This window comes from Ambystoma mexicanum, chromosome 2p, assembly GCF_040938575.1.
Source record: "Ambystoma mexicanum isolate Mex_15411 chromosome 2p, UKY_AmexF1_1, whole genome shotgun sequence".
NCBI lineage: Eukaryota > Metazoa > Chordata > Amphibia > Caudata > Ambystomatidae > Ambystoma > Ambystoma mexicanum.
The window spans coordinates 601,127,785-601,416,142 of record NC_090923.1 but is presented as its reverse complement, the minus strand read 5'-3'; the positions used below and the strand labels follow the sequence as shown (position 1 = coordinate 601,416,142).

At 48.7% G+C, this 288,358-nt stretch overlaps 1 protein-coding gene across 1 annotated transcript; it reads left to right on the top strand.

The window, feature by feature from the left end:
- The first annotated feature begins 112,159 nt into the window (after positions 1-112,159).
- On the top strand, positions 112,160-223,252 carry LOC138567762 (uncharacterized). Its single transcript, XM_069646248.1, has 3 exons — positions 112,160-112,948; positions 216,654-217,035; positions 221,875-223,252. Exons 1-3 carry the CDS (start codon positions 112,160-112,162, stop codon positions 222,513-222,515), a joined length of 1,812 nt encoding a protein of 603 aa, XP_069502349.1. The 3' UTR covers positions 222,516-223,252.
- The last annotated feature ends 65,106 nt before the right edge of the window (positions 223,253-288,358 follow it).

The window sequence follows — 288,358 nt, the reverse complement described above, 5'->3', positions numbered from 1 at the left end:
CGGATGGCCCAGGTCCACCTCCCATAGGGCCATATACCGGGTCTTGGAGGTTAGGAAGTCCGTATGGAGGCACTTGTATAGAGTGGAGATTCTTCCTCGGGGCGGGAGCTCCTTAAGGGTCAATTCGATGGCTGTGGGGGGACGAGTAGCCGCCTGGCGAGTCTGTGGATGGGTGCACCAGTGGCGTAGCTGGGTATATGTGAACCTATCTCGTTCCTGGACCCTAAAGAGTTCTTTGCATCGCTCAAAGGTGCAGGGTTGGCCCCCTTCAAAAAGTTGACCCAGGGTCTCTAGGCCTCCTGAAATCCAGGCCTTAAAATTCCATGGAGACAGACCAGGAGAGAAGGCCGGGTTCATGAACACTGGGGAGAGGGGGCTGAGCCCCCATCGGGATCCTCTTCTGTTTCAACGCCTTGTCCCACACTGAAATGGTGTGTTTGGTGGATGCCAGGAGATTCCGCCACTGTCGCTGTTCCAGAGGGGGGACATGTGGGAGAAAGCGTAGCGGGAGGGGCAACTGCGCTTGTTCGAGGTCCACCCATCTAGGGCGGTTGGTGAGGACTTGCCATGATTGGATACAAGACAGGTGAGCCACCATTTGGTATTTCTGCAAGTCAGGGACCCCGAGCCCACCCAATTTCGCGTTACCCAGCATCGTGGATTTAGGGATCCTGGGCTTTTTCCCCCTCCACATAAACTGCAGCATTTTCTTCTGTAAGCGTTGAAGGGCTGGCGCCGGAACCGGCACCGGGAGTGTGGAGCATGCATACAGAAATCTCGGTAGTAAGTTCATCTTACAGTCTGTAATACGGCCCATCAGTGATATCTCCTGTGTCGCCCAGCGTCTGAAGTCTGCCTCCAAGTTTGTAAATAATGGGGGAAAATTAGCCCGATAAGTCTCGCTTGGACTGGCTGAGATCTGAACTCCCACGTAGCTAATTCCTTTGGTCGACCATTGTATTGGGCACAGCGGGACCAGAGCTTCTCGGGCTTCTCGGGTCAAGCCCACTCCCATGGTGACTGATTTCCGGTAGTTGACTGTGAAGCCTGTGACCCTGCCATAGCTCGATATCTCAGCCAGGGCTTGAGGGAGGGAGGAGCGGGGTTTCGTGATAGTCAGGAGGACATCATCCGCATAGAGGGCCAGCTTGTGGTGCGCCGGGCCTGATTGAAAGCCTTCGACTGCAGGGTTCAACCTGATCCGCTTGGCAAATGGTTCCATAATTAAAGCGAAGAGAGGTGGCGACAGCGGGCATCCCTGTCGGGTTCCGCAAGTTAGGTTGATGGGGGAGGAGAGGGTGCCATTAACTCTGAGAAGGGTTTTGGGGGCTTTGTTATTTGCCAGCGTCATAGTGCAGAACTCCGGGCCAAATCCAAACGCCTCAAGGGTGAGCCTCATGAAAGTCCAATCCACTTTGTCAAACGCCTTGGTCGCATCCAGGGCCAAGAGCACCAACTCCCGGGAATCTCGGGAGGCGAGTTCCACCAGATCCAAGGCTCTTCGAATGTTGTCGGCCGTGGAGCGGTGTCTGAGGAAGCCACTCTGATCCGCATTGATTATCTCCGGCAAGAATCGAGACAGACGAGATGCCAGGATTTTAGAGTAAATATTAGCATCTATGTTGAGCAGGGCAATGGGTCTATATGATGCAGGTTTCTTCGATTCGCTCCCAGGTTTAGGTAGTAAGACCGTAATTGGCTCCTGCATGGACGGGGTTACAGTGCCCGTGGTCCTGAAAGAGTTAAACAACTGTACCAAAGGTGCTAATAGTTGGGGTTTGAAAATCTTGTAGAACCTGGTTGTATAGCCATCAGGGCCAGGGGCTCGGGATTTAAGAGCTTTTATTGCCTCGTACACTTCTTCGTCAGTAATCGGCGCCTCCAGAGAGTCATGGGCTGTCCTTTTTAGCCGGGGAAGCGCTGCACCCCGTAAGTATTCCTTCTGTTCCTCCATGTCACGCGCTGGAGTGGTCATCACGTGAGTCAGGTGGGCCGCAGCGAGCTACAGTTTGTCCTGGTCAGCGTAATGGACCTTGCCTCGTTGGTCCCGCAGGCCCACAATTGTATTGTTCCTCTTCGCCTTGGCAAGTTTGGCCACTAGTAGCTTATTTGCTTTGTTGTTTTTAGCATAATAAAACTGTTTTGCTTTTGCCATTTGGGGGGCAGTGTGTTCAGCATAGTGGGCCTCAATCTTTTTCTGTGCTATCCGGATGGCCCGCTGAGTTTTAGGAGTCCAGCCCTTCTGCTTATGGGTCCTTTCTGCATTTTTAAGATCTTCCTCAAGGCCCTGGCGAGTTTGACACTTGTGTCTATGATAGGCCGCTCCTTGCGCAATCAGTTCACCCCGCACTACTGCCTTCATTGTGTCCCAAGTGTTGGCGGTAGAGGTGTCCTCACTGGGGTTCTCCTTAAAGAAGTTGGTGATCGTGGTTGCGATCGCGTCTCTGAGTGGCATCATATAGAGTCCATCTGCGCTGTTGGGGGTTAGCTGGTTCCTGCACTCGGATTTCCAGGGTCACCGGAGCATGATCAGACAAGATTCTGGAGCCAATTGTCACATTGTTGGTAAACGTGCAGATTTGTGGAGACACTAGAAGAAGATCTATCCTGGAGAAGGTTCTGTGGACATAAGAATAAAAGGAAAAGTCTCTTTCGGATGGGTGGAGTACTCTCCATGAATCCACCACCTCCAAGGTTCTAAATAGTTGTAGGAGAGCCAGGGCTATGGTGAGGTCTCCAGCACTGGGTGGGTGTGACTTGTCTTTCGAGGGGTCCGGGATCCGATTGAAGTCCCCTCCAATCACTATCTGGCCTTCCAAAAACGGGGAGAGGGTTGTACTCAGGGATTCATAGAACAGCGCCTGGCCTGAGTTGGGAGTGTATACAGAGATTATAGAGTAGAGTTGTCCTAGTACTAGGCATTTCACCGCCATGTACCGCCCCTCTGGGCAACTTATAGAGTCCAGAATCTGAGGGTTCAGGCCCCTCCCGAATAGGATAGCTGTGCCACCCCTCTTGGAGTTCCCAGATGCGAAGAGTTGCTTTGGAAAGTCTCGGGAGCGCAGGCGGCTGTGGTCTGCCGGCAGCAGATGGGTTTCTTGTAGCATAGCCACAGCTGCACCGTCGTTCTGAAGCTTCTGTAGGATAGACTTGCATTTGGCGGGTGAATTTAGTCCCTTGACATTCAGGGAGACGAACCTCAGAGTTCGATGTTCCGGGGCCAGGTCCAAGGATGTTGACGAGTCCTGGGGGAGAGGGAGAGAAGTAGAGGAATCAGCCATCATGTCGCAGAGTCATTCCCCAACCTGCCTGTGGGTTTTTTTCTCGGGCCGCCAACGGGAGGACTGAGTTTTAACTGAGGGTGGCTGACCTTTTGCGGGTCTAATGCCTCCCTTGGCCAACAGGGCCATCGAACAGTGTGTAGCCAACATGGCTAATCTTATGAGTAATCTTAGTGGTTTGCTCCAAGGACTCATAGATGGATTGTGCCTTGGAACCGGGCATGAGCCGTGGAATAATGCCCGCTGCTTAAAGAATAAAGCTTATCTGTGTTCCTGAGGGTGCAGATCGGATCATGGTGCCGGGCTGCGAGCCGGGATCGAGGTGGAAGTTTCAACATGGGATCGCATCTGGCTATTTCCTCTTCCGGAATCTGGGAACCCTCGACCAAGAGTCTTGTGTGGGATTAGGGGAAGCCACCAGGTTTCAAGCATCTGGGCGCAGGATGTCGGTAGCATCTTCCAGGTGGCTAATTGTCCTGAGCAAGCCCTTGTAGGAAAATTGCAAAGCTGTGGGAAAGAGCCATCTGTAGTGGATTTTTTTAGCCTGAAGAAGGGCGGTTAAAGGGCGAAGGGCTCGCCTCTTTTGAAGAGTAAGCGGAGAAAGGTCCTGGAAGATCTGGAGAGAAGTCCCTTGGAATGTAATTTCGTCTTTGGAGCGGCTTATTGCCAAGATGGCTTCCTTCGTAGTAAAGAAGTGCACCCTAGTAATGACGTCGGGGGGGGCCTTCCGATTCCACTCCGCGTCAGGGGTTCAGCCTGTGGGTGCGATCTAGGAGAAGCAGTGAGTCTTCGAGGTCAGGGAGAAGAGATTGGAAAAAGAGGCCCACATATTCAGCTAACCCCTTGTCTGGGATCGATGTGGGAACCCCCCCGAATGCAGAGGTTGTTGCACCGGGCCCTATTTTCGAGGTCTTCTTGCTTGTATTCCAGGATGTCTTACTTGTCCTGCAATAGTCCGATTGAGCGTTGGACCTCCGTTAGCGCGGAGGCATGGTCTTGGATATGATCCTCAACAACTCCTACTCTTTGTTCAACCTCCGAGACGTTTTTGTCTGTGCTTTCCAATTTAGTTGTGAGTTCCGCCATACAAGAGCGGAATTCTGATTTGATATCTGCCATGAATTCACAAATATCTTCTTTGGTCGCCAAAGGTCCCTTGTTATCTAGGGATTCCCGTGAGATAGAGGAGCAGGAATCTTGTTTTTTAGCTTTGTCGGAAGCGGTCAGCAGAGTTGCTATGTCCGAAGACTTGGTGGTCTTTTGTTGCTTGGACATCGTGCTAGTTGTTAGAGGCAGGACAATGGCCGCCGGGAGCGATGTAGCAGTGAAGAGGAGCAGGACGGTGGGCCAGGGCGCCCCAGGAAGAGCTCGGGGAGAAGCGCATGCGAGCTAGGCCCACCTTAAATCTCTCAAGGGGCTCCCGCCAAAGGCTCCCGCCGCCAAACGTTGGGGGGAGGGTCTCCCATCTTTGCTCCAGGAATTGAATCGCCTCTAGGGCCGTTACATATGTCCATGAGCCGGAAGGTAGGCCCCACGGAGCATCCAGGTGGGCCACTAACGCAGCCGCATAGATCTCCGTCCGCTGGATGTGTAGCTGTAGGGCGGCGTGGGCCGGGGCGCCCCAGGAGGAAAAGGGAGAGGGTGCACAGAACGAGGCCGATGTATGCGGGGCTACTTGCCGGTTCCAGCGGGGGGCCCTCGCCGGCTGATGGAAATAGTCCCCTTTTGTCTGGATATCCAGATGTCCGTCCGTCCCCTCCGGCTCGAGTACTACGGGGAGGATCGCCTCCGACTCCTGACTGTGGCCGCCATCATACCTGTGCCCGCCATCTTGGATTCTCCGAGCCGCAGAGGGGGGGACCGGGATTCAGGCGACGAGTACGGACATAGTGCTCCCTCTCCCAGCTTTCATCTCTGAGCCGCTAGTGCCCCATCGGTTCCGATCCACATAGCTGGCGTCGATGGATCGTATAGGCCACAGGAACCGCGCAATTTTAGCTGAAGCAGCGGGCCGTCCACGGGCGACTTTAGAGGAGCGACTGCATCGCGTCGGCTCCAAGCCATGCCCCCCCCTTCTCATATGTTTTAAAAGTACTTTCCTTAGAGTTTAATCTGAGTGCATGGTGCACATACATGGGACAATAAGCAGGCCTCAAACACACAATTTATATTTGTATATGATGATCAACTGTAACGTTATTTTCATTTTTTGGTGATATTGTTTCTTTCTTCCTTATTTTATTTTCCCTATATGTGCCTCTAATTTGTATAACACAAGTGTGTGGTAAGTTTTGAATTATTAGCTATTTACTCCATGTTTAACATTACTCAAAACTCTGATAAGGTAGCATTTATTATTTTACTATCAGAAATCATTAGATTAAAAATATTGTACTTCTATGCTGCATGCTGCAGCCATTGCCTATGTGTATGAATGATTAGGTTCCTGTATTAACAACAACACTCCAATATAATGTTTTGTGTAGATGGGTACATTCTTTAACACATTAAGTAGTTCATGATAGGTATTCCAATCACCCCTGACATCGTGTTACCAACATTATAAACACAACCCCTTGGAGGGACTGTTCATCAAAATTAATTTAATATGTGATGTCATCACCCCACCCCGGACATGAAAGATGACATCACAAATGTCATTGGTGTTAGTCTTAGCAGTGCACTGTGGTGGCGCGAGTTATGGTTGCTTAGCTTACTATAACTGGCGACTTTCAAGGGTTTTTCAGTTTTACTTGTAACCATAACGTCCTTTTAACAAAGTTTCTTCACTGAATTTCAGAGGTTTTTATTAGTGCGACTTGCAAATAATGACATGTATAAAATTATCTATTTGATTGATAGATAGTAGTGGAGGTTGAAACTCATCCTCCATTACTCAATGTTGCACAACATTTCCAACAGTATCTCAGCATTAATTAAAGTGCAAATTCTTATAGAAGGTTCTTGAATGGTGCATATTAAAGTGCTTGTACCACAGTCCATAAATGCCCATATTTATAGACCTCTGTATCTGTCAGAGAGGACCAACACTTTCTCAACAGTAATACAACATTCCCAATCTATAAATCTGAAAAAAGTGCTAAATAGTGCATAATCAAGAACCAAGATGAGGACTATCCTCGAGCCAAACATTTCTTTGAAAAACATGATGGAGATCCGGAGAAGATGACATTGTTAGGTCTGGCTCACATACCAGAGCATATCCGAAAAGGAAATCATGTGTTAAAACTACGTCAGCTTGAATCTAAATTGATTATTCTTTTTGAAACTTTGCAGCCCCTTGTTCATAATGTGGACAGTGAATTAAACATGTTCCTCCATGATATGGATACTTGTTTCTTGGTTTTATGACAGATATTTGTCTAACCTTTCTATAACAGAAAGTGTGATTTTAATGTGTGCATTGGATATTGTGCTTGAGACCCTGCACTGAATTGTAATTGCTGCTAAATAAAATCATCAAATGCCTCATGTTGACTGGTTACAGGCACTTGCACTTTATGAACTATGTGGTAGGCCAGTAACAGTGGTTTTACTTGTTTATATATATATACCTTGATTTATGACAAGTATCAGATTTATCTTTTTTGCATAGATGCACTTTACTAAATTTCAGATTATGAGCTGCTGTTTTTGCTATTTTGCACACTTGTGCAAATATGCATGCATGCACTAGAGGATGTTTAAGCCCTAGCCGCTGGAGTGATTATTTGCACACTTGTGTGGATCATGGAATTTGCACTCATGCATCAGCACCTTACACTTGAGTCGGAGCAGCTAATTCTACGTGAGCTGTAATGCTCCTAAAGAAGGACAATATATGGGTTTGGGAGTTGGCTGCTATCATTGCACGTTGCACTTTAGCCGACTATGCTGCTGCCAACCAAATTTTAGAAAAAAATATTTCTTTGCAAAATATTGCACAATACAGCATAATGTGGTAATAAATATTAATGATAAACAATGTGCATGTTGGAAACTAACTGTGATATACTTTGGGATCATAAGCTGGTTTATATCATGTAAATAGGAAATAAATACTTGGAACACAATGCGAAAATGGCACTCCTGTTTGTTCGAAATGTATTGTATTGTAATTGGTCAAGGAGTTGTATGAACTGCCAGTTGTGACGAACTGTATTCTGTGCATGTTCATCCGAATTTGTTTTTTTAAGTAAATTGCTTTCAGTGTATTGCTTTGATGAGTTTGTTGTTTTTGTTTTTATTATTTAAGTGCATTGTCGCTGGTCATATTGTGCTTATGCTACGAGCAGGTACGCAGTTTCTGTGGTGTATGACTATTGCACTCAATGGTAGTCTCTTCCAAGTGTATATTTTCCGTGTATTTTTGTTAGCGTGTTGTTTTAAGGATTACCATGAAATCACCTAAAAAATGCCTAATGAGAAATGCCCGCATTTTTTGGGTCTATTCTTTTTTTGTGGATAATGCGGGGGGAGACCCCCTGTACCTCTCACATCCCCCTACCTTCACCAATACCCTTACACCACCCAACATCTTTATATTTAAAAAAATGTACAACAATACCTAAATACTTCGACCAAATAAATTCAATCATTTCTCATTAGGTATATTTGGATTCGATCATTTCTACTGATACCTTGTTTTAAGCACATATTTTTGATGTATGTCTCAACCTTTGCAATCACCACTAGTCATTGCCAATTGATAAATGACTTCTGGAAAGTAGCCAGTGGTTTGCTGTGTACGTGTGCATGTGCAGAAGTGACAGGGCAAGTTACTTTATATGCCTGGATAGTACCATGCTTGATGGTCAAGGTGTACCAATGGTGTGGAGTTGCATGCTGTGCAGTGATTTTACGGAAAATTGAACCATGGTCATTTACCTGTGTTCATATTTTCTCTTGATGAACCCGATACTGATTTGTCTTTTGCCCCTAAAGGAGGAGGACTGATAGGACTGAAGCATGTAGTTCTAGGTAAACGTCTAATGAACATGTGGAATATTTTTGGTTCCATGTGATAATGTTGCAGTTTGCCATGAAATAATCGCCAGGAAGGCAACTTTTTTTTCCTGACCCCTAAAGTTCTTTCCTCAAATTTCCCAGGAGGGATATTATTACATATTATTATCTCCAATCCTAGAATATTTGGGGAAAGTGTTTGATTGTCTGGAGGGTGCATTCTTAGGGAAATGTCGCCACCTCGCGGCCATTTTCACAGTGACATTATCACTAGATACAGTATTTTTCTGGGGATTCTTCAATCTTTGTAGATATTTTTCATTGTATGCTCATGATCTGTACAAGTATTGTTTGTTGATTGATATAAATAATGGGTACAGTAAAGTGTGCTCACAGAGACATATGGAGATGTACGCAGTATGTTACATTTTTGCAATAAAAGCAATGGCGTATTTATAACAACATATGCTAAATTTTTGGGGTGCCAGTTACTCACTAGAAGAGGTTATCTTGATTATGATATACGATTGACCCAGTTCTCTCCAGGGGTTTTGCTAGGTTTGTAAGAGATCCGGGGCTGCAGCCCCTGAGCTTCTATCCATGGCTACATCCAAGATACCTGGGGCTACAGCCCCAGAGACCCCCTCTAGCAACGCCTCTGTGTTTAGCTATCAATATGGCCCCACCCAGGGCATGTCAAGGCAGCACCATAGTAAAAACGAGGCTTCCTAGTAAAAGATCTTTTGTCTTCTTTAGGTACTATTTACTATTCAATTAATTTTAAGCATATTCTGTTTGTTACATCTTTAATGCCACTTCTTTCTGGTGACATCAAGGTGGAAGGTCATGTGACATCGCTGGATGTGATTTGATCATGGGCGTGATTTCACTTCTGCACCCCCTGGCATTTCGGTGAGTTGATGTCCCTGAGGCACATCAAGCAATGCATTCCCTTCATGTTCTGCAGATCAGAACGGTGCATGCATTTCCATTACCTTTTTGGGATAGGAAGATTCCATTGCTGGATTTTCCATTGTGGGAGAATTTGTCAAATTTCTTCCATTGTATTGTGCTGCAAATGTATGTGGGGTTTATAGGGTAATAACAAAGGTAGATGAGATTTGGAGGGATGCAGGGGGCCTCCCTCACATACATTTGCAGTAAAATTTCCTATAGAAAAAATGATGACTTCTACCATGATCAGAAATTCTCGATGAAATCACATATAGCTCCTTTTTCATAGTACAGTCTAATCCCTTAGCTCCACGTAATACGCTCTCTTTCTTATTCTGCACTCATTGCCACCTTCCTTCTGCTTACACACTTTCCCAGCATCGAGGAATGAATGGCTTGGCTTGCTGATGCCGCTTTACACAGGCACTGATTGCCTGTTTGACCATTGCTCTTAGACATGTGACCAATGTCATACATTCTGACTATGTGATGGACCACAGTAAGCGTGGCCCCATTATTTTGAAGCACATTTTCTAAACTGGAATAAAGAAAGGAATCCTGCTTCATTGGACCCACAATTCTTCTTTTTTTCGGTGAATAAAACTATTTCTGCTCTGATTTAAGTGTCTGAGCAGGCCCTTCGTCAAGTTGGGGATGCATTGGTTTCCTGTTACTTTCTGTTGGGGAATGTCATATTATAGCACATGGTTGATGAGACTTTTTTCGGACGAAGAGAGTGGTTGGTAATCTGTCATAGAGACTTTAGTAACTGATGAGAGCTCTTGGTCCAGGCTCTATTCTGCTGCCTAGGTGGTTTTGTGATTGAACGAGTTGGGTGAAAATAAAAAGAAATATCTACAACTGGCTCTCACTAAATACTCTCCCTCCAGATCTTTATGCTCCTCTGGCACCAACTCTCTGTGTGTGAAGCGCTTTGCTAAATAGAGAGCTGGTGGCTGATCTCTTTCCTCTGCTGGCTCCCTCCTATGGAACAGCCTCCCCCTTCCTCTTCGTCTTGAGCTGGACCTCCTCAGATTCTGGAAGCTGCAGAAGACCTTCCTTTTCACCTCCTGCTTCCCTCCCTCCTCTGCTAAACCCCACAGTTTCTAAGATTGGTGGTCAGGGCCTTATGTGTCCATCCGGCTCCTGGCCTCCCACACCCAATCGCCTCAGCCTCCGCCTGTTCCCAGAACTTGCCTAGGCACCCACTTGCCTGTGCTATCACAGGCTTGCACTTATGTATTGGCAGTAGACCACTCTCACCAAGTCACTTAACAGCTGCTTACTTCCTGGCACTTCCCTCCCTAGCACTTATCCCCCCTTCCTCATCCCTTCTCTCTCTCTCTGCACTTGCAGGTTCTGAATGCTCACAAGGCCTAGTAGGGCCGCCTCTATCTTTCATTGTTATATTTGCATTTCATTCCTATGTTCCCAACCTTTGGGCACTTTGAAACACAATTTACTTTATGTACAAGCACCTTACAAACGCACAATAAATAAACTAAATAAATAAGGCAGACCATGTTGGTGATCACCCTTTCAATGGCCTGTAAAGGAAGCTTTATTATTATTATTATTGTATTTATTGAGCACGGAAGTAGCTTCGAGAAGCAACGGAGCACTTTACAGAGGTATACAACAATACAGATGCATAACAGAGTGCTTTTCACAGGTAAAATCTGAACAGATATACCACGGGGGGTAGGATACATAGGGACACAGAGGAGGGGTAATGGGATAGGGCTTTATTAGTCCTGCCAGCGATGTTTACTTTAAAATGAAAATAGCGCTTTTATTACAAACCTGAATAGTGCAAATAAGTGTCTTAGGAGAAAGTCAGCATTTCTTGACCTAATTATTCAAATGTTCTGAGCAAACAGAATTGGAAATAATGCTATCCATGTTGGTTTTATGAGGGGGAAAAAAAGAGACCAATGTGATTGCGATAATGTTTTCTCTTGGTGGTTCAGCGCTATGAACAGTGGGATCTTTGGTCATGAAGTCTTCAAAAAGTCAGCACAATAAGAGTGAGGGGACCAGGCTGCAGCATGGACAGGGCAGCATTGAGCCACACCTTCCACCTTGCGACAAGATGTGTATTGTGATATGGTGTGCTGCGTATCAGCCCTACGTGGTAAAAGGTTGAAACATCACCAGTGCCGGCCTCATGTCTGCCCGCGCCCTGTGCGAGATTTGAGTGCCCCCCGTCGCACCCTCCCTGACATTCTGACAGTACTGGACCCCAGGGGCGGCCTGAGTCCAGGGGCTGCCGGATGTGTTCTGGGTCTGTCACTAATCAAGCCAGCATACACAGAACAGCAGGGGGCTCTGATCTGTTGTTCAGCTGAATTGAGCCCCCCCCTGTTCTTGTAAAGTGTGTCTAAGGACCTGGCCAGACCAATACTTAAGTACCCTCCAGCTCAGTGACATGTAAACTTAAGTTAAGTTTACATGACACTGAGCTGGAGGCAAGGCGCCCTTTATGAGCTGTGGCCTTGTGCAGCCGCGCCCCCTGAGCGCACCTTGAGCCGGCGCTGAACATCACCAGGCACCAGTGCTGAACCTCAAAGGTGGCTGTAGAGACAGATCATGTGATGGCACACATTAAGGTATGTGGGCACAGCAAAGAGGTCTTGATTGGATACTGCACTTAGCGTTGTTACAACCTCAAAATCAGTGGTGACAAGCTAAGCCCACTCGGTAGTCTTCCAGGTAGTTTTTCAGGGGGAAACCTGAAGGCCACCAGTTTATCAGGGGGAGTCTCCACCTAAGCGTGCAAATGTTACTCTGAATCTGCAGAGCAAGTGGATGATCATTCCACGGGGTAGGATTGAGAGGTGTTCAGTCCTGCTCGCTTATACTTGAACTGGTTGCTGCTGGGACACATCCTGGTTCTTCTGGCATCTGTCCCTTGCGGGGGCTAGCTCCTTAAGAGCCTCAGTTAATAGGCAGAGGTATGGCAGTGGTATGGCAAGTGAGGGTCCTTCGTTCTAGAAGAAGGCTCTCCTTTCAATGGCTAGTCATGTCAATGTGGCAGGCAGATGCTCCCTCCAGGCTCAAGGAGGGTGGCAGTCTCTCACTGATTTCAAGGGAGAAAGGTGGAGCAGGGAAGTTAGTCACAATTTCAGCCATAGACGTATTCCTTCAAAGTTTTGGCCATTTTGGTCAGTGTCTCTCATTCAAACTTTGCGGACTCATACACAGGGGCTCCCATGAAGGAACAGATGGGCGTATTCAACCAAAGATACCAAAACTTGCAGAGAAAGAAACCTTTCCATATCCTGTCATGTCCATCTTCCTTGAGCGGTGTCAGGCTCCTTAAGCTTTCAACACGCATCCTTTGTGGGGTACGTTGATCAGCTGTTGGGGGCAGCTGCATTTTAATTGGGTGGCCAGTCGGTATTACAGCCAGGTAGAGCCACGAGGGCATTCACATTCTTCCCAAAAGTGTGACTTTTTAGTCTTGGCTATAAATTGGTGCTTTAGCCACCACCTATTTTTTTTCAACACATTTTATTGGCATTTGGGTGAGTTTGCATTTCAGATTTGCCTTTAGTAAAGGTACTTGTTAGCCATATAAAGTGACAAAATAACAGGTAATATCAAAATTAACAACAAACTGCACAGTCTCTTCGTGAGGATGTCCTTGTTCAGCTTGTATTCCGGAGGAAAAGAGTGTGAAGACAGAGTTCCAGGGCTTGCGAGAGATCAAAGTCCAGGTTCTGGGTAGTTCCATACTTATTTAATATTGGAGAGGGCAGATATCTCAGGGGGGCTTGTGGTCTGCGGAGAAGGGTATGTCACGGAGGAGGGCCTTCCATGCTTCAAAGGTGTTGTTTGTGTCGACAGCTCCAGTGTTGGCTCCATCTTGCCAGGCTCTGGTCTCGGCTGTGGTCCAGCGATCTAGTTCTCTAAACCAGTGTTCGTATCTCGGGCCCGGTTTTGACTTCCAGGCCATGGCTATGGTTCTTTTGGCCAGGATGCAGGAGATGTCCATCAGCTTGACCACGTGTTTGATCTTGCTCAGTCTGGGGTATGCTCCAAGCAGGCATTCCTTGGGCTCCCAGTTGTATCTGGTAATGCCGGCTTCCATGCAAGTTTGCTTTATTTTGGACCAGAGTTGCATCACCTTGTTACAGGACCAGAACATGTGCAGCAGGTCCGCTGCGTTGGTGCCGCACCAAGGGCAGTTTGATGATGTCTTTTTGTTGAAGCCGGCCACCCTCTTCGGAGTCATATATGTTCTATAGAGAACATTGAGTTGGATTTGTCGGAATCTAGTGTTCCTGGAGAGCTCCTTGGGTAAAGTAATATTCTCTCCCATTCAGTGTCCGTGAGCGTGACCTGGAGGTCAAGTTCCCATCTTTCCTTTAGTGCTGCACTTTTAGGGTTGGGTCTGTCTATCAGTCGACCGTAGAGTCGGGTTACTGGTTTCCAGCCGTCTGAAAGTTCATGCATCTCGCTGAGCAGGGGGTCGGGGTTGGGTTCTTCTGGCCATTCTGGCCATTTCGTCTTTGCGACCTGTCTGAGACGATGATACCACAGGAATTGGCCTCTGCTTAGTTCCTCTGACTCCAGGATCGATTCGAATTCTCTGAATTTGGCGTCTTCGAACATGTCGCCCCAAGTGTAAATCCCAGCGCGCTCCCAGTTTCTTGCCACCCTGAGATCTGTTATGGTTTGGCATGTGTCCACGAGGATGGGGGTGCCAGGAGAATACGGGTGAATCAGTTGAAGGATGGAGCAGGTTCTAGTCCAAATCTGTCTACCCAGCTGCACAATCATGGGGACTTCACGTTTCCTTGGAGAACAGGTTGGAAAGTATTGGCCTTAGTAATCCTGATTCTGCATTTGGGTCGTCGTGGAGCCATTTTGTCACATGGCTGAGTTGGGCTGCTAAGTAATACATGTGTAAATCTGGGAGTTGCACCCCCCCTTCTTTGTGTCGCAGCGTGAGGATCTTTAGGGGTAGCTTGTGTCTAGCTGGGCCCCATAGGAAATCTCTGATTAGTGATTCCAGCTTTCTGAAGAAGGGTAGGGGGATGTAATAGCAGACATTTGTAAAGTAGTAGAGGAATCTCGGAAGGATAATCATTTTCACGATTGCTGCTCTGCCCATCATGGCAAGTGGCAGTTTTGACCAGAACTTCATGGAGTTGCGGAGTGCGTTTGTTGCTTTTTCAGTGTTGTGGTCTTGGGTAAGCTCTGGGGTATGCGTTATGTTGATTCCCAGGTAGCGAAACATTCCTGATTGCCATTTTATTCCCACCTCCGGCAAATCTTCCTTTCTCACCTTGTTGAGTTTGGCTAGCGGGAATGCACAAGATTTTGATCTGCTGAATTTGATTCCGGAATACCGGGCATAGTTGTCCAGGACATCGAGCAAGACCTGCGCGTTCTCTTGTGGGTTCTTTAGGTATAAGAGTACGTCGTCTGCGTATAAGGAAATTATGAAGTGCCTGTTGCCTAGTTTTATGCCTGCATCGAAGAACTGCTTCCTGCAATAGATGGCAATCGGCTCCAGTCCCAAGATGTACAACATGGGTGATAGCGGACAGCCCTGCCTGGTGCCTCGTTGTATCGCCCAGGCTTCAGATATTATTCGTCCGGTTTTCACTCTGGCCCTGGGTGAGCTATATAGGACCCTGACCCATCTCACAAAGCCCTCTCCAAATCCAAACTCACTCAATACCTCGATTAACCACTCCCAGAAGATGGAGTCGAAGGCCTTGACGGCATCTAATGATAGCACCGCCAGATCCTCGTCACTTTCATGGGTTTCAGCTATGACGTGTTGTAGTCTCCTTAAGTTGGCCGTAGTATTGCGTCCCGGAATGAACCCATTTTGGTCTTCATGTACAATGGTCCCAATCACCCTCGCGAGCCTCTTAGCCAGAATGGTGGTCAGAATCTTGGCGTCATAGTTTATCATCGCTAGCGGGCGATAGGAATCGCAGCGTTCGGGTGGCTTGTTTGGTTTGAGCATGGGGATTATGATGGTTTCCTTCATGGTACATGGGAGAATTCCCTCTTCATATGCCTCCGTGTAGACCCCCAGTAGTATCGGGGTAATGGTGGCTTCATAGGCTTTGTAGAACTCGGGCGGGAGACCATCACTCCCCGGGGCCTTGCTGGTGGCTAGAGATCTGGTCGCGTCCTTGATGTCATCGGCGGTGATCTCAGTGTCTAGTGCTTCTCGCTGTTTTTCGGTCAGTCTTGGGAGCCCGATCTCGTCAAGGGTGGCTTTGATGTCTTCTCTGGGTACTTGGTTATCGTGGGAGTAGAGCTCAGAGTAGAATTTTGCGAATGCAGTGTTAATATCCAGTTGTGACTTATGTGTTACTCCACGTTCATCCTGGATCTCGGTGATGGAGTGCCTTGGATGTTCTCGTTTGCACAGCCATGCTAGTAGTCTACCTGGTTTATCGGCCTCTTTGTGTGCCTTGGTGGTGTTGGCTGCAAAGTCGAATTTCGCCAGTCTGTCCCAGGCCACTCGGCATTCGTCTCGGAGCCCCCTCAGGGTCTCCTCTGTATCAGCTGTGGTGTCTAAGTGGGACTCGAGGCATGTTATCTCTGCTTCATGTTCTTCAAGTGTCTCCTCCAAGCGTCTCCGAATACCTCCCGCTCCAGAAATGGCTTCGCCCCGTGTTACCACTTTCATTGCCTGCCACAGCGTGCTCCAGCTCGATACGGACCCTTTGTTGTCGTCAATGTAGTCTTCGAGCTTAGTGCCAAGATCCTCCTTGAACTCCTGGTCAGTGAGTGCCATGGGGGACAGTCTCCATGTCGGAATCGGGGGCATGGGGCCGTTCAGCCTCCACTGCATAACTAGTGGTGAATGGTCAGATATCGATCTGCCTAGGTATGTGGTGTCTTCCACCAATGCAGCTTGTTCCCTGTCGATGAAAAGGTAGTCAATCCTTGTGTGAATCTTGTGCGGGGCAGAGTAATACGAATAGCTTCTTTCTTCTGGATGCTGCGCTCTCCATATGTCCACCAGGTCTAAGTGTTCCAGGGCGTTGTTGAGAGCCATGGCAGCAGCATTATGCGGTTGCTGTAGGTTCGCCGACCTGTCCATCTCGTTGTTGCTGGCGCAGTTGAAGTCACCTCCCCAAATGAAGGTGCCCTCTCTGCGGTGGGCTATTTTAGAGCACAACATTGTGATACGTGATGGTATTCCGTGTTGTGGGAAGTAGGAGTTGACCAGGCAAATTGCGGTGTGTTCAATGGTTCCCCATAGTATCAGGTATCTGCCTTCATTGTCAGCTTCCGATCCCAGTAGGCGAAACGGAACGCTTGGGTTCACCCATGTGAAGACTCCGCGTGCGTATTTGGAGTATGATGCTCCCTTTCCAATGCCTCCCCATCTCTCTGCCAGTTTGGACGAGGATTCCGCCGTCAGGTGGGTTTCCTGGAGCATTGCTATATAAATCTTCTTTCTACGAAGGTAGGATTGAATCCGATTTCTTCTCAGGTAGGAGTTCATCCCGCGCACGTTCCATGTCATTATCTTTAGTTGTGATGTCATTTGGATGTGTGGGAGCTCTTTTTTGTCCCCTCCCCAGCGGGTCTGCCCAGTAAGTTTGGTTTCCTGATGAGGAGATTCGGCGTTTGACCCTCGTTCCTGCCTATGCTTAGGTACTGTGTCGGTTTCTTCTGCTGTCCGTTCGAGTGTGATGATGTGGAGACTGTGCATCTAACATAACAAATAACGTAACTGTAACTGGTGCGCCTAGCGACTGCATTCACGTTGCTGTGCTCAGGCGCTCTCGCACCGTCGGAACCCATCCGGGCGTCGGGTTCGAGTGGGGTCGGTCAGGCAACTGGCCTGTCCTGGTCTGTTCGCAGGGGCGAAGTCCTGTGTCCAGTGTGGGGCCAAGCGAGAGCCGCATTTAGCTAGCGAGCTGTAGTGTAAATTGCTTCCGCGCTCCAGAGTGCATGTGTTTGTGGTGGGATCTTGTGTCGGCAAACATGCACGATACGTGTGACCTGCTCTTTAGCTTCGATCATTTGTCTCTGGGATGGGTGTCTGCGCCTTGGGCTAAGTTGTTGTCCTCCATCCACATGTTAGCAGCCGCTGGGGACTCCAGAAAAATCGAGCGGCCTTTGAAGATGACTTTTAACCTGGATGGATAAAGCAGCATATATTTTAAATTCAGTTGCCGCAACCTGGCCTTGATTGGAACAAATGAGTTTCTCTCTCTTTGCACTTTTGGGGTGTAGTCGGGGTAGACAGATATCTTTGAGTTGCCGCGTTCAATTGGGCCAGTCTCCCTGGAGTGCCTCAGAATGACTTCCCTGTCCTGGAAGTTAAGTATTTTGGCTATTATTGGGCGAGGGTGCGAGCCCGGAGGAGGCTTCTATTGAAGGGACCTGTGTGCCCTTTCGACAGCGAAACCTTGTGTGAGTTTACCTGCGCCTACCTCTTGTTGCAGTAAGGTTTCTATATATGCAGTGGGGTTCGGGCCTTCATCGCCTTCAGGAATTCCCAGTATCCTGATGTTGCCCCTTCTGGCGTGCCCTTCGGCCTCCTCGGCTCTCGCCTCGAGAAAGGCCACCTTTCTTTCAAGGTCCACCACCTTAGCCTTCAGCTCCACAGTGTTTTCTGTTGTCTCCTTAATGGTTGCCTCAGAGGTGGCGACCCTGTCCGTTAAATTCCTGGCATCTTGTCGCACAAGCTGAATGTCTGACCTAAATTCGTCAATCTTGGTGTCGATAAAAGTGCGCAGAGATGCTATGGCTTCCAGCACTTGTGCTTGGCTCTCGGGGGGGGTCTGCGTTTTTTGATTTAGTAGGATCGGGGCTGGGGGGGTGCTGGTCAGCTGTAGTTTTGAGTTTTGTAGAGACATAGCTGTCCATTGTAGCGGGTTTTGGTTTGCCTCTGGAGGACATGGCAGGTCTGCGGGAATGTGGCGCGGGGGCGTGTAACCGTGGTGCGCCCCACGTTGGTAGGATTAGGTGGGGATTGGGTGGTGTTGTCTTGGTGATGCGTTGGGAGGTAGTGGCCCTCAAGTTTTGCGAGAGTGTTTCGCTCTTCCCAGGCAGCGTGAGATGGGTTTATAATGTTTGTTGGGGCGGATTATCTTCCTATAGCAGGATCGAGGGAGGCTGAGCAGTGCTGGGCTCGGTGTGGTGGTTGTTGATGCCACTATGGAGTTTCACGGGGCCCCCCTATCTCCTCACCTCGTGGGCATTGATCTCCGCCGCAGGTATGCCGGTGCTGTCCTCGGGTGGGGGGTCGGGTATCGGCTTGCGCCGTGTCCGTTGATCTTCCCCAGCGGTGATCGGGGTTTCCCTGGCAGTACGATGCGGGTGCGTAGGAAGCTGCGCCGTGTCTTGGCTGTCGCCCGTTCAGCGGGAGCAGTTCCGGATCTCGTTGGCTGTGACTCGCGACGCCTTGCGTGTCGGTGGGGCCTCGGGCGGCCAGTGCGCGGTTTCGCAGCTGGGTGGGGATATGTTCCCCGGAATCGAATCCGCTATTGTCCTGCTTCTCCGTGTGCTGAACTTCACAACGATGGCCTGTCGCGGTAACACTGGCAGCTTTAGTGCAACGCGGAGGCCGCCATGTTGAGCACAGATGAGGGTGGAGAGGGGGAGGGATCGTGCAGGGCTGAATTTTACTTTCCCGGCTCCGTTTCTTCTCGTGATTGTTGTCGCTGTTCGGCGGCGTGTTCCGCCGTCCTGTGTCTGAGTTTGTCGCCCAGAGGTGAACTGCATGTGATCAAACAAGGATCGTAATGCGGCGTCTCGGCCAGAGCTCGGCGCCTTAGCCTCCTTCCACCATGAGCTCCAGGCCACGCCCCCACCACCACCTATAAGCCGAAACTAATGCATTTCAGTTCAGATAGGGAGGGATGGCATATGAGGAGGGACACACTGCTTGTAGGTGGTGTTTGGTTATTTACAGATCGAGTGCAGCATTGCGTTTGAGCCCACAGACGGCTACCGGATACCGCTGAAACAGGAACCCCAGAAAACAAGCATATAGCTGCAGAGACTGTAAAGCAACACACATGTGAACATTACAAACACCCAGGTATGTCTGGGACAGCAACAGGAAAAGTAAAAACACTGAAACCTAACTTTACAGAAAAATGTGCACCTTAGTAACTGCGAATTGGTGATCTAACTGGACCATGCAATACACAAAAAGGTGCCACATTAAAAGGGAAGCCGAATCAGACTCCATACAGGGGAGGGAACACCCGGAGGAATACGGCTAAAGAGAAAAATCCTTTCATATCTAATGAATAAAGAAAAGAAGAACAATTCATACAAACTACCAACTGTGTGACATTAACTAGCTCCTGAAGATTGTAGGGCATTTATGTAAGCCCGGAATATGAAACATGCGGTGTAGAGCAAACAAGCAAATGATTGTGCATTGCCTTAAACACGAAATGTTTAAATAAATCCCACTGAGGGGAAAGCCGCATGTGTTTGGTGTGTGTCTGTCCAATTGCATTGAAATAGAGAAGTTTGAGTCACAAGGTGGTTGGCTCACGAACTTTTACTCCCAGTGAACTTGAATTTTTATTGGGTTCATTTTTGGTATTTTTGGTATTTTTGTACTTGTGTATTTTTTATATCGAAGGTAGTCAGTACAATTGATTTTAATATCTTGAAGAAGAGTGGACACCACTCTATTCTTCAGAACTAATAATGATACTGAAACCAGATTTTGTTGATACCAAGGTTATTTACCCACCCATTGATTGCCCATGGTCATACTAATCCCTATGGCCAGACCCACCCACTTCCTGCCTCTCCCCACCCAAATCACAGCCTCCTGGGATCTCTTTGAGCTAACTTTATCAAACCTTACAATCAAACCTTGTACTCAAAGTGCCCGCCAGGGTTTGTTTAAATAGTCATCTTGAGAGCTAATGGTTTAATTGGCGCTGTACCGACAACAGCAAAAAAGAGACTATGGGCTAGTTTTAAGACACACAGGTTCTGCCCATTTAGCAAACAGAAAAGTCAAAAACCTGAGAACCAATGTGTCACTTCTCCTTAGAACCTTCTCTCACAAATAAACCCTCCTTTCTCTTTCAAAAAGAGATCACCCAGACCATGGACCAAATAGGTACTGGGTAGCACACATATGTAATCATAAAAATATTTTTTATTTTATATATATATCTCATTAAACAATTCATTCCACATATATATATGTATATCTCTAAAACACCATTTTTTACAACCTGGTGTGGTTAAAAACGTTCATAATATCATGTAGACAAACATACAAAAAAAGCATATTTTTGACTGTACCTTAAGTCAATATTTTAAAGTGGTTGATACACCTGCAGTGGTCAATTGACCACTAGGGGTAGAACAACCTTACAGTACAAAATGCAAAAGTGCAAAGTGCAAAAAGGTGCAAAATGCCAACAATAATATCACAAAAACAATTTGATCAATACAATTGTAGTGCAAACACTGCGTTGGTTATTTTTTTACAGTTTTTTTCTATATGTAAAGGGACCCTTTTACTTAAACTAGGGACCTTTAAACCCTTATATTAGGATATAATATCTTACTCCTTTCTTTTGAAAGGTATCTCATAATAAATAGCTTTATTCTTATGACACTGTTATTGAATGAGAATGCTCCATACCCAACATGTTTCGTCCTTTGGGAGCAGTTTTTTACTCTAACTATGAGAACTTCTTCAGGGGAACATAAGTGATCCCCCTACAAACTTTAAAATCACTGGACTTACACCATTTCAATCCTAATTGATATTTGTATTCTACAGACCAAGTCTTTAGCAAACAATTGTGACTCCTTCAACCCTGTTTGCTAATGAGGTTCTTGGGTCAGTTTCCATTGGATTTCTGAAAGAGAGTAGCACAAATTATGCTAGGAGGGAGAAAAAATGGAAAGAAGAAAGAAAAAAGGAAAAAGGAGAGAAACGTAGCAATTAACACTTTCTGTAAAATATTAGGCTACTTAAGAGTATCAAAAGCATGTTATTACGCTTTCTACACACTTACCATGCACTGGTTAATTCATTTATTCTGCGCATGGGAATATCCAGGTGTCCTTTCGCTGGACTGTACCATATGAAAAACACTATAGTGACCTTATTATGATTCCACGACATGTGACTTCCGGCAGTTGGTCTTAAACTTCCTCAATTTTTTCTGCAGAGCTAAAACTGTTACCTGCCCTACACTGGGGTGTATAAAAGTTAGTTAACAAATATATGTACGTTAATTTGTACCACTAAAAAATAACCGACCAATGGTTACGAATTAGACTCTTTGTTAATGGACTGCGGTATTATCTTATGTCCTCAAGATGTAAACATCCACGGTAGGTATGACCTACTCCCTCCGTATGTTCATTAATTAGATAAAGATACCGATTTCACTCGTAAATTCGTTTCACCTGGTTTTATGGCCGTGTTATACTTGAACGTTTAGTCATCGCTGTAATAAACCAATGTGCGGTTTTAGTTTAAATGCTACAATTAGACTTCTTAAACCAAAGTCCAACTATTACAATCTGTTCCTCTGTAACGCTCTGCCTGTGCTTACCTTTGTCAGCTGTGTTCATTCCGCGTCTCCGGGGTCGTCTATCCGCCTCTCTGCCTCAGATCCCAAGGCTTGTTTTTACTTGCGTTGCTCCGTGACTAAATAGTATCTGTATGTTGTGATTCAGTATCACATGACCCTACATTTTAGGGTCATGTGATTCTGCTATCCGGCTTGTGATGCCGGAACGTACATCCAATCACTGGTGGCTGGCGTCCGGTGAGCATCCACGTCAAGTCCATGCCATCTCCGCATCAATCGCAACGGCCAAAATCCCGCTGGACATAATGTGGACAAAACGGCACCTCCCTGCGTCGGCGTCCCCGCCTCCGCAAGCTCCAAGCTCCACAATTCCAGGTGAAAATAAAACCGTGATTTTATATATTAAGAGAGGGCACAACAGGTTAATAGTTTACTTTTGGATTTTTCCTATTGGAAGTTATATTAACAGGCACACATTACAAAACGTGCCAAGTGTCTTTCAAGTGGACTACTATGGATGTCGTATTTGTCACTCGAGATTATCCATATAAACCCGGGTGCGAGCCTTGCATAGAGTAACGCTTTTGTCCATCAATAAAATGTCTCTTGAGTTCCAGCTTACAGCTGAGCAACGCTCACTCTGATAACACCTCTAGCAATTTTTTAGGGGGGCTGGGTAGATTTACTCTGATTCTATTGATCACCATGTGCAATAACAGGATTTTTTTAGCAGCACGTTGACCAGTCTACCTGTTCATTGAGGCATACTTCAGATGAATTGGTTAGAAAAATCAGCCATTGTTCCCTACTGAATAGTCTTTTATTTACACTTGAAACAGAAGAGGTGTTTTTCACTTGGATTAGAACAGTCCAATGCAATGTATCATGTCCATGGTCCATTGAGAGGAAATGTCCTACCATTGGTGCTGTAATTACTTTATTTTTAATATTGCTACGGTGTTCGCTTATCCTTATCTTTACTTTGCGTTCTGTCATTCCTATATAGATTTTTGGACAAGGACACCAAATAGCATATACAACATGCGATGAGTTACAGTTAGTAAAATGTTTTTGTGACCAAGGTTTAGCCAAGCCAATATCCACCTCTGATGATCTAGAAGTGAACCGACAGTTCACACAACCGCCGCAAGGCGAGTGTCCTTTGGTCGCAGGAAGGCCCCAACTTTCCGTAATCTTTTGTTGTCTAGGAGGTCGTATGGAGATATCATTTTTTGTCAGTAATTCTCTCAAATTAGATGTACGTTTAAAGGCACAAAGTGTTTTTTCCAGGGGACATTCACCTCTTTGTAAAATGTGCCAGTTCATTTTAATGATTCCAGTTATTTTATTGGACGTTGGAGAAAAAGTACTCACAAACACCATCGTTGAGTTACTTGGTTCTTTGTTTTTATATTGCAAAAGTGCTTCCCGATTGTTGGGTTTGGATCTTTTAAGAGCTCTCTTCACAATCTTTTTGGGATATTTTCTGGCAAGCAGTTTAGTGCGGAGTGTTTCAGCTTCCATCAGGAAGGTACTGGTCTGTGTACTATTTCGTTTAAGGCGTAAAAAATGCCCGAAGGGCAGGTTCTCCCTCGTATGGCGGGGGTGGAAACTTTCAAAACACAACAGTGCATTTCTGTCTGTTGGTTTGTGGAATGGCTGGACTTGGAGTATATTCTTTTCAGTTTTCACACTGATAGTAATATCTAAATAGTTTACTTCAGTATTGTCACAAGTAGAGGTACATTTCAGGTATGGGTTCTGTGTGTTAATCCATTCCATAAACAAAGAAAATGAAGATTTTGTTCCGTCCCAAATCATTAAAATATCATCTATAAACCTTCTCCATAAGGAGATATGGTCAAAGAAAGGCTTGGTTTCTTGGTAAATGATCTGGGTTTCGAGGTACTCTACATACAGGTTAGCTGCAGTTGGAGCCACCGACGAGCCCATCCCTGTTCCATGGATTTGGTGATACAGATCTTGATTAAACATAAAGTAATTTTCGGTCAACGCCATCTCTGCACACCACAAAATGAAGCTATTGGGGGTGATTCCTGTGGTCCTCTTTGTTAGTAATATATCTTCGAGTACAGATAAGGTGTCTTTTTGGGGGGATGCACGTATCTAAGGAGACGATGTCCAGACTGATCAATAGCTGTTTATCTTTATCAAATTTTAACCCTTCTATTAAATTGATAACTTCTGATGTGTCTTGGATATAAGAAAACATTGTTGCCACGAAGGGTTTCAAAAATGTGTCTGGGTATTTGGACAGTGGTTCTAATAAAGAGCCTTTCCCTGAAACTATTGGGCGGCCTGGAGGATTCCTTAAAGATTTATGTATTTTAGGGAGTGTGTAAAATGTCGGTGTTACTGGTTTTTCAACTCTCAAACATTCATATTCTTTTTGACAAATCCATTTTCTTTCTAGTGCTTTGCACAATTTTTCATTGATTACATTCTGTAACCGATTGGCCGGGTCGTCTGTGATCAGCTGGTAAAAGGTTTTGTCTGCAAGCTGTCTAGTGCATTCATCCAAATAAGATACCCTATTTTGGATTAGAAGATTAATGTGTAAACAATAATGATTATCATTTTGAATTGAATACAATATATATTTTTGATAGAATTGAGTGTTCAGTCACAAGATATTGAATTTTTCTAGCTCCGTCACCAGAGTCCATTTTCTGTATTCCTTCATGTATACCTTACCTGGAGGACTCTGGTAGTACAGGTAACCCTTTCTTTATAAGCAGCATGTGTGTCCTTAGCTGAAGTTCTGTTAAAAACAAGCATTAGCATAGCAAAGCCAACAGTTTCGACATGTGTAAAAGTATTAGAAAGGCATTTGCCAGGCACTGCTATATCATATACCCAGGCATGCACACCGTTTTCAAGCTGCTACTATTAATGGCCAGTTAGTACCATTATGGCAAAGCCTGGCAAAATACCTACCATAGATTCACAAAAGCCAAAGCTGTTGCCATTGCCAATGCTTGTTTAAGCAGGACTTGGACCCACCGGCCTTTTATTGTTCGTGCGAGCTTCATTGGCCATGTTCCGCACCGGCTGTAAGGGCGAGCAGGAGGTAGAAGCCAGCCACTGCACAATGATGGACTGCTGCTTGCAGTGTTCATTCGGGTCACGGGGTTGCACAAGTCTTCCTAAAACTCCTCACACCTAGGGTGCAGACTCAAAAGCTATATAGACAATTATGGATCCTGGGGCAAAAACACGCTGTGTGTTGGGAGCTCCACTGACTCTGCACGCTGATCACAATCATCATCACATGGACCTGTTTATCTATGCTGCTTAAGAGAAGAGTGAATGGTGTCGCCCTCTACCACATTGCACGGTGCCTTGTCCCGGGTCACCCTTAGCCACGTCTAAACATTCCAGCACTCATTCACAGGGGCCAGGCAGCATAATACCCAGAGGACACCATCTTCCATCGCTGCACTGTCTATATGGACCATCATTAACTTTCTTCATCTTCACTGCTCAGTGGCAATGCTTTGCCTTTTGCACACTCGTAACAATAAAGGGTGCTGCTGACACCGAGTGTTGATTAAACCAGTCTGTGCGCTCCTGGTAAATTCAGCCTGTTTGAATCCCAGATTGTCACTATTAAAGACTCAAGTGATGTTTCCGAAATGCGAACTCACAACTTGCCTTTCCAATGATAAAAGACTGTAGAATGACTTGCTCAGTAGATTTGGGCCGTGGCGTGACGCACACTCCTGCCGTAGTGGTCCTGCTCGCACGGTCTTGCTGCCAAAGCCTGATGCCTCCTCCGCGCTGGTTTTCTGCATACATTGCTCGAATGCGACAATTTAACCTGGTATAAATATAAAAATCGAAATGAAGAATGTGTATTTAGAGAGCTGTTGTGCTCACAAAGAAGTTTCTATGACTTACTCCTGACTTACAGGAGAGGGCTGGTCAATTCACCTAGACGTTTGCAAGCCAGGAGTAAATCAGCTTTACTCACAGTTACTTCTTTCTCAAGCAACCCCATCATCATATCTCACTTTCAGAACTGCACATCTGATCGTGTCTGCTCGCTTACTTGCCTGCAACTCACATCAACTGTCCCTGAGTCAGTATTTTTGTATTTTATTGATTTATATATTTATATATTCACTGAAAAAACTTTGTTAAAGGGACATTATGGTTAAATTGCACTAAAAAAAAACCTATGAAATTCAATGGAAAGAACTTAGTTAAAGGGACGTTACAGTTACAAGTAAAACCAAAAAATGTCAGAAATTTGCCATTTATGGTAAGCTTAGCAACCACAACTCGCGCCACCAGTGTGCACTGCTGAGACTAACACCCAGGACATGAAAGATGACATCACAAATGTCATTGATGAAATTATTGTTGACATCACATATTAAATTAATTTGAATAAGCAGTCCCTACAAGGGGTTTAGTTTATAATGTTGGAAACATGATGTTAGGGGTGATTGGGAGAATCACCCGTTTTTGGGGCTTTTTAAGGCCATATCCCATCCCATCCTCATCATCCCTCACCTCTCCAGAGATTGTTTCATTAGTTTGATAAGGGCAATGTTGTGTTTTTTTATATGATTTTACTGCGACGTTCACAGACATCGGCCGCTGTCCATGAATCCAATATTGTGGGCGTTTCCAAGTCCGCGGACGGAACAGGGAAGTAAGTGCGTGGACCGAACACAGATATAACACTTTTTTTTAGCCTACCTTTTTTCAAACTACTGGACGGATTTACAGCAAATTTACAAAAGTGCGCTTTCGGGATGATTTGGTGAAAATCCTTCCAGCGGTTTGGGCTGTAGGTGTGAGCAACATATTTATCCCATTGATTCTATGGCAAAAAACCACAACTTTTGGGAACCCCCCTATAACATTGACCCCCCCTTCATGAAACAGCACCAAACATCGCAGAATCAATCTGACGGGCCACATACATATTTTGCAATTGTTATGGCTTGTTAACCAGCCTGAGGAAGCTCGCGAGTCGAGCGGAACGCGTGGCGTTTTCCACCCGCTGTGGGTGAGTGTTGCATGTCACCTGGTCTTTCTAGGTATTGCAATGTATGCTTTTTATGAAATTTTCACTCTTTTTGATAAACAAATGACATTTTAGAACACAGTTTGAAGTCTTGAGTGCTTGGGCATTTTTTGGTAGGTATTTATAGTTGACATCTTCTCTATTGCACCATTGCCTATTGTTTAGTGTATATATATATATATCAATTGAGAACAGCATATAGGATCTCTGTTCCGTCGAGCAGCACTCCTCGCCTAATAGTTCCCAACACGAGGTTCCAAATACCTCGTCACAGACCAAGAGTCAACAAAGAAACTGTGCCGGTTGTATGCAGTTTAACAGCCTTTATTTCATAGTTGCAGTTCTTTATAAAAGGTGAAAATATTCCCAGTCAGATAGTTTGCCAGACGGCAGCCTGACGCGTTTCGCCCTAACCTAGTGGCTTACTCACAGTTGCTCCTCCCCATGTGGAAGTTTGTTTTTAAAAACCAAACACCAAACACCACAGTGATAAACATGGACGAGGTGACTTGCAAAAAAATTGCACCATAGCTAGCATCCATGTTTGTTTGGGCTACCAAATGTAAAGCACCCTCATGGTTAGAAACGAAGGAAATGAGCTTAAAAAATGAAAGCACAATTTCCTATGTTGATAATGAAGCGTGCATGTTCATACCAATAACATATTACAAAAACCATAGTCTTTGGCTGAAATCTGCGTGTGCAATTAAGTGGCACATTCATTATGGAATGTATATAGTTGGGCTTCTATATTTCTACAATTACGTAGTAAGGAATGTTGTAGGGTTTTAGAATGCATAGTGCATTCCCAAAGGTCATTTTAAAAGTGCATGGTGCATTTAAAAAGGTTTGTTTTCCCTCTTAAAATGTTCCCAACCCATAGGCGGCTATTATAGGTGCAAAGTGCCTCAATAGTCTAAAAATGTATTTATCAACACTTTGGTATTGTATCAGGGAAGTTATATAAATGTATACATGTATAGAATAGTACCGTATATTATATTGAAGTCATTGACTGGCTCATTACACAGCCACATTAGTGGCTGTGTAGTTATGGTTAAGTTGCTGTTTCCATAGGAAGAGCACTTTTTGGGCGGCTTATAACTCCGCTCCCCCTGGACGAATCCTCACCAAACTTTGCAGAAAAATTATGTTTAAAAAAAATAATGATATCTATGTCCGCTCCGTGGTCACACTTCCCTGTTTGCTCCGCGGACAAGATACTGATTGGCTAATCGGCAGCGCCATGTTCGCGGACATGTGACGCTTTTGCAGATTGGATGTTGAAGAGCGTGAAGTGCGTCAGATTGTTTCGATGCACCTGCCATCTTTCATTCGTATTTTGGTGTACTCGGACATCGCTGCTAAAACATATAAAACAACACAACATTGCACTTGTTAAACTTATCAAATACTGTCTCGGAAGGTGAGGGTTGATGAGGCTGGGATGGGATGTGGCAGCAGCAGGAAATAAAAAAGTTTTTTTGTCACGAACGTCATACAGTAGATTTGAAGTTGTTGCCCAATATAATGTCCGTAAAGTACAGGCGAAGAATTACTGTGTCTGTGTTACAATGTATTTAAAATAATATTGCAGCCAGACTGGCGCCCTAGAGTTTGAAATCTGAGGCAGCCACTTGCAGTGTTTGATGGAAACAGCGGGTCTGCAAGAGTATGGGAGTACCAGTTCTCATGAATGCATTGAGAAATGTTGTTGCAAAGTGAGAATGTATTTAGATTCTGAATGAAGGTCACTAGCTTTGCTTTTTTGGTTGTGAGCTCAGGAGGCCCACGCATCCACGAGGAGCCAATTTTACAAAATGGCCGCCCGGCGCTTTGTTTATTCATTGCCTAGCAACGTTAGTAATTAACCTTCAAAACCCCGCCGGCAGGCGGAAGCCGGGCCTCTCGCAAGAAAGGCCTGCGAGAGTAAGGCCCTGTTTACCTCTGTTAACGCCTGGAAGCGCTACCATACTCTTGGAGGAGCATCTCTATTAAGGCATGACTGTCATGCCCTGCCACGCTACTTCTGCCGTCTGCCTTGCATCATTCATTGTTAGCCTCTCCCACTACACCAAACTACATCCCCTGATCGGAATCTGACGAACTATACAACGCAGGTGCCTCACTGATACCCCCACCGAACCTTGTCTCATGACTTTTGGTCCTGCTCACAGCTTTATGCCCTTTTCTGATACCTGCAACAGGAATTTAAGCTGCACCTGGCCCCATATCTGTCACACTATACACCACTATATGCTAAATTGTGTGCCCTAAACTAGCCCACCACTAGTAATTGTGTGACTTGAACTAGCCTACCACTTGCAATTGTGTGCCCTGAACTAGCCTACCACTAGTAATTGTGTGCCTTGAACTAGCCTACCACTAGTAATTGTGTGCCTTGAACTAGCCTACCACCTGGATTTGTGTGCCTTGAACTAGCCTACCACTAGTAATTGTGTGCCTTGAACTAGCCTACCACTTGCAATTGTGTGCACTGATCTAGCCTACCACTAGTACCTGTGTGCCTTGAACTAGCCTTCCACTTACAATTGTGTGCCTTGAACTAGCCTACCACTAGTCATTGTGTGCCTTGAACTAGCCTAGCACCTGCATTTGTGTGCCTTGAAGTAGACTACCACTAGTAATTGTGTGCCTTGAACTAGCCTACCACTTGCAATTGTGTGCCCTGAACTAGCCTACCACTAGTAATTGTGTGCCTTGAACTAGCCCACCACTTACAATTGTGTGCCTTGAACTAGCCTACCACTAGCAATTGTGTGCCGTGAACAAGTCTACCACTAGTAATTGTGTGCCCTGAACTAGCCTACCACTAGCAATTGTGTGCCTTGAACTAGCCTACCACTAGCAATTGTGTGCCGTGAGCTAGTCTACCACTAGTAATTATGTGCCTAGTCTAGCATTAGCAATTGTTTGCCTTGAACTAGCCTTGAACTAGCCTACCACTAGCAATTGTATTCCTTTGAAGTTGCCTAGTTTTGATTGAGTTTAAAATGTTCATCACGGTTGCCTTGCTGTGTTCTAGCCAAAACCTATGACTGCATTTGACTGCTAGCCTGGTGAATCTCTGCCACCATGCACCTGCCTCCTCCAGCCGCTCAGTTCTGCAAGCTTCCTCTCCTCTAGAGTTACTTGCTCTAGCCTTGTTGAGCACACTCTGCTGTAACCATCCACCAAGTACCCGCATTAATACTCCCCTCGTCTCTGCTATCACACCCACAATACCACAACACTACCACCATGCCCTTGTCTACCTACAACACCAATCCCTATCTCAATAATCCAGCCCTTTGGCTCCAACATTTCGCTTCCAAACCCACTCCCATCCAACCCTGCTCACTTGCCTTGAGAAGCACCAGACTGGGCACTAGACTCACTCACGCTTCCTATCACCTTCTGACCTCCCACCATCAAAGAAAACATCCACAACCTGTCACCAGAACCGCGTACACTCCACTCACAAAATCCTCACATTTTATTAACCCCATTGTGAACACGACCAAAGGGGCACTAATTAATGCCAGATCTCTCACAGCCCATGCTCCAGAGGTGGCGGACCTTATCCTAACTCATGACCTGGACTTCCTGGCCATCATGGAAACCTGACTCTCACTAGCCATTCCAACAGACTATAATATCATCAGACATGACCACAATACCAGCCAATCTAAAGGTGGCTGTATCGCCATCATTCACAAAGATTCCCTCAACCTCTGCCATCCACTGTTCATCAAATCTCTACTATGAAAGCCCTTAAAGCCAAAATCGCACTCACCCCTAACCACACCATCTCGCTTCACCTACTCTACAGGCCTCCTGGGCCACTAACCGCCTTCGCTGAAGACCTCTCCAATATCCTGGCCAACAACACTAAAGTCAACTCCAAAATTATTGTTCTAGGCGACTTTAACCTGGGACTAGCTGACCCCAATGACACGGCTGCCTTGACAAACGACAACTTACTTACTAACTCAGGCTTTACCCAGCATATCAACACCTCCACACACTCTAAAGGCAGAATCCTCGACTGGATTGCTGACCTTAATTGTGGAATTAACGTGGCAGCCAACCAACCTTGTGCCTGAACTGACCACCACTTGATTACCTTTAACATTCCTGCCACAACCATCCGCCCCACTCCAGATGTCGCACCTGCTATTCCCATACAAAATAAGCGCGACATTACCTGTGACAAATTACTTCCGCTCATCCTCCCAATCCTGAATGAATAAGCGTTACTAAGCACGGACCCTACCGTCCTAGTCGACACCTTCAACCACACTATGCTCAAAGCCCTCGATCTCATTGCTCCATCCAAACTGAGAAAATCTAAACCACGAGCTCATCTCAACTCATGGTTCACCCCCCAACTAAGAACTCTCCGTAAAGAAAAACGAATCGCTGAATCACACTGGAGAAGTAACCCGTAAGAATCTAATAAATTTAGTATCGCCCTAGCCACGCTAAACTACAAGGAAGCCATACTCCAGGCAAAAAAGACACCTACAACAAACGTATCGAACAAGCTAATTCTAATCCTAAAGAGCTCTTCATAATCTTGAAAGAACTAGAAACCCCTGTCTCTGCACCTGACACCTCTATTAAAGATAGCACCTGGTGCACTAACATCCAAAACGCACTCCTTAGTAAGATAGCCACGCTCCAAGTTAAAATTAACAACAAACAGACCTATCTACAATCTAACCTGCAACCGATCGCTCTCCCAATACTAAACAATACTATCCCAGACTCTTTGACCCCCTTCAGCTTCTCTCTATTATCTATCACTGAAGTGGAAAATATTATTATTAGCCTTAAAACTTCTAACTGCCAAGGGGACCTGTGCCCAGCGCCAATCATCAAGGAAGCGGCCCATGAGCTAGCCCCTTTCATCACCACTCTTATCAATTCTTCTTTCAGCACTGGGATTGTACCGGACAATTTGAAGGATGCCTGGGTTATCCCACTCCTAAAAAAAACAACTGTAGATGCCAATATGCCTACGAACTACAGGCCCATCACCACGGTGCCGTTCTTATTAAAAACCCTCGACCAAGCTGCATTCCTTCAGATTCAAGACTATCTTGAATCCAATAAACTCTTGGATCTAAGGCAATCTGGGTTCTGGCCCCGCCATGGAACTGAAACGGCCCTTATCGACCTTAAAACACAGATCAAAGATTTACGAGACAAGGGCAAACTTGCTCTATTACTTCTTCTGGATCTATCTGTGGCTTTTGATCTTGTCAATCATCAAATTCTATGTCGACACCTCAAACTAGCTGCCCATTTTTCAGATAAAGCCACAGCCTGGATCGGTTCATTTCTGGACAACAGATTGATGCGTGTCTTCTCCCCCCTAGCAGCAGCATCGCCAGCACCCGTCACCTGAGGGGTTCCACAAGGTTCTTGTGTCTCCCCCACATTGTACAATGTGTTCACAAAACCTCTATTTGATATTTTGGATTATCTGGGTGTTACTTACACAAATGATGCCAGCGACACCCAGATACTCATCCCAATCTCAGGAGACTACGCTGCCGACTCCCTCTCAGTGAATGCTATCTACCAAGTCATCCAAGCCTGGATGGTGCAACACGGGCTCTGTCTAAATGATTCTCGGCTCTCCACAAAAACTATCCAAACTGGCCCCTGAGTTCAATTCTTTCATCATTGATGGTAACACCATCAAGGCCTCTAAGGACACAAAATGCTAGAGATTTATCTTGACTCTACTTTATCCCTGGCTAGACAAACCAATGCAGTCTCCTCCGCAGCAGCTTACACCTGCAAACTCATTACAGCTAGCCGACCTTTCCTTTCACCGGCCAACTGTGTCACGCTTGCCAGAGCCCTTGTGCTGTCAAAAATTGACTATTGTAACGCCCTCTATCTGGGCACCAACAGTTTCAACCTTAATAAGTTACAAACAATCCAAAATAATGCTATCAGGGCTGCTCTAACAGCCCCAAGAACCAACACATCTCAGACACTAGACGCAACCATCGCTGACTTTCCGTCCCTCAACGAATCTCACTAAAAACACTTGCTCTCACTCACAAATGCTTATCTAACTATGCACCCTTCTACCTAGCCAATATATTCACCCTCCACAACACTAACAGACCTCATAGAACTGGACAGACCAATGTCCTCTCTATACCACGCTTTAACCTACAAAGATCTGGTGGAGCCAGCTTCCCAGTAATGACGGCCAAACTTTGGAATTCGCTCCCTAATTCATTAAGATCAGAAACCTCCTTCCACAGCTTCAAGAATATGGCCAAAGCCTGCTTAACCGCCCAAGACCCTTCTCCCACTCACCAACCTCCCACATGCGCTAACCACCTACTTCACTTCCCGCACATAGGCCATGACCCCTTTTACCCCGTAACTGCTTTTGTATATATGTAAATATCTGCTACCATTTGTAATTTAAATTGTAATTTAACTGTAATCCTATTATTCTGTCTGCCTTATCATGTTGTAACCAAAATAAGCACCCGGTTGCCCTCGGGCCTGGTGCGCTCTATAAATAAATAAAATACAAATACAAATCCGACTGAACCCGTAAGGGTCAATTGTTTTTTGACCTTGAGCGAAAGGCAAAATTCAGTAAGAATGCAGGGAGTGAAAGTTTGCAAAAAGGAACATTTGATAAGGTTATGCATTCTAAACGTTTGTAAAGCACAAGTAATATCAGTTTATGAAGATTCGTTGGTGCAAGCACATTGCTCTCTGAGTTTTACAAAGAGAATGGAGATGGTCAATATTGTGTAAGTTTGCTTTTGACGACTCTACACCGGAACGAGATTTAATTTTTTATTACCTGAACATTAATATTGGCAATGTAACTGAAGTACTATCTTTCTGTGTAGTTGTCATTTTTTTGTAGTTATGAAGAGTGCAGATTCTCAGCTTTTCTAGGCTATGACTAGATTCACCCATGTTCAACGCTAATATTTCTTTAAAATGTCATGTATGACCACATCGATTTGTGTATCAGTTTCCACGTTCTTTTTGTCTTTTTTGAAATTGTTTGCTGTGTGTAGTAATCGTTAGTTTAAACTGTATGCCGAATTAAGAAATCAATAGATGTATTGTAATAAAGGTTGTGTATTGATACGTATTTTCTGTTATGTTTTCCAAATAGTTACATGCTGCCTTACTGTGATTGCCATGGATTCCAGATGCCCAGTGATAGATTTTTTCAACGGCAGATGCACATAAACGCCTGGATCACTGTGACTATTTTTTGGGACGATCGTGCAAGACCCACGTGTCCCTACGCTGCACTGGCGCTTAGGAGTAACATAACATATTTTATGGTGGTCTAGGCGCAACTTCATGCCGACGCCCTGGAATTCACTGTGCGACCGAAGCGGTTCCTTTATCGAAAACGAATACTTTGTGTATGGGAAAAAAACAACGTGTTCCTCACGATTAACATTTTCCATCACGAGCGCAGAAACATTTTTGCAATTTGCTTGCATATGGGAATAGTCCGATGTTCTCAGACACTTTATTGTGAAATAAAAGTACTTTACAAATTGTAAAGTGTTGCTGTTTTCTTTTAAAAAACGGTTTATTATTTCAAATTGTGATGTGCTATGTTGTAAGTGAATGTGTGTTTATTTTCAGGTTCTGCGTCACGGCACGTAGGTGTGAAGATACTGGTGGGGGGTGCCTGTACTTCCGCTCTCTATATGGTAGAGGAGAGGCACAGAGGACCCCAGCCAAGATTCTCAATTGGTAGCAATGGATGAGCAATCAAGGCCTAGCTTTTTGGGAGGTGATGCAGACTGGTTCTTAAGTACAGTGTAGTCCCCGAACCCCCACAAAGGAATGTCCACACACTGTATTACTGAAAACACAGTCTCTATATAATTAATATTTAAAGGTATGTACACGATCACAATAACGCACTTTGTACTCGGAAATCAACAATGATAAATATATACAATTCTAAAGTGGTACCACCAATGTTATCAGATCTCATTAAAGTGCATCAACTGTATGGTTAAAATGTCACACAGATCAATAACGAGGAAACCAGCAATAGAGATAGGAAGGAACGCAAGATGGTTGAAACAATAGGCAGATTTCTGACCCCTACCCTTAGGCACAGTTCTGTGTGGAGATCCCCCCACCTGGGCAACCTATAAATAAAGATATATAGCACAAGCCCAGTCCATATATTGTTCAATAGTCTTATTTCCTCCTATTAAGGTTTTACCCCCAATGTACCTGGTGGAGTAGAGTTCTTCGAAGACGTGTTGAAGGATCCTTCTTGAGTGACTCCCTTTAAAGCAGGAGCCACGGATCGTCGAGAGGCGTCGAGGAACTCGACGGCCCTTCTTGAGTGCCCTCCCTTCAAGGCAGGAGTCTCGGGTCGTCGAACGTCCGACCGAGAACAGGTTGAACTACGGCGGTGAAGTGGCAGCTTCGTTCCTAGCGGTGCTCGTCGACGGCGGAGCGTTGGTGTCCTGCAAGGAAGAGGCGTGCGGGGCACCTCGGTGACGATAGTTCTGGACCGCAAAGAGAGGATGAAGAACTGTGGCCCATCAAGGGCGTCGAGTTGTCGGCATCTCTGTGGTCTTTTAGGTGGCGGGAAACCCACCAGCAGATACTCCTCGGCGCGTCGACGGTCGGGCCTTCTCCAGCGGGATGAAGCGGGTGACGATGCAGACGAGAGCGTCCGATGATCAAAGGAAGTTCTTAGGCAAACGGGACCACGGCGGCTCCGGTCGGCGACAGCGGTCGTCGACAGTGGCGGACAACAGTCCGGGTGCTTCTCTTAGGGATTCGCGGCAGTCCCTGTCTCCGGTCGGCAGCCTGTCGTAGGCCTGTCTACCAGGGAGCATTGGCAAAGAGCAGCTGTGCACGATAGTCCCTCGTAGCTCGGGAAGAGGGCGCCTTACCAGGTCCTCCCTGGGTCAGTCCTTGGAGACACAGCAGCTTTCAGATTGTGAAGGAGAGCAACAGCAATTCTTCTCTTCCAGCAGGGCTTCAAGGTCAAGCTTCAGTTACTCCAGTTACTCGTCGTAGTGAACTTCAGCTTCTGAACAATTTCCAGTGGTGAGAGGTCCCCAGATATACTATTCTGTCTCCAATCCACACTGCTAGGTCACACTCAGCAGCCAATCATCCAGAAGGGAATTCATGCAGTCAGTCAGCCAATCAGGCACGCAGTGCATTCTGGCCAGCCTCCTCCCGCTCAGACACTCACAACAAGGAATGTGGATTGGGACAAGTACCCAGCCATTCAACACTACACACTGCATTCAGGCCAGTTTCGGGCAGGGCTGTCTCAGTCTTTGTCTATCATACCAGAAACCAGACAACCACAACAAGACGTGCATATTGGTCACACGCTCCATTCACCCAGGTCCCACCCACAGGAGGTACCCACAACATACAGTCACTGGGAAGGCTCCAGCTAGTCTGGCCGGGCCCTCACAACAACACCATATATGGCACTTACACCCAACAGACAGTCAGGGGGAAGGGACAGATTCAGGGCTTCCCAGGACTTTGGGAAAACAAGGTAATAGGTAATAGAAAGCAAGAGGCCACAGGGGCCATTTTGTTTTCCATCCAGAATCAACTGATCCCAATGACAGGGCCGGGGTATCCCAAAATGGAGGATACTCCGTGCACCTGTCAAATTCAGCATGGAGCTGCTCCAGCCCATACCCTGCTCTGCGGGCCACCCACAGGTGCCCAAAAACATACACTAGGGGCACAGGGTTGTACCCCCACCCATGGGTGCCATAAGGGTATCTCATGGGTCCGTTAACCAAACCAAAAGAGAGAGAGCTGCACCGCCAGGAGTCCCACATGAACTCCTGCATGGAAAACACGACAGAACACACGATAAAAAACAGTAAAGGACAAGGATACGGAGGCACTGTCCCTCCGATGCATTTCCAGAATCACAGTAGGTTCTTATGGGCGCATTTGGCTACGCTGGAGAGGAACGTTACCGAGATAGGTGTTGAATATCACTAGGATTTTGTGTACACCTAATATGACGAATCATTTGTGTATTCTTTTGACAGTTTTGAAAAAAAAATGGGTGGATTTACAGTAAAGTAAGTTTGCGTAAGGCTGATTGGCAACGACCGAAAAGCATGGTGTTGGAGATGTGGCAGTGTTTTCGTATTTGACAAGTGTCATAATGTAGTTAAAAAAAATAGCGGTACAGCTTCAGTCACTGAGGGGTAGGCTGTAGCCATGGGCAGTGGGCAGAATGTCGGGTCATGGTATAAGGTCATGATCCGGACAATGTGGCTACTGTCCATTACCAGAAGGGACAAAACATAGGATTAAAGTGGCCATGTCCACCTGGGACTGGCTTTGTGGTAAAGTTGTTCCACATTAGGATACATTTGAAAGGGAAGAAAAATGTGCTCATGGTAATATGGTCACAGGGTTTCCTTTCTGCTTTTTGCAGGCTGCAATGGAAAGCGAAGAAGGGCCCTGTAGGGAACACCCGCCTTCCCTTTCTATGGTGGCCATCTTGGAAAAGGATTTCGTTTCCTAAACCGGGACGCCAGGAACGGAGGATGAACTCTACAATATTCCCATTAGCATAACACAAACTGCAAATGGAAATGTTGGAAAATCTTATTGTGTCTATGTACCTTACAACGAAATATAAAGTAGATGGAGTCTATGCATTTTTTCTTTTTTTACTTCCATTTTTTAACTATGAAAGGTGGATCATAAAGGAACATTTATTTTGTTTATGGATGGATTTTTTTTTGGGAGGACAGCTAAGAACAAAAGTTGTGGACAGAACTGAGGAAAGAGGTACCCAACAGTAATATGGAGGGGTAGGTGGACGGGGGAAAATGTTGTGCGTGTGTTATTTGTAAACTAGGGGCAGTGTTTCTCATGCTCCTTCATTACAGCAGTGGTGCTGTTTCTTGGCGAGGAGGGATGGCCTTAGCTGATGTCGTTTTAAGATGAATAGCAGTTTTGCTAAAAGATTGTTAATGGCTGAGTACGAATAGGTGTTGGAGTTGTGCAAGGGAAATGTTGAAGTTGCAAGTTCCTAGAGCAGTACAAAATGTACTTCCACACTGTCCACGAGGCACAGATCTTATTGTGATGTGTGTATGGGTTTTCGAACACGTCACCATGCTCTGTGTCAGCATATGGTCATGTGGCATTCTTCGGAAGGTGTGCAATGAAGTCAGATGTTCGTTTACATTATGGTTACGTGCCACTACTAAAAACCTATGAAATTCAGTAAAAAAAAGCTTTGTTAAAGGGACGTTATGGTTAAGTTGCACTACTAAAAACCTATGAAATTCACAAAAAAAACTTTGTTAACATATGTTATGGTTCCAAGTAAAACCGAAAACCCCCTGAAATTCGCCAGTTATGGTAAGCTAAGCAACCACAACTCGCCCCACCATTGTGCACTGCTAAGACTAACACCCAGGACATGAAAGATGACATCACAAATGTCATTGATGACATCACTGATGACATCACATGTCTGGCTCCCCCTTTTTTCCTTTACTGACATATCTATGCCACATGGTTTTCTTCAGTAACAGTCAGGAACTGAAAATTGAAAACGTACTATATTTGTATACTTACCCTTCAAGTATGTTCTTACAGTAATTCCCTTAGGGTCCAGTCACATCATATGAAACATGTACATAGGGGAAGACACAAGCTTGAAAGACAGCAATCCTTTCTGTGCATGAAGATAATCAGTAGGGTTATCAGCACTTTCTGATAGTTCTTTTGTGTTTTTATTACTGTACTTTCCCTGTATATGCTCATATTTGTATACATTGTACTCACAGTACTTTCCTTAGGGTCCAGTCAAATCATGTAATACATATGCATAGGGTAAGTAGCAGCTTTGAAACAGAGAAATTATTTCTCTGCATAAAGGTAATCAGTTAGGTTATGAACACTTTCTTCTGCTACTGCTGCTTTTTTTCTTACTTCAATTTTCCTGTATATACTCATATTTATATGTGTTGCTGTCTCTTTGTGTTTTGTCTTTAATAATGCAATTATCTATTAAGTGGGTTTTATTAGCTACTTGTTACATGTTTCACAGTACGCAAAACTCTAATAACAAAGCAATTATCATTTCTCTATTGAACATGGAAATATTATGAATATTGCACCTTCATCATGTATGCTGCACACACTGCCTATGTTTCTGCATGAGTAGCTTAGTATACTGGATAGAACTTCATAATAGATTGCTATTTATATCAATGCATTATTTAATGCACTAATTAGTTTATGATATTTATTGCAATGATCCTTGACACTTTTTTCTCAACATTATATTAAGAATCCCTTGTTCAGAAATTTCATGAAAAGTAAATACTCATGTGATGTCATCAGTGATGTCATCAATGACATTTGTGATGTCATCTTTGATGTCCTGGGTGTTAGTCTTAGCAGTGCACGGTGGTAGCGCGAGTTATGGTTGCTTAGCTTACCATAACTGGGGAATTTCAGGGGTTTTCCGGTTTTACTTGGAACCATAACATCCCTTTAACAAAGTTTTTTCACTGAATTTCATAGGTTTTAGTAGCGCAACTCAACCATAACGTCCCTTTAACAACGTTTTTTTACTGAATTTCATAGGTTTTTAGTTGCGCAACTTAACCATAACCTCACTTTAACAAACTTTTTTCATTTGCACGCAGACAATATACAAAGAGGGAGTGTAAAAAGCAACTTCTCAGCGATGGCGTTACACAGAATGTTGCAAAGTAAGAATTTATGCTCGTTCACAGTGAAGGTCAGCTGCTTCCATTTTTGCTCGCGGGCCGGAGTGTCCCACGACTCACACTATAAGGTTCTATTGTTTTTTGACCTTGACAGACGGGGATCGTGCCAAAAGACTTCTTTTGAAGTAGGAGTGCAGTAACGTAAGAGACGATAAGGATGAAATTTCTGAAACGAAACCGCTTTTATATATTATATCACTAGGAGAAAGATTGTTGGCACAGACAGAGTCGTATTTAGGGACTGCATTATGCGTAGACAATGGAAAATGCCAATATAATGTAAGTAACCCTTTAGATTATTTCATACCGGAATATAATAACAATAGCATGGCATTAAAGCCCGGTGAAGTTGAACTTGTTTGTTGAATGTGGCATATTGTTTTGTACCGCGCACTATCACCGCTGAAGTGGTCTCCTGGCGCTCAGACGGCTCTGAAAAAGGAGAGAGGGGGGGTTAGTGGGAATAAGTTAACATACTCCGTCACACTATCCTCGCTAGCAAATAGTTTCACGCCCTAATAAATAAAATGAATATTTTTAATGAAGATCGGCTGGTGAGACTAATTTATGTTTTTAAAACAGGTACATCCTTCCCTACTGTCAATGCTACGATTTTCAGACCCCGGCCGACGGATTTCTTAACTGCCAGGTACAGCTCCTAGTAAACAACTTCATGACCCTCACCATTTTATGGGACAATCACCAAGGACCATTATGCCCTTGCGCGGTACTAGCGGCTAGAAGCAACATACCAACCGTTATGATGGTCTAATGCCTCGTTGTTGGAACAGCCTTCCGATTATCAGTGCGACCACAGTCCTTCTTTTATCATAAACCAACACCCTGTGTAGCGCAAAGGGACAGCGCGTGACTCAAGATGAACTTTTGCGGATCGACAGCAAAGACAAATGCAAATCGCTGAATATTCTCTAAACATTTGCAGGGTAATTCATAGAAATTTGCACAAAAGTGGCGCACGCGGCTGGCGCACAGTGTCCCCGTGCGATACACTGCGCAGGCCGCGTGTGAAAAAATCCTTTTCATTGCACAGCAAATTCATGGATTTTAGCCTCCGAAACCAGCCGTGGCGCACAGTGGCGCAGCGACCCTGCAGCAGTACCAGTTACGCCCCCAAGAACGCCCTCGCGCAAGGAAAAGCCTTCAAAATTCCCAAATCATCGCAAAGCGCTGCGCTAACCCTGGACCAGTTCACAGGGCTGCCAAACAGAAAACGCCAAGCGGGGAACGTGTATTTCAGTGGTTCTCGGGAAGTTTCACACGCAATTGTCCTGGGTACGTGTATTCCAGGGGTGCGCGGGAAGTATCACACGCAAAAACAGCAGGGTACGTGCATTTCAGGGGTGCGCGGGAAGTATCGCACGCGATTCCATCAGGGTACGTGTATTCCAGGGGTGCGTGGGAAGTATCACACGCAAAAGCAGCAGGGTACGTGTATTCCAGGGGTGCGCGGGAAGAATCACACGCAAAAGCAGCAGGGTGCATGTATTTCAGGGGTGCGCAGGAAGTATCACATGCGATTCCATCATGGTACGTGTATTCCAGGGGTGCGCGGAGAGCACCACACGTGAATTGCACGTGTGGGTCCTCCCAGGTGTACCCTCTACACCCTTCACGGCCCCTGCAGGCGGCCCACACCACAGGGGCCTACCCTGCACATGTCCCGCAGGCAGCCCATCCACCATGCCCATGCCCCTCAGCCAACCCACATGTCACCTTGAACTACTGCCCACCAACACATATCCCCCTGAACCCTCAGCCCCCAGCATCCAGGGGCACCCTCCACCAGGCCCCCACTCATGTCCAACTCATGTCTCCCAGCACCCCCACCCCCAGCATCCAGGGGCACCCTCCACCAGGCCCCCACACATGTCTCCCAGCACCCCCACCCCCCAGCATCCAGGGGCACCCTCCACCAGGCCCCCACTCATGTCTCCCACCGCCCCCACCCCCCAGCATCCAGGGGCACCCTCCACCAGGCCCCCACTCATGTCTCCCACCGCCCCCACCCCCCAGCATCCAGGGGCAACCTCCACCAGGCCCCCACTCATGTCTCCCACCACCCCCACCCCCAGCAGTGCAGGGCACCCTCCACCAGGCCCCCACTCATGTCTCCCACTACCCCCACCCCCCAGCAGTGCAGGGGCAACCTCCACCAGGCCCTCACTCATGTCTCCCATCACCCCCACCCCCCAGCATCCAGGGGCACCCTCCACCAGGCCCCCACTCATGTCAATCGCCACCCCCACCCCCCAGCAGTGCAGGGCACCCTCCACCAGGCCCCCACTCATGTCCAACACATGTCTCCCATCACCCCCACCCCCCAGCATCTAGGGGCACCCTCCACCAGGCCGCCACTAATGTCTCCCATCACACCTACCCCCAGCATCCAGGGGCACCCTCCACCAGGCCCCCACTCATGTCTCCCACCACCCCACCCCCCCAGCAGTGCAGGGGCACCCTCCACCAGGCCCCCACTCATGTCTCCCACCACCCCACCCCCAGCAGTGCAGGGCACCCTCCACCAGGCCCCCACTCATGTCTCCCATCACCCCCAGCCCCCAGCATCTAGGGGCACCCTCCACCAGGCCCCCACTCATGTCTCCCACCACCCCCACCCCCAGCAGTGCAGGGGCACCCTCCACCATGCCCCGACTCATGTCTCCCATCACCCCCACCCCCCAGCAGTGCAGGGCATCCTCCACCAGGTCCCAACTCATGTCCAACTCATGTCTCCCACCACCCCCACCCCCCAGCAGTGCAGGGCACCCTCCACCAGGCCCCCACTCATGTCTCCCACCACCCCCACCCCCCAGCAGTGCAGGGCACCCTCCACCAGGCCCCCACTCATGTCTCCCACCACCCCCACTCCCCAGCAGTGCAGGGGCACCCTCCACCAGGCCCCCACTCATGTCTCCCATCACCCCCACCCCCCAGCAGTGCAGGGCACCCTCCAGCAGGCCCCCACTCATGTCCAACTCATGTCTCCCATCACCCCCACCCCCAGCATCCAGGGGCACCCTCCACCAGGCCCCCACTCATGTCTCCCACCACCCCCACCCCCCAGCAGTGCAGGGGCACCCTCCACCAGGACCCCACTCATGTCTCCCATCACCCCCACCCCCCAGCAGTGCAGGGTGCCCTCCACCAGGCCCCCACTCATGTCTCCCACCACCCCCACCCCCCAGCAGTGCAGGGCACCCTCCACCAGGCCCCCACTCATGTCCAAAACATGTCTCCCACCACCCCCACCCCCCAGAAGTGCTGGGCACCCTCCACCAGGCCCCCACTCATGTCTCCCATCACCCCCATCCCCCAGCAGTGCAGGGCACCCTCCACCAGGCCCCCACTCATGTCCAACTCATGTCTCCCATCACCCCCACCCCCCAGCATATAGGGGTACCTTCCACCAGGCCCCCACTCATGTCTCCCATCAGCCCCACCCCCCAGCAGTGCAGGGCACCCTCCACCAGGCCCCCACTCATGTCTCCCACCACCCCCAGCCCCCAGCAGGGCAGGGCACCCTCCACCAGGCCCCCACTCATGTCCAAATCATGTCTCCCATCGCCCCCACCCCCCAGCATCTAGGGCACCCTCCACCAGGCCCCCACTCATGTCTCCCATCACCCCCACCCCCCAGCAGTCAGGGTCACCCTCCACCAGGCCCCCACTCATGTCTCCCACCACCCCCACCCCCAGCAGTGCAGGGGCACCCTCCACCAGGCCCCCACTCATGTCTCCCATCACCCCCACCCCCAGCATCCAGGGGCACCCTCCACCAGGCCCCCACTCATGTCTCCCACCACCCCCACCCCCCAGCAGTGCAGGGCACCCTCCACCAGGCCCCCACTCATGTCTCGCACCACCTCCACCCGCCAGCAGTGCAGGGGCAGCCTCCACCAGGCCCCCACTCATGTCTCCCATCACCCCCACCCCCCAGCAGTGCAGGGCACCCTCCACCAGGGGTGCGCGGGAAGAATCACACGCAAAAGCAGCAGGGTACATGTATTTCAGGGGTGCGCAGGAAGTATCACATGCGATTCCATCATGGTACGTGTATTCCAGGGGTGCGCGGAGAGCACCACACGTGAATTGCACGTGTGGGTCCTCCCAGGTGTACCCTCTACACCCTTCACGGCCCCTGCAGGCGGCCCACACCACAGGGGCCTACCCTGCACATGTCCCGCAGGCAGCCCATCCACCATGCCCATGCCCCTCAGCCAACCCACATGTCACCTTGAACTACTGCCCACCAACACATATCCCCCTGCACCCCCAGCCCCCAGCATCCAGGGGCACCCTCCACCAGGCCCCCACTCATGTCCAACTCATGTCTCCCAGCACCCCCACCCCCAGCAGTGCAGGGCACCCTCCACCAGGCCCCCACACATGTCTCCCAGCACCCCCAACCCCCCAGCATCCAGGGGCACCCTCCACCAGGCCCCCACTCATGTCTCCCAGCACCCCCACCCCCCAGCATCCAGGGGCACCCTCCACCAGGCCCCCACTCATGTCTCCCACCACCACCACCCCCACCCCCCAGCATCCAGGGGCACCCTCCACCAGGCCCCCACTCATGTCTCCCACCACCCCCACCCCCAGCAGTGCAGGGCACCCTCCACCAGGCCCCCACTCATGTCTCCCACCGCCCCCACCCCCCAGCAGTGCAGGGGCAACCTCCACCAGGCCCTCACTCATGTCTCCCATCACCCCCACCCCCCAGCATCCAGCATCCAGGGGCACCCTCCACCAGGCCCCCACTCATGTCAATCGCCACCCCCACCCCCAGCAGTGTAGGGCACCCTCCACCAGGCCCCCACTCATGTCCAACTCATGTCTCCCATCACCCCCACCCCCCAGCATCTAGGGGCACCCTCCACCAGGCCCCCACTCATGTCTCCCATCACACCTACCCCCATCATCCAGGGGCACCCTCCACCAGGCCCCCACTCATGTCTCCCACCACCCCACCCCCCAGCAGTGCAGGGGCACCCTCCACCAGGCCCCCACTCATGTCTCCCATCACCCCCACCCCCCAGCAGTGCAGGGCACCCTCCACCAGGCCCCCACTCATGTCTCCCACCACCCCACCCCCAGCAGTGCAGGGCACCCTCCACCAGGCCCCCACTCATGTCCAACTCATGTCTCCCATCACCCCCAGCCCCCAGCATCTAGGGGCACCCTCCACCAGGCCCCCACTCATGTCTCCCACCACCCCCACCCCCAGCAGTGCAGGGGCACCCTCCACCAGGCCCTGACTCATGTCTCCCATCACTCCCACCCCCAGCAGTGCATGGCACCCTCCACCAGGCCCCCACTCATGTCTCCCACCACCCCCACCCCCCAGCAGTGCAGGGCATCCTCCACCAGGTCCGAACTCATGTCCAACTCATGTCTCCCACCACCCCCACCCCCCAGCAGTGCAGGGCACCCTCCACCAGGCCCCCACTCATGTCTCCCACCACCCCCACCCCCCAGCAGTGCAGGGCACCCTCCACCAGGCCCCCACTCATGTCTCCCACCACCCCCACTCCCCAGCAGTGCAGGGGCACCCTCCACCAGGCCCCCACTCATGTCTCCCATCACCCCCACCCCCCAGCAGTGCAGGGCACCCTCCACCAGGCCCCCACTCATGTCCAACTCATGTCTCCCATCACCCCCACCCCCCAGAATCCAGGGGCACCCTCCACCAGGCCCCCACTCATGTCTCCCACCACCCCCACCCCCCAGCAGTGCAGGGGCACCCTCCACCAGGCCCCCACTCATGTCTCCCATCACCCCACCCCCCAGCAGTGCAGGGTGCCCTCCACCAGGCCCCCACTCATGTCTCCCACCACCCCCACCCCCCAGCAGTGCAGGGCACCCTCCACCAGGCCCCCACTCATGTCCAACACATGTCTCCCACCACCCCCACCCCCCAGAAGTGCTGGGCACCCTCCACCAGGCCCCCACTCATGTCTCCCATCACCCCCATCCCCCAGCAGTGCAGGGCACCCTCCACCAGGCCCCCACTCATGTCCAACTCATGTCTCCCATCACCCCCACCCCCCAGCATATAGGGGCACCTTCCACCAGGCCCCCACTCATGTCTCCCATCACCCCCACCCCCAGCATCCAGGGGCACCCTCCACCAGGCCCCCACTCATGTCTCCCACCACCCCCACCCCCCGGCAGTGCAGGGCACCCTCCACCAGGCCCCCACTCATGTCTCCCACCACCCCACCCCCCAGCAGTGCAGGGGCAGCCTCCACCAGGCCCCCACTCATGTCTCCCATCACCCCCACCCCCCAGCAGTGCAGGGTACCCTCCACCAGGCCCCCACTCATGTCTCCCACCACCCCCACACCTCAGCAGTGCAGGGCACCCTCCACCAGGCCCCCACTCATGTCTCCCATCACCCCCACCCCCCAGCATCCAGGGGCACCCTCCACCAGGCCCCCACTCATGTCTCCCACCACCCCACCCCCCAGCAGTGCAGGGGCACCCTCCACCAGGCCCCCACTCATGTCTCCCATCACCCCCACCCCCAGCAGTGCAGGGTGCCCTCCACCAGGCCCCCACTCATGTCTCCCACCACCCCCACCCCCCAGCAGTGCAGGGCACCCTCCACCAGGCCCCCACTCATGTCCAACACATGTCTCCCACCACCCCCACCCCCCAGAAGTGCTGGGCACCCTCCACCAGGCCCCCACTCATGTCTCCCATCACCCCCATCCCCCAGCAGTGCAGGGCACCCTCCACCAGGCCCCCACTCATGTCCAACTCATGTCTCCCATCACCCCGACCACCCAGCATATAGGGGCACCTTCCACCAGGCCCCCACTCATGTCTCCCATCACCCCCACCCCCAGCATCCAGGGGCACCCTCCACCAGGCCCCCACTCATGTCTCCCACCACCCCCACCCCCCAGCAGTGCAGGGCACCCTCCACCAGGCCCCCACTCATGTCTCCCACCACCCCCACCCCCCAGCAGTGCAGGGGCAGCCTCCACCAGGCCCCCACTCATGTCTCCCATCACCCCCACCCCCCAGCAGTGCAGGGTACCCTCCACCAGGCCCCCACTCATGTCTCCCACCACCCCCACACCTCAGCAGTGCAGGGCACCCTCCACCAGGCCCCCACTCATGTCTCCCATCACCCCCACCCCCCAGCATCCAGGGGCACCCTCCACCAGGCCCCCACTCATGTCTCCCACCACCCCACCCCCCAGCAGTGCAGGGCACCCTCCACCAGGCCTCCACTCATGTCCAACTCATGTCTTCCATCACCCCCACCCCCCAGCTTCTAGGGGCACCCTCCACCAGGCCCCCACTCATGTCCAACTCATGTCTCCCATCACCCCTAGCCCCCAGGATCCAGGGGAACTCTCCACCAGGCCCCCACTCATGTCCAACTCATGTCTCCCACCACCCCCACCCCCCAGCATTGCAGGGCACCCTCCACCAGGCCCCCACCCATGTCTCCCATCACCCCCACCCCCCAGCAGTGCAGGGCACCCTCCACCAGGCCCCCACTCGTGTCCCCCAGCCAACATGTCATCACAATCTAGATCCCTGGCCCTTATGGTCAGCCTCCAAATGCCAAACACCCACCCGAGTATTGCATCCACCTACTTAGAAATGGCAATAACATGATAGAACCCCAATTGGAAGTTTGGAAATGAACACATGTCCCTCACATACACCCAATGGGTGTCAGTGAATGTCAAAACCCATATCATGATATGCATGAAACCAATGAGATGATACTACACATTGCAGTTTGAAGAAAAAATATGTATTAAAAGCAACATAAATTGAATCAAAAATAAACAAACAATAATGGAAATTTTAAAAAAATAAACCAGCATGTCTGTGAAATAATGCAAAACCACAAATCATAATCCAAAGGAAAGGTGTCCAAAGTCACAGTCCACAAAAGTAAATCCAATGGAAAATTAAAATCGAAAGCCATTGCTCCATGGGTAAATCATAAAAAAAAATTGAAAATCCAAAAAGTCAACTATATACAGATAAACAATCCAGGGTCCATGATCTCAACAGAAGAAATGAAACCTATCTAATAAAACTACCAAAAAAAAAACCTATATACAAAAATGTGGCCCATTGTCCAAAAGGTCCAAAAAAAATGCAAAACCAAAGGAAACCTAACACTAACTACAGAACTATTTACAAGGGCATCGGGCTAGTCCGATGGCTCACTTCGGGATGTTCCGGGCCAGGGCATCATCGAACTCCTGCTCAATGTCCCGGAGGCGGTCCTCCTCCATGGCCCCGAGGGTCCGCAGGGCCGTCGACATGTTCACCCCCAACTCCCTGCGGATTGCCTCGAGGCACTCGGCCCGCCTCAGGGCCCTCCCCATGGAGTTCTCCGCCCTGACCATTGTGAGCCGTGCCTCTTCCGCCCGCTGCCGCTCCGCATCTATGGCGTGGCCCAACCGCTGCCACATGGAAGACACTTCCCGTCCTGGTTCCTCCTGCCCTCCGGCCGATGCCTGCCCCTCCGATGTCGAAGGCCCCGAGCCATCATGGCTCCCACCACGTTGCTGCTGCTGCTGTGCCTCTGCCCGTGCACTGCCTCCTGCTGCCTGCACATCCTCCGCTGGCTGGGGTGCAGTCGTTGAGGTGGCCATCCCTGCTGGACGTCCGACTCCCGACTGTGGCAGGGATGCCTCCTCCACCAGCCTGGCCGCACTGTCAGAGGCAGCTCCACAGGGCACCCAGGTGACTAATGGGTGGGAAGATGGCACGGAGGACGACTGGCGCATAGGGGGTTCAGTTGAGGAGGGGGTCTGAGCAAGCCCCATCAAACGGAGGAATCCGGCCTGGGTGACCTGTCCCAGTAGGCCGACGCGGTCAACGAGCCATTTGAGATGACGTGCAGTCTCCTCATGAAAAGACTGCAGGTCACCTTGCATGGCCCGTTGACGAAACACCACACCAGTCAGGACAGGCTCAACCCGGACCCGGATAGCCACGTCCGCAGGCAGAGGAAGGCCAGTTGTCGTGAGCTCATCCCCTCCCTGAAAACGGGTCTGGACGTAGGCATCCCTGCTGGTGCAAGATGATGCAGTGACAGGATCAGGGACAGGATTGCACACAGGCACCTCCGCGGCGACCTGTGCTGCCTCCTGTCCCTGGTCCTGCACTGCACCACTAGCACCAGTCGAATCCCCACCTCCAGACCTCGTCTCTGTTGCTTGCACGGCCTCCTCCTCCACCAAACCCCCCACCAACCTGGATGACTCTGTGCCATCTTCCCCCGTTGGGCCCTGTGGGGTCCCAGCTGCCCCTTCTGCTGCCGCGGAGTCCAACTCCGACCTCCGCCTCTTGGACCTCCCTCTGGCAGCTGCGGCCTGGGACGCGGCACCAGACTCCTCACTCCCCGATGAGATCACAACCTGGGAGGGGAGCCGGGCCTTGCGTCTCCGGCTGGCGGTGCAATCCCCACCGCTGTGCTCCACAGCACCTTTTCCGCCCTCTTCATCAGTTGACGCTGCAGACAGGGAGAAATAAAACACAGGCATCAGGTCACTGTACAATGGACACATACACACATGACAGTTGCACATGAGTGGCATTGGCAAACCTCAAACATGGCATCACAATCGGCAACACACATGTCATTTCAACTTGCACACATGAGCCATACCACAGCCATATTGCAACTGCCAGCACCATCCATACACATACAACAGCATGAGCAGGCAAAGGTGAGCCAGACATCACATGCAACACAGGGAGTGCACTACACATGCACGCACACCACCGCACTTGCATGCATGTGTACACCTCAGCCAACTGTCGCAGTGTTCAGATGGGCATCCATGTCACATCTGCCAATCAGGCTTCCACATCCCGCTGTCACATGCATCCATGTTGCATCACTGTTGCACCCTTGTCAAATACACACACATGCACATGTACACAGTCAAGAGGGCCTTGTTGAGGGTCCTGGACCTGAAGTCCTCTCAGCGCCTCTTGACATGTTAGAAGTCGCGGACTGCCACCCCCTCCGCGTTGATGGCAGTCACGATGTCCGTCCAGATCCGAGTCCGTCCAGATCCGAGTCCATCCTTCCTTGTCGGCGCGCACACTTCCGAAGAGGGCATCAATCTGCCCCAGGACTTGCTCCACCAGGACACCAACTTCCCTGGCACTGACGCTGGTGCCCCTCTGCCTCTCTGGCCGGGGGTTGTCAGTGGTGCTAGATGTTGCAGTGCCCGACATGACAACCCCAGAGGCAGGAGTGGGTGGGCAACTGGGTCCTGGGGCTGGGCTGTGGAGCGATGGAATCCCAGTCGGGAGTCTTCGGTTCCAGCAGGGGTGGTCACAGCAACAGCACCCCTGGCTGATGTGCAGGCAGCAAATGGCAGGGCAAGAGGGCAGCAGGCAGTCAGGCAGCAGCAGATGGCAGGTGAGAGCGTGCTCGGTGCTCTGGGGGGCAGTAAATCGGCTTTCTGGGCAGGAGCGTGGTCTTCCGTGTGCTTATGCGTGGCCAGCTTGATACGGAGTGATTTGGCACGTGGAAATCCTGCACGTCTGCTTGTAATTCGAGGAAAGGCCCTTAGCGCGTAAGCGCGTCTGCACGCATACGCGATTTCATTGGCCTAAAGGCCCCCATGTGCAGCTATGACGTCACGCGCATGGGCGTAGAGAATGGCGCGTGTAAAAAAAAAGATATACGTCTGAGTGTCAAAGCGTGTAATTGGTGGAAATGGCCTCATCGCGTATGCGCGTCTGTGACGTGTGTATAAAAGGTATGTGTAGAACGCCATTTCCTTGTACGTGCTTTTCGTGGAGAGCGAGTGGGTGAAATCTGTACTTCTTGTCGGTTCACACGCGATTTACTTCACGGCGTTTCAAGTTCGTACTCCCTGTTACCTCTGACAGCTTTTTCTCTTTTCCTCTTTTTCCTGGGCCTGTTTCCTCAAACAGCGTTCCCTTCTACTGTTGTCCTGTCTCCTCAGACAGCATACAATTCTTCTTTTGGCGGCGGTGTTGCCAACGCGCACACGTGCATATTTTTCACGCTTTTGTTCCTGGCAGACGGTGAGTCGCGCACGTATTTAACATCTGTGCTTGCCCCGTGTGTCGCATACCCCTTCAGAGGTCATTCTAGGCTGCGTGTGACACGCATACGTTCATTCTTGTGTTTCTGGGTGCCACAGCGTAGTGCAGGTTTATTTTTCCACACACGTGGTCTAGGAGGGGTTGCGTGCACCTTACTTCCCTTTTTTGGGGTGCCTGTGCGTTGCGTGACCCGTCATCTTTCCCCAGGGGTGACATACAGGCTTGCTAGAGCACTAGGGTATGATTACCATCTGGTACCCAACCCCTTTGACCCCCAATTTCCCAGGACAATAGTTCACTGCGAATCCCATATGCACAATAACATCAGTGCCATGGCTGGGAGGCGAACAAGCCATAAGGGTGGCAAAGGTGGCCGAGCCCCAAGTGGTGGCCGTGGTGGATCCAGTAGGGGACGTGGCCGTGACTGCAGGGTGCCCCTAGCCCCCCATGTGTGGAGGAGCAGTCAGGGACACCCATGCCCCCTCCCCTGGTTGAGGGTAACGTGGATGACACCATCCATGCTCAGCCCTTGTTGGACCAGCCCACTGTGGAACCAGACCTGGCACAGGGTGACTCCATGGCTGACTTCCAGGTCAGCAGGTCTAGGCCACGTGCGCCGGTGCACGTTGGTGTCATCAGGCCACGTGGATCAGGGGCAGCTAGGTCATCTGCTGCCCCGCGTAGGCAGGCTGGGGAGGCTGCAGGGGCAGCTGCGGCTCCATCCACCCCACCTCTCACACACCCAGCCAGGACAGTGTCGGTCCAAGTCCATCCTGCTGACATTCCCCCTGACACCATCACACTTGAGCTAATCCCTGCACCAACTCCCATGCTGAGTGTGCAATCCCACACTCCTAGTACAGAGTCCACCGGGGCTCCTGCCCCTAGTGTCCAGAGCAGCGTAGGACACTCAGGATCCCCACCACCTTCCAAGCGGAAGAGGAAGAGTGCTCGTCCAGTAGAGGCTGATGCCCCAGACACGGCTACACAGTCCGGCCCGTCAAGGAAGCCCAGCTTCAATGAGGCCAAACTGAATGCACTTGTAGGGTATGTGTCCACACATGACCGCGAAATGGTGATTGTTGCAGAATCCAAGACCATACCTGCACAACGTCTGGCACACTGGCAGACCATTGCGGACATCATAAGTGCCCTTGGAATCGTGAGGCGCACAGCTAATGAAAGCGCTGGGATGACCTGAAGCGCAGGGCAAAGAATAAGCTGGCCTCAAGTCATGCCGCTACTCTAGTGACTGGGGGTGGGTCTCCAGCAGAGGACATAGAACTCCCTCCACATGAGCATGTTGCTGGGAGCTACGTCACGGAGGAACAGATCCAAGGCGTGGGAGAACTGCCAGATTACGAGGCATTGTCCGGTGAGTGCACATGCATGTGTGTGTCATCCATGTGCATGGTGTGTGTGTGAGGGCTTCTGTTTGAGTGCCAGGTGAGGGTGTGTGTGCCTGAGTGGTTTGGGTCACCCATGTGCCTCATCCAATACATTCTGCGCACCAGCATTTGGGTATAGCAGTATCCCTTCTGCCAACATTAGACATCTAGCCCAACACCACGCCAGTTGCCCTTGAAGTGTCATCTTGCCACAACATTGTTGCTTATTTTCCTCTGTTTATTCAGGCAGATTGTTTGCATACCACCACTTTTACTAGGCATTTCTCAGTCCTATTGTCACATGTCTGACATGGCTATGGTACAGTGGACTGGCTTTGTTTCCTGGATATGATTTGTTTAGACATGTCCCTGTGCTATAGGACCATTTTGGACTGGCAGCTCCAGGTTAAACATTTGAACCATTTCAATGAAAAAATCAATTTCATGAGCAAATTAGACTGAATGAACAATTGGTGCCCTCCTCTCCCTATTCACTTTATGGCTAGGGTACATGCCATCTGTGTGATGGCATGTGTATTTGACCTGCCAATCACAGGCCAATGTGTGATGCCACTGCTAGGCAGCATGCAGCAAATGTGTTCATCTTCCGTCTTGGTGTCATCAATGTGTGCCATCTGCCTCCCCTTCACACGCAGTGACGGTGCATGCATGGTAGGGTTTTAGTCATGTGGGACATGTGTCAATCAAGTACTGTTTCTGTAGCTTCTCAGCCCTAATTATGTGCCATAGTGCTAATGCCTGTTTCCATTTGTTTTCTTTTATGTCTTTGCAGGGGATGACGCACTTGATACTGCTGGGGTTGTGGAGATGGTGCAGACCCAGGAGGGGTCTCAGGCCCAACCGACCACCAGTGAGGGACGTGGTGTGGTGGTGGGTGAGAACCCACAACTGCTGCAGGTCGTGCTCTCAAGGGGTGTCTCTGGCTGCACCTCCCCCGAGCTTTATTCAGGTGTCGATTCGGATGATGAGACCTATGTGCCGTCGCAGGTGAGTGTTCCTGGGAGGGATTCTGTTCTGTCCGACCCACCTGCACCAGGGTTAGAACCCTCAATGGGGATGTCAGTGTTGGCAGGTACGCCTTTGGTGGTTACGGATGCAGGGTCACACTTCGCAACATCTGATCCTGTTCCTGGGCCAGCAGATCAGAGGGGGAATGCAGTCCTGCAGCCTCAGGCAGTGCCGGCACAGCAAGGCGCAGTTCGCCTTGCCCCAGACAGGTGTGGTGCCCGCCGACGTGGTGGCCGTATGCCACCTGGCAATACCGCATGGGAGCAATCCATATACGGTATGGCAACCCAACAGGCAGCATCATCAGAGATGATGGCTCAGGCCATGGATAGGGTGGCCACTTCCATTGTCCCCCCCAAAAGACTGATGGAGCGACTACAGCAGGCAACAGACTCCATCTGCCAGTCACACAGGGAGGACATGTTGGCATCCGACAGGGACAGGCGGGCGGCACTGGTGACTCTGTGGGAAGCCATTTCCATAGAGTCCCAGGGCCACAGGGAAGCCCTGAGGGTGGAACTCCTTCACCTCAGGACGACTCTTGTTGAGCTTGAGGCTTCAACAAACAGAAGGACCGAACAGCAGCTGGAGCGTCTCACACGTACGCTCTCAGCTGAGATGCAGGCAACTAGGGCTGAGGTGCGGGCATCACGGGAGTTGTTGCATGGGGACCTACGCACAATTATCCTCCAGAACGAGACCTTCCACACTCGCATGCTTGCTGCCATGGAGGACCAGACTAGGGCTTTGCGTGGGCTTCCTCCCATAGTGCCACCACCTCCTGATGCAGCTGCAGAGGGTGAGGAGAGCGACAGCAGTGATTCTCTCACAATAGGGTAGCCGTGCAGGCCATGAGCCCATGGAGGTATTTTTTTTTTTGCAAGATACACACAGGTGGGTTTTGGTGTGCACCCTGTCCTCGGACCTCCTGGGTGGCCTCCTCCAACCCCCCGGGCCCATTAATGGCCATTTTTGATTTTTTTTTAATTATTATTTTTTTTAATTTTTGTTTTTTGGGCAGTGTGTTGCCTTGTGTGGCTCCCGTGGGCATGCGCTGTATTGTGGCTGGGCACATGCAGGCTTGTCATGAATTTGGTTCAGATGCTTGGGTTTGTGTGACACACACCGCTCCTGCTTCCCGTTTCCATGGGCTTGCAAAGGGTGTGCCCAAGTGACATTGACATACATGGTGACGTTGGACTCCCATTTGATGTGTGGGCAGTCTGTAGTCAATACTGTGTATACATTCATAGTGCATATTGTTGTTGTATTGTACACTGCATGGTGTATTGATATGTGCCTCTGCATCCATCTCATCCTCCTAATTTGCAGGTCCATTTCTCATGTCTTCACAAGGCGGTCTACCTTGGAACTGGAGTCCATGTTGTAAGCAGTGCACCTACACTCTTGCGTGGCGCTAACACTGTATACTTGGAAGTGTTCGAAGTGCTGGCATTATCAGGTAGTGAGGCTACCAAATTTTTAAGTCTGTAATGTCATGTTTCAGGTAGGTTGGAGGTTGTGTAGGTGATTGGTATTCTTGGTAAGTATTTGGTAATGTGTGTTGTAGGTCCTGCATTACTGTGAGCATTTCATGTGTGGCCAGTTTCCATTAGGGACACTGTAGTTGGTGACACGTGGGGCATGTTGTGGGGATTAATTTGTTTGCTCTCACATTGCATGACTTGTCATGGTGTGTTGTATGGCCGTGCCGGGGAGGGGTTGGGTGACATGGCACTGTTCTCATGTAGTATTTTGCAAGTGGGTATTCATTTCTGCAGCATGGAAGTGTGTCTTTTGATGACACTGCATTGGTGGTGTTTGTGTAGGTAGGGATGCACACATTCTGACACTTCCACATGAACAATCTCAGGCTGCTATGGTTCTGACAGTTGACTGCCCCTTTGTTCGTCATAATTGTCAGGTCGAGTCATCATTGCTTATCAGATGGTATGTGCCAAGGCTGTGTGCACTCCACAGGGGCGTGATTTCTATGTGAAGTAATTAGCCACCAGCTGCGTACGGGCTGCCTCACCCCATGCCCTTTCCCCTCCCATGCGCAGCGGGCATGCATGTGGTTGGGGATGTGGGGGCACCACCATGTCCCGGCGTGTTGCAACATTGTGCAGGACACATGCTGCCACTGTGATCCTGCACACTACTGGGGGCGCATATAACAGCTGCCCGCCAGAACGGTCAAGGGAGCGAAAGCGTGACTTGAGCACTCCGAATGTGCGCTCCACTATGCCCCGGGTTGCAATATGGGCTGTGTTGTATCTTACCTCGGGAAGCGTGATGGGGTTCCGAATTGGCGTCATCATGTGGGTGCTCAGAGGGTAGGCACTGTCCCCTGGTGAGGAGGTGATGGGTATCATTAGTGGGGTAGTGACATAACTCTGCATCTGACATGCATGCATGTGCAGTGGCATTCATACTCACCAAGCAGCCATGTATCGCCATGCCGCCCAGCTTCTAGGTCCCGGCTTAGGGTAGACATTTGGTAAATGAAGCTGTCGTGGGTGGACCCTGGATAGTTGGCATATACTGAGGTGATGATTCCCTTGGCATTACATACTACCTGCACGTTGATGGAATGCCAGTGCTTGCGGTTCCTATAGATGTGCTCAGATGCCCTGGGGGGACGTAGTGCCACATGGGTGCAGTCAATGGCACCTAGCACTTTGGGGAATTGTGCCACACCGTAGAAATCCAGGGCGGCAGCCTGCCTTTCTGCAGGTGTCCTGGGCAGGTATATGTGCCTGCGGACTGATGGGCGTGCAATGATGATGTTCAAGACCTGGTGTAGGCAGCGTGACTGCGTGGCCTGTGACACCCCATCCACTATGGCACTTGTCCGCTGAAATGATCCAGTGGCCAAGAAGTGCAGTACATTAAGGATCTTCTCCAGGGGGCTGAGTGCTCGGGAGCACAGGGTGGGTGATGTGAGGTCATCCTCCCACTCACTGACCAGGTCCAGTATTATGTGTGGTGGAAACCTGTACCTCCCATACACCTGGTCATCAGGCATCCCAAAAAGGCTGGTTCTGGGAGTGAAAATTCGGACCCTCACTATCCTCCTCCTCCTCCTTTGGTAACCCACGGGCACTGCTGCTAGGAACGGTATATTCATTCTGGCGTGTGAGCTTGTTTGTTGCTTGCGCGCACTTTTATGCTGCGCGGGTCGACGTACGCCTGATTCATGCTGGCGTACGTGCTTCAGGATTGGACCATTTATTTTTCGGCGCGTTGTAGGCGACCGTGTGAATCTTCCCGGCCACCCCAGGAATACACGTAATACGCTCTCCCAGGCCCAGTCGCGAGTAAATATTCCCGCCCACCCCTGGAATACACGTACCCCACTCTCACAGGCCCAGACATGTGTGGGACTTCACGCGCACACCGAAATACACGTACCCCGCAAAATCGCATGTGAAACTTCACACGCACCCCGAAATACACGTACCCAGGGCAATCACGTGTGGAACTTCCCGCGGACCCATAATAAACGTACCCTGATGGTGTCGCATGTGAGACTACCCGCGCACCCCAGGAATACACGTACCCAGGCAAAGGGGGGTGGGGGTGCTGGGAGACATGAGTTGGGGCCTGGTGGAGGGTGCCCGTAGATGCTGGGGGGTGTGGGTGATGGGAGACATGAGTGGGGGCCTTGTGGAGGGTGCCCCTGGATGCTGGTGAGTGGGGGTGCAGGGGGACATGAGTGGGGGCCTGGTGGAGGGTGCCCCTGGATGCTGGGGGGTGGGGTGATGGGAGACATGAGTGGGGGCCTGGTGGAGGGTGCCCTGCACTGCTGGGGGGTGGGGGTGATGGGAGACATGAGTGGGGGCCTGGTGGAGGGTGCCCTGCAATGCAGGGGGGTGGGGGTGATGGGAGACATAATTGGGGTCTGGTGGAGGGTGCCCCTAGATGCTGGTGGGTGGGGGTGATGGGACACATGTGTTGGACATGAGTGGGGGCCTGGTGGAGGGTGCCCCACAGTGCTGGGGGGTGGGGGTGATGGGAGACATGAGTGGGGGCCTGGTGGAGGGTGCCCCACAGTGCTGGGGGGTGGGGGTGATGGGAGACATGAGTGGGGGCCTGGTGGAGGGTGCCCCTAGATGCTGGGGTGTGGGGTGATGGGAGACATGAGTTGGACATGAGTGGGGGCCTGGTGGAGGGTTCCCCTAGATGCTTGGGGGTGGGGATGATGGGAGACATGAGTTGGACATGAGTGGGGTCCTGGTGGAGGGTGCCCTGCACTGCTCGGGGGTGGGGGTGATGGGAGACATGAGTGGGGGCCTGGTGGAGGGTGCCCCTGGATGCTGGGGGGTGGGGGCGATGGGAGACATGGGTTGGACATGAGTGGGGGCCTGGTGGAGGGTGCCCTGCACTGCAGGGGGGTGGGGGTGATGGGAGACATGAGTGGGGGCCTGGTGGAGGGTGCCCCTGACTGCTGGGGGGTGGGGGTGATGGGAGACATGGGTTGGACATGAGTGGGGGCCTGGTGAAGGGTGCCCTGCACTGCAGGGGGTGGGGGTGATGGGAGACATGAGTGGGGGCCTGGTGGAGGGTGCCCCTGACTACTGGGGGGTGGGGGTGATGGGAGACATGCGTTGGACATGAGTGGGGGCCTGGTGGAGGGTGCCCTGCACTGCTGGGAGGTGGGGGTGATGGGAGACATGAGTGGGGGCCTGGTGGAGGGTGCCCTGCACTGATGGGGGTGAGGGTGATGGGAGACATGAGTGGGGGCCTGGTGGAGGGTGCCCCTGACTCCTGGGGGGTGGGGGTGATGGGAGACATGAGTGGGGGCCTGGTGGAGGGTGCCCCTAGATGCTGGGGTGTGGGGTGATGGGAGACATGAGTTGGACATGAGTGGGGGCCTGGTGGAGGGTGCCCCTAGATGCTGGGGGGTGGGGGTGATGGGAGACATGAGTTGGACTTGAGTGGGGGCCTGGTGGAGGGTGCCCTGCACTGCTCGGGGGTGGGGGTGATGGCAGACATGAGTGGGGGCCTGGTGGAGGGTGCCCCTGGATGCTGGGGGGTGGGGGTGATGGGAGACATGAATGGGGGCCTGGTGGAGGGTGCCCCTAGATGCTGGGGGTGGGGGTGATGGGATACATGATTTGGACATGAGTGGGGGCCTGGTGGAGGGTGCCCTGCACTGCTGGGGGGTGGGGGTGGTGGAAGACATGAGTGGGGGCCTGGTGGAGGGTGCCCTGCACTGCTGGGGGGTGGGGGTGATGGGACACATGATTGGGGGCCTGGTGGAGGGTGCCCCTGGATGCTGGGGGTGGGGGTGATGGGAGACATGAGTTGGACATGAGTGGGGGCCTGGTGGAGGGTGCCCTGCACTGCTGGGGGGTGGGGGTGATGGGAGACATGAGTGGGGGCCTGGTGGAGGGTGCCCTGCACTGCTGGGGGGTGGATGTGATGGGAGACATGTGTGGGGGCCTGGTGGAGGGTGCCCCTGACTGCTGGGGGTGGGGGTGATGGGAGACAAGAGTGGGGGCCTGGTGGAGGGTGCCCCTAGATGTTGGGGGGTGGGGGTGATGGGAGACATGAGTGGGGGCCTGGTGGAGGGTGCCCCTGGATGCTGGGGGTGGGGGTGCAGGGGGACATGTGTGGGGGCCTGGTGGAGGGTGCCCTGCACTGCTGGGGGGTTGGGGTGCAGGGCGACATGAGTGGAGGCCTGGTGGAGGGTGCGCTGCACAGCTGGGGGGAGGGGGTGATGGGAGACATGAGTGGGGGCCTGGTGGAGGGTGCCCCTGACTGCTGGGGGGTGGGGGTGATGGGAGACATGGGTTGGACATGAGTGGGAGCATGGTGGAGGGTGCCCTGCACTGCAGGGGGGTGGGGGTGATGGGAGACATGAGTGGGGGCCTGGTGGAGGGTGCCCCTGACTGCTGGGGGGTGGGGGTGATGGGAGACATGAGTTGGACATGAGTGGGGGCCTGGTGGAGGGTGCCCTGCACTGCTGGGAGGTGGGGGTGATGGGAGACATGAGTGGGGGCCTGGTGGAGGGTGCCCTGTACTGCTGGGGGGTGGGGGTGATGGGAGACATGAGTGGGGGCCTGGTGTAGGGTGCCCCTGACTGCTGGGGGGTCGGGGTGATGGGAGACATGAGTGGGGGCCTGGTGGAGGGTGCCCCTAGATGCTGGGGGGTGGGGGTGATGGGAGACATGAGTTGGACATGAGTGGGTGCCTGGTGGAGGGTGCCCCTAGATGCTGGGGGTGGGGGTGATGGGAGACATGAGTTGGACATGAGTGGGGGCCTGGTGGAGGGTGCCCCACAGTGCTGGGGGGTAGGGTTGATGGGAGACATGAGTGGGGGCCTGGTGGAAGGTGCACCTGACTGCTGGGGGTGATGGGAGACATAAGTGGGGGCCTTGTGGAGGGTGCCCCTAGATGCTGGGGGGTGGGGGTAATGGGAGAAATAAGTTGGACATGAGTGGGGGCCTGGTGGAGGGTGCCCCTAGATGCTGGGGGGTGGGGGTGATGGGAGACATGAGTTGGACATGATTGGGGGCCTGGTGGAGGGTGCCCCTGGATGCTGGGGGGTGGGGGTGATTGGGGACATGAGTGGGGGCCTGGTGGAAGGTGCCCCTGACTGCTGGGGGTGATGGGAGACATGAGTGGGGGCCTTGTGGAGGGTGCCCCTAGATGCTGGGGGGTGGGGGTGACGGGAGACATGAGTTGGACATGAGTGGGGGCCTGGTGGAGGGTGCCCCTAGATGCTGGGGGTTGGGGGTGATGGGAGACATGAGTTGGACATGAGTGGGGGCCTGGTGGAGGGTGCCCCTGGATGCTGGGGGGTGGGGGTGATGGGACACATGAGTGGGAGCCTGGTGGAGGGTGCCCTGCACTGCTGGGGTGTGGGTGATGGGAGACATGAGTGGGGGCCTGGTGGAAGGTGCCCTGCACTGCTGGGGGTGGGGGTGATGGGAGACATGAGTGGGGGCCTGTTGGAGGGTGCCCTGCACTGCTGGGGGTGGGGGTGATGGGAGACATGAGTGGGGGCCTGGTGGAGGGGCCCCTAGATGCTGGTGGGTGGGGGTGATGGGACACATGAGTTGGACATGAGTGGGGGCCTGGTGGAGGGTGCCCCTGACTGCTGGGGGGTGGGGGTGATGGGAGACATGAGTGGGGGCCTGGTGGAGGGTGCCCCTAGATGCTGGGGGGTGGGGGTGATGGGAGACATGAGTTGGACATGAGTCAGGGCCTGGTGGAGGGTGCCCCTAGATGGTGGGGGGTGGGGGTGATGGGAGACATGAGTTGGACATGAATGGGGGCCTGGTGGAGGGTGCGCTGCACTGCTGGGGGGTGGGGGTGATGGGAGACATGCGTGGGGGCCTGGTGGAGGGTGCCCTGCACTGCTGGGGGGTGGGGGTGATTGGAGACATGAGTGGGGGCCTGGTGGAGGGTGCCCCTGACTGCTGGGGGGTGGGGGTGATGGGAGACATGAGTGGAGGCCTGGTGGAGGGTGCCCCTAGATGCTGGGGGGTGGGGGTGATGGGAGACATGAGTTGGACATGAGTGGGGGCCTGGTGGAGGGTGCCCCTAGATGCTGGGGGGTGGGGGTGATGGGAGACATGAGTTGGACATGAGTGGGGGCCTGGTGGAGGGTGCCCCACAGTGCTGGGGGGTGGGGGTGGTGGGAGACATGAGTGGGAGGCTGGTGGAAGGAGCCCCTGACTGCTGGGGGTGATGGGAGACATGAGTGGGGGCCTGGTGGAGGGTGCCCCTAGATGCTGGGGGTTGGGGGTGATGGGAGACATGAGTTGGACATGAGTGGGGGCCTGGTGGAGGGTGCCCCTAGATGCTGGGGGGTGGGGGTGATGGGAGACATGAGTTGGACATGAGTGGGGGCCTGGTGGAGGGTGCCCCTGGATGCTGGGGGGTGGGGGTGATGGGAGACATGAGTTGGACATGAGTGGGGGCCTGGTGGAGGGTGCCCCTAGATGCTGGGGGGTGGGGGTGATGGGAGACATGAGTTGGACATGAGTGGGGGCCTGGTGGAGGGTGCCCCACAGTGCTGGGGGGTGGGGGTGGTGGGAGACATGAGTGGGAGGCTGGTGGAAGGAGCCCCTGACTGCTGGGGGTGATGGGAGACATGAGTGGGGGCCTGGTGGAGGGTGCCCCTAGATGCTGGGGGTTGGGGGTGATGGGAGACATGAGTTGGACATGAGTGGGGGCCTGGTGGAGGGTGCCCCCAGATGCTGGGGGGTGGGGGTGATGGGAGACATGAGTTGGACATGAGTGGGGGCCTGGTGGAGGGTGCCCCTGGATGCTGGGGGGTGGGGGTGATGGGAGACAGGAGTGGGAGCCTGGTGGAGGGTGCCCTGCACTGCTGGGGGGGGTGGGGCTGAGGGGAGACATGAGTGGGGGCCTGGTGGAGGGTGCCCTGCACTGCTGGGGGGTGGGGGTGATGGGAGACATGAGTGGGGGCCTGGTGGAGGGCGCCCTGCACTGCTGGGGGGTGGGGGTGATGGGAGAAATGAGTGGGGGCCTGGTGGAGGGTGCCCCTAGATGCTGGTGGGTGGGGGTGATGGGACACATGAGTTGGACATGAGTGGGGGCCTGGTGGAGGGTGCCCCGACTGCTGGGGGGTGGGGGTGATGGGAGACATGAGTGGGGGCCTGGTGGAGGGTGCCCCTAGATGCTGGGGGGTGGGGGTGATGGGAGACATGAGTTGGACATGAGTCGGGGCCTGGTGGAGGGTGCCCCTAGATGCTGGGGGGTGGGGGTAGTGGGAGACATGAGCTGGACATGAATTGGGGCCTGGTGGAGGGTGCCCTGCACTACTGGGGTGTGGGGGTGATTGGAGACATGAGTGGGGGCCTGGTGGAAGGTGCCCCTGGATGCTGGGGGGTGGGGGTGAAGGGAGACATGTGTTGGACATGAGTGGGGGCCTGGTGGAGGGTGCCCTGCACTGCTGGGGGGTGGGGGTAATGGGAGACATGAGTGGGGGCCTGGTGGAGGGTGCCCCTGGATGCTGGGCGGTAGGGGTGTAGGGGGACATGTGTGGGGGCCTGGTAGAGGGTGCCATGCACTGCTGGGGGGTGGGGGTGGTGGGAGACATGAGTGGGGGCCTGGTGGAGGGTGCCCCTGGGTTCTGGTGGGTGGGGGTGCAGGGGGACATGAGTGGGGGCCTGGTGGAGGGTGCCCTGCACTGCTGGGGGGTGGGGGTGATGGGAGACATGAGTGCGGGCCTGGTGGAGGGTGCCACTGGATGCTGGGGGGTGGGGGTGATGGGAGACATGAGTGGGGACTGGTGGAGGGTGCCCTGCACTGCTGGGGGGTGGGGGTGATGGGAGACATGAGTGGGGGCCTGGTGGAGGGTGCCCCTGCCTGCTAGGGGGTGGGGGTGATGGGAGACATGAGTGGGGGCCTGGTGGAGGGTGCCCCTAGATGCTGGGGGGTGGGGCTGATGGGAGACATGAGTTGGACATAAGTGGATGCCTGGTGGAGGGTGCCCTGCACTGCTGGGGGGTGGGGGTGATGGGAGACATGAGTGGGGGCCTGGTGGAGGGTGCCCTGCACTGCTGGGGGGTGGGGTGATTGGAGACATGAGTGCGTGCCTGGTGGAAGGTGCCCCCGGATGCTGGGGGGTGGGGGTGCAGGGGGACATGTGTGGGGGGCTGGTGGAGTGTGCCCTGCACTGCTGGGGGGTGGGGGTGCAGGGGGACATGAGTGGGGGCCTGGTGGAGGGTGCCCTGCACTGCTGGGGGGTGGTGGTGTTGGGAGACATGAGTGGGGGCCTGGTGGTGGGGGTGATGGGAGACATGAGTTGGACATGAGTGGGGGCCTGGTGGAGGGTGCCCTGCACTGCTGGGGGGTGGGGGTGATGGGAGACATGAGTGGGGGCCTGGTGGAGGGTGCCCCTGGATGCTGGGGGGTAGGGGTGCAGGGGGACATGTGTGGGGGCCTGGTGGAGGGTTCCATGCACTGCTGGGGGTGGGGGTGTTGGGAGACATGAGTGGAGGCCTGGTGGAGGGTGCCCCTAGATGCTGGGGGTGGGGGTGATGGGAGACATGAGTTGGACATGAGTGGGGGCCTGGTGGAGGGTGCCCCTAGATGCTGGGGGGTGGGGGTGATGGGAGACATGAGTTGGACATGAGTGGGGGCCTGGAGGAGGGTGCCCCACAGTGCTGGGGGGTGGGGGTGATGGGAGACATGAGTGGGAGGCTGGTGGAAGGTGCCCCTGACTGCTGGGGGTGATGGGAGACATGAGTGGGGGCCTGGTGGAGGGTGCCCCTAGATGCTGGGGGTTGGGGGTGATGGGAGACATGAGTTGGACATGAGTGGGGGCCTGGTGGAGGGTGCCCCTAGATGCGGGGGGGTGGGGGTGATGGGAGACATGAGTTGGACATGAGTGGGGGCCTGGTGGAGGGTGCCCCTGGATGCTGGGGGGTGGGGGTGATGGGAGACATGAGTGGGAGCCTGGTGGAGGGTGCCCTGCACTGCTGGGGGGTGGGGCTGATGGGAGACATGAGTGGGGGCCTGGTGGAGGGTGCCCTGCACTGCTGGGGGGTGGGGGTGATGGGAGACATGAGTGGGGGCCTGGTGGAGGGTGCCCTGCACTACTGGGGTGTGGGGGTGATTGGAGACATGAATGGGGCCTGGTGGAAGGTGCCCCTGGATGCTGGGGGGTGGGGGTGATGGGAGACATGAGTTGGACATGAGTGGGGGCCTGGTGGAGGGTGCCCTGCACTGCTGGGGGGTGGGGGTGATGGGAGACATGAGTGGGGGCCTGGTGGAGGGTGCCCCTGGATGCTGGGGGGTAGGGGTGTAGGGGGACATGTGTGGGGGCCTGGTAGAGGGTGCCATGCACTGCTGGGGGTGGGGGTGGCGGGAGACATGAGTGGGGGCCTGGTGAAGGGTGCCCCTGGATTCTGGTGGGTGGCGGTGCAGGGGGACATGAGTGGGGGCCTGGTGGAGGGTGCCCTGCACTGCTGGGGGGTGGGGGTGATGGGAGACATGAGTGCGGGCCTGGTGGAGGGTGCCACTGGATGCTGGGGGGTGGGGGTGTTGGGAGACATGAGTGGGGGCCTGGTGGAGGGTGCCCCTGCCTGCTAGGGGTGGGGGTGATGGAAGACATGAGTGGGGGCCTGGTGGAGGGTGCCCCTAGATGCTGGGGGTGGGGCTGATGGGAGACATGAGTTGGACATAAGTGGGGGCTGGTGGAGGGTGCCCTGCACTGCTGGGGGTTGGGGGTGATGGGAGACATGAGTGGGGGCCTGGTGGAGGGTGCCCTGCACTGCTGGGGGGTGGGGTGATTGGAGACATGAGTGCGTGCCTGGTGGAAGGTGCCCCTGGATGCTGGGGGGGGTGGGGGTGCAGGGGGACATGTGTGGGGGGCTGGTGGAGTGTGCCCTGCACTGCTGGGGGGTGGGGGTGCAGGGGGACATGAGTGGGGGCCTGGTGGAGGGTGCCCTGCACTGCTGGGGGGTGGGGGTGTTGGGAGACATGAGTGGGGGCCTGGTGGTGGGGGTGATGGGAGACATGAGTTGGACATGAGTGGGGGCCTGGTGGAGGGTGCCCTGCACTGCTGGGGGTGGGGGTGATGGGAGACATGAGTGGGGGCCTGGTGGAGGGTGCCCCTGGATGCTGGGGGTTAGGGGTGCAGGGGGACATGTGTGGGGGCCTGGTGGAGGGTTCCATGCACTGCTGGGGGTGGGGGTGGTGGGAGACATGAGTGGGGGCCTGGTGGAGGGTGCCCCTGGATTCTGGTGGGTGGGGGTGCAGGGGGACATGAGTGGGGGCCTGGTGGAGGGTGCCCCTGGATGCTGGGGGTGGGGGTGCTGGGAGACATGAGTGGGGGCCTGGTGGAGGGTGCCCCTGGATGCTGGGGGGTGGGGGTGATGGGAGACATGAGTGCGGGCCTGGTGGAGGGTGCCACTGGATGCTGGGGGGTGGGGGTGATGGGAGACATGAGTGGGGGCCTGGTGGAGGGTGCCCTGCACTGCTGGGGGGTGGGGGTGATGGGAGACATGAGTGGGGGCCTGGTGGAGGGTGCCCCTGCCTGCTGGGGGGTGGGGGTGATGGGAGACATGAGTGGGGGCCTGGTGGAGGGTGCCCCTAGATGCTGGGGGGTGGGGCTGATGGGAGACATGAGTTGGACATAAGTGGGGGCCTGGTGGAGGGTGCCCTGCACTGCTGGGGGGTGGGGGTGATGGGAGACATGAGTGGGGGCCTGGTGGAGGGTGCCCTGCACTGCTGGGGGGTGGGGTGATTGGAGACATGAGTGCGTGCCTGGTGGAAGGTGCCCCTGGATGCTGGGGGCTGGGGGTGCAGGGGGACATGTGTGGGGGGGCTGGTGGAGTGTGCCCTGCACTGCTGGGGGGTGGGGGTTCAGGGGGACATGAGTGGGGGCCTGGTGGAGGGTGCCCTGCACTGCTGGGGGGTGGGGGTGTTGGAAGACATGAGTGGGGGCCTGGTGGAGGGTGCCCCTGGATGCTGGGTGCTGGGGGTGATGGGAGACATGAGTTGGACATGAGTGGGGGCCTGGTGGAGGGTGCCCTGCACTGCTGGGGGGTGGGGGTGATGGCAGACATGAGTGGGGGCCTGGTGGAGGGTGCCCCTGGATGCTGGTTGGTAGGGGTGCAGGGCGACATGTGTGGGGGCCTGGTGGAGGGTTCCATGCACTGCTGGGGGTGGGGGTGGTGGGAGACATGAGTGGGGGCCTGGTGGAGGGTGCCCCTGGATGCTGGTGGGTGGGGGTGCAGGGGGACATGAGTGGGGGCCTGGTGGAGGGTGCCCTGCTCTGCTGGGGGGTGGGGGTGATGGGAGACATGAGTGGGGACCTGGTGGAGGGTGCCCCTGGATGCTGGGGGGTAGGGGTGCAGTTGGACATGTGTGGGGGCCTGGTGGAGGCTTCCATGCACTGCTGGGGGGTGGGGGTGGTGGGAGACATGAGTGGGGGCCTGGTGGAGGGTGCCCCTGGATGCTGGTGGGTGGGGGTGCAGGGGGACATGCGTGGGGGCCTGGTGGAGGGTGCCCCTGACTGGTGGGGGTGGGGGTGCAGGGGGACATGAGTGGGGGCCTGGTGGAGGGTGCCCTGCACTGCTGGGGGGTGGGGGTGTTGGGAGACATGAGTGGGGGCCTGGTGGAGGGTGCCCCTGGATGCTGGGTGGTGGGGTGATGGGAGACATGAGTTGGACATGAGTGGGGGCCTCGTGGAGGGTGCCCTGCACTTCTGGGGGGTGGGGGTGATGGGAGACATGAGTGGGGGCCTGGTGGAGGGTGCTCCTGGATGCTGGGGGGTAGGGGTGCAGGGGGACATGTGTGGGGGCCTGGTGGAGGGTTTCATGCACTGCTGGGGGTGGGGGTGGTGGGAGACATGAGTGGGGGCCTGGTGGAGGGTGCCCCTGGATGCTGGTGGGTGGGGTGCAGGGGGACATGAGTGGGGGCCTGGTGGAGGGTGCCCTGCACTGCTGGGGGGTGGGGGTGATGGGAAACATGAGTGGGGGCCTGGTGGAGGGTGCCCCTGGATGATGGGGGGTAGGGGTGCAGGGGGACATGTGTGGGGGCCTGGTGGAGGCTTCCATGCACTGCTGGGGGATGGGGGTGGTGGGGGACATGAGTGGGGGCCTGGTGGAGGGTGCCCCTGGATGCTGGTTGGTGGGGGTGCAGGGGACATGCGTGGGGGCCTGGTGGAGGGTGCCCCTGACTGGTGGGGGTGGGGGTGCAGGGAGACATGAGTGGGGGCCTGGTGGAGGGTGCCCCTAGATGTTGGGGGGTGGGAGTGATGGGAGCCATGAGTGGGGGCCTGGTGGAGGGTGCCCCTGACTGCTGGGATGTGGGGGTGATGGGAGACATGAGTGGGGGCCTGGTGGAGGGTGCCCCTGGATGCTGGGGGGTGGGGTGCAGGAGAACATGAGTGGGGGCCTGGTGGACGGTGCCCCTGGATGCTGGTGGGTGGGGGTGATGGGACACATGAGTTGGACATGAGTGGGGGCCTGGTGGAGGGTGCCCCACAGTGCTGGGAGGTGGGGGTGCTGGGAGACATGTGTTGGTGATCAGTAGTGCAAGGTGACATGTGGGTTGGCTGGGGGGCATGGCCATGGTGGATGGGTGGGACATGGGCAGGGGTGCAGGGTAGTCCTCTGTGGTGTGGGCTGGCTGCAGGGACCATGGAGGGTGTAGAGGGAACACCTGGGAGGACCCACATGGCCATATCACATGTAGCATTCCCCGGCACCACTGAAATACACGTACCCTGCTGGAATCGCGTGTGAATCTTCCCGCGCACCTCGGAATACATGTAACCTGCTGAAATCATGTGTGGGACTTCCCAAGCACCCAGAAGTACACGTACCCATGCCAATTGCGTGTGGAACTTCCCACGCACCCCGAAACACACGTACCCAGGCTAATCGCGTGTGGAACTTCCCGCGCACCCCGAAGTACACGTACCCAGGCTAATCGCGTGTGGAACTTCTCGCGCACCCCGAAGTACACGTACCCAGGCCAATCGCGTGTGGTACTTCCCGCGCACCCCGAAATACACGTACCCAGGCTAATCGCACGTGGAACTTCCCGCGCACCCCGAAGTACACGTACCCAGGCCAATCGCATGTGGAACTTCCCGCGCACCCAGAAACGCACGCACATGCTATTTTTCACACAGCGGGTGTCCGTGTTTGTCGGTACCCCTTTGCACCTCATTTGTCCTAGAGGGCCACTGTATGGACCATTCATCATGGGTGTATATGGGTGCTTTTTGTTAGCGCACATTTTGGCACACATTTATTTCAGGCGCAGGGACGCTACCGCCTGCTTTCTTGTGGCGTACCTGTTTGGCCCTGTGCGCGTCTTTCACCGTGCGCTGGTTTGCCCTATTCGATTCCATGAATACGGGTTGTAGGCGAGCGTGTGGGCGTTCCGCGCACGTTCCTCCTGTACTTCCCCCGTGACGCCCATATTTTCACGAGTTGTTCCCCATTCCGAGTGTTACACCCCATGTTCCGCCTACTTTTGTGATGTGTGCCGCGCTATGTGCGATTTCGCAGTGGCCGTGGCGCACGCTGTTGGATGACCTGTGCGCTGGCGTGCGCGGCGCACTTTTTCAGCGCACATCCAATGTTTGTCTCACGCACGGACTTCCATGAATCGATGTGCGCTGGTTTCCCTGCGATTTTCGCACTTGCACTGCGATTTTCGCACTTTTACTGCGATTCGCACGTTTTGGCACCTCTGCGCGGGAATTTTCGGCGCACATTAATTCCATGAATCGACACCTTGATGTCAAATAAATGTACTTTACGAAATGTACAATCTTGCTGTTTGCTTTTAAATCACAGTTTCATATTCCGAATTGTGGCGCGCTGTGTTGTGAGATGATGTGTGTTGTTTTCCGGGTTCTGTGTAAAGTCGCGTAGGACTGGAGACGACTGAGCGCGTTTGTCTGCGCACCCTGTGACGTCACGGAGAGAGACGGGGAATATGAATGCTTTGATAATGTCAGGCTTAGGGGCGGGAGATATGATTTAGTGTCGCAAAAGCAGGTCAGCCAGGTCGATGGGGCAAGTCATAGGATTATCACATAATGTCGGCGCACAGCAGCCTGATTTATCCTTTGTTTAGTGGGCAAAAAGTCGGGGAAAGGTCCATAGGAAATTGTAATGTCAGAGGACATAAGGAGGGTTCTTAGAACACTTTCAACCTGACAACGAACAATACGAACAGCGTTCTCAGAACACCCCCATTTTGTTTAATTGCAAACATTTCAGGAAACCGCAAGTGTTCTTAGAACACATTCAACTTGTCAGAGTACAATACGGACAGCGTCCTCAGGACACCCCCATTTTGTTTATGTACAAACATTTAAGGACACCGCGAGTGTTCTTAGCTCAATTTTAGCTTGCTTGCAAACAAAACAGACACATACTCCGTCCTTAGAACACCCCACTATTTAGTTTATATAGAAAATTTCAGAACAGCTGTGTTGTCCGCAGACAAATCGAACACAACAAAAGCGTCTAGCACATAAAAAAACAGAACATTGAACCTATCTCATACTCCCCCACCCTCCCCAAACACTGTTACACACCAACACACTCCACTAAATACAATTTTTAATCCAAGTTTGACCGCGCTGTCCGCGGTCGTCGGCAAATGCAAGATGGCGGGCGCCACAAAAAATCTGACGCGTTTCACGCACCACGCCCTCCAATCAGCGAACACGTCGCATGTCCGCGGACATTACACAAGCTGCTTGGCCAATCGTGGCGCTGTCCGCGGAGCGAACAGGGAAGTCCGTATGCGGAGCGAACGGAGATATCACTAATTTTTTTGCCTTACATTTTGGTCATTTAAAAAAGAACTACTGGACGGATTTACACCAAATTTGCAAAAGTTCGCTTTTGGGACCAAGCCCCCGCTCCTGCCGCAAATTTGGTGTAAATCCGTCCAGCGGTTTGGGCTGTAGGTGTGCGCAAAGTTTTTTCCCATTATGTCTATGGGAAAAAACAAAAGTTTTGGGACCCCCCCCTATAACTTTGCCCCCCTGGACCAAACCTCTCCAAACTTTGCAAAACAATTCAGAGTGGGCCATATACTTTTGGTTTGGATTCGTCCAGAGGGAGCGAAGTTATAAGCCACCCAAAAAATGCTCTTCCTATGGAAACACCAATTTAACCATAACTACATGGACGCTGCTGCGTCCATGTAATATATATATTATAGGGTGACGGTTGCCACCCTATATTTAAGGTGAGTCGGACTCACATAGGAACCTCGAAATAATGAATTGCTAAGGAATTTTGACTTGTGCGACGGATTTGGCTGACATTCTGATGTCAATTGGGGACATGCAGGCCATGCACAGACTGCAAATTTCGGTAAAGATCTGTTAAAAAAAAAGAAATGTTATTAAGAAAACAAAACAAAACAAAAACAAAAAGTTGCACCCTGCTTCTCACTCATTTTGCCATAGACAAAAAAGGTAAATTTTCCGCACCCGCTCAGCCCAAACTGCTGAACGGATTTGGACCAGGTTTGAAACAACGTGGGCACGAAGCGTTGACTTGAGGCCTTGTTGTGGTTCAGGGTTATTCCATCCAGTAGTTCGTTTAATATTGGATGGAGAAGCGGGTGCCTGCTTCTCCAAAATAGATAGCATTTAGAAATGAAACAGCCGCCATCTTTGTTTTGCCCGAAGCGAGAGAAAGCCGTGGCTATAGCTGAGGGTATCAGAAAATGAAACGCAGGAAAACTGCCATTTGCAGTTAGACAAACATGCAAATGCCATCAATCTAAAGGTGGGGTGGAGGGTAAGTGGATACGAAGTGAAATTTGGGAGTTGCAGGGGGTCTACGGACTGAGTTTGCAACTCAAAGCTTTTCTGTAGCCTCGGCTAAGTAAACTGCGTCATGGAAACAGTGTGTGTTGTGGGGGGAATGGGAGAGGGCAGGGGGGGTGACGAGGCCATCATGTGTGTGTGGGGAGCAGGCACGGAGGAGGGGACACTTGGTGAAGGCCTGCAGAGGCAGGAAAGGGTATCTGTAGTTTTGTTCCTGCGGCTATAGACAATAAAACTTTAAAGTGACGTTGGGGGTAAAAAATGACCAGTGACGCAGCTTTCTCGTCCACGCAGTAACACCCTGCTTAGCTTCAAAGCAAGGAATGATCCAGCCCCTCTGGCCATTCTGCCTAATAAGTGAGCCCAAGTTAGAAGACCACTTAAAGCAACATGGCTTGAAGGTGGCCGAACCCTTCCTTGCTTTAAAGATAAGCACGGTCGGTCTGGATTACTACATGGATGGGAGACAGTCCACAGTCCTGGATGCCATGTTTTTTCTGCCATGTTTTTTCTTAGTTTTAAATATCTCATAAGACACTAAGAAAACACATGGCATTCACATTATTTTTTTAAAAACCTTGCTACTGTCAGTGCTAGAATGTATTGGACTCTGAGACAATTGATTTGCCTTTTGCTTAATTGCATTCTGGTATTTGTATTCTCCCTGTTAAGATGGAGGGAATAATTCCACAGTTGTACACTTTTTGCCTAACTATGGTAAACAACTGTGGTTTGTGTACTTTTCAAGTTATCTTTATAAAGCATAGTATTGTTGAAAGCCAGACATGGGGGTGAGGAGGGGAAATCATGAGAGGACAAGCAAATCTTGAGTATTTGCCCACAACGTGGCAAGAGAGTTTGCAATCCTGGACACTGGTGCCATTAGTTGCCCCTGATTGTGGCTGCTTTTCAGGGCACAAGTAAAGGACACATGTGGGTGGACAGTAGAACTTTTTGTTCAGAGAGCCAACAAAACCCCTTGGGCTTTTTTGAGGGTGGCAAGCTTTCTCAAGTATTTGGCTACCAGGTGTTTGTTCCGGTTGTCATGTTCCCAGTGCAGATGCTTACCCACAAGAGCCCAAGCACTTGTTTCATATTGGGATTTTGTTTTCCTGGGAATATTTCATGACAGAATGCTTGGTTTTCTGGTGTTTGTTACTTTTTAAAAAAAAGTTCCAATGCTATTTTGTCTTACACACTTCCTTCTAAGGCGAAGGTTAATGGAACTACATTTGTATATTTCACTTTAAGATACATGTTCACCTACTGTGCGTATATTCATGGGTACTAGTTTTTCTTTGTCGCTATGGGGCAAAAGCACCTGGGCATATGTTATTCTTGCAGCCAGTCATTTTTTTGCTTTTACGTGCTGCTTAAATGCGGTTTGTTGGGGTTGTGCGATGTAACACAACGGTCATCAAGATGCCAGCCATAAAACAAAGGAGTTGTAGAAGGCTGCTTAAACAACATGTGTGATCTTGACAAATAATTTAATCTCACTGCGCATTGTCTAAAAACATTGTGAGTTATCAAACCTGCCATCTTTTATACATGACAATACCATTGTAGGAACAGGTCAAAATCAGTTTTTGATTGATGAACGTCTTTGAGCGATGGATTGCATTTGTTTTACAATATAGAGTCGGCACATGTGAAGTCCATGGCTAGTGGTCTTGTAGTTTTTTAAATGCACACTGGGCATGGCCGTAGGCTGTGGCCACTTGCCATGTACAGAAACACTCTATGGAATAACAAAACCTGTGAAATTCAAGGAAAAAACTTTAGTTGCAGGGAAGTTAAGGTGAGAACTTAACACAACAAAACCCTTGAAATTCAGCTAAAGCCATCTTGACTTCACGCCCCCTATAACCACAATGATGACATCACTGATGACATCACTAAAGACATAATCTATGGCATACACAAAAGTCAATGCATTAAAAAATTGGCTACTATTTAAATATTAGCTTTACTTTGTACAGCATATGTTTTATTTTAATTTTAACATGTTAATCACTTACAAAAGACACACTGAAAAAATATGCATCTATGTACATGCATTCAAGCAAAATACTTTATATCTTTTCTATACATATAGAAATTTAGAGTAATCACTTTTTTTTCAAAACCCATGTATGCAATATATCCTAGTAGAAAGTTGTTCCTTGTTTTAAAGCACTTCTCATGTCATTTAGAAAATGAAACTTGTACACATTTTTCTTGCAATAAAACAATTCAGTATTTAAATATTTTTCTTTTAAAACGTAGTAAATAATTAGGGCTCAACATGTTTCTTTTTCTATTTATTTCTACTAATTATTTTTGTAAATGTATATACATATTATAATATAGTGAACATGTCTTAGATATATTTGACACAAACAGGAACATTCTATGCAGTGTACTATTTGTAATTCAGATAACACCTTTTACCAAAGTACTTCAAAGGAAAGCTTCACAAGTAGTGATATGATGCACGTGTAGCTCTTTACTGTTTTAAACAATGTACTCATTGTTATTAACTATTCTAAAATGATAATATCACAAATGTAGAAACTTAAGGGTGGTCTAAATATGGGCAAATACCTCAAGTGATTTTATGTCTGATGCCATTGGGTAAATAATCATTGATCTTAAATATGATGTTATTAGCAATGTCACCAGTGATGTCATCAGTAACACTATCAGTGATGTCATAGATGTCATTAGTGATGTCACCAGTGATGTAATCAGTGATGTAATATGTGATGTTGTATGTGATGTCATCATTGTGGTCATAGGCTGCGCAGCAGGGGGTGCAAAGTTAAGGTGACTTTAGCTGAGTTTCAGGGGTTTTGTTGCATTAAGTTCTCACTTTAATGTCCCTGTAACCAAAGTTTTGTCCTTGAATATATGTATATATAGCTGCAAGCAGGGATGCAGTACAGTGGTCCCAAGGCTCCTTCACGCGCACAGACGCCCCCTTGCCCCCCGTGCTAACTGGTTTAATTCCAGCCTGCTGTAACTTTGAAAAGAGATTATGTATTTGCTACATAAAGGATGGAAGGTGGAGGAGTCTCCCTGAACGATTAGCTTTGCCACAAAAGCTTTTTCAAGTCATATATATAGGGTCATGGTAATGACTCTACAGTTAAGGTTACATTGAGCTTTACATAGGTAAAAGCAAAACTGCCTACTGAGAGCCACACTACTACTAAATCAGCAGTGATGCCAATCACAAAGGTGAAACAGCCACAGCCTGCAAGGTATACTTCCTCCGCCTCTTTTGGCAGTGCAGGCCAAAGGCAGGCTATATCTTCAGAAGGGGTGTGAACTTACACAGTTGCAACCCAAACAACAATGGCATGGTGGTACCAAAATAAAACAAATGGCCAACTAAGATTTTGGAAAAATAGGAACTATAATATAAACTATCAATACGTACAACTCATGAAAAATGCTTAAGACCCACACCGGTAAAGCAAATACACAGAATGCAGACTTTGAGAACAAATAGCCCTGTGGGCTTATAGGCAGGGGTGCCCAGGAAATGATTGCAGCAGCAATGTCAATGTTCAAGGATATGTCTTTAAAAGGGAAGTAGAGGTGCTTAAAAGGCACTATGGTCCTTTAAGTTTAACCAGACAGACAGACATGGCTTCTTATAATAGCTTTAGTTATTTGTCTTGTGTCCTTGACAGCATCTCGCGCCTCGAAACACTTGTGTATAGGTGCGTTATAAATGCCATATCATATCATATCATCACTATAAACTCCTGGGCCCTTTGCTGCAGTCGAGGTCCGACAACCAGTGCTGAGCCAATGTCAAGCCAGAGTTGAGACAGAGCTCTCTATGGATCGAGATGGTTCAAATTAATGGGTTCCAACAGCTCGAGTTGGATGAGTCGGCTGTGTGAAAGCAGTATTTGAGATTGATGATTCAAAGGCTTCCAGCTGGTCCAGTAGGCCTTTAAATTGAGTTGAGACGATGCTTCTGTTGGCTTGAGTTAATACTCGGGATGCAGCGAGTCAGGTGCGTCCACAGCAGTACAGAGTCTCCATGGACAAGGTAAGTCCTTTGTTCTGCACATCCACTCAAGGAAGATGTTCTGATACCTACAGAACGTCCTGCACATCCAGTGAATACGATCCTGGTTGCAGTGCGCAGGCAGCAAAGAGACCTTGGTCCGAACAATTTCACTCCTGCTACTCCCTATGGACAGTTATGGAGCAGAGCTTTACTCTGCCTTGGAGCTCTCTGTGTTCACCTCCGTGGGGGAGGACATTTGGAGAGACTGTGTTCCCAAGTTCCAGATGAATCCTTTGTGTCTTGAAGCCCAGAGATGAATCAACGAAAGACAGGGTGTGATGCCCTTATAAAGATAACTGCTACAGCAGATTTATCAAGAGCAATCCTTTTGTCAGGAGTTCAAAAAAAGACTGATGTAACAAATGGGCCTTTGCTTCTGACACCATACCCAGAATGCTTTGTTTGCAGCAAATGGAGGGTTGAAGGAGGTTATAGAGGCTCCTAGCAGAAACCAAAATGGTGGAACCCCTTTCCTGGCCTACCCTCTCCTCTTGTCTACTCGAACTCCACTGCATTCCAATGTCGACTAACTTCAAAAGAATTCCTGCAATCAGCACCCTGGCATGAGAGTGGCTTTGTTATGCCAGAGATGCCTTTGAAGCACTGTTTCCCAGTTGAACTCCTGGGGAGGGTTCCTCTACCCTGAAAGGAAGGTGATTTAGAGGTGGAAGGAGAGCAGGGGGGTTGGAAAGGAGGAGGGCTCGAGTAAGGCATCTGAGCGAAGGGTGTTTGAGAAGTGTGCTGGCCCCGTTAGATCCAGGTCCTACATAAACGTATCAAAATAACAGTGATTTGTTTTAAGTGTCACCAATAAGCCTGAAGGCAGTTTATCGTATCTACCATCAGCTGATCTCCTGAGTAAAAATGGTGCATTGGGGATGTGTGGGTCCGAGACGCGCTCAAAATGGCCAGGTATGGAAGAAAGATCAATTCCCCAAGGAGTGTATTAAATGCTCCAAAGGATTGACTCCAGAATCTTATTTCTGCGACTGTCAACCTTTTTTTTATATTGATTATGTTTTCTACAATAAAGCCTACGGCCAAATTATTTTTCCACACAGCTCACAATGCAGCGTGTTTCATTTTTTTTAAAGAGTTGTAACTGAATGCATGGTATCCCTACTCAGCTTAACAGCAGGTGGCCCAATAGCCAGGGACTGGCTGGCTTCTGCTGGGGTGACTCGTTAACCGGGGTGTGCTACGTAGGGTGACGCCAACATCTGCAGCTGTAGATAACACAGAGGATGACCCCTGGGCAGCTGCGACTGCGCGTGTTCTCTGTTGCTGGGTGAATCCTCTTAGTGGGCCGAGGTCCCCATAAAGGTTGGGCGAACCTCATCACCTTGAGCAGCACTCAAAGCCTCATCAGTGTGCTGCTGAGTACCGGAGGCCTGGCAGGCTCCTTGTGGGGCAGCTTGTGCGGCTGGTGCAGGCTGCACCTTCTTGGGAAGTCATCATCAGTGGTGAACAACAGGTAGGACGACCCGCTTGCCTCGCTCCCTGGAATCTCATTTGATGGTGACAGCTTTCAACCGTTCTCTGGCTATAAATCTTAAATGCTGAACTCAATCTTATGGCTTGTATCATTCATGCCCTGGCTTTCTTTACTTTGAATGGAAACGTCGAAATGAGTTAAACCTGTGCCCTTGCATGTTTTGAAAACTGGTGCTGCCCATAAATCCTCCTGCATTTTCCTTATGATGAGGACCAGGAAGCCATCTCAATAAAATGTCACCCAAAAAACTCCAACCTCCTATTCAGGAATGTAGCAACTAGCCATAGGTGACCCTCTTGTAACTTATGTGGAATTACCAACCCAACTAGTTCTGGTTCAAATACCTAGCCACCCTCGACTTTGCCATGCTCCTGTCCCAAATGAAGGTGGGCTTTGATTCAGGCAATTGCAAACTAGAGCAACTTGGTCTTTAAAATGGAAGTGATGCAGCAGGGAAATTAAAAGGAGAGTGGCCGAATTCCTGAACGGGTACTTAGGTACATAGATAGATACAAGCCCTTCAAAAAGAAGTAAAGGGAATACAGACTAAGAAGGACGATTTAGAAGCAAATTCTCGTAGGAATAATGTACGCATAGTCGGAATTCCAGAATCAACTCCAATTCAAAACATCGAATCTTAATTGAACTGTTCATTGAAAAGAAGTGCTCCAAGATCCCCTGCAACAGGAAACGTGTGAAAGAAGACAGAGTGATAGAGAGCACTGCATCTGCTGGTGTTGTGGGATGGAGGGTTGAAGAGTGAAGGACATAGAAAGATCAAGAGAGCCTTGAATCCTCTGGCATGGTGGTAGGGAAGTGGGGTAAGTGGGTGTAGATTGAGATTTCATGAAATCTAATGACTGCCCAACAAGCAAGTGTTTTCTTTCTGCTTGAATGGTTAGGTGGAATAGCAGACTTTTCTATGAGTGATAACCACAGCTCTAACTCTATTTTCCTCTCTGGCAGAGTTCTCTCACATTTCATACATTTATGTGTGAGCTGGAAAGCAGGCTCAAAATCCACTTTCTGCGTAAGCTAGCTTGAAACTCACAAGAGATTAAAAGTGTGTGAATCACAATAGCAGGTGTCAATTGAAGTATCCATGATGTTCTTTGCATCCTACCACTTTACATTTGTGAAGCATGTCCTTTTGAGTAGCACTGGTTTTACATATGCAACATCATTCCATACATATGGGCCCTACTTTTTTGTCAGTCTGTTCTTTCCTGGATTGTGTGCATTAAATAAGGATGGGATGCTGATTGAAATAAAGAAAAATAAATGGAACATGGGAACACATACTTAAAATAGTGCTTTCATTTTTATTAAAGTGTATTTTTCAAGTTTGGAACATGAATTATTAAACAACTATTCAGCTTCATATTCGGCTTCGGATGAATACTTGACAAAATATTTGTAATTCGTCAGAATCCTTAATATGCTATTTGGTACTTCCTTGCTTCCTATCCTTTAATCCAAACTTCAGCTCCACACACATTATCATTTCAGTCTCCTTGGTCTTAAAAGAAAAGTTCACTTAATCCATTTCCCTGTTGCATCTTATAGGCTTCTTTTCCATGCCACATGGTCAACCTTCTGAGGCAATATCTATGATGTTGTCAGAACGTTTTGGAGCTTCAGGTTCATACTCGTTTTCTGCTAATTCACTGTCTACTGCCTAACCCATGTCAGTCTAACCAATGCCTGATGGATCTGAGTGTGATGCTGGAAATGCATTGGAGGAACAGGGCCTCCCTGTCCTTGTTCTGTAGTCCTTTTTCATGTGTGTTCTGTATTGTTTTCTGCCCAGGAATCCATGTGGGACTCCTGGCAGTGCAGCTCTTCCTCTTTTTGGTTTGGTGTACAGACCCTTGGGATCCCCTTATGGCACCCCTGGGTGGGGGTACAACCCTGTACCCCTAGGGTATGTTTTTAGGCACCTGTGTGTGGCCCATACAGCAGGTTATGGGCTGGTGGCAGCTCCATGCTCAATTTGACAGGTGCTCTGAGTATCCTCCATTTTGGAATACCCAGGTCCTGCCATTAAAATCAGTTGATTCCTGATAGGAGACAAGATGGCCCCTCTGGCCTTGTTTTTCCCAAAGTCCTGGTAAGCCCTGGCTTTGTCCCTTCCCCCTGACTGGCTGTTGGGTGGAAGTTCCATATATGGTATTGTGGGGAAGTCCAGGCGAGACTGGCTGGAGCCTTCCCAGTGACTGTATGTTGTGGGTACACCCCGTGTGTGGGACCTGGGTGAATGGAGTGTGTGACCAATATGCACTTCTTGTTATGGGTGTTTGGTTTCAGGTATGTAATACAATGCCGGTCCGATAGCACAGCGAGTAGGAGTGCTCCTTTGACATCCGTGTAGAGTCTGCTGACGCAGGCAGGGCCAAACTCAGCCTTTCATCCTTCCGAGGTCGATAAATGAGTACCACACACCGTGGGTAATAATAAGCAGCGCTCAGATAACCGAGGGTTTGTAGCGCTATATAAATGCTAAATTATTATTATTATAATGAATGAGACAGGCCTGCCCGAAACTGCTATGAATGCAGTGTGGAGTGCTGAATGGCTGGGTAGTTGTCCCGATACACATTCCTTGTTGTGTGTGTCTGAGAGGGAGGTGAATGGCCTGAATGCACTGTGAGCCTGATTGGCTGCCTGCCTACTGAATGCCCTTCTGAGTGATTGGTTGCCTGAGTGCGACGCAGCAGAGTGAATTAGAGACAGAACAGTATATCTTGGGGCCTCTCACTGCTAGAAATTGTTCAGAAGCTGAAGTTGAATCTGATGCTTGATCTCGACCGCCGACCCCAAAAAAGAAGGATGACTGCTGTTACCTTCACCGCATTCTGACAGCTGCCGTGACGTCAGGACTGATCGAAGAGAGGACCTGGATAGGACACCTCTTCTCGAGCTAAGAGGGACCATCATGCACAGCTAACCTTCACCGAAGTGTCCTGGAAGCCAGCCTTCAAAAGACTGTCAACCGGAGACGGGGACTGCCGAGGAGAATAAAGAGATGCACCAGACAGCCGTCCACCATCGTCGACCATGGTTCACAGGTTTGCTATAACCACTGGAGGCCTGTTGAAGCTGTGTTGCCCAGAAGCGGGAACCGCTTGATGCCGAGCTGACACTGACCGGAACAGCAATGCTCCATTGATTAAGACACTTTGAATTCAAGGAGGCTCTCGCCAGCACCGCCGACTACTTTGTCCCGCAGGAGAAAGTTGAGGCCGCCGACGCACCGAGGAGCATCTGCCGGTGGGTTTCCCGCCACCTGAAAACTGCAGAGACGCTGACAACTCAACGCCCTTGTTGGGCCAAAGTTCCTCAGTAACTCTTTGTGGCAGCGAACTATGTCACAACCATGGTTTCCTGTCCCAGCTCTACAGCACCAGTACCAAAGCAGACACACAATCTAAGGGTTTTGAAATACCACCGGGGGCCCTGGGCCAGGTTACAAGCAGGGGCAAGGTGGGTGCAAGCATGGCGTGATTGGTGCCATGTAACAATCATGGGTTAATGGGAAGCAGGCATTCATGGGTTAATGGGAAGCAGGCAGTCAGGGGTTAATGGGAATACGTCTACGCACACTCAATGGCAGCCATTTCCTGCTAGCATTTTTGGTCCCTCTAACATAGAGGCATCGGATTGAACAGCATTCCATGCTGCAGGCCAGTCATTTGGGCGTGGCTGGGTGTGGCTGACTATTTAAAGCCCCGCCCAAGCCCAGATCCTCGCTTCGCGTCATTCTGCTTTGGCAGCATGACGCTCCCGGCACCGCTCCTGAAAAGAAGAACAGAATAGCTGGTAAGACGCCACTCGAATCACGGACCCTGCGAGCCCCAGCAGCACTCATATGATCTTCGCGTACAACATTCAGTTCTTCACTACTGCAGCTTCCAGGAACCTTCATCTCCACGTGACTTCACTCTGGCAGACAGCTGACTCCAGGCATCTGCACGCTGCATTACTCAGCTTCGACCGCATACCTCTGCTAAGAGGAGCAGGAACTGCAAGATTCACCAGCGCCGCGCTTCTCCTCTCCAGGGACAACAGCTGACTTCAGGAATTCCCACGCCCCGCTCCTCCGCTACAACGAATGGCAACTCGTCAGTTTCTCACCGTTGCCACCTGAAGGAACAAGAAAGGAGGTTAGTGTCACAAGAAGCACTGTCTGGCATAACGGCGCCACTCTAAGGCACTATAAGGCGCAATCTACATTTAAAGTGTATAAGAATAAGGACGTTAAGAACAATAAAGCACATTAAAGACACAAAGAACAGTACCATTAAGACAATCAAAAGCGCCAAATCAGGCACTGCTTCTGTGGCGCTCCAGGGAACATTACCATCTGCAATTAAAGAGGTAAAGTACCAGGAATAATCAAACTAAAACGCATGCGCAAGACGTTATTGTCACGTGTGCACACTTACCCAACAAGGCACGCATTAGAATTTATTCACACCACAGCAGGTCTGGGCGGAACTCCCTACAGCCAGTGACGTAACTGGCTTCAGCCAAGAATGCACCCCTGTTGAGGATACTACAGGATGGATAGCTTCCTTTTCCACTAAAATAGGTGAGAAAAGGCCTCGAAGGTTGCGAGGTTGGGAGGTACTGGGTGGGTGTTGGTTTCCACTCATCACCATCTGCTTACACATCCTTGTCCCATTCTCCTTAGAAAGCCCAGCTCCTCCAGTGCATCCAAGAAGGGGCTGCCAGCAGTCGAGGTCTTCCAGGTGCCCCTTCAGAGCTAAGGTGAGCATTACAGGACGCGAAGCCTCTTAATGAACCTCTGCCTGGGCATTATGGAAACCTCAGACACAGACCAATTAGCACAATTGTTAGGGGAACTTCGAGTGAAGGTACACACTGCGCGGCAGGAAACCAGTGCCCTACGGAGGGAATTGGGGGTGAACAAGGACCGCACTGATGAGCTGGCTAGGCGACTTCTCCTGAGCCAAGCAAGTCAGGCCCCATTGCCGGGGAGTCAACCTGAAATCTGATCTCCCATATATAGTGGAAACCGACGCCTCCAATATTGCCATGGGAACTGTTCTCTCACAGAGAAATCCTGAAACCGGGCACTTGCATCCGTTGTGTTCTGGTCGAAAAAACGTTTACCCACCGAGAGAAACTACGCCATCACGGACAAAGAACTCCTTGCAATTAAGGCAGCCTTCAAGGAGTGGAGGCATTACCTCCTATGGGCCAGACAAACGGTAATCACAGACCATCGTAACCTGCAATACCTATGATCTGCTAAGGCTCAATCATGATGCCAGTTACGATGGGCATTGTTCTTCGCTGAGTACGACTATGTTATCATCTTTAGACCAGGTGTGCGCAATGGTAAAGCGGACACATTGTCTCATCTGGGAGAGGGAAATGATGCATGCATAGCGCCGGAACCAATCACCATTATACCCAACAACAAGGTTTTGGGTGCTACAACTACATCCCCATCGGATGAGCTAAAGAATGAAATACGAAGTCAGTTAAGTGCTAAGGAGTTACAGGTTTGGATCTCGACTAGCATCAAGCATACATTCGCGGATGGACTGCCATTCTACATGGGTCGTCTCTATCTGCCGCTGAAATCCCAACAGGAACAAATCATTGCTAATTACCATGATTCGTTATTGGAGGGGCACCCAGGGTTAACCAAGACAATGACTAAGGTTAAACAAAACTATTGGTGACCGACTTGGCGAAAGGACATTCCTCAATATGTATCAGCATGTGGAATTTGTGCACAAAACAAAGCCATTAAACAGAAACATGCGGGGCTTTTACGACAGCTAACGGTACCCCCTGGTCCTTGGCATACGCTGAGTTTAGACTTTATCACCGGTCTACCTCACTGAAATGGTCACAACACCATTCTAGTGGTGGTGGATGCATTCTCAAAAATGGCACACTTCATTGCTCTGAAAGGTCTACCTACGGCTTCCACTCTGGCATGGATTTTCCTGGAACCAATCGTTTGGCTGCATGGATTACCATCGGTTCTGGTATCCAGTCATGGAAGTCAGTTTATTTCCAAGTTCTGGAAGACGTGTTGTGCCCTGTTGCAGAAAGATGTACGATTATCCACCAGTCACCATCCTCAAACAGACGGCCAGACCGAGCGGACCAATCAGACGCTCGAACAATACTTAAGATACTTGCTTCACCAATCCCAAGGGACATGGAAGGAGATGTTATGGATTGCAGAATACGCACACAACAACTCACAGCATGCAGCAACTGGACAAACCCCGTTTTACATCATGTATGGCCGACATCCACGAACCTCCGACTTTGATGTTACAGAGGAATTGGAAATGCCTGCCGTAAAGGCCTTGCATACCAGAATCAGAAAGGCTCTCAAAGAAGCCTCTGAGCACCTTACGCTTGCAAAGGAGAGACAGAAAAAATGTGCAGACCAGCGTCGCCAAGAAGCCCCTACATACAAGGTTGGGGATGCCGTGTGGCTTGCCTCCAAACATGTGCCCACAAGAGCACCAAAGGCATGCCGCCCCAGATACCTAGGCCCATATACCGTTAAAGCAATAATAAATCCGGTCGCCATGAAACTGGACCAACCTCCTAACATGCACATCCACCCTGTATTACACGTCTCTCTCCTGAAACTTGTTCGACCAGAGACTCGTTTAACAATTCCCCCAGTTCCAGTACTCATAGATGGAGAACCTGAGTACGAAGTGAAGGAGATATTGGATTCAAAGTTAATGCGATCCAAGTTGTATTACCTCATCGAATGGAAAGGGTATGGCTCGCAAGATAGATCATGGGTACCCAGCGATCATGTGCATGCACCCCGGTTGGTCAAAAGGTTTCATAGCAACTACCCAACCAAGCCCGATCCCGGAGTACCAGGTTCATCCTTAAGAGGGGCCTTAGGGGGAAGTGCTATCATGACCACGGTTTCCTGCCCCAGCTCTACAGCACCAGTACCAAAGCAGACACACAATCTAAGGGTTTCGAAATACCACTGGCAGCACTGGGCCAGGTTACAAACAGGGGCAAGGTGGGTGCAAGCATGGCGTAATTGGTGCCATGTAACATTCATGGGTTAATGGGAAGCAGGCATCATGGGTTATTGGGAAGCAAGCAGTCATGGGTTCATGGGAATACTTCTATGCACACTCAATGGCAGCCATTTCCTGCTACCATTTTCGGTCCCTTTAACATGGAGGCATCGGATTGAACAGCATTCCATGCTGCAGGCCAGTCTTTTGGGGGTGGCTGGGTGTGGCTGATTGTTTAAAGCCCTGTCCAAGCCCATATCCTCGCTTCGCGTCGTTCTGCTTTGGCAGCGTGACGTTCCTGGAAACGCTCCTGAAAAGAAGAACAGAACAGCTAGCGAGACGCCACACGAATCACGGACCCTGCGATTCCCAACAGCACTCATCTGATCTTCGCGTACAGCATTCAGTTCTTCACTACTGCACCTTCCATTAACCTCCATCTCCACACGACTTCACTCTGGCAGACAGCTGGCTCCAGGCATCTGCACGCCGCATTCCTCCGCTTCGACCGCATACCTCCGCTTTGACGAGCAGGCACTGCAAGATTCACCAGCGCCGTACTTCTCTTCTCCAGGGACAACAGCTGACTTCAGGAATTCCCACCACATGCTCCTCCGCTACAATGAACGGCAACTCAGTTTCTCACCGTTGCCACCCGAAGGAACAAGAAAGGAGGTTAGTGTCACAAGCAGCACTGTCTGATATAACAGCGCCACTCTAAGGCACTATAAGGCGCAATCTACATTTAAAGTGTATAAGAATAAGGACGTTAAGAACAACAAAGCACATTAAGGACACAAAGAACAGTGCCATTAAGACAATCAAAAGTGCCAAATCAGGCACTGCTTCTGTGGCGCTCCAGGGAACATTACCATCTGCAATTAAAGAGGTAAAGTGCCAGGAATAATCGAACTAAAACACACGTGCAAGAAGTTATTGTCACGTGTGCACACTTACCCAACAAGGCACTCATAAGAACTTATTCACGCCACAGCGGGTCTGGGCGGAGCTCCCTATAGCCAGTGACGTAAATGGCTTCAGCCAAGAATACACCCCTGTTGAGGATACAACAGGATGGATAGCTTCCTTTTCCACTAAAACAGGTGAGAAAAGACCGGAGAGGTTGGGAGGTACTGGGTGGTTGTTGGTTTCCGCTCAACACCATCTGCTTTCACATCCTTGTCCCATTCTTCTTAGAAAGCCCAGATCCTCCAGTGCATCGAAGAAGAGGCTGCCAGCAGTCGTGGTCTTCCAGGTGCCCCTGCAGAGCTAAGTTGAGCGTTACAACTATCGTCGTCGAGCTGCCCCACACTCCTCATCTTCGCAGGACATGCATGACCGATCGTCGACAAGCACCGCCAGGACCGAATGGTGCTGCCTCAATGCCTTTGTTCACCATTTCCTCGTGGGATCTCGACGATCCATGGCTCTTGCCTTAAAGGGAGGCGCTCAAGAAGTATCCGTCAACGACCCAATGTCGAACTCTGCTATTCCAGGTACATTGGGGTGGTAGAACCTTTCTAGAGAGAAATAAGACTCATATAAACAATACATGGACTGGGCTTCTATTATATATTTATTTACAGGTTGCCCAGGTGGGGGGATCCTCACACAGAACTGTGTTTAGGTAACCGGGCCAGTATTCTGCTGATTGTTTTAACCAACCTGCTTTCCTCCTATGTCTATTGTTGGTTCACTTTATTAACTGATTCGTATGGCATTTGAACTGAGTACAGTTGATGCATTTTAATGGAATCAAGAGTAATTGTGGTACCACATTGAGACTGTATATATTTACCATTTTAGATTTGTTGGAGCACAAAGTGTGTTATTGTATGTGTACATAATCAAAGCCTTATTCATATAAAGGACTGTGTTTTCACTAACATAGTGTTTGGACATTCCTTTGTGGGTGCTTGGGGACTACACTGTACTTAAAAACAAGCCTGCATCACCTCCTGAGAGTGTAAGCCTTGTTTGCTCGTCCACATCTACCGAATAGAGAACCTTGGCTGGGGTGCTCTGTGCTCTTACTCTGCCATATAGAGAGCAGGAGTACAGATAGCCCTCTCCAGTATTTACAGTGAGGAAAATTCCACTTTTTTTCAAAAGAAAGAGAACGTTCTCGTGCTTTTCTTATCTCCCTTTGGATTAGTCAACATTGAGCTGGTCAGCACTTATTGGTCTTTGCTCACTGTAAAATGCTTAACATAGAGAAATAGGTGAAATAGTTCACATGCCAACACAAGGGCTAGGCTTTTCTTCTCTGCCTGTGAATAGGTTTGCTCGGTCATTGTCTAACGTCTGCTGGCGTAGGATACTCTGCACCTGGGCGAGTTGAATTTGTGCATTCGCTGCACTAAGAATGCACCAACCCATACTGGTCTGACAACCATTGTGACCACTGTGACATCTGTGCGAAGATTTGAATCAAAATAAGACATGCAGACTGAAGATGCAATGCCATATGTAGTTAAATGCATCCTGTGAATTCAGGGACTGAATAAAATCTTGTACTTGTCTATTCAACTGTCAGAGCGGGGCAATGAGCGAGGCAAAGTCAGAATGTATCTTGTGCAGTAATTGGCTTTGCCTAGGAACAAACGTAGTGCAGCTACATTCTGAGGACAAAGGTCAGTGATTAGGGCAGTTACTTTTTCAGGACATGCATCAACCCCTTTTTCTGAGAAGATGTGGCCAAAGAATCTTAGCGTTTGTTTCCCAAATTCACGTTTGTCACAATTCAATGTTAGACAAGCTTCTTCCAGGGCATTCATGCATACTTTATGCAATGTGGCATCATGAGCTTCTTGTGATGTGCCAAAGACAAGGGTGTCATTACTGTACTGTATACTGTTAGGAATTTTTTTTATCTCCATGTTAATGTCATCTGGAAATCTTTCAGCAACGCGGGCTATGGCAAAACGTAGACGTTTATAGCAGTAGAGACCAGCGTGTGTGACAAAAGTCATAATGTACCTTGATTATGAAACTAACTCAAGCTAATGGTAACCTTTATTTAGATCTAATCTGGAAAATGTGATAGCACCATTAAATGTGTGTTTTCCTTGGTGCTTTCAGTGTATTGCTTGATTTGGAATGCTCCTATCAATGTGATATGGAGGGTGTTTTGATTTGTAATACTAAAATGATGTGGGTAATTATATCATGGCGAGGGAGGTATGCTAACAAGACCGCACATAAATGCTATATGCCAACATTACAGTACAAACATATGCCATTGATGAGATAGCCTGAAGGAACACTCTGCCCCGGGCTCTTCAGTGGCACAAAAAAGGTTCGAAGGTCACATGTGCATTTCTAACTGCTACTGGTCACAAAGTTCTTTCAGCGAGAGGTGTTCTTTTAATCCTCTGCACCTCTGATCTAAATTATAATAACTTAGTCTGTCTGATGGCACATAAACCTTTAAATATAAGCCATGCCTTGTTGTGACTTCTAAGAACACCACATTTTATAGCCACAGCCAATAGACATTGCACTGGCGCCAGCTCTGCTGAGCAGGGCTCAGCTATTACAGGACTGATGTGGATTGGGGTCTGCCCTGACTGTCTCCAATACAGTCATGTGGGACAATAGCCAGTATGCTGTCTCTTTGATTCTCCTTCCAGAAGGGTAATGCATTACCTCAGGGCATAGAACCTTCCCCTTGGAGGTCTGCAGGGAAAAGGTGCCTCAAAGGCAGCAATGAAATAACAAAGCCACTCTCACATCAGGGTGGTGACCACAAGCGTCCCTTTGAAGTAAGCAGGCACAGGAAGGGGACAGAGTTAGAGTGGCCAGACAGGATAGGTGGGCTGAGAGTAGGGGCTACCATTCTGGTAGTGGACTGTTCCTTTTTCTTATCCCTCCATGTCATGCAGGCAGGGTACTCTCTGTGTGATGTCATAAGGCAAATTTCACTTGTAGAACTAATTGTATCGGACCCTTACAGAAGGCTTGCTTTGGACCCATCCCCTGCGACCGTTTGCCCTTAAAAGGAGAGGGGCCGCCCTCATTCTTTGATTTATCTATGGGCCATGAAGAAATGTAGAAGGATACACTTTTGGACCTCTGTGGCACGTGCACTCCATTCAAAGGTCATCTGCCATAAAGGCACAGGGCATCCAAGGCAGAAGAGAGCTCTGCCCCCTAACCATCCCCAAGAAACAGCGGGGTGACACTGCTGTTGGACCACGACTTTCAATTGCTGGGTACTGGAACCAGGATCCTGCTCACTGGATTTGAATGGCCCCTGTAAGTGCCAGACAACTTCTTAGACTGGATGTGCTGAACTAAGTGCTCACATTGTCCCTGGAGACCCTGGATTGGGCCTTCCAACAACCCGGATGTCAAAGAACAGCTCTGGGCCATGATTCCCACATTGAACAGCTTGTGAGCTATACCAACTCAGACCCTGCTTGCCTCTCCCAAGTTTCTTTGTGTCACGGACCATTGAACTAAAACTGTTTGAGTTACTACTGTTATCAGCTCACACCTATCCTGAAGATATAGCCTGTACTACCAAAAGAGGCAAACAAAAGGTATATCTTTTGGGCTTTGCCTGTTTTACCTTTATGATTGGAATCATTGCTAGATTAGTAGTAATGCGGCCCTGAGCAGGTGGTTTAAACACTACTCATCCCTGTACTCATTTCGTCACACTGGTCAGCAGGGGTTGAATTTGATACAGACTGTGCCTACAGCTTAGTCATCCAAAATAAAAGACTGTGCAGCTAATGTTAGAAACACTGACATGTTTATTTTGGATTTTGCACAACGGACCTAGACATGAGCTTAGCGAGGGGACTGAAGTCCAGTGTTCTTCATGAGCTATGTCAGGTCTGGCGACTACCCATGCAGTAAGGTTAATACATCTGAAATACATAAGGTACTTCAAGCTTTTGAGGAAGATAAGGTTGGCAAATGAGACTATGGGGGGCCGTAGTGATCTAGAGCCCCAACTCAGTTACCCATTCCCCTGTGGGGTGTAGTTATTCAGGTGGCTGTGGTTATAGCAACAGTTGTTCCCGCCATTCTCCCGGTGGGTGGTTAGTGTTGTTTTATAGTAGTCCAGAGTTTCAGTAAAGTCCCCAACTTCGGTTAGGTCCCAAGGTGGGGTAAGAGCTGACTGCTAGGAAGATCCTTTTAGAGTGGAGGTAGGTGGCCCTAGCAGAGAAGCAGATGGATTTAACAGCATTAGAGACACAGACACAGATGAATTGTGTGATGCTGTGCAAACTGGAACTGGAGTAACAGAGGGAGGCCGGAAAACAGACCTGTTTTGGGGAGGAGAGTATTTGCAGTGATGGCACCCACGGAAAGCTTGGGCTCCATATCCATAAAGACTTGCTCCAACTTTGACTGGTTCGAAGCACTGGAACTAGCCATCCTGATCAGGAGGTGGATCACGAATCGTGGGATGCAGCCCGTATGGGCTGCCTACTGATGGCTGAAACAGATGTAATCATTTAGTTTGCTTCTGAAGGGAGGCCCGTTTATACCTAAATGAAGGCTGCTGTCCAGAGATTGCCTCACTGTCCCAAGCCTCTTTGTGCCGTTGCTGCTTAGAACGCACTGTGTGTTAGACCCAGTTGACTAGCGCACCTACCTGATGGCAAATCACTTCCTCAGTTGGCTCTTAGAACCCTAGCTCTTAGAACCCTAGCTCAATGCTTTTGATCCCCTAAAAACAAGAGTATAGTACCGTGAAGAGGGTCTGTCCCCCTGTTCCGCTATTGGTACCATAGTGACTTTCCAGCCCCCTTTCTTAACCTTGTTCTTCTAAAGACATATCCTTGAACAGCGGCATTATTGCCACTCTATTACCTGAACATCCCTGATCATCTACCCACAGCATCTTTCAGAAAGGTCTGCCTTCTTTATGCTTCTTTTGTAGGCATGGGTTTTATAGTGTTTTGTGATTCGTTTTTTGCATTTTATTGTTTGATTAAACGTCTATATTTGTATGGAACCTAGAATGGACATTCTTTTATTCTGTACCAAATTTGGGTTGCTAAGGTTGTACTGTGGGGCTGAGTAGGTGGTTTAGGCACTACTCATCCCTGTACTCCTACAGAGCAGTAATAATTTTGTCACAGTATGCCTCTATATCTCTAATTTTGGTGTCATGATGTAGTTTTACTTGACAGTTTTTCAATTTTCCTATCTCAAGGAAAACGTTTGCTCGTTTCTTTTACTGTGTTGGGGTACTGAGCTGCCATAATGTTTTGTAAAATGTGAACACGTCCCATTTGAATGGCAGTCTTGAAGCTAAGAATACACACATTGTATGCAGCAGTCTTAATAACGGGAAGCAGAATTTTTGAGTCTTGTAAGAACACTTGGCTGAAATGACACCTTTGCTTGGTAGTGGTTCTTGATATCCATATAGGACAATGCCAATGTATTAGGAGTGCACTTTTGGGTGACCTGCAGTATTATTTCTCTCCTACAGCATTTACCTTGGTTCTGGTGTCAATCAGGAAAATTCTTTTGGATGATCATTGATGTTGAGTAATAAAATGGGGATATGTTCAATGGCAGTATTGTTTCCAAGTTCAAAAACCTATCCCTTTTCTCATTCACTAGATGAAGATCCAGAGTCATTGCTAAAAAGAGGATTTGAGGCGAGATAGTGTAATCTTGTGTGTGTGTGTGTGTAGTCAGAGAAATGGTATTGTCTGAACAGAAGATCCAGAGTCATTGCTAAAAAGAGGATTTGAGGCGAGATAGTGTAATCTTGTGTGTGTGTGTGTTTGTAGTCAGAGAAATGGTATTGTCTGAACAGCTCTTGGTTGCTACACCCTTCTCCTCGCACAGCCCAAACTCCCAACCCTCCTTGTCATGCCCCACATCCACCCTTGTTCAATCCCCCCTCATTCCCTCTACTCCAACCTCCTTGTAGGTCTTGCTTGCTTTGCCCAAGCAGAGTGGCATGTTGGAGAGCTAGAGTTGAAAACACTGACCCCACAGGGCATCCCACTCCATCCACCTACCCAGTCCCGCCAAACCTCCTACTCCGACCCCATCGTGGCCGCCTCACCCGTGCCCACACATCTCACCTCTCCCGAACGACATAGCCCCTCACACTTCCCTTCTATAAGTTTAGCAAGAACAGCCCTGGCGAAAACCCCGACCTCAACAGATCCCCCCACTCTCATCCACACCCCTTTGGCCACACGAAAGACACAAAAAAGGCCCAGGCATCAGCCACCTCATACCCCACTCATCATCACCCGTGTTCCAACCCAGATCCCAATCCTTGCCCCCCTCGCTATAGCATCCAAACCTCCCCTCCAGCTCCTAACCTGGTCTTAGCACTATTCCGCTCCTCCTCCTCCCCTGCTGTCGACCTCCAACCATGATGCCCTCCACTAGCCTCCTCATTCCTCAACCGTCCCTCCACCACTCCCTCCTCCATTTCCACCCTTTCAACAATCCACACCACGACTCATGCCATCCAGCACATCCCACCAAAGACAACCAAATCTCTTGCATTCTCACCAATGCCAGGTCAGTCTCTAAAAACAAATTTAACATCTTTGACCTTATCTCGGACGAAAACCCAGACATCCTTTTCATCAAAGAGACCTGGTTTTTCTAATGACTATAAACCAATTACACACAAGGGCTCCCCCTCCCCTGGCTAAAACCTGACTGTGCAGAATGGATCAAGAAGAGTTGGGGGACTAGCAATCCTACACAATCACCAATTTCCCCTGCTGATCAAGGATACGCTACCCAACACCACAGATTTGGAATCCCTTCTTGTAAAATTCCAACTCTCACCCTCTACCCCCACCCCCACAGCTTCCTACTCATCTATAGACCGCCCTGGCTACAACAAAAACTTTGCAGACACACTCAGCGACACTCTGTCAACTACCTTCAACCTACAACCTACATCCAGCACTCACCATTCTAGGTGACTTCAATATCTGATTGGACTCCCACTCAAACCCCATGACCTGCTCTCTCACAGTCAACCTAGAATCCTTCCACCTGACACAACGCATTTCAGTGCCCATCCAAACCACAGGCCACACTATTCATGCGGTCTTCAGTGCCACAAGCATCATATCCACTATGTCCCCCTGGCCCCCTAACATGGACTGATCACTCAGCAATCTTCTTCTCCTTACCATCTTCACCACTGGCCCCCTCCATAGACTACGCCCAACCACCTCCAACTTCTGCAGCTATCACTCCACTCTGGAACACAGTCGTTATCACCCCTGATCTAGCCAACTCACTTCAAGCACTCTCCATCTAGGAAGGTCCCCCACCATCAAACGCTTCGACCACTGGCTCTCCAGCACCCTCACACCTCTCACCCCAAGAAAATGGACCTCTCAGAGATCAGGCCCCACTCCCAGGTGGTACACGACCCACCTCAAATCTCTAAAAAACCCTCAAGCACCATCTGGAACCGACCTGTCCAACCAACCCTACCCCCCAAAACAAACCCCCCCATGTAAGACTAACAAGGGCCCACACAGAAATCATAAAAACCAAAAAAGCATTCTATGGGAAGAGAATCCTGAACTCCCACAACGCAAGCAAGGAACTGCATAAAATAATCTCTACATTCAAATCACCAGGGTGCTCAACCCCTCCTCTACCCAACTCCAAATCCGTATGCAATGCCCTATCAGAACATTTTCATAACATCTTTATCGACAGACATTCTGCCAACATCTCTAAAATACAAACAATGCCCTCCCCGCCATTTGCAAGCCCCCCTCCCATATCATGTCCGACTCCACATCGATGCAAACCTTTGCCGATTTCTCCTCGATCTCACACAAGGAGTTCCTCTCGCTCATAGCACAAAGCCACCTGTCAGGATCCCCTGAGGACCCTTGCCCCCCCACCCTCCTCAAAAACATCCTAACCTCAACCTGTGCAGGCAGTATTGTACGCTCAATGCTTAACCAATCCCTCACATCAGGAATCTTTGCGGAAGCCTTAAAAACCTCCTACGGAGGCCACCAGGGGGCGCGCAGGTGATGGCAGCCTGAGCGTTGCTCTCCCGCCGTACTCGGGCCGTTGAAAGGGATTGAGCCCCCCCCCGGACCGCCCTGGCGGCAACACAGTGCTGGATCGGCTGCTGGACCCCCCCCAAACCCCTTTTGAGCGAAAGAGCGGACTCTGGGGGCATTGGGAAGCTGGAGAACGGACCTCACGGCCCAAAGCGATGGAGCGAAGAGAGGGCCTGGATGGGTGATCCCTCGACCGCAGACCCGCAGCGTGGGCGTTGCCCGGCAAGGCAGGGGATTCCCATCGGAGTGCTGGGCCCACGCGGAGAGCCCTCCGCCCATCACCGCGGGAAGACACAGAGACCTGGGACATCGGTCCTGAAGCAGGAAGAGGACGCGGACGAACAGAAGCGCCACGGACGGGGCTCCCGCAGCGGTAGAGCCTGGATGTGTGTTCCACAAACCCCCCCCTGGTGAAGAGAGCTGGTGGCGGTGGGACGAGCCTGGGGCCAGAGACGAGGCGACGCCCGGGGAGGAGAGGGTGCCCCCCCTTCCTTGAAAGGCCCACAAGCCCGTGCCCGAGGAAGAGACAGACGACGGCGATAGAGGTCGAGGACCCCTCCGCCAGAGAAATTATCTGGCAATCACTCCTGGTAGGTGGAGGCCCCTGCGTTAGGCCGCAGGGCGTGTGCCCGCCTGCAGTCCCCCAGGACTTTACAGGACCCGGGTGTGAGGCCCCCACACAGTTCTGGTAGGGCGTGTGCCCGCCTAAAGTTCTCCCGCCGTGCCAACCCATCCACTAGGCCCCGGGGGGCAATCCCCTCGTCCCGGAGCCGGTGGGGAACAGCGAAGCAGGAACGGGTAATGCCCGTATGAACTGGCAGGAGACCCTGCAAACCTTTCGCTACGAGGGGGCTGGTGACAAAAACGAGAACCCCACAAACCACGGGAGCATGGCCCATTCGGAAGCCCCGACGCACTGCGCAGCAGCTATGGAGAGAGGATTCACATCCATACTCCAGGAGATCCGGGATATGCGATCAGACATTGCGCAGAAACTGGAAAAAATGGACAACAGGGTGGACAAGGTGGAGGACAGGCTCTTGCAAGTGGAGACCTATCAGTCGTCCTCAGCTACGCATGAGGTGCAAATGGAGATGCGGCTGGCGGCGCTGGAAAAGAGAGACGAGGAAAGAACCAGGCAAATGGACGACAACGAAAATAGGGAAAGGAGGAACAATCTCAGATTTTTTGGGGTTCCCGAAGTGGAGGGGGAAACGGAGAGAGACTTAACCCGTGTGGTGCGAGACATAATCACCCTCCTATTCGCTGAGGAGATGACCATGGAGCTGACATTTGAATGTGTGCACAGAGCGGGCGGTAGGGCAGGGGGCCCCCGCTCGATCCTTGCACGATTTCACTATTATACGGACAAGGCAAAGGTCCTGGAGGAGGTAAGGAAAGCTGGGGTGATCTCCTACAACAACGCAGAGATCTCAATATTTCAAGACCTATCCGCCTACACCTTGGCGAAGCGGAGAATGTGCCGCCCCCTCACGCAACTGTTGAAGGACAAAGGGGTGCGCTACAGATGGGGGTACCCATTCTCCCTGACTTTTGAATACATGGACCAACGGACATCGTTAATCACAGAAGAGGATATAAAAGGGGCCATTCAGGATTACGTGACGGAATCTACGCCCAGAAGAGGCCCGGTGGGCCCGGCAGCGATCGGGGAGGGGACCTCGGACCGTCCTGGGTCCAGGAGGAGGAAAACCGGCTCGATAAAATACAGGAACACCCCACTGTCCGGGAGGGAGGGGGTGCGCAATGACTCAAAGGACTGAGGATCAGGGCGACCCGTCTGCTTGAGGGACGGGACCCAACGCAATGATGGTCCGGATGAACAAAGATTCCCCCAGGACAGCAAGTAAGATGGGGGCGACAGTGGGGAAGAAACAGAGGGTGGGGGGGCTCATAACAAAGAGCTTGGATGTGAGTGCCCAGTCGGGAAGGGCAGTCTGGTGGTCCGGCCTAATCCCAGGTATGGCAGAACTAATTGGCTCGATGCCGGGGAGAGGGGAGGGGGTGACAAAGTTAGTTGGGGGTTTCTGGTTGGCGGAGGGGTTTGGGGACGAGTTGGGGAAAGGTTCAAATAATGTCCTATCAATGAGACTAAGGGAGCGAAAAGGGTATAGTGATGCTAGGCAGGTGCCCAACAGATCTGGCGACTTAGATTATGGCTGACTGCCAACTGGCCCTGGGAGTGGGCACCCTGAATGTGTAGGCCTTGAACACCCCCACCGAGAGGTCCCTGGTTTGCTGAGAATTCAGGAGGGCTAAGCTGGACCTGTTGTTTTTGCAAGAAACACACTGGGCGCGGGGGAAGGAACCCAAAATGAGAGGGGGGGCATAGGGGAGGTTTTCCATGCATCCCACAAGGGGAAGAAAAGAGGGGTGGCCATCCTGGTTGCCAGGGACGTCCGCTTCACTAGCGAAGCCACCCTACAGGACCCTGAGGGCCGTTTTCTATTGGTGAGGGGCACCTTACAAGGATCCCCCCTGACCCTGGCTGTGGTTTACGGTCCGAATGATGGCCAGGCCCAATTTTGGGAGGGAGTAAAGGAGAAGCTCAAGATATTTGTACGGGGCATGTTGGTAGTAGGGGGAGATTTCAATATGGTGCTGGACCCATCTTTGGATAGGAAGCAGGTGGGCCCCCAGAACCCCAGACCCGCGGATGAGTCCACGTCGCGCACCTTCCGGAGGGTGAAGGAAGAGCTGGGCCTGGTAGACTCAATTCCGACCCCCAGAACAGGAATCCCCTCTTTTTCATACTACTCGGCCATCCATGCCTCGTTTTCAAGGATAGACTATATTTTGGTGGACGCAACCCTTCGCCCGTATGTGGCAGGCTACAGGGTCGATCCCGTACCCTGGTCGGACCATGATATGGTGGGGGTTACAATATCGGGGGGATGGCGGAAAGAACGCAGAGGCCGTTGGAAATGCAACGACGCCCTACTAAAGGACGAGATCCACGCCCAAGAGATTGCAGACGCCATAACAGAATTTTTTTAACTAAACGACAATGGGGAAGTGGGCACACACACGCTCTGGGACGCCTTTAAGGCAACTCTATGGGGTGTTCTTATCCAAAAGGGTGCATCTGCAAAAAGGGTGAGAGAGGCTCAGGAGAAGAACCTCTGGGAAGAAATTGCCTGACTCCAGCCGGGGGGCTCCCCGTACCAAGAGCCGGAACGCGACCGTGTGGCCGCCCTGGAGGATTACAGGCTCCAGCTGAAGGACTTACTCCTCCACAAAACGGAGAGAAGTCTTCAGATGGTCAAGCAAAAGTACTATGAGAAAGGGGACAAAGCGGACAGGATCCTGGCCTGGAAGCTGAGGGAGGTCCAGAGGAGCAAAATGGTGAAGGAAGTGAGGGACGCCCAGGGAACTCTGGGTTGCGAGTCTTCCCACATTGGAGAAGCCTTTTGCTGATATTATGAGACCCTGTACTCTTCCGAATATGATGGGGGATCTGCTCCGATAGAAGATTTCTTGAACTCAATCCAACTCCCTGCCTTGTCTAGGGAGATGTCTGAGGGTCTGGAAGGGCCAGTGACCGAGGAAGAGGTAGACAAGGCGATAAGGCGGATGAAAGTGGGAACCACCCCCGGGGATGACGGGTTTTCTGTTTATTTTTACAAAAGATTCCGATCCGTTTAAATCCCCTACCTAGTGAGAGTCATCATCTCCGTGCCAGAGGGGGAAACTCTCCCTGATTCTATGATGGGGGCTATCATCGCGGTGTTATCCAAGGAGGGGAGGGACCTTGCACAGTGTGCATCTTACCGCCCCATATCACTGTTAAACATTGACGTTAAGATTCTGGCCAAGGTGGTGGGGAGGCGCCTAGAGGGTATCTTGCAAAAGTTAGTCCATGGGGATCAGGTGGGCTTCATCAGGGGAAGGCAGAGTTCGGACAACATACGTAAGACCATAGACCTATTCCACTTCGCGCAATGGTCAGAGCTCAACACAAGTGTCCTCTCCTTAGATTCGGAGAAAGCGTTCGACAGTGTCGAATGGCGGAACATGGATCTCCCCCAGAGGAAGATGGGTTTCAGGACCCACATCATGAGCTGGGTAACGGCACTTTACAGAGCTCCCACGGCAAGGGTCCAAGTGAATGGGGAGTTGACCGATGCCTTCCCCCTCTCTCGAGGGACAGGACAGGGGTGTCCCCTCTCCCCCCTGATATACGTCCTCACGATAGAAGCTCTGGCCATAGCGATCATATCACATCCAGGAATTAAGGGGCTCAGCAGGGGGAGGTGGAATTTAAACTCTCCCTATTTGCAGATGACATCCTGGTTTACCTGGTAGACCCTAGCTCCTCACCCCCCCCCCCTGTTGAACCTGGTGACCGAGTTTGGACGCTTCACGGACCTGAAAGTCAACGCCTCGAAATCGGTCCTGCTCCCTATGAGACTCCGGGACCCGGTGCTAGACCCCTTAGACAGGCTTCACGGGATCGAAATGGGGAAGGCCAAAATACGATATCTGGGGGTTCTCCTCACACGGGACCTAACTAAACTGGCGACTGCGAACTACGACCCCATAATATCAGGGATCACATCAGATCTGAGGAGGTGGGGCGGGATGATCCTCTCTTGGTATGGCAGGATGACGGTGGTTAAAATGAACGTACTGCCACGGCTCCTATACCTTTTTACAGCCCTTCCGACCAATGTCCCAGAGCAGGCTTTCAGGGCTCTCCGGAATGCTATCCAGGACTTTATATGGCAGGGGAAAACCCAGAGAACCAGGAAGACCACTGTCATGACCACTGCTTTCAAGGAGTCAGGACCTACCCAACACCCTTGGAAACAGGCTCATAACATGCCTTATCGGCACCAGCAAGTCCCAATAGGGACCTTTTGGACCTTGTCCTGGCACCGGTGGTGCCAGGCTCATAGTAAGGACCCGTCCCGGCACAGGAAGCGCCGGGCTCATATCAAGTGTAAAAGTGCTTGGGTGAACCTACCTGAAGCAGACCATGCTGCTTACTTACCAGCCAGATGATGCTTTACTCTCTTCTAACAGGGACTACTTTTCTTTCTGGGTGGGGCAGGCACCACTCCCTGGATCACTGATGCTGGAACTCTTCTGGAAGCAGGAACTCTTTTACCTGGGCGCGGCTGCGGTGGAAGAAGACACCTAAGTACTCCTATGGGCTATTTAAACCACACCCGATTGGTACCACATGCTTCGCGTTATTCTGCATCTGCAGCAGGACGCTCACCGCGTCAGCTCCAGCGAATCTTCAGCTCCGGATCCTGTAGTTACGAAAATTACCTGCTGGAACCAATCTTCAATCTTCAGCAGCTCCTGCAAAACAAAAGGCACAGGTTAGACAAAGGCAAAGTTAGCGCTTCAACTCACCCGAGCCATCGGCAGCATCCAAGTCGTTTTCTTTTCTGCATTCCGCGTCCGGCATCGGGCCTGCAAAGACAAAGAACATTGGTTAGTAACGTTCAGTTACAATACTGCTTACCTGGGTTGTGCTTGCTCCAACTTTGTTCGCGCTGCATTCCGGCACCTGTAAAAACAAAAGGGGACATTAAGGTGCATTCTACGGCCCTAAAGCAGTCTTCCTACTTACGTGCCTTCGAATTCACCATCTTCTTGTTACGCTCTCTGCCACGAATCTGGGAAAGCATCTTCTTTGGCATCGACAGCATCCTAAAAGCAAAAGACATAGACATAAGGAAAAAGACATTTAAAGAGAGCAATCCAAGGAGAACTTTAATACTTACAAGTCACGCTCGTGCAGCAAAACGGCGGCATCGCTCTCACCTTCCCTCTGCAATCAAGAGGCGGAACTCACATCCAGTGAAGTAACTGGACCCAGCGCCCCTGCACAAGACGCAGGATGGAGAGCTCAACATTCACTTACTTAAGGTGAGCACAACAATCATCTGAGTACCACGGGGAGAAAGGGAGAGAGGGGCTAGAACTTCTCCCATCCTTCCAGCCACTAATACCTTGATTTTCCACTTGCAGACACCTCACTCTGCAGGTCAAGCTTTCGGTGAGCAAGGGGCCAAATCCGGGAGCCAAACGAACCCTACGCCTAACTTTGAAGACGTTTGCAGCGCCCAGCCCAAGACCAGCGCCTCCGAGGGAACCAGGTGAGCGTTACAGAACGCGAAGCCACCCAAACATTTCCCGCCCAGGCGCAATGGAGACTTCAGACACAGACCAATTGGCCCAGTTGCTCGGGGAGTTGAGAGCAGAAGTACACGCAGCACGCCAGGAAACAAATGCCCTAAGGAGAGAGCTAGTGATTTCCAAGGAGCGAACAGACGACTTGGCTAGACAATTGTTACAAGCCCAAGCGGGACAGACTCCTCTGCCTACCCCTGGTGGAAGCCATGCCCCAACGGCTTCCTCTAATCCGGTGCAAATTAATCTACCAGGAAATGTACCTTTGGCTCCGCCCGAACGCTTTTCAGGTGATCCGAAAAGGTTTGCTGTGTTCATCAATCAGTGTCGTTTGCACTTTCTGTGTAGACCTGCCGCTTTTCCAACAGACCAGGCTAAGGTAGCCTTTGTGCTCTCATATCTTAGTGGCAGCGCCGCAGATTGGTCTATTCCTTTAGTGACTCAGGATAACCCTATCCTTTATAATTTCCAGGACTTCCAAGCTAGTATGGAAAGATTGTTCGCAAGGCATTCTCAGGGACAGGCTCTGGACAATGAACTTCTTTCACTACGACAGGGCAATCAAGATCTTCTGGCCTACATTGCATCATTTAACAGACTAGTGGTTGAAACCGGATGGCCTGAGGATAAGAGAATCACCCTTTTCTATAGAGGCCTTCGTGGAGAACTTAAAGACGTTCTGGCCCAGGTGGTGAATCCACCACAAGACTGTTCCGAATACATTGATCTGGTGGTGCAATTAGATCATAGGATACAAAATCGAAAAGCCGATCGTTCCAGGTTTGAAAATCGAGTTTTTTCAAGACCACAGAGCTCCGTTAAAGGAAATGATACCGTGGAACCCATGCAGATTGGGGTGGTGAAAGAACCTCTAACCCAAAAGGAAAGAGAAAGGAGAAGACAACTACAATTGTGCCTCTATTGCGGGAACTCAGGGCACTTCCTCCAAGATTGCCCAGTGAAACCAAAGAAGAAGACAGTAGGAGCTTCCGATAAGGGTGCTAAAGGTTCAGAGTCGGAAAACGACCTCGCCCGACAAGTGTAGAGGTCCGCTTGCCGAGCGTAAAAACCAGTTCTTTGACCTCGCATTTTACCATGCCCATGGTCCTCGTGAGTCCGGAACAACCCAATCGTATGCATGCCATTAAAGCATACATTGATAGTGGCGCAATCGGCAATTACGTGGACTGTGAATTGGCCGCCAGGATGAATCTGTCTCTTTGTCCTAAGTCGGTGAAAGACGTCATCACCACCGTGGATGGTACGGAAATAGCTTCCGGACCAGTTACTCACACCACCATGGAAGTGACGTTGGTAAGCCAAGATGGACATCAAGAGAAAATCGTGTTTGACGTGATCAAGGCTCCACAGTTTCAAGTTATCCTGGGAATCCCTTGGCTGGAAAAACACAATCCTCAAATTGATTGGCGAGCAAAGACAATCCGGTTTCCAGAATGCGCACCTACCTGCTATCCGCAGCCCCCCACGAAACTAGCTGCAACTGCTTCTGAGAGTCCTCACCTGCCTCCTGAATACCGGGAATTTCAGGATGTCTTTCGAAAAGATCAAGCTAATTCATTGCCTCCTCACAGATCATATGACTGCCAAATAGACTTGGTTCCAGGATCCACTCCTCCATGCAGTCGAATTTATGCCCTCACAGAACCTGAAAATCTTCACCTAAGGCAGTATTTGGATCAGTACCTGGCTAATGGATTTATCCGTCCCTCGAAGTCCCCAGCCTCTTCAGCTTTGTTCTTCGTGCCAAAAAAAGAGGGAGACCTAAGAACAAGCATAGATTACCGTGCCTTGAACCAGATTACGATTAAGAACAGATATCCGTTACCATTGATCCCTGAACTTCTTGACCAAGTTAAAAGTGCCTGTATCTACACAAAGCTGGACCTCAGAGGAGCTTACCATTTAGTACGAATAAAGGAGGGCGATGAATGGAAGACGGCCTTTCGTACTAAATATGGACTGTTCGAGTATCAAGTAATGCCCTTTGGGCTTTGCAACGCTCCGGCAGCCTTTCAGTATTTTATGAATGACGTCCTCAGAGAGCTCATTGATGTATGTGTAGTTGTCTATATTGATGACCTTCTGGTCTACTCGTCCTCTGAGGCGGAACATCGAAAACATGTCACCGCAGTACTGGAGCGGCTCCGAAAACACAGACTCTTTGCAAAATTGGAAAAATGCGTTTTTCACGTCACGGAGGTCGAATTTTTGGGATTCATTTTGTCACCAAATGGAGTCCACATGGACTCAAGAAAAGTGGACGCTATCATTAAGTGGCCCTCACCAACGTCAGTGAAAGGAGTTCAAAGCATGTTGGGCTTTGCTAACTTTTATCGAAGATTTATCCCAGATTTTTCTCGAGTTGTCCAACCCATTACAGCCCTCCTCAGAAAGAGTAAACGTTTCGAGTGGTCTACAGAGGCTGAACAAGCCTTTCTGGAACTAAAAACAAAATTCACCTCGGCTCCAGTTCTAAAACATCCTCGCCCGGAACTTCCCTATATCGTAGAGACTGATGCTTCCAGTCTCGCAATGGGAGCAGTGCTTTCGCAAAGAGACCCGGAAACAAATCAGTTACACCCAGTGGCATTTTGGTCCCGCAAATTTTCAGCTCCTGAAATCAACTATACCATTACAGATAAGGAACTTTTGGCGATTAAGTCCGCCTTTAAAGCTTGGCGGCATTATCTCTTGGGAGCCCGACACACTGTCACCGTCATCACGGATCATCGTAATTTACAGTACCTTAAATCAGCCAAAGCTCAATCCTCTAGACAACTTCGCTGGGCATTGTTTTTCGCCGAATTCGACTTTGTGATAACTTACCGACCAGGCAACAAGAATGGTAAAGCAGACGCTCTCTCCCGAATTGGAGTAGATGAACTCACGACCAATCTTGAACCCGTACCTATAATTCCGGAACAGAGAATCCTGGGTTTAATAGATGCACAATCCATTGAAGACATTGAAACTAAAGTTAAAGATCTTCTGACTCCAGCAGAAGTGCAAGACTGGCAGCTCAAGGGAAATGATTTCACAATGGATAAGAACCTATTATACTTTCGAGGAAGATTATATCTACCATGTACCGATTTACAAAGACAGGTGATCTCTTGTTACCATGACTCCTTAATGGAAGGACATCCCGGCATTACCAAAACGTTGGAAAAGATAAAGAGACATTTTTGGTGGCCATCTTGGAGAAAGGACATTAAGGACTTCATTAATTCTTGTGGTGTGTGCGCTCAAAGCAAAAGCCAGAAGGAGAAACCAGCAGGTCTCCTACATCCAATAGACATTCCTCCACATCCATGGCATACTCTCTCCATGGACTTCATCACGGATTTACCACCATGCTCCGGATTTAATACAATCTTAGTGATTGTGGACCTATTCTCGAAAATGGCTCATTTCATCCCATTGAAAGGGTTACCTACAGCTCCAATTTTGGCCCGAGAATTTCTCGAAAACATCGTTCGGTTGCACGGCTTTCCTTCAATTTTAATCTCAGATAGAGGGAGTCAATTTATTTCTCACTTCTGGCGGAGTTGTTGTCGTCTAGCCCAAATTGACATAAGGCTGTCGACCAGCCACCATCCCCAGACCGACGGGCAGACCGAGAGGACCAATCAAACCTTGGAACAGTATCTACGCTGCATGTTACAACAATCAGAGGGCACTTGGAAAGACATTCTCTGGATTGCGGAGTACGCTTATAATAACTCAGTCCACGCCGGAACAGGAAAAACTCTGTTTTTTCTTTCATATGGAATCCACCCTCGCACCTCAAATCTTGACCCACCTCAGACTCTTGGAACACCCGCTGTAGATCATCTGCATTCGACAATCACTCAAGCCTTTAAGGAGGCCACATCTCACCTTAAGCAGGCCAAGGAACAATATAAAAAGAGTGCGGATCTACATCGAAAGGAAGCTCCTCAATATCTTGTGGGAGATCAGGTCTGGCTGTCCACCAAACATTTACCCCTAAAAGGACCGCGTACTTTCAATCCACGATACCTGGGGCCTTACCCATTCACTGCCATAATCAATCCAGTGGCGGTAAAATTGGGCCTACCTGCTCATATGAAAATACATCCAGTTTTCCACGTTTCACTACTGAAACCCATGCAACCTGGAACCCGTTTGACAAAATCTCCAGACCCTATTCTCGTGGACGGAGAACTAGAATTCGAAATACAAGACATATTAGACTCCAAGATTTCCAAATCTAAATTATACTATTTGATTGACTGGAAAGGTTATGGCCCCCAGGAACGATCTTGGGAACCGTCGGAACATGTTCATGCACCCCGTCTGGTTAAGAAATTTCATCGAACTTTTCCTGATAAACCAAGACCCCCGGAGGGAACAAATTTGGGAGGGGCCTTGAGGGGGGGTGCTGTCATGACCACTGCTTTCAAGGAGTCAGGACCTACCCAACACCCTTGGAAACAGGCTCATAACATGCCTTATCGGCACCAGCAAGTCCCAATAGGGACCTTTTGGACCTTGTCCTGGCACCGGTGGTGCCAGGCTCATAGTAAGGACCCGTCCCGGCACAGGAAGCGCCGGGCTCATATCAAGTGTAAAAGTGCTTGGGTGAACCTACCTGAAGCAGACCATGCTGCTTACTTACCAGCCAGATGATGCTTTACTCTCTTCTAACAGGGACTACTTTTCTTTCTGGGTGGGGCAGGCACCACTCCCTGGATCACTGATGCTGGAACTCTTCTGGAAGCAGGAACTCTTTTACCTGGGCGCGGCTGCGGTGGAAGAAGACACCTAAGTACTCCTATGGGCTATTTAAACCACACCCGATTGGTACCACATGCTTCGCGTTATTCTGCATCTGCAGCAGGACGCTCACCGCGTCAGCTCCAGCGAATCTTCAGCTCCGGATCCTGTAGTTACGAAAATTACCTGCTGGATCCAATCTTCAATCTTCAGCAGCTCCTGCAAAACAAAAGGCACAGGTTAGACAAAGGCAAAGTTAGCGCTTCAACTCACCCGAGCCATCGGCAGCATCCAAGTCGTTTTCTTTTCTGCATTCCGCGTCCGGCATCGGGCCTGCAAAGACAAAGAACATTGGTTAGTAACGTTCAGTTACAATACTGCTTACCTGGGTTGTGCTTGCTCCAACTTTGTTCGCGCTGCATTCCGGCACCTGTAAAAACAAAAGGGGACATTAAGGTGCATTCTACGGCCCTAAAGCAGTCTTCCTACTTACGTGCCTTCGAATTCACCATCTTCTTGTTACGCTCTCTGCCACGAATCTGGGAAAGCATCTTCTTTGGCATCGACAGCATCCTAAAAGCAAAAGACATAGACATAAGGAAAAAGACATTTAAAGAGAGCAATCCAAGGAGAACTTTAATACTTACAAGTCACGCTCGTGCAGCAAAACGGCGGCATCGCTCTCACCTTCCCTCTGCAATCAAGAGGCGGAACTCACATCCAGTGAAGTAACTGGACCCAGCGCCCCTGCACAAGACGCAGGATGGAGAGCTCAACATTCACTTACTTAAGGTGAGCACAACAATCATCTGAGTACCACGGGGAGAAAGGGAGAGAGGGGCTAGAACTTCTCCCATCCTTCCAGCCACTAATACCTTGATTTTCCACTTGCAGACACCTCACTCTGCAGGTCAAGCTTTCGGTGAGCAAGGGGCCAAATCCGGGAGCCAAACGAACCCTACGCCTAACTTTGAAGACGTTTGCAGCGCCCAGCCCAAGACCAGCGCCTCCGAGGGAACCAGGTGAGCGTTACAACCACACTGACGTTGCCAAGGGAGGAGGGAGGGTTTGGGTTGCCGGACTTCCATTTGTACTTCCGCGCCGCCCAGCTCCGAGTGCTATTGGAACACATGAAGGAAGGAATGGGGACGTACTGGTCATACCTGGAGGATATGGACACTCACCCCCTGAAGGTCCGCGACCTTGTGTGGGCTCCACGAAGAACAATCCCGAGTCATTTGAAAACCCACCCGACCTTGGGGGTTCTCTGGGACATTTGGAAGGAAGGGCCTCAGACAGCGTTCCTCACTACATGGCCGTCCCCGATGACCTCCCTCTGGGGCCACCCCCTCGACCTGGGTAATAAGGGGTTTAGGTCATCCCAAACCTGGTCGGACAAGGGAATGGAGTGGGCAGGGCAGATGTTCAGGGGGGGTGAATTCCTGCCTTATGAGGAACTAAGGGACGCGCTCGGCCAGGGATCCCTAACCATCTTTGAATACCTCCGCCTAAAGGGCATTCTATGTGATCAGTCATGGGGCCCCAATCTGAGTAGACAGCTAACCCCCTTTGAGAAGTTCATAGATACGGCGACCTTGAGGAAGGGGGTGGTATCTTCCATGTATAAAATCCTCAATACGTCCGACCTCCAGGGAAGGAGAAACTTTCGCAAGTTCTGGAATGACCTGGCGGGAGAGGAGATTTCAGAGGACTCCTGGTCCAGAATATTCAAAATAGCCTTCCATGGGAATCTATTTACCGCTGATATGGAACACAACTTTAAGGTACTGCAGGGGTGGCATAGGGACCCAGTGAAATGATCTAAGATGTTCCCGGCGGTGTCCCCGTTGCGCCCGAGGGGATGTGGTCAAGCAGGCTCCAGGAGCCATATGTGGTGGCACTGTCCAAAGGCTCAAGTGTACTGGGGGTCAGTGAGGGACTGGATGGCGGAAGTGATAGAGGAACACTTACCTCTAAACCCCCTGATGATGCTACTGGGCCTCCCCCCGGAGGAAACAGAAGTACACCGATACCCAAGGATGTGGGAGACAATGCTGCGGGCGGGTAGAGTAGCCCTCGCACAAAAATGGAAAAGCCTGGAGCCCCCTTCTAAGGAAGATTGGTTGAAAAAAGCAAAAAACATGTTTGTGATGGACAAACTGACTGCCATGGTGAACAATGACATAGGCTCATTCCCAACGGGGCAAACCAGACTGAGAGCTGTGCAGAAAAAGACAGGGAGGCCCGGTACCTGGGGCAAGGCGGCTTCAGGCCTGTCGGAGTCATGGGCACTAGCTGCATCGCAACCGAAGAGAGGGAGAGCACGATAAAAGTCTCCCGGAACAACAGACTTGGTTTGGACATGGGGTCGGGGGGGTGGGTACAAGTGGGGAGGAGGGGGTTTGGGGAATGTTTAAACACTGTTTTGTAAACCTGAATAAAAATTGAAGTTAAAAAAAAAAACTCCTACATCAAACCCCTCCTCAAATAACCTACGCTCGACCCACTCCTTCTGACCCATTTACAAGACCCACTTCACGGCCAAACTTATGGACTGCACAGCATATAAGCAAATTGGTCATTTCCTGAAGCCAACAACGTCCTTGATCCTGCCCAATCCTGCTTCAAACCGCTGCACACATCTGATTCCTCCCTAGTGTCCATTTGGGATGATCTAAAAAGAATGGCGGACGCGAAAGGATACACTGTACTCAATCTCCTTGACCTCTCTGATGCCTTCCATGCCATTGACCACACCATTCTCCTAAACAGGCTAAACTCTTTCGGAATATAAGACACTGCCCTCACTTGGATCTCCTCCTTCATCTCTAATTGCTCGCAAATTATGCTCCTCCACCCTTTCACCTCTGCATCCCGCCCAGTCCCGAAAGAGGTCCCACAGGGAGGATCCCTTTCTCCCCTCCTCTTCAAGATTTGTCTCAGCCCACTTCCCACACTCATTAGCTCCCACAACCTCACCTGCTACAACTACGCAGATGATACCCAGATGATCCTTAAAATCCCCCAAATCACCAGGTCCCACCCACCCAGATCTGTCATCATCCCTCATGGATATTGGCCAATAGATGATGACCAACCACCTCATCCTCAACCCTGGGAAAAAAGAAATCCCAGTCTGTGGAAAAAACGTGCTCCTTCCCCAAATTATCCCCTGGCCTCCCTCTCTAGGTCCCGTTTTCACACGCTGGGAACCTCCATTTCGGTAAGAAATATCAGATGCATGCTAGACACAGATCTATACCTCCCCCAACACATCAACTCGGTATGCAGAACCTGTTGCTTCCACCTACGCATCCTCAGGCATATCTTCCCCTATCTCACCTATCCTCATCTAATCTCTGCCATCCTTACCATCATCCTCTCTTTCCGAGATTACGCAAACTGCCTTTATCTAGGTGCAATGGTGTTCCCTCTTAGGAAACTACAAAGAGTCCAAAACGCTGCAGCCTACCTGCACATCGACCTCTCTCCCAGAGAACACATCAGCCCCACACTGTGAGTCCTCAAATGGCTCCCTAGTGGATGACGAACTACCTTTAAAGCCATGTGCATTGCTCACTGTCCCATCCACAACACAGGTCACGGAATTCCTCCAAGGCAAACTAACTCTCTACGGCCTCTCCGGGACACTCAGATTCGGTCCTATCCCCCAATATAACTACACTATCCTGGGCGGATCCTACGTCTCCATCTAAGCCCCCACCATCTGGAACTATATGTCCCTTCACATCCTCAGTACTGACAATCACTTCGCTTTCAGAAAGGCCCTCAAAACCTGGCTTTTTCCTACCTCTTCTTGAAACTCTCCCACTCTATACTAAGATTACCTGAGCACACAAGTACTGACCCAGACCCAACTAAACCCCTACTCGCTAAACTGTCACGGACACCGGCAGTGTACGCAGCCACACACCATGAGAAACGTGCACTTCCTTCCTGCCCCACACACACAAGTACTGGGCCAGACCCAACTAAGCACATACTCTTTCAAACCTCCACGGATGCCGGCAGCGTTCTGAGCAGCACACAGTGAGATTATTCGACTCTCTTCCTCCACCCTACCCTCACAGATGATCATACTTCACCCGGTCCCTCCGAGCCCTCCACTGCCCATGCCTGATCCACCAACCCTATAACCAGTGCAATCTGGTCCCTAAACAATGCCAGTAAATCTGATGCACCTTGGATGTGGCAGCTTAAAGATGCAGGGACAGAATGCTCGCTCAGACGGACCACTAGAGATAGCAACAGAAGCAAGATCACTTTGAACAGGGACAGCTATGGTTCGGGCACCCAGCTGGAGGTCCCTACCTAAGTATCAAAAGGCTTACCTAAGCACATAGAACGCTAAACCCATAGGTCACATTGGGGGTAGTGGGGAAATACGCCAGTTCGACTGGAGCTATTCGGCACGCAATGCACTTTAATAGCTGTGGGGGTAGGAACAGAGTCATTAAAATAGTTTACACCTATAGCTTTAATCCTTAACTCTAGCTTAATGTCCCTAAAGAGGAAAGGAATCTGTTCCTGTTTTCACCCAGGAAACAGCCAAGGGGGCACTCGCCCTATCCCGGCTCACTACTTTCATGCAGTTCCTAAAAAGAGGTGCACGCCCTTGGGAGTCAACCAATTTTGTTAATTATGTTGCTAGCCCTTGGTGTGACTTATATATAAAAAAAACACAGCACTCGTTGGTGCAGAATCCACTGGGTCCAATTCCTGCTCTGTGTTAAAAACACAATGGATAGTGTTTACCAAGCTCATATAATGCTTCCTTATGAGTCAGGTGGATCAGGACATCACCCTGAGCCTATAATCAGCAACCGGTTTCAGCGGGGACAATTGGTTTGCCGCTTTCTTCAGGACTATAGAGGTACTTTTCACCCTCTATACATTCACAAATGGACAGTATTTACAATTCTCTGTCTTTAAATTTTAATTTCTTTAACTGGATCCGGTGTGTTCCATTTTTAGATGGGACATCTCTTCTGCATATCAGCTCCCTGTAAGGGAAATACACACATCAGCGTATTTTTTTGATCATCTAGACAGTCTGGTTTCTTACCACTGTCTGTTGTCTAAAGTGGTGGGCCATCAGTTCGAATTTCTCTGGTCCTCTCAGGAGTTATGTTCTCTATTGGATAAGTAAGAAACTCCTGGTCAGATATATTTTGGCCCCCCATCCTACATGAGTCCAGTATCTAATAGGTTACTCAATTGTTAACTCACTTACCGTCACTTAGTTTGTATCTGTGCACAGCATTCACATCAATTCTTGTATGCTCATTCACAGATCTTCTGTGTGGCGGGGCTGTTGTTCCTGCAAAGCGTAAGTAAATGATACTGTTGAAGGTAAGTATCCTAAATGCTCCCCCAGCAACAGTCTCAATCATAGTGGACGGCCATGTCCGTGTTGAATCTCCATATGGTGAACGCTCCACTTCCCCAGCTGATGTTAAGAGAACTAGAGGTTTGTGGGCGGTAAATGACTAAAATATAAAATATTATGGCATCACTCAAATTCTCTGCCTTATAGGGCCATAGCATTAGTGCCTGTCTGTATCTTGATATAGGTTTTTAAATGGGAGACAGGGTCCACATAATGCATTCTTTTCCTAATAATATGCAGTGCCGCGTGTGTTATGGTATCCCTGAAAAATGAGTGAAAAGTTGGTATTGTGCCTCATATGGCCATAATGCTATTAGTTATCTATCTCTTGCTATAAATCTTCATGAGAGACGAGGTCTGCATGGCGCATAATGCAGCGTCTTCCCAATGGAATGCCGCGTGGATGCTCCATTGTTTATTGTTATTGTCACATGTTGGGTCTCAGTGCAAGATGTTATTGTCACATGTTGGGTCTCAGTGCAAGACGCGGTGGGCGGTTATAGTCTCGCTCTTCCTGCTCTTGCAGCTCGACTGGGCTACAGGCAGGTGATATATACCCAAATAGGGGGAAGCGCTGTGTGTGTTTCACATTTGTTGCTACGTGCGCTTGTTAACGCCCACATGCAGACACTGCGTATATTAAGCCAGTAAGCTGTATAATCTACACGGCTTGAATTGCTTCTCTTTAGTAAACATGCCGCAATTGTTCTCTCACCTGGTGATTCTTGTTTGCACTCCCGACCGGTTCCATTCCCTTGCTCGAACAGCGGCCGCCATCTTGGGAGGGATTATTTATCCTCTTGCCGTTGCTAATGGTCCTTTCTTTGTTTTAGTATTAGTTACATTTTACCGTTATAGCAGTCTTTAGTATCGTGTTTCCTGCTTTCAGGTGTATCATTCAGCTGTGTGTTCCTAGTTTACATAAAGGTTGTAAAACAATAGGGCATCTATTCTTATTATGACTTACACTAGGTGTTCCCAGTGTATGATTATGTTAAGTAATTCTGCCATATTTCTAAAAATAAATATAAATAAAGTGCGGGCCTTGTAGTTCCCTGTGGAGAACTGTATGGATATTTTATGGAATTACCAGGCTGTTATGTAGCTCATTCACTTATTCTTGCATGGGTATTTAATGGAATTGTCTCGGTTTATAGGGTGTCTATTCAAGCAAGCAAGGGCCATATGTGGTTCATTCACTCATTCTTGCAGACCTGTTTTTTAAAGGAGCTCATTTCTATACTGCTAGTGTTTGCCAACAAATACCTTCATTAAGTCCAGTAATGTGGCTTTTTAATCTAATAATCCAAAGCTGCTCTCATTTTAATAACATGCCTGCTAGATCTCCACCCCTCCGTGGGGTTTTGACTTTCTCAAGGATGGTCCAATGTATGTCATTCTCAGAGTGCTTGTGCAGTAGATAATGTTCTACTAGTGGCGCATTCGTTTTTTTTGTTCTGATGTTTGATCGATGTTCTTGCTATTCTTGTTTTTATTTTACGGGTTGCCATCCCGATATAGATCTTGTTGCAGGGACATTTGATAAGGTACACCACATTAGAAGTATTGCAGTTCGTCAGCATCCTTTGTTGCCAACGTGTATTCCAGCCGATATCTAATGTTGTGGATCGATCTGTAAATGGCCAAAGCGCACAGGTTCCGAATGGTGTATGTCCTGTTGGTTTCGTTGTATTCCATACCGTTGGTTGGTTTTCATTTTCTTCCTTGTATGTGTGTACTAAGATGTCCCTTATATTCTGCCTCCTCTTGATTGCAAAGGTCGGAGGGTCCAAGGTTCTTTCCCCCACGTTCAAGATGGGCCAGAGTCTTTTGACTTCTTTCTTTATTTGATTGATGATGTGAGAGTGACTGAAGACTGCCGCGATCTGATTGTCCTTTCTTTATTTCCTGGGATGTTGTTCCAATGTTGTTTCAATTGGAATATTACATGCCTTTTCTTGGCATGTCTTATGATCTTACGGGGGTAGTTTCTTTCTTGCAGCTTTTTGGCCAGATTCTTCACTTGGATGTTTCCTGGGTGAAACCAGGAACAGATTCCTTTCCTCTTTAGGGACATTAAGCTACAGTTAAGGATTAAAGCTATAGGTGTAAACTATTTTAATGAAACCGATTCTGCTCGTGATGTGTTAGAATGTATTGGGGGGAGACAGAATCCAGATACCCATGCAACTCCAATTGTATTGACTGTTCTTCGAGCGGTGTGATCACACCGTGAGTTAGTGTACTAGGTAAGGACACTTAAAAACCAGATTGAATAGCAGCAATGATCAGTGTCGAGAGGTATGTGACTATAGAAAATTGGACAAACCAATTACAGAGACAACACGAACATGGCAGAAGCAATGTTTTTAGCGTATGCAGAGGAATTGGTGGAGGGTATACTTGACAATCCCTCTTTTTTAGGGATCGAAGAACAAGCGAGCCTACAACCTAAAGGCGATGAATGGAATGAACTAGAAGTTCTACGAAAACAACTTATAAGAACAGAACTTCCTGACGCCATCATGACAGAGTATTTGAGGTCACAAACAGCTCCCAATGGGTTAATAATAAGAATTGAACCACGTATCTTTTTAGACCAGATACAATTTAGAAAAGACTGGCGTTTCATAGCAAACAAGTGTACCAGGGACTGGCTAATTCTCATAATTAATATAGCAAAAACAGTCTCTGAAAAGCTCATGAATGAAATCATAACAAAACGAGATGCACTAGCCACAAACATGATTGTAGGGAATTATCTGAAGAGCATGGAAGCACTGGATGCAACAATTAAGGAGCTTAAAGAATTCAACTTAAATAAGAAAATCACCAAACTTAAAGAAGACATTGCAGTGTTCACACATGAGAAGAAATATCCCTACATCACAGACAAATATTATGAGGAAATAGAAAAGAACAGCAACCAGAACCAGCAGACCGGACAACAACAGAGGGGTCAACCCTACCAGCGAAATAATAGACCAAGACCAAACAATTGGAACTTTTCCAGCAGCAGCTCGGATGAAGACAACACAAGGCCAGCAAGATCCCTGAGATTTGAAGACCAACAACAGAACCAACGGGGGAATGCACAGGGTTTTCAGCAGCCCTGAGGCCGTGGAAAGTCCAGAGGATGGCGACAAGATCAATCGCCATGGGTCGCTGGCAACAGAGGGAGAGGATGGTACGCCCAAAACGCTCAAGAACCATGATTTATAGACAGAACATTAGAAATCAAGATATCAAGACCAGTGGAACAATCTTTGGTAGTGAATCTTTGGTAGTGAACCCGACACAACACTGAGCCATGACCAACTGGAAGTTTTACAAAAGGGACTATCATTTGTCCCCACCACTAAACACGATCCCTTTGAACTACGCATTGCGATAACGCAATTAATGAGGAAGATACGCCTAAAACTATTCTTATGGACATGTCGCCACCGAATCAGGGAGTCGCCAATCTCCACAATAAATCTCAATATTATCCCGCCACACTCAATCATGCCAGAATCAATCACCTTTGAAAAAGCCATACTGAAAAAGATTGAAGAGATTGAGAAGGAAGAGAGTCATCTATTCTTCAACCTCAGGAAAAAGGAACATCAAGCTTTAAAGGAACTACAGAACAACGATCAGATCGTAATTAAGCCGGCGGACAAAGGGGGAGCCATTGTTCTGATGGACAAGAAGGACTACCAAGAATGGTTAATACTCTAGTCACTGGCAGAACAACATACAGGCAGCTTAGAGGTGACCCCCAGGAATTACTAAGGAGAATGATTGACGCGATTATTGAAGCGGGCCTAGCAGAAGGGAACATCAGCCAGAAAGAAGCAGACTTCCTCTCGCCCAGAAATCCAAAATGTCCGCCGTTTTACGCTTTACCTAAAATACATAAAAACACTACACCAATCCGAGGACGTCCAATTGTGTCAGGGATCGGCTCCAAATTGGAATCCGTGTCCCAATTTGCTGATTTCTTTCTCAAAGATGAGGTGACACATATGAAATCATACACGAAAGACACCACTGCTGTCCTCAACTATCTAGAAAATCTGGTACTACCTAATAATGAGATTTACATCGTAACTATGGATATAGAGTCTCTATACTCGAGGATACCGCAAGGCGAGACACTAAAAGTCATAGAAAAGACACTACACGCCAAGAGACCAGAAATACAGATACCAATTGTCTTCATAATGCAATTTGCAGAGATTGCCCTGACGAAGAACTATTTCTTGCTGGACAACAGATTCTTTGAACAAATATCCGGGACAGCCATGGGGGCCATAAGACATGCCAAGAAAAGGGAACGTAATATTCCAAGAGAAACAACATTGGAACAACATCCCAGGAAAGGAAGAGAGGACAATCAGATCACGGCAGTCTTCAGTCACTCTCCCATCATCAATCAAATAAAGAAAGAAGTCAAAAGACTCTGGCCCATCTTGAACGTGGGGGAAAGAACCTTGGACCCTCCGACCTTTGCAATCAAGAGGAGGCGGAATATAAGAGACATCTTAGTACACACATACAAGGAAGAAAATGAAAACCAACCAACGGTATGGAATACAACAAAACCAACAGGACATACACCATGCAGAACCTGTGCAGCTTGCCCATTTACAGATCGATCCACAACATTAGATATCGACTGGAATACACCTTGGCAACAAAGGATGCTGACGAAATGCAATACCTCTAATGTGGTGTACCTTATCAAATGTCCCTGCAACAAGATCTATATCGGGATGACAACCCGTAAAATAAAAACAAGAATAGGGGAACATCGATCAAACATCAGAACAAAAAAATCTAATGCGCCACTAGTAGAACATTATCTACTGCACAAGCACTCTGAGAATGACATACAATGGACCATCCTTAAGAAAGTTAAAAACCCACGGAGGGGTGGTGATCTAGCAGGCATGTTATTAAAATGAGAGCAGCTTTGGATTTCTAGATTAAAAAGCCACATTACTGGCCTTAATGAAGGTATATGTTGGCAAACACTAGCAGTACAGAAATTAGCTCCTTTAAAAAACAGGTCTGCAAGAATGAGTGAATGAACCACATATGGCCCTTGCTTGCTTGAATAGACCCCCTATAAACCGAGACAATCCATTAAATACCCATGCAAGAATAAGTGAATGAACTACATAACACCCTGGTAATTCCATAAAATATCCATACAGTTCTCCACAGGGAACTAGAAGGACAGCACTTTATTTATATTTATTTTTAGAAATATGGCAAAATTACTTAACATAATCATACACTGTGAACACCTAGTATAAGTCATAATAAGAATAGATGCCCTATTGTTTTACAACCTCTATGTTAACTAGGAACACACAGATGAATGATACACCTGAAACCAGGAAACACGATACTAAAGACTGCTATAACGTTAAAATGTAACTAATACTAAAAACAAAGAAAGGACCAGTAGCAACGGCCAGAGGATAAATAATTCCTGCCAAGATGGCGGCCGCTATTCGAGTAAGGGAATGGAACCGGTCGGGAGTGCAAACAAGAAACACCAGGTGAGAGAACAATTGCGGCATGTTTACTAAAAAGAAGCCATTCAAGCCGTGTAGATTATACAGCTTACTGGCTTAATATACGCGGTGTCTGCATGTGGGTGTTAACAAGTGCATGAAGCAACAAATGTGAAACACACACGGCGCTTCCCACTATTTGGGGAAACGCTGCGGGATATATATCACCCGCCTGTAGCCTAGTCGAGCTGCAAGAGCAGGAAGAGCGAGACTATAACCGCTCGCTGCGTCTTGCACTGAGACCCAACATGTGACAATAACAAAAAACAATGGGGCATGAATGCGGCATTGCATTGGGAAGACGCTGCACTATGCACCATGCAGACCTCGTCTCTAATGATTGGTCTCGGCCATAAGTGGCAAGACCTATTTAACTTAATTTATTTCCTATTGCACTCAAAGAAAGGCACCAGCCAGATCCTCCACAAAGGTAGTATGCTAACAGCACCAAAGATGCACTCGAACGACCAATCTACCATCTTGTGAGACCTAAGAAAACAACACAGAACGGAAATCTGCCTGAAACAAAGGTATGTATAACTCGCACCACGTCTGTGGACACATGCTGCAGGCACAGCTGCCCATCCATTCACTCCAGAATGCAGCTATGGCTATGCAAATCAGGTCTAGCAGCTCACACAGCCATCCACACTGAAACCCTTGACGTACAGCGACAACCTACAAAAATAAATTTGGTCTACCTGGGCAAACATTGAATCACCTGCACTAGAACTCTATACTGATCCACCAACAGCACCCACCCACCAGTGCCTGACCTCGGGGCTGATTGCTGGGAACCAGCCAACCCTCCTAAATCCTAACCTGGCAGAATGCACACAGGCATCTTAAATTTAACTCTTATAATCTCCGATACACGGACTTTGGTCCCCAAGGGCGTTCCAACCATGAAGCGTATTGAGGCAATACAAATGGGGAAAAGGTGCTATATAAATGACTATTACAATTACAGTTACAATCTGGAGCATCCTGTTCTCGTCATTGGGACTTTGCATATTTTGTGAGGCTGCTCTTTCCTTTGTCATGGTGGTGGGAGGTCGGGAAGATCTGGATGCTCAACATACTGCTCTGAAATGATTCTCTCCACCACAAGGCATGCTGGATTGCCCTGTGGCAGGACAAAAACCCTCCAGCAGGAAGTCACATCCATAGCTGTATTATGTCTTCACAGAGGATTTGCTTGCAGTCATTGTGGAAGTCATTAGAGGTGGATATGCTGGCATTGATGACTCCCTTTTTAGTTTATCTCTGCGTTCAATGTGTCAATGAATGGCCATAGCAGTTTGAGACAAAATAACTATTTTGTGCAGTGTGAGGCTTTTGCAATATTTTCTTGCGCAAGGCTGAGGATTCACAACCTGCAATCACTTGGGACTTTAGCTCCTCTTAATTTGAATATGGATGGACCTCACAGTGCTTCACAGGTGCCCGTAAGCACATCATAAAGTTGGCCAATGCCTCAACTTTGTGCTGGGAGGTGGTCCGGAATATGTGCCGCTTGTAGTCAACATCTTTATGATGAGCAACATAGTAATTCAAACTCTTTGTTTAAAGCATCAAAAATTGTAATAGTGTCTTCTGGGAATTTATATATTGTGTCACACGCCGCTGGGCATACGGATAACAATAGTATGTACCTATTTCGCTCGCTTGTGTTCTTGAGATCCAATGTCATCAGTGTATGCATCGAAATCATACATCCATCGTACCCCCTAGGTCGCATATTATTTATTTATTTTATTACATTTATGTAGCGCCCAGGCCCATAGGTATCACGGCGCTTGAACAGAGCCGGTGGAGAGAGACAATGTCAGGGGAGATGGTAGGTCTCTAGAGGATCATGGGCCGAGTTGGTTTCATCTGTCAAAGAGCCAGGTTTTCAAGAGCTTTCTGAAGGCGGTGTGAGAGGGTTCATTCTTGATGTGGTTAGGCAGGCTGTTCCAAAAATTGGGTGCATTAACACAGAAGCTTGAACCTCCCGCTTGTTTGCGCTTGAGTCTGGAGTCTGCAGTGTTGAATAGTATAGGAGCCTGTAGGGAGAATGCATCAATGTGTGCAGGTGGCAGGGGTCATCTTGACAAAGCAGAACTGTAGGAAAACACCTCATCATAACACATGATGGCAGTTTGAAAGGGAGGCCAAAATGCCTTCATGCTCGGCTATCTGTGAGTTCTACCATATCGGGGAAGGTGGGCATTCGAAGGAGGGGTGGCAGCACCTGGGGTACTGCAAGGCTGGAGTGAACTACAATATGAGACAGGGTGCTGGCTGCTGGAGCACAACAGAGGGATTAACGCTGAAATCCATGCAGTGTGTAGCTGGAAAGCAGCACCATGTGGCCCTCCACTGAAGCAGCAGGGAGCGCCCCTGTGTGGGAAAAGACAGTGGCCGTGGTGCATCCTACTAGAGAGTGTGTGAGCAAAACAAAAGAGGTGACGACTGGAAGGTTAAGAATTAATCTTTACCTCTGGCATTGCTCTGGCCAGCCTCGCAGACCATAGTTCTTTGCCTGCCAAGCCATTACAAAAGGGAAAAAGACCATATGCAAATCAGGTGTGGTCCAACCCCAAAAGGGGCAGTCCAGCCCTAACTGCCAGGTCACATCTCCTCTGCACGAGACCACAACCATACCCAGAGAGTGAGTGAGACAGGCAGCGCTGGTTTCTGGAGTCTGCTCATTGTGATTCTAATGCATTAAATGGAATTCCAATACATTAATAGATAAACAGAAGACACATTAATGATGTCTATGTCTTCTTTATTCTACTTCTGCCTTGTACTTAACTCCCCTTCGTGCTTCCCTTCAATGAAAGTTCTGCCCTTATGGCTGCATTTACAACTTTGTTTCGTCCCCCCTCTGTGAAATGTATGCTTTTACATAAGCGTACCCCCTGTATTTCCTAAAGTGCTTGAAACACTGTCAGTAGGAGATTGTTCAGGCTGTCTTCATTTGCCATTTTCAAATCAGGATATGAAAAATAAAGAAGCACTTATATTCTTTTGGCTCAACATGTTTCTGAGTATTCACGTGTTGTCTGGTTGCTTTACTATGAGATTTGTCTATTTTTCAAATACACACCATCAGAAGGCATTATTGTAGTCCTTGATGGCCAAAGCTTAAATATGTGTACCAAGAAATAGTCATAAAATGAGCAAATGCCTAAATTGCAAAAAGGGTTAAAATCCCAGTTTCACTGCTTAACCAAAGTGTCCGATCATGAGCAAATTATTTTGTCTCATTGTGATTTAACTGCAAAATGTGAAGTCCTTAGAAGTGAAAGGCTGCCTTACAATGGGCAGATTCCACTAAGTCTTGCATAGGATTACTGTACAATGCAACTGAATATGCATCATAAATTACTAATTGACGAAGCCAAACACACACCGTATTCACAACCAAGGGTGCCACTAGACTGAAATTTCAGGCGAGGGCTAATCCGTCAAATTTAAGGAGCGTGGCTAACTTCAGACACTGTGTGGGAGGGGCAAATTTACTTGTGTGGGGACATCTAACTTTTTTGCATTCTAATTAGACTGTTTGGTACCGCTTCAATGCTACAAACAATTAACTCTCTCCTTCACGTTTGAAACTGGACACTTTAGGACTGCTGTGAGAGTGTGCTGTTTCCTGTCGGCTTTCCACTCTACATTTAGCACAAGCTCAGAATCAGGCCCTCCATCTAATTTTTATTTCATTTGTTGTAAGAAGGTGTGCACTACATCTCCCGACATGCATTGTTGTGCTAAATAAAACTCAGGACAGGCTATAAACATGGAACAGGCGCACTTCGCGTGTCGCCACTGTCTCTCAGAACTGGACCGCCTGCACATTTACTGGAAAAATGGTGTCCAGGTGACTTGTCATCACGTGGTCGGTGGCCACCTTGGATAAACGTGGGCCGATCGGTAGGGTGACCAGTTTTCCAAAAAGAAAACCCGGGACGACCGACAACATAAAAGAGGGACTACCCCATTGCAGCCCACTAATTACCACCCCTCCCCCAACATGCCCCCACAGCCAACACCCAATCATATTTCCAGCACTTCTCCTTTCTTTAAACTGTATATGATCTCATTCGTGCACTTTTGTCTGTGAATCTTGCCATGGTAATGCAAAACAGGCGTTTGCTCTGATTGATATAACATAGCTTGCTGTACACTCGTTTCCCGTGCCAGTCTCTGTGGCAGAGTCAGTAAGCATTGTGACTTGTACCTGAAAGGTTGGGGGTTCGAGCCAACCCTAACATATCAAAATTCTGCCAATCTTGCCATGGTAATGCAAAACAGGCGTTTGCTCTGATAGACAAAATTCTTACAGTGTTGTGACAATAAAATAGCAATTTTAATGGCCGTTGCAAACCCCGGACCCGGACATGTCCCGGGAAAACCTGGACGTCGGTCACCCTACCGATCGGTGTGGCAGAATAATCGCTCAGCTGGAAGAGGTGCATGCAGTGGTCCTGCATCGTCCCTCAGCCGAGAACAACACGTGGTGCGTCGCTCAGCAGATGGCACCAGAGCATACCTGCTTAACTTTCGAATTTAGCCCGGAGACTCCGTTTTTTATTATCTTCTCCGGGTCTCCGAGGAAGAGCATGGAGTCTCCAGGTTACTGCCCGTTCTGGACAATACTAAATAAATGAACCATAAACATTCCTGAATTAGGCAAATTGCTGCCTGGGCGCGAACACCATGCACAAATAAACGTTTCTGCATTCTGGCTCACGGTAGTTTGCGCTGAACGTTACCTGACTGTGCCTGAATATCTAGTGGTCTTGTCAAGTTATAGAATTAATGTAAACATGGGCGAGTGCAGAACATTGTGTACAAAGTTACAGTCCCTTTTTAAGGGGAAGAAATGCTTTGGGATGTCTGGCGAGGAAGAAAACAAAAGTTTACTCATTTGCCAGGTTTTCCTGTTTCTATTGCAATTGTTAGTTTGGGGAAAAACTGCCCTGTTGTCCTAGCACTTTTTTATGTTTCTTGGTAGTCCTGTTTTTTTTTTTTTAATATGTGGGCGTGGTCGGTGGGCGGAGCTTGGGTGACGTAATTCTCAGGGTTTTTAGTTCTCTAACGTAGGCAGGTATGCACCAGAGCAATCAGTCACACACAACTCACTCGCAGAGGCGAATCAAACGCTCGTTGAGAGCAGAGGCAGCCAAAACACCAAAGGGGGCCAGAAGTGAAATCCAGAAAGAAGGGTATGGTTTCCATTAAACCCCCCACAACCCCCCTCCTGCCTGGTGAGCAATCGTCGAGGAGGGAGAAACGGGGAACAGACGGGAGAAAGTAAACTAAGACGGGAGAGGGCTTCTATGCGAGGAAGACTTAGAGAAAGCGTAATAAGAGAGTGCGGTTTTGGAGGGAGCTGCAAGTTGGACTGTGGGATGCAAACATATATACGACGAAGGACTAAGGGGAAAAGATAGATGGCATGTGATGAGACCCCCGGCAGGGCAGTGAGGTCAGGGGAAACGTGGCATGAATGAGAAAGAAACGGCAACTGCAGGAGCTGGGTGAGGAAGTAGCAAGGGAGAGAAGGACAATCAGGGCTTTAAGTGGCCCGGAGCCTGCTGTTTTAGAAAAATGTCTCTGAGATGGGTAGGGGGTCGGAGAGTTGCTGCCGGGGCTCCCTAAGATCCCGGGTAGCCCCAGCCAATGAGGCGGCTAGAGGCCAATGGCAGTTTTCCAGAGCCAGAAGCTCTTGCTCATGTGCAAGAACTTCAGGATTTAAAAAAAAGAAATTCTTCCATACTTGTGGGGCAGGCCCCATGCCTGGCGGAGGGCAGCATCACAATTATGGAAGAAAAGGTGAGGCTGCTAAGGGCCAGGGCCTTTTTTCTAAAGCCTGTAGTGTCCTCACCTTTTCTTCCATAATAGTGGCGTTGGCCTCTGCCAGGTGTCCCTTTAACGAAGAGATGAAGTGATCTTAAGTTGAAGATAACACAACAGAAAATGCTCACACCTAGGTATTGACTGGACTTCAAGTTAAATGAACACATTTTAATTATGATTTCTAGAGGCGTGGCCGAAGCCTATCAGGGAATGTGCTCTCCAGTTATTGAGTCCAGGTCGATTGATCAAAGCAAGGATTCAATGTAGTGCTTGGCAACCTACTTTCATGGATGGAGGCGGACAGCTTTGGGGCCCCCCTCCACCAAACCAAAATAATTAAGGGGTCAAGAATACTGGTCGCGCCACCCGTCCCCCACACATCGCGCTCACAAACTATAGGTTGATATGCTGTCTCGCAGCATAATAAGCCACGTTTACTCCCTTTAAGTGCCCTTAACCTCTTCTTTCAGAATGATAAACAAGTACCATTTGAAGACTAACATTAGAAGGCTATGAAGAGGTAACTGTTCTAGCACATACAGGATTATTTTTACCAATAGCATTCAGGAAGGTATATGCAGCCTGTAGTATTAATGCAGGACCGTATGTAAAAGGTACATGTAACCCATAATAGACAGAAAATTCACGTTAGCTGCCTCACCGAATGCAAAAGTGCTCATGCGTGGATAGAGACCACCAATTGGAAGGAAGGCGAACGCTACACATACCGTAGCATGGATAGTGGAGGCAGATTAAAAGCTACAAGGAAAGTGTCTTTATACAGACAGACTGAGATTAGAAGTGGGATATGGTTTTCAAATAGTGTTGCCATTAGATATCAAAGGAACAAATGCCTGTGGTGTGCGATATAAATATGCTCACTATTAAAGTGGAAGCAACCCTGTAGCCATTGAAACCATGAATAAGGCTTTTATGAAGATCCTACCATGAGAAGGAAATCACTCTGAAGGCTGACAATTTTGAAAGGTTTAGGGAGTGGCAATATTGAGAGGTTAGGCAATACAAGATTAAATGTGATGCCCAGGATCACACATTGGTCGAGGGGCTGAAGGGGTGAAGCTGGGATTTGTGCCAACTCTGCAATTTCTGCATTTGAACACTTTTTTTTCCAGTTCTTATTTTATAAAAAAAGACTTAGAAAATACACAAATCACATTAAAAAACATGACCATTTTTAAACAAAATATTATAGAAGGGTGTTATGCAAAATGGGAATGGTTATAGCTTAATTCTCTCCATCGTCAGGGGAAGTATATAAGTACCAGCATACCAATCGATGTGATTTAACACATTTTATCTGGGTTTGTGTTTTATATTTTAAAGCTTTAAATATATCCAAAACAATGGCTTGTGACATTTTTATTTATAAAAGTGCATAAAACCTTTGAATTTTACCAAAAAGGAAACAGTTTTTTGTGTCAAACAAGAAGACCTTAAAATATGCTTGCCTGAGGCCTGCAACATCTGGTCCGCTCTATTCTGTCTACCAACCCTTCCACCCAAATGGCCGACATAAGAAGAAAGATCAAGTAATGGGCTAAACGATACCAGCAGCAGGCAAGAAGGCAAACCTCACACAAGACAGCACAGTAATGTAAAATATATTAGATTATTTGACCCGGATCACTGTATCGACTGTTGGTAAATCCAGGATACAAGCATGAACACTTTTGTGCCATAGTCTTGAATTTGGATACTTATTAACCTCTTGGACTAACAGTTTATGCCATCATTGGAGGCGATTGCCTATGTTTTACAACACCCCATCTGAACAAACCAATTTCTAGACCTTCACCATACGGATGATATGTTAGTTTTTATAGCAACCCTGATCTGGTGCAGGTACATTGCTGATAATAGCAGATGTTGTTCTGCAAAACCAAGTACATATCCAGGCAGGTTTATAAACTTTAGACATAGGAAAGGCTCAGCCAGCCTTGCTGGAATATGATATTCTAATTTTTCATATGAACACATATCTCTGCAATGGGTGCGTCACACACTGAGCTAACTTCTGAACCTTTGTGGCACTCTAATTTATCAATATGCATTTCACTGTTGCCTATTGCACATGATCAACATAATTCCCACAGGAAGGAAAGAATGCTACAGAAGTTGTGCCGTAAGGAACACACAAACTATGAATAACACAGTGAACACAGAAAGCAATACATGATGAATTGATCAAGGCAGAATGTACTTGCCAAAACAGAAAGGCAATGGGCTTAGAGCCTCAGCAGCAGCCCATAAAATATCCTGACGTGTGCTATTTAAGACTGGTGAACAATGGAATCTTACTTCTTCAGATCAGCTAGCCTTGTGGGGCCCGCTCCTAGGTAGGGGCCCTGGGTAAGTGCCCCTTTTGCCCTCCCATAAAAACGTGTCTGCCCCGAAGTGACATCATGGGAAGCGATGGGCCACAACCTTTCACCCATTGACAAAACACCACAAAAAATATGAATATGATATCACTGTAATGTGATATGCATTTCATACAAGAATGGATCACCATATGTATCGTTAATATCAGTGAGTATAGGCCCATATTACCAAATTAGTGTGAATGCAAGCAGATGTCCAAGGCTAAATGGAAATGATGCGTTGTCATATAGCACTTAAGCTTAAGCGCTTTACATTTATTTATTTATTTTTCGATTTTGTAAAGGGCAGTACAGCCCATGGGCATCGAGGCACTGTTGCAAAAGGATGTCTTAGTTACAGGCAATATGCTTAGCTCATGGTTACAGGGTGCGAAGGCCTAGCTTGGTACAGTAATGCATATACAGAACAAATATACATACAATATCACCAAACCTGTGTTTGTACTCATTTTTCAATCTCAGAAGGATGAAAGGCTGAGTTGGCCTTGCCTGGATTCAAACCTGCAGATCACACACACACACATCCCAGCAGTGAGCACTCAACCCACTGGGCTATTTTACCGGCTATAGCTATCTTACCATTTATTGTAAAATGAACAAACACATGTCTGAATGCTCTCAAAGTCAGAAAACAAATTACACTCTGCAGTGGATACCATTAAACTGGTAAACTGAGATTTAACAGCAGGCCAGTTCAGCTGCAGGTCTGGTGCAAAGTTGTGCCATTGGGAGGGTTCATAACTGTGTGTTAAAGTGGTTAGATTAGCTCAGGGAAAGCAGCGCACTCACACGGCATTCCATACTCTGGGCACTCATTACCTAATACATGCAACCAAACATCCTGAACAGCATGGCATGGAGATAGGAAAGATAGACACATTACAACAAAGTATTAATTGGGACACAATGAAATCAAGGGCTACTTTATGGCAAACGTTCTACACTGTACACAAGCTATTAGGCACAAGGATTTTGTCAAGTGACCGAGGTCACCGAGATGGAATGTCTTGTGATGATTGTAACACAGCCAACGGCAGAAAAAAACCATGCTATAAGTTCAACTTGCGGAAAGCAAAATTCATAGTCCGAAATGGATCCTTATTCTACTCTAAATGCTTCTTGGAAGTTTTTATCTGCATTGTGAATTTGAGGGATTTAAGAACAGATCAGTGACTCAACCGCTGAAGTGTGCCTGAAATAAAGCTTTAATGAGTCTAGCAATTAATGTATACAATTCCAGAAAGCCAAATGATTTGTCATTCCTATTCTCTATTATTTGGGTCACTGCTCAAGTGTTATACTTGTGAAACCTCTTGTTTTTTAAAAAGAGGCCTGAACAAGCAAGGCAGCCACTCCAGAAACAAAGAGCTACATGGGGCTGGCCACAGTCCAGGAGCTTCCATTTATTTTTTAAAGTTTTCTTTTTAGGGGAAGCTAGGAAGACCTCAGGTGCCGCAGGTACCACCCCCACATGACATCCCTATTCCTATGTCCTCATATATGTTACTAACTATTGTACTTTTTACGAACATAAATAATTGAACTTACATTGTTTTGTTTTTCGGAAATAGATGATAAATGTATATTACGTTTAGTCCTGTAATTAAAGTAATTCAATGCATAGAAAAGTTTTTACAAACAAGAGAGTTAGGCACAGATCAGCCACCCTTAACATTTAGACTCTGCCACTATCCACCAAGGCTACTTTTCCTGGGAGGTTTACAGAGTTAGAGATCAGAAAGGTATGGCAGTGCAGACTTCTCTGCTGGTGGGTTAGGCAAGGAGGCACCCGCCATTTATGGGCTAAAACCAGTAGCAGAAGCGGTTCTCCAATTACTCATGTTGGCAGGTGGGTTTTACCATTTTGCAGAACTTCACATGATCCTGGTCCAGTCTGAGGAACCTTGAATGTACAGAACTCTTTCAGGTAAACCTTTGCTTTTGGGTTGGTTGGTGATATGATATGATAGGTTATTTATAACACTTAATACCCAGAGGTTTCTAAGCGCTGACCAGGGGCTGGAACCTGTGGTGCTCCTTGTCCTCTTGCTTCCAAGGCAAGCACGTTGCCCCTGAGCTATCCTCCTGGGACTGTGATCCGTTTTGTAGGCAGCACCTTGTAGCTCTGGCCACATTGAGGCATTTTGCAACAATGACCAATAGTGAGGCCAGTAGGGGCAGTGTGCCCGTCTGCCCCTAGGCACCCTCCTCCAGGTTTGGGCAATTGGTCAGTCTGACATTGAATACATTGCGTTCTGCCTAGTGAAGGAGATGTTTGTACTACCAATCATGTGTTTGTGGATGGCATACTGGCATATATTTGTGTGCACCGTCATGAAATTGTTTTGCAGTGGCAATATTGGCATATATGTGGGCACATATAGCATACAAAAAAGTGTTTCACAAGGCCACGCTGGCATATAATCAGAACAGAAGCATCATGGATATGTCCTTTAAAGTGGCCTTTCTAGCATATACTGTGGGCACCTTACTACAATTGTTTTATAGTAGGGGTGCTGGAATATACTGTGGGCAAAGCCATCATGAACATGCGTACACTGTTCCCATGGGCTGCTGGTGACATGACCCCCATCTATTGGAGGTATTACATGTTATAGAACCCATCGTAAAATATATCACTTTTACCATGTTTTCCTCAAAAACGGTGCATTCAAATGTAACATTTCAGCCTCTTATTATTCTTATTGTTATTTTTATTCTTGTCAACGCCCTTCTCCACACGCGCCTGAACCACCCTACAAGTCTTTCGTTTGAGTTCCTTGCTAAGCTCAGTCACTTGCAGAAATATGGGCAAACATGACTGTACCTCAAATGTAAAAAATCGCCACCAGCCCCCACTTACATTGAATCACTATCGTGTTTAATGGTGGTGCCTCCGTATGGATCCCTGGCAGCGCCACTGGTTAACGACTATGTACAGGGTACCGCGCTGTCCCGTCGGGCTCAGGTTGCACCACACACTTGCAATCAGGCAATACGAGTATACTCGTCCTTTTTGCATAGATTTCCATAATAGCGTAGCACTTTGAAGCTTACTTTAGGGCTGCTGGCTATGGGTAATTGGTGTGCACAGTTTAGACGAAAGCACACCCAGTCGGCCCTCCCCCAGCTCTGTTAGAAGCTTGGTGTACGGAGGGGGCGGCCATTGAAGCAGCGCGGCCTCTTTAGGGAGTCCCTCGGCCATCAGCAGAACTTTCCATTCTGCCCGTGGCTTTTCCCCTGATTAGAACTCAGCTGGGGTCCCTCGCCAGCCGGAGGGAGGATGAGGAGTGGAGTGAGGCGGGTTGTGTGTGGCGCATAAATCACAATATCCACTGAGTAACCGGGAGTGGCCGTGTCTATATCATCCTTCTGCTTCTGCAAGGGCTACTTCTCCTGCATGGTGCGCTGAGTGCTTGTTAGGCAGAATCCTGTGCAGTGCCCTTAGGGACCACTATACACAATTAAGACTACAAGTGGTAATATAAGTTCACCTTTGGTACAAGCCTGTACTACTCTGTTAGTGGTAGGAGTAGCGAAGCAGCCAGACCTATCTCAAGAACAAATGAGCAGTAGTAGAGATTACACAAAGGACCACAATTACTGTGACTCAAACAAACACGGACTCATGGTTTTTTGTTGAAAAGTAAAAGTACATTTATTTCTAAACCATCTGTTGGTAAAACACATCACTTCTTCTGGTGCGTTTAGTGTATTGCTTGATGTGGGATGTTCCTATCAATGTGATGTGTGATGGGATGCCGCCTGCCAGGGTGTTTTGATTTTTAATACTAAAACGATGTTGGTAATTCTATCATGTCGAGGGAGGTATGCTAACAAGACCGCACATTAATGCTATATGCCAACATTACAGTACAAATACGTGCCATTGATGAGATAGCCTGCAGGAACACTCTGCCCCCGGCTCTTCAGTGGCACAAGAAAGGTTCAGAGGTCACATGTGCATTTCTAACTGCTATTGGAACACAAAGTTCTTTCAGCCAGAGGTGTTCTTTTAATCCTCTGCACCTCTGATCTAAATTATAATAACTGTATGACTTACTCTGTCTGGTGGCACACAAACCTTTAAATATAGGCCATGCCTTGTTGTGACTTGTAAGAACACACAATTTTATAGCCACAGCCAATAGATATTGTACTGGTGCCAGCTCTGCTGAGCAGGGCTCAGCTATTACAGGACTGATGTGGATTGGGGCCTGCCCTGACTGTCTCCATTACAGTCATGTGGGACAATAGCCAGGATGCAGTCTCTTTGATTCTCCTTCCAGAAGAGTAATGCACTACCTCAGGGCATAGAACCTTCCCATTGGAGGACTGCAGGGAAAAGGTGCCTCAAAGGCAGCAATGAAATAACAAAGCCACCCTCACACACAAGCGTCCCTTTGAAGTAAGCAGGCACAGGAAGTGGACAGAGTTAGAGTGGCCAGACAGGAGAGGTGGGCTGAGAGTAGGGGCTCACCAACGAGGTTTCTGGTAGGGGACTGTTCCTTTTTCTTATCCCTCTCTATCATGCAGACAGGGTACTCTCTGTGTGATGTCATAAGGCAAATTCCACTTGTTACAACTAATTGTATCGGACCCTTACAGAAGGCTTGCTTTGGGCCCATCCCCTGCAACCGTTTGCCGTTAATAGAAAAGGGGCTGCCCTCATTCTTTGATTTATCTATGGGCCATGAAGAGATGTAGAAGAATACACTTTTGGACCTCTGTTGGGCATGCAGTCCATTCAAAAGTCAATCTGCCATAAAGGCAGAGGGCATCCAAGGCAGAAGAGAACACTGTCGCCTAACCATCCCCAAGAAACAGCGGGGTGACACTGCTGTTGGACCACGACTTTCAATTGCTGGGTACTGGAACCAGGATCCTGCTCACTGGATTTGAATGGCCCCTGTAAGTGCCAGACAACTTCCTAGACTGGATGTGCTGAACTAAGTGTTCAGATTGTCCCTGGAGAGCCTAGGTTGGGCCTTCCAGCAACCCGGATGTCAAAGAACAGCTCTGTGCCATGATTCCCACATTGAACAGCTTGTGAGCTATACCAACTCAGACCCTGCTTGCCTGTCCCAATCTTCTTTGTGTCACAGACCATTGCACTAAATCTGTTTGAGTTACTACTGTTATCAGCTCACACCCATCCTGAAGATATAGCATGTACTACCAAAAGAGGCAAACAAAAGGTGTCTCTTTGGGGCTTTGCCTGTTTCACCTTTATGAATGGAATCAATACTAGATTAGTAGTAGTGCGGGACTGAGCAGGCGGGCCACTACTCATCCCTGTACTCCTGCAGAGCAGCAGTCATTTTGTCACACTGGTCAGCAGTGGTTGAATTGGATACAGACTGTTCCAACAGCTTAGTCATCCAAAATAAAAGACTGTGCAGCTAATGTTAGAAACACTGACATGTTTATTTTGGATTTTGCACAACGGACCTAGACATGAGCTTAGCGAGGGGACTGAAGTCCAGTGTTCTTCGTGAGCTATGTCAGGTCTGGCGACTACCCATGCAGTAAGGTTAATACATCTGAAATACATAAGGGCCTTCAAACTTTTGAGGAAGATAAGGTTGGCAAATGAGACTATGGGGGCCAGCGGTGATCTAGAGCCCCAACTCAGTTACCCATTCACCTGTGGGGTGTAGGTATTGAGGTGGCTGTGGTTATAGCAACAGTTGTTCCCGCCATTCTCCCGGTGGGTGGTTAGTGTTGTTTTATAGTAGTCCAGAGTTTCAGTAAAGTCCCCAACTTCGGTTAGGTCCCAAGGTGGGGGAAGAGCTGACTGCTAGGAAGATCCTTTTAGAGTGGAGGTAGGTGGCCCTAGCAGAGAAGCAGATGGATTTAACAGCATTAGAGAAACAGACACAGATGAATTGTGTGATGCTGTGCAAACTGGAACTAGAGCAATAGAGGGAGGCCGGAAAACAGACCTCTTTTGAGGAGGAGAGTATGTGGAGTGATGGCACCCATGGAAAGCTTGTCCTCCACATCCATAAAGACTTGCTCCAACTGTATGAAATGGGGATGGACATCTTTGACTGGTTTGAAGCACTGGAACTAGCCATCCTGATCAGGAGGTAGAACACAAATCGTTTGGTGCAGCCCATATGGGCTGCCTAACGATGGCTGAAATGGATGTAATCATTTAGTTTGCTTCTGAAGGAGGCAAGTTTATAGCTAAATGATGGCCGCTGTCCAGAGATTGCCTGAGTGTCCCAAGCCTCTTTGTGCCGTTGCTGCTTAGAACGCAATGTGTGTTCGACCCAGTTGACTAGCTCACCTACCTGATGCCAAATCACTTCCTCAGTTGGCTCCTAGAACCCTGGCTCGATGCTTTTGATCCCCTAAAAATAAGAGCATGCTACCGTGAAGAAGGTCTGTCCCCCTGTTCCACTTTTGGTACCATAGTGACTTTCCAGCCCCCATTCTTAACCTTGTTCTTCTAAAGACATATCCTTGAACAGTGGCATTATTACCACTCTATTACCTGAACATCCCTGATCATCTACCCACAGCGCCTTTCAGAAAAGTCTGCCTTCTATGTGCTTCTTTTATTCGGATGGGTTTTGTGATTTGTTTTTTGCATTGTATTGTTTGATTAAACGTCTATATTTTTATGGAACCTAGAATGGACATTCTTTTATTCTGTACCAAATTTGGGTTGCTAAGGTTATCAACTCACACCCCTCCTGAAGATGAAGCCTACCCTCAGCCTGCACCACCAAAATAGTTGAAGGATGCATACCTTTCAGGCTGTGCCTATTTTACCTTTATGATTGGGATCACTGCTGGTTTAGTTGTACTGTGGGGCTGAGTAGGTGGCTTAGCCACTTCTCATCCCTGTACTCCTACAGAGTAGTGATCATTTTGTCACAGTATGCCTCTATATCACTGTGCTGTAGGTTTAATGTTGGTTTCATGATCTAGTTTTACTTAAAAGTTTTTCAATTTCCCAATCCCAAGGAAAACGGTTGCTTGTTTATTTAACTGTGTTGGGGTACTGAGCTGTCATAATGTTTTGTAAGATGTGAACACGTCCCATTTGAATGGCAGTCTTGAAGCTAAAAATACACTCATTGTATGCAGCAGTCTTACTAACAGGAAGCTGAATTTTGGAGTCTTGTAAGAACACTTGGCTGAAACTACACCTTTGCTTGGTAGTGGTTCTTGATATCCATTTAGGAAAATGCCAATGTCGGAGGAGTGCCCTTTTGGGGGACCCGCACTATTATTTCTCTCCTACGGCATTTACCTTGGCTTTGGTGTCAATCAGGGATTCTCTTGGATGATCATTGATGTTGAGTAAGAAAATGGGGATATGTTCAATGGCAGTGTTGTTTCCAAGTTCAAACACCTATCCCAGTCAGAGTCACTGCTAAAAAGAGAATTTGAGGCGAGATAGTGTAATCTTGTGCAAGATTGATGTGTGTGTGGAATGCAGTCAGAGAAATGGCATTGTCTGAATAGCTCTTGTTTGCTACACCCTTCTTCCCCGCACAGCCCAACCTCACAACCCTCCACATCATGCAGCCCCTTCTTCCCGGTCCAAAACTCAAAGGTATATGCCCCACCTCCACCCTTGTCCAATCCCTCCTCATTCCCCCTACTTCAACGTCCTCGTAGTTCTTGCTTTGCCCAAGCCAGAGTGGCATGTTGGAGAGCTACAGTTGAAAGGGCATCCCACTCCGTCCACCTACCCATTCCCACCAACCCTCCTACTCTGACCCCATCGTGGCCGCCTCAACTGTGCGCACACATCTCACCTCTCCCAAACGACATAGCCCCTCACAATCCCCCCATTCCCACTTCCCTTCTCTAAGTGTAGCAAGGGCAGCCTTGGCCAAAACCCCAACGTCAACAGAGCCCCCCACTCTCACCCACACCCTGTTGGCTACACGAAAGACACAAAATAAAGGCCCAGGGCTCAGCCCTCTCAGACCCCACTTAGCATCACCCATGCTCCAACCAAGATCCCAAACCTTGCCCCCCTCGCTATAGCATCCAAACCTCCCCTCCGACTCCTAAAACGGTCTTAGCACTTTTCCACTCCTCCCCCTCCCCCGCTGTCGACCTCGACCCACGGTGCCCTCCACTAGCCTCCTCATCCGTCAACCGCCCCCCCATTCCTCCCTCCATTCCCACACTTTCAACAATCCGCACCACGAATCATGCCATCCAGCACAACCCACCAAATCCAACCAAATATCTTGCATTCTCATCAACACCAGGTCAGTCTCTACGTTTAACATCCTTGACCTTATCTCGGACGAAAACCCAGACATCCTTTTCATCAAAGAGACTTGGTTTTTCTGATGACTATAAACCCATTACACACAAGGCCTCCCCTCCCCCTGGCTAAAAGCTGACTATTAAGAATGGATCAAGAAGACGTGGGGAACTAGCAATCCTACACAATCACTGATTTCTCCTGCTGATCAAGGACACCCTACCCAACACCACAGATTACGAATCCCTTCTTGTAAAATTCCAACTCTCACCCTCTACCACTACCTCTACCTCCCACAGCTTCCTACTCATCTATAGACTACCTGGCTACAATAAAACCTTTGCAGACACACTCAGCGACACTCTGTCAACTACCTTCAACCTACAACCAACATCCAGCACTCACCATTCTATGTGACTTCAATATCTTGTTGGACTCCCACTCAAACCCCATGACCCGCTCTCTCACAGCCAACCTAGAATCCTTAAACCTGACACAAAGCATTTCAATCCCAACCCACACTACAGGCCACACTATTTATGTGGTCTTCAGCGCCACAAGCATCATATCCACTATGCCCCTCAACCCCTAACATGGACAGATCACTAAGCAATCTTCTTCTCCTTACCATCTTCACCACTGGCCCCCTCCATAGACCACACCCAACCACCTCCAACTTCTGCACCTATCACCCCACCGTGGAACACAGACGTTATCACCCATGATCTAGCGAACTCCCTCCTCAACTCACTCCCATCACGCTCCATCTAGGAAGGCCCCCCACCATCAAACTCTTTAATTGACCTCTCAGATACCAGGCCCCACTCCCAGGTGGTATATGACCCACCTCACATCTCTAAAAACCCTCAAGCACCATCTGGAGCCAACCTGGAGAACCAACCCTACCCACAAAACAAAACCCCCCATGTAAGACTAACAAGGGCCTACACAGAAATCATAAAAACCAAAAAAGCATTCTACGGGAAGAGAATCTTGAACTCCAGCAACCCAAGCAAGGAACTGCATAAAATCATCTATGAATTCAAATCGCCAGGGTGCTCAACCCCTCCTCTACCCAACTCCAAATCCCTATGCGATGCCTTATCAGAAACTTTTCATAACATCTTTATCGACAGGCATTCTGCCATCATCTCTAAAATACAAACAATGCTCCCCGCCAGTTGCCAGCCCACCTCCCACATCATGTCCAACTCCACCCCGATGCAAACCTTTGCCGCTTTCTCCTCAATCTCACACCAGGAGTTCATCTCGCTCCTAGCACAAAGCCACCCGTCAGGATCCCCTGAGGATCCTTACCCGCCCAATCTCCTCAAAAACATCCTAACCTCAACCTGTGCAGGCAATATTGTACGCTGAATCCTTAACCAATCCCTCACATCAGGAATCTTTGCGGCAGCCTTAAAAACCTCCTACATCAAACCCCTCCTCAAATAACCTACGCTCTACCCACTCCTTCCACAGAACTACCGACCCATTTACAAGACCCACTTCATGGCCAAACTGATGGACCGCACAGCAGATAAGTAACTTGCTCATTTCCTGAAGCCAACAACCTCCTTCACATGACCGCACAGCAGATAAGCAACTTGCTCATTTCCTGAAGCCAACAACCTCCTTGAATGACCGCACAGCAGATAAGCAACTTGGTCATTTCCTGAAGCCAACCTTCTATAACATTGACCCTGCCCAATCCAGCTTCAAACCCCTACGTGGAACTGAATCCTCCCTAGCGTCCATTTGGGATGATCTAAAAAGAACAGCGGATGCGGAAGGATGCACTGTATTCAATCTCCTTGACCTCTCTGATGCCTTCGATGCCATTGACCACACCATTCTCCTAAACAGGATACACCCTTTAGGCATATAAGACACTGCCCTCACTTGGATCTCCTCCTTCATCTCCAATTGCTCACATTCCGCCCAGTCCCGAAAGGGGTCCGACAGGGAGCATCCCTATTTCCCCCCTCTTCAATATCTATGTGAGCCCACTTCCCACACTCATTCGCTCCCACAACCTCACCTGCTACAACTACACAGATGTTACCCAGATCATCCTTAAAATCCCCCAAATCACCAGGTCCCACCCATCCAGATTTGTCATCATGCCTCACGGATATTGGCCAAGGGATGACGGCCAACCACCTCATCCTCAACCCTGTGAAAAAAGAAAACCCAATCTGCAGAAAAAACGTGCTCCATCCTCCAACCTATCACCTGGCCCCCCTCCTCAGGTCTCCTTTTCACCCCCCCGGCAACCGACACTTCGGTGAAAAACATCAGATGCACGCTAGACATAGATCTATCCCTCGCCCAACACATCAACTCTGTATGCAGAACCTGTTTCTTCCACCTATGCATCCTCAGGCATATCTTCCCCTACCTCACCTATCCTCACCTAATCTCTGCCATCCTCATCATCATCATCCTCTATTGCCTAGATTACGCAAACTGCCTTTATATAGGCGCACCGGTGTTCCCTCTTTGGAAACTACAAAGAGTCCAAAACGCTGCATCCTGCCTGCTCATTGACCTCCCTCCCAGAGAACACTTCAGCCCCACACTGAGAGTCCTCCAATGGCTCCCTATTGGATGACGAACTACCTTCAAAGCCATGTGCATTGCTCACTGTGCCGTCCACAACACAGGCCTAAAATTCCTTCAAGGCAAACTAACTCTCTACAGACTCTCCAGGACACTCAGATTCGGTGTAGCCTTTCTCCCAGCTATCCCCCAATATAACTACACCAGACTGGGTGGCTCCTACGTCTTCGTCCAAGCCCCCACCATGTGGAACTATATGCCCCTTCAAATCCTCAGCATTGACAATCACCTTGCCTTCAGAAAGTCCCTCAAAACCTGGCTTTTTCCTACCTCCTCTCGAAACTCTCCCACTCTAGACTATGATTGCCTGAGCACACAAGTACTGACCCAGACCCAACTAAACACCTACTCTCCAAACTGCCACAGACACTGGCAGCATTTGCAGCCTCACACCATGAGTAACGTGCACTTCCTTCCTGCCCCACACAAACAAGTACTGGGCCAGACCCAACTAAGCACATACTCTTCCAAACCACCACGGATGCAGGCAGCGTTCGGAGCAGCACACTGTGAGATACTTGCACTCTCTCCCCCTCCCACCCTCACAGATGATCAAACTTCACCCCATCCCTCCGAGCCCTCCACCTCTCATGCCTGATCCACCAACCCTATAACCGGTGTAATCTGGTCCCTAAACAATGCCGGTAAATCTGATGCACCTTGGATGTGGCAACTTATAGATGCAGGGACACAATGCTCACTCAGATGGACCACTAGAGATAGCAGGCTTACCTAAGCACATAGAACGCTAAACCCATAGGTCACATTGGGGGTATTGAGGAAATATGCCAGTTCGACTGGAGCTATTCGGCACGCAATGCACTTTAATGGCTGTGGGGTAGGAAGAGAGACACACTAAGAAGCACTTAGATGGGTATGATACTATTGGTCTCGGCCATAAGTGGCAAGACCTATTTAACTTAATTTATTTCCTATTGCACTCAAAGAAAGGCACCAGCCAGATCCTCCACAAAGGTAGTATGCTAACAGCACCAAAGATGCACTCGAACAACCAATCTACCATCTTGTGAGACCTAAGAAAACAACACAGAACGGAAATCTGCCTGAAACAAAGGTATGTATAACTCGCACCACATCTGTGGACACATGCTGCAGGCACAGCTGCCCATCCATTCACTCCAGAATGCAGCTATGGCTATGCAAATCAGGTCTAGCAGCTCACACAGCCATCCACACTGAAACCCCTGACGTACAGCGACAACCTACAAAAATAAATTTGGTCTACCTGGGCAAACATTGAATCACCTGCACTAGAACTCTATACTGATCCACCAACAGCACCCACCCACCAGTGCCTGACCTCGGGGCTGATTGCTGGGAACCAGCCAACCCTCCTGAATCCTAACCTGGCAGAATGCACACAGGCATCTTAAACTTAACTCTTATAATCTCCCATACACGGACTTCGGTCCCCAAGGGCGTTCCAACCATGAAGCGTATTGAGGCCATACAAATGGGGAAAAGGTGCTATATAAATGACGATTACAATTACAGTTACAATCTGGTGCATCCTGTTCTCGTCATTGCGACTTTGCATATTTTGTGAGGCTGCTCTTTCCTTTGTCATGGTGGTGGGAGGTCGGGAAGATCTGGATGCTCAACATACTGCTCTGAAATGATTCTCTCCTCTACAAGGCATGCTGGATTGCCCTATGGCGGGACATAAACCCTCCAGCAGGAAGTCACATCCATAGGTGTATTACGTCTTCACAGAGGATTTGCTTGCAGTCATTGTGGATGTCATTTGAGGTGGATATGTTGGCATTGAGGGCTCCCTTTTTAGTTTATCTCTGCGTTCAATGTGTCAATGAATGGCCATAGCAGTTTGTGACAAAATAACTATTTTGTGCAGTGTGAGGCTTTTGTAATATTTTCTTGCGCAAGTCTGAGGATTCACAACCTGCAATCACTTGGGACTTTAGCACCTCTTAATTTGAATATGGATGGACCTCACAGTGCTTCACAGGTGCACGTAAGCACATCATAAAGTTGGCCAATGCCTCAACTTTGTGCTGGGAGGTGGCCCGGAATATGTGCCACTTGTAGTCAACATCTTTATGATGAGCAACATAGTAATTCAAACTCTTTGTTTAAACCATCAAAAATTGTAATAGTGTCTTCTGGGAATTTATATATTATGTCACACACTGCTGGGCAGACGGATAATAATAGTATATACCTATTATTCTTGCTTGTGTTCTTGTGATCCAATGTCATCAGTGTATGCATCGAAATCATACATCCACCGTACTCCCTAGGTCACATATTATTTATTTATTTATTTATTTATTACATTTATGTAGCGCCCAGACCCATAGGTATCACAGCGCTTGAACAGAGCCGTGGAGAGAGACAATTTCAGGGGAAATGGTAGATCAGTAGAGGATCATGGGCCGAGTTGGTCATATCTGTCAAAGAGCCAGGTTTTCAATTGCTTTCTGAAGGCGGTGTGGGAGGGTTCGTTCTTGATGTGGTTAGGGAGGCTGTTCCAAAAATTGGGTGCAATAACACAGAAGCTTGAAACTCCCGCTCGTTTGCGCTTGAGTCTGGAGTCTGCAGTGTTGAATGGTATAGTAGCCTTTAGGGAGAATGCATCAATGTGTGCAGGTGGCAGGGGTCATCTTGGAAAAGCTGAAATGAAGGAAACACCTCATCATAACACATGATGGCAGTTTAACAGGGAGGGTAAAATGCCTTCATGCTCGGCTACCTGTGAGTTCTACCATATCGGGGAAGGTGGGCATTCGAAGGAAGGGTGGCAGCAGCTGGGGTACTGTAAAGCTGGAGTAAACTGCAATATGAGATAGGGTGCTGGCTGCTGGAGCACAGCAGAGGGATTAATGCTGAAATCCATGTGGTGTGTAGCTGGAAAGGAGCACCGTGTCACCCTTCACTGAAGCAGCAGGGAGCGCCCCTGTGTGGGAAAAGACAGTGACCGCGGTGCATCCTGCTAGAGAGTGAGTGAGCAAAACAAAACCGGTGATGACTTGAAGGTTAAAAATTAATCTTTACCTCTGGCATTGCTCTGGCCCACCCTCAAGACCATCGTTCTTCGCCTGCCAAGCCATTACAAAAGGGAAAAAGACCATATGCAAATCAGGCGTGGTCCCATCCCAAAAGGGCAAGTCCAGCCCAAACCGCCCAGTCACATCTCCTCTGCACGAGACCACAACCATCCCCAGAGAGTGAGTGAGGCAGGCAGTGCTGGTTTCTGGAGTCTGCTCATTGTGATTCTAATGCATTAAATGGAATTCCAATAAATTAATAGATAAACAGAAGACACATTAATAATGTCTATGGGCCTCATTACACGGATGGCGGTAAGGATTTACCGGTACCGGTAAAATACCGGTATCGGTAAATCCTTACCGCCTTACTACGAGGTCCCTTTGCGAGTTGGGGGATTTAACGCCTGCTTTTTGCAGGCGTAAAAAAACAACCCACAAAGGGACACAGGGAGCTTAATCACGGTACTGCAATTTGCGGTACCGTAATTAGCGCCTTCCCCATTCCCATTATGCCCTATGGGGCAAATATGGGAATGGGGAAGGGCAATGGTGGAAGGGGGAATTACCGCCCCGCCAAACTTGGAATGGGGCGGTAATTCCCCTTTCCGCCAAGGAGGTGCCGGTATTTTACCGGCATGAACCATGGCGCTAATAGCGCCATGGTTCTCCGCCATCCGTGTAATGAGGCCCTATGTCTTCTTTATTCTACTTCTGCCTTGTACTTAACCCCCCTTCGTGCTTCCCTTCAATGAAAGTTCTGCCCTCATGGCTGCATTTACAACTTTGTTTTGTACCCCCTCTGTGAAATGTATGTTTTTACATAAGCATACCCCCTGTATTTCTTAAAGTTCTTGAAACACTGTACAGTAGGAGATTGTTCAGGCTGTCTTCATTTGCCATTTTCAAATCAGGATATGAAAAATAAAGAAGCACTTATATTCTTTTGGCTCAACATGTGTCTATTAGTATTCACGTGTTGTCAGGTTGCTTTACTATAAGATTTGTCTATCTTTCAAATAAACACTATAAGGCAGTATTATTGTAGTCCTTGATAACCAAAGCTTAAATATGTGTACCAAGAAGTACTCCTAAAATGAGCAAATGCCTAAATTACAAAAAGGGTCAAAATCCCAGTTTAATTGCTTAACCAAAGTGTGCTATCGTGAGCAAATTATTTAGTCTCATTGGCCCTCATTACGACCCTGGCGGAGATCCATGGTGCAATTTGCACCATGGTCCATAGCGCTAAGCTGCCAACTCCGCCATGGTGGTTGGCGGACTTACCGCCCCATTCCGACCTTGGCGGGGCGGTAAGTCCCCAATCCCCATTTCCCCTTCCCCATTCCCATTTTTGCCCCATAGGGTATAATGGGAGTGGGGAAGGCGTTAATCACGCCACCGTAAATTACGGTGGCGTAATTAACAACAAGTCCCGTAGCGCCATGGATTTTTCCGCCTGCAAAAAGCAGGCGTAAAAATCACCATGGCGCTACGGGAACTCGTAGTCAGGCGGAAAGGTACGCCATGCTTTACGCCAGCGTAAACCCCTTTCCGCCAGGGTCGTAATGAGGGCCATTGTGATTTAACTGCAAACGGTGAAGTCCTTAGAAGTGAAAGGCTGCCTTACAATGGGCAGATTCCACTCAGTCCTACATGGGATTACGGTACAATGCAACTGAATACACATCATAAATTACTAATTGACAAAGCCAAACATGCATCGTATCACAACCAAGGGGGCGTGGCTAACTTCAGACACTGTGTGGGAGCAGCAAATGTACTTGTGTTGGGACATCTAACTTGTTTACATTCTAATTAGACTGTTTTGGCACCTCTTCAATGCTACAAACAATTAACTCTCTTCTTCACATTTGAAACTGGACACTTTAGGACTGCTGTGAGAGTTTGCTGTTTCCTGTCGGCTTTCCACTCTACATTTAGCACAAGCTCAGAATCAGGCCCTCCGCCTCATTTTAATTTCATTTGTTGTAAGAAGGTATGCACTACATCTCCCGACAGAAGGTATGCACTACATCTCCCGACATGCACTGTTGTGTTAGATAAAACTCAGGACTAGCTATAAACGTGGAACTGGCGCACTTTGCGTGTCGCCACTGTCTCTTAGAACTGGACAGCCGGCACATTTACTGGAAAAATGGTGTCCAGGCAACTTTTCATCACGTGGTCGGTGGCCACCTTGGATAAACGAGGGCCGATCGGCGTGGCAGAATAATCACACAGCTGGAAGAGGCGCATGCAGTGGTCCCGCATCGTCCCTCAGCCGAGAACAACACGTGGTGCGTCGCTCAGCAGATGGCACCAGAGCATACCTGCCTAACTTCCGGGTTTTTTTATCTTCTCCGGGTCTCCGAGGAAGAGCATGGAGTCTCCGGGTTTGTGGCCGTTCAGGACACCACTATATAAATGAGCCATAAACATTTCTGCATTAAGCAAATTTCTGCCTAGGCGGGAACACCATGCACAAATAAAAGTTTCTGCAATCTGGCTCACTGTATTTTGCGCTGAACGTTACCTGACTGTGCCTGAAAATCTAGTGGTCTTGTCAAGTTATAGAACTAATGTAAACATGGGCGAGTGCCAGTGGCGGCTGGTGAGTTTGAAAGCTGGTGGGGCGTAAATTTTCCAGGGCGAATTCAGTAGCGAGCGCGAGCAGCGCGCGAGCCCACCGACCCCCCCCAGGGGAATTTTGGAAAAATGGCCTACAAAATGTGCAATTTACTGTCCAAAAAACCCACCGAAATATGAAAAAAGCATTCGGTTTTACATATTAATGGTGGTACACTATTCTTACGTGTGCAAGTGTGATGGTGTATTTTACAGCAGCTTGTATTGAGAATAGCTGGTACTATGGTGTATGCATAAAGAAATTCATTATATAGTCAGTAATGATGGAAACATATGTTTGTCATGCTGTTACTGGCATTCACATGCGCTCATCCTCTTACTAAGGTGGGATTTTAGGCATTTTCTGAAAGGGGGAACTAAGCTAAAATATTACTTTAGTTTTTAACCACTTAATTAATGCGACATTTGTCCTACCTTTAATGGCTGTCTGCCTCGCCGAGTTGCCATTGCTTCAGTTTCTCAAAGTTGCGTGGTGCTCCTTTTTTAGCCACTTATAAATACTGCTTCATCACGCTGTAGAAAGAAAAAAAGAGAAAATAAGCAACAAAATACTAAAAATGTAATTCAACATTTCCATAATAAAAACATATTACTCTTTAATTTCCCTTTCCTCTGCTTTCCCGAACATTCAGTTTTCTTTAATGATTATCAATCCGAGCCTAACATTATTATCAAAGGAATCAACAGGGAAGTTTTGTGGCTGCTTATGACCCCATACCAGAAGTCTTTACTTGAGCTCGATGTCACATCATGCACGAATCTGCTGACCAGTGTCACCCTTGCATCATTAAGTGCAGTGCATTCCATTACAATGTGCTTTCTAGTCTGCACACTGTCCCTCACCTGGCACAGAGAGCATACACTAGGCAGTGTCTTGCCAGAACAGATATTTGCAATTTCCACAGTTTGTATAACATTCATTCTGAAACTGAGAAATTGCATCCACCAATATGGACTGGGATATTTTGTTAAATCCCCAACGTGCTCGCCTTGGAAGCAAGACGCCACGGAGCAAACAGGTTCGATCCCTGGGAACACACTTAGAAATCTCTGGGTATTAAGCGCGTAATAAATAACCTATCATACCATATGAAATACGTCGGCAGACCTCCCAGTGGTTCTTATATAGTGCATGAGATCTCATACTGGCAGTGGCAATCATCTGCATCCAGTCAATTTCGAACAACATTGTTTTGGCTTTGATTGGATTTTCTATCACAACATTCACGCTGAAGCTTGAAGCGGCCAGAACAGCCTCTGCATATGCACCTAACCGCCAGACAGTGATCACTTGCCTCTTTGACCCATTGCCAACTTGTAGATCGCCCACTGGAGACTCACTGAGTGGCATCATTTATCGACCTGGGAAGGATGAAAGGCCGAGTTGGTCCTGCCGGGACTCATTCGAACCTGCGTCAGGCAGCAGGCTCTGCACTGCAGTCTGCACAGATGTAAGCAAGCTACTCACATGAGACGGAGCCCGCGCGACCACCGCATCTGCTAATTGTGCGCCGTTTTATATTTTCGGCATTTTTTGACAAAAAATGCCGAAAATATAAAACGAGAAACGGCACAAGTCACCACCAGGGAGAGCCCTGGCAGGGCTCTACCTGGTGACGTGTGCCATTTCTCGTTTTATATTTTCGGTATTTTTTGTCCAAAAATGCCGAAAATATAAAACGGCGCACAATTAGCAGATGTGATGTGGGCCGCAGCAGGCAGCAGCGCACGCCTGCCCTGCCTTGCCCGGTCCGGCTGCGTGGCCCAAGGCAAGTTGGCCCACGGCCCACGGCAGTGCCGGCACGGACCGGGGGTAAAAGGCCCCAGGGCTGCCCCTGCCTTGGTGGGGGCTCGACTTGATGGGCAGTCAGCTCGGCACTGGCAGCCAACACTGAACGGCGTGTAGGCCATGGCCTACACGTCGTTCAGTGTTGACTGGGCCTGGCCTGCCCGTGGTGGACGGTCACGAGAGTTTGGGCCCGGGGGGGGACAGACAGCGTAAGTGTAAAACACACTCCCCGACTCCCCGGGCACAAACAGAACAAACAAACATGGGGGGATGGGGGGGTACTTACCAGATCTGCGGCGCCGCTGGGCTCTAGGCTGGCGTGGCGGCTGGCCTGGTGCAGAGCAGCAGCACTCGTGTCCAACGTCGCGTCGTCGGAAGATTTAGAAAGAGAAACAGACCAACACGTGTGAAGGCGGCGCAGGCGCACGTACGCACCCTGCGCCGCCAGTCATAGATACAGTAATGTCATTGGCTGTTTGCCAGCCAATGGCATTACTGTATCCATGGCAGGGGAGGGATTGGGAAACCAAAGTGCGCTGTTTGCGCACATTTTCTACTGGCGGGGCCACCCCTGAAGCGCCCCGCCAGGCTTCTAATTCTGAGGGCTACGTAGAGTGCGTGGAGCTACGAGCTCCACGCACTCTACTATAGAACAATTTATACTAAATTGGGACGCGCCCCGCTGTGAAAGCCAGGCCGTCCGTCCTATAGTATATTTGTTTCCTTGCCACAGCGCCCCCGCGCTGTTGGCAAAGGAAAGGCAGCACGACTAGAAGCTAAAAGAGATTCAATCAGAGAACCTCTGATTGAATCTCTTTTAGCTTCTTTTTTTTTTTTCTGGGGGGGCGGCGCCCGGCCGCCCTACGATAGCAGCCGCCACTGGCGAGTGCAGACCATTGTGTATAAAGTTACAGTCCGTTTATAAAGGGAAAGAAATGCATTGTGATGTCTGGCGAGGAAGAAAACAAACGTTTACTCATTTGACAGGTTTTCCTCTTTCTATTGCAATTATTAGTTCGGGGAAAAACTGCCCTGTTGTCCTTGCACTTTTTATGTTTCTTGGTAGGCGTGTTTTTTTTATATATATGTGGGCGTGGCTGGTGGGCGGGGCTTGTGTGACGTAATTCTCAGGGTTTTTAGTTCTCTAACGTAGGCAGGTATGCACCAGAGCAATCAGTCACACACAACTCACTCGCAGAGGTGAATCAAACGCTTGTTAAAAGCAGAGGCAGCCAACACACCAAAGGGGGCCAGAAGTGAAATCCAGAAAGAAGGGTATGGTTTCCATTAAACCCCCCCTCCTGCCTGGTGAGTAATCGTCCAGGAGGGAGAAACGGGGAACAGACGGGAGAAAGTAAACTAAGACGGGAGAGGGCTTCTATGCGAGGAAGGCTTAGAGAAAGCGTAAGAAGAGAGTGCGGTTTTGGAGGGAGCTGCAAGTTGGACTGAGGGATGCAAACGTATATACGACGAAGGACTAAGGAGAAAAGATAGATGGCATGTGATGAGACCCCTGGCAGGGCAGTGAGGGCAGGGGAAACGTGGCATGAATGAGAAAGAAACAGCAACTGCAGGAGCTGGATGAGGACGCAGCAAGAGAGAGAAGGACAAGCAGGGCTTTAAGTGGCCCAGAGCCTGCTGTTTTAGAAAAATGTCTCTGAGATGGGGAGGGGGTCGGAGAGTTACTGCCGGGGCTCCCTAAGGTCCCCAGTAGACCCAGCCAATGAGGCTGCTAGAGGCCAATGGCTGTTTTCCAGAGCCAGAGGCTCGAGTCTCGCTCATGTCCAAGAACTTCAGGATTAACAAAAAAAAACAACTTCTTCCATACTTGTGGGGCAGGCCCCATACCTGGCTCAGGGCAGCGACACAATTATGGAAGAAAAGGCGAGGCTGCTAAGGGCCAAAGCCTTTTTTTCTAAAGCCTGTAGTGTCCTCACCTTTTCTTCTATAATGGTGGCGTTGGCCTCTGCCAGGCGACCCTTTAACTAAGAAATGCAGTGATCTCAATTGAAGATAACACCGTAGAAAATGCTCACACCTAGGTATTGACTGGACTTCAAGTTAAATGAACACATTTTAATTATGATTGCTAGAGGCGTGGCCGAAGCCTATCAGGGAATGTGCTCTCCAGTTATTGAGTCCAGGCCGAGTGATCAAAGCAAGGATTCAATGTAGTCCTTGGCAACCTACTTTCATGGATGGAAGCGGATCCGCTCCTGAGTGGCCCTCAGCGGTTCCGCTCCTGAGCGACATTCATCAGCTTGGCTCTCACATTCTGTAGGGGAAGTGAGGCTGACTACATGTCTAATGGAGGACAAGAGAATCATTCTGGTGAACTCGAAAACACTGATGGCCGGCGTAACTATCTGTCGACTTTAGGTGAATTAAGAAAGGATCTCCTTTTGCAACATTGCCTTGAAGATGTCTTCACAGCCCATCTGGGCGGTCAAACTGGACTTGTTTCCCATAGCAATATCTGGAGTTCATTTATAGCAGCTGGTTGCAGGACTTGTAATCGTCTACACATTGCGTGATAATGAGTGCCTCATGCTGCGACACTAATGGCGTCTGTCCCAGAGAGCCGTTTATGGCTTCCCTCTGCCTGGTGACCATCGACTCGAGATGCCACAGGAAGGCGCCTAATAAACGACTGCATTCATTCATTCTTTCACTACTTGTGAAACCAGGCTTTGCTTTCCTCCTTTTCTTATGCAGGGATGTCATTTCACCAAAATGTCTTGGCTAGCGGAAGTGACTTCACACAACGCCTGACTGCTGATGACATCCCAGGAAGTGATGTAATTTGACCCCACCCGAAGCAGGGCCATTTTAAGCACTTTTGGGGGCCTGGGCACGGACATCCTTGGGGCCCCCCTCCACCAAATCAAAATAATTAAGGGGTCAAGAATACTGGTCGCGCCACCCGTCCCCCACCCATCACGCTCACAAACTATAGGTTGATAGGCTGTCTCGCAGCATAATAAGCACGTTTACTCCCTTAAGTGCCCTTAACCTCCCTTTTCAGGATGATAAACAAGTACCATTTGAAGACCAACATTAGAAGGCTATGAAGAGGTTACTGTTCTAGCACATACAGGATAATTTTTATCATTAGCGTCCAGGAAGGTATATGCAGCCTGTAGTATTAATGTAGGACATGTAAAAGGTACATGTAACCCATAATAGACAGAAAACTCACATTAGCTGCCTCACAGAATGCAAAAGTGCTCATGCAGGGGTAGAGACCACCAATTGGAAGGAAGGCGAACGCTACACATACCGTAGCATGGATAGTGCAGGCAGATCAGAAGCTACCAGGAAGGTGTCTTTATCCAGACAGACTGAGATTAGAAGTGGGATATGGTTTTCAAATAGTGTTGCCATTAGATATCAAAGGAACAAATGCCTGAGGTGTGCGATATAAATATGCTCACTATTAAAGTGGAAGCAACCCTGTAGCCATTGAAACCATGAATAAGGCTTTTATGAAGATCCTACCATGAGAAGGAAATCACTCTGAAGGCTGACAATTTTGAAAGGTTTAGGGAGTGGCAATATTGAGAGGTTAGGCAATACAAGATTAAATGTGATGCCCAGGATCACACATTGGTCAAGGGGTGAGTGAAGCAGGGATTTGTGGCAACTCTGCAGTTTCTGCATTTGAACACTTTCTTTTCCAGTTCTTACCATGAACTAAAACAGACTTATTTTATAAAAACAGACTTAGAAAATACACAAATCATATTACCAAACATGACCATTTTTAAACAAAATATTATAGAAGGGTGTTATGCAAAATGGGAATGGTTATAGCTTCATTCTCTCCATCGTCAAGGGAAGTATATAAGTACCAGCATACCAATCGATGTGATTTAACAAATGTAATCTGGGTTTGTCTTTTATATTTTAAAGCTTTAAATATTTCCAAAACAATGGCTTGTGACATTTTTATTTATAAACGTGCATTAAACCTTTGACTTTTACCAAAAAGGAAACTGTTTTTTGTGTCAAACAAGCCGACCTTAAAATATGCTTGCCTGAGGCCTGCAACATCTGGTCCGCTCTATTCTGTCTACCAACCCTTCCACTCAAATGGCCGACATAAGAAGAAAGATCAAGTAATGGGCTAAACGATACCAGCAGCAGGCAAGAAGGCAAACCTTACAGAAGACAGAACAGTAATGTAAGATATATTAGATTATTTGACCCGGATCACTGTATCGACTGTTGGCAAATCCAGGATACAAGCATGAACACTTTCGTGCCATAGTCTTGAATTTGGATACTTATTAACCTCTTGGACTAACAGTTTATGCCATCGTTGGTGGCGATTGCCTAGGTTTTACAACACCCCATCTGAACAAACCAATTTCTAGACCTTCACCATACGTATGATATGTTAGTTTTTATAGCAACCCTGATCTGGTGCAGGTACATTGCTGATAATAGCAGATGTTGTTCTGCAAAACCAAGTACATATGCAGGCAGGTTTATAAACTTTAGACATAGGAAAGGCTCAGCCAGCCTTGCTGGAATGTGATATTCTAATTTTTCATATGAACACATATCTCTGCAATGGGTGCGTCACACACTGAGCTAACTTCTGAACCATTGTGGCACTCAATTTATCAATATGCATTTCACTGTTGCCTATTGCACATGATCAACATAATTCCCACAGGAAGGAAATAATGCTACAGAAGTTGTGCCGTAAGGAACACACAAACTATGTATAACACAATGAACACAGAAAGCAATACATGATGAATTGGTCAAGGCAGAATGTACTTGCCAAAACAGAAAGTCAGTATAGGCCCATATTACCAAATTACTGTGAATGCAAGCAGAAGTCCAAGGCCAAATGATAATGATGCGTTATCATATAGCATTTACGCTTAAGCGCTTTATATTTATTTATTTTTTTTTTTTAATTTGTAAAGCGCAGTACAGCCCATGGGCATCGAGGCGCTGTTGCAACAGGATGTCTTAGTTACAGGCAATATGCTTAGCTCATGGTTACAGGGAGCGAAGGCCTAGCTCGGTACAGTAATGCATATACAGAACAAATATACATACAATATCACCCAACCTGTGTTGGTACTCATTTATCAATCTCAGAAGGATGAAAGGTGGAGTTGGTCTTGGCCTTGCCGGGATTCAAACCTGCAGATCACACACACACACACATCCCAGCAGCGAGCACTCAACCCACTGAGCTATTTTACCGACTATAGCTATCTTAACAGCTATTGTAAAATGAGCAAACACATGTCTGAATGTTCTCAAAGTCAGAAAGCAAATTACACTCTGTAATGGATACCATTAAACTGGTAAACTGAGATTTAACAGCAGGCCAGTTCATCTGCAGGTCTGGTGCAAAGTTGTGCCATTCGGAGGGTTCATAACTTTGTATTAAAGAATTTAGATTAGCGCAGGGAAAGCAGCGCACTCACACGGCACCCTGTACTCTGGGCACTCATTACCTAATACATGCAACCAGACATCCTGAAGAGCATGGCATGGAGATAGGAAAGATAGACACATTACAACAAAGTATTAATTGGGACACAATGAAATCAAGGGCCACTTTATGGCAAACGTTCTACACTGTACCCAAGCTATTAGGCACAAGGATTTTGTCAAGTGACCGTTGTCACCGAGATGGAATGTCTTGTGATGATTGTAACACAGCCAACGGCAGAAAAAAACATGCTATAAGTACAACTTGCGAAAAGCAAAATGCATAGTCCGAAATGGATGCTTATTCTACTCTAAATGCTTCTTGGACGTTTTTGTCTGCATTGTGAATTTGAGGTGTTTAAGAACAGATCAGTGACTCAACCGCTGAAGTGTGCCTGAAATAAAGCTTTAATGAGTCTAGCATTAAATGTATACAATTCCAGAAAGACAAATGATTTGTCATTCCTATTCTCTCTTATTTGGGTCACTGCTCAAAGTGTTATACTTGTGAAACCTCTTGTTTTTTTTTTTTTAAAGAGGCCTGAACAAGAAAGCTAGCCACTCCAGAAACAAAGACCACATGGGGCTGGCCACAGTCCTGGAGCTTCCATTTATTATTTTAAGTTTTTTTTTTAGGGGTAGCTAGGAAGACCTCAGGGGTTGCAGGTGCCACTCCCACATGACCACTGGCGTAACAGGGCCCCCTGCAGCCCCTGCAGTGCGGGGGGGGGCCCCGCCAGCACATGTCCTGGGAGGGGCCCACACTTGAAGAAAAAAAGATTAAAAATATTTTTTTTCTCAACAAAAAATAAGTTTCGTTTTGAATTCACTCTGAATTAATAAAGACATCATTTCTGCAACAGAAATCATTTCTTTATGAAGGCAGAGTGACTACAAAAAGAAACTTTCTTTTTGAAGGTCGAGGGCTTCCCCCAACCAATGACATGGAAGACCCTAGGCTGGAGGGCTGCATGTCATTGGTTGGTGGGGAGCCCTATGACTTCAAAAATAAATAGTTTATTTTTGAAGTCACTCTGCCTTCATAAAGAAATGATTTCCGTTATGGTTAGCTCCTTAACTGAATAATTTCTTAATGAAGTTAGAGTGACTTCAAAAAGAAACAATGGGGCTCATTGTGACCATACCGGCCCGGAAACAACGGTTCTGGTAAGCTTACCGGCACCATTGTTTCCGGACCTGCATATTACAGGTCTACCTGCTGGGGCCGCTGTGCCCGACAGGACTGACCCTGCCGGCCATAGCGGTCACGGTAGGCAGACCCGTCACAGAAGCACCGGCACCGTTAGCAACAGTGCCGGTGCTTCCGTGTCCCCAATCCCATGGAGTCCTATGGGACTCCACGGGAATGGAGATTACCGAAATTACCGATGCCTGAATTTCCAGCCGCTGGACTTGGAAGAGCCCGGTGGCACCGGAAGTCAGGCGCTGGTAATTTTTTACAGGGCTGGTGGCAACCCGCGGGCACGGTTACCGCCGGACCTGTAATGAGCCCCAATTTCTTTTTGAAGTAATAGGGCTCCCCTCAACCCCATGACGTGTGCGTGTGTGAGTGTATGGTGAAAGGGTGCACACTTAAATGTATGGATGGCTGCCTGGGTGTGCATGTATGGTGAAAGAGTGCACACTTAAATGTATGGATGGCTGGGTTTGTATATGGTGAATGGTGTGTGTGCTTGTGTACAGGGGCACAACAAAACCTGCATTTCGGGGGGCTAACCCTTCAAATGTTTGGAGAGACGCTAACTTTATGGGTGGTGGGGAGGGGCAAACTTGTGTGGGGGCATTTAACTTCTTTACGCGTTTTAATGAGACTATTCTAGTGCAGCTTCAATGTTACAAGCAGTTATCTCTCTCCTTTAAGTCTCCTATTCCCTTTCTACCCTTCCAATCACTCCCCTTGCACGCAAGTACTAGACCCACGGTTCATAGTGATAATGTCGGAAAAAAAATGTCGACTTACAAAAATGTCGAAAAAAAATGTCGAAAACAATAATGTCGAAATCCTAGACATATAATGAAAAGAGTCAATTTTGAGAAAAAAAAATGTCATTTAGCACTATCAATAAATACATAAACAAGAAGAGTCCCCCCAACCCCCCTCACCCAACACCCCCCTGCCACCACCCCTACCCCCCACCACCCTCTCACCCCTCATACTCAACACATTTTAATTATATATATATTTATTTATTCAATAAATAAATAAACAAGAAGAGTATCATTTACTAGGGGGGGTTCCCCCCAACGCCCCTCAGCCAACACCCCCCTGCCACCCCCCACCACCCTCTCACCCCTCATACTCAACACATTTTAATTATATATTTATTTATTTATTCAATAAATAAATAAACAAGGAAAATATTATTTACTAGGGGGGGGTCAACTCAATGGTGTTGTGCCACTACTTGTGTTTAATGCCTTGATTACTCCTAGCCCTATTCTTCCTTGTCCCAGTACTTATGTATAAGGCAGTACTTGCGTACTCTGCCTCATACACAAGTACTGGGATGAGGTAGAGGCACATGGAGGTAATGCCTGACTTAGCTACCTGTGATCTTCATTACTCCTAGTCCCACTCTTCCTCATCCCAGTACTTACCTATGAGGCAAGGAGCCTCATACGTAAGCTCTGGGACAAGGAAGAGGGACGTGGAGGTAATTCTTGGCCAATGAGCTGATTTAGGAGGTTGGGGTGGGGGGTGGGAGGGAGAGGGATGTGTGGGGGGCGGGATTGTGCAATAAATCATAATGGTTGTCCTTGTCCAGGCTAAGCAGGCATGATATGTGGTATTAGTGGCTAGAGAGGCATTTTGGTGCAGCCAGTCTAGTCATTCCTCAGTTTGGTATGACTTTCTTTTAACTGGGAATTTCTGATAAAGCAGTCCTGCTAAGTGTAATTACCTGGCTAGATTGGCATTTGGGTCCTGCCAGTCTAGCCATTTCTCACTGCGGCATTGTGTATTTTTCTGGGCCTTTGTGATAAAATTATATGATAAAAGTCATTTATAACGCGCCTGTACACAAGTGTTTCTATGCGTGACAAGACAAGGGAGGGAAGATAGAGGGAGGACAAGACAAACGATCTCACTAGGCCTTGTGAATTGTGAGAACGAGAGGTGCAACGAGGAAAGACGGAGGGAAGTGCAAGGGAGAGGGGAAAACAGGGCTGCGATGCTCTGAGTAAGTGCAGCCAGGGCAGCGCAGCTATGGGTAGTGCAAGGAGAACAAGGGGCTGCAGGGTTACATTTACAGCCCCTAAGTGCATGATAGGCACGGAGACAGTGTAAAGGGGACTGATCAAGAAAGAGCCTGGACTCATATAGACTCTGAGGGTATGCAAGCAACTGGTCAGAAAAGCAGCAGACAGGAAGGTCAGCAGGGGAGGAAGAGAGAGAAAGCAGATGAGAAAAGGAAAGTTTTGAGCTGCTTCCGAAACCTCAGATGGTCTGGCTCAAGTTTGAAGGGGCAGGGAGGCCATTCCAGAGGGAGGCACCAGCAGAGGAGAGAGATCTTCCCCCCACTATCTGCCTGGAGAAGCATCTAACCCTTAGAGAGTTGGAGGTAGCTGAGCGAAGGGCTTGAGAAGGAAGGTATTTTGGAAGAGAGCGTTGGATGTAGTGCCGGCCCCCACCTCAGAAAGACTTGTGGACAATGCAAAGGGTCTTGAACTTGATCTTTGCAGCCACCGGTAGTCAGTGGAGAGATTTCAGGGCTGGAGAGATATGATCCCTGGGCTTGAGGCCAATGATAAGTCTTGCAGTTTTGTTCTGGATTAGTTGCAGATGACGGAGAGTAGAGGAAGGCAGAATGAGAGCATGAGAATGTAGCAGTCCAGCCTAAAGAGAACCAGGTCTCTGGAGACAGTGAGCTTCTGGTGGAAAGTGAGAATTGAAGAGTCCCTTTGAGGAGGAAAAGATTGTAGTGGAACTTCTTGGTGACATCCGAGATATGAGGAGAGAAAGAGAGAGTGGCATAGAAGATGACACCAAGGTTTTTTGCCTCACAGGAAGGTGTAGGAAGAGGGCCCAAGGCGGACGGCCAGAGTGAGAGAGGGAAAGCTGGTGCCAGGGTCCCAATGAGAAGGATCTCCGTCTTACTGGCATAAAGGCAGAGATCGTTGGAGGCGCACCAATCCTGAATCGCGGATAGACTGTCAGGAATGAGCGAGAGAGGAGAGGAGACTGAGGGGAGACTGAAGGAAAGCTGAGTCATCCACATAACACTGAAAGTTTGAGGAGAATGTAGAGATCAGGTGGGCCAAAGGGGCCAAGTGGAGGTTGAAAAACCAGGGTGAGAGTATAGGGCCCTGGGGAACGTCACACATAGAGAGAGGTGGCAGAGAGATTGGGACCAGCTTGGACCTGGGAGGGCGGGGGCGATCCAAGAGGAAGGAGGTCAGTCACTCCAGGGCCTGGTCTGTGATGCCCAGGTTCTCACAGAGTCGATTGATCAGGATGGCGTTGTTGACCGTGTTGAAAGCAGAGGAAAGAAGGAGGGTGAGGATAGAAGGAATGCTGGAATCAAGGTTAGAGAGCCGATCTTCACTGGTGTTCAGGAGAGCAGTTTCAATGCCTCTGGCAGCTCTGAAGCCAGACTGCTGGTCATGGAGATAACCAACATGTTCAATTTAGAGAGTAAGCTGGGAGATGGCAAGCTTTTCCAAGAATTTGCCCAAGAAAGGGGTGATGGAGATTGGGCAATAGTTTTCCGGCCAGGTAGGATCAGCAGACGGCTTCCTGAGGAGTGGGTGCACAAGGGGGTGCTTAAGGGGAGAGGGGAACATTCCAGTGGCTAAAGAGTGATTACAGAAATCGGCCAAGGCTGCAGCAAGGGTGTCAATATCATCCTTGATGGTTTTGGAGGAGCAGGGGAGGACCTGTTTAGACAACGCTTTCATAGATCGGGCTTGTCTAGAAACCTTGTCAGGTGTTGCCAGAGACAAAGAAGAAAATGGAGGGGGAGAGGTAGAGATGGCCGAAGGGGGCCGAGAGAGGAAGAGGGAGAGGAAGAGGAGAGGAGATAGAGGACAGGATGTCCTGAGATTTAGCGGAGAGCCGTACAGAGGGCCTTGGAGGGAACAAGAGAGGAAGAGACCACAACAGGATTGACGAGTTCCTTGCAGATTTTAAAGTGTTTGGCCTTGTTGGTAGAGGCCGCGGAGATGCAGGCTTTAATGTGTGCTCTCTTCTTGATGAGTGTTATTGCTTTGACTGGCATTTTGGTGCAACCAGTCTAGGTATGTCTAAATGTGGCCTGGCATGCTTTACTGTAATGATATTACTTGTCTACACTGGCCTACATTGTGCAGCCAGTTGGACATGTTTTCATTGTGGCATGGCATTTTTCATAGCAAAGCATTAATGTTCCTGTGCACTGTTGGTGACTTACATGTATTGGAACAGTGTTACCCTACAAAACAATTGCAAACACTGTGGCTTTATAGTCAATTTTTCTCAGAAAGTGTGCTGTATATTGCATTAAAATACATATTTATATCTTTCTCCTAGTGCAGTGTGTGGCATACCCCTTCAGCAGCTCGTTCGTGTATATTGCGCAAGCGTGACAATCTAGGCCGGTCCAGAGTGTGGCGCGACCCGTGATTTGTTGCTGAGTTGGGGGGGGGGCCCTCAGCATGGCTCGCAGGGGGGGCCCCACATTTTGTGTTACGCCACTGCACATGACATCCCTATTCCTATGTCCTCATATATGTTACTAACTATTGTACTTTTTACGAACATAAATAATTGAACTTACGTTGTTTTGTTTTTCGGAAATAGATGATAAATGTATATTATGTTTAGTCCTGTAATTAAAGTAATTCAATGCATAGAAAAAGTTTTTACAAACAAGAGATTTAGGCACAGATCAGCCACTCTTAACATTTAGACTCTGCGACTGTCCACCAAGGCTACTTTTCCTGGGGGGTTTACAGAGTTAGAGATCAGAAAGGTATGGCAGTTAGGCAAGGAGGCACCCGCCATTTTTGGGCTAAGCCCAGTAGCAGAAGTGGTTCTCCAATTACTCATCTTGGCAGGTGGGTTTTAGCATTTTGCAGAACTTCACACGATCCTGGTCCGGTCTGAGGAACCTTGAAAGTACAGAACTCTTTCAGGTAAACCTTTGCTTTTGGGTTGGTTGGTGATATGATAGGTTATTTATAACAAGCTTAATACCCAGAGGTTTCTAAGTGCTGACCCGGGGATCGAACATGTCGTGCTCTATGTTGTCTTGCTTCCAAGGCCGGCACGTTGCCCCTGAGCCATCCTCCTGGGACTGTGATCCGTTTTGTAGGCAGCACCTTGTAGCTCTGGCCACACTGAGGCATTTTGCAACAATGACCAATAGTGAGGCCAGTAGGGGCAGAGTGCCCGTCTGCCCCTAGGCACCCTCCTCCAGGTTTGGGCAATTGGTCAGTCTGACATTGAATACATTGCGTGCTGCCTAGTGAAGGAGATGAGATGGGTGGCAGACAGGATGCTTGGCAAGCAAGCTCTGTTTCAACGACCGCACACCTATTACTCTTCCCTGCCTGTCCGTGTCTTGCCAGAGAACCAGAGCGCAGACTGGTGGCAAAGTCCACAAGTAAAGATACTTTTTCTGTTGTGTTTGTAATACCAATCATGTGTTTGTGGATGGCATACTGGCATATATTTGTGTGCACCGTCATGAAATTGTTTTGCAGTGGCAATATTGGCATATATGTGGGCACATGTAGCATACAAAAAAGTGTTTCACAAGGCTACGCTGGCATATAATGAGAACAGAAGCATCATGGATATGTCCTTTAAAGTGGCCTTTCTAGCATATACTTTGGGCACCTTACTACAATTGTTTTATAGTAGGGGTGCTGGAATATACTGTGGGCAAAGCCATCATGAACATGCGTACACTGTTCCCATGGGCTGCTGGTGACATGACTCCCATCTATTGGATGTTTTACATGTTATAGAACCCATCGTAAAATATATCACTTTTACCATGTTTTCCTCAAAAACGGTGCATTCAAATGTAACATTTCAGCCTCTTATTATTCTTATTGTTATTTGTATTCTTGTCAACGCCCTTCTCCACACGCTCCTGAACCACCCTACAAGTCTTTCGTTTGAGTTTATTGCTAAACTCAGTCACTTGCAGAAATATGGGCAATATGACTGTACCTCAAATGTAAAAAATCGCCACCAGCCCCCACTTACATTGAATCACTATCGTGTTTAATGGTGGTGCCTCCGAATGGATCCCTGGCAGCGCCACTGCTTAACGACTATGTACTGCGCTGTCCCGTCGGGCTCGGGTTGCGCCACGCACTTGCAATCAGGCAATACGAGTATACTCGTCCTTTTTGCATAGATTTCCATAATAGCGTGGCACTTTGAAGCTTGCTTCAGGGCTGCTGGCTGTGGGTAATTTGTGTGCACAGTTTAGACGAAAGCACACGCAGGCGGCCCTCCCCCATTTCTGTTAGACGCTTGGTGTACGGAGGGGGCGGCCATTGAAGCAGTGCGGCCTCTTTAGGGAGTCCCTCGGCCATCAGCAGAACTTTCCATTCTGCCCGTGGCTTTTCCCCTGATTAGAACTCAGCTGGGGTCCCTCGCCAGCCGGAGGGAGGATGAGGAGTGGAGTGAGGCGGGTTGTGTGTGGCGCATAAATCACAATATCCACTGAGTAACTGGATTTGCTCTGCAGCTTCGCCCCCCAGGGAGTGGCCGTGTCTATATCATCCTTCTGCTTCCGCAAGGGCTACTTCTCCTGCATGGTGCGCTGAGTGCTTGTTAGGCAGGATCCTGTGCAGTGCCCTTAGGGACCACTACACACAATTAAGACTACAAGTGGTAATATAAGTTCACCTTTGGTACAAGCCTGTACTACTAAGTTATAGTGGTAGCAGTAGCAGAGCAGCCAGACTTATCTCAAGAGTATATGAGCAGTAGAAGAGATTACAAAAAGGACCACAATTACTGTGACTCAAGCAAACACCGACTCATGGTTTTTGGTTGAAAAGTAAAAGTAAATTTATTTCTAAACCATCTATTGGTAAAACACTTCACTTCTACTAAATTAAAACCACACGAAAAATACACTACACACAACCAATTCTCTTGGCACTGAACAACTCAAGGTAAGTACCCTATGTTTTAACGGACCAGTGTTGTGAAACAAAAGATGTTACCGGGAATACATATGCGATCACTTTTTGACATTAATGACAGTTCGGTCTTACGAAAGATACGCGTATCCGCGGAAAGAAATGTTACCGGGGCAAAAACACACTTAGCACCTGAGTTAACCAAAGAGAGTTGGGGGCAGAAATCATAGGCAATACTTTTGTCAAGGCAGGCAGAATCAGAGAACACTTGCTGACAGGAAAACAAAAGTCAATGCGCCAGAGCCAGTGTCAAGTGGAACCGGGTTCCTGTTGTCGAGGATCACACAGTCAGATAGTTCAAGATTCAACGTTGCCAGGAGCACTTGGATATTGTCAACAGAGGAAGCAAAAGTTATAAGAAGGAGGGAAGACAAGGGCAAGCCTTGGGTGAGGAGAAAAGTGATTCCCCCTAGTTCCTCGAAACTGGACACAGTACCTTATTCAGTGAAGAAGCTGGTGCCACGGCAGTTGTTCCTGATAGTTTCCTGCAGACCCGCGGTTCCTGGAGCTTCAGTCGTGAAGACAAGAAGGAGGACATCTGGAGGGGTCTACACTACTCAGGGATGAGGCCAGCAGCAGTGACAGCGAATAAAAGGTGCGCTCCTTTAAAACAGGAGAGGCTCTTCAGATGGCTATCCGGACCACTACAGCAGTGTGTAGCGATTTCGACCACGAAGCAGATCCTCTGGATGTGGAAGATGAGCTGGTTGACCCCACCAAGCTCAAGGGAAGATGACTCCGGACTGGATCTTCTCTGGTCGTTGAAGGGTAGATAGCTCAGGACTGCAGCAGGGCTTCACCGGGACGGGGTAGTTGCAGCAGCTGTCTTCTTCTCCGCTGCTCTTCGGTTCCTTGTAGTTCCAGTGGCGACTCTGACTTCCAGCCCTAGAGTCCTGCCTTTTATGCGAAAATCCCCCATTCACACAGCCTGGCTGTCAATCACGCAGCAGGGGGGTTGTCCGGCCCGGCCAAACCACCTCAGCCAATCATGGCAAAGTGGAACTTGGGTTTCCTAGTATACCCTGTGCAGGGGGTGACTACACCCCTCCCTCACATTCAGCCCACCTAGACACCCAGGCGCCAAGAGGAGGGCTTCTGGGCAGAAGCCCACCAAAAGACGGTTAACAAAGAATGCAAACCTGGTTTGCCACGCAAAGTAACACACAAGAAGGACTTTAACAAAAAGAAATGCTGAATAAACCCGACCAGAGCCAAACTAAAAAGTATTTCGTCGAGCGGGTTTATGTTCGAGGCTAATATAAAAGCCTAAAACAATACCACGTTTATATAGTATAATCGCGGTAGAAAAGTTAGGGTAGATACCACTGCCACCAGCCAAGTCTAAATGTTAAAAGAGCAAAACAAAGCTCAGAGAGGCACAGAGAAAAAGGGATAGTCATTAACCCTTTCCAGTGCTCCACGTAAGATGGGGTGTACTGGGTCTGTAGTTTAAAGTGACTATGTAAAGTTAATGGCAACTTTACCTGTTTCTGAGGACAGTAGTCAGCCCCAGAAAAGGAGTCATTGGGAAGTCTTAGAGACAACCCTGTGTTATTGCACTGAAGGTGCTGTGTAACACACACAAGTTGGGCCCCCAGGGCTCAAAATCACACAACAAGTAAAAAATACACATGGCAAAAAACATGCAAGAGTGGGAAAAAGGCTTACACTCTTACCAGGTGGACAAAGTAAACTCCAGAAATCCAGCAAAGCTGCTGGGGACTCACTAGGTGAGGGAAATTAGCCATAGAATGAGAATTCTCCCCAACAGTGCTCTCCCCGCAACCCCCCTCCGCGTCGCTGACCGTGTATGTGAAATGACCATTAGTTTGATTTGATTACCATTCAGCCTCTGTGGATTTGTCTCTTGCCTCATACATTTGTGTATACAATTAACATTTCCCATTGGATCATTTTTGATAATCTCCATAGTTGCCAAGTGGACCCGGGCCTTGTGTGGCAGCACAGTGGCACCTTCCAGGTGCGGCGTTAGAGCCATTCAACTTTTTCATTCGAAATTATCCCCCTTGCCCCCTGCCTCCCGCAGTAGCCCCCATGTTGACAGTTTTATGATAAAGCAAAATACTTCTTTAATTAAGGTAATTAAGTATGCACTTTGCATAGGTTGACCAGATTTTAAAAGTAAAAAACCGGGACAGGCAAACCAACATAAAAGAAGCACTAACTCTTGAAAGTGTCTGTCAAAGCACTACACTTCAGTAACGTTTGGAGGAGAAGAGGTTTAAGTGTTTCTGTTCCAATAAACACATATTAGAATTAATTTATCACAAACTAACACTACCTTAAATTGTAATAGTCAGCATTTATTTTGTGTGGGATTGTGCATTCCTGTCTGCCAGCTATGAAGACCTACTACAAAAAAACAGGACCATTGCAGTTTCCAATGGAAACATAGGGCCTCATTACGGGTTTGGCGGTAGCCATGCCGCTATTGGCGGCATGGCTCCCTCCAAAACCGGGTCCGGGTTCCCTGAATGGGGAATTACCGGGGAATTATCGGGCGATTCCGAGTTTGGAGGGCCCGGTAATTCCTCCCCTGTTAGCTCCCTGGTCCCCTCGCGGGACCCGGTAAGGACGCCTGGTTTTACCAGGCATCCTTACCGGGTCCCGCGAGGGGACCTCGTAATCAGGCGGAATGGGAATAATGGGTCCGCACCCATTAGCGGACCCCGTTAACCCATTCCGCCTGACTCGTAATGAGGCCCACAATCTTGAGACAGGGGTACCAAATTCCGGGACAGTCCCGGCAAAACTGGGCGCCTGTTAACCCTAGTTTTGCAGCACGCACCTCTATTTGGCCTTTGCTAGTGCCCTCATGCTCTCTCTCAAGCTTTGCCATATCCAGCAACGTTCTTACCACAAAGTTGCATTTAGCACCTTGCTGACAAAGAGTGATTAAAAGCTATTCGGAGGACATTTAGTGTTTCAGCACCCCACTGGATGCCTGTACCGTGGTAATCTTCAAGGATTAACCCCCTGGCTCCATTCCTTGTCTCGATTATAATATAATCATTCCACCGGTTCCTTAGACAGCTTTTCCCAGCTGGAGGCAAGAGGGACCCCAAACATCCTGGTAAAATGTACCTTCACGACCCCATACACATCTTCAGCCGGCCCTGGCACTCTAGCTTACGCAGGTGGGCCCATATGAAGAATGGAAAACGTGAAATACAAGCCTCAGAAGACGGAGGCTAAAGACAGGTCTGGCAGAAGTGGTCACACATGGCAAAAAGCCCACTGCACATCCGCACAAATGTACAGAGAGTGATGTAAGCAGCTACAAGGGGCGGGAGCTTTGCAACATTTCTTCTAAAATGTGTCTTATTCTCAGCACATTTCCTGCCGAAAACATGAGCTTCCCCCGATTGTGCTGTAAAAGAAACACAGAAGAGGCAAGTGGCATATTGCCCCTTTAGAAAACAGCTGAAACAAATCACTGTTGCTGGGAGTCTCTTGGAATTGGAGGTGAGGCAAATTCGGACGAAATAGATTTCAGTAGTAGCACAACATTCCAACATTTCCAGCCCCATTGCAGCACTGTGCCAGAAAATGGCACTCTTAGTGACACACATGGCATGGCATACATATGGTGAACTTGCCATAATCTACCAAGTGGCTACATATCTTGTGTGGCACATGCAGCCAATCTTTGCCAGTTCAGTCGAACTACTTTTATTCTGGCACCTGGTCTTTCATTGTTTCAAATTAGAATTTGAAGTGCCTTAGAGAATGCACTATTTAAATTAAATAAAACATTATTATTAAGGTATATATTGAGAACCTAGTATACACTTTCTAGATTTGATGGTAACCTTCTTTGAAGGGACACCACTAACTAGCATTTACAGAAAGCCAACAGAAACCAACAATAAATTGCATTTTGGCAGCTTTCATCCTTCAAATGTGAAAGCAAGTTTGCCATACAGCAACATTTTAAGACTCGAAAGGATTGGTTCAAGTACAGAAGTATTATAGAAATAAAACAATCTGATGTCAGAGAGGTCCTGGAATCGTGGATATCCCTCTGAGATTTTAGAAGAAGCAATCACCCGGGCAGGAACTCATAGGAGTCAAGACCTCCTAAAACCAGGCCCTAAAAGAGAAAACACCCAGATGATACACACCCTACATTACTCCATACAAAGTAATCAAGTATCCAGGATAATCAAGAACATTGGTAATTTATAAAACTGGATCCTATGCTACACAGGTTTTTCCCTGAACCACCAATGATGGCATGCAAAAGGAGTGGACATTTAAGAGATACATTGGTCTGAGCAGAAAGGCCCAAAAACCCTACTCAGAGGTTACTACACAAACCAAAACTGATCAAAGGAGACCACATTAGAAACCTGCAGTCAAAATGTCATCTATGCTCTAAGCTGCCCCTGCGGGAAATACTATGTGGGCCAAACGCCCCGCAAAGCAAAAGAGTGGTGACCGAATATAAGTCGAACATCAGAACTGTGAACATCCAATCGCCAGTTTACAGCCATTTTCAAGAAAGCCGGCATACAGTTGTGTAAATGAGGTGTGTTATCCTAGAAATAGTATATCCCCCAAACCCCCCCCCCCCCCGGGAAGTGATTTAAATAAAAAATTGGCACAACAGGATCTCTTTTGGATTTACCACTTGGATGCCATAGCTCCACTGGGCATGAACAAGGAGTTTTATTTGGGCCCTTCCCTTTGGATCTCTGACTTCATCATTGTAAACTGTGATTTAGAAACACAATGACACACTACTCCCTTGTTTAATCCACAGACCTTTGTTGGATCATGATGATATATTTATCTAAAAGGGCATGAGAACTTTTGACATACATCATAACTATAGAGATGGTCTTTGCTATGTGTGTTTGATACTATCATTACGTTTCTAATACTGTAAAGAGTTAAGAATGCTTAACCACGAAGGTTCATTGTAAGTTCAACTGACCTGTCACCTAGGGTGTACACTCTATGGAGTGAGTAATGAACAATGGATCTGAATAGCACCACTGTGTTACTATGCACAGCCCATTACAGTTATTGAATTTGATATCTATACATGTTATACTAGCGACTAGACGTTGCGGATATCAACTGTTTTCATGTGGCATTTCACGATACTATGACATCATGAGTATTGCTAATCTTCTATTATGCTTTAATAGGATACCTTTTTTACTTTTAAACAATGGGATGCATAACACTTAAACTGAAGTGGGCCTTGATATCTGTAGACAGTTACAGGGTAATTCATATAATTTCGCAGAAAAGTGTCGCAAGCGGCTGGCGCAGAGTGTCCGCGTGCGATTGTCTGCGCCAGGCACGTGCGCTAAAACCGATTTCCGCGCACAGCGTATTCATGGATTTTAGGCTCCCAAACCAGCCGTGGCGCAGAGTATCGCAGCGACCCTGCAGCAGCGCCAGTAACGCCCCCAAGAACGCCCTCGCGCAAGGAAAAGCCATCAAAATCGCTAAATCATCGCAAAGGGCTGCGCTAACCCTGGACCAGTTTACAGGGCTGCCAAACAAGGAACGCAAAGCGGGTAACGTGCATATCAGGGGTACGCGTGAAGTTATACACGCGATTAGCCAGGGTGCCAGGGTACATGTATTTCAGGGGTGCGCGGGAAGTTCAACACGCGATAGTCCAGGGAACGTGTATTACAGGGGTACGCGGGAAGTTCAACACGCGATTGTCCAGGGAACGTGTATTACAGGGGTACGCGGGAAGTTCAACACGCGATTGTCCAGGGAACGTGTATTACAGGGGTACGCGGGAATTATCACACGCGATTTGGCAGGGTACGTGAATTACAGGGATGCGTGGGAATTATCACACGCCATTTTGCTGGGTACGTGTATTACAGGGGTGCGTGGGAATTATCACACGCGATTAGGCTGGGTGGGTCCTCACAGGTGTTCCCTGTACACCCTCCACGGCCCCTGCAGGCAGCCCACAAAACAGGGGACTACCCTGCACACCTGCTCATGTCCCCCTGCACCCCCACCCCCCAGCCACCAGGGGCACCCACCACCAGGCCCCCACCCATGTCTCCTACCACCCCCACCCCCCAGCAGTGCAGGGGCAGCCTCCACCAGGCCCCCACTCATGTCTCCCACCACCCCCACCCCCCAGCCACCAGGGGCAGCCTCCACCAGGCCCCCACTCATGCCCGACTCATGCCTCCCACCACCCCCACCCCCCAGCACTGTGGGGCACCTGCCAGCAGGCCCCAACCCATGTCACCCACCACCCCCACCCCCCAGCAGTGCAGGGGCATCCTCCACCAGGCCCACACTCATGTCCCCTATAACCCCCACCCCCCAGCAGTGCAGGGGCAGCCTCCACCAGGCCCCCACTCATGTCTCCCGGCGTGCTACGTGTATTCCAGGGGTGCGCGGGAAGTTCCACTCGCGAATAGCCTGGGCGCGTGTATTTCAGGGGTGCGCGGGAAGTTCCACACGCGAATAGCCTGGGCGCGTGTATTTCAGGGGTGCGCGGGAAGTTCCACACGCAAATAGCCTGGGCGCGTGTATTTCAGGGGTGCGCGGGAAGTTCCACACGCGAATAGCCTGGGCGCGTGTATTTCAGGGGTGCGCGGGAAGTTCCACACGCGAATAGCCTGGGCTCATGCATTTCAGGGGTGCGCGGGAAGTTTTACACGCCATTTCAGCAGGGTACGTGTATTTCAGGGGTGCACGGGAATTCTCACACGCGATTTGGCTTGGTACGTGTATTACAGGGGTGCGTGGGAAGTTCCACACGCGATTAGGCTGGGTGGGTCCTCACAGGTGTTCCCTGTACACCCTCCACGGCCCCTGCAGGCAGCCCACAAAACAGGGGACTACCCTGCACACCTGCTCATGTCTCCCACCACCCCCACCCCCCAGCAGTGCAGGCGCAGCCTCCACCAGGCACCCACTCATGTCCCCTATCACCCCCACCCCCCAGCCACCAGGGGCACCCTCCACCAGGCCCCCACTCATGTCCCCTATCACCCCCACCCCCCAGCCACCAGGGGCACCCTCCACCAGGCCCCCACTCATGTCCCCTATCACCCCCACCCCCCCCAGTCACCAGGGGCACCCTCCACCAGGCCCCCACTCATGTCTCCCACCACCCCCACCCCCCCGCCACCAGGGGCACCCTCCACCAGGCCCCCACTCATGTCTCCCACCACCCCCACCCCCCCGCCACCAGGGGCACCCTCCACCAGGCCCCCACTCATGTCTCCCACCACCCCCACCCCCCAGCCACCAGGGGCACCCTCCACCAGGCCCCCACCCATGTCCCCTATCACCCCCACCCCCCAGCAGTGCAGGGGCACCCTCCACCAGGCCCCCACTCATGTCTCCCACCACCCCCACCCCCCAGCCACCAGGGGCACCCTCCACCAGGCCCCCACTCATGTCCCCTATCACCCCCACCCCCCAGTCACCAGGGGCACCCTCCACCAGGCCCCCACCCATGTCCCCTATCACCCCCACCCCCCAGCAGTGCAGGGGCACCCTCCACCAGGCCCCCACTCATGTCTCCCACTACCCCACCCCCCAGCCACCAGGGGCACCCTCCACCAGGCCCCCACCCATGTCTCCCACCACCCCCACCCCCCAGCAGTGCAGGGGCAGCCTCCACCAGGCACCCACTCATGTCCCCTATCACCCCCACCCCCCCGCCACCAGGGGCACCCTCCACCAGGCCCCCACTCATGTCCCCTATCACCCCCACCCCCCCAGTCACCAGGGGCACCCTCCAAAAGGCCCCCACTCATGTCTCCCACCACCCCCACCCCCCCGCCACCAGGGGCACCCGTCACCAGGCCCCCACTCATGTCTCCCACCACCCCCACCCCCCCGCCACCAGGGGCACCCTCCACCAGGCCCCCACTCATGTCTCCCACCACCCCCACCCCCCAGCCACCAGGGGCACCCTCCACCAGGCCCCCACCCATGTCCCCTATCACCCCCACCCCCCAGCAGTGCAGGGGCACCCTCCACCAGGCCCCCACTCATGTCTCCCACCACCCCCACCCCCCAGCCACCAGGGGCACCCTCCACCAGGCCCCCACTCATGTCCCCTATCACCCCCACCCTCCCAGTCACCAGGGGCACCCTCCACCAGGCCCCCACCCATGTCCCCTATCACCCCCACCCCCCAGCAGTGCAGGGGCACCCTCCACCAGGCCCCCATTCATGTCTCCCACCACCCCCACCCCCCAGCCACCAGGGGCACCCTCCACCAGGCCCCCACCCATGTCTCCCACCACCCCCACCCCCCAGCAGTGCAGGGGCAGCCTCCACCAGGCACCCACTCATGTCCCCTATCACCCCCACCCCCCCGCCACCAGGGGCACCCTCCACCAGGCCCCCACTCATGTCTCCCAGCGTGCTACGTGTATTCCAGGGGTGCGCGGGAAGTTCCACTCGCGAATAGCCTGGGCGCGTGTATTTCAGGGGTGTGCGGGAAGTTCCACACGCGAATAGCCTGGGCGCGTGTATTTCAGGGGTGCGCGGGAAGTTCCACACGCGAATAGCCTGGGCGCATGCATTTCAGGGGTGTGCGGGAAGTTTTACATGCGATTTCAGCAGGGTACGTGTATTTCAGGGGTGCGCGGGAATTCTCACACGCGATTTGGCTTGGTACGTGTATTACAGGGGTGCGTGGGAAGTTACACACGCAATTAGGCTGGGTGGGTCCTCACAGGTGTTCCCTGTACACCCTCCACGGCCCCTGCAGGCAGCCCACAAAACAGGGGACTACCCTGCACACCTGCTCATGTCTCCCACCACCCCCACCCCCCAGCAGTGCAGGGGCAGCCCCCACCAGGCCCCCACTCATGTCCCCTATCACCCCCACCCCCCCAGTCACCAGGGGCACCCTCCACCAGGTCCCCACCCATGTCTCCCACCACCCCCACCCCCCCAGTCACCAGGGGCACCCTCCACCAGGCCCCCACCCATGTCACCCACCACCCCCACCCCCCAGCAGTGCAGGGGCAGCAGGCAGTCAGGCAGCAGCAGGTGGGAGCGTGCTCGGGCTCTGGGGGGCAGTAGTTCGGCCTTCCGGGCAGGAGTGTGGTATTCCGTGTGCGTACGCGTGGCCAGCTTGGTACGGACTGATTTGGCATGTGAAAATCCTGCACGTCAGCGTGAAAACTGAGGAAAGGCCCTCAGCGCGTAAGCACGTCTGTGACGTGACCAGCACAGGTGTTTCCCACACAGCACGTGATGACAGAGCACACGTGGAAAGACTGCACGTCAGAGTGTAATCGCATGTGATTGGTGGATATGGCCCTACACGCAGAAGTGACAAAGCATGTAATTGGTGGAAATGGCCCTAGCGCGTACACGCCGCGTAAGTGACGCTGGACGTGTGGGCCTGTATAAAAGGTACGTGTAGAACACGTTTTCCTTGTACGTGCTTTTCGTGGAGAGCGAGTGGGTGAATTCTGTACTTCTTGTCGTTTCACACGCGATTTACTTCACGGCGTTTCAAGTTCGTATTCCCTGTTACCTCTGACAGCTTTTTCTCTTTTTTCTCTTTTACTGGTTTACCTGGGCCTGTTCCCTCAAACAGTGTTCCCTTCTACTGTTGTCCTGTCTCCTCAGACAGCGTACAAATCTTCTTTTGGCGGGGGTGTTGCCAACCAAACGTGCTCCTTTTACACGCTCGTTTACCAGGCAGACGGTGAGTCACGCACGTATCTAACATCTGTGCTTGCCCCGTGTGTAGCCTACCCCTTCAGAGGTCATTCTAGGCTGCGTGTGACACGCATACGTTCATTCTTGTGTTACTGGGTGCCACAGCGTAGTGCAGGTTTTTCTTTCTGCACACGTGGTCTAGGAGGGGTTGCGTGCACGTCATCTCCCTTTTTTGGGCCTCCTGTGCGTTGCGTGACCCGTCATCTTTCCCCAGGGGTTACAATCAGCCTTGCTAGAGCACTAGGGTACAATTACCATCTGGTACCCAACCCCTTTGACCCCCAATTGCCCAGGACAATAGTCTACATCCACTCCCATACGCACATTAACATCAGTGCCATGGCTGGGAGGCGAGGATTCCGTAAGAGTGGCAAAGGTGGAAGAGCCAAAAGTGGTGGCCGTGGTGGATCCGGTAGGGGACGTGGTCGTAACTTGCAGGGTGAGCCTGTCCCCCCATGTGTGGAGGACCAGTCACGGGCACCCATAATCCCCCTCCCCTCCCCCCCTCCCGTTGAGGCTGATGTGGCTGACACCATCCATGCTCAGCCCTTGTTGGACCAGCCCATTGTGGCACCAGCCCTGGCTGACTCCATGGCTGACTTCCAGGTCAGCAGGGCTACGACACGCGCGCTGGTGCACGTTGATGCCATCATGCCACGTGGATCTGGGGCAGCAAGGTCATCTGCTGCACCAAGGAGGCAGGGCGGAGAGGCTGCAGGGGCAGCTGCGGCTCCATCCACCCCAGCCCTCACACACCCAGCCAGGACAGTGTCGGTCCTAGTCCATGCTGCTGACATTCCCCCTGACACCATCACACTAGAGCCAATGCCTGCACCAACTCCCATGCTGAGTGTGCAATCCCACACTCCTGATACAGAGTCCACCAGGGCTCCTGCCCCTAGTGTCCAGAGCGGCGCAGGACACTCAGGATCACCACCACCTTCCAAGCGGAAGAGGAAGAGTGCTCGTCCGGCACAGGCTGATGCCCCAGACATGGCTACACAGTCCGGCCCGTCCAGGAAGCCCAGCTTCACGGATGACGAACTGAATGCACTTGTCGAGTATGTGTCCGGACATGACAACGAGATGGTCATTGTTGCAGGATCCAAGACCACACCTGCACAACGCCAGGCACACTGGCAGACCGTTGCGGACATCGTAAGTGCCTTGGAATCGTGAGGCGCACAGCCAATGATTGCTATAAGCGCTGGAATGACCTAAAGCGCAGGGCAAAAAGTAAGCTGGCCTCAAGTCATGCCGCAACTCTAGTGACTGGAGGTGGGTCTCCAGTAGTAGACATGGAACTCACTCCACATGAGTCAGTCGCTGGGACCTACGTCACGGAGGAACAGATCCAAGGCGTGGGAGATCTGGCTGATTACGAGGCATTGTCCGGTGAGTGCACATGCATGTGTGTGTCATCCATGTGCATGGTGTGTGTGTGAGGGCTTCTGTTTGTGTGCCAGGTGAGAGTGTGTGCGCCTGAGTCGTATGGGTCAGCCATGTGCTTCATGCAATACTTCCTGCGCAGCTGCATTTGGCCATAGCAGTATCCCTTCTGCCAACAGTAGACATCTAGCCCAACTGCACGCCAGTTGCCCTTGAAGTGTCACCTTGCCACAACATTGTTGCTTATTTTTCACTGTTCATTCAGTCAGATTGTTTGCATTCCCCCACTTTTACTAGCCATGTCGCTGTCCACTAGTCACATGTCTGACATGGCAATGGTGAAGTGGAGTGACTTTGTTACCTGGATATCATTTGTACACACATGTCCCTGTGCAATTGGACCATTTCAGACTGGCAGCTCCAGGAGAAAAATCTGACCTGTTAGAATTAGAAAATCAATTACATGCGGGAACTGGACTGAATGAATAGGTGCTGCCCTCCTCTCCATCTTCACTCAATAGCAATGGTACATGCCATCTGTGTGATGGCATGTGTGTTTCACCTGGCAATCACAGGCCGATGTGTGATGCCACTGCCAGGCAGCATGCAGAAAATGTGTTCATTTTCCATCTTGGTGTCATCAGTGTGTGCCATTTGCCTGCACTTCATACGCAGTGAGGGTGCATGCATGGGAGGGTTTTAGTCATGTGGGACATGTGTCAATCAAGTACTGGTTCTCTTGCTTCTCAGCCCTCATTGTGTGCCATGGTGCTAATGCCTGTTTCCATTTCTTTGTTTTCATGTCTTTGCAGGGGAAGACGCACCTGATACTGCTGGGGTTGTGGAGATGGTGCAGACCCAGGAGGGGTCCGAGGGCCGACCAACCACCAGTGAGGGACGTGATGTGGTGGTGGGGGAGAACCCACAAGTGCTGCAGGTCGTGCTCTCAAGGGGTGTCTCTGGCTGCACCTCCCCCGAGCTGTACTCAGGTGTTGATTCGGATGAGACCTACGTGCCGTCGCAGGTGAGTGTTCCAGGGAGGGATTCTGTTCTGTCTCACCCACCTGCACCAGGGTCAGAACCCTCCATGGGGATGTCAGTGTTGGCAGCTACGCCTTCGGTGGTTACGGATGCAGGGTCACACTCCGCGACATCTGATCCTGTTCCTGGGCCAGCAGATCAGAGGGGGAATGCAGTCCTGCAGCCTCAGGCAGTGCCGGCACAGCAAGGCGCAGTTCACCTTGCCCCAGACAGGTGTGGTGCCCGCCGACGTGGTGGCCGTACGCCACCCGGCAATACCGCATGGGAGCAATCCATTTACGGTATGGCAACCCAACAGGCTGCATCATCCGAGATGATGGCTCAGGCCATGGATAGGGTGGCCACTTCCATTGTCCCCCCAGAAAGGCTGATGGAGCGACTAGTGCAGGCAACCGACTCCATCTGCCAGTCACACAGGGAGGACATGTTGGGGTCCAACAGGGACAGGCGGGCGGCACTGGCGACTCTGCAGGAGGCCATCTCCATTGAGTCCCAGGGCCACAGGGAAGCCCTGAGGCAGGAGCTCCTTCACCTCAGGACGACTCTTGTTGAGCTTGAGGCTTCAACACACCAAAGGACAGAGCAGCAGCTGGAGCGTCTCACCCGTACGCTCTCAGCTGAGATGCAGGCAACGAGGGCGGAGGTCCGGGCATCCCGTGAGTAGTTGCATGGGGACCTCCGCACACTCATCCTCCAGAACCAGACCTACCACACCCGCATGCTTGCAGCCATGGAGGAGCAGACTAGGGCCTTGCGTGGGCTGCCTCCCATAGTGCAACCACCTCCGGATGCAGCTGCACAGGGTGATAATAGCGACAGCAGTGATACTCCCACAACAGGGTAGCCGTGTGGGCCATGAGCCCATGGAGGTGTTTTATTTTCCCAGGATCCACGCAGGTGGGTTCTGGTGTGCATCCTGTCCTCGGACCTCCTGGGTGGCCTCCCCAACCCCCCCGGGCCCATCAATGGCCATTTTTGATTGTTTCTTATTTTTATTTTTATTGTTATTTCTTTTATTCCCTATTTTTTTGGGACGATTTGTTGGCTTCCGTGGTTCCTGTGGGCATACGCTGCATTGTGGCTGGGCACATGCAGAGTTGTAATGTATTTGGTTCAGATGCTTGGGTTTGAGTCACACACACCCCTCCTGCTTCCCGTTTCCATGGGCTTGCAAAGGGTGTGCCCAAGTGACAGTGAATTACACAGTGACGTTGGACTCCCATGAGCTGTGTGGGCAGTCTGTAGTCAATACTGTGTATACATTCCTAGTGCATATTGCTGTTGTGTTGTACACTGCATGTTGCATTGATGTGTAACTCATCTTCTGTGTCTACCTCCCAATTTGCAGGTCCCTTCCTCATGTCTACACAAGGACCTCTAGTCTGGAGATGGGGTCCATGTTGGCAGCAGTGCACCTACAACTCTACATGGCGCCAACACTGCACAGTTGGTAGTGGTGGGAGTGCAGGCATTTCCAGGTGGTGAGACTACTAATATGTAACATTTGTGATGTCATGTTAATGGTACTACGTGCTCAAGTATGTTGTTGGTCCGGCATTGCTGTGAGCATTTCAGGTGTTGCAGGTTTCTAATAGGGACACTGTACATAGTGAGACTAGTGTCATGTTGTGGGGATTACTTTGTTTACCTGCAATTAGCATGACATGGCACGGTGTGTCGTGTGGCGGTGCTGAGGTTGGGTTGGCTGACATGGCACTGTCCTCTTGTTGCATTTTGCAAGTGGGTAATCATTTTAGCTGCTTGAATGTGTAACTTCACAAAACTGCATTGGTGGTGTCTGTGTGGGTAGGGATGCACACATTGTGACACTTCCAGGTGAACAATCTCAGGCTGATATGGTATTCACGGTTCATTCTCCAGACATTCAGGATCAGTGTCAGGTTGAGTCATCATTGATTGTCAGATGGAATGTGCCAGGGCAGTGTGCACTCCACAGGGGTGTGATTTCTATGTGAAGTAATTAGCCACTAGCTGTGTACGGGCTGCCTCCCCCGTGCCCTTTCCCCTCCCATGCGCAGCGGCTGTGCATGTGGTTGGGGATGTGGGGCCACCACCATGTCCACGGCCAGGCCCCGGCGTGTTGCAACGTTGTGCAGGACACATGCTGCCACTATGATCCTGCACACTACTGGGGGAGCGTATAACAGCTGCCCGCCAGAACGGTCAAGGGAGCGAAAGCGTGACTTTAGCACTCCGAATGTGCGCTCCACTATGCCCCGGGTCGTAATGTGGGCTGTGTTATATCTTACCTCGGGTGGCGTGGTGGGGTTCCGAATTGGCGTCATCATGTGGGGGCTGAGAGGGTAGGCACTGTCCCCTGTGGAGGTGGTGATTGGTATCATTGGTGGGGTTGTGACCTTGCTCAGTATCCAACATGCATGCATGTGCAGTGGCATACATACTCACCAAGCAGCCATGTATCGCCATGCCGCCCAGCTTCTAGGTCCCGGCTTAGGGTGGACATTCGGTAAATGAAGCTGTCGTGGGTGGAGCCGGGATAGTTGGCATATACTGAGGTGATGATTCCCTTGGCATTACATGCTACCTGCACGTTGATGGAATGCCAGTGCTTGCGGTTCCTATAGATGTGCTCAGATGCCCTGGGGGGACGTAGAGCCACATGGGTGCAGTCGATGGTACCTAGCACTTTGGGGAATCGTGCCACACCGTAAAAATCCAGGGCGGCAGCATGCCTTTCTTCAGGTGTTCTGGGCAGGTATATGTGCCTGCGGACTGATGGGCGTGCAGTGATGATGTTCAAGACCTGGTGTAGGCAGCGTGACACCCCACCCACTATGGCACTTGTCCGCTGAAATGATCCAGTGGCTAAGAAGTGCAGTACATTGAGGACCTTCTCCAGGGGGCTGAGTGCTTGGGAGCACAGGGTGGGTGATGTGAGGTCATCCTCCCACTCACTCACCAGGTCCAGTATTATGTGTGGTGGAAACCTGTACCTCCCATACACCTGGTCATCAGGCATCCCGAAAAGGCTGGTTCTGGGTGTGAATATTCTGGCCCTGACTATCCTCCTCCTCCTCCTTTGGTAGCCCACTGCCACTGCTGCTAGGAACGGTATGTTCATCCTGGCGTCTGAGCTTGTTATTGTTAAAGTGCGCAAATTTATGCTTTGCGCATGTTCTAGGCGAGCGTGTGACCCGCGCACCCCTGGAATCCAGTTCCCAGTCCAATAGCGTGTGGAAATTCACACGCACCACGGGATACAGCGTGTGACCCACGCACCCCTGGAATCCAGTTCCCAGTCCAATAGCGTGTGGAAATTCACACGCACCACGGGATACAGGTTCGCTGACGTACTTGCGTGTGTAAGTGCCCACGCACCCATTAAATACACGTACATAGGCCAATCGCGTGTACGCGCACTTTTGTCCAATTACACGCGATGACACTCTGACGTGCAGTATTTCCACGTGTGCCCCGTCATCACGTGCTGAGTGGGGAACACCCGTGCGGGTCACGTCACAGACGCGCTTACGCGCTGAGGGACTCTGGTCCAATAGAATCGCGTATGCGTGCTGACGCGCTTACGCGCTAAGGGCCTTTCCTCGGATTTCACGCTGACGTGCAGGATTTTCACGTGCCAAATCACTCCGTATCAAGCTGGCCACGCGAAAACACACGGAAGACCACGCTCCTGCCCAGAAGGCCGAGTTACTGCCCCCCAGTGCCCCGAGCAGCCTCCCACGTGCCATCTGCTGCTGCCTGCCTGCCTGCTGCCACCGTGCCCTGCCATTTGGTGCCTGCACATCAGCCATCTGCAGGGGTCCAGTTGCTGTGTCCACCCCTGGTGGAACTGAAGACTCCCGACTGGGATTACATCGCTCCACAGCCCAGCCCCAGGACCCAGTTGCCCACCCAAACCTGCCTCTGGGGTTGCCATGTCGGGCACTTCCACATCTGGCACCAGTGGCAACCCCAGGCAAGAGGGGCAGAGGGGCACCAGCTTCACTGTCACCGAAGTTGGTGTCCTGGTGGAGCATGTCCTGGGGCAGTATGATGCCCTCTTTGGATCGTCCCGCGCCAGCAAGGAAGGACGGCAGAGGATCTGGGCCGACTGTGTGGTTGCCATCAACGCGGAGGGGGTGGCAACCCGCGACGTCCTGAAGATCAAGAAGCGCTGGGAGGACTTGAGGTCCAGGACCCTTGTGAAGGCCCGGCGCCTCGTGGAGGGGGGCCGGGGCCGCATGAGTTCCATCCAGATGAGGGTCCTGGAACGCGTACGCCCAGCGCTCCACGCCCAGATCCTTGAGAGGGAGGCCCGTCTGGAGTTGAGCGGTAAGTGTCCAAGCATTACTGTGTGAGACAGGGCATGTTGCGGTGTGCTGGTTCTATGATACTTGCCAGTATGTGTGCCATAGGCCATGTATGCATGTATGTGTGCAGGGACATCATGGTAATGCATGTGCGACCAGTGATGTGTGACCCACATGGTTGTTGCATGTGTTCAAATGCCGCATGGGGAGCCCTATGCAGATTTTGAACATGAGAGCATGCCAGTCTCTGTACCTGGACATGGGTGGGGGTGAGGGATGGGTGCTGATGCCAGGTACATATATGGTAGCCATGTCTGTGTGCCAGACCTGCGTGTCTGTGACTTGTGCATGCCATGGATGCATGACACATGTGTGTGACAATGCACAGATTCAGTGAAGCAGCCAAATTACCCTTGTATCCGCTGTGTTTGGTGTGTTTGGGGCCAGATGGATGTGACTGAGGTGAAGTGTGTGCATGTGATAGGCATGAGCCATGATGCATGTGAGTTACATATCATTGAATGTTTCAAGAGTCCATTGGACATGCATGGAAATGTCCATGGCATGCACCATGCCTGTTACTGTGTGTGTTTTGCCTTGACTGACCCATGTGTTGTGGAGGGACATGATGGAAGTGTACTTTGACAGTGGTGCTCATCTGCTATTGCTTCCTGTCTAGGGGACCATTGTACAGTGCCCTGATGCTTGTGTTCTTTGTCTCCCTCTACGCAGCGGCTAGTGAAGAAGAGGGCGGAGACGGCGCTGTGGAGCAAGGCGGCGGGGATGCCCCCACGGCTGCAGCGGAAGGGGTGGGTGAGCCCCCACAGGGGCCTGCTACGGTGGGAGACCGTGAGGAGCCATCCAGGTTGGTGGTTTGCACAGAGGAGGAGGAGGCCGCCACTGGGGCACACATGGGGCCTGGTGGGGGCATCCCTGCTGGTGCAAGTGGTGCAGTCCAGGGCCAGGGGCAGGAGGCAGCACAGGTCACCGTGGAGGGGCCTGTGCATGTCGCTGTCCCTGACCCTGTGAGTGTACCACCATGCACCAGCAGGGATGCCCCGTCCCAGGCCCGTCCGCAGGTAGAGGGGATGTCCATGTCACCTGACTCCCCTCCACCTGCGGACATGGGAACCCCTGGCCATGCGGAGAAGGTCCTGATTGGGGTCGCGATGCGCACGGCTGTGATTCGTGATGCCGTGCGTGCTTCCCGGGAGGAGCACGCACGTCATCACGAAGTGCACCGTGCTGACGTGGCCCAATTGGGATCGGCCATGTTCGGGGGTTTCCTGCATGTGTTGGCCAATGTGGCGGCCCTCTCCTCCTCTGTGCAGGCTATCCACCAGTCGTTCTCCTTGCCCTCTTCCGGCCCAGATGCCACCAGGGCCCCCTGTGGACCTGCCCCGACCAATGCAGCCAGCTCGGTGGGGATCCCATCCCTGCCACAGTTGGGAGTCGGAGGTCCAGCAGGGGTGGACAACACAGCAACTGGACCCCAGCAGATGGAAGATGTGACAGCATCATCAGGCAGGGCACATGCACGACGGCGTCGGTGGTTTCCATCAGCCTGGATGCCGTCGTGCTGGCAGAGGCAGTGGCGTCGGAGGCAGCAGCGGGCTCGACGTGGGAGGCATCATGGCTCGGGGCCATCAAGATCAGAGGGGCAGGCATCGGCCGGAGGGCAGGGCCACCCTGGGATGGTGGTGTCTTCGTGTGGGAGCAGTTGGTCCAGCGGATAGGTGCGGAGCGGCAGCGGGCGGAAGAGGAGCGGCTCGCCATGGTCAGGGCAGAGTTCTCCATGCGTCGGGCGTTGAGGCGGGCTGAGTGCCTCGAGGAAGCTCGCAGGGAGTTTGAGCTGAACATGGGGTTATCCCTGCGAGACCTCGGGGCCAGGACAGAGTCCCGCCTCTAGGACATCGACATGGAGTTCGATGATGCCCTGGCCAGCAACATCAACAAGTGAGCCGCAGGACTTGCCCGCTGCCTTTGTATATAGTTATATAGTTAGTTAGTGTTAGGTTTCCTTTATTTGTTTTTATTATTTTGGACCGCTCGGACAATGGCCACTTTTTTGTATATATTTTTTTCATTAGGTAGTAGTAGGTTTCCTTTATGGTGTTGGGTTCATGGACCCTGGTACATTCCTGTATTTAGTTTGTTTTTTGAAGGAACATTTTCTTTTTTTCATTATTGTGTTCACCATGTGGAAATGGTTTTTCATTATTTTGCTTCTACTTGATATTGCTTTGGTCAACATTTGTTTTTGTATTCCTTTTTCGTTTTTGATTTTTACTTTTGTTCTCCAACATGGACCATTTATTTTATCATCCACATAGTTGTATGTTTGATTTGTTTACTTATTTTTAATCTTTAATACATTTTTTTATTTTTACTTCCACTTGTCTTATTATGTCTTTGGTTTCATACATGTCATGATATGGGTTTTGACATTCACTTGCAGCCATTGTGTATGTGTGTGTGACGGACATGTGTTCATTTACATACTTGCCATTGGGGTTGTGTCATGTAATTGCATTCACTATGTGGGTGGATGCAATCCTTGCCTGGGTGTTTGTGCTGGGTATGCTGCCCATTACTGCCATGATTGTGTATCGTCAGGACCTGGGGGCAGGGGGACATGGGTGGGGGCCTGGTGGAGGCTGCCCCTGCACTGCTGGGGGGTGGGGGTGGTGGGATACATGAGTGGGGGCCTGGTGGAGGGTGCCCCTGGTGACTGGGGGGGTGGGGGTGATAGGGGACATGAGTGGGGGCCTGGTGGAGGGTGCCCCTGGTGGCTGGGGGGTGGGGGTGATAGGGGACATGAGTGGGTGCCTGGTGGAGGCTGCCTCTGCACTGCTGGGGGGTGGGGGTGGTGGGAGACATGAGTGGGGGCCTGGTGGAGGGTGCCCCTGCACTGCTGGGGGGTGGGGGTGATAGGGGACATGGGTGGGGGCCTGGTGGAGGGTGCCCCTGGTGACTGGGGGGGTGGGGGTGATAGGGGACATGAGTGGGGGCCTGGTGGAGTGTGCCCCTGGTGGCGGGGGGTGGGGGTGATAGGGGACATGAGTGGGTGCCTGGTGGAGGCTGCCCCTGCACTGCTGGGGGGTGGGGGTGGTGGGAGACATGGGTGGGGGCCTGGTGGAGGGTGCCCCTGGTGGCTGGGGGGTGGGGGTGGTGGGAGACATGAGTGGGGGCCTGGTGGAGGGTGCCCCTGCACTGCTGGGGGGTGGGGGTGATAGGGGACATGGGTGGGGGCCTGGTGGAGGGTGCCCCTGGTGACTGGGGGGGTGGGGGTGATAGGGGACATGAGTGGGGGCCTGGTGGAGGGTGCCCCTGGTGGCTGGGGGGTGGGGGTGATAGGGGACATGAGTGGGTGCCTGGTGGAGGCTGCCCCTGCACTGCTGGGGGGTGGGGGTGGTGGGAGACATGGGTGGGGGCCTGGTGGAGGGTGCCCCTGGTGGCTGGGGGGTGGGGGTGGTGGGAGACATGAGTGGGGGCCTGGTGGAGGGTGCCCCTGCACTGCTGGGGGGTGGGGGTGATAGGGGACATGGGTGGAGGCCTGGTGGAGGGTGCCCCTGGTGACTGGGGGGGTGGGGGTGATAGGGGACATGAGTGGGGGCCTGGTGGAGGGTGCCCCTGGTGGCTGGGGGGTGGGGGTGGTGGGAGACATGAGTGGGGGCCTGGTGGAGGGTGCCCCTGCACTGCTGGGGGGTGGGGGTGATAGGGGACATGGGTGGGGGCCTGGTGGAGGGTGCCCCTGGTGGCCGGGGGATGGGGGTGGTGGGAGACATGAGTGGGGGCCTGGTGGAGGGTGCCCCTGGTGGCGGGGGGTGGGGGTGGTGGGAGACATGAGTGGGGGCCTGGTGGAGGGTGCCCCTGGTGGCGGGGGGGTGGGGGTGGTGGGAGACATGAGTGGGGGCCTGGTGGAGGGTGCCCCTGGTGACTGGGGGGGTGGGGGTGATAGGGGACATGAGTGGGGGCCTGGTGGAGGGTGCCCCTGGTGGCTGGGGGATGGGGGTGGTGGGAGACATGAGTGGGGGCCTGGTGGAGGTTGCCCCTGCACTGCTGGGGGGTGGGGGTGATAGGGGACATGGGTGGGGGCCTGGTGGAGGGTGCCCCTGGTGGCTGGGGGGTGGGGGTGGTGGGAGACATGAGTGGGGGCCTGGTGGAGGGTGCCCCTGGTGGCGGGGGGGTGGGGGTGGTGGGAGACATGAGTGGGGGCCTGGTGGAGGGTGCCCCTGGTGGCGGGGGGGGTGGGGGTGGTGGGAGACATGAGTGGGGGCCTGGTGGAGGGTGCCCCTGGTGACTGGGGGGGTGGGGGTGATAGGGGACATGAGTGGGGGCCTGGTGGAGGGTGCCCCTGGTGGCTGGGGGGTGGGGGTGGTGGGAGACATGAGTGGGGGCCTGGTGGAGGGTGCCCCTGCACTGCTGGGGGGTGGGGGTGATAGGGGACATGGGTGGGGGCCTGGTGGAGGGTGCCCCTGGTGGCTGGGGGGTGGGGGTGGTGGGAGACATGAGTGGGTGCCTGGTGGAGGCTGCCCCTGCACTGCTGGGGGGTGGGGGTGGTGGGAGACATGGGTGGGGGCCTGGTGGAGGGTGCCCCTGGTGGCTGGGGGGTGGGGGTGGTGGGAGACATGAGTGGGGGCCTGGTGGAGGGTGCCCCTGCACTGCTGGGGGGTGGGGGTGATAGGGGACATGGGTGGGGGCCTGGTGGAGGGTGCCCCTGGTGGCGGGGTGGTGGGGGTGATAGGGGACATGAGTGGGTGCCTGGTGGAGGGTGCCCCTGCACTGCTGGGGGGTGGGGGTGGTGGGAGACATGAGTGGGGGCCTGGTGGAGGGTGCCCCTGGTGGCGGGGGGGTGGGGGTGATAGGGGACATGAGTGGGTGCCTGGTGAAGGCTGCCCCTGCACTGCTGGGGGGTGGGGGTGGTGGGAGACATGGGTGGGGGCCTGGTGGAGGCTGCCCCTGCACTGCTGGGGGGTGCGGGTAGTGGGAGACATGAGTGGGGGCCTGGTGGAGGGTGCCCCTGGTGGCGGGGGGGTGGGGGTGATAGGGGACATGAGTGGGTGCCTGGTGGAGGCTGCCCCTGCACTGCTGGGGGGTGGGGGTGGTGGGAGACATGGGTGGGGGCCTGGTGGAGGGTGCCCCTGGTGGCTGGGGGGTGGGGGTGGTGGGAGACATGAGTGGGGGCCTGGTGGAGGGTGCCCCTGGTGGCAGGGGGGTGGGGGTGGTGGGAGACATGAGTGGGGGCCTGGTGGAGGGTGCCCCTGGTGGCGGGGGGGTGGGGATGGTGGGAGACATGAGTGGGGGCCTGGTGGAGGGTGCCCCGGGTGACTGGGGGGGTGGGGGTCATAGGGGACATGAGTGGGGGCCTGGTGGAGGGTGCCCCTGGTGGCTGGGGGGTGGGGGTGATAGGGGACATGAGTGGGTGCCTGGTGGAGGCTGCCCCTGCACTGCTGGGGGGTGGGGGTGGTGGGAGACATGAGTGGGGGCCTGGTGGAGGGTGCCCCTGCACTGCTGGGGGGTGGGGGTGATAGGGGACATGGGTGGGGGCCTGGTGGAGGGTGCCCCTGGTGACTGGGGGGGTGGGGGTGATAGGGGACATGAGTGGGGGCCTGGTGGAGGGAGCCCCTGGTGGCTGGGGGGTGGGGGTGGTGAGAGACATGAGTGGGGGCCTGGTGGAGGGTGCCCCTGCACTGCTGGGGGGTGGGGGTGGTGGGAGACATGAGTGGGGGCCTGGTGGAGGGTGCCCCTGGTGGCGGGGGGGTGGGGGTGATAGGGGACATGAGTGGGTGCCTGGTGGAGGGTGCCCCTGCACTGCTGGGGGGTGGGGGTGGTGGGAGACATTAGTGGGGGCCTGGTGGAGGGTGCCCCTGGTGGCGGGGGGGTGGGGGTGATAGGGGACATGAGTGGGTGCCTGCTGGAGGCTGCCCCTGCACTGCTGGGGGGTGGGGGTGGTGGGAGACATGGGTGGGGGCCTGGTGGAGGCTGCCCCTGCACTGCTGGGGGGTGGGGGTGGTGGGAGACATGAGTGGGGGCCTGGTGGAGGGTGCCCCTGGTGGCGGGGGGGTGGGGGTGATAGGGGACATGAGTGGGTGCCTGGTGGAGGCTGCCCCTGCACTGCTGGGGGGTGGGGGTGGTGGGAGACATGGGTGGGGGCCTGGTGGAGGCTGCCCCTGCACTTCTGGGGGGTGGGGGTGGTGGGAGACATGAGTGGGGGCCTGGTGGAGGCTGCCCCTGGTGACTGGGGGGGTGGGGGTGGTGGGAGACATGAGTGGGGGCCTGGTGGAGGGTGCCCCTGGTGGCGGGGGGTGGGGGTGATAGGGGACATGAGTGGGTGCCTGGTGGAGGCTGCCCCTGCACTGCTGGGGGGTGGGGGTGGTGGGAGACATGGGTGGGGGCCTGGTGGAGGGTGCCCCTGGTGGCTGGGGGGTGGGGGTGGTGGGAGACATGAGTGGGGGCCTGGTGGAGGGTGCCCCTGGTGGCGGGGGGGTGGGGGTGATAGGGGACATGAGTGGGTGCCTGGTGGAGGCTGCCCCTGCACTGCTGGGGGGTGGGGGTGGTGGGAGACATGGGTGGGGGCCTGGTGGAGGCTGCCCCTGCACTGCTGGGGGGTGGGGGTGGTGGGAGACATGAGTGGGGGCCTGGTGGAGGGTGCCCCTGGTGGTGGGGGGGTGGGGGTGATAGGGGACATGAGTGGGTGCCTGGTGGAGGCTGCCCCTGCACTGCTGGGGGGTGGGGGTGGTGGGAGACATGGGTGGGGGCCTGGTGGAGGCTGCCCCTGCACTGCTGGGGGGTGGGGGTGGTGGGAGACATGAGTGGGGGCCTGGTGGAGGGTGCCCCTGGTGACTGGGGGGGTGGGGGTGATAGGGGACATGAGTGTGGGCCTGGTGGAGGGTGCCCCTGGTGGCTGGGGGGTGGGGGTGGTGGGAGACATGAGTGGGGGCCTGGTGGAGGGTGCCCCTGCACTGCTGGGGGGTGGGGGTGATAGGGGACATGGGTGGGGGCTGGTGGAGGGTGCCCCTGCACTGCTGGGGGGTGGGGGTGATAGGGGACATGGGTGGGGGCCTGGTGGAGGGTGTCCCTGGTGGCTGGGGGGTGGGGGTGGTGGGAGACATGGGTGGGGGCCTGGTGGAGGCTGCCCCTGCACTGCTGGGGGATGGGGTGGTGGGAGACATGAGTGGGGGCCTGGTGGAGGGTGCCCCTGGTGGCTGGGGGGTGGGGGTGATAGGGGACATGAGTGGGTGCCTGGTGGAGGCTGCCCCTGCACTGCTGGGGGGTGGGGGTGGTGGGAGACATGAGTGGGGGCCTGGTGGAGGGTGCCCCTGCACTGCTGGGGGGTGCCCCTGCACTGCTGGGGGGTGGGGGTGATAGGGGACATGGGTGGGGGCCTGGTGGAGGGTGCCCCTGGTGACTGGAGGGGGTGGGGGTGGTGGGAGACATGGGTGGGGGCCTGGTGGAGGCTGCCTCTGCACTGCTGGGGGGTGGGGGTGGTGGGAGACATGGGTGGGGGCCTGGTGGAGGGTGCCCCTGGATGGTGGGGGGTGGGGGTGGTGGGAGACATGAGCAGGTGTGCAGGGTAGTCCCCTGTTTTGTGGGCTGCCTGCAGGGGCCGTGGAGGGTGTACAGGGAACACCTGTGAGGACCCACCCAGCCTAATCGCGTGTGTAACTTCCCACGCACCCCTGTAATACACGTACCAAGCCAAATCGCGTGTGATAATTCCCGCGCACCCCTGAAATACACGCGCCCAGGCTATTCGCGTGTGGAAATTCCTGCGCACCCCTGAAATACACGCGCCCAGGCTATTCGCGTGTGGAACTTCCCGCGCACCCCTAAAATACACGTGCCCAGGCTATTCGCGTGTGGAACTTCCCGCGCACCCCTGAAATACACGCGCCCAGGCTATTCGCGTGTGGAACTTCCCGCGCACCCCTCAAATACACGTACCCTGCTGTAATCGCGTGTGGGACTTCCCGCGCACCCCTGAAATACACGTACCCTGATGGAATCGCGTGTGGAACTTCCCGCGCACCCCTGAAATACACCTACCCGGATGGAATCGCGTGTGGAACTTCCCGCGCACCCCTGAAATACACGCGCCCAGTATATTCGCGTGTGGAACTTCCCGCGCACCCCTGGAATACACGTACCCTGGATAATCGCGTGAAAAACTTCACGCGAACCCCTGAAATACACGTAGCCCGCTCCCCCGGGCCCGATCGTGTGAAAAACTTCACGCGAACCCCTGTAATACACGTAGCCCGCTCCCCCGGGCCCGATCGCGTGAGAAACTTCACACGAACCCCTGTAATACACGTAGCCCGCTCCCCCGGGCCCGATCGCGTGAAAAACTTCACGCGAACCCCTGTAATACACGTAGCCCGCTCCCCCAGGCCCGATCGCGTGAAAAACTTCACGCGAACCCCTGTAATACACGTAGCCCGCTCCCACAGGCCCGATCGCGTGAAAAACTTCACACGAACCCCTGAAATACACGTAGCCCGCTCCCCCAGGCCAGATCGCGTGAAGTTGTACCCTGCTGAAATCGCGTGTGAGACTTCCCGCGCACCCCGGTATACACGCACATGTATTTTTTGTCAGCGGGTGTCCGTGTTTGTGGGTACCCCTTTGCACGTCATTTGTCCTGGAAGGCCACAGTATAGGACATTCATCCTGGCAGTATATAGGTGCTATTTGTTGGCGCACCTTTTGGCGCACATTTCTTACAGCCGCAGAGACGCTACCGCCTGCTTTCTTGTGGCGGTCGTGTTTGTGCCTGTGCGCTGGTTTGAGCGTGCGCTTTTTTGCCCTATTCTATTCCATGAATACGTGTTGTAGGCGAGCGTGTGGGCGTTCCGCGCACTTGTGCCCTGTACTTCCCCCGTGACGCCCACGTTTTTGCAAGTTGTTCCCCATTCCGAGTGTTACGCCCGTGTTCCGCCTACTTTTGTTGCGTGCGCCGCGCTATGTGCGAATTTCGCTGTGGCCTGTGCGATTTTCGCTGTGACCTGGCGCACGCTGTTAGATGGCCTGTGCGCCAACGTGCGCGGCGCACTTTTTTATCGCACATCCGCTGGTTTTTTCGCGCACAGCCTTCCATGAATCGACGTGCGCTGCTTTTCGTGCGATTTTGGCACTTGCACTGCGATTTTCGCTTTTTCACTGCGATTCGCACGTTTTTGCCCACTTGCGCCGCGCTAATTATTCCATGAATCGGCCTGCAGGTCTTACTGGACACCTAACATGTCACACTGACGCCCTAGGGGCTCTGGTGCACTATTTTTTGCTAACTTGCGCCACATACTTATATTAACCTACAAGCATTTTAAGTTAGAGTGCAGTCTTCCGAACCTGCAAAGCTATATACAATGCGTCCCATTTGACACTCTGCATGGCACATGCACAACTGAGTGCATTGGGTGTACCATTCTTACCAATTTATGCCGTAAACCTATTTTTAGGTTTATGGTTTTCTATGGCTATAATTATAATTAATAATTTGGAGATATCTCATATTGTAATCCAACCTCAATGTTATATTATGGTCATGAGTATAATGAATTAGTTTGGGTCATCTAACTTTGGGAGCAAGTAAACTTACTAGGAACCAGATTCATGGATTTTTTTTTGCACGGTTCAAAGTGACTTTGCACTGCTTTCACAAACCCTGATTCATGGAAATATGTGATCTCTCAAAAGAACAAGCACCACGTTTTAGTTAGAAATCACTTTCTTTTTTTTAATTGTAACAAAATTTCCTTCAGCCCTTTTTGATTACACGTGTTTCGGCTTTGTGTACCTTTTTCAAATCTGGGCATTATTTTTCATCTGTTTACTTCCACATCATCGTATCACGAGAGCCGACGCCAAGGGACGGCAGTATTCATAATACCGCATAAACAGCAGGTGGGAATATCCCGTTTAATGGAGGCACCGAACTGAACATGAAGATACTACCATGATGATGTGGAAGTAAATCAGATGAAAAATAATGCCCAGATTTGAAAAAGGTACACTAAGCCGAAACACGTCTAATCAAAAAGGGCTGATCCACAAAGGTGGAAGGAAATTTTGTTACAATTAAAAAAGAAAGTGATTTCTAACTAAAACGTGGTGCTTGTCCTTTTGAGAGATCACATATCTCAATTAGCAGAGGTGGGTTTTTTCTCTAGTTACTCTCAAAAATGCGACACAGAAGTACGGCACATTGAGAACTGAGTCGCTGGGTGCATGAGGTTGATATACAAAAAAGAAAAAAAACTTGTTTACTGGGAACTGATTCATGGAACTGTGCAAAGTGTATTGTTGCAGTGCAAAGTCAGTGCAGGTTTTGTGTCAGCAGTGCAAAGTCACTATTTAATTATTTTATTATTTATTTATTCATATTTGTATAGCGTGCAACAGCCCAAAGGCACTTGTTACAGAGAAAGAACATACTTAGTTACAGAATTATCACGTGAAACTTGTTACACAGAGTGAGCACATTTGTGTAACATAATTGTACAGTTGTCATATGAAATGTTTAGGTATAAGATATATGTACATACATGACATTACATTTATATTACAATGTACATATTTGAGGTAGAGTGGGAGTGCTAACGGAGTTAGTTCAGAAGAGTGGTTTTGAGATTTTTACGGAAAGGATAGATGGTTGATTCAGCTCTAAGGAGGGCAGGGAGTGAGTTCCATAATTTAGGTAAAATGTATGAGAAGCCTAATCCTCCGGCTTTGGCTCTCCGGATGCAGGGGATGTGCAATTGGTTGGTATACTGAGTTCTGGTTGGGTGCTTAGATGTGGTTCTTGATAAAGCTTCTGATAGGTATGTGAGAGCTGTGCGGTTAATGCCTCTATGCGTGATCGTGAGGATTTTGAGTGTAATGCGGTCTTTGACCTGAAGCCACTGCGCTGATTGTCTGGCTTGAGATATATGGTCTCTTCTTGGGATGCTCGTAGCAGCTCGTAGAGCATTGTTTTGTGTGGTTTGTAGTCTGTGTAGGTTTTTGGAGGAGGTGCCAGCCAGAAGAGCATTGCAATAGTCGAGTTTTGCACCTATGGTTGCTCTGGCTATTGCAAGGCAATTGGGTTTGGATAGGTAGGGTTTAATGGCATTGATAAGTTTGGTGCTGTAGCGGAGGCTATGGCGCTAACATGTTTGGTCATAGATACCTCGATGTAGACACCTCGTGTCTTGACAGAGGAAGAGACCGTGATGGTGGAGTTATCTACGTTAAAGTTGGCGTATTGAGGATTTAGCTTAGCTATTGTGGCTTTCTGCCCGAGGATAAGGATTTCAGTCTTATGCCTGTTTAGGCATAAGTCATTGACAGCCATCCATGCTTGGATTGTAGCATAGATTTAGTGTAAGGCCGTGGCATCTTGGTGGTAGTAGCCAGACAGTGATGGGAGTACTTGAGTATCATCAGCATAATTTGTATATGCTATACCCATAGAGTCAAATAGGTGAAAGAGAGGTTTAGTGAAGAGGTTGTAGAGGGTAGGGGCTGTACATGAGCCTTGGGGTACTCCGCAATGTATGGTTGTGGGGTCAGCATTTACTATGTTGGAGAACACCTTCATAGCTCTGCCTTCCAGGAAGGAAGTAATCCAAGAGGCTGCTTGTTTAGAAAATTGTGCTGCCTGAGTGGCATGGGTAGTAAGGGTCTTGTGATCAACCAGATCAAAGGCTGCCGATAGATCAAGAAGGAAGAGGATTCCTATTCAGCAGTGCAAAGTAACTATTCAGCAGTGCAAAGTCACTTTGAACTGTGCTGAAAAATTCCATGAGTCTTTACTATTTTCATTACTGCGGGCATTACACTATCACACCATGCAATGGGGCCTTCATTTACTCTTGTGATGTCATTGACATCATTACGTGATGATGTAATTAAATTATTTCTGGACGCTAATATAAATAGCGGATATATTAAGGGTTCATTGCTTTTACACAATGAAAATCGGTCGCAGTTGGAGACTTTTGTAACATTGTGCCAGGAAAATGTATTTGAAAGTAAGTACTTCTTAGTATTGAATCACATTGGGGTGCCCTTGGGGGGTTTCCTCATGTTTACTTCTGTCTGAATGTGTGTTCCTTTATCCATAGGACTGTATTGGGCATCCTACACAGATTAGTGGAGATGATGCTCGCTCATGGATACTTACATCCCATACAGCTCATGTGAGGTGAGTACTTATGCTCTAATTTACCTACAAAAGAATTGGTCGAAATTAATTGTGGGCCCCCATGGGATCATGTTTGGTATTACCGGCGTGGTCACTAATATCTCTAGGGCTGCAAAACTGAAGACACATTTAATTGGGACGGACCTTCATTAACCTACTTTCATTCTCTTTTGTTTAAAGTAAACCTCAAGAGAGATGAGTGTTAGATCTTGTTATGATTATGTGTGTAGATAGCATAGTCTTCTAAGATTGCCAGATAGCGTTTTTTACATGATATTGCATACTTATAGGCTACAGGACGTTAAGCAGCTCCTGGCTGGAAGATTTTCAGATCGCATAAACTTGACCTCGGGGAAGCCTCAGAACAGGAGGAGGTGAGATTGCTGAATCCCATTATATGTTGCATTTTTTTTCATCATATTTTGTACAATTTGCTGAATTTGCTCATTCACATCATTAACTCTAAATACAGTATTTATTTTTATTTAATCTTGTATCAACAGGAACAGTGGGCAGATTGCACAGTGGCAATCTAGTATCCCTTTATCCTAATTACATTGATGCTGTTTGGACCAAGGAACTTATGAGGTACAGTTTCAAACTAACTTTATTATGTATGTTCTAACTGTGATGATTTGGTGAACTATGGTGAACTATATGAATATACCTATATGGGTTCTGTTTTGGTATTTCCAGAATTTTGAATGAATATTGAAGAAGAGATCAACTCTCGAAATGCGATGGGTTTTATATTATATTTTTTTTAAAGTTTCAGAAGAATGCTGTTTCTTTGTTACTGAAGGAACAAATTGTGAAAACTATTTACTTATATACTTATAGAGTGTTTGGACCCGGACAACATGCGCTCGAAAGGAATTTGAAAAAAATGTAAACTCTTAGGTTCTTTGTTTGCATTAGGTTGCATGCATTTTTCATCATATTTGCGTGGTTTTAGTGGTCAGCCGACACGTGTTTCGACCTCACAGGGTCTTTATCAAGGCTATGTTGTTGATGGTTGCTCTCTGCTGGCAGTGCTGGGTTGAACGTCATTTATGGCTTAGTGTTACCATAGTTGTCTCCAAATTGGGCAATTGTCTGGCCGGACAGCCCGGTCTGTTCAGCCCTTGCCTTGAACAATGTTGGCGTAAAACCTTTTCTAATTCCTATTGCTCATCTTTTTCTTCTTATAATGCACTATATGATAATACTCTTGTGTTGGCTAATCGTAAATATTTATCTTGCATGCTCAATCAACTCATCCTTAGCATTTGTTTCAAACTCTATTGTGTCTTCTTTCCCCTCCTTCTTGTGATCACTCATGTAATTCTACCCTTACTGCTTCTGATCTTGCATCTTTCTTCTCTTCTAAAGTAGCCACTCTTTGTGCGGCTATTGTACCGTCTTCCTTTATTTCTCCTTCTCATACTTTGTGTACTCCTTCTAATTTAGTTATTTCATACTTTTCTCCAATTACTAATTCAGATACTTTCTTGCTTTTAACCTGTGCCGATCACACAGATGGCCCTTGTGATACTATTCCATCTTCACTTGTTCCTAAAGTTTATCCCTCATTAGTTGATTTTCTCACTAGCCTTTTTCTACTAGCCTTTTTAAAATTTCTATTTGCACTTCTTTTTTTCCTACTTCATTTAAGCACGATTCTTTTCTTACTATTTTGAAGAATCTTTCCTTATGCCATTCACTTCCCTCGAACGTCCGACCTATTTTCCTTCTTCCCTATCTTTCTAAACTACTTGAACTTCTTGTCTATTCTTAGGACTCCACCTTTGTAACAGAAAACTCTATCCTCCTTCGCTTTCAGTCTGGTTTTCACGCAACTGAAACTGCTCTTCTTTCTGTTTGTGATTCTTTATTCTCTACTCATTATTCTAAACACTCATCACTTCTTATTTTATTAGATCGTTCGGCTGCGTTTGACACAGTGGATCATACTTTACTCTTGTCTTCTCTTTTCTCTTTTGGTTTTGCTGGTTCTGTTCTTTCTTGGTTTCATTCTTCTCTATCTTATCACACCTACTCTGTATCCTGGGCTGGCTGTTCTTTTGATACTTTACCCATTCTTCATGGTGTACCTCAATGTTCTGTTTAGGACCTTTTCTTTTCTCTCTCTATACTTCTCTTGCTGCTAATATCTCCTCTTTTGGGATATCTCACCATTTTTATGCGGCTGATACCCACCTCTTTTTATCCTTCTCTTCTTGCTCTTCTAATATTCATATTCATGATAATCTCACATCCTATCTTTTAGCTATTCAATCTTGGATGGCAGATCATTTTCTTGTTCTGAATGCATACAAAACTGAAGTTCTTTTTTTCCTGCAAATACTATTTCTCCTCCCTCTCCACCATCCTTTGTTTCTTTTCTCCCTCTTTATTGCCCGTCTCATCTACTGCGCGTAATCTTGGTCTTTATCTTGATACTTGTTTACTTGTAAGGAGGGGTGGAAACAAAGAGGGTAAGCAAGAGTGGGTAAGCAAAGAGGACAGAGGAAATCCCAAGCCAAAAAATGAAAGAGTCCAAATAATTTGACAAAGACCTGTTTTATTTAACAAAATCCATATAAAACAGGGACAGCTGTGGACATCAAGACAGTTTCCGAGCCCTCAAATAGTTCCAGGCTTGACAATGGTTCAAAAACGAGAGTTACATCACAATTGACGTGTCATCCTAGAAAACCTATGAGGTGGGGGATTGGTTAAGGAGATCAACTAGATATATGTTCCGAAGGGGTTAGTGTGTTCATTGGCTGCCCTCTATCTGGTGGCTCCGCCTTAGACCACCTACTAAACTGATACAGGTGGAGACATGTAATCATAATTCAATATTATTGGCCATTGCAACATTTATAGATGAGCGTTAGTGGTGGGTAGGGATTGGTTAGTGGTATCTTTCTCACCCTTGGCAATTCCAAAGGTTACCAGCATATGAGCAACACGAGGGCCTTGTGAGAATGGCACCAAGGGGCTACTTTTCCCAATAAGGTTACCATTTCTGATTCCGTAGGCCACAAGCCAGGACGTTTAGCTTTTAACTTTGCATTATCTTGTATCTCTTGTCCCGGGAACTAGATGAGAACGAAGGCCTCAGCCTTCCGTCCCTAAGTCTAATGAATAGACATTATCCTCCAACTGTAGGGCATGTGTGTGTAGACCACATTTTGAATTATTTTGCACAGAATTTACTAGGATTTTAGCTCTTATTAATGCAGGTATCTTACCCTCCCTAGCCTCTAGAGACTTGTTCGAGCTACTTTCTTACCAATATTAAGCCTTAGTTAATGGGAATCTGAGCATCCAGCATTATTTGTTTCTTTGCTTAATCTAAGAGAAATGTGTCTCATGCCTGGGAACTGTTATCGTCTGTTCTCTTGGGTGCTTATCCAACCTTTCCCTACGCATGATAACCTTGGCACAGGCTGTACAATTATTGCCTGGGCTGCTCAGTTATGAATTGTCTGTCACCTCAGTGAGCCAGGTCACTCTGCAGCTTTGAGGCTTCTCGATGTCTCCCACTCACTCGAATGTGGCTGCACCATCAATTTTGTCTAAAATGGACACTCATTCTTGCTACGTTTCTGCGTTAAGCAAGCTTTGTGTATTCTTATGCATCTTGTATTTTAGCATATATACGGAGCATGCGTTTACTAGCCTAGTGGATGCAAGCATATTCTTCATGTCTGGGTATAATTTGACCTAGTGTTCGTGTAGCTTCATTATTGAAGCGCATTTGATTAGTGTCTAATGCATCACTGTGTGTCAGTTTCAGTGGTGACATCATCCTGGTCTTTGGTTACAACATGTTCATGCCTTCCATAGTTTGCAAATGTATCTCTTCTTTGATTGACCCGGGATAAGGTTCTTAGGTCTGCCTTAGCGAGTAAAAGTCTCTCGCATTTGCAATATGGTGGTGGAGAGGAGGCGGGTGATATAAGCAATGTGCACCGTCCCTTTCTATAGCATCGAGACAGGGGAGGGGCTGACATAATGAATTATACATTCATTTGCCTCTCAACATTCCCCCCTCTGGTTGAGTGCTTGGCCACATTTCTCAGTTAACCCTCCCTCCCATATCCCCTGCATTGGGTACGTAGGGGATCCATATCTTAGTCACCCCCCTCAGCTCACCAGACTTCTTTTTATGTTCGTACACATTCCAGGTCATATTGTAGCACTCCCCATCTGGTTTACAGAACACCCAACGACCCATGTAATTATGGGCATCTGTGGGATGATAATAGAATTTAGTACCTGGAGGGACAATGGGAGTTTGTTTTAGATGTACCAAAGTCATATCCTCAGTCTGTGTCTTCTCATCTGTGTTGGTGTCCATGTCTTACAATTTTCATCCTTACTGCCTTTGTGGCTGTCTTCTTACATTGAGCTATGGCTACTCTCAGGACACAGAATCCAAATAGAACTAATATTAATGCAGCTATTTACTTTGAATCTGTTAGCCACCCAGGATGTGATCCTGGAGAACAGCTAAGAGAACCAATCATCATCATGCTCAACTTCTTTCATTTCCTCTACCATTTTCATGTGTAGGTTTGTTAACAGTGTTATATATTCTGTGAGGGTTCAATTTTCTTCATCGTGGGCAGGTGCGTAAGTACAGCAGGATGGGCCAATTCACATACACAAGCCACACTGCATGGCTGTTATCAAATCAATGACATATGTATTTTGAAGAGTCATAAGCCTTACTGATCTGAGGCGATAGCGTTAAAGCCATTCACTGTCGAGTACATTTTTTTAGTATTACCTAACATCAGGTTATCTGCAACCACTTAGCATTCGTGTTTTCCTGGATGCTGTGGATGACAGAAGCAAAGAACATTTCTGTTCTGCTGAACAATCTACGTCCGTCTGGTATCTCAACATGTGTTGATTCCATTTGATCTGACATGTAATTGCTACTTTGTTTTTACCCTTTTAATGTCTAGGGCTCTCTTCTTTCTCTGGTGTGCATTCAATTTGGGAAACCCTCCTACTTGTATTTCCTTTTGGGGTACTACCAGGGCTGGTGTATTTCGTAAGACTAAGGAGCATATTCCTCCACAATTTGGAGGCAATTGCATATAAGCATTTGAGCCAAAGGCCCAATAGCAGTCCATGAGTACCTCAGTACAAACTTTCATACCTGTTACTTTCGATACAGGTTTGCACCCTTTATTTGTTCCACCCCTGACCGGGCTATCATTCTGGAAACATAATGAGGCATTCTTGAGAGGTATTATGGGTACAAGACCTTCTTCATTCTCCACCCAAGTGAGCAACTTGGAGTGCTCCGCCCAGAGGTGTTGCTAGGGGGGATAAGGGGGCTATAGCCCCTGATCTTTTGGTTATAGCCCCGGATAGATGCTCAGGAGCTACAACCAAAAGGCTGGCTAGCCCCAAGTCCTGACTTTATCGTAGCCCCAGATCTTTTCCAGACCTAGCAACACCCCTGGCTGTACCCTATCCTTAAGGCACTCATCATGCTCTTTTTGCACAACCTCTACTGGTACTTTCAGAAGTGCTTGTGCTTTGCACCCCATCAGTCGTTGAACCCACCCTTCTGATGTGAATACATGTCCATATACCAGTAGTTGGGGCCTTTCCCAACACTCCGGCATTCCCCATCTCTCTCGTTCCACTAGGTGGGCATTGCAATTCCTTTTGCAATTCCTTTTGATCTACTATTCTGGCTTCTCCTCCATGTGCACCATTCAATATATAGTGTATCATCTTGCTTCTGCTCAAATAGTCTTCTATCATTGACTATGTTTTTATGTAGCTAGTCTCAAAAGGGAATGTTTTTTTAGATATCCATCGCAAAGTTGCCCATTTTCCTTGGAATTGTCCGCTAGTTGTGCAGAGTGCCAAATGCATTATGCACTGTGCCCTTGTGCCTAGTATTTCAATGGCTACAAATGTACTAGAAGCTCTCATGGCATAGGGAATGAGAGAGCAAACATAGCAACACTCCCTTGATGTCTCTCTACTCCCCCGGGTCATGTGCTTGTCCCACATATTGTTGGTCAGGTGGGCCAAATCAGCCATGTAGGCATTTATGTGTTCAAAATTAGTGTCAGCGCTTCTCTTGATTCTTTTTTTGTGTTTAGTAGCTGGGGAGAAGGACTGGGTCATAGCTTTGTTCTAGAAGGGAATATGGGTCACATTAGCAAATGCTGTATTGGGTACATGATAGGGAGCCACCTTTTGTAATGCCAGGAGGGTAAACAGGTAGAGACCGTAGAAATAAAAAAATATTGCCACAATCTATTTTGCTGATGAGCCCACATGTTGCAAAGGTGCATGCACATTGCGTTGTCTGTGCGTTAGAAGCCTGCATTTAACAAAATTGAAATTATTCATATTTGTTTTGTGATACTTTCACCTCGAGTCTCAAACACTGAACTCCTACAAGAAAAATTGTATTACTATTGCCAGAAAGATCCTCTCCAAAATGAAATGTGTCTTTGGATTGACTAATAAGGCAAGAGTCAGTACTCTACTTTTCTTAAACACACTGTAACTGTTCATTACAAAGGAGAGAATAGCATAGAGAAATGTCTGGAGAGGTAGCATTTAGTAGTTGTTTCTTTCTTTGTCACAAGTGCGCTTCCTTCTTACGCTGCAAGTAAAATGTTCATTGGGGCAAAAGTTTGTATGAGCAGACTATTTGGTTGTGTAAAAAAGACAGTGTGCATTCCTCTTCTTTAGCTACAACCTCCGGGACTTGGGGCAGTATGGTCTCGCCTTTGTAGGGTTTGACGTCGCCAATGTGGAGCCACACCCGCCTGCCTAACACTTCAACAGCAGTGAGGGTAATGTCCTTGATGACAAAAAGGGCAATCGTATGTGGGCTTGTGCCAGGATTGCACCACCAAAGTATAAGGGAGGGCGTTGGAGAATGTTCTGCAGATCTACTTGAGCGTCGTCTTCATCATTCTTCTTCGACCTGTTCTAATGCTACCTATAGTAATGCAAGGGGCATAACCAGTTTACCAGTTCTGTCTTGTCACTGCCTTGCATTTGTGGGGAATACGGAGCACACCCTCCTTTTCCATAGCTCCTGCTTTTCTGGCTGTGCACTTCCCTGTAGCTCAATTATCTGTGTGATGTACAAGGAATTAAAGCCTTCCGTCTTTATTAAGTTTCGTACTCGTGTGTACTTATTAGGTGGTGTGTAAAATTCAGATATTTCGGTAATGTATGCTGCTTTTTTGGCCTCTGTCAGCGGCGTCGTTGCCGTGGGAGATGACGTCTCCTCCCTTAGTGTGGGCTGCGCACTTCGCCAGAGCAATGGCAGATGAGAGTTGTAGTGCGTCAATGAGTCTGTGCAATAAGAGAGGGTGATGTGCTGGCATGCTATCAGCTCGTGTTAGAATGGATTTCTAAACACTGCTCTGGTGAACAGAGGTTTAGGGGGCCACCCTTGTTAGTAAAACAGGGGACGCTTCTGGGAAGATAGCCAGACCAATTCATGGTAGCTTGGAGAGCAGTCAATTCTAAGTCTCAGGAGGAGTGAGGGTGCCATAGGTCCACGATAAGCACACACAGTGAAACACCAAGAATTACCATTAGACAGAACTATATGAAAATATACAATTTATTAGGCCTACGAATGAACACAAATAAATAATGAAAAGCAATAGCAAAATACCACATAAGCAACACAGTATGTAAAATATATAAAGTCACTGGAGTCCATGCGATAAAGTTGAAAACTCTACCAATACCTGTAAGGGAAAAAGGCAGGCAATATTTAGAGCATAGGCAATCTTCCGAAATAGAAAACCCTAACTTTAGTAGTTTAACCCTATGATGAATCTAGCCTTGTGCTCAATGTTTGATGTGTGCATAAAAGCACTCAGTTGTGCATAAAAGTACCTTTCTAAGGAGCTGGCAAAGTTGGGGACAGAATTCTGAAGGTTGGAAATAGGTTCCAAGAGTCATGGGAGGATCTGCTTTGATGAACATAGCTACTCCCAACTTTCAGAGGGCTTTAGGAAGCGGATGCTACCCAAGCCAAAGAGAGGACCACAAGGATTCCTCTGTGCAAAAAATGATATGGATGAGCAAGGGGCCACCGGTAAGTGGTTTCAGTATTGACTGCCGTTAGCTTGGTTTTGGTTCAAACTTGGCAGGTCTAGAGGAGGTTATCAGAGGTTTGATTACCCTCCCTCAGTTCGGCTCAACATGCACAGACACTGTGCACAGGCACTGTGGGTGCAGATGTTGATCCTGTTTGCAACCTGAACTGTATCTCTCGATTTGGTTGAAAAACAATGAACATACTGATGTAGCTGGTCTCGGGGCAAGGGAAGGAGCGCAGGAAAACTGCCTTCAGTGATCATCACTGTTGCACAGTGACACAGGTGCACCCAACTCTTGCAATCTGACGCAACCTTCTCTCTCGTGGCCCAAAGCAGCTGTGACAACCATGAAAAAGTGCTTTTCAGTGCAATTTAGGATTCCCCAAAGTTTTGAGGCAGAACTCGATGCAGGGACACTCCTGCATGGGTGCCAGGATTTGAGCTGGACAGTCCACTGGATGGCCCAGGGACACTTCTGAAGAAACTCTTTTGCAGGGCAACCACGGGATGTCAAGAATGATTATTCCAACCACTCCAAAGGTTCTAAGTACCTTTGTGGTTCTTCTGCTATCAAGCACAAAGCAGGGCTCTACAAGGACAACAGTGGGCTCAGGGTGTGTGAGGAATTCGGCCATCTGCACGGGAGTGTGCGGTCGCCTGGGCTTTTTGATTATTTAAAAATGAGAATGAATGATGGGAGATCAACCTCCGAAAATGTGTGAGGCCATTCTGCACACATTTTCCCTGCTCACTGCATGAAATGCATAGTCACATGTGCTCCGGGAGGACACAGCCTACAGGTGCCGTCCTCCCCTGTCATGTTCAGCTGGAATGTGACAGCCACAGGTATATCAAAGAAGGGGGAAGGCACACCTTCCTCCGGCCATGGGCAGCCTAATTAAAATATCAGAGGCCCGATGGATCTGCCTCCCTATTGTCTAGTTCGGCTGGTGGCAGTGCATTCTAATGAGAAATAACAAAGGCAAGCTTGCAAACGTGCTTTGTCGCAGGACAGACAACAGGAAGGCAGGGCTCACACCTCTTTGATATGCAATATGTCAACTTGAAGCTAGTTCTCACCCCTCTTTATGAAGGACATTGAATGGCATGTCTGGGTCCCCTAATACTGTAGGCAACCCCTGCAGTGTGGACCCCTTTCAGAGGGAGAAGTATGTGATTTAAGGGACACAGGAAGTCAGCTCTCATCACAAACTTCAAGGGAGATCTGTGCATTGATAAAGAGCCACAGAGGGCTCAGTTAACCAGAGAGACACTTTGATCTACAACAGGCAGGAAGATGGGTGGGACCTAGGAGTACATGGTGTCACCCCTACCATTCCTATTGCAATGCACTCTGGTCCTGACCTCAAGCATAACAGAATATTGTTAGTGGGGACCCCAGATTGGTTCTTTAAAGTAGGCTTAGCCTGCACCAATCACTGGTGACCGTTTGGATTTAAAAGATGGCTGAGTCCCTCACTTACCGGATCATGTGATGACCTTGCAAGGAGTAACAAGAAGGACTAATTTGGACCCTGGCTGAAGATACAGTCTGCCTTACAGCATCCACCAGTGAAGGAAGGCCAGGATTTCCAAGAGGGAAGCAGGATCCCTCCCCTAAAGATCTCTGAGGGAACAGAAGGAGATACGGTACTCAGAGGAGCCGTCCAGCAGCCCCAGAACTGGTACAGAGCCAGCACACAGCACACTCTGCTAGGTTCTGCCTGCAAGCGTTCTAGGTGGGAAGTGCCAGAGAGTCTCTGAACAAAGGATAAGGCCGTTGCCTGCAAACACTCTCCTCAGCTTTGGGGCCGTCCACCTTGAAAGGATGCCATGAGCCCTGCGAAGAAGCTAGGAGCAGTGTCAAACAGGCATCAAACAGCATCCATCTTTAAGGACATTTCGGAGGCAGTACAGCCCTCGAACCGCAACCGGCTGCAATGACTGTTGTCACGCTGCAGTCACAAAAGCCGCCTGAGATGGCTCGACCAGCGTTCCAGACACGCCAACCAGCGCAGAGACAATGATACTTGACCCTGACCCACCTTGTAGGCCAACTTGCAGCCATCCATCCAGCCTCGCTTGCCGAACTGCCTGCACCCTGATACCCGCAGTTGTCTCCCATCTTGCGCTCTGTCGCAGGAGCTGCAAAGCATCCTGGAACCGACTTGATGCTGTCGAGCATCAAGAACATCTCAAGCACGAGGAGCATTGTGGTTCTGTCACCCTAGTCCTTCTCCGAAGGACTCTATTGACATCTATGACAACTTGCTCCCTTGGTGCTGAAACCAAATAACCTTGAACAGTTAAGACTGATTGCTTTACCGACTATCCTCCTGTCAGTATCCAAAGTGCTTCCCTTTCCTTCGTGAAACTGTCTGTCCTCTGTGTTCCTTTACAGGGTGGGTTGTATTTTATAGTGTGCTAGAACTGTCTGTTGTAATAATAAAAAAGTAGATATTTGTATAAAACGTTGACTGGACAGTTCCTTTTATCATTGGGTAATCATTGTATTTTCACTGTGTTGCAACTAACCAACGATCCACGACCTTGCGGCGATAAGCCGCCGTTCCGTCCACATTACCAAAATTGGACAAGAAGGTTTATAAGTGTTTCAATCTGTTCGGATCCCTTCTGGTGTACTAAAGGTGTGGGTCTGATTGAAGAGGTGTGGGGATGATTGATGGTTCAGAAACCAATATTCACTGGTGCCCCAGAAGTTGATTCGTCACAGGGTGCCAACCTTTTTCAACGCATCTCAGGAAAGTCCCTTGTTCTGCTCGGCTCTTCCGGATGCACGGCTCCATCCACAGGTCAATTCAGAACTGTTTCTGATCTCCAGGTTTGCATTCAGGACCCATACTCATATCCACAAGTCCAGAGAGTGTTCGCACCCGACTGACCAATGAGAAGACCTTCCCCACTCTCAGGTTCTTGTGTACACCAGACATCCTGGCACAAGTAGAGTGGATTGGCACCAGACTGTCACAGCCCACTTCCTGGGTACCCACACACATGACCTGCAGTAGCCCGTGAAAGAAGCAGCTTTCACGGGCAACTGCATGCCCAAATACGGAAGCCCCAGGTCACAACGACCAGGCCAACAGACAAAATGGCCAAAAGAATAAACAAAAGATCTCGTGGCACGGCCATGATGGACACTAACCACATTCATGAGCCAAACGCAGTAAGCGCAGTATGGCTCAGTAAAAAGTTGTCAAAATACAAGAAAAGGCTTCTGCCATCAGTCCATTCCTAGGCATATTGTTCAGTCACTCAAAAATTGTTAGTTGATGACTCTGGCCAGAAAACACAAGTTCTCTGTAGAGAAAGAAAGTAGATGTCAGTTTCCCAGTAACAATGAGCGAAAGCCCAGGGGAGCGCAGCTTAGGGCTTTACTCCACTGGCAGAAGTCAGGTTAGGTTAGCATACTGTAACAAAAGCAAAATGGTTGGGGGGGTCCACAAATATAGAGGGAAAGTTGCCTTTAGAGAAATGTTCCCTAACAGCCCGTAGGAAGCTCCACCCTATCAACGTGATAGTCCCCCGCGAGGGGAACAGCATGCTAACAATGGGCCCGTAATTAACGGGCCCATTGTTAGCATGCTCCCCATTCCCATTGAGCCCTATGGGGGCTCAAATGGGAATGGGGATTGTCCGGGTCTGGGTTCCCTGAATGGGGAAATACTGGGCCCTCCAAAGTCAGAATGGCCTGGTTTTTCCCCATTCAGGGACCACAGACCCGAGTTTGGAGGCAGACATGCCCTTATTAAGGGCATGGCTGCCTCGAAACCCGTAATGAGGCTCTATGTCTCAAGACAAGACCAAAATACTCCTGGTAGGCCCCAAACAAATCCTTAACAAACAAACTGGACAGCAAATACTCATCATTCATCATTGACAACCCCACCATCGCAACATCAGCAGCAGCCAAAACTCTAGGAGTTTACTTAGACTCCACTTTATCCATGTCAAGGCAAGTTAGCGCCATCACCTCATCGGCCGCACGAACTACAAAAATCTTAAATGCGGTCAAACCATACCTCTCCCTCAAAAACTGCCTGTCCATAGCCAGCGCCAGAGTTGGTGCTAGGCTAGATTACTGTAATGTCCTTTTCCTATGCACTTCATCAAAAAACCTGAAGAAACTACAAACTACACAGAACAATGCCATCAGAGCTGCCCTGAGCATACCTAAGAGGGAGCACATATACCAAGCAAGGAGGGACACCCATTGGCTCCCAGTTAAAGAGTGCATCGTCTTTAAGGCCCTCTCAATCACATACTCATGCCACGCTAACACAGCACCGCCTTACCTCTCAGAAACCATCCACCGTGCCAGCTTAGAAAGGCCCAAGCGGGCTCAACACTGCAACCAGCTTGCAGTCCCAACCTTCAGGAGAGCCAAAGCAGGAGGTGCAAGCTTCGCTGTCTTAGCTCCTAAAAACTGGAATGCACTACCACCAGAACTCATAAAGAGACCTCACGCACAGTATTCCGTAAGGCTCTTAAAACTCAACTCTTCCACTAGTCACTGTACCTTGCTTTAATACGTAAAAACCTATTGTGACTCATTGATGCAACTCTTCTCTCCTGTCTATGAGTAGAAACACCCTCTGTAAACTGCTGTATTTGAACTGTATCTAAAATGTAACATGTTGTATTTTAACTGTGTTTAAAATGTAATATGTAAAATGTAAAATATATGTTAACTGTTGTTCGTCCAAGCAAGTTTCCTGTAACAGCGCCACGATGCCCAAGGGCCATTGAGCGCTTTATAAATTCAAATAAATAAATAAATAAATAAATATGCGCTGCAAATGCAGCCAGCAGAACAAGCACTGATGCATGCACAACAGCCACCAATACAAGCACAGCAAACCCCATACAGATACAACAGACATAGACGCAACTGCAAGCACTGACACAACAGAATACTGTAGCCACATGGACCCCAGGAACCGGAGTGCAGGCCCCCACAGAATAGAGAATGTGACTGTAGTGGGAGAGAATCCTTTCACCGGGATGGGAATGAAACTATACCTACAATAGGACAGCCCACAGGCTGACTTGATATGTTCAATCCTATCCTTTACACCTGACCTGCAAGAGGAGCCACAATGTGACAAGAGGTGACAAAACATGTTCCTTTGTTGTAGATACGGGAGCGACCAGATCCTGTGTTAGGGAAGGGAAATACCCAATGTCAGGCATTGCCATGAATGCACAAGGCTTTTCTGGGGCTACAAATGTGGTTTCAGTCACTGACGAATTGGCCATTACTATCAGAGAACACAACCTCACCATGCCACTATTATATTCGGGGAGGGACATGAGGAATACACTCAACATTACCATCACATTTAATAGTCAGGGGATAGTGTGCGCCACTCCAGGGATTCACTGCATTAAAGCAGGAGGATTCATATTAGCATTCTGTGGTCAGAAAGCACAGAGAATTGTGCACGTGGATCCCAAAGTATTTCAATATGTCTTGAATCTTTTGCTAGCATGGCTTCCTGGGGTACAAGGCAAAATATTGCAGCTACCTGCAGAGATCTTATTCAGGCCAGGGGTTTCTATGAACGACGAGGATGGACACATGTGCCCACTAGAATTGGAAGCAGTTATAGTGACAGAAGAGAGAGTATTTCTCCACGGGACTGATGAGGGAAAAGCAGGGCAGGTAGTGATTACTCTAGACAAGGAACACAGACTAACCGACTTGACAGATGAAGAGTTGTTTCAAGATGATGACTCAGATGATGAAGTGGTGTTTTCCATTAGCATTAATTATTGGGTGAACATTTAGAATAGGGAAGTACCGCAAAGAATTGCCCTGTTAAAAAAGACACCATCATTTCTTTAAGATGATTTGGCACAGGTGCCAAGTCCACTGTGGACCGGCAGTCCATATGATGTTGGCCTAGGGAGTAGGTGCAGTTAAGATAAAATTGAAACCAGGAGCAATCTTGCAGATAGTGAAACAGTATCCCATGTCCAAAGATGCAGATGAGGGCATTTTTTAGAAAAATTCCATGTTAGTGCAAAGGGAATCTTAGTGCCATCAGAGTACCCGTGCAACATGGCTGTGTACCAAGTGAAAACAGCAATGAGGGGGCCTGGTTGATTTCTTCAGGATGTGCACCTCCTAGACAATAATGTTGAGGCAGAATTTCCATTAGTTCCAAACCCAGCCACAATACTATGCAAACACCCACCCCAGGCCACACATTTCACAGTGATTGATCTGAAGAATGCATTCTTCTCAATCCCTCTCCATGAAGAGTTACAAGAAATGACCTCATTTTCATATAGAAATAAAAAGTGGAACAATACAAGGCTACCCCAGGGGTACTGTGAGTCACCTTCTATAGTCAACAGAGTTCACCAGTACAATTTAATATGTGGACGACATTCTGGTGTGCAGCGAGACAGAAGAGCAGTGCAGGAAAGAGTCAAAACAACTGATGACAGTTCTGGCAGACAAGGGATACAAAGTAGACAAGGCAAAATTACAATATTGTCAGGAGGAGGTTTTGTACTTTGGACAGTTGTTATGTCAAGAGGACAGGAAGGTGACTCCTGAAAGAGCAGAAGCAATCATGAAAATACTCCAGCCAAAGACAGTGAGGGAGATGCAACAATTTCTGGGCCTTTGCAACTACTGAAGGGTGTGGGCCCTTGATTACAGCCCATATGTCAGACCCCTTCTAAAAGCACTCAAGGAAGCACATAGGGATGAGAGGAAAATTGCCTAGACAGGTGACATGATAGAAGCATTTGAAGAATTGAAAAGAGCACTATGCACAGCCCCCGTTCTAGGGATGCCTGATTACAGTGCAGAATTGTACCTGTTCTCACATTCAAATGGGGTTGTAATGACAGCAGTGCTCATACAGATGACTCGTTTGGGATACAAGCCATTAGCATATTACAGTGGGATCCTAGATCCGTTGATGAGCGGCCATTATTCTTGCAAACAATTGTTGGCTGCTGCAGCCTTTGCAATTGAGAAGTAGCTTATATCATGATGGGCTCTAGAGTAACACTATACGTAGAGCAGGCCCATTTCGCCATTCTTGAGAAACCCAAAAGCACACTGACCATACAGAGAGCATCTGGGTACGAGGTGATAATTTCAAACCCAGCAATCAGAATAGTCAGATGCAGAGTAGTGAACACAGCAACGAGTACCATGACGATGTACCCTATGTCAAAGAAAATGCCCTCAGAGGGGAGGAAATATTCTTTATTGATGGGTCCTCGTCAATCAACCAGAATTCGGGGGAGAGGCACACCGGTTCCACAGTGGTAAAATTGAGGCAGAATGGAACTTTTGAGGTAGTGGCGAGTGCGAGATTTCATACTTAGTAGCACTCATTGGGCCTCATCATGAGTTGGCTGGTATCCCAACGGTAATACCACTGGGATACCGGCGACCTCTAATAGCGCTACCGCAACTCAGTCCGGCGCAATTTGCGCTGGATCATCCATTGGGGGGCAGTAATTCCCTTTCGCCATTGGGTACATAGGACCCAATGGGGTTGGAGAGCACTATTACTGCCAGTGGTAATTGCACCAATGGTAATAGCACCAAAACCAGCAGAAAACAGCCCGAAAAAAACCGTTGACTGGACAGTTCCTTTTATCATTGGGTAATCATTGTATTTTCACTGTGTTGCAACTAACCAACGATCCACGACCCTGCAGCGATAAGCCGCCGTTCCGTCCACATTACCAAAATTGGACAAGAAGGTTTATAAGTGTTTCAATCTGTTCGGATCCCTCTGGTGTACTAAAGGTGTGGGTCTGATTGAAGAGGTGTGGGGATGATTGATGGTTCAGAAACCAATTTTCACTGGTGCCCCAGAAGTTGATTCGTCAAAGGGTGCCAACCTTCTTCAACGCATCTCAGGAAAGTCCCTTGTTCTGCTCGGCTCTTCTGGATGCTCGGCTCCATCCACAGGTCGATTCAGAACTGTTTCTGATCTCCAGGTCTGCATTCAGGACCCATACTCATATCCACAAGTCCAGAGAGTGTTCGCACCCGACCGACCAATGAGAAGACCTTCCCCACTCTCATGTTCTTGTGTACACCAGACATCCTGGCACAAGTAGTGTGGATTGGCACCAGACTGTCACAGCCCACTTCCTGGGTACCCACACACATGACCTGCAGTAGCCCGTGAAAGAAGCAGCTTTCACGGGCAACTGCATGCCCAAATACGGAAGCCCCAGGTCACAACTACCAGGCCAACAGACAAAATGACCAAAAGAATAAACAAAAGATCTCGTGGCACGGCCATGATGGACACTAACCACATTCATGAGCCAAACACAGTAAGCGCAGTATGGCTCGGTAAAAAGTTGTCAAAATACAAGAAAAGGCTTCTGCCATCAGTCCATTCCTAGGCATATTGTTCAGTCACTCAGAAATTGTTAGTTGATGACTCTGGCCAGAAAACGCAAGTTCACTGTAGAGAAAGAAAGTAGATGTCAGTTTCCCCGTAACAATGAGCGAAAGCCCAGGGGAGTGCAGCTGAGGGCTGTACTCCACTGGCAGAAGTCAGGTTAGGTTAGCATACTGTAACAAAAGCAAAATGTTTGGGGGGTCCACAAATATAGAGGGAAAGTTGCCTTTAGAGAAATGTTCCCTAACAGCCCGTAGGAAGCTCCACCCTATCAACGTGATAGTCCTGTGTGTACTGTTGACGTCACGTAGGCAGAGTCCAAATACACTGTGAACTCCTCGTCCTCATGTGTTTCTAAAGCTACAATGGGCCTGATCACGAGTTTAGCCTGAGCCCTTAAATGCTGTGGTAATGGTATAACTGCTGTATTTAAGGGCTGACCAAATCATGAGCTGGCCGGAAAATGGCATTTTTACCTCCAGCTTTCTGCTGGAGGTGAAAATGACAATTTTCGGGCTGTTTTCTGCTGGTTTTGGTGCTATTACCATTGCTGCAATTAACACCGGCAGTGATAGCGCTCTCCAACCCCATTGGGTCCTATGTACCCAATGGCGAAAGGGAATTACTGCCCCCCAATGGATGATCCAGCGCAAATTGCGCCGGACTGAGTTGCGATAGCGCTATTAGAGGTCGCTGGTATCCCAGTGGTATTACCGTTGGGATACCAGCCAACTCATGATGAGGCCCAATGAGTGCTACTAAGTATGCAATCTCGCACTCGCCACTACCTCAAAAGTTCCATTCTGCCTCAATTTTACCACTGTGGAACCGGTGTGCCTCTCCCCCGAATTCTGGTTGATTGACGAGGACCCATCAATAAAGAATATTTCCTCCCCTCTGAGGGCATTTTCTTTGACATAGGGTACATCGTCATGGTACTCGTTGCTGTGTTCACTACTCTGCATCTGACTATTCTGATTGCTGGGTTTGAAATTATCACCTCGTACCCAGATGCTCTCTGTATGGTCAGTGTGCTTTTGGGTTTCTCAAGAATGGCGAAATGGGCCTGCTCCACGTATAGTGTTACTCTAGAGCCCATCATGATATAAGCTACTTCTCAATTGCAAAGGATGCAGCAGCCAACAATTGTTTGCAAGAATAATGGCCGCTCATCAACGGATCTAGGATCCCACTGTAATATGCTAATGGCTTGTATCCCAAACGAGTCATCTGTATGAGCACTGCTGTCATTACAACCCCATTTGAATGTGAGAACAGGTACAATTCTGCACTGTAATCAGGCATCCCTAGAACGGGGGCTGTGCATAGTGCTCTTTTCAATTCTTCAAATGCTTCTATGATGTCACCTGTCTAGGCAATTTTCCTGCCATCCCTATGTGCTTCCTTGAATGCTTTTAGAAGGGGTCTGACATATGGGCTGTAATCAAGGGCCCACACCCTTCAGTAGTTGCAAAGGCCCAGAAATTGTTGCATCTCCCTCACTGTCTTTGGCTGGAGTATTTTCATGATTACTTCTGCTCTTTCAGGAGTCACCTTCCTTTCCTCTTGACATAACACCTGTCCAAAGTACAAAACCTCCACCTGACAATATTGTAATTTTGCCTTGTCTACTTTGTATCCCTTGTCTGCCAGAACTGTCATCAGTTGTTTTGACTCTTTCCTGCACTGCTCTTCTGTCTCGCTGCACACCAGAATGTCGTCCACATATTAAATTGTACTGGTGAACTCTGTTGACTATAGAAGGTGACTCACAGTACCCCTGGGGTAGCCTTGTATTGTTCCACTTTTTATTTCTATAGGAAAATGAGGTCAAGTCTTGTAACTCTTCATGGAGAGGGATTGAGAAGAATTCATTCTTCAGATCAATCACTGTGAAATGTGTGGCCTGGGGTGGGTGTTTGCATAGTATTGTGGCTGGGTTTGGAACTAATGGAAATTCTGCCTCAACATTATTGTCTAGGAGGTGCACATCCTGAAGAAATCAACCAGGCCCCCTCATTGCTGTTTTCACTTGGTACACAGCCATGTTGCACGGGTACTCTGATGGCACTAAGATTCCCTTTTGCACTAACATGGAATTTTTCTAAAAAATGCCCTCATCTGCATCTTTGGACATGGGATACTGTTTCACTATCTGCAAGATTGCTCCTGGTTTCAATTTTATCTTAACTGCACCTACTCCCTAGGCCAACATCATATGGACTGCCGGTCCACAGTGGACTTGGCACCTGTGCCAAATCATTTTAAAGAAATGATGGTGTCTTTTTTAACAGGGCAATTCTTTGTGGTACTTCCCTATTCTAAATGTTCACCCAATAATTAATGCTAATGGAAAACATCACTTCATCATCTGAGTCATCATCTTGAAAAAACTCTTCATCTGTCAAGTCGGTTAGTCTGTGTTCCTTGTCTAGAGTAATCACTACCTGCCCTGCTTTTCCCTCATCAGTCCCGTGGAGAAATACTCTCTCTTCTGTCACTATAACTGCTTCCAATTCTAGTGGGAACATGTGTCCATCCTCCTCGTTCATAGAAACCCCTGGCTTGAATAAGATCTCTGCAGGTAGCTTCAATATTTTGCCTTGTATCCCAGGAAGCCATGCTAGCAAAAGATTCACCACATATTGAAATACTTTGGGATCCACGTGCACAATTCTCTGTGCTTTCTGACCACAGAATGCTAATATGAATCCTCCTGCGTTAATGCAGTGAATCCCTGGAGTGGCGCACACTATCCCCTGACTATTAAATGGGATGGTAATGTTGAGTGTATTCCTCATGTCCCTCCCCAAATATAATAGTGGCATGGTGAGGTTGTGTTCTCTGATAGTAATGGCCAATTCGTCAGTGACTGAAACCACATTTGTAGCCCCAGAAAAGCCTTGTGCATTCATGGCAATGCCTGACATTGGGTATTTCCCTTCCCTAACACAGGATCTGGTCGCCCCCGTATCTACATCAAAGGAAAATGTTTTGTCACCTATTGTCACATTGTGGCTCCTCTTGCAGGTCAGGTGTAAAGGATAGGATTGGACAAATTAAGTCAGCCTGTGGGCTGTCCTATTGTAGGTATAGTTTCATTCCCATCCCGGTGAAAGGATTCTCTCCCACTACAGTCACATTCTCTATTCTGTGGGGGCCTGCACTCCGGTGCTTGGGGTCCATGTGGCTACAGTATTCTGTTGTGTCAGTGCTTGCAGTTGCGTCTCTGTCTGTTGTATCTGTATGGGGTTTGCTGTGCTTGTATTGGTGACTGTTGTGCATGCATCAGTGCTTGTTCTGCTGGCTGCATTTGCAGCGCATATTTATTTATTTATTTATTTGAATTTATAAAGCGCTCAATGGCCCTTGGGCATCATGGCGCTGTTACAGGAAACTTGCTTGGACGAACAACAGTTAACATATATTTTACATTTTACATATTACATTTTAAACACAGTTAAAATACAACATGTTACATTTTAGATACAGTTCAAATACAGCAGTTTACAGAGGGTGTTTCTACTCATAGACAGGAGAGAAGAGTTGAATCAATGAGTCACAATAGGTTTTTACGTATTAAAGCAAGGTACAGTGACTAGTGGAAGAGTTGAGTTTTAAGAGCCTTACGGAATACTGTGCGTGAGGTCTCTTTATGAGTTCTGGTGGTAGTTTATTCCAGTTTTTAGGAGCTAAGACAGCGAAGCTTGCGCCTCCTGCTTTGGCTCTCCTGAAGGTTGGGACTGCAAGCTGGTTGCAGTGTTCAGCCCGCTTGGGCCTTTCTAAGCTGGCACGGTGGATGGTTTCTGAGAGGTAAGGCGGTGCTGTGTTACCGTGGCATGAGTGTGTGATTGAGAGGGCCTTAAAGACGATGCGCTCTTTAACTGGGAGCCAATGGGTGTCCCTCCTTGCTTGGTATATGTGCTCCCTCTTAGGTATGCTCAGGGCAGCTCTGATGGCATTGTTCTGTGTAGTTTGTAGTTTCTTCAGGTTTTTTGATGAAGTGCATAGGAAAAGGACATTACAGTAATCTAGCCTAGCACCAACTGTGACTCTGGCTATGGACAGGCAGTTTTTGAGGGAGAGGTATGGTTTGACCGCATTTATGATTTTTGTAGTTAGTGCGGCCGATGAGGTGATGGCGCTAACTTGCCTTGACATGGATAAAGTGGAGTCTAAGTAAACTCCTAGAGTTTTGGCTGCCGCTGATGTTGCGATGGTGGTGTTGTCAATGATGAATGATGAGTATTTGCTGTCCAGTTTGTTTGTTAAGGATTTGTTTGGGGCCTACCAGGAGTATTTTGGTCTTGTCTTGAGACATAGAGCCTCATTACGAGTTTCGAGGCAGCCATGCCCTTAATAAGGGCATGGCTGCCTCCAAACTCGGGTCCGGGTCCGTGGTCCCTGAATGGGGAAAAACCAGGCCATTCTGACTTTAGAGGTCCCAGTATTTCCCCATTCAGGGAACCCAGACCCGGACAATCCCCATTCCCATTTGAGCCCCCATAGGGCTCAATGGGAATAGGAGCATGCTAACAATGGGCCCGTTAATGACGGGCCCGTTGTTAGCATGCTGTTCCCATCGCGGGACCCGCAAAGGACGTCTGGTCTGACCAGACGTCCAGAGCGGGTCCCGCGAGGGAACCTCGTAATGAGGCGGTAACGGCGCCGTTAACCCCTTACCGCCTCAGTTGTAATGAGGCCTATAGTCCATTAGCCGCCATCCAGGTCTGGCTGATGGCATAGGTCTTACTGAGCGTGGCAGCGTCTTGTTCTTATGAGCCGGTGAGTGGGAGTAACACTTGCGTATCATCGGTGTAGTTGGTGTACGTTACGCTGTGATCGTCAAAGTCATTGAAGAATGGGAGAGTAAAAATGTTTTAGAGGGTTGGAGAAGTAAAGGTTCCCTGCGGTACTCCGCAGTGGATGGGTGCAGGGTTGGCACAAGCTTGGCCTGAAAATACTCTCATTTGTCTGTCCTCCAGAAAGGAGGTGATTCAGGAGTAGCTTGCTGGGAGAAATGGGCTGCCTCCTTGAGGTGTCTGCATAGGGTCTTATGATCTACAAGATCGAAGGCTGCAGACAGATCAAGGAGCAGTAATAGAGCTGGTTTCCCTTTGTCGGTGGTTTTGTTCAATTTTTCATTTTTAGGTCAAGTAGGGCGGTCTCTATCCCGTGCCGTGGCCGGAAGCCTGATTGCCTCTTACCCAGGATGTTGTTTTCTTCCAGAAATTGTTGGATCTGGAGGTATGCGGCCTTGTCCAGAATTTTAAGCAAGAATGGGACGGTGGGTCTAGGTTTGTAGTTGTTGGGCATGTCTGGATCAAGTGATGTTTTTTTTAGAAGCGGGAAAACCCAAGCCTCTTTGAGGGAGGTGGGGATGACGCCAGTGGAGAGTGACGCATAGATGATGGCTGTAATCAACGGGCTAGAGGTTCTGCACAGTCTTTGATGAGTGCCGCAGGGCCGGTGTCGCCCTTGCATGCAGAGGGTTTGATGTGCTTTATAATGTCTATAACTTCTGTTTCAGTGACTGGTCTGAAGGAGAAGGATTGGGTGTTTTTGATGACATGGTTGTGGGGCTGGTCATGGGGTGAGTTGGCCTTGGGCAGGGTGCTGAGGTGGTTTTTTATTTTCTCTTTAAGGGTGTTTATTTTGTGCAGCATAGCTGTTTGTATATTGTTGCACCGTGTTTCGTCTTTTATAGTTTCCTGGGTGTTGGTGGGAGGGCAGGCAAGCTCTTTGTAGATAGCAAATAGTTATTTTGCCTTAGAGTCTGCATTTGTGATTCTGGCGTTGTATTATGCTGCTTTGGCTCGATTTCTTTTTTGTAGCGGGAGGCAGCTGATTTGTATGCCTCTGAAGTGGGTTGTGATGGGCAGGCTTTCCAAGTGGTAAGAGCCGCTCGCTTTAGGGATCTTAAGTCTAGTAGTTCTTTTATAAACCAGGTGTCTGGTGCTGCATGTGATCTTCGGCATAATAGAACCCCTCTTCCTCTGGACACACCCCCTCATCCTCAGAGCCAGTAATTAAATTCTCACCTTCCTGCAAAGCTTCCTCCTGTCATTGGATGACCGTGCTGTGTGTTTTGCATAACCACACCCTCTCCACTTGTCAACGTGGCCCCTTGTATCAAAAACGTTGCCTGTTTTTTCTGAACTAACTTTGCTTCTTCTAGCTTTCTTTCCTCGCATTTCTTTCTGGTATTCTCTCGTAAAAACTGACCATGGTGAACTATATTCAATTGAATCCCTGGCCATGTCTTTGCCTCCATTCTCACTAGTTTCTTCAGTTGATCCTGCACTGGCTCAGGAAATCCCTGGCACAATATGTGATAAAAAAATGATTATCTTGTCCCACGGTTCACGATTCTCAAGGTGCCAGAGCTCTTGAATCTCCTGACTGTATTCCACTGGATCTTCGTCCTCCCGCATCTTGCGCATCATGATTGCACTTATGTCTGACGTATCGGGATATTGTTCTCTGAGTGCCCTCCCTATGGCCACCCTGCAATTTTTAAATGGTGCCTTGTCATGGGCTGTGTTCTGTGCAGTCACCCTGGGGTAGCCCGCCCCTCTCCAAATGGCATCAGCTCTCTCTCCATAAATCTATTTTCCTACCCCTGCTATTAACGTTGGCAATTTACATCTCAATGATCTTTGTCGATTTGTGGCCATGGTATGCATTGTGGCCATCCTCCCCCCTTTTCTAGCAATGGGATTGGGTTAGTTCCACATTACTTTTGGGTTCATTCATGTCCTTCGTTCTTGTAAATGCACCAGTCATGCTCACTTTCTTTCATCCTGGTAATGCCCTCAACCTCTGAGCATATGGGTTAACTTTTTATGAACCATGCGATTGTCACTTTGAACGCTTAGTCTGTGCCTCAGGTTCAGACCTTTCCCTTTCTGGTTGTTCTGCATCAAACCACTTTATTTGCCTTTCTGGGCTCATACCCATGGAGGAGCCTCGGATGACTTTCTCCTCTTCCTCATTTTCACCTTTCTCGTCCAAACACATATTTCCGCAACTATCATCTCTTTCTCTGTTCTTCTCATCCTTAAAATCTAGTAGTTTTGGAGGGTTCTACCTCTACTTTCCCCCCATTGCTCTCGACAATATACTTGGCTCCCACCTCAGTGGAGATCGAACTACACTGCGTTTCACTTCATGAATAATACCATTATCCCTCCTGCTTCAATCCTTCTTGGAATTCCTGCTCCCTCATCTTCACCTGGAACAGTATGAGCTTTCATCATCGCCTCCATTTCTTTAAAGTGTCTCTCCCAGCGCCTCTCTCTCTCCTGCTCCTTCTCCTTACTCCTCTCCTCTCTCCGACCTACATTCTCCTTAACAAGTCTTAGAACATCCTTTCGCCGCCTCTCTTGGATTTGCTACTTCTGTCTGTCCCTGTCCTCTTCTAGTCCCCTCTTTCTCTTCTCTGCTTCCTTTTGACTTTCTTTTTCCTCCATTTGTTTTCTCAGTTTTCCCCAGTCTTCTCTCTCTTTCTCCTTTTCTGCGTCGTCTAATTACCTTCTCATATGTTCCTGTCACTTCTTTTCCTTTCTTTCCCTTTCTTTTATTTCCTCCATTATTTCTTTCCATTCTCTTTTTTCCTCCTCGAAGTAATTTTTGTGCCGTGCCTCTTCTTCCTCTTTGTCCAGCTTCTCTTTGAATTCCCTTTCTCTGTCCCTCATGTTTTGGCTGTCTAATTTGAATAATATTTGTCCTCCCGCCCACTCATTTGTGCTAGTCATTGTCACTTCCTTGTCACTCTCTGTTAGCTTTGCCTGCAGTTTGCAGCGCTCTTAATATTCATTGTGTGTGAACCATGGATTTTTGTTAGTTAACTTGGTTCTATTTATTGCCTCTTCACTACTATACACAGGGGGAGCATAACAGGGTTATTATAGCCTGCCGCTGCTTTCAGTTCTTTCACTGGGTAAAACCCCTTTATTTCAGTTGGCAAATTGGTGCTCTGGGGAGGAGGAGGAGGAGCCGTGGGATCTTCACCCTCTCCTTCATGCTGATTAAGCATCCACTCCCTCCGGGGTGGGTTCTCCAACTCATCCCCAAACATCTTCCATAGCTCCAGAATTGCAAATTTGTTGCGTAAACTATTTCCCTTATGTGCAGCATGTAAATGTGTAGTCATGTGTTACAGCACAGATTTAGAAAAACTGCGCTCCTGTGGCCTGGCTTGAACCATTTTTCACGCTGTTTCGTGAGCCCATTCCGCATTATAGTTAAACATTTTGGCACGAAGGGACCTGCACAGGTGCATAAGGGGAGTGTCTCCCATGATGGCACCTCATACTCTTGCCTGCCGATACTTTCCTGATCTTAACTCAAGATCTTTCCCCTCTACCTTCACAATGTTCTCATGAACAATATAATCACCAATTCCAAACACTTTTCAGACCTTTCCTGACCCTCTCCAGCCTGAACAACACCAGTTTGGGCACGCACCACAAACATCGTCTATGCCTAGGACTCCGCAGCTTGAGTCCAAACCAAAGCTCCACGTGCTCCTATGACACAGACCAGTATTGACAGAACCCCTTTTTCACAATTGTAAATCAACTTCTCCCCTTTACTGTGTCCCCACACTGCTGATAAACAAAACATCTTCTGTCACTTCTCCACAACCTCATTACAACCTGTCACTGGCACCAGCAATTTCTACACATATCAACGTATGGGTGCACCCTCAAAACAATACACCAACGCAAAACACTACGGCTGTCTTCCTGTCTTACTTCTGACAAGGGATACTTCTTTTTTTTTAAAACTTTCCCTTAGGGCTTCACACCTTCTCCTATGCCCTCAACATAGGATAACTCTTATACTCTTTTGTTTTTTATTCTTTTTTTATTTTCTTTTTCAATATCCCTTCTCCGGCTACAGGTAAACTCTCATAAATAAACTTTCCCCCAAACTTATACAAACAAATCCCCAAACTATGCAAACTACTCACTGCCACCTTTGTTTGTCAAATCGATGCTCTCATACTCACATCCCTGGATCCTCTGAAGCCTTCGGAATCACTACCACATGTTGAGGAGGGGTGGAAAGCCCCTGGGTAAGGAAAGAGGACAGGCCACGGGAAATCCATGCCCAAAAACAGAAGAGTCCAAAGAATTTGATAAAAAACGATTTTGTTTAACAAAACCCATATAACACAGAGACACCTGTGGACATCAAGACAGTTTCCGAGCTCTCGAATATTTTCCGGCTTGTCAATGGTTTACAAATGAGAGTTCCATCACAACTGACATTTCATCCTAGAAAACCTATGAGGTGGGGGACTAGTTAAGGGGATCAACTAGATATATGTTCCATAGGGGTGAGTACGTTCATTGGCTCCACTCTATCTGTTGGCTCCACCTGAGACACCGACTTAAATGATACAAGTGGAAACATGTCATAATACAATATTATTGGCCATTGCAACATTAATAGATACGTGTTAGTGGTGGGTAGGGATTGGTCAGTGGTTTCTTTCTCAGCCTTGGCAATTTGGAAGCCTACCAGCACATGAGCAACACTAGGCACTGGTCAGAACAGCACCAAGGTGCTAATTTGTCCAATAAGGTTACCATTTCTGATTCTCTGGGCCATAAACCAGGACATTTAGCTTTTAACTTTGCATTATATTGTATCACTTGTCCAGAGAACTAGATGGGAACGAAGGCCTCTCAGCCTGTCCGTACCTGAATCTAATGAATAGACATTATCCTCCAACTGTAGGGCACGTGTGTGGGGACACATTTTGAATTGTTAAGCTCAGCATTGACGAGGATTTTAGCCCTTATTAATGCAGGTGTGTTACCCTTCCTAGCCTCTAGCGACTTGTTCGAGCTACTTTCTTACCAATATTAAGCCTTAGTTAATGAGAATCTGACCTTCCAGAATTATTTTGTTTTGTTGCTTAAATGTGTCTCACTCCTGAGAAATGTTATCATCTGTTATCTTGGGTGCTGATCCAACCCTTCCCTGTGCATGATAAACTTGGTGCAGGCTGTATGATTATTGTCTGGGCTGCTCAGGTCTGAATATCCTGCCACCTCAGTGAGCCAGGTCCCCCTGCAGCTTTGAGGCTTCGCCGTGTCTCCCACTCACTCAAACGTGTCTGCACCGTCCATCTTCCTTTTCTTATCATATCTCTATCTCTCATTCAAGTCATTGTCATATTTTCAACATTCTTTAAGTCTGACCTTTTCTTAATTTTAATGATACTAAACACTTGATTTCTTCTCTTATTTTTTCTCGCTTGTTTTATTGTTCCACCATGCTATTTGCACTTCCTATGTCTGACTTAGCCCCTCTGAAATCCGTTTTTAATGCTTCTGTTTGTCTCTTATGTTCACTCTCTCCTAGTGATTCTAGTTGAACTTCTCTTAGGTGGCTTTCTCGTTTAATATTTAATTTTCTTTGTATCGATTTTAAATCTCTCTATGTTCTTGCTCCCTGTTATCTTTCGGCTCTGGTTTTATTTTTTCTTCCCTCTCGCTTTCTCCGTCCTCAGTCTCAATTTTTCTTATCAGTTCCCAATCTTGTTTCCGTTCCTTTTCCTTACTGTAAGGGAGGCATGGTATCACAAGTTTGACACAGACACAAGAGCTACACATTTCAAAACCTTTATTAAATTCTTGGGGCTTGAAGAAAATCCTACGTTGCCCTATAGGTACGATGGGAGAAGTATCTGCCATCAAATAATAAAGAAAACACAGTCCTAGTCAGTCTGGCCTATACTATACTATGGACCCTGGCTGAAGGTACAGTCTGCCTTACAGCTTCGCCGGTGAAGGAAGGCCTGGATTTCCAAGAGGGAAGCAAGATCCCTCCCCTAAACATCTCCCAGGGAACAGAGGGAGACACTGACCTCAGAGGGCCCGTCCAGCAGCTCCAGAACCGATACCCAGCTAGCACACAGCGGGCCCTGCTAGGTTCTGCCAGAAAGCCTCCTACGTGGGAAGTGCCAGAGAGTCTCTGAACAAAAGACAAGGCCATTGCCTGCAAACACTCTCCTCAGCTTTGGGCCGTCCGCCTTAACGGACCACACGAGCCCTGCGAAGAAGCTAGGGGGAGAGCCACAATAAGCATCAACCAGCGTCCATCTTTTAAGGACATTTTTGAGACAGTCAAGTCCTCAAACCGCGACCGGCTGCACCACTGACTGAGTCACTAAAGCCGTCGGAGATGCCTCGACCGGCGTTCCAGATCTGCCAACCAGCACAGAGACAACGATTCTTGACCCAGAGGCACTGTGTAGGCCAGCCTGCAGCCATCCCGTCGAGCCTCGCTTGCCGAACTGCCTGCCGCTTGATACCCGCAGCTGTCTCCCAACTTGACCACTGTCGCAGAAGCTGCAAAGCGTCCTGGAACTGACTCGAAGCTGTTGAGCATCAAGATCATCTCAAGCACCGGGTACATTGTGGTTCTGTCCCCCTGGTCCTTCTCCGAAGACCTCTAGTGGTTCTTATGACCCCTTGCTCCCTTGGTGCTGAAACCAGATAACCTTGAACAGTTAAGACTGATTGATTTACCAACTACCCTCCTGTCAGTATCCAGAGTGCATTCCTTTCCTTCGTGAAACTATCTGTCCTCTGTGTTCCTATACAATATGGGGTGTATTTTGAAGTGTGCTCGAGTTATCGGTTATAATGATAATAAAGTAGATATGTTTATAGAGCCATCATTGGGTAATAAGTGTATTTTTGAGGTGTTGCAACTAACCAACGATCCACGACCTTGCAGAGATAAACTGCCGTTCCATCCACGTTACCGAAATTGGAGAAGGAGGTTTATAATTTACTTGTGTTTCCAAACTGTTCAGATCCCTTCAGGTGTACTAGGTGTACTAGAGGTGTGATGCTGATTGATGGTTTAGAAACCGATATTCATTCCAGGACCACTGGTGCCCCGGAAGTTGATTCGTCACTGGCCATGCCCCCTAACGAGAGCCCCACCTTGCCAGTGGGGGTGGGGGGTGCGGTGAAAGCAGGGGAGCTGGGAGGCACTGGCATGATTACCTTTGGTGTACCCAGCCCTTCTGGGCTGGGTGCGCCAAAGGTATGACATGAGTGTGCCCCAGCTCTCACACGCAGCAGCAGCCCTTTCATTCAAGGCACTGTGTGGTTAAAAACCACAGGCTCCTTGTGATGCGGGAAATTAATGGGAGGTACAGGGCCTCCCTGTCCTTGTCCTACACTCCCTTATCATGTGTGCACTGTGTTCCTTTCTGCACACGAGTCCAGTTGGGACCCCTGGCAGTGCAACTCTTCCTCTTTTTGGTTGTAGTGAACAAAGACCCTTGGGATACCCTTATAGTACCCTTAGGTGGGTATACAACTCTATACCCCTAGTGTATGTTTCTGGGCCCCTTTGTGTTGCCCACAGAGCAGGGTATGAGCTGGTGGCAGCCTCATACTGATGTGACAGGAGCTCTGAGTATCCTCCATTTTGGGATACCCAGGCCCTGCCACAGTGGATTCCTGATAGAAGGCAAGATGGCCCCTGCGGCCTCGTGGTTTCTATTGCCTGTTACCTTGTTTTCCGAAGGTCCTGGGAAGCCCTGACTCTGTCCCTTCCCCTGACTGGCTGTTGGGTGGAAGAACCATATATGGTACTATGGGGAAGTCTAGGCCAGACTGGCTGGAGCCTTCCCACTGACTGTATGTTGCGGGTACACCCTTGGTGTGGGACCTGTGTGAATAGAGAGTGTGACCAATAGGCATTCTATGTTATGGGTGTCTGGTTTCTGTGTGTGTGACACAATGAATGAGACAGCTCTGCCTGAAACTGACATGAATGCAGTGTAGTGTGCTGAAAGGCTGGGTGCTTGCCCTATTCCACATTCCCTGTTATGGGTGCATGGGTGGAAGTGAATGGCCTGAATAGATGTGAGCCTGATTGGCTGCCTGCCTGCATGAATGCTCTTCTGCGTGATTGGTAGACTGATCCTGGCTCATCCAGAGTGAATGAGGAACAGGTGTGTGTATCTGGGGACCTCTCACTTACCAATTTGTTCAGAAGCTGAAGTCGAAACTTGAAGCTCATCCTTGAAGCCCAACTGGAGGAGACGATTGCTGCTGCATTCCTTCGACCTAATCCAAGAGCTGTAGAGTCTGCCGAGGACTGATCCAAGAGAGGACCTGGCTAGGAGACCTCTCCCAGAGCTACGAGGGACCATCGTGCAAAAACTGCTGTTCTTCATCGAGGCCCCCTGGAAGCCAGTTCTGTGAGTCTGACGCCTGGAGAAGTGGTCCGACGAGAATCCTGAAGAGAGTGCCTGGAATCAAGGCCATCAAAGTCCATTGGTGTCGACCGGGGTTCGGAAGATTTACGTGATGGCTGGAAGCAAGTCGAATCGTGTTGCCCAGATGTGGGGACACCTTGCTGCAGTGCTGCTCGATGCCAGGCACCGAAATGCTCTGCATTGCCTAAGAACATTTGAACTAGGGCTCCCTTGACATCACTGTCGACCCCTTTGTCCCGCCAGAGAAAGTCGAGGTTGCCAGTTACCGAGTAAAGTCCACCTGTGGGTTTCCCGCCACCAGAAGCCGCCAAAAACATCCAGAGGACACTGATGGAGTGAAGATCCAAGGTCCAGCCTGTGATTGAGTACCGATCGCCGAAGCCATCCCGACATATATGCTGCGGCTGCAGCACTGACAGGCCAGAGGACCGCTGAAGAAACTCCAGGCATCCGACGCCCACTGCCAGGCTTGCATCCATCGCCGCCAAAAATTTTCCAAGACCACTGAGTCTTATTTGCGGCACTGAACACTTTGCATTGAGGTTAACTGCACACCTCTTCTTCCCAGGACTTCCACCATTGATACTATCGATCATCGAAGAGCACAGTCTAACGGCCTCATCATGAGTTGGGTATTACCGCCGGCGGTATTAGCCCTACCGCCAAACCCCCTGGCGCTATTAGCGCCGGATCACGGGTTTGGCAGAGCGGTTAGTGCCCATTCCCCATTGGGCCTATTCCGGAATTCCTCATTCCCCATTGCGCCCAATGGGGAAATTTCGCGCTATTACAGTCGGCGGATTTCCCGCCGGCGGTAATAGCGCCGAAAATCGGCAAATTTGCTGCAGATTTCCCCCCAACTCGGAGCTGGGGGGAAATCCGCCAAGGCAATGATCTGGCGGTCCTTTAAATGCAGCGGTAATTGCGCTACCGCCACATTTAAGGGTTACCGCCAGACTCGTGATGAGGCCCTAGGTGTATTACCACATAGAACTGTGTAGATGTTTCATTATAGAAAAACCAATTGAATTGTGTATATATCTCTGAACCTTATTTTTATATAATGAACTGTGTTAGCACATAACATTGTGTGTGGACATTCCTTTGTGGGGGCTTGGGGACTCACTCTACTGAAGAACCTCCTGAGAGCTGAAGCCTTGGTTGCTCATCCATAGCTACCATATAGAGAACCTTGGCTGGGGTGCTCGGTGCCTCTACCCTGCCATATAGAGGGCAGAAGTACAGATAGTCCCTTCCTTGAATGAAAAAGGCTCCCTGCTGCATGGTGACTTCGAAACAGGAGTAAGGCTGGAGGGCCCAGTCTCTCCTTTTTTCCTAAGAGTCCTGAGGCGCCATGAAGCTTCGTTTAAAAGGCTTCATGCTGCATGATGACTCTTTACTCAGAAAAACAATAGGAGAAACTGGGCCCTCCAGTCCTCCTCCTGTTTCGGAGTTCAGAGTCATCTGGCAGCTGTGTAGCCAAAGCCACGGTTGCACTGGCTGTCTGCAGATGTCAGTACTTCCGTCGGGCTGACACCTGATGGCAGTCCATGTAACTGTTCAGCAGGGGCACCAAGTAAGCGGGTGATGCTGGTACCCCCCCGTGAAAAACTATTTTCGTGAAAATTCCTATACTTATAATGAAACCGTTTTTTTTTTTTAGCCGTCCCCCTCCCCAGCTCCCGGGGTTCCACCTGGGAAAACCAAATGTCAACGCTCCTACTGTGCAACGCTTCAGCTACACGGCTGCCCGAGGTGTAGGCACAGCTATGGCTAGTCGGGATTGGGCCCCGGCTCGGGAGCCCTTTCTAGAAACTGCTGGGGCTTGTCACTGGCCAAATTAAAGCCCTGGCCAAAGCAAATGTACAATGAAAACAAAAACCTGGTTTCATACAAACAAGTGTAGGGCTCCCCTTCTTAGATCATCTTACCATAACCCCTAACCTCAAGCCCCCAAACCACTTGGGACCTTATCAATGCCTTAAGGCAGCCTCCACACCCTGGGCTGTCCTTAAGCTGGCAATGCCCGAACAGGTCATTCTAAAGAGACAGTGTCTCTCCCGAAGCCTTAAGAGAGTGGCAGGTCATTGAGCCTATTCTGACAAAAAGCCAAGCCAATAGTAACTGAGAGCACTGAAGTGCAATGGTCAATACTTCCTGTTAAGTCATTCTCAATAGGACGGGAAGGAAGGTAGGAAGGAAGGAAGGAAGGAAGGAAGGTAGGAAGGAAGGAAGGAAGGAAGGAAGGAAGGGATAAAGGGGAAAAGAAAGGATAGAAAGAAGAAAAAGAAAGACAAAGGAGGCGCTAAAGAAAGAAAAAGTAAGAAAGAAGTGGGGGAGGAAAGACATAATGAAAGGGAGAATTTACGAAAAAAGTAAGAAAGAGGGGAACAAAGAAAGTCACAATATGACTGTTTGAGATAACTAAAGAGAAAGAAAGGAGAGAAACGAAGAAAGAAAGAAAGGAGACAAAAAAGGAGGAGCGAAAGAAAGAAAAAGTAAGAAAGAAGGGAAGGAGGAGAGAAATAATGAAAGAAAGGGAGAACATAAGAAAAAAGTAAGAAAGAAGGGGAGGAAGAAAGTCACAATGTGACAGAAAGAAAGAAAGAAAGAAAGAAAGAAAGAAAGAAAGAAAGAAAGAAAGAAAGAAAGAAAGAAAGAAAGAAAGAAAGAGAGAAAGAAAGAAAGAAGAGAAATAAACAAAATAGGAAACAAAGAAAAAAGAACCAACGAGAAAGAACGCAGAGGCAAAGAACCAAAATGGTTAGCTTGAACGAAGGCGCCCCCCTCCTCTCGCTGCGGGCCTCTCCTCAACGTTGTTACAGTACAAGCTCCGTGGGTGTACAGTTTTCAGGAAGAGGAGTCCGCATTTTCTTCAGCCTCGTCTCCTCGCCCCTCCTCCTGCCTCCAATTGTTCGCCCCAGTTCTCGGAGAACAAGGAGCCCATTATTCGGAACGGCAATAAACGCTCGGGCTTTGCCAGAAGCATGCCTGGCTTGGATGGGGTTCAACGAGGACCTCCCTTGGGTGCACAGCGGTGATTCAACAAGAGCCAGCCAGGGCCCCAGCCCCGCCCCTCTCCTCTCACGGACTGTCAGCCCCGTGCTCCCCCGTCCACCCCCTGCTGAGGGGCTGCAGCATGCCGCTTGTTTCCCTTCTAAATGGCTTGCTCTGATCGGGCCTGCGCATATCCCTTTCCGTCCATCGCTTGTGCAGGCGCGGGTAGGGCTCCCTTCGGTAGGTCTTGGGTCACATGAGCAGAACCGCCTACACTTACCATAGAGCAGAGGCAGGTACGGGAGAAATAGCTGGGCCATGAATACGAGCAAACATAGAGCTCGGCCCTTTCCTAGGTGGAAACGGTGCATTTTAAAGCACGTTTTACAGAAGGAATTTAAAAAGAACCGAAAGGATTTATAGGTTGAACTCAGCATATAAAATATGAGAAACAGTCACCTAGCCTGCCGTGCTAACTTGCAGCTTTCTGCTTAGGGGGCTGTCACTCAACGATAAAGAATTCCACATTGTAGCTGGACCCCTTGCACTGTTTAAAGTCACTGCTACAGCAACAGTGCAGTGCATGCCTGTGGCTTCAAAGCCAATTGCGCATTTTCGCCTGCAGGACTGACGAGGCGTGCAGTCTCCTTTGGGACAGACAGGCGTCAGCTGACCAGTGTAAACATCTGAAAGGGGGCAGAGTATGCTTCCTGCCCCTGTTGCTATAGAAATAAGGGGGCAATTGCCCTCTCCCTCCTGTACTCGCCCCTATGTCCAGGGGAATAAAGCTTTGTGGGACCTTCTGCTGCAACCTCATTGGTGCACAGAGCAGGACGTATTTACCTTGATGCTGCTGAGTAGTGACGGTGCAAGAGCTAGAATGACAACTGCAAGAGGTCAGTGGATTAAACAGGCAGCCAAGGAACGACGAACAAATACCAAAGGAAAATGGAGGAGGCACCACAATAACCCGGGCTGTGTCCTCCTCCTGTCCTCCCCCTTCCCCCTCGGGACGAAGGGGAGGCGCCTGCAGAAAGCACGGCAGAAATCAGGAAAGCCCACGAAGGGCTACAAAAGAAAGGGGCAGAGCTACCCCTCTATAGCGGGCGGGCTCCTTAGCGCAGGCAGCTTTCATCCAGCCTTGGCAGAAGGACGCCCGCCCGCAAGGATCACAGAGGATTTCGTTTTGGATTTTGTTTCGTTTGAAGAGGAGTTCGGCGCTCCAGGATGGGTTGCAGAAGACTCCGGCGCTGAATCCAGGAAAGCAGGAAGAAGAGGACCGGCAGCGGACACAGAGGGCTCGCCGTTGCGGTCAGGACAGGTCCGGCACGGAGAAGCAGAACGAGCAGGAGGAAGCAGGCCAGGAGCAGGAAGGAGCTGTGCGGCAACATCGTAGGAGGAGCGGCCACTCGGGTAGGCGCCGGCGGCTGCAGGGGAGGAGCAGGACACGCGGCAAAGGAAAGCGGAAGAAAAAGACACCAACAGGTAAGGCGGCCGCACCTGCAACGGGGCAAGGCTATCGAGGGGGGCAGGCAGCACGTGACCTGGGCCGGGTAAAGAGTGAAATAGCTCGGCAGCGGTTGCCGAACGGACAACATTTATCACAAAAAGTAGAGGGGCAGCTGGAGTGCTCCTCTACAACCCCGGCCAACACAGGCGAAACATTCCTTTGCACCGAGACAGCGTGAAGGGCACAGCGAGGGGCACAGTGAACAATAGTTGATTCCGGGCGGCCACCCCATTCACCCGCATCCAGCCCGCTCGCACAGTACAGTAAGCAGGCAAAAAGGCAGAGGATGGTCGAGTCTCATAAGGGAGCAGGGCGAGAGCAAGGGGGCCGGTCAAGGAGGGTAATTGTACGGCCAACAGAGGAAGCGGGACAGAAGGAGCTCAAATCTCTGTTTTGAGTTAAAGTACAGCAGGCAAGCATGGATTTGGAAGTTTTTATGAAGATGGCCAGGCTGGCAGCGGCCAAGCACAGGCCAAACTGGATAGAACCTTGATTTCTCAACCCAGGGAGGAGCAGGCAGGGCCCAGTAGGAGGCCTGACTCCCCCCTAATGTTCCCTGACAATGAGGAACCACGGGAACAGGAGGGGGAGGAAGGAGAAGAGGAATAGGTCGAGGAAGAAGAGCAAACAACAAAGAAGAGGAAAAGGACCATGACACAGAAAGCCAAGGTGAACAAGGAACAGGCTAAACACAGCAAGAAACCCAGAGCAACTGGTGGGAAAGGCAAGGGGAAGACACAGGAGGTTGTAGCCATACCGGCACCTACACCTGTGGAGGCGCCAAGGAACCAGGGTCCACACAGCACGCCTGCAGCCAGACCGGTGGCGTTGACTGAAGAGGGGCCTGCATCCTTGGAAGCAGTGAAAAGTATGATAATGCAATGTATGCAGGCATGGGTCAATGGGTAACTATTGAGTGGGAACGTGAATGGTTTTAACCAAATTGCAAGTGGGGGGGGGCAGTGGTACAGCAGAGAGGGGTGGCTCCAGGCAGGTAATCCACAAAGCACTGGGGTGTCTGGGGGGTAAGCCCATGGGCAGGTAACTTTCCACAGGGACAGCAGGCCACCACAGTGGCCAACGCAAACCCCATGACCAATAATGCAATGACCCAAGAGGGGGCGCCACTGACAGGGGCAGCTCAACCCCCAGTATGGTGGGGGGTAAGGGCGAACAGGGCCAGGAACACCCAAGCAACAGTGGCAGTGGTGGGCAAGAGGGTATGTGGGGGCCCAATATGACAAGGTATGGGAGACCAATGCCAGGTTTTGCCCCGGTCAGGGTGTCGGTAAGCTCTTCAGCATGGCACATACCAGGGGCTATCAAGGAAAGGGTATGGAGAAAGGAATGTATTGAAATTCTGGCTTTTGTGGGGAGGAACCTCTGGGAGAAGGTATAAAGGAACTATGTGAAAAAGAGAAAGAAAAGAGGGACAGGGAGAAACCCAAGGTAGAGGCATCCATACATAACTGGTTGAAGGCTTTCAAAGTATACATGTCAATAATGTTAGAAACATATCCGCAGGATGCATTGGCAATGATTGCTTATGAACAATATATATACAAATTGTATTTAAGCTATGGGGGAAGGATGGTTGAACTATGATCGGGGTTTCAGGTTGAAAATGCAGGTGTGGCCAGCACTGTCTTGGGTTGAGATGGATGTTGGGGGTTTCATGGACAAAATGGTTCCCTCAGAGGAAGGGGGAGAGAAAGCCCAAGGTAAGAAGCCCCAGATTTGGAGGGGCAGGGGAGGATATACCCAGCGGGGGAGGGCGTCCTTTCGCAGGTACTCATCCTGGAACAGCAGAGCCAGCTACCAGGGGGAGCAAGCAGATTGCTGGAGGGTAAATGCGGAAGGGAGTTGCCCCTTTGGGAAAATCTGCTGCTTCAGGCACCCTCGGGGCAGAGGTACCAAGGATCACAGCTCCTTAGCAAGTGAGGGGAGGCGTAGGAGCAGCCCCAAAGCGAAGGATAAGGTCAAGAGGGAATGAGGTGAAATGCAACATGTTACAGGCAGTACGCCCTCAGATGTGTAAAAACGTGATAAAAAATTGTCTACCAACACCAGTCAAACTACAAGCCATGACTCACATGTTAAATATTTATCACAACACTGGTGATGCTAAATTACTGTGGCAAGGTTTTAGGTGGGGTTTCAAAATCCCATGCATGGAGGTTAAGAAGGGCAAGGAGGCGCTTAATTTACGCTCAGCACTTGGGATGCCAGAGGTGGTGGCACTCAAAGTAAAGAAAGAGGTTAAGTTGGGTAGAGTGGCCGGTCCATTCAAGTGTCCGCCAATGGCCAATCTGGTAGTGTCTCTGCTGGGTTTGGCCCCAAAGAAGGAGGAAGGTCAGTACCGACTAATCCATCACCTCTCTTTTCCAGAGGGGGAGTCAGTTAATGATGGCATAGCCGAGGAGCTGAGCCGAGTACATTATTCAGCTTTTGAAGATGCAGTGGAGGTGGTGATGGTGGCAGGAAGGGGAGCCTGATGGGGAAGGCCGACATAGAGTAGGCATTCCGGTTGTTGCCCATTCACAAAGAAAGTCAACATTTGTTCGGGTTCAAAGTGCAGGACCAATACTACTATGACAAATGTTTGCCTGTGGAGTGCGCCATTTCCTGTGCCTATTTTGAAGCATTCAGCACATTCTTGGAATTCGAGGTCAAGCAGGAGTGTCAAGAGGAGGCTGTGGTTCATTACCTAGATGATTTTCTGTTCATTGGCAAACAAGGAACTAGGGAGTGCGGGGCCCTTGTGAGCACTTTTCAGGGGCTGATGAGCTGGATGGGGGTCCCACTAGCCAAGGGGAAAACAGTAGGTCCAGTGACCTGCCTGACTTTCCTAGGGATTGAGATTGACATGGTTAAAGGGGAGTGCAGGCTCCCGCAAGACAAGGTTACACAATTGAGGGGGACCATCAAGGGTCTGAGGGGTAAGAGCAAGGCAACCCTGAAGGAACTCCAGTCGCTGGCAGGTTACCTCAATTTTGCGGGGAAAGTCATCCCAGTGGGCAAAGTGTTCGCAAGGAGCATCGAACTCAAAACTGTGGGGTTGCAGGCCAACATGTCAGGCTGGGAGCGAAGTACGGGAGGACCTGGCAATGTGGGATGATTTCTTAGACAAATTCAACGGGATACTACTGTGGAGAGAGGAATGGAGTAGCAGTGACACGCTCAAACTGTTTACGGATTCCTCCGGGGCTCTGGGGTTTGGGGCAATCCTGGGCACCAGGTGGTGTGGCACGGCATGGCCGGGTGAGTGGCACCAGCAGGGCGTCACCAGGGACATCACGTTACTTGAACGCTTCCCCATAGTGGTGGCATTTAAACTGTGGGGAGAGCATCTGAAGGACAGGAAAGTGTTGCTCTGGTCTGACAACCTGACAGTGGTCCAGATTATAAATCAAGGCACTACCAGCAACCCACAGGTGTTGAGGTTACTGAGGGAGCTCTACAAAAGCATGTTGATGCTCAACATCGAGGTTGTGAGCACGACACATACCTGGGGTCAAAAACACGGCTGCTGATGCTCCCTCTCGTTTACAGTGGGAAAGATTCTGAGGGAGTTGTCCCGGAGCAGACAAGTTGATGGTCCCGTTCGAAACTCAGTGTGGGACATGATTGGGGCGATCTGAGTTCCCTGGTTCAATCGGCCCTAGCACCGGGCACGGCAAGTAGATACAAAGCATGCTGGGAATGATTCTTGGTGTTCCAGAAAGAAGTATTGGGGGAGGATCAGAGGGAACTGCCGGTAAGGGCTTTTGTGGGCTGGGGCTGGCACAGGGGGAAAACCAGGTCTTGGATGGCCTACCACTTGGCTGCGATCACCCATTATTTTAAACTGGAAGGTAAAAGTGACCCCACCAAGGAACACTACATTATAATGGCCATGAAGGGCTGGGCCAAGCAGGGCGGGCCAAGGACAGATGAGAGAAGGCCCATAGACATAGTCAAGCTGCACAAACTAGTTCGATGCCTGGAGGAAGTTTGCCGGGATGGATTTGAAGTGGCATTGTTCACAGCGGCGTTCACATTAGCTTTCTTTGGGGCATTCAGGGTGAGCGAATTGGTGCCAGAGAACAAAGGGGCTTAGGGGACAGGCTTCTTGCAGGTGGGCGATGTACACTGCTCAGAGGGGCGGTTGACCCTGTTGTTAAGGAGATCAAAGACAGATCAGGATGGGAAAGGGTGCACAGTGGCGCTCTAACCCATTGCAGGGAGCTCAGTCTGTCCAGTCAGGGCCGTGTCGGGCTTTCTAGGGTGGAGGCCATCCTCGGGGGTGGGGCTCCAATGCTCATTCACCAGGATGGGTCCGCACTTAGCCGCTTCCAGTTTAGAAGGGTTATGGAACTAGCATTGGAAAGAATAGGGGAGACAAGTAGAGTGTTTGGGGCACATTCATTCAGGATAGGGGCGGCCACGTCAGCCGCAGCCATAGGCCTAGGGCCAGGGAAATCAAGCAGATTGGGAGATGGAAGTCGGGGTGTTTTAAGAGATACATCAGACCGGAAAAACTGTAAAGTTGACATGCTGCCTTCTCATCCCATTAGCACCAACACAGAGGAGAAAGCGAGCGGTCAGGGTGATAGGACACTCATTTGTGTCTAGGGCAGGGGCAAGCTGGACAGCAGAATAGGATGGAGTGGCACGGGGTGCCAGGAATGAAATGGGCACACCTTCAGGGGCAGGTGCGCAAATTGCTGGGGAAACAGCAGAAGCCGGATGTATTGGTTAGACACCTGGGGGGTAATGATTTGACAAGCCTGGGGAGGGTGGCTTTAATGCAGGAAATTATGTTCTCATTACAGGAGCTGGCGGGACAACTAGGAGAAACGGAAATCATCTGGTCAGAGATAATACCAAGACCAGAGTGGAGAGGCGCGGACAATCACGCAGCCGTGGAAAGATCCAGGCGGAAGTTGAATTGCGCAATGGCCAAATTCTGCAGGGGCAGAGGATTTGGGCAGATCAGACACGGCCTGATCAACTTGAAGTCACCAGAGTATTATCTCAAGGATCAGGTACACTTGTCACTAATGGGGATGGATCTTTTCTACTGGAATCTATGCACCAAAATCCTGGAAATGTGAGAGGGGAAAAGGGAGAGCCACGGTGGGCGGTAACCCACCTGTGGCGTGGCGGTGTTTGGGCGACCAAACACAAGAGACAGACTCTGGATGAGCCAGGAGAAAGCCGGAAGGGTCTTCGCTCTTCTCGGACCAGCGCCCCTTGGGAGCCTAAGTGGCAGGGGCATCTGGGGGAACAAAAAGGGCTCAGCTTCCCCCAAGGAAACCACACTCTCCCCACCCAGGAACACCTGCATGGGCAGGTGAGGCTCAGGTGTAAAGGGTTTGGAGAGTTGGGCCTTCACTGGACTTTGCGAAAGAAAGGGGGAAGCAGATGGTTTGACACGGAGCAGTCGCCGCATCTTCAGAGTCATTTCCACTAATGTGTGCAGTGTGGTTTTATGATGTTGTGGAAAATAAATCTGCAGCCTTTTTATGCCAAAAAACAAAAACGAGACTCATTCTACACATTTCTGGGGGGTTGGAAGTGGAATGAGCAGTTTCTATGTAACGGGTCCAAATGGACGGATTCATGGGTTATTGACATATACCCCTCTTGCGCCTTGCCCACCTCGAGGACAAACAGCCAGGGCTGCACAGGACCTCCCAGCAAGGTATTATCTTTTTAACCCATCAACAGCAGACCCTTTACAAGGGGGACTGATTAGTGATGCAAACAGGTACCTGGAAGTGACTATTGCTGTGACACTGTTTGGGACACAAGGTTTTAATTAGCTTTTTTATTGTGATTGTTGGGTGATTAGAAATTATGGAGGTAGAAGAGAAGCTCCAAGCTGTGTGAAGCAATGTCTTTGCCATGCATTTTATTCCACGTTGTACAAGTAGGTGATTTGTTTTGGTAGGTTCTCATTCATTTTCATTCTGGAACTTGGACTCTTCTGTTCAGGATGGGGAAAATAAGACTAGAGTCGTAGGCGGTCATTTTAAAGTGCCGCAGAGGGAAAAATGTGCCAGCAGGGGCATTTACCGCCACTTTTTATGGCCCACATGATTTTTGTGTGATTTGACAGGTGAAGTTGGAGAACAGAGTGGACTCAAAACCTTCACCTGCTCTTCAAGGTCTGCCTGCAAAACCTGGTTGGTTTGTTCGCCAGCAGGTGTTTTTTATGCTGGTGGGAAACCAATGGATCCCAATGGAATCTGCTTGATTTTACACCGGGTAAAAGCTGGCAAACTCCAGCGCAATCCATTGTAGAAAAGTGAAGAGCAAAGCCGATTTCGCCTTTTACTTTCCCACCACGTGGTGGAAACAATTAAAATTGCACAGAGGCCTTTTGCATAAAAGTGCAAACTGAAGTGGTCCCTGCTGTGCAATTTATGATTAAAAACAAAAGGACCCCCATACTCCTTTTGATTACCATGACATATGATATAATATGGCATTTATAACGCGTCTGTACACAAGTGTTTCTAGGCACCGTGTTTTTGCATTGATATATATATTATCTGGTTGGCTAATCATGTGACTTATTCACTTATAAAATCATCTGTATAAAATGGAGTATTATTTTAGGTTTTCAAAATCAAACATGAACTCATAGTTGTACCAAATGGAGCTGTGAAGCTACTTTTCCCAAGTAGCTACGTTTCAGACTAGGGTGAAATTCCTCCTTCGAGAACCAACCAAGGTGTCTTATCCTTGCAAAATCATTTAACGTCACGGTGCCTTACCTGCCAGAATTAGGTGCCCCTAGAAGTGGTTCAGTGCACAGAGTACACTATTTCAGAACGCCTCACTGCAGTTGCTGTTGCACCATCGCTCTCTCTCCTGCATACTAGCACTCCATCCCATACTCAACTCAATTAAAAAATGTGTTCTGAAAATGTCCTAACAAAATAAAATGTTGCAATTTTTAAGCCATAAAATGTCCCATTCTATACTCTAGGATTCTGGGAGAGGGGTGTCTTTCACAACAAGATGCTGGCACCCCAAGCCTCTCCTCAGCGGCCTGCCGAGAGTAGCCACCATGTCCGGGGAGAAATGTTTGGACCAGGCTGAAGCTGAGATGAAATAAGGGCTGGGGGCCTCATCGCTTAGCCCTCTCAAGGGAGAAGAGGCATTGTCCTCGATTCACCCCGACCATGCTAAGGAGACATGCGTGGGGGTGATTGGGAGTGGTGGTTAATCAAATGGTGTCAAGGTGTAGAGGATGGAAGGTGACTGGGGGGACGAAAGGCGAAGGGGGAGTGGATGGAATAGAAAGATGAGAGCAGAAGGGAAGGGCAGGTCAGCAGATTTAATGTTTCTACGCTCCTTGTTTGTCTTTTGCTTTGGGTTTGTACTGTTGTATAGCTCTTTTCATGTATATTTGTTGCATGAAGGGTGCATATCTTGAATTCTTTGGGCATGAATGATTAGGACTTTTCTCTCATAGTCATACTGAGTGTACAGTTGTCACTGTTCTTGTTGGGCAATAGCTTTTCTTACAGTGAACTGGAGAGTGGATGGATAGTGAAGGGAGTAGTGGGTGGAAGGTGGGAGGGATTAGGGGACTGATGGAAGATGAAGAGAGTAGTGAATAGAAGGTAAAAGAAAAGGTTTTATGGAAGGAGAAGAGGGAGCAGGTTTTGCAAGGGGTACAGGAGAGCATGTGGAGGCGCTGCCATGCCTCGTGGGCCATGGCGGGGGGCTCTGATGTCACTACTGCAAGGAGGGTGAGTGTGACATTCCTTACATGCATCCAGTGGGGGGCCGTGACGTATAAAGGGGTGAGAGCCCCTTCGTCACTCTCTTTCCCGCCACCACCCGCACCTCAAATGAAGATAGCGAGCAGCTAGCTTTGATGGCTATGTTTCTGGATAAAACCAAGGAGAAAGGCATGCATTGGATCATGACATGTTGGATGGGGGCACAGAAGCTGTAGAAGTGCCTGAACAGCGGCCACCAGCAAGAGCGCCAGGTGCAAGAGCACTAGGTGCTAGAGTGAGGAAGCCTAAGGTGCCCCAAGAAGCGCCAGGCACCAGCGCCGAGCCACCAGCAAAGAAACTGAGAAAGTTTGGGGGAGCAGCAGCAATATGAAAAGAGCAGTTGGCCGGCCCACCGGTCGAGGGTTTGGCATCTTTGCCTGCTGTCATAGCACTGCTAGGCGACCATCCAGTCGTGTCACCAGTTAATGGGTCGGCACAGTCAACACCTGTGCCTGTCGTTGGAACACCAGTCGGTGAGTCTCCTGTCGCTGATATTGTACAAAATGTGACGCCCAGTTTGCCTCAGGGGATGTCATTTTTGCCAGAAGGCAATGTTTGGTTGGAATGTCCCAAATTCTTTTGGTGGTCCCCAGGGGGTCTCTTTCACACCCCCAAGCCAAAGTTCAATGTTTTGTCCATGTTCAATTGGGGCAGTTTGTCTATGGACTTAAGGAATACCCTGAGCCAGCCACCGGGGCAGGTGATTGGAATGGTAGTGTACAGCCGGTATCTGGGTCTAGTGTTCCTCCTTTAACTGGGGTGTCACAGGTTGGAGCATCGACGGTAGAGGGACCCTTTGTCCCTTCCCTGCCACTGCGCCCATGGTCATTTCCTTCCTGGCTGTGCCAACAGTGAGCGGTGGGGCCGCCGCCTCTCCTGTGCAGGTGTGGATGGGTAAAGCTGGGGAAGCAGCAGCCTCAATGCAGTTGCAAGTTCAGGGGGTAGCATCAATAACGGCAAGAGCATCAGGTAGTATTTTCCCCATGTTATACCCAGCTGGTAGCTTATATTGGCATCTGGCCAGCAACGTTAAAAGGAAAGCATTTAGAAAGGAGAATATTTGGACGTGTTCATTTTCATCGATGGTGGAGTGGTGGCTGAAAAGCATCAAGAAGGGAGGATACACTGTTTATGGCCAGGAAGATATATGTAGAGAAAAGTCTGTCCGATTGGATCACGGGGTTTGCCATGCACGCTGGTGTCCTGATTGAAAAGAGGCCGGAATTGGGTGAGGGGCTATTCTATTATCTCAACACCATTGTCTCAGCTCAGTGCAAGTATCATCAGGCGGCTTGGCTGAAATTCGATTCACCATTTCGTCAGATGAAGGCCAACCAGCCTGAGATGAGATGGGATCAGAGGGATGTCAGTAGCTGGTTAGATGAGATGACTCCTGCAGGAGCTCATAGCAGGGCCTCTAATTCCTATCGTGCGACAGAGCCTAAATCCTTTTGCCCCGCAAGTTGGCCTTTTGACCCTAATACTGCCTGCTGGCAGTTCAACAAGACGGCTTGCGTAAAATGGGCCACCTGTAGATTTAAGCACATCTGCTCCTTCTGTGGGGGGTCCTCCCACACTGAACTTAAGTGCTTGAAGAGGCAAAAGAACAGATAACAAAATAAGTGAAGGGGTGGGATTACAGGCATCAGAGACTGTGCCCCATCCTGTTTTTACCATAGCCAAGTCCCCTATTAATTTCCATAAGTTGGCATCTAGCTTGAGTGCTTACCCCAATGCCGCATATGCACGATTATTTCTATTATGGATTTCTTGAAGGTTTTTAGGATTTTTTTATCCTCTGTCAGTAATGGTTTGGTAGCAAAGAATCAGAATTCCTTGCACCTATACGCCGGTACAGCCTGGAAAAAGATTAGTATGGAGCATAGCCTGGGTAGAGTTGATGGTCCATTTCAGGCAACCCCGTTCACAGATTGTATCTGCTCCTCATTGGGCCCGGTACCTAAGAAAGAGGAAGGGGAGTTTAGATTGATACATAACCTGTCATGCCCGAAGGACAAATCTGTTAACGATGGTATTGACCTTAAGTTGTGTGCAATGAGATGTGCCTCACTGAATTTAGCAGTCAGCATGTTGGCAGCACTTGGAAAGGGGCCCTGATAGCGAAGCCTGACATCCAATGCACATTTCGGTTACTGACAGTTCACCCGGCAGGTTTTCGGCTTTTGGGCTTCCAATTTCAGGGGGCTCCCCAATTTGATAAATGTATGCTGATGGGATGCTCTGTGTCTTGTGCCTACTCTGAGAAGTTTAGCAGGTTTTTGGAGTGGTCATTGGTAGATACAGCAGCACCTAAGGGGGTCCTTCCTTACTTGGACAACTTCCTGTTTTTGTGTAGTCCCAGAACGGCATCTTACAAAATGGCACTGCAGCCATTTACTGAGATGGCAGCAGCTATTGGGGTTCCTATTGCAGTAGAGAAGACAGCAGGGCCCACTACATGTTTGACTTTTTGGGGAATAGGCTTTGTGACAGGTGAATCTAGGCTCCCTATGGACAAGGTGGTAGAGTTTCGGAATTCTCTGGAAACGTGCTTGGGTGTGAAGAAAGTGACCATGCAGCAGCTACAGGTGCTGTTGGGTCAGCTGAACTTTGCACGGAGAGTAATTCCCATGGGTAGACCCTTTTCTCGCAGCATAGCCAGGGCAATGTCTGGTTTGAAGGAGCAGCACCACCATACTAGATTGACTAAGGGTGTGAAGGATGTCACGAGGCTGTGGTTGCATTTTCTGGAAAGTTTTAATGGAAAGGTAATGTGGCTTACGCCGCCTGCCATGAGTGGCAAGCTGGCCTTGTTCACTGATGCGGCAGCTCAGTGGGTTTTGGGGCAGTGTTTGGGTCCCATTGGTGCATGCAGCTTTGGCCAAAGAAATGGTTGAAGTCGGGTCTAACATGGACTGTCACATTCTTGGAATGATTCCCAATAGTAGTGGCGGTTCTGATATAGGGTGACAAGCTTGTGGTAAAAAGTATTGGCCCTCATTACAACCCAGGCGTTAAGGGGTTAACGGCACCGTAAAGGTGGCGGCGCCGTTAACCCCTTAACGCCTGATTACGAGGTCCCTTTGCGGGTTGGAGATTTTAACGCCTGCTTTTTGCAGGCGTTAAAAACCAACCCGCAAAGGGACCTTGGTGCTAAGTACAGTGCCGCAATTTGCGGCACCGTACTTAGCGCCTTCCCCATTCCCATTGAGCCCTATGGGGCAAAAATGGGAATGGGGAAGGGCCATGGCGGCATGGGGAATTACCGCCCCGCCAACCTCGCAATGGGGCGGTAATTCCCCATTCCTCCATGGCGGAGTCGGTAAGTTACCGGCATGGACCATGGTGCTATTAGCACCATGGTCCAACGCCAGGGTCGTAATGAGTGCCATTGTCTTTTGGTCCGACTGTATGTCTGTGGTCGAAGTCATTAAAAGGCAAACTGCAAAGTGTGAGATGGTCGTCCGTTTGTTGAAGAGGCTGATACTAGATTGTTTGCAATATGTGATATTGTTTCGGGCTTGCCATGTGACAGGGGTCGAGAATACCGCTGCAGATGCTTTGTCACATTTTAAGTCGGCATAGTACCAGACGTGGTATACAATTCCATATGAGCAGATGGCTGTGTTCCCGGTGGACTTCTGGAGCAATCGAGTCTGCTACTCAAATCTTTAATTGCTTCTTCCGTGCACCGGAAGACAAAGAAGGCATATGAAACAGCGGTTTGGTCTTATTCTTGTTTTTTTACATTGATCACCAGTTGGGGGAGATGGGCAACTGGTGTAATGTAGCATTTTATATACAGACGTTGAGGGACCAGGGACGGTCACTGGCTTTTGCAAAGAAACAGGTGTCAGCTATTTCCTTTTTCTCCAAATTACAGGGAGGTGTAGATTTCTCAGCCCATTTCACGATAAAAAAGGCATTTCAAGGTTGGGCTAAGTTGGCCCCAGTTTCCCCAGATTCCCACAGGCCAATTACTCTGGCCCTCTTGCAGGATTTCTTGAGTTCTCCCAACAGTTTGTGAGTCACTGTATGAGACAGTGTTGTGTATAGCTGCGTACAGTCTCGCATTTTCAGTTCATTTCAGAGTGAGTAAACTGGTGGCATCCTGTAGAGCAGATCAGTTGGGGGTTTGAGGGTGAAATGGGCACACACAAATTGTGAAAACAAGGAAATAATAGGAGGCAGGGTAACCAAAAAGGAAACACACCAAACACAGGTTACAAAGGAACATACAAAGCACTTTATTTTATACTGAATACAGTTACAAAAGAACAGAACAAAATTCAGATAGCTATCGACCCTCAGTACAACACAGCGAACTCCGGCGTGGTTCGGTGTGCTCAGTGAGTGCAAATATTCATTGAAACAGTCAGGCTTTTATACATTTCTCCAGCCTGTTGTCCAGCCTTTCTTCAGGTTAACCATTCCATAAATAAGTTACTGCTCTAGGGTCCCTTGCCAGCTCAAATCTAGTTCATCTTAGGTTTATGCATTAACAAGAGGAAATGGTAATAATGTATGCTCTAGGCCTAACATTACAATGCGGGACTTAGTTTATACAATGTAGTTAAGCAGCTGTTCTCATTCAATTATAGATCAGTTTCGGTGATACAGGTAATCCATTGCACACAGGTCAGCAGAAGGACAAGGTCTCAGCTCATGACCCTAACAAGTGGCCTGCAGGCAAGTTATACATTAGCTGTACAGAGGTCATGACAATCGAGTTCTGTTCTGAATAACATAGGCTACCATTTTAGCTCACATGGTGACTTTATAGAGCAAGAAAACCTGAAATGGCGGCTTGACCCAAAATGACAGTTTACATGGTTTCTAAGGTCAGGACCTTGCAATGCGAGTTTATTCACATGTAGTTTATAAGCAGCTTGTTAGCAGCTTGGCGTAAGCCAATATACATATATTCATAGCAATAGGAGGCACGATATAATTTCTAGTTTGACAAACCCTCCTTTTGGCCTATGCCAAGTGCTAAACTACTTCTGATCTCCCTGCAAATAACTCCATGTGTCATCGTCCATACACCCTGAATAGCTGTCAGAAATATCTATCGCCATTAGATCTTTTACTAAGATCTCTTTCAGTACATACTCCTTAGAGGTTTTATCCGGGGCATACACTTTATGTCCTATTGTACCTATCGCCTGAGCGCAACATCCCCCTAGCATTGAACATATACTTGGTAGACATTGGATACAACAACAAAGAAATAGCAGAATTCCCAAAATAATCAGCAAGACTGAAAGCACTTTCCAACCCCAAGACCGCAAGAAGTCCCAGAACCAAGCGCTAAGATCCCAATTTCCCTCGGGAACATGCACTTCTGAACTAAGAATGTGCAGATTCTGTATTGCCTTAAAAATTGTCGGCGAGGAATCTGGTACGAAAACACAGCAAGCGGACCCCACTAATTTGCATACTCCACCTCGTTCTGCCAGAATGACATCTAATGCCATCCGATTTTGGAGTGCTAGAATACAATGCGCAAAATTCAAATTGTCAGGGTTGAATTAAGAGTCGGGTAACGACTCACCTGACCAAACCTAAGGAGGACTGATCGGTTTACAAAGGACTTACCTAACGAATTTTACCTTGTGTATGGTGATTTCGGCAAATCTGCCCGCCTCAAAAAAATGGACCCTCGTCAAGATGCCGTCTCAGACCACACGGCTATCGTCCAGGGAACGGATCGTGCAGCGCTGTTGAGGTGTCGCGTCTCGTTCAGTCGGGCCCGTTATGTAACACCGTCCGATCCCGGTCCGATAGCGTGCGTCAACCTTCAATAATCCGGCATCAATCTTGAGGGTCCCTATTCCGGGCGCCAACTGTGAAAACAAGGAAATAATATGAGGCAGGGTAACCAAAAAGGAAACACACAAAACACAGGTTACAAAGGAACATACAAAGCACTTTATTTTATACTGAATCCAGTTACAAAAGAACAGAACAAAATTCAGATAGCTATCGACCCTCAGTACAACACAGCGAACTCCGGCGTGGTTCGGTGTGCTCAGTGAGTGCAAATATTCATTGAAACAGTCAGGCTTTTATACATTTCTCCAGCCTGTTGTCCAGCCTTTCGTCAGGTTAACCAATCCATAAATAAGTTACTGCTCTAGGGTCCCTTGCCAGGTCAAATCTAGTTCATCTTAGGTTTATACATTAACAAGAAGAAATGGTAATAATGTATGCTCTAGGCCTAACATTACAATGCGGGACTTAGTTTATACAATGTAGTTAAGCAGGTGTTCTAATTCAATTATAGATCAGTTTCGGTGATACAGGTAATCCATTGCACACAGGTCAGCAGAAGGACAAGGTCTCAGCTCATGACCCTAACAAGTGGCCTGCAGGCAAGTTATACATTAGCTGTACAGAGGTCATGACAATCCAGTTCTGTTCTGAATAACATAGGCTACCATTTTAGCTCACATGGTGACTTTATAGAGCAAGAAAACCTAAAATGGCGACTTCACCCAAAATGACAGTTTACATGGTTTCTAAGGTCAGGACCTTGCAATGCGAGTTTATTCACATGTAGTTTATAAGCAGCTTGTTAGCAGCTTGGCGTAGGCCAATATACATATATTCATAGCAATAGGAGGCACGATATAATTTCTAGTTTGACAACATCTTTTCCCTCAACATGTGAAGTGGTATGTTCTCAAGTCCAAGATGGAGCAGCTTGATACAGGGTTGTGGGTCACGCTGTTGGCAGCGCCTGACCAGGCGTGGTGCCCGACGGTTCTTTTGGAGAGGTATTTGAATATGAGACCTGGATTGAGTCACCAGAACTTGCTAGTCCATGCAGGAGAGGATCCCTTAACCGAATTCCAGTTAACTAGGGTGATGCAGAAAGCATGCCAGGTGTTGGGCCTGTCTACTGCAGGTTTCCCTTCCCATTCCTTCTGCATAGGGGCTGCCACCAAAGCTGCGCGTGTGGGATTACCCCCGCAGGTGCTTCAGAGGAAAGGTCGGCGGACATCTGAATGTTTCCAACATTATGTTTGGCCAGGTTTAAGGACAATGGTGCAGCATTAAGGAAGCTTTGCGCTAACTCTGCAATTTTTCTTGCAGGAATGAGGCACACACCAAACGTGGCATCGGTATGCGGACATTCATTTGTATCAAGATCCGATGCAAGACTGAAGGACCCGATATGGCATGAGAAGCACGTGTATGACGATTTGCATGTTACTTGCTGGGAGCTGAGGGCCTCCGCCTGCACCAGCTTTGAAAAATGTTGTTGGACGCTTTACATGGGGGCCGTTTTCCTCACCCAGAAGTTTTAGTACTGCATATAGGGGCAATGACATGTCACTTTGGGGAAGGCATTGTGTTAGGGAATTTTTGTTGGGCGAGTTTTCATTCTTAAGGCATCACTTTGGGGATACGGTTGTAGTGTGGTCTGAGATGATCGTAAGGCAGGATTGGGGAAAGGGGGTGAACCCTGCAGCTATTAACAAGCCAGTAAAGAAGTTGAATATTGAATTGGCGATGGTCACACGTTCTCCTATGCAACAAAGCGTTAAGCATAGATTAATAAGACACTACTTCCCCTGAGTTTTTCTACTTTGATGGTGTCCATCTCTGAAAGGAAGTATTTTTTTTAAAAAACTTTCTTTATTTGACTTGACAACACACAACTGTAAGAGATGCACACAGTGAGACAGCAACATGCATTTCAACATATTGATTACAGTTTCGATGTCAGCCGGAACTTTCATATACCTGAATTAGACAATAGCCAGACAGTACTACAGTAGGGGGATTAAAGAGTCATTGCACTTTGGGTAGCGTCAGCAGGCGGAGGTGTGGGGGAGGCAGATTCAGTGCCCGAGTCAGAGTTCATAGAGGCCATGTAGTTACGGAATTTCCGTCAAATATCTCTTGGCCTCGAGTGTGGAGGGTGCATTACTCCACAAGCCACTTCAGTATCTGACTGTCATGATCTCTGCTTCCAAAAGGTCAGGGTTTTCCCAACTCCCTTGGAAGCAGATCCATAACCCAGGTTCTGAGTGCCAACCAGTCCCAATTGGGACCTTTTGGACCCAGTCCTGGCGCCAGTGGCACCAGGCTCATAAATATGCCCAGTCCCAGCGCCGGAAGCGCCGGGCTCATAATGCTTGGGTGGACTTACCTGCAGCAGACCATGCTGCTTGCTTGCCTGTCAGTTGAGCCTCTGATCCTCTTCTGTTTGGAACTACTTTTCCTGTTGGGTGGGGCAGGAGCCACTCCCTAGATTCAGAACACTGGAACTCTTCTGGAAAGCAGGAACTCTTTTCTTACCTAGGCGTGGCTGTGGAAGGAGACACCTGAGCACTACAGGAGGCTATTTAAACCACACCCGATGGATGAATCTTGCTTTGCGTTATTCTGCATCCTCTGCAGCAGAACGCTCATCGTGTCTTCTGCATCTGATCCTGGGCCTAAGGAAAAAGGCTTACCATCCTGAATCCAGTCTTCAGCAACACCTATAAAGACAAGAAAGAACAGGGTAGCATTACGGTCTTCAGTGACAGCTCTTCACTTACCTGGTCCATCGGCTGTCACCAACGCCTCGCCCTGCATTCTGGCATCTGAAAGACAAAGGCTTACCTACTCTTCGTGCGCTCCGGGAGGTCTTCACACTGCATTCCGGCATCTGAAAGACAAAAGCTTACCAACTCTTCGCACGCTCCGGAGGCCTTCGGCGCTGCATCCCGCATCTGAAAGACAAAACAAGGTGCGTTTAAAGACATTGGGGAACTTTAATACTCACGTGCCATTACTCCTTTCCACATCTAACCCAGTGGGTATTCCGGCACCCTGCAGCCGCTCCGAACTTGTACCTGCAAAATAAAAAGACAGTTAGAGCGCATCGTGAAGCAGGCAACAAGCGCTTACTTACGTGCTTCCAGGCGCTTCTATTCATCACACGGGCTCCATCTTCAACTCACTTCAGCCCGTCATCCGCCATCGCCGGAACCCTGCAAAACAAGAAACATCATTACTAAAGACTTTAAAGACATTAGAATTACTCGAAACTTACCGTTCGTGCAGTAAACGACGGACAGCAGTCCTCTGAAGTCAAGAGGCCTGCTCCCCTTATCCAGTGAAGAAACTGGTTACAGCACCCTGCCCCGAGGCAGATGGAGAGCACGGCGTTCACTTACCTAAGGTGAGAGCGTTAACCTTTGGGGTTCTACAGGAGAAGAGAAAGGGAAGAAGAGAGAGACATTCAATAACCCAGTTCCTTAATCCCATATTTTCTATCTGCAGACATCTTACCCTTCGAGTCAGACATACAGTGCACAGAGGTCCAGCCCAAAGAGCCAGCCGTGTGTTACACATCACCTTTGAAGATACGGTATACGCCCAGTCAAGACCGGCGCCTCTACGGGAATCAGGTGAGCGTTACACTGACGCCCAAGTGACCGCCCTGAGCCACTGCGTGTAAGTGGGTGCTCTAGGTTGGAGCCAGTTCATCAGAATGCAGCGCACCGCTAGCAACATGCAGAGGGCAGCTAGCCTCCTGGAGTCTCGTCCTAACTGAGGGAAGTCATGAAATAGGCATCCTGATGGAGAAGGGTCTATTGTGTGCTCCAGCACGGCAGATAATGTTGAACATATTTTGAACCAGAATTGTGATAAATGTGTGCAGGACCAAATCATGTAGGTGTATGTAGCTTGCTCAGAGTTACACCTAGAGCAGTTGGAGGATAGGTCATTGAACATATGATATAGCCTACTAGGGGTATGGTGATATCTGTGCAGCACTTTAAATTGTATTAATTTAAATCTAGTATTGAAGGATACATTGTGGGTGCATGCACACATCCGGGCCCAGCGCTCATCTGTTATCTCCACCCCGAGATCCCTCTCCCACCTGTGCCTCAGTCTAGTGAATGACGGAGCCGCGCTGGTCTGTAGCTGGGCGTAAAGCCGAGATATCTTCCCCCTCGAGGAATCAAAGGAGCACAACTCAGCTATTATAGGTTTGTCAGGAGGCACTGTTGGAAAGTCAGGGTATTTATTTTTGAGATTTCTCCGGAGAGAGGAGTACTGCAACCAAGCCGATGGTTTTCGTTTAAGAGATGGCGGGAGGTCTGACCATTCGAGGAAGTTACCCTGTACATACACATCACGAAGTGTTAGGAAGCCTGCGTTGGCCCATCAAATTACATTGGATTGTGGGATGCGTGGAACCCCTGGGAAGAAATTCCAGAGCGGTAGGTCCCCATGAAATGGGTGCGGGATGTCCAACAGCTTCCAAATTTTAGAGAGGGCCAAGGATGTGCTAGCGACTGGGTCGATTGAGCTAGGGTCCACTGGGGCGGGCTTGAGAATGAAGGAGCAGATTTCACTGACCGCCAGCTTCTCCAGCCAAACATGTTGTGGGGGGTCTGCGGTATTAAACCAGTGGGATGTGAATTGGGATTGTGCGACCAACCAGTACCTAAGGAAATCCGGAGCCCCAAAACCTCTGCACTCCATGGGAGTGGTTAGCGTTGTCAATTTGAGTCGGACTGCCCTAGAGTGCCACAGGAAAGTATTGGTCACACGGGATAGTGTCTGAAAGAAGTCGTCTCCCGGCCAAAGGGGCAGATTAGTGAAACGGTAGAGAAGCTGGGGTAGAACAACCATTTTAAGTATTCCTATTCGGTCTGCTAGGGAGATAGGGAGTCTATCGCAGCTCTCAGTTTTAGTAGTCAGGTTTGTGAGGTATATTAGGTAGTTGTCTTCACGGAGCATCTCAGCACTCCGCAAGATACGTGAACCTGGACTGGGACCATGAAAACCCCATTAAATTGGAGGGGGGCTGTGTGCAGTCAGTGAGCAGGAACTGGGTGGATTTGGAGCAATTCACCCTTAGACCAGATATGCGTCCGAAATGGACTACGTCCTCCAGGATCGGGGCGAGGTTGGTGTCTGGTGAGCGAATATAGAGGAGGGCGTTGTCGGCGTATAGGGAAACTATATCGGCCTGGCCCGCCGTTTGCAGGCCTCTATGAGCATGGGACTGACGCATCATATCTGCAAATGGTTCCATGGCTATGGCGAATATTAACAAGGAAAAGGGACAGCCATGTCGTGTTCCTCTAGCTATCTGAAAGGGGGGAGAGCACCTGTCCTCAGTACGGACTCTAGCCAATGGGTTTGTGTAGAGTAGTTTAACCCAGGACCGAAAGGTGGGGCCAAATTTGCACTTCTCCAGAACTCGCCATAGGTATTCGCATGATACAGAATCAAACGCTTTCTGCATATCTAGGGTAGCTGCCACTGCCTGCACCGTGGGATTAATTCTGCTGATCACGTTGAATAGGCGTCTCAGATTCAGGGAAGTGGAGTGGCCCGGGATAAATCCCGCCTGATCCGGATGGATGATGTGAGGGGCGAGTGGGGCTAGTCGCATGGCTAACAATTTGGCATACATTTTAACATCACAATTAATCAGTGAGAGGAGGCGGTACGAGCCACATTGGGAGGGAGGCTTGCCGGGTTTGAGTAACACTGTTATCATTGCTTCCCGGAGTGTGGGAGGGAGTATGCCCACTTCACAAGCCTCCTCCCATAGGGCTAGGTGGTGAGGGACCAGAAGGGATTTGAATCGTTTGTAGAATTCAATGGGCAGGCCATCCGGACCAGGGGCCTTGCCAGATGCCAGCGAGTTTATGGCTTCTGAAAGTTCCTCGAGGGTGAAATGTCTCTCAAGGGACATACTAGCATCAGTGGATAGGGCTGAAAGAGGCAGGCTCTCCAGATAAGAGTCGATCTCTGATATCTGCACACTTTCTGCTTTTGAGTACAGGGAACTATAGAATGTGAGGAATTCCGTATTGATGTCTTGTGGTGATGTAGTCATTGTTCTATCGGGTCTCTCTATCGCCGGTATATTAGGGGCTCCAAATTCTCAGTGTATTAGTTTGGCTAACATCCGGCCCGGTCACTCACCCTCTCCATATTTCCTTGCCAGGCGGGGGCCGTCTAGGAATTTAACCTCCCATCCTGCCAGGTCCCGGAACGTGTCCAGCTCCAAACCCAGCTGTGCTAGAATCTCAGGGGAGTGATCCAAAGCATAATGGGCTTCGAGAGTGGCTAAGACCGATTCAGTTCTCGTAAGATCTGTGCGGATCTCTTTCAGGATTCCACTCCCCTTAGAGATGGCAATACCTCTGGTATATGCTTTAAAGGTTTCCCAGAGAGTGGCGTGTGTTCACACAGAGTCGGTATTAATCTCAAAGAATTCCTCAATGGAAGATTCTAATTCTGAGCTAAAGAGCGAGTCGAGTAGGGAGTGTGGGTTCATCCTCCACTGCCTGGTTCTATCATAATCAGGGCCCCAATTCAAGGATATGACCACTGGTGAGTGATCTGACAGGGTTCGAGGAAGAATCGACAAGTGGGAGATAGACCGAATTAAAATGTCCGATACAAGCCACCTGTCTATTCTTGAGTGCGAGTCGTGCACAGAGGAATAGTAAGAGTATGTACGTGTGTCTGGGTATATGAGACGCCATGCATCCAAAACCGACAAGTGGGGGGAGCACTGTCAAGATGGAGTAGGCTGCTCTGGAGAGCTGGCGGGGTCTGGAGCCCGATCTATCAAGGTTAATGTCTAATATAGTATTGAAGTCTCCTCCCCACATGATCGGGACCAAGGGGAACCCCTCCAGCATAGTGGCTAGGTGTAGATAAAAATCTGGATCATCAATATTTGGCCCGTAAATGTCAATATGGCTACCTCCTGGTTTTGTAGGGTGCCTAGGGTTAATACATATCTCCCCTGCGGGTCTACCTGCAAGTGAGTGCACTTAAATTTCAGGCTTCTATGTATCAGGGTCAGTACCCCACGACTCTGGGTGGAGTAATTAGTATAGTACCTCTGGGGTCCCCAGGATTTCGCAAACTTCTCACATTGTTCAGAGCGGGCATGGGTCTCCTGCAAACATAAGATTTTAGCGCCATTGTGGTCAGCATAGAGCTGTATCTGCCGCATCTTTTTATGGTTACCCAGACCTCGTACATTCCAACTCATGTACGTTAAATTATCTGACATTTGTGTGGGGGGGGTTGGTTGAAATCAGTTGCGCGTAAGGGTGGCGACCTTTGCCATCCTAACCAGAGTGGATATATCACTTTATCAATCTAACTGTGACCTGATGTTGCAGTATACGTAGCATCCCTTCTGGTTGTCAAGCCTTTTTTAACATTACCCACCAACATCCCTCCCCCAACCAGAGGGATGATAACCCAACATGCCCATAACAATAACCAAATCAGCGGCATCTACGCCTGGGGGCCTGATAGCTGGCCTAGAGTTACCGTCTCGGACTGGGGATGCATAAGGATGTTTGTATCATTACACAACGGGAACCAGTATGAATTTCAAGGAAACACATGACTTAAGGATCAACAGAACATAGCAGGAGCAAGACCAACAATTGATGCATTCTTGTGAGGTGGAGCCGCGGCCATGCACACGGCAGTATACGGGACTATTTCAGGGGATGTTATTTAGGGGCAACAGTGCCACCACCGCAGTGGGGGATCAGCCCGGGAAATGTTCATCAATAAACTTCGAGGCCTCCTCCGGGATCGTAAAAAAGAATGTTTGATTCGAGTGTTCAATCCGCAGCTTTGCAGGGAATAACATGGAGTATTTAACCCCTAAGTCACAGAGTCTCTTTTTCACTGCCATGAAGGTTTTGCGCTCCTTCTGCACTGCCACAGAGAAATCTGGATAGAGATGAATTCTTGCCCCTCCAAGAAGCAGCTCACCCTTGGCTCTGGCCGCCCTCAGAAGGGCATCCCAGTCCTGGAAATTTAAGATTCTGGCTATAATGGGACGTGGAGGTGCGCCGGGTCTGAGCTTTGTGGTTAGGGAGCCATGGGCTCTTTCCACCGCGAATTGCGGAGATAGCTTTGGTGTATCCAGTAGCGTTAGCAGAATGCATTACACAAAGTCCTCCATTGGTTCTTTGATATTGTCCTCAGGCACCCCGACTATGCGTAGGTTGTTACGCCTTGAACGGGATTCGAGATCGTCATTCTTTTTTTCAACTGCCAATACCCGGCTGGACAGCGTGGAGACCCCAGCCCACAGGGATCCCAGATCATCCTCGGTGACCCCCACTCTTGCTTCAATCTCGGCCACCCGGCCATCGGTCTTCTCGATATGTGCTTTTATGGATGAGATGGTGCCGTTCATGTCGTCAAGTTTAGTATGCAATGTGGTGAACCCCTCACGGATATACTCTAGCATCTTCTGTGAGTCGTCTGGAGAAGAGGGGGCCGAAGCCGTGGGTGCATCCTCCAGGACCACGCCCGTCACTTTGGCCGGTGTTTTTGTGAACATATTTAGCAAACTCTGTTTTTTCCCTGCGCCGGCCTCCTTGGTCATGGTGTCTACTCTACGATGGAGGGTTTCAGTGGTATGGGTAAGCGTAGGTGGCCAAGGGTGTAGCGATTTCGTTGTGGTTTCCAGTGCAGTGGGTTCTCCGAGCACGTTGGTTGTACTGGTCTTTTCCAGAGCAGTAGCGTATCCTGCTAGCTAAATTATGGACCCAGCAGACACTGGGGCCCGCTAGACTATCCCAGCAACAGTTGTGTCTTAGCTCTGGGCAGTTCCAGGCTCACCCCATAACGATATTACTGGTGCAGTTGATTCACGCTGGCAGTCTTGGCGGGTAGGGGACTTCAAGGGAAGTGGAGCAAAGAATGTGGTCACTGGCGGGGCCCTGTAGAGTGGTTGATGTGTTTCAAGGGTAACTGGGGCTCATGAAGATGTCCCTACATAGAGTGCCTCATTGTGCCTCACTGTCTTGCTGGATCATGGGTCCGCTCCTGCCACCGGGGGCCCCCGACCGTGCTTGACCGTCCCCGAGGCGGAGGCAGCAGAGCGGGCACCCAATGGAGGCTCAGGCACGGGTCCGCTCGCCAGAGGCGTCTCCGAGGGGCGAACCACGAGCCCCGCCCGGTGCCGGGGTGTATATGGGCTGTCCCTGGGAGCGGGTCCAGGCCGCGACCACCGCCCCTCGGATGTCGGGGCAGGGGGCACGTGATAAGGAGTTAGGACGCCACCATCCGGGGGGGCCAGCCCCGAGTGTCACCGCCTCACAAGCTTTGCTGTACAAAGTGATGGGGGGGCAGCCGTGTCTTTTTATGCCTGCAGCCACTCGAGCCCGGGGGGGGTGAAAGCACTCAGGATCGGGGCACCCCTTCCCCACCAGGGCCTGCCGCGCCACAGTGCACAGAAGGTGCAGTGCCACGGGCGCCGGATCCGATGCACAGGCGAGGTAGGCATCCACAGCGCCAGCCCACTCCTCGGTCGCCACTCCGCCAAAACAGGGCTCCAGCTTCAGGAGTCGGTGGAGGGGTGCAGTATGGGGTCCCCCGCAAGCTGCAGCCCAGAAACAAGGATACGCTCGGTGATCAGGATTTCTTTTGTAGCAGAAGGATTTCCCCAGTCCGGAGCGTTGTGCTTAGGCAGCCATCTCTGCTCTGCGCAACAGCGCCGCCCCTGAAAGGAATGGTTTGATGATTTAATTCATGATTTGCTGGGGGGTATTCATGAGTGCTTATACCCTAGCACTGGGGGAGGGCTGTCGGACATTAGCCCACTCAGCCCTGTGGTGCTGTTAATGGGGATCCATACAATGGATTATAATAATAATAATAATAATAATAATAATAATAATAATAATAATAAAACTTTATTGTGATATAATCCTAAAATTAGGACTTTACACAACATAACAAGATTACAAAAGAAAACATTCTGTATAAATGAATACATTTAGAGTACAGTTTAAAACATTACAACACTTAAACTAGAAATTTGGCATTACAGTTCAGTTTCAGTTTCAAGTTCTGTTTTAAAAGAAAGAAGAAAATCTGCGGACATTACCAAATATATCAAACCATGTGGGTGGGTGGGACAATGGATTATGTAAATGTTCGGACCATGACCAAAATGTTGAACTAAGATGAACCATGATTTTTCTACCTGGGTTGTGGGTTGAGGGGTCCACTTGTGTCCAATAGGCCAAACTGGTATGGACGGTCGGCGTGGCTCCTTGGGTTGCCCATTGGGTGGAAATATAGCCCAGACTTGGCCGTTAGACTGTCCGGCTGGACATTGGATTCTGCAAGTAACAACAGGACAGCTCAAACAGCTAGTAAGCCAAACCGGCAGCTGGCGGGTCAGCAGGGCTGTTAGGATCAAGGTAATTGATAACCAATAATGGTTCATTTAAATGACACGTGGGGTCCCCGTCAGGATTTTGTGAGAATTTCTGTTATGAAATGTGACCTGTTTACCTCAAAAACGGATGTACTATCTTCTTTTGTATAGTACAATGTTGTGTTTAATGAAGACATGGGTATATACGAGTGCACCCCTATGATTTTGGAAGGGCTGAGTGGATGATAGGTCTGGGTGATTTCCCACTTGAATAATTGAGAGATCCAGAGAAATCAATTTGTAAGCAAATCCTGGTGACCAAGTTGTTTCCAGCCAGAGACAAATCACTAAACATTCTGCTTGGTACACCTGCCTGTATGTTGCATTTTACAAATACCTAAATACAAATACAAATCTCTCCAATATTAGAAAAAGACAACTTAAAAAAAAACACGGAATATTGTCCTTAAAGTTCATCACTGTCGCACTTGTGGCAGCCATTAACTACTCCCAACCCAAGCTCCGCCCCCATGTCCTGCCTTTCCAGTCCAGGGCTGTCTGTCAGTCTTGCCAACAGCGCCCTTTGCCTTAAATCTGCTACTGCTAGAGTTTACTCTAGATACAGACTTAGGTGCTTTGAAAGACTTCTTTGGTTGAGTCACTCTTCTGGAATAGCAGAGGGTGCTTCATTTCATGTGTGGTGTCTTGATAGAGTTGTTTGGTTAGACCATTCTACAGGAATTGCAGCGGTGCTACAGTTGATCTCAGAAGTATATTGGAAAACCTTTGTCCTAGAGTTAACTGGTTTTCAGAGGGTGACCCACAATATGACTTGAGGTACGTTAGGAGAGCAATGTAGTGGAGTCGCAATGGATGCTGTGAATCAACATTGCGATTCATTGCAAAGCTGCTTTGTAGTGATATAAATCCGTGATTGCAGAGGGTGCATGCTACACATAGGGTTCGAGTGTATCAGCAAGAGTTGTTTAATTATGTGCAATCAGATGGTATAGAGTAAAAATGCATTGAGAAAGACTGCTCGGCGACTGCTACGAGCGGTCTTTCTAATTCAAACTATCATGCCCCGGCCGCACACAAGTGCGCAGAGCGGCTGACAGGCGCAGTCATATGAGGGAGGTGCGGGAACAAGGTAAGTGTTGTTTGTGTGTTGTTAGTGTGTGTTGGTGGGTGTGTGAGTGAGTGCATGTATGTCTGTGCGGGAGAGGAGAGGGAATGATTGAGTGGGGAAGGGAGGGTGGGGGAAGTGTGTTTGCATGACTAGGAGTTTAGGGGGAATGTGTTGGGCTTGGCAGGGGGTTGGTGGATGACGAACGGGAGTGAGGTTTGGGGGTAAAACTTGCTATTTTACTAAAAAAGCAGTGGGACAGGGTGGGCGCGGGATCACCTTCCAAGGGGAGTGGGGAGGATTTGGGTTCAGTATGTCATATTTTGGGCATTTTAAAAGCCAATCGGCTGAAAAAAATCTGTCTTTTTGTGTTCAGCCTTTAAAATGCAGAAATATCACATAGAACCCTCAGGTCTCATCTGTTCCATTTTTCACGACTTGCACTAAGAAGTTACTCCCTATTTTTAACATTTGGGAGGAAAATGATTATTTACGGAGTACACATGTTAGTTCAATTCCCAAGGAGGGTATTTAATAAGCGAGTAAAAATGTTTTAACTGAAAAACTGAAATGTTTTTGTAATATTTATTTCTTAGCACCAAGTTATTCATGCACATTAAAAGATATATGTTTACTTCTTCCAATCAGTCAGTTAAAATGGTACTTTCTTCCAGTGGTACTATGCGCACTACTCATCCAAACATGTCCATGGAGCTCTGAGGGTGAAAGCAGGGATGCAAGATTCTACATGTCTTTTTCCCATTTTTTGTTGGGAGTATTTTTAATCCCTACTTTTATTTTTGGGAGTATTTGCCATTTTTATAGGAGTAAAAGTGGCCAATGCACCCCTTATCTGTAGGGATGGGTGCATGTATCACCCATAGGCATCAAGGAGCTGTGCATGCTGTAGTTAGATATAGTTATCATATTACTTCTTTTGGAGTCTGGTCTTCAGGCTCTTACGGGCACAACTGCAACATTAGTCGGTCCGGTTTACTGTTGCCAGGTGAGAGAGGGACCATCCGCCTGTCCTGGATGTGCAAACTCTAGGCACTTTAAGAAGACGAAGAGATTGTGACTGTAACTTTCATAGACTATTTTCTGAGAGCTCTTCCAGGTTTGTACAGCCAGAGTCTGGTAGAGCGCCTCTTGACAAAAATGGTTTATTGAACAAGACGCATGGCTTTGAATAGCATCCTCTTCTTAACTGGCCGCCCATGCAAGGGCGGCAGTCCTGGTGTTACATGCCCAAATTAAGAACAAGTCTGGCAGTTGCAGTCTGCTTTTCTTGAAGATTAATAATTTGATTCTCCAGTAGACTGAAGTAGATACTAAAGCTGAAATCCAGCCGTGATGAACCAAAGGCATTTAGGGCCATAAACGTATGCGGGAAGGGAAGAAACCTACCTAAGTGATCAAAGCATGGCCACCAATGCGATCTGTAGGAAACTCCAGTTAGAGTATAATAGAAGGTCCTAGTTCCTAACTGTATTAGGATACGGAGAGTCCATGGATTATTCTGGCCAAAAGGTGTAGTGCCAGAGGTTCTCAAGTGTGTTGACTGACTTAACCTGTTTTGCTGGGATTCATTTTCAGCAAATTCCTGTCCATCAAGACTTTAAGAGATTGTCCTTGAGCAAGCCGACCAGTAACATCCTATCCCTAGACAGCGTTACCAAGATTTGGGTGTCATCTCCATAGTCCAAAAATCCATGGACCCCATCTCTAGTCAAATTTTCCAATGATCTGAGGCACAAGTTAATCAATAATGGCAACAATGCCGATCCCAAAGTAACCCTGCAAGCCTGCGGGTGCACCTTTTTTTGCAAATCGGAGTGCAGCGTGTGTAAATTCCATCTGCCATTTACACCTGGCAGGCAGCATTTGCAAAGTGTTCCTATGCAATCTGCCTGCTTGTACCATGTGTAAAAAAAAAGGCAGATTCCATAGAAATCATGCAGCTACATACAAATCAATGACTATACGGAGTAGCGTAAAAAGTACATATACACGATTACGCATGCTTTTTACGTGACTCTATAAGGGAAATCATCTCCACATAAATCATAAGAAAACGCTTGAGCTTAAAGTATGGCACCCATTCCCCGGCTAATGCCAGCCGAACAGCAAAGCATAGTGGGTAAGAAACATGCAAGTGCCATCAGAAATAACCATTAAAAAACTGAAAAAATAGAGAGGAAAATGGTCCCTTTTTATAAAGAGGAAAGGCAGGGCACGGAAAGACTGAGGAGAGCGGAAACCATTGGAAAATAAACGGCAGCGTGAATCCTGCCTGGCGCGGAAAAATCCACAGGAGACGAGTAAGGACGAGGCGATGAAGCACGGGCCCTCACAATGCAGCCTCAGAGGCGTCCCACCTCAGAACGCAAATATGACTGGGGATGTGCGTGGCACCTGCCCTCTCTGACACTATTAATAAGCCCAAATCTGCAGTGCCACTCACCTGGCATGGTGGCGTGTGTGGGGAAGTGGTGCAGGGTAGAAGTGCCTTGGCAGAGCTGCGTAAGTCCCGGTTCTTGAGTAGCAGAGAGGGGAGGTCACTTTCGTTCAAAGGCTTTTTACATTCTGCCATATTTTCATTGAGTTGTATGGTCTGCCCCTATCTGATTTTAATGCTGATGGTACATTCGATTCCTACGACATTCGACTTCTTTTTATACCAGCAAAAACAGGCAGATTTCAAATGAATTAATTGTAAAGGTTCCCTGCCATGCGAAACATGCAGGCGGCATGTACACAAGTTGTCATTAGAAGTGCAAAAAGGAGTTAGTGCATTTTCAGCAGTTTTTAAGCCTTCTAAAGTGCAAAGATGTTGGTCTACTCCATGCAATTTGAGAGGCCTTAGATTCCCAATGTGATTAAGGTCAGGCGTGGAGTGGTAATTGAGTTGCAATTCAAGGACCAGGTGCACATGTTCACAGTCCTCTCTATTTGCAGACTTTTTACAATAAGCCTCAGTGAGTGCACTTTGATGTCGCTTGGTCTACACTACATGCACTTTGATGTTGCTTGGTCTGCACTTGATGGCTCAGCGAAGATGCAGTTGCAGAGCCAAACCTGCTGCATTATTACTGGGGTTGATGTGCATTGGCCAGGCTCTGCATTTCCCACTACTGAGTTAGTGCGGAAATGGCTTTAGATCGGCAAAAAGTAACAAAGTAGAGTTGTGTTTGGATCTCAACACTAGGAATTGGTACCACACATCACAATGAAGATTCATTGGCATGAATGAGGTGCATTAGCAAGACCCCCATGGGGGCAATTTGCGAAGTCCCTGCGACACACAAAAATGTGCTCAGCTGCAGCACCCCTACGCCTGTCTTAATATATTTTTGTTACACTGCGGGGCATTTCCAAGGTTTTTGAGGGGGGAAGAAACGAGCATACGGTTTTCATCTTGGCTCTCTCCTGTGCCATCAAAAACCACTTGGTTTTAGGCCAACATGGTATTTTAATACTTTTGTAAATGCAACAAATTCCTTTGGTTTTACACCTGCTTTTTACACCTACTAAAAACATGCGAATTCCATAGGAATATATTGTAAATGCCTTCAGCCACACGTACATGACGGCAGGCATTTGCACTACGAAGTTAACAAAAAAAAGTAATACAGACAATTGCGCCCGTTTTTTACTCCTTTTGTTGCACTTCCTGGTGCAAATGAAGAAAAAAAAATGCAGAGGGGAGCTTTTTGACCATGAGCGTAAATTTAACAGTGCAATGTGCAAAAATGTTTAAATTCCCCCCACGTGGGCATCTAGTGTGTCCAGGCTCCCAGCCTGCTGCTTGATTTATTTCATTTCGGCAAGTATGTAAAGTAAGTCTTGGATTACACTGTGTTCACAGGCATGACGGCCCCCAGCAGCTGTGACTAATGAATAACCCTGGGGGGAGGGGATTTACTAGTAGAGCCAGTCCGAAAACGTGGCAGAAATTATGTTATGGACTATAGTGATTTCTCACTGTGCATGCATTTTCCAAATTCCGCCTCAGATTTTCGGAATCACCCGCAGACTTTTTGAAAACGTGGGACATTTCCTGCAGAGTTTCTCTCTGACCACCTGAGGTGTTGTTTGCTGGCCACGCCTGCACTCCCAGGCATCGCCAGGCCCACGCAGCCATAGAGGAAGGAGAAAGGAGTGGAGCGAGCAGCATAACACAGGCTAGTAAAGCAGCAGGCATTGATTTCCTAGCATTCAGGAATGTTGAAAATTAATAAACATAGTGGGGGTTATTTTTTAAGTCCCCGCAGTGGTAACTAATGTTTAAAAAAAATGTGTAAACCAATTATGCATGGTTTTAGCGTGAGTCATCAGCCTCTGGAATTATAAAGTTTCTTACAGGTGGAGCGGGGACTGGACCGGGATATACGCGTTCATAAGTACGGGTGTACGAAACCTGAGCTTCAAGAAAGTATTTTGCCGGATTCCGACTGAAAGGTAGCTTCTCGGCTCCAGAGCGATCATTCATGTCATTTCATCGATGGGTGAAATTTCGATGCGTTTTTTTCCGAGTATTGTTTACCGAAAAAACTCAACGAAATTGATTTATTAAAATTTTCGGGGGGTTCTCCTAAACCCCCATCCCCTATTATTTTTTACCTTCCTGACCACCCCAATCCATTACATGGACGCTGTAGCGTCCATGTAGTTATGGTTAAGTTGGTGTTTCCATAGGAAGGGCATTTTTTGGGTGGCTTATAACTTCGCTCCCTCTGTACGAATCCTCACCAAACTTTGCAAAAAAAGTATATGGCCCACTCTGAATTTTATTTGCAAAGTTTGGAGAGGTTTGGTCCAGGGGGGGGCAAAGTTATAGGGGGGTCCCAAAACATTTATTTTTTCCCATAGAAATAATGGGAAAAATCTTTGCGCACGCCTACAGCCCAAACCGCTGGACGGATTTACACCAAATTTGTGGCAGGAGCGGGGGTTTGGTCCCGAAAGCGTGCTTTTGCAAATTTGGTGTAAATCCGTCCAGTATTATTTTTTAAAATGACCAAAATGTAAGGCAAAAAAATTTGTGATATCTCCGTTCGCTCCGCGGACGGACTTCCCGGTTCGCTCCGCGGACAGTGCCCTGATTGGCCGAGCGGCTTGCGTGATGTCCGCAGACATGCAACGTGTTTGCTGATTGGACGGCGTGGTGCATGAAGCATGTCATATTTTCTGTGGCGCCCGCCGTCTTGCATTCGCGGACGACCGCGGACAGCGCGGTGAAACTTGGATTAAAAATTGTATTTAGTGGAGCGTGTTGGTGTGTAAGAGTGTTTGGGGAGGGTGGGGGAGTATGAGATAGGTTCAATGTTCTGTTTTTTTATGTGCTAGACACTTTTGTTGTGTTCGATTTTTCTGCGGACAACACGGCTGTTCTGAAATGTTCATAAATAAACAGAATGGATTCGGTGTCAAGTTGAAAGTGTTCTAAGAAGACTCGTGGGGTCCTGGAATGTTCGCAGGGGGTGTCCTGAAGACGTTGTCTGTATTGTTCGTTGTCAAGCTGAAAGTGTTCTAAGAACACTCGCGGTGTCCTGAAATGTTCGTACATAAAGAAAATGGGGGTGTTCTGAGGACGTTGTCCGTATTGTGCGCTGGCAAGTTGAATGTGTTCTAAGAACACTCGCGGTGTCCTGAAATGTTCGAAAATAAAAAAAAATGGGGGTGTTCTGAGGACGTTCTCCGTATTGTGTGCCTGCTTAGCTGTATCCAATGAGGGAATGGCACAGAGAATGAAGTGGAAATGGTAGAAGGGCTGTCTAAGAGTTATGCGGTCCGCGGACAGGGCGTGCTACATCCGGGGTTTTCCAGCAAATCCAGCATGGAAAGAAGACTGTAGGGATCAGCCAATCAGATGTTGAGGTTGTGGATTTGTGTTCAAAGAGACTGTGTGTAGTGAAGATGGCGGAAGTGGAGAAAGTCAGGGTGTTGGTGCTTGGAGATATGTTTGTGCATGGTTTACAACAGTATGCTCAATGTAGGCATGTTGCAAAGAATTTTGATGTTAAAGGAGTGGAGGTGGTGTGGAGCACTGTGCCTGATTGCAATGTACAGGGAATTGTACAAGTTTGTGAAGATATGGGCAGGATCAACAGTCCCCATGTGGTAGATTTGCACTATGGTGCTTTCCATTTGGGCTATGTCAGTGCCCCTACTTTGTTGGCAGATTTGGAACACTTGGTTCAAGCAGTAATGAACATCTTCCAAGTGCCAAAGTAATTTTTTCTGGATTAGTACCTAGGGCAATATGGGACAATAGTTCCGTTTATTTTCCTCAGCAAAACAATGCTAGGTGTGTAATCAACCGAGGCATGTATGCCTTCATGCTTAGAGCTGGTATGTTCTTCTGTAATAATGAGAATATTGATTCCAGTAATACTGTTAATTTTAAAGAAGATGGCATTTCCTTATCTTTTATGGGAAATGCCATTCTGTTTTGGAATGTAAGGGTTGCTTTGGAGAAGGTTATGTGAAGATTTTAGGAGTAAAGTAAGAAAAATAAAAAAATAAAAATACAAAATAACAGGTGTCTGTCAAGCATCTGCAAAAAAACCCCCAAAAAACGGCTCTTTTCAGAGCCAACCTCAAAGGGGAAATGGGGCACACTATTTAAATTTACATTCACCACGCTCAGATTTTCGAAATGTCCGCGGACATGGCGGTAGTCAGCGGACATCGAAATCACTAGCTAGGGGTTCAGTATGTTCTATGTTACATGTATATAAAGTCAGGGATATTATGGTTAAGTTGCGCTAGTAAAAACCTATGAAATTCAGTAAAAAAACTTTGTTAAAGGGACGTTATGGTTCAAAGTAAAACCGAAAAACCCCTGAAATTCGGCAGTTATGGTAAGATAAGCAACCATAACTCGCGCCACCGTGCACTGCTAACACTAACACCCAGGACATCAAAGATGACATCACAAATGTCATTGATGACATCACTGATGACATCACATGGCTGGCTCTCCCTTTTTTTCCTTTACTGACATATCTAAACCACATAGTTTTCTTCAGTAACAGTCAGGAAGTAAAAATTGAAAAGGTACTGTATTTGTAGACTTACGGCCAAGTCATATCATATGAAACATATATAGACACAGGCTTGAAAGACACAGGCTTGAAAGAGAGCAATCCTTTCTGTGCATGAAGATAATCATTAGAGTTATCAGCACTTTCTCATAGTTTTATTTTTATTACTATACCTTCCCTGTATATGCTCATATTTGTATACATTGTACTCACACTCCTTTCCTTAGGGTTCACTGACATCATTTGATACACATACATACAGTAAGTAGCAGCTTTGAAATGGAGCAATCATTTCTCTGCATAAAGATAATCAGTTGGGTTATGAACTCTTTCTGCTACTACTTCTGTTTTTTTGCTTACTTCTCTGTCCCTGTATATACTCATATTTGTATGTGTTGTTGTCTCTTTGTGTTTTGTCTGTAATAATGTAATTATGTATTAAGTGGGTTTTATTAGCTACTTATTACATGTTTCACAGTATGCAAAACTCTAATAAGAAAGCAGTTATCATTTCATTATTCTACATGGCAAGATTATGAATATTGCACCTTCATCATGTATACTGCACACACTGCCTAAGTTTCTGCATGAGTTGCTTAGTATACTGGATAGAACTTCATAATAGAATGCTATTTATATCAATGCATTTCTTAATGCACTAATTAGCTCATGATATTTATTCAAATGATCCTTGACACTTTTTGGTCAACATTATAAGAATCCCTCCTACAGAGTTTTCATGAAAAGTAAATGCACATGTGATGTCATCAGTGATGTCATCAATGACATTTGTGATGTCATCTTTGATGTCCTGGGTGTTAGTGTTAGCAGTGCACGGTGGCGCGAGTTATGGTTGCTTATCTTACCATAACTGCCGAATTTCAGGGGTTTTTCGGTTTTACTTTGAACCATAACGTCCCTTTAACAAAGTTTTTTTAGCGCAACTTAACCATAACGTCCCTTTTAACAAAGTTTTTTCACTGAATATATATATATACTTTTCTACCCCCCCTAAAAATCGATGAGTTTTTTCGGTAAAAAGTACTCAGGGGTGGGGAGGGGGCCCATCGAAATTTCACCCATCGATGAAAGAACGCTATACCATAATTTCTTGCTATTTCGTCCCCATCTGAAAAATATGTCTTCTCATTTTAACGCAATGTAACAACTCAGAGAAGCAAATATGGAGGGCCAACTGCAAAAGGGAGTGCCAGCAAGCGTCTGAAAGCATTTCTGATTAAAAATAAGACTAAGGGCATATGTTTGTGTGTTGGGGAGAGGCATCTGTGGGGATGAGTGACTAGTGACCTAGGTTTGTTCCTATAGGAAAAGACAGTAGAGAAACATGGATTCAGGACCGTTAGTGGACACCAGCAGGACTGGCGTATTTAGTTATATGAAGGCAGAGTGGCATGGCCCTGTCTACTAGGCCTCTCAGTGAAATCTCTCCAGTTCCCCTGGGGCCCACATCGAGATAGGTGTGAGGACTTACATGGGACACAGTAAAAGAGCTATGTTAGTGCAATGGGTAGGAAAGAAGGACGTTTGGAAATCCGAAGCCTTCACAAGAAGCAGGCTGTGTGTTCTATGTCAGTAAGAGCTGGGGATCAGTCAGTCGCCTGATAGGCAGTGCAAGTTGTGGCCAACACTTCTCAACCCATATTGGCCTCTTGGGAGAACCTGCTTATTGGGAAATCTCTCAAATAACATTGTGGACCAGTCCGTCCCAACAAGAACCATGCGAGAGAGGACAGAGAGTAATAAGGAGCATTGCATCTTTTGGTGTGGGATGCAGGGTTCAATGAGTGAGAGACATAGAAAAAGCCACAGAGCCTTGCATCCTCTAGTGTGGTGGGAAGGAGTTGGGGTAAGTGGATTGAGATTTGGTGGAATTGAGTGGCTGACCAACAGGCAAGTGCTTTCTTAAAGCTTGTAGGTTTTGGGCAGATGCAGTCATGTCAGACCATCCTCTGTGTGATTACCTCTGCTCCAACCCTAACTGCCTCGCGGCGGACAAACTGTCTCCTTTGTTGGGCATTTGGGGAGGGAAACCCCAGTTTAAAAATAGAAGGGACATGGTGTTCATATATTTCACATATACCCTCACCATGTGTCTCGCCTCAGCAGAATGAGCCAATTTACAGATTTCTGTGTGAGAGAAAATAAGGTTTCCACGTAAGCTACCTTGCAACTCTCAAGAGATTGCACTGCGTGCAATTCACAATAGCAGTGGTAAATTGCACTATTCATGTTGTTCATTGAAACCGAGCAGTTTGTATTCCCACTGTGAGTAGCACTGGTTTTGCATTTGCAGCACCCTTCCATACAAATGGTCTCTGCTTTTGTGTTAATCTTTTCTGGGTTGCTTGCATTAAATTAGAATGAGATGTTGATTAAAACAAGGGGAACAAACTAAGTGGGCCACCAGGGTTGATTTACGGAACCACAGCATTAATTTACAAGCCTAATCAACCGACTTAATTAGGCTTGTGAACGAAATAACGCTGTGGTATTGTAGTACCTAGAAATAGAACAAGAAGATTGGACTCGAGATTAACAAAAGCATTACATTGTGTTTACTTGTAGATACCATAGGCGTGTTAAAAGGAACAAAAACTCACGTTAGCAGTGAACAGTACAGATGTTCTCAATTTTTGAGAAATGACTTATCTAGAATGAGTACGAACTGGTACTTAGGTCATTGGGTGGGATTTAAAGCACTCCTGACTTAAACCTAATGTAGCTATCTCGATAACGCCTTTCCTGGGTAAATTCCTGGAGAAGCTGGTCATCTCCCAACTGATCCAACACAATGAATCTGTTGGTTGTCTCCACGAGTCTGGCTTCTGAGCAGCCAGAGGCACAGAAAGTTGCTCTACTGAACACCCGTGAAGACTGCTCTTAAATCTCGATTCTAACCCTCCATCAGTTCTTTCTTCTGCCTTCGACAAGCTCAATCATGCCAACTTGACAAAACGGCTCTGTGACACCCTTGCCATCATTGTCCTGGCACTGGACCTGTTAACCTCTTTCCTCTCTGACCGACCGTTCCAGGTTCAACTGGCACCTTTTGTCTCCCCTATCACACTGTCCATCTGTGGCATCCCTCAAGGCTCTATCCTCTCACTGTGGCGCTTCAACATCTACCTTGACCCTCCTCTGGCGCACCTGATCACCTCCTTCTCTCCTCACTTCCAGTGTTATGCAGATGACACGCAGCTCTCCTTCAAGCTTCCCTCTACTGCCTCCTCTCTCCTCCCCAACTGTCTGACTGCTATTCAGGCATGGTGTGCTGCCAATGATCTCTGCCTTAATGCCAGTAAGACTGAGATCCTTCTCATTGGGACCCCAGCTCCCTTCTTCCCCTCCTACTCTCTGGTTGGCCTCTATCGGTCCCCACCCCCTCTTGCGAGGCAAGAAACCTCGGTGTCATCTTTGACTCCTCTCTCTCCTTCCTTCATCACAACACGGACCTTGTCACGAAGGCCCACTATCAGCCGCACCTCCTCAGAGGCATTCTCCCTTACCTCACATTTGCCCAGAAACTCAATGTCTCTACTGCAACATCCTCTTCCTCAATCTTAATATATCCTCCTGTCGCCCCCTTCATCTAATCCAGAACATGACTGCAAGGCTTATTCTTGGCCTCAAGCCCATGGACTGCACCTCTCCAGCCCTAGAATCTCTCAACTGGTTCCCGGTTGCTGCTAGGATCAAGTTCAAGACCCTCTGCATCATCCACAAGGCTGCTTTCTGGGCCTGGGACCCCACTACATGCAACTGTCTCTCTCTAAATATCTCCCTGCTAGAGCCCTTGGGTCTTCTAGCTCCAACTCTGTGCAGGTCTGACGCTTCTATAAGCAGAGCGTGGGGGGTAGATCTCTCTCCTCCGCAGGAGCCTCCTTCTGGAATAGTCTCCCTGGCCCTCTCAGGCTTGAGCTGGATCTCCTTAAGTTCCGAAAGCTCCTTAAGACTCTCCTTTTCTCTTCTTCCTTCCCTATCCCACTCCCCTGCTAACACCCCTGTCTGCCACAGTGACTGGCTGCTTTGTTCTCTCTGAGTTCTACAGGGCACCAGGCCCCCCCACCGAGTTCACCCCCCTCCTTGCACTTAGCATGTTGACCCTAACCCACTGCACCACATGCAATCCCTGCCACTTGCCCTCCTGGCCTCCCATTGCACTCGCCTAACCCCTGTGGCCCTCTTCCCCTCTCCTACTCCTCTCCGTTTCTCTTGCACTCTCTCCTCTTTTTTTTTTTTTTTTTTTTTTTTTCCTGATTTATTTTCAAATTTGTTTATTGGCATTTATTAATTAACACGCTTGCATTAAAACATATGCCAAGGTATAAGGATGTTGAAAGTTAATGAGGAAAAAACAACAACAACAAAACAAACCATAAAACATTAATTTTCTCCCAGTGATTCTGCGTGCTGAGTTGGGTCGGTGTCACCAAGTGGGTCAGGAGGGAAGAGTTCCAGGTGGTTTGGAGTGAGGGGGAAGGAGAAGGAGGGAGACATCTTAATAACTGGCGAACTATGGTCTCAGGTCCATTGTGCGGTTGGCTCTTGTTAATTCACGGGGGCTTGTCATCAGAGGGATAAAACAGGGAGTCTGTAAGTTCTCTCCAAGCCTCCAGGGACGAGCTGGATTCATCCGTCGATCTAGTTATGCTTTCCTCCCACGCTGAAGTTTCTGCTCGCACCCAGCGTTTCAACTCGGAGTTGCACTCTCTCCTCTTTACCCTTCACTTCCCTTCACGCCCTAACACTTTGCATTTTGCAAAGAGCGACATACCCCCCACCCTCGCACTTCTTGCTACTGCACTTGCACGATCCGAATGTCACAAGGCATAGTAGGACCATTATTGTTATCTTTCTCCCTTGTTCCGCCCGTCATTTTTTGTCTTGTGGCGCCTTGAAACACTGTTTGTTGTTTAGGCGCCTTACAAATATCCAATAAATAAATAAAAATAGTTGGATAAAAATTTAACAAAAAACTGTATTTGTCTGTAGGTGGGAACATGCAACTCCTATCTTTCCTTATGAATGCCAGCTGGTATGCATAGATATTACGCTTCCTATGCATGAGTGTAGTGTTAATATATATTTGGACAGCTTATGATTATGTGCTGTTTAGCTGTCTATGGCTTTAGGAATTGCTGTTATGTAAATGAAGGTGCACGTTACCTGACTGCGCTGAAGTTGTGATTTTACCATCATGAAAAAAGAATCGATAAAGGACTTTGAGAATCTTATGACTTTGTGTGAGAATTGAGTTAAATAGCACAGTATGAAGTGTAATTGTCCACGGGATTGAAAAATCAATCCACACAACTGAGATCAAACGCTCTTGAACACAGGTTGAGCTCCTGTAAATCCTAAAGAAGTTTAGATTAACTGTCGATTGTGAAGGATGGAACGACGAAACATGTTGGGTCTTGTTTAACACCCACATTAATGTTGTTTGATAATAAGAAGGGCATTAGAAAGCTTAATTACAATCGAGTTCAGCCAAGAAGCGAGCTGCTCCTAGAAAAGGGATGGGGAAAGCGTTTTTGTGACACTGTGATATGACCATGAGCTCATGATATAAACAATGGTAACGCTGATTGATTGGTACTTGGATTTTACGTTTGCACTAAGTCACTTCATGGGGTGCACTTATTCTTTTGTTATTTATTTACATTTTTAAAGCCGGGGCATCAAGGCACTGTTACAGATTTTTTTGTTTTGTTGTTGTTGTCTTAGTTGCATATTTATAACGTGCTTTAATACCCAAAGGTTTCTAAGCACGGACTTGGGGATTGAACCTGTGTTGCTTCATGTCGTCTTGCTTCCAATGCGAGCACGTTGCCACTGAGCTATCCTCCCACTTGTTACTTGAAATGCTTTTGAACAAGATGAATACATATACATAATCTGAACATGAAAGCTTTTCTGCCATAGACAGGATCCCTGCAGATTAAAACACTGGGACACATGTCTAATAATTATTTCATTATTCAAATATCTATTTTCAAGTTTGGAGCATGATTTATTAAACACAACAACTATCCGGCTTCATATTCAGCTTCAGCAGACGACTTGACCAACTATTCGGTATTGTACTAAATACTTTGGTGCAACCCTATCCAAACTCCCATCCTGTCTACATGTCAAACGTGAATGCTTTCCTGACAGCATCTGATTTTGAGGCTGGCGGAAAGCATTACATTGCAATGGAATTAATTATAAATGCCTCCCATCAGGCGTACATCACTGGGGGCATTTATGGATCTTTACACTTTGAAGTGCACACGTCATAGGGCCAATAAGGAAAGCAAGGCCCGCCTGAATTTGCATTACATTATTTCACTTCGTAATGCAAACAGAAAACACTATAGAAAGTGCACTGAAATGCGCATCAGTGCACATATTGCCAGCCCCCTCTATGCTATTTGCACACATTTCAAAATAACCTCTGTGAGTTCAGTTTGATGTCGCCTGTTTGCTATGTTTAGCATTAGGTGCATTTGTGCCAGGGTTTCTACCATTTTTCATGCCCCCCACCCCGATTGTACCCTTTTCCCTGTAAATGTCCCTGGTGACGTGGAATCTTCTGGTAACCCTAGTGGTGGTGCGACGGGTGGCGGAGTTGAGGTGCTGAGGGGAATGAGTGAAGACAGGGAAGGGAATGAGTGAAGACAGGGACACATGTAGTCCAGGCAGGTAACTGACAGGAGGGCTGTTCGGGTACAAGCTACATGATGTGATGGAGAGTCACTCACCTAAGAGCCATGTCCACCAGGCCATGTTTGTCTCCATGAGCCTCAGGAGGATATTGTTGTGCATGACAGTGGTATTGTGGGTTGACAGAGGTGAGTGGGAACAGCTCTGTGTGTTGATGAGGTTGGCATCACATCTCATCTGTACGTTGAGGGTCAGCTGATGCCTCAGGTTCCCGTATGGGGGACGAGGGGCAATGACGTGTGCATACAGTCAAGTGCACCGATGGAATTGGGGAAATAAAATCCAGAATTACTTGCGCTGGTGGTCTCCTGGGTAGTGGGGAGGGAAATGAGTCCCTGCCCATTTTACAGAAGTGACTCAAGCACCTGAGTCCGGACCATGGAGAAGACCGCCTGGAAGATTTCAAGCAACAAACTGGCTGAGTGTTGGAATGTGCCAGTCAGAAAGAAATGCATTACGGCATCCAGTTCCAGAGTGGGGGTAGGCTTTGCTCAGGTTGGTTACAGTTTCTATGTATCAGTCCCTATCGCCTCCAACATGTGCGTGATGCTATCTCTACCATGGTAACAGTGAGGATCAGCTTCTGGTTTGTGAGTCTCCAGGGCGATTGATGGTCAAACTCTGGGTATGTCGCCTGCCACTGCCTCCTGCTCCTCAGTGCCCTGTCTCCTCATCGGCTGTATCAGCAGCTGACTGATGTGCAACTACCTTTTGGCTCAGGATTCTATATTCCATGATAGTGACCTGTGCTGGGCTTCCACATTCTCTGGGCCTTTTGTGGTTATGGGCAAACGATGGGGTAAACAACTGGCTGTTTGTGGTGCATGCTCTTTGATGTTGATAGTTGCCCTCCTTCTGTCTTAACGCAGCTAGGTAGCAAACAGCAACATTGTAAATATTGTATTTCATTGTCGATGTGAAAATACATTTGCATGTGAAAATGCAAATGCAAAATGCGGCGTCCCGGGAGGATAGCTTAACGGCAACGTGCGCGCCTTGGAAGCAAGACGACAGGAAGCAACACAGGTTCGATCCCCGGGTCCGCGCTTAGAAACCTCTGGGTGTTTAAGCACTTTAAAAATGCGCAACTAAGACAACAACAAAAAAAAACAATTACGCAACTAAAAAAACCGAACAATTCCTGTAACAGCGCCTCGATGCCTGCGGGCTGTGTGAGCGCTTTAAAAATGCAAAATAAATAAATAAATAAAAGTCTCTTCATGTTTGTGTGCTGATGTTTCCACTATAGGTGTCCGAGGGGAGTCTCACAGGATTGATATGCTCATCTCATTTAATTTCCTATGTGGTATATCATGCTGCAGGATCAGCTGGGTATATGTGATTTTACCGACCTCAGTTACAGAGTGGTACATTTCATCATGGCCATAATACCGAAAAACACTGATTTTTGTAGCACCACCCCAACCCCATCCTGACTCATTTTAACCCCTTACCCCACTACCCCATATATATTTAATTAATATTTTCGGTGACTTTCGTTGTTATATGGCGCAGTGAAATGTACCACTCTGTTATGTTTTCCGTAAAATGACTGGGTACCGGATCTGCTGCCAGATTCTTCTGTTTGTTCTGCTCTGACTGTCGTTACCGCATCCCTCGGGGTGGAGGTATTTTTGGGAAGTCTTTTGGCTACATTCTAGGCATACTTTCAGATTATGATAAGGTGTTATTTATCATCATTATTCTTAGGGCTATCACTGCACTGCTAGTATTTCTGGAATACCGCTGTTGGCGTCCGCCTAAGATTCCACCATTCTTTTTGAGGATATCAGAGATTTAATGGGGCAGACAGTATTGAGAGGAGATGGTAAAGGGATGACAGGATGTAGTGAAGATCAAGACTATAGACCCAACCAAATGAGTGAGTAGGAGGACAGATATTGCACAAATTGAACGGGAGGACTACAAGTGAGTCAGGACATGTGGCAGAGGATGTTCCGAAATATAAAGGAACGGAGGAAGAAGCCAAAGAGTCGGCAGAGATAATGGATGAGGTAGAGAGAAGAGAAAGGGAAAAGAAGGAGGAACAAGACTAACTAAGAAGAGAAAGAGAAAGAATAGAAGAGAAGGAAAAGGGAGGAAAGAGAGAGGAAAAGACAGAAGGACCTAGAGGAAAATGCGATGAGAAAGGCAGAGGAAAACAAGGAGAGACAGTTGCAGATAAAGAGAAAAAAGAGAAAGTTGGAAATTGAACGACTCGTTAAAGAGCATCGATGCAGAGAGAAAGAGTGGGAGAAAGACAGAAGCAGAGGGAGGCCCTCCAAGAAAGTAGCAGACTTTCTAATAGAATCTACACATTTAAATGATGAAGAGGGGGTACAAGGAAGAATAGGGGTACTTTATAGGCGCAGGAGAGACAGTGTAGCTGCCCCAAAGACAAGCAGGAATGTAACAGGGTCTCCCTTAAGGGGGAACGTGATTCTTTGGACAGGGTGAAGGGGAAACGGCAGGGGAGACACGTGTTAAGGAGACTTAGCTTTGAGGACGAGAAAGAGGAAGACAGCGATTATAGTATTGGGTCCATGGGTTCAAGCCAAGACCGAGAGGAAAGTGACTATGATGAAGGGAGGAGGCCTTACTGCCCCTCCAAAGAAATGAGCCCCGAAAGAGAGATATTGTGGGGAGAAGGGGGAAACATGGGAGAAACGAGGGAGAACCCGAAGGACGACTGATGAATACCAAGGATAGGTCACAGAGTGCAGACGAAGTTACTCCATATGCACAGAAACTCAGGGCCTTACCAGGACGGAGAAGAGCGGATTTGATGAGAGCGTTTACAGCTACCAAAGACATAGGGAGACATGACGGGGAATAAGATTGACACAGTTGATGAGACGAGAGAACCATCGGACGAGAGGCGAGACGAGATGAGAAAACCATGGGATAAATCAGTGGGGCTATTTTATCACATATTATGCTAAAGGCTGCCAGAGCAGGTGCAGAGGCTATTGAAGAAGTTAATGGAGATGAAGGCTAAGCCATGGTCAGAAATTCAGCGAACTATAGTACATTATTGTCGATTAATTCAGGAGAATGCGAGAAAGAAGCGTGAGGAGAGAAAGCAGGAATGGGTGAAGTTAGTGCAAAAGAAGCTATCGAAATACACAATGGAAGGGGCAATGTTGACGAGTGGAGAGGGAGTAGTTATCCAGAATGTGCAAAATCGACTGACCGCAAGCAGCAGGGGGAGGCTTTGTAGGAAGAGGCAATGCCAACTATTGGCCAAGGGGACAGGGTGAAGTACCCCGGGAAAGAGGATCTGGATACCCAGTGCAGCAGGGCGGAGATGGATTTAATGGGAGACAGCCGAGACCAATGAGGGGGCCTACCATAATGTTGGATGTGCGGAAGGATAGGTCACATATCACGACTATGTAGAAGCAGGGGTGGAATGTAGCGAAATGGGGGGGGTGACACACCAGCCAGCACATCAAACAGAACAAGCAGACTATTATGTCCAAGATCACACACACACACGTAAACATATGCACCACAACCAATGCTAGTTCAAAGCATGCCAATACAGTCATATCAACCCATGTCATACACACAGCAAGCACAGGAATACACACAGTCACTACATCCAGCACAGCAAGCACTGGCACAGCAGGATATCATAGACATGCCACACCCAGATTCCACAATGCAGACTGCCATACGGAAACTGGGGGGAGCGACCGTTGTGGGGGGCAACCCCTTTACAGGGACAGGGATGAATCTATACCGACAATAAGACAGCCCACAGATAAACCTGATGTGTTCAATCCTATCCGTTACACCCGACCCGAATAAGGAACCACGTGTATGGTTGACAATAGGTGACAAGACATTGAGCCTCATTACACGGACGGCGGTAAGGGTTAAAGGTCACCGTTAATGGTACCGATGACCGTTAACCCTTACCGCCTTACTACGAGGTCCCTTTGCGGGTTGGAGACTTTAACGCCTGTTTTTGCAGGCGTTAAAAACCAACTCGCAAAGGGACCAGGGAGCTAATTACGGTAACGCAATTTGCGGTGCAGTAATTAGCACCTTCCCCATTCCCATTATGCCCTATGGGGCAAAAATGGGAATGGGGAAGGGCAATGGCGGAAGGGGGAATTACTGCCCCACCAACCTTGGAATAGGGCGGTAATTCCCCTTTCCACCAAGGCGGTGCCGTTATTTTACCGGCATGGACCAAGGTGCTACATGCCGTCCGTGTAATGAGGCCCATTCTCTTTTCTTGTGGATACAGAGGCAATCACATCCTGTATTAGGGACGGGGGAGATACCCAATTTCAGGCATTGCCATGAATGCGCAGTGATTCTCTAGGGTTCCTTTTACTGACGAACATCCAATTTCCACAGGGGAGAATGATCTGACTATGCCATTATTATATTCCTGGCAGACACCAGTGAACATAATAAGTAGGGATATGGTGAGCTGACTTTCATTCACTGATCAGGGTATAGTATGTTTGACTCCAGGAATTAATTACATGAATATGAGGGAACGTATTCAGGTATATTGCGGACAGGGGAGTGACAGTGAATCCCGAGTTATTCCAGTATGGAGTGGAAGGGATGCTACATTGCTTCCAGTGATACAAGGCAAATTGCTACACATACACAATGAGTTTTTGTTCAGGCCAGAGGTTCCCTTAGACAAGAAAGAAGGATAGGTATTCCTGATACAACTGAAAATGGTTATAGTAAGGGACAAAAGAGTAGTACTGCATGGGATTGATGACAAAGGACGGCATGGATAACAGTGATCGTGGTAGGAGAGGGGCATAGACTGACTGACTTGACAGATGAAGAATTGTTTCAAGACAATCTTTCACACCTTGAGACAGTGTTCTTTATGAGCATTACCTACTGGGTGAGGATACATTATATCATAAAGAAGTACCACAGAGAATGGTTTTATTTAAAAAGGCACCCCCACCATTTCACAAAGAAGACCTAGTGCGAGTACCCAGTGCACTTAGGACTAACAGTACATATGATGTTGGCCTGTTAAAGGGAGTAGGAGTGGTCAGAATAAAGCTCAAGCCAATGGTTATCTTACTGAGGGCGAAACAATTCCCTCTGTCCAGGGAGGCAGACAAAGGCATTTATGAGACAATCTCTGCATTAGTAAAGCAAGGAATTTTGGTACCTTTGGAGTTACAGTGTAGCATGGCTGTGACCTGGTGAAGAAGACCAGAGGGGGATCATGGAACTTTATACAGGGCCTACGTCCTTTGAACCAGATTGTTGAGGCAGAGTTCCCATTATTTCCCAATCCAGCGACAATACTATGTAACATTCTGTCGGAAGCTACCTACTTTACAGTAATAGATTTGAAGAACGCTTTCTTCTCTATACCACTCCATGAGAAGTTACAAAACATGAAATCCTTGTTTGTATTGAATAAAAAGTGGAAACACACGAGATTACCTCAGGGGTACTGCGAATCACCCTTTATGTTCAATAGGGTCCTCCAGATGGACCTAGGGAACATACACTTCGACAGCACTGTCATCCAGTACGTGGACGACCTCTTGATTTGCAGCAAGTCAGAAAAACAATGTCCAAAAGACTCAGTGCAGCTACTGACAGTGCTAACAGAAAAGGATTACAAGGTGGACAAGGCAACATTACAATATGGATAAGAGGAGGTGTTGTTCATCGGACAGCTAATATCACATGAGAGTAGAAAGGTAACCCCAGAAAGAGCAGGGGCGATCTTTAGAACGCTGCTGCCATGGACAGTGAGAGAGATGCAGCAGTTATTTGGCCTCTGTAATCATTCCATGGCCTGGGTATTCGACTATAGCACATATACAAGACCCCTACTAAGCGAGCTCCAGGAGCCACAGAGTGGGGATGGTAACCTGACATGGACACAAGAAATGACTGAAGCATTCGAGGATTTGGAAGGGGCCATATGCATGACCCCAGTGTTAGGGATTCCCAATCACAATGACAAATTCTATTTGTTCTCACACTCCAACAGATTTGTGATGACTGCAGTACTTACACAGAAAACAGGGCTAGGACACAAGCCAATGGCCAATTACAGTGGACACTTAGACCCATTGATGAAAGGACATTAACTTTGCGAACAAGCATTGGCTGCTGCTACGTTTTCAGTAGAAACGTCTGCGAGTATCATGATGGGGTGCAGTAGCACGCTTTACGTGGAGCATGCCCTTTTTGCTATTCTCATGAACCCTAAAAGCACATTGACACACAGACAGTATCTGGATATGAGGTTATCATTTCGAATCCGATGATATAACTAGTGAGATGCAGAGTTGTAAACCCAGCAACGTTCATAGCCGAACCAGTGGGGGAAGGAGACTATGTACACGACTGTACTGCATATATGGAAAACTATGACAACATTCCTAGGGCAGGGGAGAGTGCCCTCAAAGGAGGGAAAGTACTCTTTATTGACAGATCCCCGACTATAGACCAGACAACAGGAGAAAGACATACTGGGACGGCAGTGCTAAAAATGAAGTCAGATGGGACAGCTTAAGTAGTAGCAAGCGCGAGATTTCCTTCACATTTCTCAGCACAGGCTGCAGAAGTAGTGGCTCTTATAATGGCATTAGAAGCACACAAAGTCAAGGCAGTTGCTGTGTATTCCGATACCGCCTACGTGATGTCCATAGTATATGCCGGACTGTCATGGCGTAAAAGGAGGGGCTTTCGATGTGCTGACTGCACGCCAGTACAGCATGCACCCCTATTAGGCAGACTCATAGACACACTTCAACTCCTCTTAGCCATAGTAGTCATAAAGTGCCAAACACACACGAGGGAGGAGGACATAATATTCTGCACCATCAAAGCCGCAGATGCAGAATCGAAGTGTGCAGCATATTTTACAGAACCAAATGAGTTTGATACTCCATCTAACACACTGATATGCGTGTGCAACATGATATTGAACGAAAGGTATCATTCACTGCCCGTTAGCCAAATAGTAGAGTTCCAAAGGAAAGCACCATTAGAAGAAAGGGAGTTATGGGTAAAAAGAGGATGTTCCATATCACACACAGATGCATTATGGTGACAGGAGAGCACAGGAAAGCCAGTAATTCTGACAGCATAGCTGCAGATTGCACTCACATAACTGCATTATCCTACTCATTTAAGTAAAGATGTTCATGCTGCACATGTTGGGGATGAGTGGTCCTGTCCAAATATGGTGGAGCACATAGCCTCATTTATGTATAATTGTACAATAAGCACGAAATATAATGTGGGTCACATGTTGCGCATAGGTAGAGGAGCAATAGCTGCCCAATTGAGCCTTTCCAATACCTTCATGTAGATTATGTAGACATGATTAAGGTTTGCCAAGGGTACTGCTAAATGATAGTGGTTGTATGTCCCTTTTCCCGATGCCTGGAAGCAGGGCCATGTTCCCACCCCGATGCCCCCAGTGTGGTGAAATTCCTTGTTAGAGAGGTGTTCCTGCAATGGGGGTTGTGCAAGGTCCTACACTCACACAATGGGCCTCACTTTGTAAATGAAACTTTTGAGCATATTACACTTGCAAGCAAATGGAATTTGTGAGCACTTCAATGGTCTGCAAAGGAAAGAATAAGCTAAAATCAAAATAGCCTCATTTATGTATAATTGTACACATTAAAGAAGGGATGGCTCCAATGATTACCCCTAGCCTTGCTTGCATTGTGCAATCAATCGAGGTCCAACCACCATTTAACCCTTCATCAGGTGGTGACACGACGAAGCAGTCGACTCCCGCTTGCTCCTCCCACTACAGCGCTGACAGATGCCCACATTGCTGCTGTTGTTTTAGGCGATGAAAGGCATGATTACCTTGCTTCAATGATGGGTAATGCCTCTATCTCTCGACAACTGAAATACCATTGAGGACGAAGAAGGATGAGGAAGATAATACACCAGTAGCATATTCGGAACTACGCAAGTAGCCGCCCCTCTAGACTGGCGATCAGGTGTATGTGAGAAATTTTCTGCAAGCCTGGTTCAAGCCCAGGTTTGAAGGACCTTTTCGGTACAGCAGGCCACCAACCAAGCTGTAAAGCTAGCTGGTAAGAAAGCCTGTAATTATCTTGGAGGCGTCAAGCCCTGCCGAGGTGAGACTTCCTTCCGTAAGCACGAAGACGGTTTGATGCAAGAAGAACAAGAAGACGAAGAATATCACAACAAATGCTAACCAGATCCACAACTAGAAAAGAACAAAATGCAGAGCTAGAAAAGGCACACAATACCTTTTCTCACACTAGGTGATCATCGTGAAAGTTGGACTCATTTTGAGCACCAATATTGTACTTGCATGAACTCGGAAAAAAACACTTTCTCTCAAAATTTGCAACCACCTATGAAAAGATGAGACCACTTAAGTTGTTCTTTTATGCTTTTCTTCTTTATGTGGCATACACCCATCTGATTTTGACCCAAGGAGACACAACTATCATCACATTGCTGAACAGTGCCCAAGTCAGACTTGTGTGGGAATGACTGTTTTTTGCTGCACTTCCTCAATACCATCATAGAAGAGCTTAACTAACACACTTAAACAATAACGATAAAGTATAAGGTTTTTCAGGTGATCTCATGAATGTATGGATAATACAGAGGACATTCAGTGCTATAGAAAATGGAACCTGTGATTAGAACTGTTGTATTAATGTTCTGTGCCTTCTGCTGTCCCTACTCCTTTACCTTCTTTGCACTACACAAGAATGCACAGGTGCATGCGCATACTTTGGTTCACACTAACTCAGCCCCTATTCCTGCTGTCACTGAAGCCATATCTGGGCAGATGACTAATGCTGACAGGGAAGTAAAACGATTGAAGCATAGAAGAGACATAGATTTTGAACAGTAAACTCATACCTAGCAGATTCAGCCCATGTATCTAACAACATGTGGTATAAACACATGACCAAGGTGGGGAAAGAAACTATGAAGGAGAGCTGCTGTGTGTGCTCTCTCATTCCCTATGCCATGAGTACATCCAAAACATTTGTCGCAATGGAAATTCCAACTGCCAGAGCCCAAAGCCTTATGCATTTGCCGCTCTGCACAAACAGAGGCCAATTCCAAGGGTAGTGGCGTACACTACGATGGATGTTGCAGAAGACGTTCCCATATGGGGAAAAATATATCAAGACTCAAGAAATGATAGATGTCTATTGGAGAACGGACAAGACAATAGAACATGTTCTTGACAGGCCAAACAAAGGAGAAGTTAAAACTGTGATAAAAAAGGAGTTACAATGCCCAAAGACAGGATAAAGAGAGATAGGAGGAATGGCAGAATGCTGGGAAAGACTACAGTTATGAGTTCATGGTAAAATTCACAGATGAAGGATGGAAGGAGGGAATGTTTGGGAGTAAAGCACACGCACTCCTGAAATATGGCCTGCACTCCAGCCACCCATTTTGAAGTACCAGGAATGTTCACACTCAGATATGTGACGTATGATGAGCAAATAAACCAGCAGAGAGTCACGGTAGGACTCTGTCCAGTGCCCATCAGAAGAGCAACACCCATTGAAATGCCAATTACCTGACAGCCATGGACAGTAAGGTATCCATTAAGGCAACCATACCAACAAATCACACGAAATGAAGATTGCTTAAACACTGTCCCAGATGAAACCCAAGAGGCCTTAATGGAAGACGAATGATGAAGTCACAAGGGCCTGGACAGACGTACAGATGAAGGACGACAACCAAAAGATGACACAAAAATACTAAACACCATGGATAAGGATATCGCAGACATAGAAGAAGAGACAATGTTGAAATATAAAGAAACGTAACTGCAAAGCAGGATGAAAGTATTCAACCAGCTAATGCCTGTACATAGGCTTGTAACGAAAGAAGCTAAGAAAACAGTGTGGCTTGCTATGCTTAGTAGAAGAATAGCGTGCCAAGCGCCAACTATATATATCTACCTCAACGAAGCACATTATATTAGTCCAGTCCACTTTATACAAAAGCAGAATTAACCCAGGTTACTAAGGGTCAAACAGGCCAGGATTCTTATTCCAGCTAAAAAAAAGAAGACAGACAGCGGAATCAAAACTCAGCAAGGAGCAGGCCATGCCTGGGAAATCAAGGTCAAACCAAGAGAGGGAGGCGGACAGTAACTTAAGAGCAGAGCAGCCCTTCCCGTGAAGGTCGAGATAAGGGGGCCCTGGCAGGTGGCAGCCGAAAAGGAGAATTAAATGCACAAATAGAAGGAAAACAAACCCGATTCACCGTGTGCTAACACATGACCAGCCAAGCGCGAAGAGGTACCAATGTCTGATGTCACCCAAAGCAGGAGATATCATAACTTTTCCTGACAAGAAGATACAGTTTCGAGGCCAACCTCAGCCAACTAATTGACACATATCCCTAAAGTACTGATTGATGGAAGGGAGGCAGGGTGAATCTTGGGGCATACTGCAACTGGGTGACCATTCTGCATGCTGCTAATTAAAGTGGAGATTTATGCTTAAAGTTGTAGCTAGCCCAATCACAGTGGGCCAAATAATGTAAGGTCATATAGTTAGTAGAACCAATGGGACGTTGTACTTTTAGTGACGTCTATATGAGTAATGTTAGAGGGAAGGGCGAAGACGCCCTCCTGATAAGAGTTAACAATCCTCACACTACGTTACCATATACAGATATAGCACCTATACTTAAGTTACCTTTTCCAACCAATAGAATTGCATGACAAATTTATGAGTTCTACACTTCAATGATGATGAATTTTGACTATAACTATTGCTGTTTGAATGAAGATTGTTGGGAGTTGAAGAGACACGGACCATAGCATCATTGCTGATCTCCATGTTTCCCTGTTTCTTGTACTTGTCATTAAACGGACTCCCCTTTGCCAAACCATTGAGTTGTCCTTATTGATTGGTGTTGGAGTAAGAAACCTGCACCCCCATCCACTTCAAGGTGCAGCTATCTCGTCTTAAAGTACTCGAGTGCGAGCTCTGTTTCTATGGGCCCGTCAAAGGTCACTCCCCCTCGTTTACACTTGGTAGCAGAGGATGGTTGGAAACCATTGATTAATGATTATTGATTAAAATAAGACACCTATTGATCATCGACATGAAGTAACTCTAGGTCTTCGGCAATATCGGGAGTCCTTCACCATTCGGCTGAGTAGACTGTGAAGCTTCCCGTGGAAATGGTAGTGTAATTGATCGAAAACTGCAGTGGGGCCTGAAGGGACCCGTTTTAAAAAACCAAATCCCTTCCCATTCCTACGGGCAGCAGATCAGGTGAAAGCCTGAAGGAGGCGGTAACGGAGGCGGTGATCCCGAGGGTCCAGAGAGGAACGATGCGAATGGCGTGTGAAATAAAAAATTGAGTGCTTTGGCAAATTTCATAGACGTTAGAACAAGGGAGGGAAAAGGTAACAGAGGGAGGAGGAAAAACAAGATAGTAAAAAGTAGAGAAGACTGTATATATATAGAAGGGGATAATGACTTGAGAATAATTGAATAAGAGATAGAATACCAGGGCGGACACCTGAGAAGAGATAGAATACCAGGGCGGACACCTGAGAAGTGAGAGGATACCAGGGCGGACACCTGAGAAGAGAGAGGATACCAGGGCGGACACCTGAGAAGAGAGAGGATACGCCTTATTCCTGCGCTTTAATATAGCAGTCAGAAGAAATATGAACTCAGAGACCCACATAATAGGGGACGACTAGGCTACCACCACATTTAGACGTCGTGAACAGGGTTCGTTTAAACTCAATGTAGAGGTAACAATTAAAGGCAGAGATATTTGTGTCCAGCTGGTGTCTGTCTAGTCTGTTAAGTGTCTGTCTTACATGTTCTGTTGTGCCATCACATGTGAAGGAATTCGTTTGTGTTTTGAGTGAGAGCTGATTAAGATTTGGACGATTCGATAGTTGAAATGGAATCACACACGAATTGATGGTTTTGAGTAAATTGGTGGTATAAAAGATTTTGGTGGGAAAAATTGGATTGGAGCTTGCAGTGTTTGGTGCTCGCTCATATTGTTGAAAGTGTTAAAGTTGCATGAAAGCATTGAAAAGCATTGTATAAGAGGAGTAGAAACAGATTCAAGCATGGAAGACATTACTTCATTAGCAAACTTATGTAAGCAACTGTCGAAACACACACCCAAGCTAAAGAAATATAGCACCCAGTGGGTTAAGGGTACCGCCCACAAGATGTTTATGCCATGGCCACAAAATGGGTCTTTATCTAAAGCCGTCTTACAACATATGACGACATACTTGCATGCCACATATACAGGCAAGAAGCTAGAGAAACACCTTGCTGTTCTAGAACTCTGGAAAATGTTTTAACAGTCAAAGGAGGAAGAGCCACCTGCAGACTGGATATTATATGTATGCACGGGGGGGTGAGACACCTACCACGCAACCTGCCCCACCTGAAACAGAACCTGAAGAGAGTAAGCCTGAGGGACTTTACCCATCCAGGGAGTTTAAAGCATCTACAGGGTACAGCAACCCCGCATATGAGTCACTTACTTACAGTAGTGACGATAATCAAGGGAGGGATAGGGACTCGAATCTCACCTCCATAGTCCCGAGGGACAAGGGGAGAAGCGATGATGAAAGAAAGTATCAAGCACAGACAAGAGCATCTCTCGATAAGGAGAGAGAGGGAAAAAAGTGGAAAGGAAGTGAAGACAGAACTGATGAGATAGCATTCGCAAAAGATGAATGGATGGGAGGACAAATCTTATTGAAATTCGATGGGAAAGAAAGTGATGATGTGAGACCTAAGGAGAGGTTAAATGAGGCACAGAGAAAGGAGAAAGAGAAGGAGTTAAGGGACGAAAGGATAAGGAAGAAAGATAGGCTAAGGCAAGAACAGCTATATCGCGAAGAGCAAGAAAAATAGCTTGATCGCAAACAGAGAGCAGCCTATGACCACGACAGACAGAAACAGCAAAGGTTGGAAGAAGAGCAAAGGGTATGTGAAAAAAGGATAAGGAGATGAAGAGATGAAGAGATACGAAAGGCAGATGAACGTAGAAATGAAAAGAGAAGGGAAGAAGATAGAATCAGAGAAGAGGCGAGGAAGCGCAAAGTATTTGATGATGATATTGAACGTAAGCGTAGACAGAGGGCACGCGATCTCGAATATTTGGAAAGGGAAGTTAAAAAATCTGATCCAGTTGTAGACTGGGAAGACATTGAAGAATTCTTTCCTGCGTACAACTCAGTACAAGACACGTCTAGGGCAAATATTGAAGATGACTTCGACACCAGAAGCATCAGGGAAATGATCGATAAAATATATGATGTAATGGAGTTAGAACAATTACGCCGGGGCGGGGACGAGCGCCTGGAGAGCGCTCAGCTATATGACACAGAGGATGTCACCCGAAGTAGTGGGAGTAGGAAACTGTCCCTGGATAGATTAGAAATCAGTAGAAACGATGATGACACAAGGTGTTGCATGAATTGGTAACAACCAATGTCAGACTCCAAAGGGGAGGAGCGTGAGGCCAATGCAGAAGGGAGACGGTGTCATGAACTTCAGATCACGCCCCTTTTGGACCTCCTGATCCTTGTCTCAACGGGGCTTACATTCCGTACTACTTCCAACATGGCCGTCCAGAGCTGAAGCCCTTGCTCGCTCCATGCGCTGAGCGCGGCGTGATCTATTTATAGACCATGCCTTCTGCCGCTCCGCGCGTCTCAATGCTATTGCAGAGTAGCCTCAGACGTGTGTTCGTAGCTCGCGGTATTGTTTCCTTTGTCCCAGTGCTATTACCCGCTCCTGATCCTTTCCCCCTTCCTGATTCTGAGCATTACTAGCCTTTCCCAGACTCCCGGATTCCTGGACTCCGCACTCCCGGAACTAAACGCAACCTGGAACCAGACGAGACTCGAGCAGCGCTGTTCAAGACCAGGAGCGTTTGCAAGAAGGCAGCGATCGAAGACACCGGCAAACATCGGACCCAGGTGAGAAGGGGGGGAACTCCTTGACAGACGGCGCGAAAGACGACTCCCAAGGGACAAAGGGGTACGATGGTCAGATGCTAGCGAGTCTGCACCAACGGCATCAGAGTCAGCCGCACAGTCTGACCGGCATGAAGGAACACGCCATGGTCAGAGGGGGGTGTTGTCACCGCCCTATGTAGACAGATTGAGGACATTGCCAGGTAGACGGCGATGCGGGAATACTACCCCTGCGATAGACAGGAGAACCATGAGAGAAGAAAAAGAAGGCTGCACATTCCAATTTCTGCTACTAGAAAAGGGGGGCAGCAAGACCACAATATATTCCATGGCCACACATGGATCGAGAAAACCTAAAGAACAAGCTCCAATGCTGACATTGGGATCCGTAAAATGGATACATGAGTGTCACGCTCACCTGGTCTCCACGGGGGCGTAGCACTTGGCTGCACAAATGATGTCTGCACTGGCGTGGTGCTGCGTGATTGGTGATGTCGCTGCAACTTCTCCCTAGATATCACCCTCCCGAGGCTTTGGTCTGCAAGGTCAAAATAAGGTATTAGCGAATGGGGAGGGAGTTGAGTTGGACCCACCTCCGCCACCACCTGATGCCCTTCTCCGGTTGCTCTCACCTTGAAGTTTTGTAAGGTAGGCTCTCCGTCCTGCAATCTAGCAGGGGCGCGAATAACACACTCTTTCCAGGATCGAGTTACTTCACTGATCCGATGAGCGATTGCTGAGTCTTGGAGAGCTTGGTCAAACAGATAAGTCTCTATGCCAATGACTGCTTGGTATAAAGTCTTTGAGTCTTTATTTTGCCCCAACTCCTTTTAATCAGTGTCTTTGTGTTTACTTTCAGGCGCGACTTCGAATGGATTTTGCATGAGGGTTCAAATGGACTTAGAGCGCTGAGCAGATATCCTGCAGGTGAGTGGAAGTGCAAGAATGAAGTGCTGTAAGTCTGAAGTATTGTTTTTCCTTTCCGTGCATGACTAACCTGTCACTCTTCTTCTTTTGCAGAGGCGACGCAGGGCTTGAATAAAGAATGGAGGAACCGCTCTGAAGATGCTCTGGAAGGATGCTGAACCCGAGAGGACTCTTACAGCCAGAACGAAGACCGTCCCCTTCAGCCGGTGCGAAGTCCCGGGAGCGGCTGAAGAAGCTGAAGAAGGAACCGATGGAAGGATGCTGCAGGTAAGGCTTAGCCGTTGTACTGACTTGTTTTTCCTCTGTCTTTTTCCCTTCCAGGTACCGATGGATGAAGTCCTGGACGGGCGTGGCTGTAGAAGTTCAGGAACAGAACAGACACGGTGAGCGTTACGCTGCAGGAGTGCAGAAAACGCGAAGCGTGTTCTGTATGCAGGGAGTGGCTTAAATAGCCTTGCAAGTAGTCCTAGGTAAAGTAGTCCCTTCACCACACCCTGTTTTTTGAATAAAATAGTCCCTAAGCCACACCCTGAGGAAACAGAAAGGCTCAGCCTGGCTAGACTGGGCAAGTAGTTCCACATGATTTATCCCATATTATGAGTCTGGCACCAACGGCGCCAGGACTGAGTCCAAGAGGCTCTGGGGGCTTGAAAAGCCCTTATGGGAGTCGCTGACTGGGGGGCCCATCAGATCCATGGAGCCTTTAGTGTGAACCATGACAGCACTCCCCCCCCTCAAGGCTCCCCCAACGGTGGGTTCTCCCAATGGGCCTGGTTTGCTCGGGTGGTTATGATGGAACTTCCTCAACAAACGAGGGGCATGAATGTGTTTGCTGGGTTCCCACAATCTTTCATGTGGTCCGTATCCTTTCCAGTCTATTAGATAAAATAGTTTTGATTTGACGATTTTTGAGTCCAGGATATCCTTAACTTCAAATTCAGGTTCTCCGTCAACTATGATTGGTTTTGGTGGTTTCAGTATTCGGGTTCCGGGTTGCACTGGCTTCAAAAGTGAGAAATGGAATACGGGATGGATTTTCATGTGTAAAGGTAAGTCTAGCTTTATAGCTACCAGATTGATGATGGCCTTAATGGTGTATGGGCCTATGTATCTGGGAGTGAACGTGCAAGTTCCTTTCATGGGAATATGCTTTGACGCCAGCCAGACTTCATCCCCCACTTGGTCTTTGGGAGCTTCACTCGTATGCATATCTGCTGATTTCTTGTATCTTTCTTTTGCTCGTCTCAGATGATCAGTTGCTTGTCTGAAGGCTTGAGTGATAGTCGTGTGCAAACTTCCTACTGCTGGCATTTCCAGGGGTTGAAGTGGGTCAAGATTAGAGGTCCGTGGATGCAGCCCGTAGATAGTATAGAAAGGACTTTGTCCAATGCTGGAGTGTAGGGCGTTGTTGTAGGCAAATTCAGTTATCCATAAAATATCTTTCCAATTGTCTTCTGTTTGGTGTAACATACACCTGAGGTATTGTTCTAAGGTCTTATTGGTTCTTTCAGTCTGCCCATCAGTCTGGGGGTGGTGACTGGTGGAAAGTCATACATCGATGTGAGCTAACTCGCAGCATTTTCTCCAGAAACGTGATACAAATTGACTGCCACGGTCAGAAATCAGTATAGAAGGAAATCCATGTATCCGGACTGTTTGTTCTAGGAATTCCCTTGCCAGGAGCGAAGCCGGGGGTAACCCCTTCAGTTGGATAAAATGAGCCATCTTGGAAAACAAGTCCACTACCACCAAAATTGTGTTGTAGACATTACAAGGAGGAAGATCAGTTATAAAATCAAGCGACAATGTATGCCAAGGTGTAGGTGGAATATCCAGAGATTGCAATTGGCCTGGTGATTTCTTTTTCTACTTTGCATGCAGAACAAATCTGTACAGATCCACCTCAATGTTTGTTTGTTTTCATAATTTTATTTATTCATGGTGACTTATCCCCCTTCTCTTTCTACCATTTTCGTTTTCTCCCTCTTTTCCTCTCTCCCCCTTTTTCACCCATGCAGGGTCGTGCTAATTATTGCCCTGATGAAGGCGGAGTACATTCACTTCACATGACAAGTACTTCTTTACTGATTCTGTTCCGCCGAAACGCTTCCTTCAACCAGAGGGGAACCAAGGTCTCTCATAGAAGCATCTGTGAACTACCAAGACCGTATTTGCTCACACGACATTATCCATTTATGGGACCATGTCACTGATGTGAAGCATTCGCTTTTCACGTTGTTTATTCATTCCCCCTGTAGCGTTGGCAGACCCTATCCCGACACACAATACCTTCAGCTTCGGGAATTGATCCTAGTCACTAATGAACATTGCTCATTTGCTCTATTTCTTATTAGGTTGAATAGAGTTGCAGTTGTATTTATTACTCTCTTTTTTTGTCTTTCTGTTTTTTTGCTTCCGATTTAATCAAGCATCCCAGTGACAAGCAACTGGTTTTCTGTCAATATTGAAAATTGCTTTATGTTTTTTTACAATGTACTAATTCTCATTTTTTTGATTGTTTGAAAGTTTTCACACTCAATCTACAAATGGGAGATTTATGTTTATGTTCTTGATTGTATATGTTCTTGCAAGTTGGATTTCATTTTATTATATGTACCAATTTTCTGATATAAAGTTTTAACATCAATCTCTCCTACAATCTGTTTATTTTCAAGGAGTGTTCTAGTACACACATTTGCATGCAACATCTATAACCATTATGGTTACATGGGTTGAGACCGGGTGAACATCTCAAATTTATTTTTCATTTCACACTGGCCAACCCTTAGCATACCAGTATCTTTGTTTTGTTGAGATTATAGATTCCGCCCCCTACTGGTATGTTATCCCCCGGGGCAGAACACTGTGGCCACTGAGTGGCCCCTTTTTCTGTCTATATGATTTCTTTTTTAGGGCCTTGTTTTGTGTGCAGACCCCACAGGATAACACAAACTGTTTGATATCTTTACGCCAAGTTGGCCACCAAAAGTGTTGCTTTATCTTGGCTGCAGTCTTAACGATTCCAGGGTGACCTTCGATCATTGATTTGTGATAATTTGAAATGACCTTTTCTTGAAGTTCCTTGCTGGGCAGATAAAGGCGACCCTGAAAGTATGGTAATTGGTCTGAGATTGAATGGTGAGAACTTTTGGTAGGCCAAGTTTTCAGAGTGTTTGTATCTATGAGATGAGTGATTTCCTTATGGATGTCATCTAAGGTGAGAGACGTTATAATTCCCCAGATTTTTGCTCCATGGATGATTGGCACTGGATCTGGATTGACAGTCTCCTCATCTACTCCTATATGAAATAAAGCATCCGCTTTACCATTTCGACAACCAGGGCGATAAGTTATCACAAAGTCATATTCAGCAAAAAATAGTGCCCATCGAAGTTGGCGAGATGATTGAGCTTTTGCCAACTTTAGGTACTGTAGATTGCGGTGATCAGTGATTACCGTGATCGTGTGCCTTGCTCCTAAGAGATAATGCCGCCAAGCCTTAAAGGCGGCCTTGATTGCCAAGAGTTCTTTGTCCGTAATGGCATAATTCAATTCTGGGGCCATGAATTTCCACGACCAAAAGGCCACAGGGTGAAGCTGACAGGATTCAGGGTCCTTTTGCGAGAATACCGCTCCCATTGCCAAACTGGAAGCGTCGGTCTCAACCACGTACGATAGATCTGGGCGGGGATGTTTCAGGATTGGGGCTGAGGTTAATTTTTGTTTTAAGACCTGGAACGCCTTCTCTGCTTCCTCTGACCATTGAAAACGCCTGTTCTTTCTCTGTAACGAATAGGGTGCACCAACTGTGAAAAACCTGGAATGAACCAACAATAGAAATTCGCAAATCCAAGCATACTTTGAACTCCCTTAATTGAGGTTGGGGAGGGCCCGATTAGTTCTCGCAGGACGTTATTCATGAAATACTGAAACGCCGCTGGGGCGTTGCAAAGGCCAAAGGACATCACCTGGTATTGGAACAGCCCATATTTGGTGCGGAAGGCGGTCTCCCATTCGTCCCCTTTCTTGATTCGTACTAGGTGGTATGCCCCACGGAGATCTAACTTGGTATAAATTTGTGCGTCTTTAACCTGGTCCAAAAGTTCAGGAATTAGAGGCAAGGGATAATGGTTTTTTACTGTGATCTGGTTCAATGCGCGGTAATCAATACAAGTTCTAAGGTCACCTTCCTTTTTAGGCACGAAGAATAAGGGGGAGGCTGCCGAGGACTTAGACGGGCGAATAAAACCGTTAGCCAGGTACTGGTCTAGATATTTCCTTAGATGCAGGTTTTCGGGTTCGGTGAGTGCATAGATTCGACTGCATGGAATCTGTGCGCCAGGTATGAGATCGATTTGACAGTCATACAATCTATGAGGAGGCAGAGTACTGGCTTGATCCTTCTGGAAAACATCCTGGTAATCTTGATACTCCAAGGGCAGTGGATTAACTAGGCTCATGATCGTTGTCGCTTCCTTGACCAGGGGTTCTTTTACCTGATAGCAGGTACGAGCACATTCACCTGAGAAGGTCAGACTCTTAGCACGCCAGTCGATGCAAGGATTGTGTAATACTAGCCAAGGCATTCCCAGAATAACTTGGAATTGTGGGGCCTTAATTATATCAAACACAATGGCTTCCCGATGTCCGTCTTGGCACAGAAGTGTCATCTCAGTCGTTGGGTGCGTTACAGGACCCGAAGCGATCTCTGTTCCACTGACAGTGGTGACTAGATCTGTTGTTGCCTTTTCACAGAGGGGAAGATTCATCCTTGTAGCCAATTCTTGGTCCATATAATTTCCAATGGCTCCGCTGTCAATGTAAGCTTGAACTGATGCTCCGGAAGGATGCTGAACCCGAGAGGACTCTTACAGCCAGAACGAAGACCGTCCCCTTCAGCCGGTGCGAAGGCCCGGAAGTGGCTGAAGAAGCTGAAGAAGCAACCAATGGAAGGATACTGCAGGTAAGGCTTAGCCGTTGTACTGACTTGTTTTTCCTCTGTCTTTTTCCCTTCCAGGTACCGATGGATGAAGTCCCGGACGGGCGTGGCTGTAGAAGTTCAGCAACAGAAGAGACACGGTGAGCATTACGCTGCAGGAGTGCAGAATAACGCGAAGCGTGTTCTGTATGCAGGGCGTGGCTTAAATAGCCTTGCAAGTAGTCCCAGGTAAAGTAGTCCCTTTACCACACCCTGTTCTTTGAATAAAATAGTCCCTCAGCCACACCCTGAGGACACAGAAAGGCTCAGCCTGGCTAGACTGGGCAAGTAGTTCCACATGATTTATCCCATATAATGAGCCTGGCGCCAAAGGCGCCAGGACTGAGTCCAAGAGGCTCTGGGGGCTTGAAAAGCCCTTATGGGAGTCGCTGACTGTTGCAGGGGCATCAGATTCATGGATTCTTTAGTGTGAACCATGACAGTGAGTTAGAAAAAATGACAGGAGGAAACACACTAGCTATAGGGGACATTAAAGGTCTCCTGATCGCCATACTTGGTGAGAGAGCAGACGATGTGTGGACACGGGCAGGCTACCCTGGTGTAACCACAATTAACACTGCACACGACGGAGCGCCATTTAACAATTTTAGAGCAGCAGTATGGAAAGCGCTACGGGTGCTTTACCCAGACACTTCTGATATGGGAGCTATAATGACTCGAAAAATGAAGGAGTCAGAAGACCCGTTACTTTATATCCAGAATTTTCAAGACACATGTGTGCTCGAAGCGCATGAATCTGGGCAAAATCTATCCCCTGTTTTACCATATATTGTGCCAAGGGTTGCCAGAACCAGTGCAGAAACAGCTCAAGAAATTGGAAGGAGTTGAGGCTAAACCTTGGGCTGAAACACAGTTAACTATCACACATTATTGTAGATTGTTACAAGAAAAGAAACGAAAAAAGGAGGCGACTCGAAAGGGTGAGGAAGCGAAGCTTGTGCAAAAGAAATTATCAAAGTATGCTCTTGAAGGAGCCATGTTAACTAACACAGCCGAACAGAACATGCAGCAGGTGATTAACCCACAACAGAATAACCAGGGTAGCGTAGGAGTTTACCCGAGGGGAAGAGGGTTTAGAGGAAGAGGATGGCAGAGCAATCAGAGACGTTTCCAAAATAATTAAGGAGGTTTTCAAAATGTACAGAATGGTAGTCCAGATATGTCAAATGGACAGATAATCCGACCACCACCAGTATGTTCGTTGTGTGGAATGACAGGGCATTTGGGGTGTACATGCAGAAGTATCGGCATGTTGCAGAATGGCCAAGGAATGGGGGCAGGCACAGCAAATTCATCTGCAACCCCATAACAGGGCATTGCACAGAATCACACGGTGCAACAGCAAGCGCCATGAGTGCAGCAAGGTGCACAAGGGGTGCAACCACAGTACATGGGGAATTTTTCACAAGGACAATCCCAACAGATACCATCCCACGTGCCACACACGATGAGCACAGGGCAGGTCCAGAACCCTGGAATGAGAAACAACACTGGGAATGGGGAAAATCTGCAAGTGCACAGTGGGCCAAACTTATATATAAACTAGGACTACTCACTGGGAACCCTGATGTGCTCTATCCTATCAGTGACACCAGACCCTTATAGGGGACCTACGGTGAATGTCGTTATAGGGGGTAAAGAATATTCCTTCCTAGTGGATATGGGTGCAACGCGCTCGTGCATACCCAAAGGCAAATTTTCCTTGTCCGCCGAGGCCATAGATACTCAGAGTTTTACAGGAGCTCACTGTCGAGTTCCCTTTACAGACGCACTCCCAGTCTCTGTAGGAGAATGTGAAATGAATGTACCCTTATTGTATTCAAGTCAGACCCCAGTAAACATTTTGGGTCGAGACTTAATGACAAAATTGAACATGACGATTTTGTTCACGGAGGAGGGCATAGTATGCTCTACTCCAGGAATGCATTATTCGAATGTATGCAAAATAATTAGAGCATACTCAGGACACATAGCCATGAGAGCTATATAGGGCTGGACTGGGAACTAAAAGAGGCCCTGGAAATAATTACTGGGGACCAAAAGAGGCCCTGGAAATAAAGTTCAAAGTGGCCCCAAATGACAGATTTTCAGTAAGCCCAATGCTTTTCCTATGAGAAAATTTGGAAATACCACAAAAAAGAGGCCCAGGATGCAGAGGCCAACCGGGAAATCTCCAGATTTCCCTATAGGCCAGTCCACCCCTGGAGCTATACCGCTGGAGCTAGAAGTTTTCGCATATGGCATGTGGGTGCTTATGGCGGGATTGCCAGGCCTTGCAGATAGAACCATGAGAACCCCTGATGAGTTTTTATTCAGATCCAGAATACCTATGCATGAAGAGGAGGGACAAGTATTTCCCTTGATGATGCATGCTGCTGCAGTGCGAGGGAAAGTAGCATTGGTTGACGGAAATGATGATGAAGGCAGACAATGGTGTGCAATCATCGCCATTGAAAGAAGGGTGTTGAGTGACTGACGTCACCGATGATGATCTGTTTGAAGAACAATCAGACTCAGAAGAGACAAGGGTGGAAGTGAGTCTCGTATTTTGGGTAAAAATGATCAAAAGAGAAGTGCCTCAGAGAATGATGTTGGCACTGAAACGCCTGGAATATTTTGATGAGGATATAGCTAAAATACCTGTCTCACTATGGACTTCAGGACCCTATGACATAGGCCTCTTGAAGGGGGTGGGAGAGTGAAAATTAAATTGAAACCAGGAGCAATTTTGCCGAGTGTCTTACAATATCCCATATCCAGAGAGGCAGAGGAAGGGATTTTTAAGATGATCTCTGCCATGACGGGCAAGGGCATCTTAGTGACATCAGAGTCACGATGTAATACGGCGGTTTATCCTGTCAAAAAATCAAGGGGAGGGTCTTGGCGTTTAATCCAGGACTTACGAGCATTAAATGACATTGTTCCCTTTAGTCCCTAATCTATCTACAATTCTATGTAATATACCCGTCGAGGCAAAATATTTCACGGTGATTGACTTGAAGAATGCTTTTTTCTCAATCCCGTTGCACCATGACTCACAAGATCTGACGTCATTCACGTTCAGACAAATGTGCCTGAAAAGCACAAGGCTGCCACAGGGGTACTGTGAGTCCCCATCCATTTTCAACAGAGTCCTGCAGATGGACCTAAGAAATATTACAATAGAAAGTGTTGTCTTGCAGTATGTGGATGACATTCTAATCTACAGTACCACAGAAGAACAATGCAGGCCCGATTCTGTTCAGATACTGACTATACTGGCTGAGAAAGGATATAAGGTTGACAAGGGAAAGCTACAATACTGTCTACAGGCAGTGCTGTACATAGTCCAACTGATCTCTCATGAAGGGAAGAAGGTGACCCCAGAAAGGGCTGAAGCAATATTGAACACGGCCTAGCCACACACGATTAAGCAAATGCAGAGCTTTCTAGGCCTGTGCAACTATCTTAGGGCATGGGTTTTCGATTACAGCTCGTATACCAAGACTTTGTTCCAGGCCCTAAAGAACGCCCAGGTGACAAAGGAAAAGATTGAATGGTCTGAGGCAATGGAGAAAGGGTTCGCCATAGAGTAGGCGACAACCATTGGAATGGGATGCTCCATGACGTTATACGTCGAGCACTCATTATTTGCCATTCTGGAGAAACCAAAGGGCACATTGACATCTCAAAGAGCTTCTGCTTATAAAGTAATCATATCAAATCCATCAATAAAAATAATCTGATGTAAAATAGTGAACCCAGCTACGTTCATAGCAGAGCCAGTCCCTGAAGGAGAGCCTATACATGACTGTGCGAATTATGAAGAGTTCTATGACGAAATCCCCAGGGTGAAAGAAAATGGCTTGGCAGGAGGAGAAATCGTCTTTATTGACGGGTCTTCGAGAATCGATCAAGCTGACGGACAAAGATATACAGGCGTTACTGTAGTGAAGCAAACAGCAAATGGAGAATTTCAAGTACTTGTCAGTGTGCGAATACCATCTCATTACTCAACACAGGCTGCAGAATTATTGGTGCTGGTACTCGCCTTTGAGAATCACGCAGACCAGGACGTAATGGTGTACAGTGACTCCGCCTATGTGACGTCCACAGTGCACGCAGGGCTAGCACGCCGGAAAAGGAGGGGCTACTTCCGAGCGGACGGCACACCAGTGCAGCACACAGCCTTATTGGACAGGCTGATTAAGGCACTACAGCTCCCAGTAGGCATAGCGGTCGTGAAATGCGCCGCCCACGCGAAAGGGACAGATTTTGTGTCACACGGAAATGACGCAGCAGACACGGAAGCCAAGCGTATGGCATCCAAAGGCGAGATGGTCATGGAAGTGGAAGTGGCATTCACCCACGAAAGAATGATGGTCACACAAACCACACCTGAAGCCTATAGTGATCTTGGGCAAACGCAACAAATGAAGCTCCAGGGGGAGGCACCGCAAGAGGAGAAAATCCTGTGGAATCGTCAAGGGTGTTCTTTAAACCCCTCTGACAGCTTGTGGAGGCAAGACAACACTGGTAAACCAGTAATTCCTGTAGCTCTACTTAAAATAGCGTTGGAACAATTGCATTACCCGATGCACCTGACAAAAGAGAATCTAGCAGCAATGCTTGTGGAAGTCTGGTTTATACCGAATTTAGCTGAGCGTGTTGCATTCTTTATGGTGAACTGCATAATCTGCCAGCAATTCAAAGCTGGGCACACATTAAAAGTAATGACGGGAGTCATCCCCCGGCCAAATGGGCCTTTTCAGCACTTGCACATCGATTACGTCGACATGATTTAAGTATGCAACGGGAACAGATACTTAATTGTCGTGGTGTGTACATTCTCTAGATGGATAGAAGCAGGTCCATGTACATACCCAAACTCTACCTGTGTGGCCAAATTCCTAGTGAGGGAAGTGTCCCTAGGTGGGGGGGGGGCGAAGTGATGAGGACAGATTATGGGGCTCATTTTGTAAATGCAGTCTTTGAGCAGATTAGCTTGTTGTTTGGTAGAAAGCACAAGTTCTCGTCTGCGTATCATCCAGAAGGTAATAGGCTTTGTGAGCGGCTCAACAGCTTGTTAAAGGAAAGGATAGCCAAGTTGAAGCTTACTCTAAAGAAGGGATGGTTGCACTGCCTTCCTTTGGCATTGTATGCTCTTCGGAACCAACCAGGCTCCGACCATCATTTTACACCATACGAGATAGTCACAGGAAGGAGAATGAGGACCCCCCTAAATCCTCGAGACAGAGCTAGATGTGATGCCCTGTCAACCCGAGAGGTTCTAGGATCTGAAATGCAAAAGGGTCTAGGAACTTGAATTGCATGACATCCAGCCTTACTGTAATTTCAGACCAGCTACAACGACGACGAAAAGGGTGCAGCGCAGCGCAGAACACCGAAGGGAACACTGCAACAGACTCAGTTCAAGATCTATGTGTTCCACTCGTATTCCCTGGAGATAGTGTGCTAGTGAAGAATCACATGAGGAAAAGGTGGGACGAGACAAGATTCAATGGTCCTTTCAACATGGAGGACTGCACTCTGTCAGCTGTGAAGCTGCAGGGAAGGAGAGCATGGATTTTTCTCAATGACATTAAGCGCTATATTGGAGAAACCCCCCTAGCTGCACCCCACCGCGAAGATACTACAGACGACGGGGAAGAACCACAGCATGTGCAGATGAGATCCATGACGAGGAAGAAGGACGCATGGGTAGCGAAGAAAAGACAACACATTTATGCAAGTTGTGGCTTCACTTGGACACTTCCTCTAGACAAAAGAGGATAAGGACATACAAAACGGACACTCTGTGCACAAACTTTTGAACTAAGACACACTTAAGCCTTGTTGAGGAAAAGACTATAACAAACTTTGATCAAGGACTTTTACATTGAAAGCAAATACAGTATCCTGATTCACACAGTACCAAGACTCTGTTTGGCAGCACTTATGGTGTCCCCCAGTAGAGAAATCACAAAGGACGTACTTACTTACTTCCACTTAGTATTAGTATCATATCCGTCACTGGTAGGGAGGGTCACCAGTGTCACAGACATTTTACAAGATCCTGAGAACGAAAAGGTAATCAGACACCTACTTACTGTCATTGCGGAAGCCTTCATCGTACTCCCGGAGTACAGTGATAAGGACACAAATGCTTCCACCACAGGTGATACTAGATGACCTCATCAATACACTTTTCTGTCGCATAATCGAAGAGTGCCCATCTATTGTTGGAAGAGCCACAAACACTTTGACATTTATTCGAGATCCAGCAAACACTGAACATTTGAGCAATCTGTGAAACAAAATTAGCATATTGGTCGCACTCCATGCGTCCGGACGGTGCAAACATTGTTCACGTCAAGGAAAGAACTTATAATCCTGAACCCAACAAGATAGGACGAACGTCCATTTCACTAGAAGACAGCAGACTGGTGCACAGAGTCGTTTTCCGCATAGTGGCTGACTTTCCTGAATTTGTAGGGAGGCCTGTCAAAATTGACGCGCCCACATTCATCCAAGATCCAGCAAATATTGCACAATTGGGAATGCTCCTGCATGGAATAATCCTTCAAGTGGAACTTTCAAATCATCAGAGAGATTATCTTGGGAGATTCTAAGAAAACTTCTGCCGAGGGACAGATTGAGGAAGCAGTGTCAAGAATTCATTTGTTATATTGTTGTCATTTTTCCCTATTTCGTCATATTGTCCAGTATCCAATTTGTGCTCCGGACTGAAGCAGATCAGAGGTGTGGACTGGGAACTCACGTATTTTGAACATGCACAGTAAAAGTGACCCATCGAAGTGTTAGTCTAATCTATTTTTTCCATAGTCTAGCAAGGGAACTGCATCCCGCATCAAGAGACAATTACCTTCCGAAAGAGGGGGGACACTTGTGAAACACTTGACACTTTATGACAAAAACTGTTCAAGGAACGATATTGAGTGGGGGAAAACAGTAAAATTAGAACACTTGGTAAATGATCGTGATGGGAGTCCAGAACAGTAATCTGGCCCTCCCACAAGCAGAGGGGCACCCTTGCTTCTCTGAAGGAAAATGCTGCTGCCCTACTTATCAAACTATAATGTACATATGCATTGTGTTTATCATTATTTTGCTGTCATTTACGATCAGAACAGCATTTTTTATTGGTGCACGAAGCGTTCCAATTTCAGTGCGCCCACCTGATGATGTACGCATGAAACCCACAAAAGCAGCCAGACCTTATATAGTAATTCCAGTCCCGAGAAAATCTGATGGTAAGGTAAATGAAATGAAAATGAATGTAATTAGCAGTGATACATACACACTTGAGGTAATGAATGAGCAGGAAAGCTGGAGACAGGGTCGACACGAAAGGCATGAAGACAAAGCACTGACACACACACGCACACACACACTGAATGCACACGAACCAGGCCTAGTGTCGATGACCACAGAACTTCAAACGCAAGCAACAGAGAAGACGAGACTGCCTACCAGAAAACCTTTCACAGGAGATGATGAGAAAAAAACGAGACGAAGTAAGAGGAGAGTCAACAGAAGCAGTGCTGTCAGACGCCCTGCGGAAAACAGAAGCGGCCACAGAAGGACTCTCCGCAAGGACACAAATGTTAGTGGATCTTCTACTACCGCACATAACCAGAGTAAGAAAACTACAAGAGGAACTGAAGAACAAACTGACAGAGATTGAATCTACAAGTACACATGGTCCAACACAAGGGACAAGCACCAGGTCTACAATAAAGCCATATACTGGACCGGTGTTAGGCTGGGTGGCATGGGCACTTGCACGCAGCAGAGAAAAAATGCATGAGGACCAGGAAGAAGCCGAAAGATGCTTGTCCACTCAAATGGCGCAGGTGAAGAGACCGATACCATGGACCGAAATACCTAAGAGTCCTCCAGTAAGAAAAAAACATACAGATGCATTTAGGGATGTAGTTATAGCAAACTACAGGAAGACCCTAACAATCAAAAGAAGCCTACATGAAGATAATAATGAACTAAACGTCTACCTGGATAGCAAAGCACATCTGGGAAACAACATTTGGTACCAACACATGAAGGAAGTTGGAAGACGAAATTCAGAAGGAGAATGCTTTGTACGTGCACTCCTACCGTACAGCATGGGGAAGTCCAAGATCTTCGTAGCTGTAGAAATTGATGTCCCGACAGCACATTGTCTGTCACATGTAGCAATGTGCAACACCAGAGGCCAGTTCATGGGGAAGGATGCCTCATTGATATGGGCAACCGAGACAAATTACCCCGATGAAGATGATTATATACAGGACATTAAGACGAGAAAGAGAGCCCATACTAGGATTCATGTGATCAGTATGAGAAGCCTGGAGGTAAAGGAGCAGAAATCAGATGGGAAGTGAACCCAAAGCTAAATGTCCAAGGCAAAACTCCAGAAGAGGCATAAAATTAGAAAAACAGAGGCTAAATGCAGATTTGGGGAACAGTGATTTCACCAAACGGATGGGAAGAAGGAGTGGTGATCTGCCGAGCATGGATGGTCTTTGGAGCCTATAAGGAAACAATAGAAAACTCACAGAGGTTGTGCAAACCTCTATGGCCAAAGCTTACAAAATTACTGACATGGGTTGAAGACAGAGGAGGACCTCTGCAGATAGTGCCACTTGAAAGCCTGAAATTGTGCTTCAGGAACAATGGCACAAGATAAATGGGAGAGAATCATAACTGTGGACGAATTTTTGAAGCTCCAGGAATGACCCACGGAACTGCAGTAATCATGGATCAATATTGGGCGTGTGCAATCCAAAGCATACATCAGAATGTCAAAAAACTGGGGAGGCATATGCACAATAGTAAACATCCACGTTCCAGCACTAGTGATCCCGAAAAATGACCTGAATATTGACAGTTTCCCGAAGGCAGATGCTCACCTGCGAAGAAGGAGATCTGTGGAGCTGACATCCCGAATGAAGAGAGAAAATTACTTCTCTGCCAAATCAGAAGAAGCATTCCATGCAATCCCATATGAACACAGGGTAGTCAGCCTCACCTCATCAGTGTTCACAACAACCCTCATTCCAAGATTCCAGGTTGGAGCAAACACTAAATGGTTGCAGATAACCAGATGGGAGTTACTGCAAACCATCAACTCGACAAAAAAGGGATTTAATTCAATCAAGGAAGAGTTAAGAGCAATCCGACTAATGACTCTCCAGAACAGATATGTACTTGTCATGATCACAGCTATGGATGGAGGAGTTTGTGCAAAAATTGGAGAATCATGTTGCACATTTATACCTTCTCACAATGAGGAAAATGGAACCTTAACAGAAGCCATAGGTATGTTGACAAACTTACAGAACCAAATGATCAATGAAACTGACGAAGTTGATGATGACAGCTGTTTTGGATTTTGTGTCATTAAGATAATAATCTCACAATACCAGAAAACTGCGAAGAAAGCCATAGGGATGAAGATCATGATTGATTTCAAACCAGGATGGAAGCCCAGAGATCTAACTGATGATGAAATAAGAGACTTTGTGAAGGCAAGCGAGCATGCACCAGAAGGTACGAAGTTTCTGTTTCCCAGGAAATGCAGAAACTATGAAGGAAAATGTATCTATTGCAGCCCGAATGGACAATGTCAACTAATGACATGGAATAAATACGAACATGTAAAGACAGCAGGAAGCCTGAAAGGAGTGATAAAAATATGAACTCCAAAGAGACACCCTTTCACACCATCATGTACAAATTCAGAAGACGAAGAAGAAATGGATACAGAAGAACCAAGTAAGATGAATGCAAAAGAGGAAGCGGAAGTGGTCGATAAACCGACCAGAGGGGGGAGTGTAGAAGAGGTCCCAAATATGGCCTGCACTCCAGTCACCCATTTTGAAGTACCAGGAACATTCACACCGAGATATGTGACGTATGATGAGCAAATAAACCAGCGGAGAGTTGCGCTAGGACTCTGTCCAGTGCCCATCAGAAGAGCAACACCCATTGAAATGCCAATAACCTGACAGCCATGGACAGTAAGGTATCCATTAAGGCAACCATACCAGCAAATGACACAAAATGAAGATTGCTTAAACTCTGTCCCAGATGAAACTCAAGAGGCTTTAATGGAAGACGAATGATGACGTTACAAGGGCCCGGACAGACGTACAGATGAAGAATGACAAACAAAAGATGACACACAAATACGAAACACCATGGATAAGGATATTGCAGACATAGAAGAAGAGACGATGTTGAAATATAAAGAAACGTAACTGCAAGGCAGGATGAAAGTATTCAACCAGCTAACGCCTGTACATAGGCTTGTAACGCAAGAAGCTAAGAAAACAGTGCGGCTTGCTATGCTTAGTAGAGGAATAGAGCAGCAAGCGCCAACTATATATATACATATATATATATCTACCTCAACGAATCACATTATATAAGTGCAGTCCACTTTATACAAAAGCAGAATTAACCCAGGTTACTAAGGGTCAAACAGGCCAGCCAAGAGAGGGAGGTGGACAGTAACTTCGGAAAATCGAAACTTAAGAGCAGAGCAGCCTGCCCCGTGAAGGTCGAGATAAGGGGGCCCAGGCAGGTGGCAGCCGAAAAGGAGAATTAAATGCACAAATAGAAGGAAAACAAAGCCGATTCACGGTGTGCTAACAAGTGACCAGCCAAGCGCGAAGAGGTACCAACGTCTGATGTCACCCAAAGCAGGAGATATCATAACTTTTCCTGACAAGAAGATACAGTTTTGAGGCCAACGTCAGCCAACTAATTCACACATAGCCTTAACGTACTGATTGATGGAACAGAGGCAGGATGAATCTTGGGGCATTCTGCATCTGTGTGACCATTCTGCATGCTGCTAATTAAAGTGGAGATTTATGCTTAGAGTTGTAGCTAGCCCAATCGCAGTGGGCTAAATAATCTAAGGTCCTATAGTTAGTAGAACCAATGGGACGTTGTACTTTTAGTGGCATCTACATGAGTAATTGTTAAGACGGATTTCTGAACTCTGTCCTGGTGGCACAGAAGTTCAGAAGGCCAACCTAATTACTTGCAACAGGGTAACCTCTGGACGAGCCAGACCAATCAAGGTAGCGATCGCGGCGGTCAAGACTAGGTCTCAAGAGGGGTGAGGGTGACTGAAAGCCCGCAATGAGCACACAAAGCAAGATCACTTACAAACTACTCCAAACAGTTGTTATACTAAAAATATATACACATTTATTTCAAGGCCTGTAAAACAATGACCGTAGTGAGACAATCACAATATAACGATAGTAAACCAACACATACCATATCAACACAATACATATACAAATACGACAGTCTCAAGCATTAGACGCACGAAATGGGTAGTCCACCTAAAAGGGAAGGAAGACAGGCAGTGCGAAATAATGCTTAGACCCAGTTCGCCTTCAGAGGCACCTAACTAGATGGAAGTCTGAGCCCTGCAAAGAGTGGAGCCTTGTGCTCAAAAGTACCTGCACGCGCTGGTGCCAACGGGCAAAAGGAGAAGCTCTTCGAGAGAAATCAGGCAGTTCAGTTTAGTGCACAAAAGAAGAAGAACAAGTTCCGCGACTCAAGCGCAGCCTCCACAGTGGGCAGAAGCAGAGCGCGAGTACGAAAAAGGGTGCTGTTTGACACAGCGGGGAAAAGCAATGGGCTCCTGCAGGAGGGCGACCAGATCCTAGCTATGCTACTCACCGGTCCCCGATGCAAGCAGACCCAGGCTTCTCCGCGTCAGTTTCAGCAGCTGGCAGGTTCAGAAGAACAGGGAACGCCTCGTCGTCGTGTTGAGTAAAAAGACGTCCCAATCGAAGAAACCCACACAGTTTGTTACCACAGCAGGGCAACGGAGCGGCCGTGTGTATCTGAGCCAAATGTACACTACTCACTTCAGACTTGGGAACGCCAAGTGTACGAAGCGTGTGAGAGTGACAAGGCCTCGAAATACTACACAACCTGGCGGCGATTACAGAGCAAGACTCCCGTGTAAGCTGGTCAGTCAGCTGGATGGCCCAGAGACGCTTCCGAAGGCTTACTGGCAGGAGATGGTGAAGATGCCGAGAATAGCTGTTCCCGCTATTCCAAAGGGTCGAAGTACCAGTACAGGCCTTCTGGTTCGATCAAAGGTGAAAAGGGTTTCACAAGGCGACAGCAGTGCAGAGGAGAAGTCCTTCAGCGGGTCACCAGCGATTCCTCGGTCCAGCCTCTTGGTTGCAGGATACTTGGCTCCTGTATTCCTTCGTTCGTGAGAACTCAGGAGATCGACCTGGTAGTGGTGTTTCCAGCCCCCTCTTATCCACGGTTCCCTTCGCGCCAAAACGGAGGGGACCCAATGCGAGATCTGCTCATCAACACTCACATCATTCGTGGACCAATCACGGACCATGGTGGTCCCAGGCATTCACACCATCCTAGACTCTCTGGCACCCAGGATGTGTATTGGGACCAGACATCCCAGCCCACATCCTGGAGGCACACACAAGACATGTAGAAGCCCGCGAAAAGCATCCGTGTTTCGCGG

Excerpts from the sequence above, each read along its gene's own strand:
- LOC138567762 (XM_069646248.1), top strand. The coding sequence starts at position 112,160 with ATGATTGACGCGATTATTGAAGCGGGCCTAGCAGAAGGGAACATCAGC. Across the intron at positions 112,949-216,653 it reads AAAATGAAAACCAACCAACG|CGGGCGGGCTCCTTAGCGCA; the intron begins GTATGGAATACA and ends ACCCCTCTATAG. Across the intron at positions 217,036-221,874 it reads GAAGAAAAAGACACCAACAG|GAGCTGGCGGGACAACTAGG; the intron begins GTAAGGCGGCCG and ends TTCTCATTACAG.